Below are 288,358 nucleotides of genomic sequence, written 5' to 3'. Positions count from 1 at the left end.
AAGATGCTACCTCACAGAAAAAGCTTTTACAACTAGCCTGTGGATCCTAAAACATGTCCAGCCTTATCAATGATGGGCATGCATTGTGAGGGAGAGAGGCCATTTTTGCCCATTGTAGGGAGTTGTTTTTCTTAGGAACAGTAAAGGAAGTAGCAGCAAGCCTTTCCGAGTGATTTCTCTTCCAGTATCACACAGGCGTGTGGCCTTCACGAGATCCATTGAGTACTGGCCACACTCGGAATTTGGGCCAGCAAGCAGAGGATGTTTGCTGCATATTTTTTTTAACAGGATAATAAAAAGATGAAGGAAGGAAGGAAACTGGAGCTCTGTGTAGTCTTCGCCTAACACACATCCTGTTGCAGAGCAGAGGAAATGCTCCACATGGTGTCTACTTGGACCCTCAGAATTATTTTCTTTTCCATAAATTCAAGCGAACAATTTTTATCATCTAAAAGGCCAAATCCCCTGTGATTTCAGAGTCATTCAAATCGGTTTGAATTTCAAAGACAACTCTTCAAATTTATGTTTAATAAATTTAAGGCTTTTAGGAAATAGCAAATCTGGGGCTGGAGAGATGGCTCAGTGTTTGGGTGACTCACCTCTTCCAGAGGACCTGGGTTCAATTCTCAGAACCCACATGGCAGCCCACAACTGTCTAAAACTCCAGCTCCAGGGGATCTGGCACCTTCATACAGACATACACGCAGATAAAACACCAATGCACATAAAATAAAATAAATAAACTATTTAAAAATATCTTATTCTCAGAGCCTATAGTCACACAGTAAGACATTAAAATTCTGAGATTTGGAGTCTAATAATTGACTTAAAAATAGCTTTAAAATGTGACCTGATCAGGGCTTGGGGTATACACCTATAAATCTCAAGTACTCCAGAGGCGAAGACAGCAGAATCTCAAGTTTGTAGCAAACCTGGGCCACACAGTGAGACCCCATCTAAAAGAGAAACTCTTGAGGGTCACCTCAGGTTGCTATTGCTCTCAACCCCAGTCATCTCACTAAAACAGGGACAACAGCAAAGTACTGACAGCACATTCAAATTAATGTTAAAAGTTCTAGACTGTCTGCTTATCTCATGGCTTCATTGGATGCTACCAGCCAGCCCTGAGCTGCTGGTCTTGGGCTCAGAGCTTGGTGTCTGCTCCAAGTGTGGATTGTCAGAAAGCAAGGGGTAAGTACAGGGACTATGGCTGTCGTCCACAGACAGGCGTTTTAGGAGAGAGACTGAGGTAGAAGAGTGTTACCTGTGTTCAGAAGTCTTTTATGGACCATTCAGTTAAGAGTAAGGGGTGTCTGTCTAGAACCTCATATAAACCCTGGCCAACGGAGCATGTCCCTCTAGGAGGGGAGGGGCCAGAGAGACTGTCAGCATGGGGAAGCATCCTTGGACTCAGTTTCACAAGGGTAGAGAGGGCCAAGGTGGCCATCTGTAGCCTTCATAAGCATATCAGGCAAAGAGAACGCCCTAGCACAGTAATGTGATCTATCAGGCTTAGGGTATGGGTCTTCCATCCAGGAAGGAGAGAGCTCTGAGCCACATTTCTCAGCTTTCAGTTTCTGTCACACTCCATGTTGGAGGCCCAGGATCAGTAATGGAGAACCTAGCGCTGTCAGCTTCCTCCTGCTCTGTCCCCCAGGAGAGGCTCCTGAATGGCTTAGGGTGCCCTGGCATGGGGACTTGTTCATTCCATTCCAAACACATTTACTGATCACCCACTGTGTGCCAGGCCTGATGCTAGATTTGGGGGATACCATAAGCAGCAGAGAACCCCAGTCATCTACTTGGTCAGCAAATTGATTGGCTGGTCAAGCCCAGTTTATGGACACTAACCATTGATGTCATTGGATACTTGGGACTAAGAAAAATCTGAGCTGTGCCCTAGTCCCAGGAAGCTCTTAGTCCCATTCCAGAGGTTCTCTTTGGGAACTCTGAGATGCTCCCCACACAGGGAGCATCCAAGACAGAATTGGTGGCCCATGGTCACCAGAGTAAGGCCCGGAATGCTGTAGAAATTGTGTGGACGAGGCAGCATGAACATCCTGAGGAAACAGGGATGGGAGAAGACACTATGGAGATGCTTTGGTTCCTGATGACAGGGCTGTTGCTAGGGTATCTGAAGCTGGTCTTCAGCCAAGTGAGAACTGTTGGATGATTTTAACCCAGAAAGCATCATGCTTAGGCAAGTTGAGGTTTTCGGATCCTCCTGACTGTTGGGTAGCTTGTGGACTTTAAAGGATGAAGCAGGGAGGCAGGGATGACTGGGGATACAGTGACTGTCCTGGTAATAGAAGGCTAGTACTTGCGGGGAGCTGAAGAAGTCCCGAGTCCGTGAAGTTCTGAGTGACTGTGTACTGTTTGACTTGGGTGTAGTCAAGGACTCCAAAGTTTCTTCCCTATCACACACACAGTGGGAGTTGAGGCGTGGAGAGATGACAAAGCCTTCCTTGGCCCGTGTGAGGATGTTGACAGTGTGGGTCGAAAATGTCTACCAGAGCTTTCTCTCCCACTGATGAGATGGCTGGACAGATATTAGCTAACCTGCCTCCTTGTTCATCTGTATGTAATAACCCCACTTCTGTGTTCAGCTGTGAGCAATGACCCTACCTACCCATTCAGCTGTATATGATAGACACACCAGGTTTCAGGGTGCTGTGGTTTCTCCATCAGTGAGCTCAGTCCATTTTTGGAGCCTTCACTGGGCAAGGCATGTACTGGAGCGATTTAGTTCATCACAGGACCTGAACTCTCCATCCCCTAACACCTTGAAGGGTGTCTGGTACCCAGAGGAGCTCCACAGCCATGTCCCAAGTTCCATCCACAGGGTCACTGTAAGAGTGGGGAGAGACAGAGGGGGGGATGGGCATCCCGAGGTTGTCTCTGCTTCCCTCTTGCTCAGGGTCACTGTAAGAGTGAGGAGAGATGGGGGAATGCCCCCCCCCATGAGTCTCTGCTTCCCTCCTGCTCAGGGTCACTGTAAGAGTGGGGAGGGATGGGGGAATGAGCCTCCTGATGTGTCTCTGCTTCCCTCCTGCTGCTTCTTTCCTCTCTTGCGATGTTTCTGTAGCTCCATTGCCTCTGTACACGCCACCATTATCCCAGAATTCTCTCCTCCCTTTCCTGACCTGACAACTTCTACTCTGGCTTTGGATGTCACCTCAAACACTGCATCTTTAAAGAGGATCTGTCATCTCCCTGTCCATCACATCACCTATCTCTACACCCATCATCTATCGTAGATCAGCTACTGTGTTTGCCAGGGTATAAGTGTTTGCTGTATAAGTGCCCATGGAGGGGCACTGCTTTGCTGGCTTACTCCCCATGGCTTGCTCAGCCTGCTTTCTCACAGAACTCAGGACCACCAGCCCAGGGATGGCAGCATCCACCATGGTCTGAGCCCTCCCCATTGATCTCTAACTGAGAAAATGCCCTACAGCCTGATCTTATGGAGACATTTCCTCAATTGAGGTTCCCTCCTCTCAGATGACTCTAGCTCGGGTCAAGTTGTCATAAAACTGGCCATGTACCATTTACATACCTTCATCATACACACGTCTGTGTACTTCACCACATTGTAAGTTCACTGAAGACAGGAATCTGAAGTCTGCTGTGAATAGACAGCTCTGGGCCCAGAGCCTGGCACAGAGTAGCAGCCACTCTATCAAAATTTTGTTAGACACATGAATGATTCAAGATGTGTTTCTAGATGCTCCCATTCATTTATATACTTACAGAAGTTTGTTGTTGTTGTTTGGTTGGTTTTTCAGTATCTGCTGGAGGCCGGATCCCAGGATAGCTTCTAACAATACAGAAAGAGGGAAGCAACTTCCCACCCAGTCGTCTCCATTCCCAGTGTATAAGAGCATGCAGATAGATGTGTAGAAGTTCCGTGTGAACCCAGTCTAAAGGCCGGCAAAGCCAGTGCAGAGGAGCCTGGAAAGCAGAGGAGGGAAGCAGAACTGAGGGGTGGAGCTGAAGACCATTTAAGGGTATGAATTTGGGGGTGGTGGGATTGAGAAGATAGGGTTGGCATCAGCTGGAGACACATTCAAAGGGTCAAGGAGGGATGGAGGAGATGTTGTGGACCTTCTAGATGGATGCTGGAGGTGGGGGTGGGGCAGCAGGAAAGATGGAGAGGTGGGGATAGCGATGAGAAGGGGAGACAATGATGAAGAGAAAAGAATCTTTCTGCAAACCCACACATAATCATTAATACCACTATGCACGCGTGGACACACACATACACGCACACACACACATACACACATGCATGCTCGTGCACGCACACACTCACAGCCTCTACTCATCTTACTTGGTGCAGATGGAGGGGGACCTTATCTAGGTTAGAGTTCTTCCCTGGACTGGGCCCCTTCCTTTATTAACCACTCAGTCCTTCACTAAGGGAGAAACAATGGGGCTGCCTGCTAATAAAGAAGCAATGAACATTCTGGTAAGGGCCTGACTAAACACGGCAAAAGCGTCCCCTGGGCCGTCTAGTTCAGTCTTTGTCATCCTCACTGGACAGGAGCCTGAACTTCCAGACTGTCTGGGTCAATACCGTTCGGCCTCTCTGGCTTCCTTCCTTCCGCAGGAACCGCAAACCGCTGCTCACAGCTCACACTCCCACACCTTTACCCTCCTCAACCCAAAGAACTTTGAAGCATCGTGCTCCCTCCCCCTCTCCGCCACACAACCCGACCCTCCGACCCTCCACCCTCCGTCACTCTCTCAGACTTCAGGCTGTTCCCTGGCAGTGACTTCAAGAGTCCTCCCTTGTGCCTCCTCACCCTTGGGTGTCACCAGCCTTCTCTCACTTCTCATTCTTGGCTTGATGTGTCCATCACGCCACCATTTTATTTTGTCCTGGATGGAACCCAAGGTTTCTCTTGACAGACTCCCCAGGCTGCTTACATGGGAAGGGAGTGAGAAAGAATCCTCAAGAGCTGCAGGCTCCAGGAAGAGGGACAGCGAGCCCCCACTGCCCGGCCTGGCTCTGTCCCCTTCTCCTCTCATCCTCCTCGTCTCTGACCTCCCAGGGGTAGCAGTAGTTGGGAGATGTTTGGTCTCAGGAGCTGAACAGAGATGAAGACTTAGCCAGTAGGAAGTTTCTTGTAGTGAGTTCCACTTCAAAGCCAACAAGCAGTTACCTAGACAGAGCTACCTCCTCATTCCCAAGGACATTTCCTAGCTGGTTGCTTCCATGGTTAGTGTGCCATGCACGGTACTGTGGGACAGGTCTGTGTGTGCAGGCACTGAGATGACCAGGCAGGGGTGAGGTCAGGTTCAATGGAGAAACATTTACATTTGTAGACATGTACCTAGTTAGGTCTCTACTGTGGGAGTGCCCAGACCCTGGCACCCAGTGGCAGACAGGTGGGTACCCTGTCCCTTCTCTATACCAGAAGGTGAGGGAATCCTGGCTTATCCAGGGTGCAATCCCCAGGTACAGGCCAAGGGAGCAATCCTGTGAATGAGTGTGTTTTCTGCCTTTCTCTCAGGCAGTCCCAGCAAGAATGAGCCCTTTCTCAGTTCAAGTTGGATTCTCTGGGATTTCCCCCCAGGTCACAGGTAAGTGCTATCTGTGACATTGCCTAAGGGAGAAACCTGTCCCAGCTCAAGTGGGCTGACTCCTCACCCAGGAACCTTTCCAAGTCACACTCCGATGTCCCTTAGGGCACTGTGACCAGAGGATTCCTTCACAGGCCACAGTCACTTAGTGAAACTATACCTGGGCTCCAGTCCTGCTCAAGCGCTGACCCGAGTTCAATAAATAAAGCCCCATGGCCAAAACCAGAAGCAAGGAAATGATCACTACATGATGCTGGTGAGTGTGTGTGTGTGTGTGGGGGGGTTTTAGCTCAAGTCTGCCCACCCCCAGCATTTACAGTTAGCTCATACAGCCCCCCCCCCCCCCCGTGTACAGAGCTTGTTTTGCTGTTAGCTTTGGGGGTGTTCCCCCTAGACTTTTCCTTCAAGGTCCTGCTCTCAGAAGAATGAAAACAGCCATTCAGTCAGCCCTCCCAGGCCTCCGTCTACCTGGCCTTCCCTGCTCCTCTCTCTTCTCACTCACCTTCCACCCAATAGCAGGAATCCAAGTCAGACCACAGGCTAGCAGAGGAGCTTCGCAGGCTTCAGGAAGGCCCACTCGGTGGTTGATAGGTGACGGAAGGGTCTTGAGATGGCCCTGAGTAGAAGCCACAGGTAAGAGAGTGGCACTGTTCTTGAAAGTTTGGGCGAAGGCTTGTCTTTAAGTAACTGCCTCTTCCTGACAGCTTCTGCTCTGTGAACCACTTTCTCTGGGACCTCCTTCTCACTATAAGGGTAACTACCTAAGGCCCAGAAGACTTTGGTGACCACTGATGACACGTGATTCAGTCAGGACAATTTTGAAAGCCTGTGATAGCCTCAGAGGCCTGACTGACTTACCTGTCCACTTCTGCAAGCTCCCCTTGCTCTGCTTCCTCTGTCCGACACCTGGAACTTTCTTTGGCTTCTCATAGTCACTCTCAGCCTCCCTCATGTTGCTGGGGTCTTTGTCCACAGGAATCACTCAGCGTAGAAGGCTCATCCCTGTGCCACTCAGCCATGCTCCTTATTTCACTTTCCCTTGTCAGAGCAGTGTACCTGCCCCAGGCTTCGTAGCTTCATGTCTCATGCTCCTTTGTATAGTGTGGCTATTTGGTCATTGTCCCGTTTCTCCAACTGGGTTATACAGTTTGTGTGAGCAGGTCTAGTGTTACTTGTCATTGTGTCTGGCACCTGTTATTACAATGTCACATGGTGGAGTACGAATTAAAGTCAACGATACACCCCCGGCAGCGTCACCCACTGAGCAAAGGGAATGGACGGGTTTCACTAGGCCTCGAGATAAACATGTTGGAACATGAACTCCATTCACTTAGGGTCTTTAAAGCTTGCTAAGGGCCCTGGCCTGGCTGTTAGAATAAAGTTTTATGGTCTGCTTGCTCTGTATGACTTTGTCACCACCAAATGACATGGATTCTGATTACAAATTGCAATTATGTGCACGAACACATTTATTTATTTATCCGTTTGCTTAGCAACCTATGATTTTCCCAGCTCACTTTGCAGAGTATTGTGGTTCCCTAGCATTTGCCTTATGATGCATAAAAACCATGTGGCTGGGGTGAAAAGCTGAATATGGTTCTGGGTTTCCTTGAGCCAAGTGCTTAGGCAGTGTCGTGCAGTGGTTAGACACAGATGGATGTGAATTCTGTCCCCGTTGCCGACTACCTAGAAATGCTGGAGACCTGACTTCACTGACTCCTGTTTCTTGTCTGTGCAATGGCTGTGTAACCCCGTCTGCCTTACACCGCATGCTGTTTTCCTTTTTACACACTTCCCAGAATACCAAGTATTAAGAGAGGATCTCTAAGAACCAGTCCATCCTTACAGAAGACCTGGAAAGAGATGGGTCAAGAGACAGGGCAGTCATCAGGTCACCTGGACTCCAGTACAGGTGGTTGTGAGGCTGAACTAAACTCAAGTCCTCTGGAAATGCAGCAAGTGCTCTAAACTGCTGAGCCATCTCTCTAGTCCCCCAAAGACACCTTTTACGGTCGGGCCAAAAATATGTCATAGGACTGTGAACCTACAGTCAGGGATGTGTGGTGACATGGGCGGTTTCTTAATAGTTTGTGCCATTGTTTCTTTTCTATATAGCCCTGGCTGTCCTAGAACTCACTCTGTAGACTAGGGTGGCCTTGAACTCAGAGATCTGCTTGCCTTTGCCTCCCAAGTGCTGGGGTTAAAGGAATACATCACCACTGCCTAGCTTATAGTTTCTTAATTTAAAAAAAAATGAGAATGTTAGCAATTGTTAGTAAAAGTTTCCAGTGGTATTTCATAAAGTATACAAGGTAGCAAAATGAGTGTGCTTTCTCAGTGTGAGATATCACACACACACACACACGGGGATGTGGCAAGATGTTACCTTATGTCTTAACTATAGCTATTTTTTATTCATAGAAATTCAAGCAATTTTACATTTCTCTAGGGTTTAAAGTTTCCAATAAATATGCATTTCTCTAAAAAAAATATGAAACTGTAAATTTGGGGGAATCGATGTCTTCAATTCCTCTTCTTTCTTTCTGAACAGGGTCTCATTATAAACCCAGAATGGCTTTGGACTCATGGTCCTCCTGTTTCTGCCTCTGGAATTACTAATGTGTACCATCACACGAGGTCCTGGAGTCCCTTTGTTAAAATCCGTATTTTAACAGGAAGAGTTGTCTATGGCAAGTCTAATTATACTTCGCTTTCAAATGGCTCCAGTGACTAGTTCTGTCAATTAGGGTGAAAATCTTCACCGCAGGAAAAGTGTGTGACTTTGCATTTTCACAGCTGAATTGTCCAAAGGAAACAAGGGTCTCTTTGTCAGAATCAAGCGTCACCTCCACAGTGGACAGTTGGCATTCTGAAATGACAGGCTTGATTTTCTCCTTTCCAGCTCTCACATGAAATAGTTGAGGAATTCGAAGACAAAACACAAGCAAGCATGCTCAGGGGACAGGGAGACCAGGAGACCGGGAGATCGGGAGACTGGGAGTGTCGCCATGACAGGAAAAGTACCTTTGTATGCCTGATTTTGGACACCTCATTCAGCACAATCTCCATTACTTAACACAATGCCTGGCACATAGGAGGCACTGCTTGTGTGTATGTGTGTGTGTGTGTGTGTGTGTGTGTGTGTGTGTGTGTGTGAGTGTACATGTTTATTGATGTATGTGTATGTGTTTGACGGTGTGGAGGCCGGAAGTGATGTTGGGTATCTATCTTCCTCAATCACTCTTCACCTTTGAGGTGGCATCTCTAACTTAGTTGGAGTTTCTGATTCAGTTAGACTGCCTGACAGAAAGCCTTTGGGACTTTTCTGTCTTCCGTCCCTCTGTGCTGGGATTCCAGGCATGACCTGCTACCCCTCATTCTTTACATGTATGCCAGGGGTGTGCACTTGGGTCTTGATAATCGGTGTGGAAAGGACGTTATGGACTGAGCCATCTAGATCTCTAGGCCCCATGCCTACACTCTTTATATGAATGAATGCATGAATGAATGAATGCCAATCTAAGGCCTGAATTTCTGTCACAGGAAGAAGGAGGTCACACCCCAGTACATAGTAATTGAGGGCCTGCATTAGTTGTGAAGCTTAATTACAGTGGGGTATGCAGACTTTGATCAAGTCTTGACCTGTGAGAAGTGAATTCCAGCAAGGCAAGAACTGGTTGTTCTCCGAGCATAGAAGGGAGAGCCCCAACCTAGAAGTGGTGGAGACGGAGGGAAAGAACTCAGTCAGCTGGGAAAGGCCTTTGTAAGAAACACGCGTTTGAGATGCTGGTTGAGGAGGAACAATACAGTTCTCTAGTACTAGGCATAGCATTCCAGAAGATTCCAAGGTGGAGAGGCGGGGGACCACATACACAAAGCCTCTGATTTGCATATGAGCTTGTGACCCCACTGGAGGACGTAAGAAATGGTGGGATGGCCCTTCTGGGTGGGCTGTGGGAAGGCAGTGAGAGGGCCTTGAAGGGCTTTCATTTGAGGGTGACATCATATTTAAATTTTCAACACTGGACTCAGCAGAATGTCCAGGAGGTACAGGATAGTGACCTGGGCTTGGTTCCAGTGGTGATTGTCCATGACAACAGACACGGAGACGTGTGGATGGATCTGAGATCATTTCTGAGTAGGACAGATAAGTCTTGAGGCTGCATTGAGAGCAGTGGAAAGCCCTCTGGAATCATGCAGACTTCAGCCACACAGCAGCCTCGGGGGGCTCTGCATCCCAGCACTTTCCCAGCTTCCCTCAGGGGCTCTGCTTTCCCACCAGGTCCATATGACCTTGTTGCATGTTAACAGTTACCTGCTTCCCTATTTAAAAATAAATAAAGTGACCCTCAGAGATGGCTTAATGGTTGAGTGCTTCCTGCTCTTCCAGAGGACCTGAGTTCAGTCCCCAGTACCCACGCTGCGCAGCTCATAGTCCCTGTAACTCCAGCTCCAGGAGAGTCAGATGCATCTGCCCACCTTGGGCAACTATACTTAGTGTGTACAAATTCTCATACCTCACACAGTTTTAAAAAACAATATTACATCTTTAAAAATGATCTATTTGCATAACAATTTAGATATTTATCTGTTTTATCTAATTTCTCATCCCTGATGCCTAAAGCATGCTTGATACCTGAGAGGTGTTTAATAAATGTTTACCATCCTGTTGAATTTAGGAATAAATAAATAAATAAATAAATAAATAAAAAGGCAAAAGCTAGGAGTAAGTACAGAGTGTTTTGGTTGACTGTCACCACAGGGCAAACCCCAATGTTGTGGAATATTATTTTCAGATGTGTTACGTTCATTTATGCTGTGGAATTTATGCAGTTGTTTAATGATGCAAAGACGTGTTGTATTCTTTTATGTTGCATTTGTTTAACTCTGTGAGGCTGTGTTACTCTGCCTGCCTAAAACACCCGATTGATCTAATAAAGAGCCGAACAGCCAATAGTCAGGAGGAAAGGGATAGGCAGGGCTGACAGGAAGAGAGAATAAATAGAAGGAGAAAAAGAGATCAAGGAGCAGGAGAACAAAGAGAGGAGGACTAGGGGCCAGCTACCCAGCCAGCTTCGGAGGAGGAGTGAAAGTAAGATATACAGAAGTAAGAAAAGGAAAAAGCCCAGAGGCAAAAGGTAGACGGGTTAATTTAAGTTAAGAAAAACTGGCTAGAAATAAGCCAAGCTAAGACCAGGCATTTATAATTAACAATAAGCCTCCATGTATGATTTATTTGGAAGCTGGGTGGTAGCCCTCCCCCCACAAAGCCAAAAGAGTGAAAAAAAAAAAAAAAACAACCAAGAGCATCCCAGTCTCTGTGTCAAGGAACAAGACATTGTGTTTTCTCACACATGGGTCAGAATCTGCTTGAACAGCTATGGAGCTGCTGGTATCGGTTCCACTCTGTTTTGTTTGAAGACGGGCCTCACTCTGGGGCCCAGGCCGGCCTCAAACTTAAGACATACCTGCTTTTGCCTCCTGAGTTTTGGAATTCCAAGTGAGTGTCATGATGCCTGGCTCTGGGACTGATCTAAAGATGGGTAGCAAATGACCACTTGGAAGCATCAAACACATTGACCAACTGTATTATATCACGTTCCCTGCCAAAAGTCATCCTGGCAAATTTGACTCCAAAGAGGCCAGGAAACAAATCCCATTATCACTAATGAAAGATGCCACAGGTATCCACAGCACACACAGAGAGAAGACATGTATGTCAGTCATGTAGATATCACTTGAGTGATTGATTGTCTGATGTAACTGCCATCTCCTGAGAGAGGGAAGACTGGAGTGGGACCAGGCAGTGGGGGGAGGTAGGATGTCAAATATTAGGAGGTCAAATCTGCACCTAACAGGTTCAGTGCGATTGCCATGGTAACTAACTGAAGTGTAACTTAACTGAAACAAAAGCCAACTGCAGGGGACTGGGGAGAAGGCTCTGGAGGTCAAAGGACGTGCTGCCCAAAGCTGATGACCTGAACTCAGACACTCAGACTACACAGAGCAGGACATCAACAACAAACCAGAGACCCTGCCTCAAATCAAGGGTGGAAGGCAAGAACTAACTTCCCAGAATGGTCCTCATGCACATGTATGTGTGTATATGTGCGTGCGTGTGCACACACACAGGAGCAGACTGGAGTGGCTGAAGTAGCTGGAGAGTCTAAGGAGGATCTTGAGATACCTCAAGTGAAGCTGGATCCAGAAACTCAGAAGAATCTGGCGGGGAGTTGCTCCAGCGTTTTGTTCTCAGCTCTGAGTCTCTCTGTTGGCTTTGTTTCCAAACAGACGTCCTCCAGATGGTGTCAAGGAGGTCCCTGCTAGTCCCAGAACTAGCATTCACAGTCAGAGGGGGGACTCTTCTATCAATATCCAGACATCTCTCATGGACCTAAGTGATGGTATGTGTCCCTTAGTTTACTGTCCATTGGTGAGCAGTGACCTAGATTGCTAGGGTACTAAGAGGTCAGGTACCCCACCTCTCAGATAGGCAATGCCCACTGTGGTCAAAGTAGGAAGGAAATATGTCATGAAGGAGGAAGGAGAAAGAGCACCCGGAGGAAGGAAAGTGGAAAAAAACCCTGCAGCTACTACCCTGCGGTAGGGAAGCTGGGAGGAGAAGGTGGTTTACGGATCTGGAGTCCATCAGTCAAAATGGACACATCAGTTTAGGAGTTGTATAACTTACTGCTAGAACACTTGCCTAGCTTGTATATAATACACACTTTCCTTGTGTGTGTGTGTGTGTGTGTGTGTGTGTGTGTGTGTGTGTGCGCGTGGGTGTGTGCATTCTTTGTAACAGATGGTATCAGAGACCCTCAAATGAACAAAATTACCTACTACAGTACAGGGAAAAGACAATTTATTAATCTATAGGGTGAATACATTTCTTGTAACTAATGCATTTGCTAAGAATATTTTGGAATTATCTGGCACGTCAGCAGGAAATGGGTGTTTTCAAAACAAACACTGCTTAGCACTTGCTGTGTGTCAGGCATTGTGGGTGCCTTGAAGGCGCCGTGAGTTTAATCTTCGGGATGATTCTATTACTTCACTACTCCTGTTATCTCTGTTTTGTAGGTGAAGAGACAGAACTGGCTAAGAAATCTTGTCAAGGTCACCCAGGTAAAAGTTAGATGGCCATTTTTCAAATCAAGAATTCCGACTTCAGGGCTCTTGTGGTTAACATTCCACACTGTCAAAGGCCGTCCTGGAGACATGAGTCTTTTATCTTCTTTCTCCCTCTCTTCAGTTCCATCCCACTCCCCGATTTTCACCTGCTGTTCTGGGTTTGAAGTGAGGTACACATGCGGTTTGACTCCTGAGAGATGGGGTCTCTGAGGATGTAAGCCGAGAAAGAAGAACCATGGGAGTTAGCAGAGTTAACTGAGAAGTGTTCGCCAGCAGGAGACAGCAGATGCTGCTCCAGGCAGGAAGAGGCAGCCTTCTCTCCAAGCCCCAAAAGCCTCTTTGTTTTACGACTCTGGGTGCAAGCAACCCTTTTAATTTTGTGTTTTGGATTCTTGCCATGGAGAGTCTTCTTTAATGTAGCAGATGGCTGGAGACAGGCAGGCCAGGTTCTTACATTCTACATGAAGCCGCCTTCCCCAGAGAGGAGTCTCCTAACTATGCTAAGTGAAAAAGGAGAGAAGCTGTAACTTAACATAGACACACTGGCTGTTTACCATGTGTAAAGCAGCCGCTGTCTTGAGTGTCTGCAAGAATGTGGAAGTCAGGAAGTCGTTCGGGAGTCTAGCGAAAGCTATGGACTTTTTCTTCAGAAGATTTGTACACAGGTATACACAAAAAATGTTCTCAATAATCACAGGGGCCCAGGGATTCTCTGCTGTCATTGCTGGAGCTTCAAAGAGTCTGCGGTTGATAGTTTCCTGGGCTTTGAGTGGACACAGCTGTTATCCTCTCTTTTCTTCCTCCTCCTCTTACTGTGTGTTATGGCTTCAGCTTCCAAGTTATTAAAATAGATTTGTCTATGGGTTCTTTTTGATTTTTGAAACAGGGGCACACGATGCAGTTCATGCTGGCCTTGAACTCACAATCCTCCCATCTCAACTTGTACAGTGCTAGGAGTCCAGGTGTATGCTGCCATGTCTGGCTTACTGATGAGTGTAGAAGTCTTCTACACAAGAACACTAGAATTTTACTGGAAAATACTTTCAATTTTTCTATAAAAATTATTTCAGTGTGATCTCCTGTTGGTGTGGCCCTTTGGTTTATTCTGTACTTCTTTAAGGTTTATTTTTATATTTAATTATGTGTATATTTGCACATCTATCATGGGTTTGTGCATGTAAGTGCAATTGCTCACGGAGGCCATAAGAGGTCATTGGCTCCTCTAGAGTGGCAGTTACAGGTGGCTGTGAACCATCCCACTGGGTTCTGGCATCTCACTCAGGCCCTCTGGAAGAGCAGTTTGTGCTCTTGTCAGCTGGACCACCTCTCCAGCCTGGTTTCTCTTAAAAGAGAAACATAAAGTTTCTTTTGACCGTCTATGTTATGTATTGCTGTTTGCTTCCCCACCTCTGGCCTGTGGGGTATCTTCAGGTGCCATTTCTTTGGAGCCTCGTTGGTTTGGGAACTCTGTTTGGTTTAGCTGTGCTTCCTACACTTTTTCTAGTACTAGGGACAGAGCCTGGGGGTAGTTGGCCAGTGGAAGAACATGCAGAGAATGAACTCTCAGAGTTTGAAATGGAGGTTTTATTCTATTTAAGGATGCTGTCTGGAGAATGCATGTAAGTTTGGACATTTCTTCTCCGGTGCCTACTTTCCATAACTGTCTGAGGAAGGGAGACATTTCTGGAGGCTATGAAGATACAGATACCTCTGATGATGTCTTCTCTGAGGGCTATGGAGATACGGATACATCTGATGATGTCAATTCTGGGGGATATGACAATATGGATACATTTGATGGTGTCATCTCTGGGGGATATGATGATATGAATACATCTGATGATGTCGTCTCTGGGGGCTATGGAGATACGGATACATTTGATGGTGTCGTCTCTGGGGGCTATGAAGATACAGATACATTTGATGGTGTCGTCTCTGGGGGCTATGAAGATACAGATACATTTGATGGTGTCGTCTCTGGGGGCTATTGATGCCTCTGATGGTGTCACTCAGGGATGTTTCTGTTGGGTGACACCTCCAAACACTTAGTTCTTCTACTTACACTTGTGTATAGGTAGGTGTTTTTAGTGACACACTTCTAAGTTACAGAAGAATTGTGGACTTCAAGTATTTATTAATAATTTTCAACTAAAACCATTTTGCCTTAATTATTTTATATTTTAAAATAAAACTTAAGAAAATATGATCCACGTGTTTCCCCAATTTTCCTGAAAATTGTTTACTTCTTGGGTCTGGAAAAATTGAAGATGGGTTGGGACATTAATAAGCCCTTGAGGCTAATTCCATTTACCAAATGACTGACATCTTTGGTTATTGAGAAGAACTGGAAAGAACAGGCCCAGTTGTTTTCCTAAAATGAACTTAATCAAATACAAACCATTTGGGGGTAAGGTTTCTTGCCTTTGCACCTTAACATCCAGGCTGGGTAGTTCTCAGTGGAAGAAGGGCCTTCTAGACATTTAGGGTGCTTATATCATCTCTGGCTTCTACCTGCTGGGTTCCCATGGCCTCCCTGCCTGGGACAATGGAGAAAGTCTTCAAACTGCCAGGTATTTCCTAGGGAACAGCCATTCCTGGTTGGCAACTGCAGGCCTTAGTGATTCAGAAATAGATGCCTCTCCCAGTAAAGAAAAATCAAACACTGAGGCGAGTGTCAGGGGATCTCCATCAGGTGAACATCTGATCTCAAAAACCATTTTTTTTTTATTACAAATCCAGATGTCCCACAGCACATATCTATCTGTTCAGATCACCCTGTCCTCCTTTTGTGCTTAGAGTTAGCTGATTACCCAAAGCTCCAGTTCCTTATGACTTGGATAGCTAGTAGGCCCTCTGATTTCTACACCCTGTGAAGTTTAGGTCATGTCTCTGTTTACTGGGAGAGTTCTTTTGGCTGCTGATCTCTCCATTCCTCTGTTCTGTGTTATTATCTCTCGCAACTGAAGGCCTAACCTGAGTGCCCCAAACCACCTGGGAACCTAGAGTCTGGTTGATTGGATCACTGTGCAGATACACAGTTGAGGAAGTAAAACGTTTGGTTTTAGGGTTATTCGTGTGACTCTGGAAAGGACTCCAAGCCTCACCAATTGTCCTTACAAATATGCACACGTTTGTTTGTGGAAGGATTTTTACTAGTGGTTTGAAGGGAGGAGTGTCACTGGCACACACACAGTATTCAACAAGATCCTCTGCAAACATCAATTCTGAATAAAGGGCATTTCTCTTGCTACGGTTATAGGTACTTCTGAGAGTTGTAAATCCATGCCAGGCTCCAGAATACATGCCTTCCAAGGGCTGGAAACATTGTATTTAACAACAAAGAACCAGTAAGCACTACAAAGAGTCAAGGCACATGGAGTCCTCGTTCACAGTTTATGATGCAGTAAAGAACTTTAAGATGGAGACCTGAGATTGCAAACTGAGGGCCAGCAGGCTAAATCCGGACCATGGGTGTGTTTTTTTTTGGCTTGTGCTGGTGTGAGTCTTCTCAATGTCAAAGAGAAGGGGAGGGGGTGGAAAGGGACAAAGAGGCTGATCGGATAAATGTGAGAATTTCCTTTCGTGTAAAAAGATAAATTCCCAATCTTCTTTGTGAAGCCAGAAGATCTGCCAATACTGGGTCCTTATTCCCACACCTCTCCCTGCTGATGGCTGGCTACAGCCAATAACAGCCACTCTCCTTAGTACGGGAGTGGATAGATGCTCTCTGGTTACCCAGCTCCCACCCAGTTCGCTTCTCTAACCATTTGAGATGGCTGCTTCGATCAAGCATCATCAACAGCGTTGGAAACAAGCCACGGAAACTTGGAACAACACGGAAACTGGCCCATTTGTGTATCAAGTGAGGTGACTCCGGTTTAGGCCGCAGAGGTGGCATTAAGGCGACAAGAAGTTGTCAGATTTAGGGTCTACAGAATTTTGAACCCAATGGTATTGGAGAATGGGATTAACTGGAGATTTAAAAATAGTTACAACTTATTTAGCAAGAAAACGACACAATCAGTTTTGAACACTTAAACAAGTGTTGAAAAATAAACAAATTATTTAAAAGCTTTCCCTTGCTGGGCAAATCGGGTGCCCTAATACAGATATCATATTTCTGGGAATGCTGACCCTTTGGGGAATTAGGAGGGAAAGAGGAGCCAGACGGCCCGATTATTACGGCGTTAGCCTGTGGACAGGCTGTGCACCTCCACGCCTCCACTTGCGCCCAAGACACTCCCTGCTTCCAGAAGTGGGGCGGTGTCCCTTAGACAGCTGGGATTGTGTCCTGAGAAATGGACGATCTCCCCTGAGCTCCGGATTGGCACGGTCTCCATCTGCAGAGCATTTTTCCTTCGGGCGCCACGGTCTGGCTGTATCTAGCAAGCTGTATAATAGTTAGGATTTATATCACACGTCAACGTAAGAGGCGAAGTTGTAGCTGAAGACACCTTTCAACGCTTTCTATAGGCGAGAGCGGTCCCCCGTTGTCCACGGCGAGGACAACTGTTTGGTTAGAAGGCGGGTCAGTTCCGTGGGTGCAGAGCCTGGAGCCCAGTGCCACGCTCAGGCCGGCCGTGCACCGACCGGGTAAGACAGGCCTTGGCCACTCCCGACGCGCATGCGCTGGTCTGCCGCCTTGGACCTCCGTCTCCCCCCCCCCCCCCCCCCCCGTCATCCGGGTCCCGGGCGGGCGGGCGAGCGGGCGCCGTGCGCTTGTCCCGCGGCCGAGCTGCTAATAAAGTTACGGCGCGTGCACGGCGCAGCGACGGCGTGAGGAGAGCGCGCCCGGACGGCGGGGAGGTGAGTGAGGGGCCCCGGGGCGGAGGGGCACGCGCGGCGGAAGCCGGGGTCGGGCGGAGGCCTAGCGGGTCCCCGCGCGAGACCGGACTGGACGGGGCGCCGAGCTGCGCGGCGCGGCGGGGGAGGCCTGGCTGCTGCGGAGGCCACGGCTCCCTCCACGGTCCCGACGAGGCCCCCCGCCACCTCGCCGCGCCACCGAGCGGTGCAGACGGCCTAGGCCGAGCCCGCGCCCCGCCGCTTGGTGTGCTCGAGATAAGGATCCGCGCTTATCGGTGGGAATTACACTCCGGCCCGCGGCGACCCGCCCCTGCACCCGGCTGTCGCCCGTCCGCCCGGGCCGCCCTCCGCTCGCTCGCCCGGCGCTCTGGGGACGTCGCCGAGATCCTCGCGCCTCGCCAAACTTTATGTGAGGAACTGAAGCAGCTTTTGTCTTTCTGCCGGTCCCGGTGGTTCCCTCGGGCGTGCGTGCCCCAGTGCCTTCTCCACCCCCCACCCCCTGGCCCTGTTCCTTTTCGCTTTTCCGAGGCTGGTGCGGCGCCGAGGTGCGAGCCGAGCTTTGAAAACTCCCCCGTGGCGCCCGTCTGAGGTCGGAGCATGCTCAGTAGCCTGGACATTTTGGTTGCAGAAAGAGCTGGCGAGGATAGTCGAGGTATTTGGAGGTGTGCCAGCTATCCGAAGCGCCTGTCCCGACTCCGGTTTTTGGATGGCACCGGCGAATGGAGCCCAGGCCAACCTGGGAGCCAGGACTGGCCGAACACTCTAGGCCCGATCTTTATCTTGATTGTAAAGACAATGTTTCCTGGGCAGCTGGAGGTGGGGGGCGTACTCCTGGCCGCGTTTGCGTCTAAATGGGTGTGGTGCTAAGTATATCTTGTTTATCTTTCTTTGGAAAAAGTTTTGAAGTCTAGTGGCGTTTGTCACATCATCCCTGTTGCCTAGCGCTATCAAGTGTGTTCCTACCTAGCAACAGAGAAGGGGATCAGTGGACTTTGTTGGTTGGCTTTACAGCAGCTAAGAGAAAAGGGTACACGTGATGTTCTTTTCTCTCTGACAGGGTCTTTCAGTGCAGACCTTGAACTCCAGCCAGTCCTCCTGCCTCAGCCTTCCAAGTGCTGGGATTGCAGTGGTGAGCCATCACCGGTCTGGTCTGGCAGTCTTTCTTTTTTTAAACAAAGAGTACTTGGATGTCCTTAGTGTATGGGAGTTACCACTAGCGAGGTAGCTTTTCATTTTAACTTGAAGCTGAAAACCCAGTAGGCGTAGTTGAATGTTTCTGCCAAATGCCAGCCCATAGTGCCTGTTGTATGCAAACAGTGCCCACATGCCGCAAGACAGGACAGTTTCACACTCAACGGCTCTGTCCTGAGATTGTTTCAGATTTTGTAGAGAAAGTCAGTGGGTCAGTAGTAACAAATTCTATTCTTCCTTTTACCCATTTGGTAACATTTTTCCCCCTCTAAAAAGAAACCCTGGAGTTATAAAAATATCCAACACAACTGAGAAGAAACAGTTCATCAAAATATAACCTTTATAACGTTTATATATTATGCTCAGAATTTTTTTTTTTTTTTTAGCCAGGCATGCTGGCTCAAACCTTAAATTTATTCCAATACTTGGGAGGCAGAGGCTGGTAGATCTGCCCGAGTTCCAGGCCAGCCAGCGCTACCTAGTGAGGCCTTGTGTGAAAAACCTTTCATTTTGTTTGATTGCTTACACAATGATCTCTGGGGCACCTCTCCTTCCTCTGCTGCTCCCCCTCTCAGTCTTTTCAGATCATGATTGTTACCACGGAAGCCTTTACTGTGTCTTTGTTGCAAATGCCATCCATCGTTTGGTCACTTTAGGTCATAGACGAATCTTCTCAATTGACTTCCCTCCTCCATTCTGCAGACAGCTAGCCCAGGTTGGCCTCAAACTTGCTGTGTAGTCCAGGATGACCCTAAACTCTTTTCCTCTACCTCCCAAAGGCTAGGATCACAAGCCCGCACCCTCACACTTGGTTGTTTGTTTGGATTGGTTGGCTTGTTCTTTTAGCTGGCTGGAGCCTGCAGACTGCACTGCACAGACCTCACAGATAAAGTTTTCCATGCATCCATGGGATATGGGATAGATAGTTGAAGGAAGAAGTCAGTGAACTGGGGGAGGGAGTAAAATGTGTCTGTGGTTTGTGCAGTGCTGTGCTTACCTGCTTCACTCTGGTGGGATGTGTTGTCTTTCTTTTCCCTCTGGCAGAGTCAGCCATTAATTGCAGTGTGAGACAGTGGCAGAATGTTGCTAATGAGGTTTGAATCAGATTGTTGTGTGCTGGTTATGTAACATGTTGTGAGAGTGTTATTAAAAGTTGCCTTCTGTAGCAAGGAGAGAGGCAAGTCAATTCTGCTTACTCTCGTGGGCTTTCATTCCTGGCTGAACCTGAAGGCACATTAGACTACAGCTGTAATTATACCTGGGCTGCCTGTTTCCTGTTTTCATGGTGGACCCAAACAGCATGGTTTGCAGTGATGAGCTCTTGTCCTTCGTGTTAAACAGAGGCACCGTGTTCTCTTTGCTGAAAACAGATTGGCGGCTTGATTGAACAATTCCATTTTAGTGTTTTGAAGATAAGGCAGTAAAATGATAGTGTTTTACTTCTTAGTAGCTTGTATCAAAATTTAATATAAAATCACTTTCATATGCATATTCTTTGTTGTGTAAGTTTTAATTCACCAATACTTGTGTAGTGTGAATCGAGAAAGCTCTTTTTTTGTTGTTTATAACTTACCAATGTTTTTTATTGCCAGGCGTTTGTATTGCTTTGGGCAGGGAGACCCACATCAGAGCTAATTTCAGGGCCTTCATTCCCCTGGTTTATCCATCTCCACATTATATTTATTCCTATTGTATGTTCCTACCTGTAAGTGCTCTGTATTAAGAACATGGTTTAGGCACCTTGGGTTCTATGATTTGCCAGCATACCTTGAAGAGGTCGGATATTGGAGAAGATTCCCATCTTGTAATGGACAGTAGTAGCCTGAGGAATGATTCTTATCTTCACTAGGTGTCAGTCTGGAAGAGAACTGAGAAAGTGGGATGTGGAAAGCCTGTTACAGACTCAAGGTCCTCTCTGGCCAGAAATGTTGGTGTAGCGCTCCTCCTCTCCTTGCCCTGGGGGGGTTGACCTGTGCCTTCTTACACCTTGTTTTTCTACTTCTGAACTTAGTGGACTATTAGCAGTTGGAATTTTCAGGGCAAGGTCATCTAGCTAATTGCTATTACTATACGTCCTTTACCTCAAACCAAAACTTGAATGTAGTGTGTATGTTTACTAAATGGAACCATCAGCATTTAGAAGTCTTTCAGAAGAATTGTTTAAAACTAGATTATTAGAATTTTTCGATCTTTTATTTTATTTATTTATTTTTTTGAGGCAAGGTCTCATGTGGCTCTGGCTGGGTCTCACTATGTAGTTCTGTCCAGGAACTCACTATGTAGGCCAGACGGGGCTTGAACTCACATAGATCCATCTGCCTTTGCCTCCTGGGTGCTGGGATTAAAGGCATGCACTACAGACTAATTTCCAAATCTCATAGGTCACATATTTTAAATCTTTATTGTTTCATAACTTGGGATGATGTAATTATAGAACATTAAGGCTTTTCATAATTAATCACTAGTTCTGGGCGCTGTGTAGCTTTGATAGATGTGTGAATATCCACACATGTACACAGGCACACACTTTTTTCCCCCAGCCAGGTTAGAGGTTGTGGTTTAGTTTTACCAGAAGTATTTTCAGTAGCTTTTCTCTTTGCCCTTATTTACTGTGTCTTAATTTTGATGAGATTTTTTTTTTTGGAAGAAAGAGTTATTAGGACAGTTCTCTTACATGAGCCTATAATTTTACTTCACTAGTTATTATTGTTAATGTGTGTTTTGTAAATAGGTTTTGTGCTGAATCCTTTGTGAACACAGTCTTTACCTGTAGTGTATCTGTATTTTCTAGTTTGGCATTCCATGGGTATTTGGAAATATCTTGATCTTTTTTGAGGTTTCTAACTGGAGCATTTCCTTCTGATTTCCTGCATGTTACTTTGTTACGCTGGATGGAATGGAAAAGGTAGCAGCCACAAATGTCAAGTGTCCTTTCTGCCTTCTCAGAATATGCTTCAGGAAGAGGCTGGCACTGTGCAAATTTAACTTTGCTCTCTGAGTATGTGTGTGATCACAGGGGTTCTGTTCTCCCTGAAGTACTAGGTCTTGCCTTTTTCCCTCGGTGGTGGACTGCCTCACTGGAGGTCTGGTTATCCTGGTGTGTGTTCCTGGGAAGAAGGGATAGTGCAGAAATACTTCTGAGCTGTCTGTAGTCTTGCCGTATTTGCATTTTCCTGTTCTCTTAGGTGAGAGTCTAGTTAACTCACTGACTGTTTGCACTTTTCCGCTTGAGTGCAGATTAAATGACAGAACAGAAGGGCTAGCCAGCACTGGTTTTTGTTTGTTTTCTTCTCTTCTATTAAGGGGGGTACTTGTACTCTCAGGTACACATGTGGTGCTGGAGTACAGCACAGTGGCATTGGAGTGGATGCTGTAGACTTCGGCTTTCTGTGCTTCAGAGGCTCATGAAGAGCAGCAGTGATTTTGTTGTAATTGAAAGGAGAACACTGTGAAAGAGACTGGCCAGCTCTGTTTCTGGCCTTGTGCCTGCAAGCCTGTACAAGCACGGTCTACTTCTGGTGGCAAGGCAAGGAGTCTTGCAGGCTCTGTGAGGGTGAGCGATACATCTAGATCAGGCTCTGCTTAATTAGAGGACTCAGAGAAGCAGCTGCAGCCTAAAGAGTGGTTAAAAGCTGGGAAACAGAAGTCTGGATGTGGGCGATTCAAAGGAGGGACATCTGGGGGCACAAAAGAATGAGCAGGACTGTGCTTTGAGAAGTGTTGGGACCCATGTTCATCATCCAGAGGGCTATGAGAGCTGTTTAGAGCTTTGGATGTCTTTTTTAACATGTAATCTTTATGTGTTCTACCTGCGTGTATGTGCCTGGTGTCCAAGGAGTCCAGAGGATGCTGAAACTGGAGTTGCATTTGGTTGTGAGCTGCTGTGTGGGTTCTGGGGATTGAACCTGGGTCCTCTGCATGAGCAGCAGCAGCTGAGCTGTCTCTCCAATGCTTTTGAAATTGGGAGTCAGAGCTGGTTCTCTAGGAAAGCAGTTTGAGTGCTCGTGTAACCTTCCTTCCTTTAGATCTTCCTGTAGAGCTGGTGAGTTTCTGAGTCTGGAGGAGCTGTGCGTCCTCGCGTTCTCTTTCAGCTCTTCTGCAGTAGCTGCAGCCTACAAGTTCTAAAGCATTAGAACTAAAGCCTAGGCAGTGGTGCTGGGGTCTGTCCCTGTGATCCTTGGTGGCTGCTGTTTATTTTAGAACCAGAGGGAAAGAGATTTTCTAAAGCTTCATCCTGGTTAACCTGGAAAGTTAACTCGGTGTATGTTTGCAGATGGTTTGCTTCTACTTGTTTGTTTCTCAACTTCTTGGTTCTCAAACTCACCTGGGATTCCTATTAGAAATGTGGGAAGGTTTTGTTTTGTTTTTGAGACAGGGTGTCACTGTTTGGCCCTGGCTGGCATGGAAGTCACTGTGTAGACCATGTTGGCTCAAGCTCATAGAGACCATTCTGCTTTCTGAGTGTGGACTACCACACCTGGCTATTTTTTTTAAGATTTATTTTTAACTCTCTCCCTCTTTGTTTCCCTCCCTCCCTCTCTATCTCTACTCTCTGTGTGTCTCTTGTGTATGTGTGTGTCTGAGTGCATAACTATAGGTGTCTGTGGAGGAGACAGCTGTCATCTTCTGGAGCTGGAGTAGTTAACAGGTGTTTGTGAGCCACCTGACGTGGGGGTTAGGATCTTCGGCAAGAACAATATGCTTCTCTAACCTCTGAGACATCTCTCCTGCCTTAAGATGCCTATGAAGAATTTTGGGGAAAAATTCTCTCCTAAGAGAATTCATACATGTGGAAAATGCCTGTGTATTTAAGGAATGTAGGGAAACTTTGCTAAGTCTTATTTCTGAATATCCATGTAGGTGACTCACTCTCAGTGTAAAGAATGCAGGAAAGTTTTGTCATAATGAACCATCAGTTCACATCCGTAAGCCACAACTTAAAGGAGTCTGTGAAAGAGTTGTGCAGAAGACCTTGAAATAGAAGTCAGGCCTTCCTCTGCATTGGAAGCATATAGGACATGTGAGACCGTGTACAGCTAATGTGTTAGCTAGGTAGAGTAACACATGCTTTCATTCCCAACCCATTCCCAGCCCTTGGTAATACGAGTTCTCTGAGATGGGTTGAAGGCTAGCTTGGCAGCATAGTTGCCTGTCAAGAAACCCAGATACCCTGGAAATGCATGGATTATGGAGAGGGCATTCAGCCACACTCCCACTTGCAGACATGAAATCACTATGGAAGTGAGAACCCAGCTGTTAAGAGTTGGTCTTGGGATGTGGTTCACTGGCTTTGTGCTTGTGAGACTTGTCTGATATGTATGCGTTTGTGATGGGGAATTGTGGGTCATTATGGAACGTTGGTTTGCATGGGATGGTGTTGTCAAGAGTTTGCTTTGCATTTTAATTTGAGTTGAAGCAGTAAGGGATGTTGGAGCAGAGAGTGAAGGAGCTGCTCTTTCCAGGAATTGAGAAGTCTGAGCATGAACTCTGTGTCTGGGGGAGGGTGATGGAGAGTGGGTTCTGCATTGGTCAAGATGAGTGAAGACCTGAACCCTTGAGTTACTAATCAGTGTTACTATGACTTATATGATACTGAAATCTTGAAGCTTAGTAACATTTTATTCCTACATTTAATATGTATACTATTAAAGTCCTGATCTTTGTTTAGACTGCTTATCAGCCTTTTCCAAGTCAGTTGATGACAAACCCTATTCTTCCAGCTGCTCAGACTGACACCTTGGAATCTTTATTAACTTCTGTTCTCACACAACTCATATCTCTCCATCAGGGATCCTGCTGTCTCTGTCTGCTTCTCACCACACCAGTGCTATCACCCTGGTGGTAGTTGCCAGTTCCTCTTACTTAGATTACTTCAACTCTCAGCACACTAGCCACAGTCTGTTGTTTTGTTTTTAAGACAGTGTCTGTTTATCTCTAGCTGGTCTGGAACATGAAGAGATCCACCTGCCTCTTGTCTCCCAAGTGCTGGGATCATAGGTGTGGGCCAACGTGCCTGGTCTCAGGATAATTCTCAACAATATAAATCAGCTCTTGTGCCTCCTCAGCTCTCTGAGTCCAGTCCATATTTGACCCACAGTAGAGACTGACTCTCTTCCTGCCACTGTGGCTGGTCTGCCTTGCTTCTCTCTTTGGTCCCAATCCTTACCTTCTTGCCTTATTTTATTATCTCACTTTATTCCCAGGAATCACTGTGTTCCTTGAGTGCACCGGGTCCTTTAGGGTCTTTGTATTGCCTTTTAATGGTTTGCCCCTGTTTCCTTATAATTTTGGTTCATTTGGTACCTTTTCAGCGAGGCCCATCCCCATCATCTTATTGGAAACTGCCTCTCTTCACACTCCCTGTTAACCCATCTCTGTCTCTCCTCCCCCACCATCTGATTTTTCCCCCCCTTCTTAACAGTTTTGGATTTTTGATATAGGGTCTTGTTATGCAGCCCTGGTTAGCCTGGAACTCACTATGTAGATCTAACCAACTTTGAATTTGTGGGCAGTCCTGCTAGGAATATAAGCATCCCACCATATTCTGCCAGCTGTTCCCTAACAAAAATGTTACTAACTACATTGTGTGCTTCCCACCACTGAAATATAAGTTACTAGAAGACAGGGGTTTTGATTCCTCCCTGCCCCGAGGTTTCTCCCTGTATTCCTGACTGTACTGGAACTCACTCTGTAGATCAAACTGGCCACAAACTAAGAAATTCATGTGCCTCTACCTCCTGAGTGCTGGAATTAAAAGTTGTGCCTCCATACCTCTTTCCTTGTTATATTCCCAGCTCATAATAATGCCTTAATAAGTAGTGAGTTAATTAATGTTTTATTCTTAGTTTGAATAAACAGTATCTAGTAAATAGTAACTGTGACATGAGTGAGTTAAAGAATTTATTTTTAAACATTAATTTCATTTTTAATTATCTTCCTTGGGATGACAGCCAAAGCTGAAATCTGAGATAGGAGATGGAATTTAGTGGTTGGTACTTGAGCAAAGTATTACAGGGAAAAAAAAAAAGGTGCATTTGAAAATCAGATAACAAAAGATAGTCTGGGAAGAAAGAGGCTTTTCAGGAATGGGGAATCAGGAACATTGCTTCTGGAGTTGTGCTGTCTTAAGATGTAGCCCCGCCTTTGTAGTAAGGGCACGCTGGTGTGCGTAGACTGGATGCTCTTTCTTGGTCCCTCTTTGTTTCTTGATCTCTCACATATATCTCATAATCACAGAAGAAAAAATTATATAGTTTACGTATAAACTGGTGTCTGTTTTTAGCTACACAGGCAATCCCAAATCCTCTTTTTAAAGTCCTTGGAGAACACCGGTCTCAGAAGCAATGCTTGCTGTTAGCTGCTGAGCACAAGAGGTCCAAAGAGTTTTCCAGTGAGAGGAAGATTTTAGTCTACCTGTCTTGGATGATTCCCTGGGTGAAGAAGCATCCAGGAAGCAGAGGCAAGACCTGGAGGTGGAAGGTCTTCTATCTTCTTGGAGGAGCTAAAGGATTCTGCAGAAGCTGCATGTCTGTGCTAGAAGCTCTTGTTAAAATGCCATGCCCTTGGATCTGTAAAGGCACTGAGAACTAGGTACCATTACCTGTTATTTAAACTGGGCATATAAGCTAAATTTAGGTGTGTATTTTATCCAATTAGTTACAGTTTATCAATGCTAGTAAAAAGATTAAAAGGAATATTTTAATAAGTCAAAGAACCTTAAAACGAGCACACAGGCACACAGAAACATTTATAAAGTTACACAGACATACTGTGGCCACATCATTTTGACAGACAACCAAAACATTTTTAGAAACCTGTTTTAGGTGACCAACTTAAAATTTTGGCGTAGTTAGGTGGCAGAAGCCAGGAGGGTGGAAGGACAGAGGAAACAGATTTATTTTTAAAAAATTTTAGAGTGAGACAAACAACAAACAGCTTGGAGAAGCAGGGAAGGGGGGTAGCAGGGCAGGAGTGTGTGGCAGAAACTGCGGGCTTTTGGAGCCTTGTTTAAGTTAGGTGTTAGTCCCAATTTAAAAGGATTTTTTTTTTTTTTTGTAAGAGGCTGCCCAAGTGGCAAACAGTAGGGAGGGGCTAGAGTGATCCCAGCATGGAAGGCAAAGGCCAGGGAAACAGCTGATGGACGAGTGCCTGTTCCAGAGAGATCGGCAATGGCCTCTGCTGTCCTCAGCAATAGAAAGGGAGTTGGGTTTAGATCCCCGAACCGGAACAGGGGTCCTCACTGCCTGATGGAAGTGGGGGCAGGACAAACCGCTGGCTGTGAATGGGGGGGGGGAGGCGAGAGCACTGGCTGCGAATAGAGAGAAAGACACACACACACACACACACACACACACGGAAGTGGGGGTGGGACGAGAGTGCATTTAGAAACCATGGGCTTTTGGTGCATTGTTAATTTACGTTAGATAGCCCCCCTTTTTAAAAAAAGATTTATTTATTTATTAAACATACAATGTACTGCTGGCAAGAAAGGCACCAGGTCTCATTACAGATGGTTGTGAGCCACCATGTGGTTGCTGGGAATTGAACTTGGGACCTCTGGAAGATCAGCGAGTGCTCTTACCCTCTGAGCCATCTCTCCAGCCCTAGATAGCCCCAATTTAAAAGGATTTTTTTTTTTTTGTAAAAGGCCATCTAAGGGCATTTGAATAATTGGCTTGGAATCACAAGAAACCCATTAGAAGTGCATGCCTCTGTGACTCAAGCCTGTTGTGATGTGTTCACTGAACAGAGCCCTTGAGTGAAAATGGGGGTACATGAGAAATGAGTGTGGGGGGTAGTTTCTCCACACCCAAGTCCCATCTCAGCAAAAGTTCCTGGCTTTTGCCAAGTGGATCAGAATTCCAGCATGGGCCTGTGACTTCAGTGGAAAACCCAAAAAGCAAATGGGTCACCCCAAGACCATACCTGCAATGCAGTTTAAAAGGGGGACTCACTGAGTGAAGCTGATCTTGCTTGGCGGAGGGCACACAGGAAGGGCATTTTCCAGCAGGTAGCCCTGGACCTTAGGCCCTGGGCATGTGGGAAAAAATAGACTCTTTTTGGTGGGACCTCCATTTGTTTAATATTAATCTTAAGAAAAGCCACTCTGCCAGTGCAAAGAACACCAATCAGACCAGATTAGACCGAATTAAAATACCTGCGTTTAATAAATGCGGCACTCTCGGGTGGACCGAGACAGCATGGTGAGGAGAGGAGCCCATGAAAACCCCGAGACCATGTGTTCCTTTTTCCAGTGGAGCCTAAATACCCCGTGGGAGTGGTCCTGATCCTCCCTGGGAAGGGGTCAGTGCTTGACAGGCTGGGACTTGAGTCTAAGCACTTGGCAGGCTGGGAATTAGAGTCCAACACAATATTACATTCCAGACTCTTTGGATATAGGGTGTTAGAGGGAGTCTCAGTTTTGACCAAACAAACACATTTTAATTTAATTATATGCTTACATTTTATGTTGCTTAGGATTGATCCCAGTGCCTTGTACAAATGTTCCGCTATTTCTCTAGCCCAGAAATGTTTCTTTCTTCTTTTTTGAAAAAAATGTGCATGTGTGCACATGCACACTTGTATTGCAATGTGTATGTATGTACAGGTGCTTGCAGGTATGTGTGTGTACATGTGTGTGCAAGTGCACATTTATTATTGGCTGTGTAGTCCTGAGTGAAGACATGCTATTTTTCCTCTGGAATGTTCATTCTCTTGGGGCAGATTGGGTTGATAGATGTAAAGGCAGGAATGGAAGCACTGTAAGTGAGACGTGGGATACCTTAAGTCCATTAGGGGATTCCTTAGGCTGGGTGGCTTGGAGACTTCCTGGAGAAGAGGTGTTTTATTTTATTTTTTATTTTTAAAGATGGCTGACTTTATTATTTTATTTATTTGTTATGTATACAATATTCTATCTGTGTGTATGCCTGCAGGCCAGAAGATGGCACCAGACCTTATTACGGATGGTTGTGAGCCACCATGTGGTTGCTGGGAATTGAACTCAGGACCTTTGGAAGAACAGGCAATGCTCTTAACTGCCGAGCCATCTCTCTAGCCCCAGAAGAGGTGTTTTAATTCAGAGAGATATCTGTGGGAACTTTTGTAATGTGTATGTAATATAGTGATTTTTTTTTTGTAATGCACAGATACATGTTTTCTCTCTGCTCCCATTTTTTTCTTGTGCTAGAGATCAAACCCAGGGCTTCATGTTTACCACTATCCTAGACCCTATCCCTGTGGTAGCTCTTAGTTTTAGAAGGCTTTCACTTTTGGTTAAGGGTCCAGTGTGCTTCTCTGGATTTCTCAGTGATGTTCTGAATTTTATTCAGTGAGTAGTAGGAGCAATCCAGAGAAATTTCAAGGAATTTAACACACCCAGACGTTTCTGTAGCTTACCATCTAGTTTTGTGCTCCGTTTTCTAAGAATGACAGAAAAGTCATGCCTTTATTTTAATCCCAGCACTTGGGAGGCAGATGGATCTTTGAGTTCAAGGTCAGCCTTATCTATGGAGTGAGTTCCAGAACAGCCAGGGACTTTCTGAGAAACCCTATCCTGAAAAACGAAAAAAAAAAAAAAGAAAGAAAGAAAGGAAGGACAGAAGACATAAGCTGTATTAATATATGTGTGGTGTGTATTTTTATAAGTCAGAGATAAAGTACACAATGCCCATAGCAGGTCATGGGATTATAATTGGAGCAACACATGTTTCTGTGTGTCCAAGTCACCGGTTGTCTGTTTGCTGGGATTATGCTGAAATACTCCCAAGACCTCTTGTGGTGTTCGAATAAGAGTGGTCCATATAAGATCCCATATTCGAATGCTTAGTCACAGGGGTTAGGATTAAAAATGTGGTTTTGGAGAAAGTGTGTCACTGAGGGTAGGCTTTGAGGTTTCAAAAGCCCATGCCAAGCCCAGAGACTTCCTCGGTTTCTCTGGATCAGGAGGATCTAACTCTCAGCTCTTGCTCCAGCACCATATCTGCTTGTAGGCTGCCGCACTGCCCACCATGATGGTAATGAACTAAATCTCTGAAACTGTAAGCAAGCCCCAATTAAATGCTTTCTCTTACAGTAGTTGCCGTGGTCATAGTATGTCTTCACAACAGTAGAACAGGCACTAAGACACCCCTGGTTGGACCAGGGTGGGCTATTGCTGTGATAGGCCTGACCATGCTGCTTGTTGGCAGGATGTGGACTTTGGGATTTTGGATTAGGAAAGCAATTGAACACTTTAATTGGGGCTTAATGGGCCATGCTAGTGGGAACATAGAAGACAGTGGTGCTGAGAGCAATGTAGATCATTAATTAATTACAGCCAGGCTCGAGGGGTTTCAAAGAGGAAGAATATTAGTAAATTTGACTAGAGACCATTCTTGTGGTATTTGACAAAGGATGTTGCTGCTTTTTGCCTCTGTCCTAATAAAATGTCTGAGGCTAAATTGAGTTTTAGATTAATGGCTTTGGCAGAAGAGAGTTCAAGATAACCTAGCATTGGCGCTGTCCTTTGGTTATTAGTAATTCCCTTATGGAGATCTGTAATGAAAAGGTGAAGCTCGACAAAAAGAAGTACAAAACGTACAGTTTGATGAGAAAAGGAGCACCAGAAAGTATAATGGAGCTGCGTCCAGTGCTCATAGAGATCAAAAGTTTATAGAAAATCCTGATGCTAAATGAATAAAGGGAGTGATGCCCTCAGGGCAAGACCCCACTCAGCTGAGTTCCAGCCTGTGAAAAGGAGTTAAAGAAAAGCTTTATCGGTGAAGGAAACCTCTGAAAACAGAAAGCTGACAAAAATGTGCTTAAACTAGGGGCCATGTTCCATTCCTAGTAAGCAGCAGAACTTGGCAGCTTCAGCCACATGTCTTCTGGCTTTAGAGTCAAGGTTACAAAAAAGAGGTTATGGAGTCTCCCTTCACTGCTAAGGAAGACTGCTGAGGCCAGGTGTGTATTAAGCGTGTCCCTGCCTGAAAGCCTAGAGAGGCCATTGTGTGAAGCTGTGAAGGTGAAACCTGAGTTGTATTGGAGACCCAAGATGTTGGAGATTCCAGAGTTGTGGGATACCTGCGGAGGAGAGCTGCTGACAGGGAGTGGAACCAACCCAAGAGAAAGAAGTGTGTTGCAGTCAACAAAGCTGAAAGGAGTTGGAGTTGTAGGAGCGCTTTGACATCAGACATGGAGATGCAGTTTGGAGTGTCCCTAGCTGGTTTTGGTCTTGCTTTGGTCCAGTGTTTCCTCACTACATCCTCTTTCCTTCCTTTTGGAATGGGAATGTGTGTTTTGTGCTGTTGTATGTTAGAAGTATATGATCTGTTTTTGATTTTGATTTTACAAGGGTTTGCAGTAGAGAGATTGCCATGAGTCTCAGAAGAGACTTTGAAGTTTTAAACAATGTTGAGACTGATAGACTGGAGATTTCTGAAGTTGGCCAGAATGCAGTTTTGCATTATGAAACAGCTATAAGCCTATGGGGGCCAGGGAGTAGATTGTGGTGGTCTAAATAACAGTGGCCCCATATTTTCATATATTTGAATGCTTAGTCATCAGGGAGTGTCACTTTTTAAAAGAATTAAAAGGATTAGGAGGTGTGGTCTTATTGGAAAAAGTATGTTACAGTGGGTGGACTTTGAAGTTTCAACAGCCCATGCAAGACTAGAAACTCTCTCTCTCTGCCAATCTATAGATTGGGAGGATCTAACTCTCAGCTGCTGCTCTAGCACCCAGTGCCTGCACACTGCCATGCTCCCCACCTTGATGATAATCGACTAAACTATAAGCAAGCACCAGTTAAATGAGTCTCTTAAAATAGTTGCCTTGGTCATGACATCTTTTAACAATATAACCGTGGCTAAGGCATCTATATAGTCTTGATGGAAGAACATACTGCTAACAAATTTCTTAAGTATGAAAAAACATTATGTAGTAATTGATGAAACAATCTCAGATACAGATGAAAGACTGCCTTTATGACTTATAGCAACCCTCTCCAGATATACCTGAGGCTAAATAGCTCACTGCATGTTTAGTCACATGGTCTTGGGAATAGGACTTTCAACCCCACTTCCCAGATTGCTGGCAGGGAGAAGAGGCTGATGGCCAGCAATGTAATTGTGGTTGCAGATGTAATTGTTGTCTAAGCTTTTAGATAGACAAACACACAATGTTTCAGGAAGATAGAAGGAGCACATCTGCCTTGGGGAAGCATCCCAGAGAATTCAGAAATTTCTGTCCTTTCCTTTTTAGGCCTGTCCTATGTGTGTCCAGTTATATGTAATAAATTTGCATATGTGTTTTGAGTTTCATGAGTCTCAAAATTAGTCACATGTCAGCAACATGATGGAAGTTAATCCTTCTAAGATTCTAGTTATCGGGCTGGAGAGATGGCTCAGAGGTTAAGAGCATTGTCTGCTCTTCCAAAGTCCTGAGTTCAATTCCCAGCAACCACATGGTGGCTCACAACCATCTGTAATGAGGTCTAGTGCCCTCTTCTGGTCTGCAGGCACACACACAGACAGAATGTTGTATATATAATGTGTGTGTGTGTGTGTGTGTGTGTGTGTATTTTTTTTTTTTAAGATTCTAGTTATCCTCAGAGGAGAGACAGGGAAATCTCGTGGTTCTGATCCCTCAGCCTGTGCCATCTTACAGGATACAGTCACTGTTGTGACTTCTGCAGCATTGCCTGTTTGGATTGTGAGAACCCTGTCCCATGCTTGGTGACCCCAGTGTTCTGGGTTGTAGGATGTACAGAGGAACTTGATGACTTTTCCCTGCATACAGGGAGAGCCTTCATTTCCTGCAGACTGAGCTCAGATGAGGGAAGACTGGGCTGAAGTGATAAGAGAACGAGATATAGTGTGCTAAGTGTTGTCACACACAGTTTAAAAGGAAACGTATTGAACTATAAGTCTTAGTCTCTCAAACTATTTAGTCTTACTTTAAAGTAATAAAAAATGTTTTGGAGAAGTCAAAGGAATAGAAAAAGTAATAGAGTTCTATTTTTAACATAAAACATTACTTAAAGAAAATCCACTGAAGTAGAAGAACCTGGCATTTGAGTGTGCCATGACACGAACAATTTTAAAGATCTAAACAATTTATTAGAGTATAATTTATATGCCATACATTTTACTCACTTATAAAGTACAGTTAATGAAAAATGTTAATTAGTAATTATTAAAAGGAATTTTAGAATATTCAGTAATAATTTTAGGACATTTTAATCTCTTGCAAAGACACTGTACATTCGCAGTCAATCAATCTTAGCTGCCGCTTTTTCCAGGCTCTGGTGACTCCTGATCTATGTGGTTTCTCGGAATTTACCCATTTGTTTCATAGAAGTAGCCTTTTATGACTAGCTTCTTTCATTTAGCATTATGTTTCAAAGTTACTCCTGGCATAGAACTTTTTAAAATGATTCATTTAACTTTTTTCATACGTATATTCCACTCAAAAGATAAACCTAAATTCCACCCTGTAGGAGGAGGGCCCGCTTGTTTGTCCTGGCCACCTAGCTTGCTTAGCCCTGAAATAATCACACAGAAACTGTATTAATTAAATCACTGCTTGGCTCTAGCTTCTTATTGGCTAACGCTTACATATTTAACCCATCTCCATTAATCTGTATATTGCCATGTGGCAGTGGCTTAGCGGCAATGTTTCAGCGGGTCTGACTCTGGTGGCGGCTCTCTAACTCCTCCTTCTTCCTCCCATGCTATAGGCCAAGCCAGTTCTTTATTCATTAACCAATAAAAGCAACATGTAGATAGAAGAACCTCCCATACCATTTCCCCTTTTCTGTTTAAACAAAAAGGAAGGCTTTAACTTTATCTTAGTAAAGTTACATAAAACAGGTATCAATTATGAATTACAGTTATAATATTTATATCTCTTTTATCATAACTAAAAATAACTATAACTATCTATTCTTCAACTCTATCAAAGACTCCAGAAGTATATAATATTACCTAAAATCAGCAGGAAGTACATTATAAGCAACTTCCAAAACTCTAGAATTGACAGAGGCATCTTGCTGCTGGCAGTCACCCAAAGTTTTTCTGTACTGTTGGGGCATCCATCTTCAGCCTACAGGCCCATAGTATCCAGCAGACTTTTCCATGAAGCAGGAAATTTCAATGACAGGTCTGTCTATATTGACAGTTTGCCAGTCACTTTCTTTTGTGTCCTGCATAATGTCTTGCAGACTCTTTCATGTATCACGAACCCCAAAGGACCATTTCACCTTTAGGGAAGTTCAGTAGTCATTTCTCTGAGTATTCTGTGTGTCCAGTTCTTCTAAAAAACTCCATAAGAAGCCTCCTCGATACCCATCTTCCTCTTGAAGTAGATTGGTGCTTCCAGGAGCAGATGTATCTCACTGTCATGAAAAGTCCTAAGTTCTGAAAATACTTAAATGCCATGTTCTGAAGGTCTCTGAAAGATTTGAAGAATACCTAACTGAAATATATCTCTGTATATCTAGAAAACTGAACACGACTACAAGCTTGAATATTATAGATGATTAACTATTAACCTATATTTCTTAATTATACATTACATTTTAAAATGAGCTATACAAATACAATACCTTAATCAAGATCAGAAATACATGTAACAAAATTGACCTTAAATTTGTATCAATAAATCAAGATCTACACTAATGCATGTTATTCCTATCTATATTATATCCCCCTTTAAAGAAACATTTGTAAACAATATTTGGGAATATGGGCATAGTTTTGTCCATACATCTTCCTGCTGATTGGAGGTGCTGTTAATCAGATCTTTTATGGTGTATTCTGTGTGCTAGGTTCATCTCAGTCAGCAGTTGGGCGAGGTAATTTTTGAGGGGTATTCAAGGCGACCTTTCAGGGATTCTTATTCCATCAAACCACACCAGTCTGAAAGCAATCCACAGGTTCTCATCCTCTGTGGAAACAAGAGAAGAACCTCTTTTTCAAAGCAACATATCCTTAGACCCAAATTTGGAAGTCATGATACCTTTATAATATACATTCTGTTTTAGCTTAGCAGCCCATACAATGAAATGTCTCTCTGTACTTAGCTCATTCACAGTCAAAAAATTTAAAGAAAACACAATAATATACATAATCCAGACTCTCTCTGAATTATCCATTTTTGTGTGGCTTATTTTTCTTTACTCCTTTTAATAATGACTATCTGTACTCTGTCTCTTTAAAGACTTTACCCCCCCTTTCTTAAAGCATTAACTTTATTTTATGACTCTCCATACTCTGTTTCTTTTCTCTTCCAAGCCTATGTACATTTATCTAACACTGTGACTCATCTGGATTTGTCTTTATTGCACATCTGTAATTCTTTACTGTCCAGGAGCGCTTTTTAAAAATGGTAAGTGCTTCTTAAAACTTAAGATGCGCCATTATTATGGTATATATGGTACTCTCTGCTTGCCTGCCAAGTCTGAAACTTAACTGCACCATTACTATGATACATACGGTACTCCCTGCTTACACCCCCCCCCCCAGTCCAGCATAGTGAAGGCACTTGCACCTCTGAGAACCATGCATACAGCCCCATTCTGAGGCACACAGCCAGTCCTTGTGGCAATTAAGCAAGCTACAGCGGTCTGCTCACAAACCATATCCCCATCCAATGCTCTATAGCTGGACCTCCTGCCTGGCAGGAGGCTCAGAAAGCCGGCATTTTTAAACGGTCACAGCTGAATCAGGGAAACCTCTCTTAAGGGAGCTTCAGCATGCTGCCAATAAATGGCAAGAAGCTGTGTTAAACGCTGTATTTTTGTGTCTAGAATTAAGCTCTCTCAGGTTTTTAAGTGGATTTTAGTTGGCCACATGGGTGCCAATTTATAGGAAGAAGGCCCGCTTGTTTGTCCCAGCCACCCGGCTAGCTTAGACCTGAAATAATCACATAGAAACTGTATTAAGTAAATCACTGCTTGGCCCATTAGCTCTAGCTTCCTATTGGCTAACTCTTACATATTAATTTAACTCATCTCCATAAATCTATATTGCCATGTGTTAGTGGCTTACTGGCAAAATTTTGGCATGTCTGACTCTGGCAGCGGCCTCATAGTGTCTCTCTAACGTCTTCCTCCTCCCATGCTATAGGCCAAGCCAGTTCTTTATTCATTAACCAATAAAAACAACACATAGAAGGACCTCCTACACCACCCTGTTAGACTGATGTGTATAACTAAGTACGAATGCAGTCAGTGGTGTCCTCATTAGCATGCTCAGTGAATGTTGGTAAAGCAAGCTGTCTCCTATCCAGCCCTGCCCCTGGCAAGGGTAGAGAAATGGGTGTGCACTGGTGCCTCGTGCGCTGTGGTGACCCTGTTAGGTGAGAACTTTGTTGCCACAGAAATTCCCACTCAAAATTCACAGCTCCAAGTTCACTGCAGTGGTGGCTCTGTCCGCTTTGCTCCTTCCACAGCGGTGATGATTATGGTCAGGCTTGACCAAGCCTGAGTCATTGTGCCCATCAGGTTATAGACAGTTGTGAATCTCTAGATGTGCTGGGAACCAAATTGGGGTCCTCTGCAGGAGCAGCGAGGGCTTTTCACTGAGCCATCTATCTCGCCAGCCCCAGCAATTACATTTTTAGAAAAGAAGATACTGAGATTCTTGAAATAGCTGTGTTCTTTTTGAAAGTGCAAAAACTTAACCCTTATGAGTAACCAAGATCCCATTGGTTGCCAGCAGTGCCATGCTCCATGCCTCTCACAGATTGTAACAGTGACAATCACAAAGAGAGGCTCTGCCCTGTGTTTTGACTGCTCTGTGACAGAGATAGCTGGTCAGGAAAGTGCTTATATTAAGCTCTTCTTGGATATTTTATTTTTTTAAGAATCAGGGAATATTCCTTCAGTAGAGCATTTGTAAATTTTATTATTTTTTTATTTTATGTGTACTGGTGTTTTGCCTGCATGTGTCTGTGTGAGGGTGTTGGGTCCCATGGAACTGGAATTACAGACAGCTGTGAGCTGCCTTGTGGGTGCTAGGAATTGAACCCAGCTCCTCTGAAAGAGTAGTTAGTGCTCTTAACCACTGAACTGTTTTTTCAGTCCCCTACTTCTTGGATATTTTTTTTCTTCTGATTATTTTGAGACAGGGTTTCTCTGTAACAGAGCCCTGGCTATCTTGGAACTCTCTTTGTAGACCAGGCTGGCCTAGAACTCACAGAGATCGCCTGCCTCTGTCTCCTGAATGCTGGGATTAAAGGGGTTTGCCACCATGCCTGACCACTTCTTGGATTTTATTGTGAAAAGAAAATTCTCAATTAGAAGGAAACATTACATTATAAATATGAATTATTATGATAAGCAGTAAACAAATAGGTTGAATTTTCCACAGAATAGTTAGCAAATCATCCTTCAGTATGGCATTTACAACATCAGCATTAAGTTTTTATCTTTCAAAAATATGTGTAAAGAGTCATGTGCTGGCTTATGCCTGTAATCCTAGTGCTCAGGGAAGAAGCAGAAGAATCAAGACTTCCAGGGTGGCTGTTTTTTTGCTTAGGGGTTATTTGGAATCTTTGGACTTCAGTGTGAATTTTAGGATAATTTTTTTTCTATTTCTGTGAAGTGTTTCATTAGATTTTTATGGCGATTGTGTTGTATCTGTAGATCTCTTTGAACAATGGGGCCATTTTTGCAGTATCCTGAGAATATACCTATGTATTCAATTTCTTCAGTGTCTTTAGAGTTGTATTTTTAGAGATCACTCACCTCTTTAGTAGATTTATTCGTCATTTTTTTTAAAGCTATTGTGAATGATTTCTTTCTCAGCAAGTTTGCCGTTGATACAAAGATTAGCTACTGTTTGCGTGTTGACTTTGGGTCCTGCCTCTTTACTGAGCACCATGACACGGAACTTCTCTTGCTATTTCCAAGGGCTTCTTGATAAAGCATTTTCCTTAACTAATGTTCTTAAATATAGAAGCCAATAATCATTGTAAAGTACAAACTGACATTTTGAGGAGTTGAATAACATTTATTTTCTAAATCTCTTTAGCGTTCTTCATTCTAAAAATAGATAGTTGACACTTTCCTGGTAGTGTTTGACATTTTGGTGAATCCACGATTTTTTTGGAGGGGTGGGGGCCTGGCTGTACTGAAACTTACCCTTACTATGTAGCTCAGACTGGCCTCGAACTCAAGAGATGCACCTGTCTCTGTCTGCCATGGCTTCTTTGACCTTTTCTTTGCAGCTGAACTGCTTGTGTTCTGGAGACAGGAGCGAATGGCTACAGAAATTTACAGACATTTTTGTTTTCTGGCTTTGGATGCTTTTCTGTTTTTATTTATGACAGCAAATGTGCTTTTCAATTAGGCCAATTAGTGTTCTTAGATTTAATTAGTCTCCTTTTCCCCTCTCTTTCAGGACTTGAAGAAGCATATGGCACCTGTAAAGTTAAATGTCACTCCTTGTCGCCACTTGGACCTTCTGCTTGAGACCTGCATGTGACTTTCCATCTGTGATCTTGGCTTCTCATATCTACTGACTTTGATTACAGAAAAGTCTCTGAAGATTCATATCAAATGACGTCAATGGCCAGCTTGTTTTCTTTCACTAGTCCAGCCGTGAAGCGATTGTTGGGCTGGAAACAAGGTGATGAGGAAGAAAAATGGGCAGAAAAGGCAGTCGATGCTTTAGTGAAAAAGCTGAAGAAGAAGAAGGGCGCCATGGAGGAGTTGGAGAAAGCCTTGAGTAGCCCAGGACAGCCAAGCAAATGTGTCACTATCCCCAGGTCCTTGGATGGACGCCTGCAAGTTTCTCACAGAAAAGGCTTACCCCATGTCATATATTGCCGTGTTTGGCGCTGGCCAGATTTGCAGAGTCATCATGAGCTAAAACCATTGGATATTTGTGAATTTCCTTTTGGATCTAAGCAAAAGGAAGTCTGTATCAATCCATACCACTATAAGAGAGTGGAAAGTCCAGGTAAGTTTCACTTCGCTGAGAGAATTAAGAATAAACCACCAAAAACCCAACATGGCTCTTACCGATTTGCATATAACTAGGCTTATTACATTAGCCTTCGTTAAAGATTTCATCTTAGGAGGAATACTAGGTTTTAAATTTAGCTTTTTTGAACATTAAGCTCTTGATTGGCTGCTAGAACTCACTATCTCTAACACCCACTTCTTTTCTGTGGCTGACATCTCTGAATGCTAAACCCATGTCCCATGTTCACACTAGATCCTGCTCCTTGTTTGTTTGGGAACTGGGCTGTCGTGCAGCAACTGTTTTTCTGGCTTTACATCTTACAAGAGTCTTTATTGTTACATTTACTGTGTGCTTGCGTATGAGATGACACATGTGGAGATCAGCGGACTATTTCCAGGAGTCAGGAGGTCTTCCTGGGTCTTGTTACTCAGTTTTCATTGCCTAGGACAGTCCCCTTCACTAATTGTTAGTAGGTACTGGCCAGTATTTTTTTGTTTTTTGTTTTTTTTTGTAATCAGTGAATTATATATTAGTCCTTTTATTGATGCTATAGCAGAATACCACAGACTGGAAAAGTTCACTCTGCTGAGAAGACTCCAAAACACAGCCAACATGTCTCTCTGATTTGCACATACCTAGGTTTATTAGCTAAAAGTTTACATGAGCCTTTGTTAAAGATTAACAATAGAAATACTGGGGGTAGAAAGTCCAGGATTAGGAGACTGTCTGGTGTGTTCCTCATAATCAACTGTGCTACTAGCAGCACTCAAGTGTGAGTGAGACGGAGAAGACAGTGAAGCTAGAGCATCCGTAAGGAAACCTGTGGTGCTGGGGATCCAGACCAGTCTCGTGCATGTTAGGCGCGTGCCCTGTCATGGGCTACCCCTCAACCCAAGTCACCTGTTGCTGTACCAAGGAGTCCACCTCCACAGGTACTACCTCATCGCTTCCTGTTAGGCCCCACCTCCCAGCATTGTCATGTTGTGAATTTTCTGGTGCATGAACTTCTCAAGATTTTCTATAGCAGCTGAGATACTAGTTGGGATCTTTATCTGTTGATAAACAATAAATAACATACCTGTGGTAGTTTAAGCACAACACACATTTATTATCTTACAGTTTCTGGGGTTCAGGCATCTGAACTACCCTTAACAGGTGACTACCCTTAACAGCATCTTTTTTGAGTTTCTAATCAAGGTGTCTTTCAGGGCTTGGTTTTTTTTGGAAGTTCAGACAGGGAAGGGGCTCCTGTGCTACTGACAAGATTTAGTTCCTGCGGAGGCCCCTGGACTCTGGCTGCCTGTTGGCTGGAGACTGTGTCAGGAGTTCACCTTTCTGTGTGTTCTACACTGTCGTTCCCTCTCAGTGTCACAGTTGCTCTCTACAGAGGGTTTCTCAGAGCATGCATGCATGTTATTTTGTTTTCTTCAGAGCCAGGCAGAGCATTTTCCTACAAGAGGGCATTGAGTTCTTAGCAGTGTGACCTTGTACCCCCATTACTTTGCCATAATTCCGTTGGCTGGAAGCAAGTCCTTGGTCGCATGCTGGAGAGAGAGGACTGTCCAAGCTCATGAATACCCAGAGCCTGTCTTCCGTACTAGAGGAACTGCAAGCCTATGTGGTTGGATGCAGAGACTTGTGTTACAGCTCAACCGTGAGTTGCGGTTCATATTTGAGAAGGGTCTCAGTTTCTTATGGAGCCCAAGAAGAGCCTTGGTGTGAGGGAACTGAGGAAGAAAGAATAAGGCAGATTTAAAGGAAGAATATTGTCTGAAAATTGAAAAATTCTCAAACTAGGTATTTACTAGCAATCCATGTAAGGATTTTGTCTGTTCCTTCTCATAGTCAAAGTGTAACCGACAGTGGCCAGTAGAATTGTCTTTCTTTTAATCCACTTTATTGTTCCGTGGAAAGGATGGGAGCAATTATGATACTTTACAATAACTTCAGAAATAGCTCGCTAGTTGAGTTGCTAGAAAAAGACTATAGAAACCTCATATTGGTCCCCCGCCCACACATCTTGGGAGGGTGTAGCCTTATTCAGGAGTGATTGGTGTTCCTCCTTGAGCAAGCAGGAAGGACAATAGATGCCTCATCTCCTGGTACGTGCTAGTAAAAAGGGTGTTGCTGATTATGGTGACAGTGAGCAGTTTTGAGCACTCATGAACAGAAGTGCTCTCCTAATTCTGGGCTTCTTTTGTTGTAGAGGTAGACAGAAAGCCATGACTTTTCATGGCATTGAAGTCTATTAACTATAAGTCTTAACTTACACAGAGCACACAGTGAATGCGTGAGAAAAAGATGGGAGGTATAATGAGCCTAGAAGAGTAAGGCCAACCTAAATGGTCCAGTATTTTTTTGACTAGAAAGTATTATCTGGTGGCTGAGAGGTTAGTTTCTAGAGTTACGGTTTTACTATATAGTTATTACCTGTCCTCAGGCAGGATACAAAATCTTTTTTTTTTTTTTTTTTTTTGATTTTTCGAGACAGGGTTTCTCCGTAGCTTTTGGTTCCTGTCCTGGAACTAGCTCTTGTAGACCAGGCTGGCCTCGAACTCACAGAGATCCGCCTGCCTCTGCCTCCCAAGTGCTGGGATTAAAGGCGTGCACCACCACCGCCCGGCTGGAGACAGTACTAATACTAACAACCTAACAGTGTTTTGGGGGAGATTGTTTGAGTTAGTGTGGATCTAAGTGCTTAAACAGTATGTAGCCCCAGTCAGTTTCAAATCAAGATCATTTCTTCAGAGGGATCCATTCTGGAAACAGAGCATATGGGGAGTGGGAGAAGAAAATTTTCAGTAAACACTGTTGCAGCTACTTCGAACTGAAAATGCAAGAGCCAAGTAATTAGCAAAAGGACTGAAAAAGACCTACTGATAGAGTTCTAGTTAATCATGTATATGGATATTCTGAAAGCTTCCAGAAAGAAAATATAGGGCACATAAAAACAAGAACAAACAAAAGCTAGAAATCTAAATTATTGCATTTCTTAGTCCAATTCTGGATCCTAGAAGAAAATGAATCATTTATCTTCAAAATCCAGAAGGAAACTATGGCCTGGATTTCTGTATGTAGAGACATGAAAGGGAGAATAATTTCATACATGTTTCCCATTCCGTTCTTAGGAAGCAAGTAGAGGGCAAAGTCAGGAAAGGGGACCCAGCCAGAGAAACAGTCCTAAGCAGCAACTAGGACAGATAGAGCAAAGGACTGAACACTCCAGAGGAATACAACACAGCAAGTCCATAATTGTTTGATTTATAGCATCTGAAAAAGGTGCTATTGACGGGCTCTGACAAGTGGGTTAGGATACTGGAAATGTGAGTGGTGTGTACTTAAAATTAAGGAAATCATTAACTTTAACAAAAAACACTGCTCAGGAGGAAAATGCACAGTATACTTGATTCCTCAATTGATTTTGTGTGTGTGTGTGTGTGTGTGTATACTATGTATGAGAGTGTATAGGACGTGCATATGTAGTAACACTACATACCAACTGAGCCCAAATTTTAAAAAATAGGTTTTATGTGTATGGGTATTTTGCCTGCATCTTGTGTGCCTGAAGAAGCCAGAAGACAGCATCAGATCTTGTAAAAGTGGAGTTAGAGACTGTTATGATCTGCCATGTGGGTGATGGGAATCAAACCTAGGTGTTCTCTCTCTCTCTCTCTCTCTCTCTCTTTTCTTTTTTTTTGAGACAGGGTTTCTCTGTAGCTTTTGAGCCTGTCCTGGAACTAGCTCTGTAGACCAGGCTGGTCTCGAACTCACAGAGATCCGCCTGCCTCTGCCTCCCGAGTGCTGGGATTAAAGGATTAAACTACTGAGCCATCTCTCCAGCCTCTTAACCCAATTTTTAATAGATTAGGGAAATAGAAAGGGCTAGACTACTATAAGAAAGATGCCTCAGCTAGTAGTCATAGTTCTTGGGAGGCCAAGGCAGTAGGATTGCTGTGTTTGAGGCTAGTCTGTGCAGCAAGACTGTTTGAGTTTCTCTCCCCCACCAACACAAACAGTTGCTTCATTTACCATAAGAGAAGTTTATAAGTAATGTCATAGAATCAATAATAACAGTTTATCATAGTGTGCATATAGGATGCATCGCAGTGCCCCGCCTAAACAAGGTCTGTGGAGGAGTTACAACAGAAAGCGCTCAAAATCCCTTGCAGGCTGTTGTCTCTTACTAAATATGTTAGACTTGTCTCTTACTCTCCACATATTATTTTATGTGAAAATAAAAAAAATAAAATCTTTTGCATAGATAGTATACAAATGAGAGGGAAAACGGGGATTTTAACTATGCCTACAAAAATATCTTGACTGAATTGAATTCTTTAGTTATTTTACTGTTATTCAGATTGTGGGATAGCTAAGTATAAATCCTTCCTAATTTCTGCTCTACTCTGCAGACAGCTGTCTCGCCTTTCTCTAGTGATAGCTGTTGTTACTACATAAGAGAGCAGAGCACTGGCTGCAGGATCCTTATGTGTGTTTTTACTTCTGAGAGGTGAAGGATGACCTGGTTAGCATATATATTTGATTTTGTTGCTGCTGCATAGTCCAGAGTCAAATTAAATTCTTTTTCTTCCCCCTGAAATGGAGTTAACATTGACAACTAAAAGAACATTGTGAAAGAGATAATCGGTACGTTTACTTTCCTGCAGAAGATAATCAGCTGCTCGTCATTATAGTTGGGGTCTTTAGAGATGGACACTCGGATAAGGGAAACTACTCGATTACATTCTGAGAGGTTGTTACGTGTGTCCTCATGATTGCATTTAGAGGGCTGACTGTGAGCAGGCTCTCACTCTGGAGGGTTGTTGGATGGACGAGGAGAGCCTTACCAGTTCGCTGAATGCTGAACGTGAGCTCTCTGACCTACTGGAAAGGCTCAGGGCACCGCACGCTGACCTCCACTTCCTTCCCTAGTCTTAACCTCTGCCTAGATCAGTGCTAGACCAACTCGCTGTTTCCTCCCTTCTCACCGCCTCTCTTCTCTCCTAGCTTTCTCATGGGAAATCCTCTTGTCCTGTCAGGTGTTACCCTTTCCATGTATTTGGTTTCCTGCTGGCTAGATTGCTCACTTCTTGAGTTCTTACTAATTGCATTAAATGTTTCTTATTCTAACTGCTTTTGAAATGGCTTACATGGAGAATGGCATCCTTTCTGAATTTCTGCTTCCGGAGTCCCTCATACAGGCTAAATGCCAGAGGGCTTTTGGTTTGGTTCTGATGTAAACACAGATTCAGATTCTACAGAACACTGCCCCCCATCAGTTAACTTTAATCACAGCTTGCTTCTCTTTTCTCCTCCAGCCCCTTATGTGTTCCTGACTGACTGTTGTTTTTCTTTCAGTCTTACCTCCAGTGTTAGTGCCTCGCCACAACGAATTCAATCCGCAGCATAGCCTTCTGGTTCAGTTTAGGAACCTGAGCCACAATGAACCGCACATGCCACACAACGCCACGTTTCCGGATTCCTTCCAGCAGCCCAACAGCACCCCTTTCCCCTTGTCTCCTAACAGCCCCTACCCCCCTTCCCCCGCCAGCAGCACATACCCCAGCTCCCCAGCAAGCTCTGCACCAGGAAGCCCGTTTCAGCTCCCAGGTAAGACTGAGAGTGGGATTGTTTGAAGTGCTGCTCTTCTGAGTGAGATTGCTGTGGGGGACATTTTCTTTAGGAATTTATTTCCATAAGAAGTAGAGTTTATTTTTCAAGTTCCATTATGTTCAAAAATTTGGAAATAAGGGTATTAAGTATAAATGTTTAATTTGCTGTTAGGCGTTGTCTCATATGAATACTTTCATCTTAGATTCAGTGCTATATATGTAGTTCTGTCTTATTATATCCTGTATAAACCTTGAGGCAAAAGACAACTTCTATTTAGTTTTATATTTATCAAAACAAAAAGATCTAGCTGTAGCTTTCGCAAAAATTCACAACTTTGAGTGTTGGAAGGCCAAAGTTTCGTTAACGTTTCCGAAGCTAATTGCTCTGTCATTTAATGGGGCGTGTTAGTTATTTGGGGGCATTACAAAAGAATGAGATAACTTCAAAAAGTGCATTTTGAAGGGACACAGTTTTAGAGGACACTGCAGTATGTGATGATAATGATGGCAACTAAAAATGTGCCTGTAGTATGTGCCCAAGGTGGTCTGTGGCCGCACATTGCTGTGTTAGCTGCAGTTTCTTTGAACATAGATAGCTTTAAAAGAAAGAGAAAATTTTTGACCTTGGGTTCCACTTTAGTGTTGTTCCTGGTATCCTGGATTACCGAGGGTCCAAGTTAATGTAGGCTTGTAGTAGGTGTGCTGGAGAGGTTGTGTGTGCTCTTTCCTGCTCTTGTACAGTATCCTACATCTGTGTGTGCATTGTTCTGTAGTGAATCCTGCTGATAACCTTGTCAATTTAAAAATGCTTTTAGAGTAATAGCTTTAAGCAGAATGAAGACTATCTTCTTTGAGGAATGGATGTGTCTCATTTTCTTGCTCTTAGCTGATACACCTCCTCCTGCCTATATGCCCCCCGAGGATCAGATGGGACAAGATAACTCCCAGCCCATGGACACAAGCAGTGCCGTCATTCCTCAGATCATGCCCAGCATATCCAGCAGAGGTGAGAAGAGCGCTTGCTGCTTCCTTTTGTTGGTGCTATTCCTGCTTCCTTTAACTGCTTGACCACTTTTCTTTTCAGTGCTAGGAATCCAATCCAGGGCCCTCCTACTCTAGGTAAATAATCTCCCACTGAGTTAATTTCCCAATCTTAGTCACTTGTGCAAACAGTGTGAATGGAGTATGGCTGTAAAATCAACTGAGTGTGCAGGTCAGTGGTTTGGGCAAGTATATGAAATTTTGGTTCAAAATGTAGTTTACAAACATTGCCATAACCTTTCCAAAGAGATTTCCACCTCACCCTGGGCTCAACAAACCTCTGTTCTCTATACAGATATTTTTCTGAATATTTCATAAAATAGAGTCATGGGGAAAAAAAAGGCCAGGCGGTGGTATTGTACACCTTTAATTCCAACACTTGGGAGGCAGAGGCAGGTGGACCTCTGTGAGTTCGAGGCCAGCCTGGTCTACAGAGGAAGTTTCAGGACAGGCCCCAAAGCTACAGAGAAACCCTGTCTCAAAAAACCAAATATATACATATATAGCGTCATAGGGACAGTGAAATGGATTAGTGGGTAAGTGCATGTACTGCTAACCCTGATGATCATGCCAGGGACCTGAGTTTGTTTACCAAGAGGCACATGGTAGGAGAGGAATCCCCTCCTAGATAGTGTAATAAAAGTGCACTGGTAGATAATATATTTAAAGATTTATTTATTTTTGTTCTCTGTATGTGCTTTGCCTGTATGTGTGTATGGGTGTTGTGAACTGAATCTGGGTCCTCCTCAAACAGTAAGTGGTCTAAACCACTGAGCCATCCCTACAGCTTCCAAATATAATCCTTTAGATTGTATTTCATTCACTGAGCACAGTGTGTCAAGGTCGCCTATGGTGTAGCGGTGTTCAGCAGACCTTTGAGTGGTTTGCAGTTGGATTAGTGTTCTGAGTAGCTGCACCCTTAGAGCACTGTGTACAGTGCTTTGTGTAGGTACTGGGTTTTGTTTTGTTTTTTTAATCTTGGGTAGATGCCTATGAGCAGAATTTCTGATCAGAAGGTAAGCTTAACTATTTGAGAAGAATAGCCAGACTTTTCCAGTGTGGCTGCCAATATCTGTCTACTTTCTATCTAAAGTCTAGCTTCTCCGTACCGTCCCAGTACTGTTACCGCCTAGCTTTTGAAGGGTTATTGTACCCAATGGATGTGAAGCACTCACTGGATTTCATTTGTACGCCCTATAGAGTACTGACGTTGAACACTAAAGTGCTTTTTCTGTAGTCTTTATTGAGCTGTAGCGTTCTTTGTAGATTCTGGAAGTTGACCACCCCACTCTTTTTGGTGAAATCTAACTCAGGTCACAGTGAGTGGCAGTAGATTGTTTACATGAAGAAATACTGTTCTAGATCAGTTTTTTTCTACTTAATTAACATTAAATAAAGCCGTACAATACTTGTTTATTATGACTAGCTTATTTCTCTTAGCACAACACCCTTTTGAGGCCCACATACATTGTTGTATTTGTCAGAATTTCATTCCTTAGGTGAACAGTCCTCCCTTGTGTGTGCCCTGTGTGTTCACCTGCTCTCACAGAGGAGCTGCTGTGCTGTTCCCACTTTTGCTCTGCTCTGTCATCTGCAGAAGCACCACCTGGAGGCTGCTGCAGTGTTGCCGTGGTGTAGATGCGCTCTTGTTATGGTAGGCTGGTTGATTACAGCGCTCAAATGTTCTATTTCCTTTCTAATTGTTCTTTCTAAAATTGAGAGTGAAAGATTGAAGTCTCGACCAATTAGGATAGACTTACCTATTTCTATTTTCAATTCTTTTGATGATTACTTCATGTATTTGGGGACTCCTGTCAAAATGTACAATTCAGGAATATTAAATACATTCAGCACTGTGCAGCTGTCCTCACTGTCTGTTTCCAGAGCTTGTTTTCCTCCGAAATAAACCCTGTGCCCATTATAAATACCCCCATTTTTCTTCCTCTAACCCCTGGTCAGTAGCAGTCTACTTTCTATCTGAGTTTTCCTGTTCTGAGTGTCTGCTCTAGGTGGACTCATCTACTGCTTGCATGTCCTTTTGTGTTCTGCATGGCATGTCCAAGAATTAGCCATGTCATAGTGTATGTTTAAATCTCATTCCTTATTAGGGATGAATGACATCTGTATAGTTGTTCACCATTTATCTATTTATGAACACTTGGCTTTATTCTACTTTTGTGGCCATTGCACAGCAGGCTGTTGCTTGGGTCTGTCTGAGTATTACATACATTTTGGAGTAGAATTGCTGTGTTCTGTGCTAATGATGTTTAACCTTTGGAATCCCCAAACTACACAGCATCTGCATCACTGCGTTCCCAGTGGCACTGCATAAGCTTTTGAGTTTTCCACATTCTCGCCAGCTTGCTTTTCTGTTGTTTGTGATATTGTCCTTGCTCTCCTCATCATTACAATGGTTGTCCTAATGTCTGTGAAGTGGTGCTATATATAGGGTGTTTTACTTGACAAGTAAGGAATAGTGTGGTTGTTGTTTGTTTTTCCCGTGATGTTAGCATTGTGCTTGTGCCTTATGTTGTTACAAGTGTTTTACAGATGATTTACTGACATTTTGGGTGCTACAGAGGTATCTCTGAGTAAAGTCTTGCTGTGCAAGTATAAGGACCTGAGTTCCCATCCTTAGCATTCACATAAAATCCAGGCACACAGCACACCTTGAATCCTGGTGCTCCTACAGGGCAAGGGAAGTGGAAACAGAAGAATCCCAGTAAGTTTGAGAGCCAGGTAGTTTTCCAAACCAAGTAGCAAATAGTCAAGAACCCCTGGCCCCCAAAGAAGGTGGTGGAAGGCAAGGATTAATCCTTCAGTTGTCATTCACACTTGCACTACAGCATGCAACGAGATAAAGTAAAAAGATACCATTTACACTTTTAAAAGATCAGTGTGTGTGTGTGTGTGTTTTATCTGTGATATTCACCCACAGCTAACTCTGTACCTAATGGTGAAAGATGGGTTTTCCACTAAACTCAGCAACGGCAGGGTAGCACCTCTGCAAGTGCTCCTGGTCTGTTTAGACCTCACGTCGTCTTCAGTGCATCTGTTTGTTTAGGATAATGTCACAGATACTAATGTACTTTTGTATTTTCATAAAGTTACTGGAAAAGAGTTTGACTTGACTAATTTAAACCCGTATTGGTTTACTGTAGACCTGTTTCAGAGGTGCTGTTGCTGCTGCCTTTGGGATTGTGTTTTTCCCAAATTAAGTAGAGAACTTTAAGCCCCAGTCTGGTTGTATTTGGAAATGTGGGCTTTCGGGAGGTCTGAATGAGATCATAAGGATGGAGTCATCCTAGTGAGGCTAGTGCCCCTATGAGAAGAGGAGTTCCCTTGTTCTCTCTCTCTGCCCTTGAGCACAAGCCAAGGAAAGGCTGTGCTAACAAAAAGCAGGAGGGTAGTGGTCTACAAACCAGGAAGTAGCCCCTCATTAAACATGGAAGTTGCCTGGATTCCTTGCCGCCAGGACTGTGAGAAATAGAATTCTGTTGCTCACCTCAGCCATCGTGGGTTTCCTGGAGCATCTGAAGCCACTGATACAGAAGTTGATACCTAGAATGTGGTGCTGTTGTACAGATACCTAAGAATATGGCTTTGGTTTTGGAACCAGTAGAGGCTGGAGAAAGGGCTTGTGAAGTGACTGATAAAAAGGAGTAAAGAATCTTTGCATTTTTTTAAGGAACATATTAATTTTGTGTTTAGAATGTGGTGGGAATATAGTGCTGAGCCTGATGCTTCTGCACTCAGGCCTAATTGAAAACACTGGAAGATGGAGAAAAGGCCTTCATTGTAACAAATTTGCAGCTTGGTTGGATTATGTTGATGTTCAAGTGTTTTGGGGAGGGAAGAACTATATAGATGCAAAATCAGTTACTTAACTGAAGATATTCTTAAACCAGTCAAAATATGACTGGTTTCTCCTGATTGCTAATAATAAAATATGAAAAGATTAAAAAGGAAACGCTTACTTAAAAAATAACTTAAGATTTAAGAGATTTTTCATGCTTGTACACATTGTAAATAAGAATGTGTGTTTGGAGAAGAACTAAGGATTTTGTTTACATTTAAGAGTGGCCTGATCAGGCCCCTCTGATTAATAAAAGCTCAATTAATAAAAACTCAGGATCAGAAGAAATTGGGTTTCAACCTGAAGATCTGAAAAGCAAAACAGCCACTCACTGATTCTTACCCCAACCTCAGTCTAAGATGGCGATCCTACCTCCTGGAATCTCAGAAGGAGACTGTGTTTCTGAGAGCTGTTTCCTCCCATTTTTAATTCTCTCTAGGGCTGGGATTAAAGGTGTGTGCCATTATGGCTACTGAGATTAAAGGTGTGTGTTACCATTATCTGGTCTGTAGGGCTAACCAGTGGGACTGTTCTACTCTCAGATCTTCAGGCAGTCTTTGCCTTTAATCCCAGCACTTGGGAGACAGAGACAGGCAGATCTCTATGAGTTTGAGACCAGCCTGGTCTACAAGAGCTAGTTCTAGGACAGGCTCCAAAGCTACACAAAGAAGCCCTGTCTTGAAAAACCAAAAAAAAAAAGAGTAAAAAAAGAAAAAAATGCTGCTATACTCCTCCTCCATCAGGAACAGAGTTAATTTGAGTTGAAGGTAGGTGGATTAGGGGTAAGGAAGACTGTTAGACTTTTACAAGGCAGGACATTTAAGCTCTTTGGTTGTGAGCTCAAAAGAGCTGGCCTGGAGGGTGATTGTTTCATCGGGTTGCATGGACCAAGGGCTGAAGATGCTTTGCTTAGAGCACAGCTCTCTGCAATGCACGGTTGAGCTCTATCACAGCTGAAGATGCTTAACTACAGACCTTACAGTTTTTACTGGTGTGAATTAAGTCTCTGGGAACTTGGGAGATAAGATTCGTATATGTTTTGCATGTGAGACAGAGGTAAAATAGTAATAGACCTAATTTTAAGTCCTTCCGATTGTGTTGAAACCCTAACCCTCAGTAAATGCTGTTTAGAGATAGGGCCTTTTAAGAGGCAGTTAGGTTTAAATAAATTCCTGAGATTAGGGCCTTCAAAATAGTTACTTTTCCTTACATATTAGACATGGAGGCCAATGGGTAAACGTGCTTGCCTGGGCAAGCCTAGTGACTAGACTTCAGATCCCTGAAACACTGTACAAAGAGTGATAGCATGTCTCTGTGATCTCAGCCCTTCTGCAGTGAGATAGGAAGTGGATGCAGCCTGGAGTATGTAAATAAAGCAGAGACAAGGAGATCCTGACACACACACACACACACACACACACACACACACACACACACACACACAGAGTATGCTCTGAAGACCTTATAAACACACAGCAAGAGGACAGGCAGCTCTCTGTTTATGTAACAGGAAGTGAGTCTCTACTAGACAGCACATCTGTTGACACCTTGGCCCCTGGAACAAACTGTGAGAAATAATTGTGGTTTTGTTATTGTTGTTTTGCTTTGAATTTAAGCTGTTCAATCTGTGGTATTTTGTTAGAGCTGTCTGGGCAGACCAAGATAAGTTGTCTTGAACTCTCAGATAGAAATCTCAGTGAAAGCCGGGCGGTGGTGGCGCACGCCTTTAATCCCAGCACTTGGGAGGCAGAGGCGGGCAGATCTCTGTGAGTTCGAGGCCAGCCTGGTCTACAAGAGCTAGTTCCAGGACAGGCTCAAAAACCACAGTGAAACCCTGTCTCGAAAAACTAAAAAAAAAAAAAAAGAAATCTCAGTGAAATTTAAATGAGGTATCTATTTTCTTTGTTATATAATGCTTGGTTAGGCCTAAGGGTAAATAAATATTCACAGAACCTGGTGGTTTAGCTAATCAGTTATTAAACTTCTTTTCTGTTTTCAGATGTTCAGCCTGTTGCCTATGAAGAGCCCAAACACTGGTGTTCAATTGTCTACTATGAACTGAACAACCGTGTAGGGGAAGCTTTCCATGCATCTTCTACTAGTGTGTTAGTAGATGGATTCACAGACCCTTCGAATAACAAAAGTCGATTCTGCTTGGGATTGCTGTCAAATGTGAACCGTAATTCAACCATTGAAAACACTAGGCGGCATATTGGAAAAGGTAATCTTGAATTTCTTTCCATGCCGTTGAAGGAAGTCCTTTTTTTATATTTTTGTATTATCTGGGTACAGTTCATTGCAGAAGGTACTGGAAACATCCAAAAAATCTTAAGGCATGGCTTTTGCCTCAAGTTTCAGGTTTAAAGAATGTTATCAAATAAAATGACGGTAAGTGTGGTCCTGCTCAGTTTCTGTTTCTAGTACTAGAGACCTGAAGTTCTGTTGTTTGCTTTGTCAAGTTTCCCTAACAGTCAATTAAGTCAATTAAGTCAGGGCCTAAATGAAAAGTAAGAAACATATATAGAGAGAGACTAACCAGAGTCAAGGAGATACCGTGTAGCTGCTGAAGAAGGAGGAGAAGGACCTATCAGAATCTTTCCGGTAAGCCACAGCGTTGTGGCGATACACAGATTAATAGAAATGAGTTAGATTAAGATGTAAGAGCTAGCTAGAAATATGCACAAACCATTGGCCAGTTTTGTAATTACAGTTTCTGTGTGATTATTTGGGTCTGAGTGGCTGGGAAACAAACGTGCGGTCTCCGCCTACAAGCCTCCACAGAAGCACACAGACTGCACAGGAACATATGTGTAACTTAATCTGATGCATGAGATAAGGTTTAAAAGGATATACACCAAAGTCAGAGCAGTGTCTACTTATGGCTAAGAAAAACTTGAGCTAATTCCTAGATATATTGGAGAAGTATTTGGTAAATTTTACTATTAGAACTATTAGTTAAATTTTACTATTAGAACTGCTTTCTCATAGTGTTTTTAAGTATATTTGTAGAAAACTTTAATAAATTATATTTTATTATTTTGTGTGTATGTATTTTACTATAGGTATATCTGTGCACCATATGCATACAGTGCCCTCAGAGGCCAGAAGAAGAGGGTCTCCTGGGACTGGAATTAAAGATGGTTTTGAGCCTCTTTGTAGGTGCTGGGAATCCAACGTGGGTCCTCTGCAAGAGCAGCCAGTACTCTGAACTGCTGAGTCATTGCTCCAGTTTCATGAAGGGTGAGGGGGGAGAGACGGCTTTTTAAAAGAAAGGAAAATGAGTCTGCCATTTCAAAGCTTTCTTATAATCCGAAGTCACATCGTATGTTTGGATTTCTGTGGGTGATGGTTGAAATGCTGTGGTCCTGTTTGTCAGCAAATGGTGGAAAACTTCACTAACTTTTATGATGATTGACGTACCAGGCGTTTCTTTGAAAGTACTCATAGAATGAAGTTTTAAAGAGCATCTTTTCTTTGGTAGAGAAACAAATGATGGTTGGAAGAGCAAACGTGGCGCAGTCCCAGGATCTTTTAGTTAGGCTGATTATTTTTGGCTACTGAAGGCCATCTAGTGGTGGTTGTTGGCATTTGTTGTGCCTTTCTAGATGCTGTGGTTCCTCCACACTTGTCTGGCTCTCTGCAGTGCTTTGCTCAGCCTCTTTCTGGTCACTTCTCTTTCAGGTGTTCATCTGTACTATGTTGGTGGGGAGGTGTATGCTGAGTGTCTTAGTGACAGCAGCATCTTTGTTCAGAGTAGAAATTGCAACTTCCACCATGGCTTCCACCCCACCACTGTCTGTAAGATTCCCAGCAGCTGCAGCCTCAAGATTTTTAACAATCAGGAATTTGCCCAGCTTCTGGCTCAGTCTGTCAACCATGGGTTTGAGGCTGTGTATGAGCTCACCAAGATGTGCACCATTCGAATGAGTTTTGTCAAGGTGAGTGGTTTGATCTCTACTATGACTTTAGTCATTGTAAATATGTACACATTATTAAAAATTACTAGATGAAGCTATCACTACTTTTGACTCAGTTTGATACATTGCAAGTGAAGTCTCAAATTTAACATTTTAACCATCTGACAGGTTATTTCATTTTATAATATACATAAAATCCTTGATAATTTTGATATTGGGTAAGGATTAAGTTTATAAAATATTTCAGTTAGCAGACTAAATTTTCAGAAAGCATTTAATATTATAATTGCATTTTGAGTGCCTCAGATTCCATGGCAGTGACCGTGAGATTGAATTATAGTGCTAACTTACTTTACTGTGGCTCAGTCCTCTTACAAAGGATTTCTAAAACCTATCATTTACCTTTTTGTTGTTGTTTGTTTTGTTTTTAGTCATTTTCAAGACAGGGTTTTTCTGTGTAGCTGTTATAGAACTCACTCTTAGACCAGACTGGCCTTGAACTCAGAGATCTGCCTGTCTGTGCCTCCCAAGTGCTGGGATTAAAGGTGTGTGCCACGCTCACCTGGCCAGAATGACACTGTCATTTACTCTTGTGGCCTGCTGTTACTGAACATTCCAAAGATTGTGTCTCATTAGGAAAATGTTGAGGAAGTTCCGCAGTTGGCTCTGCTCCACCCTGGTGCTGGAGGGTTAGCACAGGAGAGCAGCAGCACTGTGTGTGCAGTCTGTGTGCTTGCTTGTGTTATGTTGTTGTTGTTGTTGTTGTTGTGTTGTTGTGTGTTTCAGTTTTTGGCATTTAATCCCAGTCTACTGTTTCCTTGCTGCTTGTCAGTCATATGAATTTACTTTCTCTTCCCTTTTTGAAATACAGCTTTGTCTTTTATTCTCCTGTCTCTCTTCATTTCCTCTACTTCCCTGGGGCAAGGAGCACTATAAACAGAAAGACAGAATTTGATAAATCAAGAAAATAAAAAGTAAAAATTATATATATGTATTTCTGTTTTTATCTGAAAGTTACTTTATCTTATTAATTTCTCACCTTTAAGAACAATGGCTTAATGTAATTACTAGAGGAAATAAAAAACAGACAACAGAAAAAGCCCCAAACCCTGAAGACCTTTTTCTGTGAGAGATCATAGTCTATGGCCTTTGTAAAATTAAAAACATAACAAAATATATTTGTCCCCATGGGTCCATATCAGAATTTCTGTTATTTATTAAAAGTTTATAGCTTTGAATAATGCAACTATTTTCTTTTAATAGCATGTCACATGAATGCTGATTGGTTTTCTGTAGGTGTTCAGTTTAAGTATACTTTTTGTGTTTTTACAGTTAAACTTTTATTGTTAAAGTTAGTATAGACTGTTGACTGTTCAAGAGGGATTTGCTTTGCTGTCTGTTCCTTTTCAGGGCTGGGGAGCAGAGTACCATCGACAGGATGTTACTAGCACTCCATGCTGGATTGAGATTCACCTCCATGGGCCTCTTCAGTGGCTGGATAAAGTCCTTACTCAGATGGGCTCTCCTCTGAACCCCATTTCTTCTGTTTCATAGTGCGGAAGTATTGTTTTCAACTATATTTTTACTGGACTTGTTTTAATTTTAGAAGAATTTCCAGTACAGATGCTGTGAGCTGACATGGAAAAACAGATATTATTGCTTATTTTTTCTACATAATTGTGACCAACACATTTGTATTTTGTGATGAATTTACATTTGTTTGTATTCATGTTCATTGTAACTTTCAAAAGTATTGTAAACAATGTAGAGCATTTTGCCCCCATTGAGAAGTTTGGCATTGATGTTAAACTGGAACATACTTTTGTTTATTGTCCCAACTGTTTTTTACAAGGCAGTGCACCACATAATGAAGATTTTCCTGGAAGAGGGCATGGGATGTGGAAAGTCCTAGGCAATGAGTTTCTAGTCAGGTCTTTGTCCTGCCACCTTTGAAAAAGCATAGTACATTGTTTTGCAAAGACATGGTAGGAGCTTAAAGGAAACTATTGAATCTCTATTTGAAGGATACTGTGCACTCCTGATGTGTTTGGTGAAAGCAAGGTGGGGATCTCTAGATGTCATAATTGACATTTAGTGGAGCTGGTGTTTGTCAGTGTAATGTGACTCTGTGCTATATATCGTTTGTAAAACATTTCCTTTAAAATGCCTAGTATCTGTCATTTACTCAAGTTTGTCATAAGTTTTATTGAACAGTTCAGTGTGTACATGGCCTTGTTCAGCTGTGTTTGCTGCTTTGGGCCAGTGTTTCAAGAACTTTAATTTTAATGTGCATTAACCTTTTCATTTTGCACTTTTATGGGTGACAGTTTTAGTGTGACCTGCGCTAGAACAGTCAGGTGACCTGATCTTAGCTCTTCCCTTTACTTCCTTGGCACTCCTTTGTATCAGCACTGCCATTTAGAGATTCCAGTTGTGCGACATGATGCTTTCCCTAGCTTTTATCTTTTAATCTAATGTATGAAGTTGTTATTCTATAGCTCCAACTAAGGTGCCTGTTAATTCCCTACAATTTTATGGGTGTTATTAATGTTGAAAGATCATATACTTAATACTATTGCTCTTACACCAGACTTTCCATACAAGGACCTATGCAGTGTGGCCATCAGGCTCTTTGGGTGGGTCCTGAGGGATGAGACTCCTGGTGTGCTGGTGACCGAGTCATCAGTGTGGGTTGGGATAGTGCATTTGTAACGTCATGTAACAAAGCATGTAGACTTGTCTCTCTCAGCATCAGTGCTTTGCCTTTTTCTTTTATTCTTTTAGAGCCTACCTTGATGCTAGTCTCCAGAACACCATCTTGGATGTCATTGCTCTAAGACACCCATTTAGTTCACTGTGCCTTTGGCCTTAGGGAACAGTCAGACGGACAGTTTTGGCCTGAGAATGAAGACACTACTTTGATAAAGAAAAAAAAAAATGACCTAATTTCCCTATCAGAACGAGAAGCTTGATTTCCTGGTGCCACTTTATTCTGCTGCTGAAAATGTTATTTTGGTTTGACTTTTTATAATGCCCTTCCTGCCGTTGTCGGGAAAACAGCTTTTTGGGGGGTGGGGGAGGCATGAGTCCCCTTGTTTTCTGTGTCATTATTTATTGCCTTTCAGAGTGTAGCCATTGGGTGGCTTCATTCCTTCCAAGAAGTGCTTTGCTGGGCCTTCAGTAGCTTGAGCCTTCATGGCGCAGTCTTTAGAGTAAGTTTGCAGGTCTCAAGTTGAGTGACAGGTACCCGTCAGTGAGCTCTGCTGAAGTCTGGAAACAAGTGCCTTGCTAGTTCCGTTGTTGGACAGTGCGTGGTTATGTTGTTTGTCCACAGTCCTGTCCCGGCCCTCCGGGTTGCAGGGTCTGTGTGAATGGCAGGACTGAAGCTCTTAGCTGTCCAGAGTTTCATGGAGAAGTCCAAACCTATTTCCTAAAAGTTGTCAACATCACATCTGTGTCTGTAAATGAGAAGTGCAGTCTGTCTGCCTGCTCCTGTAATGTCTAAGGACATACTTAACGTCTGTGGGTAGGAAAAAAAGTGTGCAAAGCAAGTGCAGAACTCTGGCCTGCAAGAAGCAGTTCTTGTAAAGAAGCCCTTCAGAAGGGTGTGGCTGCTTGGCATTTGTGAGGAATGCTTGTCCTCAGACAGAGCAGCAGCCGTACACCTCTCTGTGATGAGTCTCCTGCAGCCCCAGACTGGCATTGACCCTGCTAACTTGCTGAGGGTGGCCTTGAGCTTCTGATCCTTCTGTGTCTACCTCCCAAATGCTGGGGTGACAGATGGCCACTTTTGTACCCATCTTTGTGGTGTTGAGGATCAGACTCAGGACTTTATGCATGCTAGGCGAGTGCTCTACCAACTGAGTGACATCTCAAGTTCAGTGACCACATTTTTAGTGTGCAAAATATATTAATATATGCCAGATAAAATGACAGATTTGCAAATAATGAAAATTGCCTTCAGTTTGGTGAATTCTACAAATGGTAGAATCAAATCTCAGTCATGGAATACAGCAACAAGATGCATCTAGGAAAAAGCATGGCCTGAGGAGGCCGTTTGACTGGTCTGTCTGCAGGGTAGCATGACGGCCTGGCTGTTGTTACCAGACTAAACTGAGGAGGCTGTTTGACTGGTCCGTCTGCAGGGTAGCATCTGGATTGCCAGCGTGAGACCACTATTAAGATTGCTAGATACACACTTCAGCCAGCTACACTAATAATGCAGGTAGGGAATGTGCCGGTGTTAACGTGTGGACACCCTTGGGGGTGTAAGTGGCAGTGACATTGCCATACGAGATGTACTGTCGAAGTGAACACTGGGACTGCCTGCGAGGACCTGTGGAATATTTCCGTCCCTGGCCAGTAGTGCCCTCGTGAGGAGAGACACCTCATGAAACCGAGTCGGGGGTGTGGTGTGCCCATGTTGCTGAGAGCACCGCGGTGGCACAGGCCCTGTCCTCATGCCTTTCCTAGCCATTTCCCTGGAGCACTTGGATCGTCTTCCTCTTCTCACTTCAAGTTTTGTCTCCTTTTGATTCCTGAAAATGAAATATTCTTAAAAATTACTGGTTTTTAAAAATTTATTTCCTTGGGTTTTTGTTGTTTTGAGACATAGTTTCTCTATATAGCCCTGGCTAACATGGAAATTACTGTGTAGGCTAACCTCAAACTTGAAGTAATTCTCTTGCCTCTGCAGTCTGGGGTTACAGGCACATGGCTCAGTACAGTGACCTCTGATGGTTTTTAGAGTTCAGCCTCAGGTGATGGTGTGCATTTAGACCTATTATCTTTAAAGTGCTCTGAACCCCTTCTTTGTCTACCAGGTAAATCTTTTGCTGTCTGGGGTCTCGGTAAAAATGTATGTTCTCAGTATACACACAGCTAAATAACAAGGCAGCTTTTAATGCAGGTGACTTGTGGTTTTAGAAGCGTTTCTTGATATAGGGGAGGGGATTTTCCTAAGCGGTGGTTTGTAGGGACCCCGATACTAAGGAGAATAACCTCTTGAAGGTAATCTCCGGTGCGTGGCTGTTTCCTCACAGTGGTAGGGGTTTCTCCTTTGGAATGTGCCAGTTCTTAGAAGTTTTGTTTAATAAGATGCATGTATAGGAAGTGAGCATTGAAGGCATTTGTTCTACACTAACAGTTTTCTGTCTGCTGGACGGACACTTAAACAGTTCTGTAGACTGTTGGGCTGCAGTGGAGTGTGTGCTGATAATGGCCAGCAGTGGTTAGCAGTGGCCTCAGTGATGGAGCACTTCTCTGGCAGGCTAAAGCCCTGTGTTTAGTCCCCAGCACTGCATAAACCAAACCAAACAGCTCTCAGATGCACCAGTACTGTAACTGAAGTGACCACTCACAACTGGATGGTGTCAGAACCAAGGACAACAGAGTCTTAGCGACATCCTAAAAAGTGAGACTGTTGCTGCTCAGTGATGACCTCGTCCCCTGCCAGGATCCAGTGCTGGAGCATTGGACCTCAGAAGAGGAGTTTGTGTCCTTGTCCAAGTGAAAATCAGCGTAAACAGTTACCATTTAAGGATTTGTTTGAAGTGCTCTTCTTAAAAATCCCCGAATTTTGCGTGCAGATGGGACACCTGCTGGCTCCCGCCCCGCTGTGGCTGTGGGTCCTGTTTGTTACTGTGAACTGGTGTTAGCCATAACTGCGCTCCAGTTAGGCCAAAGAGTCAGTCCTAAGTTCTTTTGAAAGAAGGTTTATTAGAGTCGGCTGTCGTCTTCTGATGCCATTGGCGATGCTGCTGCTTTGGCATTCTATGGAGCTAAATATGGGGATCGTAAGTAATGATTGTTGGGCCGCGGCACTTTAGCATGCCTGGTTAAAGTTGCAATCTGAGTTTACTTACTTAAATTTGGGTAGGAATATAGTCATGGAGAACGAATAGCTGGTGTGTCCCTGCCTTTTCCAAGGAAGACCTCTCCCGTGTGGATGGTGGAGAGCAAGAGCCGATGGCTGCACTGTGGTCTGCTTGCCTGCATTGGGCCTGCTTCCCTTCATGTCGTAGGAGATGAAACTAGCAGCATGCTTCAATTCTGCTCCTTTTTGATACTTACAAAAATGTATTAGGTTTTACTATATTGTGCTTCTCAAAGCCATAACTATTAAGCAATTTGTTTTGCATATTGTTTGCTAATACTTTATTTTAATAAACCTCAAAATGTGCTTGTGGTGTCTGTTTTTGTTTATTTTCTTTTTCTCTGTCCTAATTCATGATTCACATAGTAGTGATCTAAAGAGGGCGAGGTTTTCGTTGATGCAGAATTCTCAGTGCTGTGGACAGGAGGTGCATAGACCACATGCGCCCTCTAACCACACACGTGAACTTGACTTGGAAAGTTTTGTCCATTTTGTTTGAATGGGAGTTGCTGTCTTGTTCCTTTTTGTGCCTTGTTTTGAAGAACAATTGAGGCCTATTCTGGGGTGTTTTAGTTTAGTCAGTGTGTTCTAGATCTGTCCTCTAAGTGACGGGCTTGCCTAGCAGAGTTGGCTATGTAGTGTGTGCCTGGCTGTATTTTAGTCCTGGGCCTATGGCTCTGCACTCCTCAGCAGGATGCTTAGTTACTCTGTGCCTCAGATTCTGCAGCTATAAAATAGAGTTCTGCTTCATAGAAAAATTAAGTGAAGCAATACAAATCAAAGTATTTAGGCTACTGCTTGGGATAAAATAATTCATTAAAATTACCTGTTAAGTCTTGTTACTTTGACTTCAAGCAACTATTTCTAATACTATTGAACCTTGACCCTGGTTGATAAACTTGGTCAGTGGTCTTCATAATGACCTAACTAAGCTAAAAAAAAAAAAACCTTTTAAAAGTTTATTGTGTGCATATACATGTATGAGCACTCATGTCATAGTGTACTAATTGAAGTCAGAGAAGAACCAGGATTCTCTCCCACAATGTAGATCCTAGGGGTCACACTTAAGTCCTCAGGCTTGGCAGCCTGTGCCTTAGCCCTTTGGCCCAGCTTAGATCTTTTTTTAAAATTTTTCTCCTTTTCTTTTCTTTGGTAACTGAAGGCATACTAGCTTCTATGATCCTCCCTCTGGTGTGTGCTCCCGTGACATGAAAACCATGGCCAGAAGGAGAAAACATTAGATTCTTTACCCCAATAGAATAAACTTAAAAGGACACAACATTCTTCCAGCCTAAGTCTTTCCTTTTCCATTTTGCTGCCTTAAAGATTAAGGGAGTGGGATAGTAGGAAACTTTGAAGACAAACTGTAGGCGTCTTGATCTCCCCTGGACTTAAAGGTATTTAGATGGGAAAGGGTGAGAGGATTTTGGCCGGTGTTTAGACCTCTCCGTGTTGTATTGAGAGGGAAGTGATGTGTGGCTCCTGGGGAGAGGAATGTCCGGGAGCAGTTAGTGGGTTCTTGTGTAGAGATGGGTTTTGTTTGTTTGTTTTTGTTTGAACCAAAGTCTCCTATAGTCGTGTAGCCAAGGGTGACCCTGAGTCCTGTATCTCTTGCCTCTAGTTCCTGAGTGCTGGGCATACAGGCTTGGCCCACCAGGCAATGCCTGTCAAACCCAGGACATTGTGCGTGTTAGGCAGATGCTGCCTCTGCTGGGCTATGACTCCCCCAGATTGATTTTACAGAGTTCCTTTTACTTTGCCTTAATCTCTCACCCCTTCTTCATTCCATAAACTTTACTCACCTCATTTTAAGGATTTTATTTATATTTTGGATTTTCGAGACAGAGTTTCTCTGAAGTTTTTGGTGCCTGTCCTGGAACTAGCTCTTGTAGACCAGGCTGGCCTTGAACTCACAGAGATCCGCCTACCTCTGCCTCCCAAGTGCTGGGATTAAAGGCGTGCACCACCACAGCCCGACAAGGATTTTATTTTTTATTTACCCAAGGTGAATTCAGAATTTTAACAGCCCAGAAAAGCACATGGTAAAACTCTAGTAGCTAACCACCGCACACTTAGGCACACGCCCTTCTTATCTGTTCAGGTAGTCACTCACATTGGTTCTCTGCTTCCTTCGCCAGAGTCCTAGCTAATCATGGGTGAGACTGTGCGTGTGGCGGGGCTATGTTCATGGGTATGCAGATGTACACTCACCACACAGGTCTAAGTATAAATGTATAACTGAAATGAAAATTTCTCATGTGAGCTGAAGGTCATCTGTCAAACCCCCCAACACCAGGCACGAAAAGGCTCTTTTTGAGTTGTAGTCAGGATTGTCCAGGAGACTCCCAAAACATTACAGGCTATTGCTGTGACCACTTAGCTGTGTCAGCGCTTGTGGAGGCAGACCTGCATCCTCTGCTGGAGCAGTTCCCGAATGTGGAGTCTGCTGTGGGACATGTTGACAATACTGAAGCTAGCTGTGATTTAATGCTAGAGGTAACCTTTTGTGTAACGTAGTAAGACAGTTTTGAGTTAAATTGATTCTAACCAGCATCATTAGAGCTCTTCACCATATCTCAGAGGGAAATTCAGCTAAGAAAGCATAGCTCTTAATCTGTTCCTCTTCTTTGAACCCTTGGGCCTTTGCCCTGATATAATCAGGTACCTGGAACTGTTGCTTAGCTGACCTTAAAAATATATATATATCGGTTGAGCTGGTATTTTCACCTTTTGGCATTTGGTGTTCTCTCTGAGAAAGTAAAAAGGACAAGAGACCAGAAGAGACACGTATGCTCCTGTTTTAGAGCCTGGAGGTGAATGCACGCTGATCTATTGTATTCTGGCTCTGGCCAGGAAGGTTCTCCCCAACCCAACCATTGCATGGAGGGAAGGCCTCTGAGAGCTGGATTAGGTTTAGTTGGTAGAGGTTATGTGAGTGACGGAGGCCCTGGACTTGGGCAGCTGTTGAGTACCATACAGGTATGTCAGCGTTAGTTCAGAAGTGTAACAGCAGTCCACAATTAATCTCACACTTCTGCAAAATGTGCCTTTCATTAGCTTAGAATGGGTTAGGCCAGCTGAGGGATGCCAGCAAATGTGGAGAAAATGCAAACACCGATGTGAACTCGGCTGCAGAGAGGCTTCAGAGACATGGTCCCGCGTGGTCTGCCTAACACGCTGCAAGCTGTCACCTCCCTCCTTCATACACCTGTGTTTCCTTTGCACAACCTGCCTATTTTCTGACCTAGATCAACATAATTCACCTAATATTTAAGAACTGTTATGTGGGTATACAGAGAAAAACCTTCCTTGCACATTCTCGTTGATGGAGACACCAGACAAGGTAAACAAAATGTATGTTTACTGGCAAGTTCTAAGGAGACATGCTGGGAAGGGAGGGTGGGGAGGAAGGAATTACAGCTGTGGGTATGGCAGCCTGGAAAGAGCTCACTGAAAAGCTCATTTTGGGTTAAAGTTCAGGAAGGAGTGAGGAAGTCAGTGTGTGACAGAGATTGAACATTTTTGTTTCAGGCAGTTGAGAAAGCATGGGAACGACGTTGCTAAGATCTGTCCTTTCCTGCAGGAAGTGGAGCGTTGTAAGCAAAAATAGGACATGTACTAACATGTAAGTTCTGTACTCCATCTCCACAGACAATAATAATAACTCAAGTGTTACGTACACAGGAGATAATAATATAATAACTCAAGTGTTACACAGGAGATAATAACTCAAGGGTTACGCACAAGAAGACAGGAAATGCTAGTTGCTAACACCAGATTGCCACCCTGGGAAACGGGCTGCTTGGAAGATGAGTCGGCAAGGGAGAGTTTTGTCAGATACAGGTTTTGTTTCAAGTGAAGAATCAAAGATAAATGCACCAGTAAAACTCGCCTTCTGTTTCACGGTGTAATTAACCAATGCCCACCAAGTGCCTGTTCTGTGCCTTGAATGCTAGGCATCTAGAAGAAGCGGTGAGCAAGACAGATGTCTTGATCTCAGATGACTGCATGCAATTGTGGGGAAGAAACAGGCTAATTATAGTCATGTCGTAACTCGTTAGGGACTTGAGAGGAGGAAACATTTGAGTCTGGAGTCAAGGTCAGAATACACTGAGTTTGAAATGACCACTTCCAGAGTGTAGAATGAGGTAAGAAGGCCAAAGGGAGATGGACGGTGGAGAAATGGGCAGTGATGGGCTTTCATGAGTGACTGTTGGGTTCAGCTGCGTTAATATCCTTGTAAGTCATCTTCCCGATGACTGGGCTCGCCGAGAATAGAACCGATCCATTTGGGGAGCTCAGGCATGTCCTTTTTGTCAAAGATTAGAAACAGGACAAGAAGACATTGGCCAGAGGGAAGAGAAAGCAGCGTAATGCAGACGGCTCCTAGGGATTAATGGGTTTCAGATTCAAGAAGAGTATGGGGAAGTGAGGCCAGTTGTGGGTCAGAAGGGTGCAGGCCAAGTCTTTCAAGAGAAGGAGAGGCCATTAGAGTACAAGCAGGGCCTAGAAGCAGATGCTGCAATCAGGTACGCGTGATTGGAGGTAGATGAAAGGGCTGTAGGGCTTTGAGTTTGAGGGGCAAGAGTGGAGGTGAAAGATCTGATGGGGTAGAAGAGCGTTTAGCAGATAGTAGGAGCATGCTAGCAAGTGAAATGACTACCCTGCTTTTTTATATTAACCTTGGGTAGATAATACGGAGATTGAGACTCCTGAACAACCCTTACCCTGAGATAGAACGGTGATGGGTCTTATGCTGGGTTTTTCTGTAAGATGCCCAGCTGGGGTGCAGAGCAGCCCAGCTGTGGAGGGGAGGGTCCTCTGAGGAGCACAGAAACCCCCGAGAGTAAATGAGGCTCAGCCAACTCTGACTTTGGCAGACCTGCTGGAAGTGTAGACCCTCTATCTACCTGTGTCCCACGTGGGTGAGAAGACAGCAAGTCTCGTGGAAAGCAGTCCGTCTGTCCTGTAAGTACTTCTGGAGTCAGCATCCCGACTAACCACAACAATAGCCCACATTCAAGCACTTCCGACATCTCCAGCATGAGCTGATCACTTGACCTGAAATGTCTGTGTTGAAAATCCCACTAGGTAGGTGCACAGATGTGATCCGGGTATAGAGTATGTGATCACACTTAGATCGCCAACTGACTCCAGAACTTGGTCCCATGGTCCCTATTATCGTCTCTCCCTGGTTCCCATTATCTACAACCCCATACCCTCACCCCTTCTTACCCTGTCAGAATATCTTCTTGATAATGCTTTTGCTTCCAGTGGCTCTTTGAGCAGGGGAGCACAAACACTCATGACATGGTGTTTCCATTACAACTTGGGATTAGGATAGCAGCAAGGTCTAGCTTCTAGATAGCCACATGTCTTAAGCATGGGCTGCCCAAACAAAACACCATATTCGATAGATTAAACAATAGGAATTTATTTTCTTATAATCAGGAAGTTAGAAGTCCGGTTTGAAGATTCTGGTTAAGTCAGTTTGGGAAGAGGGTTCAAAGATGGCCAGCATCTCTGTATGTGCACACATAGCCTTCTCAGCTACGGGGAGTGAGGGGTACGTGAGGGCTTCACCCCTGTCTTCAGGAAGCTCCAGTTCCCTGAAAATGCAGCCGTTCTGGGAATCAGGACCTTGACATCAGATTGGGGAGAGCATACCTATCACTCTGCCCACAATACTAAATTGTAATCCCATTGTAGTCCACTGGCTTACATATCGGCAGAGGAGATGGGAATTCGGCCACATCCTGCTGTCCCTGGGGAACCCCAGTCCCACGTAAAGAAGAACCATTGCTGCTCAGCCAGCCCAGGAAATAGGTAGAGTCATTCAGAAAGTGCTGGCACAAGGGGCTCCCTCTCACTCGGCCTGCTTTCTAGATTCCAGCTCCATGTAGGCCCAGTTATCTGAGACTGTATTCCAGAAGCATCTACTGAAAGTAGCCACAGCCATGTTCTAGAGACATGTGTTCCAGCTTGTGTCTATCTTAGCACCTTTGGCCACCTTGGTGCTATGAGGGGGTCCCAATGGCTATGCATCATTGTGGCTATTGCTGATAGTGGTTTAGGAACCCACAGGTGACTAACTTCGTAACCTATTACTCAGTCATGTTCTTCTCTGAGGGGACCAGCCGTTGTTTTTCCTTGTGGCCACAGAAGTCAGGTGAGCACATCCTGTCTGGGAGTCAGCTTCTCTCCTCAGCAGTGCTGCCTCACGTCTGTATCTCAATTTAACCATCTTTAGCATTTGATAATTCTTCAGTGGGAGCGTTGTTCAGGCCTTTACACTGGTTTAGTATGCTGCCTGACAGAGCTTGGTGATACCATACCCATTTCACAGAAGAGGCCACAGGATATAGGTTAAATAGTTCACACAAGATCATATGGCTTTTGAGAGACAAGTTGGCATGTAAAGCCAGAGGGTCAGGACAGAGTTGGGACTGGCTCAGCACATCACCTTCAAAGCTGGCCGCTGGGGTGTAGTAGAATGCCCTTCTACACAATATTCCCATCCTTCCCAGTCCCCAGTCTTGAGCATGTGATTTTGGTATGCCAGCTAGGGGCTCGTGGTTTGCTCGTCTATGCTCATGAAGTCTCTGCAGCCACATTGCCTGTGGATTAGCTGGCTTATCCTTACCAAAGGCTTGAAGATGTTTGGCTCCGTTTCCTATAATCTACAATGCTCTGGGGAGCTTGTGGAGTGGGTTGTGCTAGCTAGAGCCTGCCGGCTTTGTGAGCAACCCCACACCTGGAAACTTTCCTGCCACCGCCTGCCTCCTCCCTGGCTTCCTAGGATAGGGGTAGGAGGCATGGTGGAGAACCCTGCCTAGGCTGCCCGAGCCTCCTGTCCGGCCATCCGAACATGTCTAAAAGCCCTTATGAATGTTGCCGACTTCCTGTGTGTATGCATTCAGGCAGGGGCTAATGTGCTTTTCCTGCTTCAGGTTCCCATGACTCCAGCATGGCTGAGAATTAACTGGATTAATATGTCAGATTCTTCTTCAGTAAAAATGTCTCCTAAGCTCAAGTGAAGTGAACTTTAAGCCAAGTAGCTCCTGGGAGTATTTTACACGACCATGAAAAGAACTTCCTGGCCTAGCACGGTAGCACATGCCCTTAATCCCAGCCCTCGAGGGGCAGGGGCAGGGGCAGGGGCAGGGGCAGAGGCAGGGGCAGGGGCAGGGGCAGAGGCAGAGGCAGGGGCAGGGGCAGGGGCAGAGGCAGAGGCAGGCAGACCTCCATGAGTTCCAAGCCAGTGCTGTGAGACCCTGTGTCAAAAACCAACCATCCACCTGGAATTAGGCTGACTTTGAAAATAGCCAAGGCTGTCCCCAGACCTATCTCCTTGTCCTCCGTTCCTGTGGAGTTCTCGGGACTGACTTCTCTCTGCTTGGGAGGAAGTGCCCTCTCCCCCTTTTAGGACCTACCTTCACCAAGCCCTGTCTCTGGTTCAGAAGCTTCAGGCCCAAGAAGGTTCTGAGAGCAAAGGTGCGAGGGAAGGACCTGCCTCGCAGAGAGGGTCTCCATGGGGTCCTGTTAGAAGGAACTGATTCAGCAGGTCAGATGGCAGTTATCCCTGGAGTCTGCCACAAAACAAAACAAAACAAAACAAACCCCTCTTTCCATAGCAGGTGAAATGCTGGGGAAAACCAGGGAGGAGGTGGTATGCTCAGACCGGCCCTGGCAGTAGAAGATACCTCCGGTCTAGGCCCTCTAGATAGACCCGCTCATACTCCCTTTCCAAAATGGTGCAACTAATGATCAGTGTTCTCAGTGCTGGGTTTAATTTGGTGAGATTTTATTGTAGAAACATGATCCGTGGAGGCCTGAGGTGCAGACTCTCCCGTGCAGGACCCTGCAGCTGTGACCCTTTGCGCCTCCACTAGCTCCCTGGGCCCCTGCTCTTAAAGGAAACTAGGTAGTTGAACCCGAGCTGGACACAATGAACCCTTGCATTATTTCCCTATCGGATCCCCAGGGTCAAAGAGCAAGAGGGGTGGTAGCCACTGCAGGGAGACAGCCATAGGGCTGGGGAGCCCAGTCCGGAGAGGCAGCTCTTGGTTAGTCCCTTGCCGTGCCTGCTGCCCCTCTGTGAGCAAAGCCAGGAACTCACCAGGCAAGCCAGGCTCCTGTCTGGCTGGGTACTCCTCTTTCTGGATGGTTTCCTGGCAGGACCCGATGTAGAGGGTAGAAGGGGGCACTCGACTGGGGAGTACTTTCAGGCACCCCACACAAACCTCAACGGCTCTCCCGCCATCACTTATTCTCCAGGTCCGAAAGGGTCTTTTAGTTCTAGACGAAGTGTCCCAGGGGCCAGCGACTCTGGAGCCCACCCTGCCCTGCTCCTGCTGGAGGCTCTTCGAGACTAAGACCAAGCGCCCCAGGGCCTGATTCAGTCTGCTCTAAACCGGCCGCGTCTTCCAGGGCGCACGGGCATCGCGCAGCGAGCGGTCGTGGGGCAGCGCAGCAAAGGCCGAGTGGCGCAGCTGGCAGCCGATGAAGAGGACGACGAGAGCCACAGATAGCAGCAGGAGGAAGAAGAGCAGCAGGTAGGTGGACAGGTCAGGCTTGGTGGCCGAGCCGTCCCGAACTCCACGCGCGGTAGCCAGTTCCAAAGGCAGAGCACCCTCTGCCTTAACTGTGGCTCCGGGGGCCAGCGCGCCGCTTCCCGCTACCTCCGGGCCGCTGGTGGCGTTGAACACGTCTCCGTACATGATCCGCGGGTCCCGCCGATCCTGGCGGGACCACCTCACTTCTGCTGCAGACCTGCGCTGCTCAGCGCCTCCATGGCGTTCCCCTCCTGCGCACCTGAGGAGGAATTGATGCCCCGCGGGCGGGAGGTCACCGAGACAACTGGAGGGTGGGGAGGGGCATTCAGATGTGTAGTCCAGGCGACCCAGGCACCTCAGGTGTTCCCTCTTCCCATTGTTGCTACCAGGACAGAGTCCTGAGCCCTTGGCCCATCTCGTGATTTTTTTCTGTCGCTCTTCAGCTTGGATGAGCTCCGGAGCAGTCCTGGGCTGCAGCAGCTACTAAGGGTGCAGGTGAATGCAGCAGCAACTCTGTTGGGCTCTGCGCTGGGCTCGGGGTGCTCTGGGATCCTCCGCTTCCCCAGTCCTGCAGCCTCGGATCCTTGTCCAGACGCCCGGTGTGTAGGAGCCTGTCCTAACGCGCTCCCACCGCTGCTGCTGCTGCTGCGCTGCTGCTGCTGCGCTCCTGTCTGAGCTGGAGACTGAGCTCCTAGCGCCTTCTGTCCTGGGCGGGAGGCAGGGAGGTGACAGGATTTGCAGCACTGCCTTGAGAGAGGCTGCAAGCCAATGGATGTCCTAGGATCAGAAAGGAGGCAGCACTGTGCCTGCCTCTCATCACTCCGAAGAGGACACTGGGGGGGGGGGGGGTGGAGGGAGAGAGAGGAGCCGGAACAAGAAAGGCTGGGAGGGGAGTGGGGTTTTAATTCCTCTTCCCAGTTGCTTCTCCAAGCCTCACACCTGAGATTGAACGAGCTGGGATTTGAACCCGAGCCATTGCACAGTGGTTCTGGCAGCTGATGTTCATGGCTAACCACAGGTTGGATACAGGGCATAGGCTTCAGGGTTTAGGTCTAACACTGCGACCTGTCACAGCGGTGTGGCACCGCTGCCTGGAAAGATGTCACTTGCCAAGCTTGCACACCAGGGTTGTGGTGCAAGGGAGCCTGGGCTCAGTCCCTAGCTACCTTTCGAGGTGTGGGGCACAACTGATTTCTGACCAGCCACAGGCCATCAGGCAGAGCACTAAATTAAGGGGTGAGCTGATTACTTTCTGTCAATTTGACACAAGCTAGAGTTATCTGGGAACCCCAAGAAGGAAACTGACTGAGGGCATGTCTGGGGGAGAAGGCGTTTTCTTGAATAAAGACAATGTGGGAGGTGTGCTGTGCCATCCCTGGGCAGGTGGTCCAGGTCCATGAGAAAGCCGGCTGAGCAAGCTATGGGAAGCAAGCTAGTAAGCAGTATTCCTCCATGGCTTCTGCTTCCGTTCTGCCCTGGCCTCCCTCAGTGATAAACTGTGACCAGGAAGTAAGCCAAAAGAGACCCTTTCCTTCTCTGGGCAGGTCTTTCTTGGTCAGAGAAGCAAACCAGAATGGGGGCAGCCTGAGTCAGAGACCAAGTGCCACCAAGTGTCACCAAATGCCCCCTGTTCCCTTAACCTTGCCTCTTTAATTACCCCCCCCCCCCCCCCCCGCCGGTATAGCCAGTTTGCATAGAGCCCCAGTGACTGGCTGCCCGTTGCTTAGTCTGGGCACACCTGAGCAAAATGGGACTGAGGAGAGGTGATTCACACGGGACCTGTGGGTGCTCAGGGTTCCATGTGAGTCGGTCCCTTGCTCAACAACCCTTGTCTGCTCTGCTGTTCCATAAAGAGGCAAAAAGAGAGCATGAGCTGACCACTGTCTACTCAGATCGATAGCCCTGGAAAAGGCTTGGTGGCCACACTATAAGTGGGAAATCAGTGGGACTGGGGGTGGGGGCAGCAAGTCTTGCCTTCAAGCGTGAGGCGAACACCCAGTTGCCACGCTCAGCAGGCGTGGGCTGCAAGGCCGGAGCCAGGCGCTGCAGGTGAGAGACACAGGACCAGAGTAGACAGTGGCCTCAGATGTGCAGGGGCAGATGCTTCTTCTGGTTTCACATTCTAGACGTCTCTCTCACTCCTCACCCTACTGTCGGCTCTGCTACCTCCCCCACTGTGGGAGAGCATTACCCAAGCAGCCATGTTCACGTCTGTGTCCCTCTGTGCCTTTCTCCTCCCCACATGGAGAAGTAAGAGCCTCAGGAAAGCCTGGGCTGGCAGCTGAATGAGCTGATGGAAAGAGGAGCTAGTTTCTCTCCTACCGCACACTGGGTGCGGCCACAGCACAGCAGGTCAGAGGTCATCCCCACAAGCCCAACTCTCCATGTCACGGAGACACCTCTTCACCCTGTCTCACTTGACATGGTGGCCCTGAGTGTTGAAGTGAACAACACATAGGGTATTCTGGGGAGACTCCCCGGGCCAGGAGGGGCCATGTAGAAGTTAGGGAACAGCAGGACTCAGCACTGCCCACACCTGCTGGGTTGCCACCCTTGGCAGCCTCCGTCCTGGCAAGCAGCCTATGTGCTTAAAGGACACCAGTCCCTGGGCCTCCACGTTTGGCAACTGTTTAGACCAACAACTCACTTTTCAGATGGGAAAGCTGGCTCGGAGAGGTGCCAGAATTTATCTTCGTTAGCCCCGGATACTGTAACTGGCCCAGGGCTGCAGTAGCAGGGGCAAGTGTTGCTTGCTCTGTAGGTCTGGTCTAATTTGTACTGCACTTGCATGGGAGGTGAAGTCCTACAGACAGGCCAAGCCAGAACAGGCCTCCCTGGCACCTTACCCACGCAGTAATCAGCCGCGGGGCTGGATGGAGGTTTGCTTCTGGGATCTTGTGTGGCTTGAATGAAAGGCCCAGGTGGTTAGGTTTGGGGCTTGGTCTGGAACTCTCTCCCGAGCACTGGGTGGGAAGTGGTGAGGCTGACTTTGCCCATTTCTACTAAGTACCAGCCTGGCTAGATAAGTGCCCAGGCAGTGGGCTTCCTACAGCTGTGTGGGCAGCTCAGTTGGGAGGTCCTAAGTGGCATCCTGGGCAGGACAATGCCTTTGGGCTGTAAAGGGAGGCTGGGTAGCAGACAGATGGCTGCTCTGTCTCCGGTTGTGTCTCTAGGATGTGGCTGTGGAACGTGGGTATATAAAGAAGGCTTGGTATCAAGAGAGGGTCCCTTCCTTGCAACATCGTAGGCTCATGGTGGGGGCAAAGCATCTCTGATGCTGGCCCAGGCCCCTGACACCACTTGCTCCTCCTGTCTGTGCTGCGCAAGTCCTCCCACCTGGCACTGAAGGAGCTGGACCACCAAGGCCGTGCAGATGACAGATGACGGCACTGAGCTGTTCTCATGGCAGAGCGGTTCTGGTAGCTGCTGTTCGTGCCTCTATCCACAAACTGAGCACAAATGGCCTTCAGGGTTCATCTCGCACACTGCAGCCTGTGATGGCACACTGCTGTACCTCTGTGCCTCCCAGGCAAGAGGGCGGGGCCTAGGTAAGGGGTCACTTCCAAGGTCACACAGCTGGGTTGCAGGGTGAGGGAGCCTTGACTGCCACAGCCTGGGAGTGTTCACCCAGTCTATCAAGCCGCGTGTTATCAAGCTGCGTTTTCTCTTGACAAAGTTGGAGGGGTACCCTGCCTCTTTGGGGGAGTCCTCTGGTATCGATGAGGAAGCCACCGTTTATTTTCTGAAAGACAGAGCCCTGAGAGGGTTGATCATGTTCCTTGCACATCCCCGGGCAGGCAATTGAACAAGCCTGTCACTGAGTGAATGCACAGATAGAGTTTGCGCAGTTTTTTATGCAAGCTGGAGTGACCTTCCATTAAGGGTGCTTTGTGGATGCACACATTTAAGTCTTTGAAAGATTATAAAAGGGGGCTCTGAGGCCGCCTTTGACTGGCAGAGGTCACAGGGCTGTGCGCTCACAAGGACCTCTCTCCCATTCCGTGCTTATTGAGTGGTATGTGTGCCCCTCCTGATGCCTGTCTGCAGAGCCCCAAGGGAGGCGAGGTAAGGACACCCTCCTGCCTTGACGACCATTTGGCAGTTGTTGAGTGGAAACTAGGGGAGCATTGATGTAGCACACCTGCGCTACGGGATGGTTCACGAGCCAGGAAAGGGGCTGGAGGTTTAAATACACACATACACACACACACACACACACACACACACACACACACAGAGAGAGAGAGAGAGAGAGAGAGAGAGAGAGAGAGAGAGAGGCACGGGTCATCCTTGAAACAAGAATGCCAACTTTATTATGTGCCAGGGAAGCTTATATAGGTAGGGATCCTTAACTGATAGCCACGCCCCAGCTCTTGGGATTTCCAGCTGTAACACCCACCAGGAACCACTTCTCTGCCATCAGGAACTCATGAGGGTCTTGTGCTCAGAGCAGCTGCAGGCACAGGAAAACAACTTGTTTACTCTGCTCACTCCAGCAGGCAAAGGGTCTGAGCCAGACAAAGAAAATCAAGGGACCGGAGGTCTGCAGCCCCCAACACACTGAGCCCCAGGATTTTGTAAACTTTGCTGAAACTGGTACGGTTCGTGGTGAAGCCATTTCTGTTTCTTCTAAATGTTTGGGGAATCACTATGAAACCACTAATGTCAAACAGACTGGGGGTGAAGAGACTTCCTGTGTATGTGGGGGTGGTGGTGGTGGGTGGGCTCATAGTTCCCCTCTGACTGATGAAGATACATACCCTGCTTGCAGAACTTATTTTTGGTTTGAGGATTGTTTTATTTATTTATTTATTTTGGAGACAGGTTCTCTATGAGTAGCCTTGGCTGTCTGGAACTCGCTCTGTAGACTAGGCTGGCCTTACACTCAGATCCGCCTGCCTCTGCCTCCTGAGTGCTGGGATTAAAGGCATGCACCACCACCACCGCCGGGCTATTTTTATTTTTATTTTTTTCTAACTGCCTTTGCTCCAGCATCTGAGTCAACCTGAGGACAAAGAGGAGGTGCCATGTTTCCGGCATAGTAAACCCCCCTTCTGTGGGACCCCTCTCACATCCGGCATGCCCGTTCTCCCAGCCTGTTGCTTAGCCTCATTAGGAAAACTGCTTCATTTTGGAGTCTTGGGAGCAATTTGTTGTTTATTTCCTAAAATGACCATTCTAAGCGGCAGCTAGGTCATCAGCCAGTACAGTTGTCGAGATTGTAAAACAACAGCTAACTATTGGCAGCATGATGATTTGGTTCCTCTGGGGGCAGCTTCAACAAGGTCGAAGTAACTGCAGAATGACGTTTCTTTTTCCACCTCTTGATTTCTCTTGATTATGAAGAGAAGAAACTCCGATGTGATGCTGTTCGTGGGGGCCCCATGATGAATGGGCTGTGTAGGTCCAAGAAGCCACCAGACTCTAAAAAGGAGGGCCTGAGAGGAACCGTTTACGACTAAAATGCCATCAGACAGGCCTGTGAGGAGTTCCCAAGCAAACATGGCCCCCTGGAGTCTCTTGTGGGGCAGTGGGGCAGGATGTAGGACATGGTGGCAGTTTTGAGCTTGTTGATTCATTCATCGGAAGGCTATCGCTCAGGCTTGGAGCTGGTGACCCTCTGTGGCCTGTTGAGTTCTGGGAGAAGAAACAGTTGGCAGGGGCTCACTTTTCCTCAGAGATCTCCTCTCTCAACCCTGGCCCCAGCCGCGGCCTTCCTGTCTGCCCTTCTGCCCTTGCTGGTGTCAGAACCACGGTGAGCGCCCCCTTGTGGCCAATGCTTCACCTTTTTTTTTTCTTTATGTTTTGTGTTTTATTTTTGCTCAAGTTATGGTCTCACACGGCAGCCAAGCTGTCACTGAACTTGTGACCGTCCTCGTGCCTCAGCCTCCCGAGTGCTGTGAGGTTGCAGAGGCGAGCGCCTCACCTGGCTCGGTGTCACTTCTGTGGTCAGCAGTGGCAGGCCCTCGTGAACCCCAGGCTTTGGGTCCTTGATGGGCTGACCTCCCTTTCCTATCTTTACTGAGGTAGCTTCCACCCGGGCCCAGCCTGTGTTGCCAGGCACGGAGGCCACAGCAGCTTTCTGTCTTTGCTCTTCTGAGATCCATTCTCAAGGCCGAGGGAAGCCTGGAGTTTTACATTTTACAGTGACGTAACTATACAAGGATTTATTCTCTTCTGTTTCATAAGTTCCTCTGCTCCAAACTGTCCCTGTCACTGTAGTCTGAGAGGGATAGCTCTCACCTCTTTCCTTCCCCTCCACCAAGGCGACGGTACTGTCCTTTCCCAAGGAGAAATTGCAGGTTATGGTGAGCTCTGTGGGGACTGTGGCTATGGGTAGGGGCAGAAAATGGCCCCTGACCAAGGCAACCCTGCTGGGCTCATCAAGACCTGAGGAAGGATGCTTTTCCTGTCAGCCTCTGCAGGGAGGGGGGGGGGGACACACAGGCTCATGGCCTGGCTCGTGATGAAATGTGGAATTGCGCGGGTGAGAAGCTGTCCTTTGAGTGGCATTTCCAAATCTAAATCGGAAATTCCATCAGCACTGCCATTTTGTGATGAGGGGACCTTTTCCTTCTTTTGGCTCCCTGCAAGGACACCCAGGCCCCATCCTGGGAGCTCTTCTCTGGGGGTAATTTGTGAATCCCTGTATCCCAGCTCTGCAAGTGGAAGGGCTTCTCCCAGCCCTGGCCAGAGGGTGGCCTTGTCTGGGGCATAACGATGTGGCCTGCATCACCCAGTCAGAGTTCTGTTTTGTGGGAAAGACTTTCAGATCACACTCCCTCGTAGATGGCGCTGGTCTTGACAGGGAGCTCTGGAAATCAAGTAGATACTCAGGGGGAGTGAAGAGTGTTGAAGATATGCCAAGCCAGCACCCAGCCTTGGTCTTCCGTTCCTAATCACCCACTAAGGTGATGGGCTAAGGCAGCCTTCACCAGCTATGGTCACAGTGTCTCCTTCTGGCGCCTCTTCATTATCATCAGAATGGCTTGTGCTTTTAAAAGTTAATGGTCTCTGCCTTGGTTTGCTTTCTGTTGCTGTGATAACAGCTGATTGAAACCAGGAAAGAGTTTATTCGGCTTATGGATTACAATTCACAGAGGGAAGCTAAAGCAGAAACTGAGGCAGAGGGCATGGAGGAGTGCTGCTGACTGGCTGTCTCCCTGTGGCTTGCTCCGCCTGCTTTCTTAGACCACATAGGCCCACCTGCTGAAGTGAGACACTGCCGAGAGTGGGCTGAGCCTGCCCACATCAATCATTGATGAAGAAGACGCCCACAGGCCAGTCTCGTGGAGGCAGTACCTTAACTGGGGTTCCTCTTTTCCAAGTAACTAATTAATTTGTGTCACACGGACAAAAGTTCTTCTGTTCTGTCCTAGTCAAGATTCAAACCTAGTATTTGGAGCTATGCATGGATTGTGTAGGCATGCGTGTGTGCTGTGTGTGTGTGTTGCAGGGGGAGGGGAGGGCAGGGCATGTGCTTGCATGGTACTGGTTAAGTATGAACCAAGGCATCTCGGCATTTGCTGACACTCAAGTTCCTTCCTGGTATCCAGAAAGCCATTAGACTGTTAAACACAAATCTCCGAGGGGAGGGACAACATTGTAACACTCAGTTGACAGAGAAGGTGAAATGTTGGCTAAAATGTTTCAGCTGTCACAGCATGGTGAGCAAGGACAAGCAGGGCTGTGGCCCGCAGCCCTTCTCTCCTGCATACTGCCTAGACCCCATCTTTTTGCAGGTCACTTTGTATGTCCACATTGCCTCCCCCTACTGACAGCCTTGAGTGATGGCAAAATTTTCCATCCCTGAAGTTGGGAACTATTCCCCAGATCTTGGGGAGAGTACATAGAAAAGACAGTTGATTGGGAGATACAGGGCCCTTTTATGTTGGTTGGTCTGTGAGAGGAGACTAAGAGGTTTGCTGCCTTAGGATAGCGAACAGAAACCTAGATAGAATGGGGATTCTGGATGCACAGGGAGGCAGTGCTTTTCCTACGCAGATCTCTAAGACCACACAAGTCCTCAGGGACATGGCTGGCTCGCCCCGAACCCCACCAGGGGTGAGGGGTTGGAATAAGTCCATAGATGTACCTGAGCATTCAGGGACTTTAGCTGCGGCCTCTAGCTAGAAAGTGGTTTGGAGGCTCCCTGGTCAGTGCCCGGAGAAGAATGGGAAAGAGGTCAATCATGTTTTGAGGTATGCTTCCCATGGGACTGGGGGTCCATATAGCAGTGGCCTGCAGAAGGGACTTCAAGGAAGCAACTGGACCTTTAGCAGCATGGTGGACGCAGGTCCAGACAGAGGGGTTCATGCATGGGAGGTCCTCTGCCTTGTGCATCAGACCCTGCCTAGTGCAGGACCGAGGTAGTGGGTGTGGCCACTCTGAGCGGGACTGAGATGTCTGTTCCTCAGAAATGGAATAGAGATGCTCCAGCCAGAACAGAAAGGAAAAACAAAACCAAACAAAAACCCCTTATATCTTGTAGCCAATTATTTCCTGTATTAAGATTTATATAAATATGCAAAGACAACTGTAAGCGAATGCCTCCTAGAAACCACCCCGGACTGGATGGATTCAGAGAGATTTTCTTTTTCTTTGAGTGCTAAGGATTTTGGAAATTTCTCCAGCTGCTGTGGTTTGCTTTTTGATGAAAATAGTATTTTAAGGAAACAGCACACACCGGAGCAGCTAAAGCAATTTGCTTTGCCACTTCCCACCCATCTCTGGGGTGCCCATTCCTTAAGTGCTCCATCTGTGCCTCTTCCTCTGGCCCCTGCCAACCTGCAGAAGGCAAAGGCTGGCACGGGCTGGCGCTGTAGGGAGAGTCTCATTGGTGATGCCAGAGACAGTTCATCATGAAGAACAATCTTTACCCCCTGCCCCTGCTGGAGAGGACAGAGGGATGGATGGAGCTTTGTCTTTTAGGTTTGGGGGAGAAGTTCTTTCTCATCTGGCCATTAAGAAGGTTGGGCCAGAGGGTGACTGGGCAGGGTCTTTTTCACACCTATCCACACCACCAAATAGTCTCTCTCTCTCTGGCACTGTGGAACCTTTGCTCAGAGAGATCCTTTCTAACAGCAAAGCTAGCAGAGAAGCCCACTGTCAGCCCCAGGCCTATTTGGAAAGAGAAAAACAGTGAAGACAAAAGCTGGCAGAGCTGCTTTAAGGAATTCCTGCCAGGGAGGGGTGGGGTGAAAATAGAAGTGGGCACAGGAGGGGGAGGTTTAGTGGGCTGGAGGGAGAAACGGGCTGATTATTAAAGACCGAATTATCTGGTTTAATTATGAACGCTCTTTAACAACACAGCTCTTGACGCAGATCGGAAGTGACTATATTCAGTCCCCAAGAGAAGGAGAGAGCAGGTAAGGAACCAGCCATGCTCCCGTGTGCATTGTGGTGGGGAGAGGTGTAGACCCCACCCCTGCCCAGCCTGTTAGAGTCTTTCATCCAGCTACCTCGGAGCAGTATGTTAGGGATGAAGACCTCCCCAGCCCCCCACCCCTGTCCCTCAGCCGGAGGTGCCAGAAACTTATAAGTTTGTTTTGCAACCCTGGCAGGTTGTATGTCTTGGTTCTGCAGCCCTGATACCCTGGCCTGAAGGTCACGTGGACCCTCCCCGTGTCCTAGGGGATAAATGCCATCTCTTTAACCCTAAGGAAAGGAGAGAAAGTCCACACACAGCTACTCCAGCCATAGCTAGTGTCCACGGTCCCTTTCTCATGGCTCTAGCAATGCCCTGGGTGTGGGGTGAAGGGTGGTACGCTGAGCTACCTGGCCCTGGCTCTTCTTTCTTTGCTGTTTCTGGTGCTTCATCCCTTGCCTTTCCTGCTCGCACACATCCTAAACCTCTTTCAGAAACTAGAGCAGCCCCACACTGGTCTGCCTAGGGACTGAGCCAGGACTGGGCCCAGCCATTTCATCACCACCACCCCCTCGGTCAGCCTGACAACCATGCCGTCCCACGAACTGTCGTTTTATCAGTGGTCCACTCAAGGGGACACTTGCCCTACTTAAGCTCTGTTTATGAAACAGGGACAGCAAATCCCAACCTGCCCACTCCGTTGGGTTGTTGTTAGGACTGAATGAGATAAATGATAAGAAAGTTCTCAGATGCTGTATGGAAAACTAAGAAGGCATCATTTTCATCTCTTGGACAACACGTTGGCCGGCTCTCAAGTGAATGCTTGAGATGATTCTCTTATTTTAAAAAGGTTTATTTTGGCTCACAGTTTGGAAAGTTCCAGGGCATGAATGGATGATTGATTGCGCTTTAGGAAGTGTGTCAAGTGCTCATCATGAGGGGAGCATGTGGCAGGGAAAGCCACTTACAGCGTGAGCTAGGAGGCAGAAGGGAAAGAGGCAGCAGCCAGGGTTCCACAAGGCCCTACAAGGACACACCCAGCCACCTCAGAACTCTAACCAGGCCCTAGGTTCTACCACCCCCAATAGTACCACTCTGGGGACCATGGTTTTAAAACACAGGCCTTTGGAGGATGTTCAGTGAACTGCAGCCAACAGACATTCTTGTTTCCTTTTGCTCTGCTCTCTGTGGTGGCCACAGCTCTCGTTAGCATTCCAGGGCTCTTCTTACCTATCCCCAGGCTCGTTCTTCTCTCTCTAGTGAATCAGCAGGCGTCCATGCAGTCTTGCTAGTCTCTCACACTGCATGGGAGCTGAGCTGGAGACAGAGTGAACTGCCAGTATCAGCCTGCTCAACGACGTATGCATCCTCCTGTCTGATGGCCAAAGCTTCATGGTGTGCATGTGTGTGAGTGTGGGATTGTGTGTGAGTGTGGGATCGTGTGTGAGTATGTGCATATGAGCGTGTGTGTGTGTAAGCATATGTGTGAGTGTGACTGTGTGTGAACATGTGTGAGCATGTGCGTGTATTGTGTGAATGTGTGTATGAGTGTGTGTGTGTGTTGGTTTTACTGGTGTCTAGAAACAGGCTTCTAACTGAGGTATGGCTGGGTTTGGTGGGCTGGAAACCCCTAACTACAGTTTCAGTAGCGCCTGCCCATGTGGGTTTTTTGGATAATGTTAGTGGAGGCAACAGTGGACTGCATCATTATTTGCGGATTTAGTAATGAGATTGCTTTTCCAGAGACAAGTAGCCAAAAAGAGCATGGAGACAGGATACAGCTCCGTGGTAGAGTATTTGCCTCATGTACAGGAGACCCTGGGTTCGTTTTGCAGCGCGGAGGAAAGGTTCCCGGACCATCTTCAGCCTCTTTGTTTAAATTGTCTGTCACTGGGTACCATCTACCTTAAACACAAGTTCTTTTTTTTTTTTTAAAGATTTATTTATTTCTTATGTATACAACATTCTGCCTCCATGTATGCCCACACGCCAGAAGAGGGCACCAGATCTCATTACAGATGGTTGTGAGCCACCATGTGGTTGCTGGGAATTGAACTCAGAACCTCTGGAAGAGCAGCCAGTGCTCTTAACCACTGAGCCATCTCTCCAGCCCTAAACACAAGTTCTTACATCAACAAACTCTACAAATGTATATATTATATGTATGTGTGTGAGCCTGCATGAGTTTATGTGTACCACGTGTGTACAGGTGCCCTTGGAGATCAGAGAACACTGAGTTCCTTGGAAGTGGAGGTGTATGAGGTCGTGAGTCACCTGATGTGACAGTTGAACTCAGGTCCTCTGTAAGACAGTGTGCACTCTTAATCACTGAGCCATCTCCAGCCCCCATGCAACAGAGTGTTTCTTCTCAGGGCTCAGCTGGGTGGTTCTTCTGCTCTCTGGGGCTGAATTGCCTGTGGGCTGCTTTCTGCTGGAGCTCAGCCAAACTGGAAGAGCCCCTCTCCTCCCCCGTGTTCTGAAGTTTCTCTCTGTGGTCATACTCCAATGAGGTGTGCCAACTTATTTACAACATGGGACTTGTCTTGCTGTAAGGCAAGCCCCAGTGACCACGTACTCATCAAACTATTGCTTGTGCTCTATTTGCTAATGTCTTATTGGCTAATGCAAGTCACATGGTGGGCCAGTCAGGCATGTGCAAAGGGATTCATGGGGTTTGAGACATGGAAGGCTTGTATCGTTGGGGCCATTGATGCCACAGCTCAGCACAGCCATTTTCCCCTTTTCTTCTTGAGAAGTCACCCAAACACTCCATAGAATAGATAGCACAGCAACCACGGGAGACAGCTGAGCTTGTGGCAGTGGGACTTCTGCCTCAGAATGGTGTGTATCCTTCAACTGGGACTTGGTGCTGATGTCCCCCTCATGTCCTGTGTAGGACTTGCCAGAGGTCACACAAACCCAGGCTCCTCTGCCACTAGTCCTTGTGCTCCTGGCTGTGTGATACTGCCTCTTGCTCATTGACTTTGGGTGTGACCTCCACTGAGGCCCATCTTGAAGAAGCCTCCAAATGTCCTCAGGTCACCCGTCTCTGCCACGAGGTGGACCTGGATACAATCACTTGTCTGTCCCCCACCCCACCTCTACTCTTCCCTTCGGGTTCTATGTTGTTCCCTGCAGTCCCAGTCTCACTTTCAGATACCCCTCCTTGTCTCCTCTTTAGTGGGGCAGCATGGTGTCAGTGACAAGCGGAGGGCTTGTGTCCACATCTTGTCTCTCTGGACAGTTTACCTGCGGCTACCAGTGCACACAGCTGAGTGCAGATGGACATTTAGTGTTGAGCTGGAATGAGAAATGCTTCTGCTAGGCTCATCTGTTAGAACACTCCATCCCCGGGTGGAGCTCCAGGGAGCTGATGGAAACTTTAGGGGGTGCAGCCTTGCAGGGGAGGAACTAAGTCCCTGGAGGCGGGCATTGAGGGTTCATAGCCAGCCCCACTTCCTATTCAGGGCACAGCCAGCTTTCTGATCCTGCCACAAGGCCATGTCTTCCCTTCTGTTAGGAACTCTAGCCTCTGGAGCCAGAAGCCAAAATAAACTCTCTCTTCCTTAAGTTGCTCTGGTCACGGTGTTTCACAGCGATAATCTGATGCACACGCTATCCTTGCATGTTTTATAACTGATGCACACGCTATCCTCACATGTGTTTTATATCAGATGCATGTGCTATCCTCACGTGTGTTTTATGTCTGATGCACACGCTATCCTCACACGGTGTTTTATGTTTGATGCACATGCTATCCTCACATGTGTTTTATATCAGATGCATGTGCTATCCTCACGTGTGTTTTATGTCTGATGCACACGCTATCCTCACACAGTGTTTTATATCTGATGCACACGCTATCCTCACATGTTTTATATCTGATGCACATGCTATCCTCACACGGTGTTTTATATCTGATGCACACGCTATCCTTGCATGTTTTATGTCTGATGCACACGCTATCCTCACACGGTGTTTTATATCTGATGCACATGCTATCCTCACATTTGTTTTATGTCTGATGCACACGCTATCTTCACACGGTGTTTTATATCTGATGCACATGCTATCCTCGCATGTTTTATATCTGATGCACATGCTATCCTCACAAGTGTTTTATATCTGATGCACACACTATCCTCACATGGTGTTTTATGTCTGATGCACACGCTATCCTCACATGTGTTTTATATCTGATGCACACGCTATCCTCACATATATTTTATATCTGATGCACACTCTATCCTCACACAGTGTTTTATATCTGATGCACACGCTATCCTCACACGGTATTTTGTATCTGATGCACATGCTATCCTCCTATGTCTGTGCTTTTCTGTTTTCCAGGAACCGTCCTTGTGTTTCACCCCGGTGCAAGTCCTCTCCATCCTATGTTTGGACAGGAGCCAAAATGCAAGGTCAGCATTTGTGAGATGCGCTGAGAATCTGCCTGGAGTGGCTGGAAGCCCCATCCTTTCTTCCCTCTCCCAGCAACCTCAGCGCAAGTTAGATCACACCCCCTTATACTGCGCTCAGAGACAGACAACAGACAGGCTCAGGAATACCAGGACACCAAACTCATCTTCCTCTCTGGAGGAGAACTGCTATGGAACACAGGGCTTTTCCAAAGCACAGAGTACTCATTGTATTCACGCTGCTGGTGACATACGGTGAAGATAATTCTGAGTGTCTGCATGTGGAGCGGAGGAGCCAGTGAGGCTCGGTGGAATGCTCACCTTCAGCAGGGCTCTGCTGGCTTGGGGACTGCTGATTTCCTTCTGCAGATAGGGAAGGCACTGGGGGATCTATTTTGCTGCTGCCTTTCTGGGATTAAGCAGTGCAGAGCTGGAACCCTGGGGCCCATTCTCTGCTGTCATTGAAGTGATCCGAAGAGTCACTTCCTCTGTTCTCTCAGGTCTGGGCATCTGCAAGATGGTGAGTCAGAGGTATGGTGGCTGTAACTCTGCTCCTGAAGTCTGCACACACGGGGAGCTACAGATGTCCCCAGAATCAGCACTCAGTTGTTTTTATGTAACTCCAATAGTCGACTCCACCAGCCTGTACTTACAAAACGAGGCTGCATAGGTCCTATTTATAGCAACAGCATTACCAGCCAGAAATTGATCATCCACAGAGTGACTACTGGTTATTTCTGTAGTGTCTGAGGTTGGACCTCGCAAACAAGGGTGAGAATGTGGTCACCGTGCCTGCATCCTTTCTGACCTCTTTGCTTCACCCCCTGTGCAGTATCTCCATTTCCAGCTCCTCCACAGGGGCCAGACAGCTCTTTTAATCCCGAGGGGCCCAAATCCCCGGGCCACTGAGCAGCACTGCCAAGCCCCACACCTCACACATTCTCCTTGAGCTTTTGACTTGATCCCCCTTGTCTGCTCACAGTTGGTGCGCCCTCGGGAGAAACAGTGCTTGTGGACAGCCTTGACATCTTGAACGGTGGAAGCTTGAAACCTAACACAGGGAAGGGCAGGAAGGAGTTAGGGGGACATCCAGCCAGGCTCAGGAGATCACAGGGGGGCACCTACTGCAAACCAACTTGAGCAAATGTGGCGTTTGTTTGGGACCGTCCCATGTAGCAAGTCACCAGGACAGAAGAGCTGTAGGAAGCAGGGCCGCAGGGGCGGGCTTCACCCAGGGACCCACTGCCTTGTGCCCACTCCTGCCTTCCTTGCCTCCTTCCTTTCGCCCTTCTACTCCTCTTCTCCCTCTGCAGTTCCTGTCTCTACAGACTGCCCCTCTCCATACGCACAGGGATTGATGCATGTTCTTTTGCTCAGCGCCCCTGTGGTCACATATATATGTGAAACTCAAGGCAAAACTACAAGCTGCCTTGCTTTGGGCAGCTGTTGACCGCGTGGGAGGACTGTGCCTTTGGTTGGCTCCACTGGCATCAGGTGCTGGCTTCTGCTGGCTGGAGTGAGACCAGTGCAGTCAGTATCCCACGACCAATGTCTGTTTTCTTGGTTTCTGCACTTGCCACATCTTACCTGATTCCTGCATGGAAACGACATGGCTATGTTTCCCCCATTTCCTGGTTGTCAGGAGAAAGTGGGAGCCATTGACATAAGCTGGTGGCCCTGCAGGTAGCTTCTGCATGTCAATTGCTTGAAGCACACATGGGCCTTTTGCCTGTCAATGTGGCTGACACTACGTCAGTGGGCCAGGTTTGCCCCACCTCTTTCTGATTCAGATGCACCAAGGTTCTGAGATGAACACCTTTAAATTTACCTTTTGTAAGAGCACACCAAGGGCTGGAAGGGGCCCCTCCCCTTCCTCTTCCTCCTCAGTCCTCCCAGGTGCAGGGCAAAGGCTAGGTGCCCACAGGAAAGGCTGCGCTGTTTCTGGCTACTTCCAGTGGGCAGAGCTGCTCCAGCCAAGGCCCTGATCTCTAGGGTACCAGGACACCCCTCTTCCAGCTGGGCCTCCTGCCTGCTACCTTGGCCTCTCTGTGGCTTCCATGTCTCTCCCAGGCTGGTGGAAAGCACTTTGGGGTGTGGGAGAGCCCAGAGACAGTCCATCGCCATCTCCCTCAAAGGTTTGCCCTTGTCTGAAGCTCTTTTTCTCTAGACTCAAGCCTTTGGAATCACCAGCCCTGTTCCTTCAGTTCCTCCACATTTTGGGGCCATTCCTTTTCTGAAACAAAGCAAAAGCTGCTTGCTGGGGGAACCAGAGGAGACTAGTGAGTGGGTGGGTCATGTTCCCATGGTGTCATCACACCTCTGTGACTCTTTCGCCGGGTCAGTGAGGGTGGGTTAGCCTCAGGATCTTGCTGAGCCCAGGAGCCAGCTGGAAGCGGTTTCATTGAGAGTCAGGACAGAGAAAGTTGGCTTACCTCTTTCCCTTTCCTGTGCCTCCTTCTCTCTAGAACTTTCTCCCTGTGAGAGGTGAAGGGAAGAGACAGACAAGAAAGGAAGGTGCGCCTGGCCACACAGGTAGGTCAGAACCCCTTGGCGTGGCTTCCGCGTGCCATCCCTGTTTCCCTGCAGTGACAGTCCATGAAGCTCCTTGTTTTCAGGATGTCACAGCCTTCCCAGGCCTGCCACCTCCGTGTGAGGAACTTCCCTGGAGTCAGACCTATCAGGCCCTCACTTGGAGGGGAGGAGTGCTGCCTCCTCAAGCGTGTGAGAGCATGCTTGTCAGCGGCAGCAGCCCCACAGCTAATTGGGGGTTTGTCTGGGAAATGTCAGCAGGACCTGTTGAGTCCTATTAGAAGTCATTGAGAGTGACAAATGACAGACGATCTCCATGCTTAATCTCTGCTTACCCAGAGGCCTGATCAGGAGCCTCCCCCGGGCAGGGAGTGGGCTCTGCCAGGGAAGGCAATGGCCATCCTCCAGGCTAGCGGGAGTGGGGCCACATAGCGCAGTCACAGCTGGACAAAAATGCAGCTTTGGAGGGCTTGCATTTTCTGCAAATGCATGCAGCTTTTCAGAGTCTGAGGGTGCTGTCTGCAGGAGCCTGGGAAATCTGGAACCTGGGAGGTCCCTGGCAGGGCTTCCCTAGGTGCCACTCTTTGGTTCCAGTCCATTATGTACTGGAGACTAGTCCTGGGTCCCTCCCGGATCTTCCTTTTGGGCATAAGCGACAGATACCGAATGTACACATTAAAGTTATGTGAGACAGCATGATATCAGGTGGGCAGAGCTGCAGGAGATGGGATGGGCAGCTCCCGTCCCTCTGCCCTTGTGCTAGGTTTCCTTCTCTTTCTTCACTGCCCTGCTTTGCCCGAGCTGCATTCCCCACTGGCCCTAGCTGATTTAGTGAGGGTCACAGGCATGGGGGGCACAAACTCGGGGCAGATGTGGAGTTTCCCACTAAGCTCCAGGCTGGTGAGCTCTGCTAGGCCTCATTCAGTCCCAGGCTCTCCACTTGAAGCCAAGCCCCTCCTCCTTTCTTGCCCATCTGGCAGCCCTGAAAGCTCAATGAATGGGACAGTCTCAGTTCCACTGCTAATTCTATGGCGGGGCCTGCTTTCCTTTATCTCTCTGAGGAGCAGATCTGAAGCTTAGGTTTTTTAGGAACAGGGTGTCACACAGTTTGGCAATGCCTGCCAAGCGTCTCTGTCTGAAGGCAGACAAGGAAATGGGCCCTGCTGTGGCTTAGAAGTGTTTATCAGCATTCTGAGGAAGATAAGCGGGAGATCTGAAGGGAAATCTTCTGGAAACATTGGTAATTTGTCTTCTCTGGTTAAATTATTTGTTCTTCCTACCAAGCGTGTATGCCTCTATCCAGAGGCCAGGCTGCAATGGGACTCCTGGGTCCTAGTCAGAGGCCAAGTAAAGGCTTGCTGCATGCATGCATTCATCCTGTGCAGGCTTGGGAGCCAGAAGGGTGACAAAGGGAAAGGCATTCTCTCTCTGGAGACCAGCACACAGCCTAAAAGGCACCCATAGACTTGATCATTTTATTTTTTTTAATTTATTTTTATGTGTATGGGTATTTTGCCTGCATGTATGTATGTTAGTATACAATGTGCCTGCAGCACCCACAGAAGTTCTTTGAAATACACCTACAATCCCCCTACTGATACCAGGTTAAGGACAGGGATTTATATTTGCAAAATGCCCATGGGTTTGCATCTTGCTCAAGCCCTGGGTAGAGGTATGGGTGGGGCTGGGAAGACCCAGATATGGAATATTGATTGCACCATCTTCTCTAGCTGCCTACCTCAGCATCCAGGGCCCAACAGATGTTGACTCCCCCGCCCTTCCAAAAGGGGCAGAGTTGGCAAAATGGCCTGAATTAGCAACGAGTGGGGATGTACCATCCTTGTTTCCCTAGGTGCTGGAACCAACTTCTCTTCTGTCCGTCACTGCACCCTGCCTGCTGCTTCCTCACCTCAGAGTGAAGCTAACAGATTCTGCAACTGGGTACCTGAAACTCAAGTCTGATCTTTCTGCATATATCGAGGCACGCTTACCCCTGGACTTAAGGAGAGTATATACAAATTCATCATGCCTCCTCTACCAGACAGCAGTATAAACTTGTGCTCAGTTGGCCAAAGGCACCTACAGGAGTATCTCACAGGGTACCTATATCCAAAAATACTAGGTCCCCTGTAGAGGGTTGCCTGTCAGTGCATATGGTCACATATGCCCAGGAACAGCTGCCACCTAGCATCTAGAGATGTTACCCTACCTTGTATCAATACCCTAGCAAAACCCAAATGGAGAGTGTGGTTCCTACTGAATGCAGAGTTTTGACAAGACAGCAAAGTTGAAAAGTCATCCATCACACAGGTTCCCATCTCTACATACGTGCATACCCACAAATGTGTGCGGACGCATGTGTGTGCATGTATAACCATCCTTTCTCTCCTTTCCTTCCAGAGTATCTTCTAGGCATCTAAAGTTGGAATCCTGACCTTCCTTCTAGGGTTGCTGTGAAGATTTAGGAAACTGGTATATGGAGCTACTGATGCTTGGTACACAGTAGTTCTGATGCGTGGTACACAGTAGTACCGATGCGTGGTACATAGCAGTACACTTGGGTACACTGAAGCAATTCTGAAGTCTGTGTTTCTTTGGAACCAGTGGAGTCTCCTTCAATCCCAGGGCATTGGCACATTGTTTGGGGCTGGGCGCCACCTGGTGGCTGCTCTCTACTCTCACTTAGGACCCTTGGATGTGAGGCCCCTTTCCTTGGCCCCCTCCTTCTACACCCAACAGGGCAAGAATGCTCTAGGTGAGGGCTGGGAACACACTTGCCACTTCCCTCACCACTTCCTTCCTGACCTTGGAGAGGCTGGAGTCAGATCTGGAAATGGGAGGTGGGGCTTGGCCGTGAGAATAGAAGTGAGTCACTTCTTGCGGGGGCGTTGGCCTCTCCTTTAAGACGCCCTGACCCCGAGGGTCCCTAAAGCCAGGTCCACCTGTCACAGATGGCCCAGCAGACATCCACAGAGATCTCCAGGCTCTTATGAGGTAATTTTATTTCTTCTCATTTTAGGTAAAAATAGTAAATACAAGATAATCTTAATAAAGGTAAAAATACATTATTTGGATTTTGTCGTTTCTAAACAATGACAACTTTTCTCTACAGTACAATTTTTGATTTAGTGTTTTTAAACTTTTTTTTTTAAATAAACAAATAGAACTATTTAGCTATTAGGCTATCTGGGTTCTCATCTGGCACTTAAGAGTAGGTCAGAGGCCGCCTCCCGGTTCTGGTTGTGTGTATATGTGGCGAGGAGGAATGAGAAGGGACTCACAGGATGGGGAGGGTTGACTTCCCAGGACACAGCTGGAGTCCTGAGTGGGGTGGGAGGGCACATATATGCATCCAAGATGGCCTTTCCCTGCCTTGACCACCGAGGCTGGGTGGGAGGTCTCCTGTCTGTCTGATGGCACTTCCTTCCTCCCGGGGGAAGCTCTTCTCTCCCAACAGCCTAGTTTCACAAGCCTGGGTCCAGGCAGGTCCTGGGCTAAGATGTCAGCCACGTACCCAGGACAGAGCCAGTGGATCCCTTGTATCCCAGGGGAGTGGAGTGGAACTCCTCCCCAACAGGGCTGTGACTGGGAGGTCAGCCCGGCTTTGGAATGCTGGTAGAAGTCACAGGTGCCCAGCAGGCACTAAATGTCCTTGCCCTTGTTCACTCGCAGGTGGTCTTTGTTTAAGTTCTTCCCAAATTTCTCACTGAGCTGTTGGATCAGGTCCGCTAGCTCGCCCGTAGCTTGTGACTTCTCTTCGAGAAGCTCATAGCGAAGGCTGGAGATGTCTTGCTTGATTTCCTTGAGTTCACCTGCAAGGACAGAAGAGGGTTCCTGGGATGAGCATGCAGAGGGAAGGCAGTACTGTGCTCTGGGTGCAGGTCCAGCCCCCTGGGGTTGTGGGGGGAGGGTGTTGGGATCCTAAAGGTCCTTGTGCCCACAGATCTCGGAGAACAAAAGTGCCACCCAGCTGACTTTCCTCTATGCACTTACAGCCCCCCCCCCCCATTCCTGGAAAGCCTCCTCCTTCACAGCTTGGAGAGGTGGAGTTTAGGGCTGCAAGATTTCTGGCAACTGTTTCACACACTGCTGGCTCCAGTGTTGGTCTCAGAGCCGTTACAGGTAGATGTCAAGAGTGAGCAAGATGCTCGTTAGCTGGAACATTCACCTTTGGGACGCTCTGCTTGACTCTGTGGACATGGGCACCTGAGAGCTGGGCTCTACACAGCACAGCCCGGGGCTGGCCAGCTGCAGGGAGAGCTTCAGCTTGTTCTTAGAAGCAGCCTGATCTCGCCAGTTCGAGCCTCCCTGATGCCTGCAGCTGCCTCCCCCAATAGGGGACCACCAAGCAGTCACTTTCATTTTCTGTTTCCATAGTAACCCACATGGTTAGAAGCCCATGGGGTCTGGCCTGTGGGAATCTCTTTATTAAGCACAAAGGGGAGTAGAAGGCTCTTTCCTCATATTCTAGACACCAGACTTAATTCTGCAGGAGTCCACTGCTTGTGGGAATATTGTTCCTATTGCTTACATGGTGTGCTTAAATGTATAAAATGCAGAGATCTTATACACACTATTCTTATTAGGGGGCTTCGTGAAACCCCAGGCTCATGGTATCATTTAAGTTACAATGGCACCCACCTACAAATTGTGTATCAGTTACCTTCATGTCTGTTACAGTCACACATCCATAAGGCTAGGAGACATGGCACCTGGTTGATCTCATAATTGGGGCCCACAAGGAGAGGGAAGTAAGTGTGCTGCCGCCCAGCCTCAGGTCTGTTTGCTTAGCAGCTAGATCGGGCATTGTTGCTTTTCAGACTGCATGCTGGGTACCCCCAAGATGAGGCAAAGTGTCACTCAGTAGCTGGGTTCTTTTGGTAGCACTTGTGGTCCCAGGGAGGGGAGGCCAAGTATCTCCAGTCATGGACAAGGGTTTTTCTGGGTAGCAAGTATTTATCCTGGGTGTTGCAGGAGTAATGACCCGGTGCAAGGCACCCGCCTCTCACTTAGAATCCTCGCTGAAAGCAGACTGAATAATGACTGAGACGGGGAGGTGAGAGCGACCTAGATGGGAGCTCCGGTGTGCACGGGAGCCACCTGACATTGTTATCTAACATGGAGACCGCGGGCTCTGCCACAGATGCAGGGATGCATCCGGCTGTGATCTGTGCACCTTAATCAGCGGGTACTGAAGAGGGATGTCCTCAGAGAAACACAGCTCTTGTTAGAGTCAGAGGCAGGATGGGCACTTGGGGCTGAGCTAGTGGCAGATTCTGGAAATGGGGTTTTGTATACATGCCCGCATAGGAGGACATGAATGGTGGGCTCCTAGGCTCTCCTGAATTCAAGGTGCTGGATGCCAACTGAGGAAGCCATCACTGTGAGTGGCAGACTAACGTCCCACACCTCCATGATGTCTACATTGTCACCACTGGTGGTTGGACTGAGGGTGAGTCATGTCACACAGTGAACAGGAACTAAGGTGACATGTGGAATCATGTGCTAACCAGCTGGCTTTAGGAGAGTCCCCTGGATGGTGCAGGAACCAATCTAATCACGGCATTCTTAGAAGAGGAGGAGGTAAGATGGAGGCGGGTCAGGGCGGAGGTGGCAGTTGGTGGTGAGACAGGGTGGAGACTCTGAGAGGTGGGTCAAGTGTAGAGACCCCAGGGTGGAGCAGCTGCTGGGAAGGGAAATGAAGACCTTGGTCTCCCCGCCTCATGGTGAGCATCTGCTCATACTGGAGAGCAAAGAGTCCCCCAGAAATGACACAGAACCCCAACACCACCACAGTTTCAGCCCTGAGCGAACCATGCTTGACCCTTGACATTCGGAATCTGAATGAAATTGCCTCGGGGGCCCCCACGTACCTTCATTGACCTCATCGTTTTCTCTGTCCACCTGGGCCTTCAGCACATATCTCTTTATGAGCCGTTTCATGATTTTCTGAAATGAGAAGCACAGGCGGGCTCAGGGGCGGGGCAGCCAGCAAGGGCTCCTCTCTCGCACCCCAGGAGGCAGCACAGAGCACTAGCAGGCTGGTGCCTCTCTCCCAGGGTGCTCTGCCCAGTCAGGGGGCCTGGCAAAGCTCTGCTTAGCTTCCATACTCCCCAGGAGGTGAGAACAGGAGAAGCCAAGCCAAGGAAAGAGGGAACCTTGAATACATGGCTCTGTGTGAGGCCTAAGCCCACTTTAGGCCTGGCCAGACAGGGAATGCTGGGAAATCTTAGCAGGTCAGCTCAGGTAATTGCAGCCCTTAAGAGGTGGCAGTGTGCGGATCACAGCAGTGGCCAGGACCAAGCAGAGGAAGTCGATGGCGTCTTGAAGAGTTGCTGCCAGCATCCGTCAACCTCACTGTCAGCTGGGCCTCTGGGCCGTGATGGAGAGACCACTTCCCCAGACATCCCCAGGTCTGACCCTGTACCCCCAGGAACGGTGCAGCAGGGACTTTGGCCCCAGCTTCCCGACAGCAGGTAAGTATTCCTTACTGAACAAAGCTAAGGGACTAAGGGACACCAAGAATAGTGCCAAGTGTCAGGAAGCCCCGAGGAGCTGAACTTTGGGTTTTGCCAGCTAGCTGTTCCAGGGTTCCTGTGAAATCAGAGTTTAAAAATATTCGGAGAGCTGAGATTTCTGACTCTTGCGAGACGAGCAGCATGGAAGAGGGGCCAGGGTTCCCTGCTGCCGCTGCTGCCCTGGCCAGTGGCCCATTTACGGAGCCACACCCAGAACCATGCTGCCCTGGCCAGTGGCCCATTTACCGAGCCACACCCAGAACCATGCTGCCCTGGCCAGTGGCCCATTTACCGAGCCACACCCAGAACCATGCTGCCCTGGCCAGTGGCCCATTCACCTGCTCATACCCAGAATCAGGAGGACGCGGCAGCATCTTTGAGAGTTCAGACACCTGCAGCGGACCTGGGTTCAGTCCTAAATTCTCCCTCACCACAGAGAAATGGGATTGAATGGCATGCGCAGTGCTAGAGGCTTCAACAAATTTCCTGTCACCTGATGGTTCTCCTCATGCCCTCAGCTGGGACTGCCTAGCCAAGGAGATGTCTCCAGACTGTAGTCCAAAGATTTTATATGTCCTGAGCTAAGTTTCTTTCACCCATGGCCCGGGTGAGCTTAGGCCAGTGAGTCCTCCTTTGCTGGAGCCTGTGGGCCCCCCTTCCTATGGCTCCATGGTTTGGGTGCCGGGAACAGCTCATTAGCTGCCCTGTTTGTCCTAAGATAGTGGTATTAACACAGCAGTGTCTGAAGTGAGGCCCAGCCTTTTCTCTGGGCCATTCTTCTAGTCCAGGAAGCAGGTTATCTACATCACAGGAGTGTGTACCCACTCCTTGGTACCTTCAGAGGAAAACCAAACCAAACAAACACAAAAATAAAAGCTGCCCTTCACTGGTTCTCCCAGAAGAGAATGGCAGTTAATCTCTGCACCTTTTATTTTAAGGAATTAAGAACATTCATCTGCTGCACATTTTTAGGCCTATCTGAGAGAAAGGATGAGCAAGTTAAAGTTAGTTGCCAGCTCCAGGCCTGGACAGTGAGAGCCTGTCTCGGCGAAGCAAGCCAATGGTTTCTCCACTGCCGGTCTCCTGAGTGAAGGAGTCTAGCTGTTCTTGATGCAAGAGGACAAGGCAGAGCCTGAAAGAAATGGGTGAGTGTGAATGACACCTCTTTGTGGGTGCAGCAGTCACCACAGTCCTGCCTAGTTAGTAGTTAATATCCACTGAGCTCTGGATTAGGCCACACGATTAAATTGAGTCCTCTAAAATTATCCCAAGGGCTATGCTTATGACACTCTAGCACATGCCTGCCAAGCTATGTTTTGAATTGGTAAGATACAGTTCACATGCATCTTCTTGGAGGAGGAAGAGGAAGAGGAAGCAGAAGCAACTCAGACATGTGCGCGACACCTTACAGACCATAGTGTGTCAGTCTTATTCACAAAAAGTGAGCTCACTCAATCTCTCCAGAAACTCAGCTCTCAGAGGGGTGCACTTAGGCCCTCTCATCCATGTCCTGATTCTAGTCCATTGGGCTCTTGGTCATGGGAGCCAGGCTGGAAAAGACCTAACTAACCAAGCAGCCCGTGCTGAGGGAGCTAGTAAGCCAGACTCCAGGTATCTGCTCCAGTCTGCAGGAACCGCCTTTCCCCACCTCACAAAGCAAAAGGGCTAAGAAGATTAAAGAGAATTCTGCCCACCAGGGGACTCCTGAGGAAGAGACAGAGGGAGCCAGGCCCAGGGACCCTGTGACAGAGGAAAGTGTGCCCTGTCTGTGATTTCACAGGATTTCTGCAGATGACTACAGTTTACAAGGCCGACAGAACACGCTTGCAGTGAGCTGGTTGCTCTGGGGAAGAGAAGGGAGGGACGATGGACTGAAGGCTGCAGGTTCTATGCCCATCAAACGGTTGTGCATCAGAAGTACGTAGCCTGGAAGGTCCCCAGTGGGCCCCAAAGCAGGAAAATAGCCTCAGGTCACCCTCAAATCCACCTTTGCTTTGTGCGTTGCAGCTGGCAAAAAGACACTGATCCAGGCCCCTCCCGGTCCACATCCTCACCTTGGGCTTGGGAGTTTTGACAGATACCATACTAGAAACCACCAAGCCCCCCTCCCCCCCCCCACAAGGCAGGGACTGAGGGGACTCTAGGGAAGCACCAGAATGACAGGCCAGAGTCTGGGGGATGTGTTGTGCTGAGAGAAAAGGGCCCAGAGAATCAGCTGGGTCACCACCAGTTGTGAGGCCTCAGCCAAGAAGAATTAGTTCTGTAATCTGTAAAATTTGCTGGCATCTGGGGGGAAAGGACACCACTAGTGTCCAGACTGCTTCCCTATGACCTCTGGGGTCATTTCAAGACTAATTTAGATGACTAGCTCAGAAAGATACCTAGACACAGAGCCCAGCTGGTCCAGAGTGACCAGGTACAAAAAGCAGGGTGTTCTAAGTCCCTCAGCCCCAAACCCAGTGCCTTCCCACAAAGCTTCCGAAGGTCATCCCTAGCCTGAGGCTGCAAACATTACAGCAGGGGTTTCTGGGAGATCTAAGGCGGGAGGACTGAGGTTGTGGTGTGGGTAGGCAGACAGGGACAGCTGTGAGGTTGATTGCCATTCATCTGGGTGCAGGACGGTCGGTTGCAGGCAATCATTCTTCCTTTATCTCAGTAGCCGGTTCTGTCCAAGATCAGGGATTTCTATTAGGAGTTGCTATCTGTTCTGTGACACACAAAATCTGTGCTCTCCTCCGAGAAGCTGAGAAATGGGAGCCCTCCCCTGGCAGAGGATTTAGCCTGTGAAACAGCTCAAAGCCGACCAAACGGGGCAGTCTCGATTCTGTGCACGATTAATTTCAAGATTTGCCCATTGCCAATTTTGAGCTCATGTCATCTGTTAAGACTTAAGTGTTTTCAAGGATGAGCTATTTCTTAATTGAACAATTAAATCCTCTCCAGTGTGTAGCTGGCTGCTGAAACCTGGGCGAGGAGATTCAACCAGAGACCTGTGTCCGGAAGACGCCAGGTCTGTAGCCATGCCCCGTGGGAAGGTGGCACCAGGGACATGTCCCCTTCTCACCTCAGCCCAAAGTGATACCCAGGAAAACATCATATTACAGCCAGAAGAAATTATGGACAAGGGTGAACCTGTTCATTGCGAGGAGTGGGAGGCAGGGAGAGAATGCCCCACGTGTTCCAACAGCTAAGTGGTAGTCGCCATTCATCATTGGAGCAGAGGCAGTCCTGGTTTCCAGAAGGCATATGGGGACTGCACGCATTAGAGGGCTCCTCCAAAGTTCTGTAGCAAGCATCTCTGCAGGCTGACAGGTTCAGTGGTGATTCTGAGATCTACCTGGCCACTGAGGGCACACTGGGAGTCATGGAGGTGCTACTCCTCCCCTTGTCCCCACCCTGCATCAGGTCCAGTGCTGTGCACTGTATTAGCTCTGCCCCACTGCCCACTCACACAGCCCAACAGAAATAGCCATCCCTTAGATCCGAATGACAGGCACCGTGCCTCCTCCTGCTGGTGTCTGCCTGGTCACTGGTGCTGAGTACAGTGTAAACATGTCTGTCCCCTGCCAAGTTACCCTCCCCTCCTGGACCTTAGAGAACACCGGATACTACTGCCATCCTGAGAGAAAGGTAGGGCTCTGCCTTCCTTCTGTTCTCCCCGGCAGCTTGAGACCTTTGTGATTCTCCACCTTTACCAGGAAGGCCCCATGGCTGTCTCCTTTACCTGGCTGAGGTCTTGGCCAACTCTTCTCTCCATGAAGATGCCTCACCCCCACACTCCCACCCAGCCAGACCTTCCTGGTTTTCTCTAGTTTTAACCTTATTGTTTATTTCTTGGGATTTCTATCAGTTTGATGCAGTATGCTACCTATGTGTTTATTATTGTGTCTCCCCCTAAGCCTGCAGGTGCCACCGGGGTAGGAGCCCTGTCGGCATCCCCAGCAGATGGCACAGTACTGGCACACAGCAGGCACTCTGAAGGAAGCTGTGATCTGTGTTCCCACAGCCACGTGACTGAATCCACCTAAGCGGATTCGGTCTACTTCTGCCCACACGTAGGTAAGGAGGGGTAGTTACCTGGTATCTGGTGGGTTTGCTGAAAGTGTTGTTTGATGTCAGGTTTTCAGAATTCCTCATGCCAGCCTGGTAGCGGGCCTTCTAAATCAAAGAAAGAAAGATGCATACATACACGGCAGGGCTTGGAGTAATATCTGGACACAGAGGTGGTCTGTAGGGAACCTTCTGGGAAAGGATTGGATATGGTTTGACTTCCTAGACTGTCGCTCCTGGGAACTGAGTTTCTGTAGGGTTGTCAGAGTCAATGACTGTTGCTGGCCCATTTGGTCTAGGAAGCCCTGGGCTTTGTGTCTTTCTTCTAGACCTCCTCAGAGGTTTTGCTCCAATAAATACTGAGAGCACAGAGATGGGAAGAGCGCAGGGAACTCTGTCCTCAGATCAGCTTCTGGCTGCTTTCTGTAGAAAGCCATATGCTTCCAATGCTCTGGAGCAGTGGTTCTCAACCTGTGGGTCAGGACCCCAGGGGTGGGGTCAAATAATCCTTTCACAGGGGCCACCTAAGAACGTCTGCATATCAGGCATTTACATTACACTTTACAACAGTAGGAAAATTACAGTTATGAAGTAGCAATGAAATGATTTATGGCTGGGGGTCACCACAGCATGAGGACCTGTGTTAAAGGGTCGCAGTGTTAGGAGGGCTGGGGACCACTGCTGCAGGGGTTCCCTTCTGCTGGGGTCCTGTCTCTCCAGGCAGCAGGCAGCTTGCTAAACTGAAAGCATCTCTAAGAGACTTGGGGACTTTACCCTGGGTGGTGCTTTGCTGAGGTGCCTGGTAGATTCAGCAAGGTGGTGGCTCCTTGTAGCACCTACGCTGGCTGGCTGGCTTTGTGCCAGGGGTGGCTGTTGGAAGGAAGGAGTCAAACACACGGCCCCACCCACACTCCCCCCTCCCCATGACCAGATGCTACCTACCCTGAATTTGGAGTTCAGCATGCCCATTTCCAGGTCGTTTTCACAGCTTTTGGCCTTAGATTTGCAGAGCTTTATGAGGCACATCTTGATTCTTATTATGAGATAATAGAAGGATTTAGGGCTCGGCACTAGGTTAAAGGGAGCGGGTAGAGTCCTTCCTTCATCGAAGTAAGAAAGCCAGAGCTTCGCTCGAGCGAATTTCCACTCCACGTCTGCATCTTCCTGTGGAACAAGGGAATCAGTCACACACTAGGGGCCACAGCTTAACGTCTGAGCGGGGTGTGAACAGGGTCAAGTCTACAGCATGTGAGCGGCTTGCTGGACAGCACTGGTGTGCTGTGGGTGTGTACCCCCATCTGTGATGGTGCTGGATAGGAGCATCTCTAAGACCATGTGCCCCCATCTGTGATGGTGCAGGCCAGGTGTGCTGTGGGTGTGTACCCCCATCTGTGATGGTGCAGGCCAGGTGTGCTGTGGGTGTGTACCCCCATCTGTGATGGCACAGGCCAGGAGCATCTCCAAGGCCATGTGCAGGCAGCACTTTTAACATTGTCTACCTGACTCAGTGTTCATGGTGGAAAAGCCCCTCCTCCACTCCATCAGTGCCTTCACCAGTGTCTCCACACCCCAGCCATGATACGCCCCTCCCCCCAACCAGCGCCTTCACCAGTGTCCCCCCTGGCAGCTCCTAAGAACTAACTGTCTTCACTGCAGTTTCAGCCTTCGGCCCGCTGACTTCACAGTTCTGGCCACTACAGCATCGAGTTAGTCATCTCCTAAAGGAGAGTCCTCCAGAAATGTACTATGAGCCTGAGGCAATGGGATGTAGAATCATTTGTATCTGGTTTCAAAGTCTCTCACTAACAATGTGGCTTGAGCTTGTGACTCCATAGAGTGTGGTAGCGCTTGTCTCCTCCATGTTGTCCGGAAGCAGGCATCAAGTAACACTTGTTTGCACAGGCAGTGGCTACACCCCAAGGCACTGTGAACCCGGCAAGGATGCACCTATAGTCGGCTGGGATGGACCACCAGGCTCTAAGTCCATGAACCGCAGGCGCCCTTTGCTTTCTACCGCTAAGGCCCCGCATGTGACCTGTGTACGCTGGGACACAATGGATGGAGCTTGTAGACTACGAGTTTGGTGAGGAGGGCTCACCCTGGTGTAACAGGGAGACTGGAAATGAGAAGAAGGCTGGCATACCGGTAAGAACCCTGGTCATGGTCTTTAGCAGCTGTGAGACTATGGCACCCGGCTTAGCCATTCTGGCCCTCAGTTGCCTCATTTACAAATGGAGACAGCGTAATAGTTACCCACCTCACGGGTGGCTGGAAGAGCTAAAGAAGCCATGAGGAAACATGGCTGATACTAGCACTGGATGGTTCTCGACCAGTTTGAGGGGGTAAAGTAGAGAAGAATAGGTCCGAGTCACAGTGGGAGAGGAGCTGAGAAGTGTGGATCCCTGGTGGTGAAAGTTCAATGGAGAGGGGATTTTCTCAGTTTTAGAAGAAGACAAGTTTTTGACCAAGTGACTCATTTAAATGCTGACACAAAAGGCCACGTGGTGAGCAGGAGGGTGAGGAGACAGTCAGGAAGGCAGTGGACAACAGCTCCTGTGGGCCAGGACTTCCCCAGCGGGAGGAAGTGAAGAGGATGGCAGTGGCAGGGGCAGCAGAGCCCGTGGATTCCTACACGAGGTGCTAAGATCTAGTGAACGAGTCCATAAGTGTCCTTATAGAAGGCGTATAAAGATTCACTTGCCACCACCGAATGTGGTCATGAGCACCCCGCATTATCCAATAGTTCACGGCTCACTGAGAGGGGCAGGCATAGCAGCTCTGACCTGACCAGGAAGTTGTTCCTGGCCCAGGAGAAGGGGCTGGGCCACCTCAGTGTTCTGCTCACCTCAGAGATCATCCTGGTGACACCATGAGCTATGAGCTTGCCTAGTTCTGCACCAAGTCAGTGGGCATCGCTCAGCTCAGCCAACCTTCTTATGCCATAGCTATGAGGACCAACGCTTGTTAGGACGTGGCAGACATCTCTGGGCGAGAAATAAAAAGACCCATGGATTTTCTTCCAACACCACTTGCCTCTTCTTACACTCAGGGAAACTGAGGCCCATAACGATGGAAGGACTAGAGGGCAATAGCTCACTTACATGGGTAACCAAACATGTAAAAATGCTCCTTGAAAAGATGCCACCGGTCCATCTCTAAGGTGAGTGCCGCATCTCTCAGGGAGTGGGGGGGGGGTGCAGCTGATGCTTTAGGACCAGCCCCTGCTTCCTCCAGCCCCCTGCCTCTTTCCCTGGCCCAGTTTGTGCTCCTGTCGTGAGGAACAAACTGCTCTGTTTGGTCCTCTCTGATCCGATAGTCTGGAACAATCTTTCTGGGAGAGCAGGTTATGGACTGAACAGTGTCTTCTCAAAACCAACCCATTGCAGCCCTAACTCCACCACTGTGGGATGGGACCGTATTTGCAGACAGAACTGTTTTAAAAGGTGCTTGAGGTTAAATGAAGATCCAAGGGCAGGTTCCCCAATCAAGCAGGATCAGTAGAAAAGTCACGTAAGGACACAGCTGGAAGGTTGCTGTGTGTATGCCAAGAAGGGCAGCCTCACAGGGAACCATCTGCCCAGACTTTTAGATCTTTTAGCCTCTAGGAAATATGAGGCAATAAATGCCTGATGCTTAAGCCACACAGTCTTGATTTTACTTTTTTTTTAAATTTAAATGAAAACCATATTAAATAACTTCTTTGTTTTTCTATATGAGAACCATGGAAATAATCATTTCTTATCATTTAAGCACAGGGTTAACCAGCAAATGAGAAAGGCCCTGCTTGAGCCTCCTTCCAAATCCTTGCCACACAGGAAGACTGTGGCCCCATCCCTGGCAATCCTTTTCTACTATTTCCCCTGGATGTATGCATTTGTATCATTGTATAAATAAGAGATTTGCCTGTTTATATCAGGAGAAATTTAACTTGCATTTTTTCATTTACTAATATCTGAGTGATTTTCTTCTAACTTAGAAAGCATAAAAAGGTATAAATTGAAAGAGACCCTGTCCATCACCTCTCCCCCAATTTTACCTGGTAATAGTCAGGTATCCCAGAGGAGCTTACCTTTCCCCCCCTCTTAAAAAACATGCGTGCGCACACGTGTGTGTGTGTGTGTGCGTGCGTGCGTATGTGTGCATGCGTGCGTGTGTAGGGTGGGACTATGTGCACAGGTAAGTGCAAGTACCAACAGATGCTGGAAGATGGCATAAGATCCCTGGGTGCTGGGAACTGAATTCCGGGACCCTGCAGGAGCGGTACCCGCTCTTAATCACTGAGCCGTCTCTCCAGCCCCACATATCTTTCCTATGGCTTCCTTGAGAAGTTTTTTCTTTCCCAAACACACATGCAGTGACAAAGGGGGTGAACTCACACTCCCCTGTGTCCCCTCTTCCACAGGAGAAGAATGCACTATTTATATCATTCTGCAAGTTGCCTCTGCATTCCTCTTAACAGCAAGGCTTGGGGGCTTCACTGCCTTAGTTTAGCTAAAACCGCCCATCTTTTTTGTTTGTCTGCTTCTAAGACTTAGTCTTGCCATGTTTCTGTTTGGCTGCTGTGTGCTGGGATGACATGCAGGAGCACTGATCTTTAAGAAATGTGCTGCACGTATCTATTATTTTGTGTGCATAGGTGTTTGGTGCGCACATGCCATGCGCATATGTGGAGTCAGAGAACAACACGCGAAGTCAGTTCTCCCTTTCTGCCATGCAATGCTGGGATTGAACTCAGGTCGTCAGGCTTGGCAACAGCTCCTTTACCTGCTGAGCCGCCTTGCTGCCCATCCCCACCATGCTTTCCTTTCTTTTCCACTAAGTTAAACGATATCCCTGTGTTCAGATTCGTCACAATCAATTTAACTTGATTCCTATTATTGCTCATTTGTGTTGCTTTTACTTTTCTGATGTTCTAAATAAGACTAAACCACGGCTTATGTATGTTAGATCCTAATAAAGGATCTGTTCGTACCTTTTGTTTCTTTGCAGAGCTGGGGACTGGACTATGACTTTGCCAGGCACATGCTACCATCGAGCTGTATCCCAACTTCATTATTTAAAATGATCTCCTTTCTGCTTCCTCTGTACCTCACTGGGGATCACATCCAAGGCCTTGCATGTGCCGGGTGAATGCTCTACCACAGCCTTTATCTTTCTGGCAAAGTAAAGTTCATCTTTAAAGTCCCCAAGCTTCCCATCAGTTTCTCCCCCTTTGTTGTGCATCTTCTGTGCCCGGCTGTGTTGACCCCAGAGCATGGTGATTTGATGATTGCCTTACCTGTCCTTTTAAGACTAAAGAATTATTTATTACTCTGTGTGTGTGTGTGTGTGTGTGTGTGGAGGTCAAGAGACTAAAGAATTATTTATCACTGTGTGTATGTGGTGTGTGTGTGTATGTGGTGTGTGTGTGTTTATGTGGTGTGTGTATGTGGTGTGTGTGTGTATGTGGTGTGTGTGTGTGTGGTGTGTGTGTGTATGTGGTGTGTGTGTGTGGTGTGTGTGTGTGTATGTGGTGTGTGTGTGTTTATGTGGTGTGTGTATGTGGTGTGTGTGTGTATGTGGTGTGTGTGTGTGGTGTGTGTGTGTGTATGTGGTGTGTGTGTGTATGTGGTGTGTGTGTATGTGGTGTGTGTGTGTATGTGGTGTGTGTGTGTATGTGGTGTGTGTGTATGTGGTGTGTGTGTATGTGGTGTGTGTGTGTATGTGGTGTGTGTGTATGTGGTGTGTGTGTATGTGGTGTGTGTGTGTATGTGGTGTGTGTGTATGTGGTGTGTGTGTGTATGTGGTGTGTGTGTGTGTGGTGTGGGAATGCATGTGCTGCAGTGCACACGTGGAGGTCAAGACGGCGTTGTGCAGTTGGTTTTTCTTCCCGCTTTTATGTTGGTTCTGGGGGTTGAACTCAGGTCGTCAGGACTCTATAGCGAGTACCTTTACCTGTTGAGCCGTCTCACCAGCTTTTACCTGTTTTGTTTGCTTTTGCGTGTGTATGTGTGTAGGGGATGTGCATGCATGGATATATGAGTGTGCACACTTATGTGTTTGCATCTAGAGGCCATAATTTATGTTGGGGATCCATCTCCACCACTCTCCACCATACTTGGGTGATAAGGTCTCTCACTGAGGCTGGAGTTCACTGACTGGCTAGGCTGGCTGGCCTGAGAGCTCCCAAGATTCTGTTGTTTCTGCTTCCCAGAGCTTGGATTACCTGCATACGCCACCGTGCCTAGCTTTTTACACAGGTTCTGGGGATCCAGACTCAGGGCCTCAGACTTGCTAAGCAAGCACTTTACCCACAGAGCCATCTCCCCAGCCTCCATTCTGTTTTTCCTTATTGGCCCATGTGCTCCTTGGTGGCGGGGACTTAACAGTAACATCACTGTCTTACCAGTGCTCAACACAGACTCGGCACACAGTAGGCTCTTCATAAGATGCACAGTCAGGGAGAAGGGAAACAGGCGCACAGCCACTCTTATGTGCCGTGGGCATCCTCTCTGAGTGGTGCATACTCCTGGCTCCTTCTGCTCTCACTGGGCCCTCCCACGTGGTGGTGGCAGCAGGGCCACCAGGCCATACAGGGAACTTCCAGCATGGTCCAGAAAGAAGGCCTGTTACTGTCTTAGCTGCACATGTGAGACAACAGGCATGTCTGCTGTCTTTGCCCAAGTGCTGCGATTGGCTGAGGGAGGGAGAGCGCTGAGCTGGCTTACCTCGATTTCCTGATAGGAGTTATTGATCATGGCTATCAGCATATTGAGTAGCACGACTACCATGGTGACATTATAAACGCCGTAGAGCACGTAGCCAATGTTCTCAATGAATTTGTGGTCGTATTTCAGCACCACCGAGATCACCTCAGACAAGCCAAATATGGACCAAAACAAGGTCTTAAAGCTTTCTTCCACTCTACGAGGAAACAGACAGTTCTTTCATGAGTCCTAGACTGGTTTACAGTTTTAAAATAAAAGCTGCCCTTCCAATATCCTGGCTTTAATGGTCCCCTGGAGTTGCACTGTGGTGGGCTGCTGATGCCCACATTCTGAAATACTGAAATACTCAGGTTTCTAAGAAGACACAGAAAGACTCTTACACTGCAATTTCTTCCTTCTAAAATTCAGTTCCGCTGGGGCTCCTGGCTGAGACACAGTTTTTATCTGGCTGTAATTAATCAGACATCTAAAATTAAACATGGGGCAAACGTTTGCCCTTGCGCCTCAAGAAAGCTCACTGTTCCTTCAGTGGACAGCTCTTCTCCAGCTACACAGCCTGGCCATGAACATGTCCAATAGGCTGAGCTGGCATTGCTGCACCACGCTTTGGGCCTCATGATACTTGGTGGCAGGCTCATGTTTATCTCCATTTATTACCTGAGGCCAGTCAATAAAGACCTATAAACCAGGGTGGGCTGGTATGGTAGTCTGAACAGAGCTGACTCCCTTTCATAGGGAGTGCACTCTTAGGTGTGGCTTTGTTGGAGTATGGCGTGTGCCACTGTGGGGTGGGCTTTGAGGTTTCCTGTGCTCAGGATACCACCCAGTGTTTCAGCTGACTTCCTGTTGCCTGTAAGATGTAGGACTCAGCTACCTCTCCAGCACCATGTCTGCCTACCTGTCGCCATGCTCCCCACCATGATGATAATGGACTGACCCCTGAAACTGTAAGCAACTCATCCCAGTTAAATGTTTTCAGTGTAAGGGTTGTCATGGTCCTGGTGTTTCTTCACTGCAATAAAATCCCTAACTGAGACGGTTAGAAGAGAGGCTGAGGGCAATGTCCACATTGTTCTGATTCTGCAGGTGTCACAGCTGCTGAGAGCCACGCATGCTCCGAGGGACCAGGGAAGACCTGGCCTTCAGTAGACTATGCTTTGATCCTTTGACGTTTTAAATACAGTGGTTTCAATCCCTAAGCACATTCCACAGTCCTAGCCTTCTGGCTATGACTCCACATATTATTACATAGACTTCAAAAAAAAAAAAAAGCTAGATTGTGGTTGGATGGTTTAGAATATACTTGTATATTAGGGACATAAAGTTCAACTCTTCAGTTTGCATCTGGTTTCACTGCCTTTATAAGATAGGACTCTTCTTTTTTTCCTCTTTTAACATTTTAGATTTTCAACACTCACCCACAAATGACCAGGATTAACTCAGCTCACCCCACCCTCCACCAGTGTTTCTCAGGCATTGAAATTTATTTGAGAAAATGTACAAAAATGCTAGTTTCCCAAATTAGGCTAAAAAAATCCACTCTTGCCTTGCATGAATTTACAGCTCCCTTGTATGTGAGACTATGGGGGTGTCTATGTGTGTGGGGTGGGGTTTAGGGTGCACAGCCAGCAGTGTGGCTAATTCCCTTTGCATCCCAGAGCCGGAGAAGCTGGTATCCGATGTGAGTTTGTCTTGCTGTTGCTTGTCTTTGATTCCCTCCCAAGCTGTGAGTTCGCAATGTTTAATCAGGAACTCAGTAGCAGTTTCTTGTTTCGTTTGGAGACAGGGTCTCACTATGTAGTCCTGGCAGGCCTGGAACTCACTGGCCTTGAACTGAACCAGATCTGCTTGCCTGTGCTTCTGCCTCCAGAGGGCTGGGGTTAAAGGCTTGCAGCACGATGACTGGCTCAGCAGCAGGCTCTGAAGTGAAGACTGGATACAGAGCCATCTCTGAGAGCTCTGGGTCCCAACGCTCCTGTCATCGGGGAACATGGTTTCCTTACACAAGATGTCAAGTCCATTCTGTGTGAAGACATGGCGTCACTGTGTGTGAGGATTCACTGAGTACCATTATGAAGGAATTACTCCCTTCTCTCTCTATGGAAAGGAACAAGGGCCTAGAGAGTCCCACACAATGGATGAGACCCAGATCCTAAGCTGGAAGGCACCAGCAATGCTCCATCCCTTGCACAGCTGATCCCTCTCACGGGGCCCGATGGAGAGTGCCAACACACTGGGCAATCGGTTCTGACTCAGGACTGTGCACTCGTCCTGAACAACAGAAACCGTGGTAACGCTTGTGACAGTGAGAGGTTTCACCCAGCCTCACTTTCTGTTCTTTACCCTGGATTGGCCAACAGGTCCCCGGCTGACACCAGTGAGCCACATGGAACACACGCAGGACAAGCCATCTACATTCCAGTTAGGGAAGACAGCTCAGATCCAGCATGTACGGTTTATCACTATGAAGTTCACCTCTGAGCCCTCATCTAGTCCCAGTTCCTTCATCTGGGCGTTCTGTCTGTAACCAGAGGAAGCAGAGTGGCCCATCTAGAAGACTATGTTCTGGTGAGTGTGTTCATTGTGTGGTTTGTTGGTGAGTGTGTTCACAGTGAGGTCTGTTGGTGAGTGTGTTCACCGAGTGGTCTGTTGGGGAGCGTGTTCACAGTGTGATCTGTTGGTGAGCGTGTTCACATTGAGGTCTGTTGGTGAGCATGTTCACAGTGTGGTCTGTTGGTGAGCATGTTCACAGTGTGGTCTGTTGGTGAGCATGTTCACAGTGTGGTCTGTTGGTGAGCATGTTCACAGTGTGGTCTGTTGGTGAGCGTGTGCACAGTGTGGTCTGTTGGTGAGTGTGTTCACAGTGGTCTGTTGATGAGTGTGTTCACAGTGAGGTCTCTAAAGTGACAGCTCAGTGCTCACCCTGACTCCAACCCAGTGTGTTTGACATACATCCTCTCTACAGTATGTGTTTGACATCCCCTCTACAGTGAGAAGGTTGACCTCTGAACTTCCACTTAGCTTCATCTCTAGAGGGTAATTACAAGAGGCCCAGACCGCAGGGAGTCCAGAATGAAAGTCTCCTCTCCAGAGGAGTAGTCCTTACTCCTTACTGGCTGAGAAGAGTCTTAGTCTAACAGAAAAAAGTCTGTGGTTCCATCTTCTCTTTGTGTGAGGCAGGATGAGCTGAAGCAACAGAAAAGGTGGGCACTGACCATCTGGGACGTTAGAGCCCCGGTCAGCTCCTGGGCTTTGTATCTGGACCTAGTCTGCTCCATAGGGGCATTCAGTGTTCTCACTGTGAACAGACCAGTGTTTGCCATTATTACTGAAGGGGCAGGCCTCACTGGCTGATTTATTGCGGATTGTCTAGACTAAGCTGTGAGAGGCATCATATTTTACCTAGACTCACACAGTCTGAATAGACAAGTTCTGAGTGGAATGGAAAAGTTAAAATTTGAAAAAATTCCTATGACTGAAACTAGCACATGATGTTGTTGAGAATTTACTAGATGATTTTTGCTTGGGGTGAGTTTCAGAAACTATGAATACAAACATCGAGAGATCCAATTACAAAGACATTAGCTCCCGAATGTCAAAACACCCAGTGAGTCAGAGATGAGTGGGAGAAGGGCTTGAGTCTGCAATGTCAGTAGATGCAACCAGAACTTTCCCTGCTGGTCTGACCAAAGGCCTGAAGAGAAGCCCCTTAAGGTAGGACTCATGGTTTGAGATGATATCATCGAGGAACACTGGGTGGCAGGAGAATGAGGTGGTTTGTTCCAGTCTCAGTGGTCAGGAAGCAGGTAGGGGCTCAGATAAAGCCTGGGCCAGACTATAACAGATAAAGCCTGCCTCTAGCAACCCAGCTCCTCCAACCAGTCTCCATCTCCTAAAGGTCCCATAACACATGGGCCTGTGGGTGGGGGTATCTAAATTCAAACCATACAGCCAACAATAAATGATGTCCTGGGGACAGTCTCTTAGAGCCTAGGCTGGCTTTGAACCCAGTGTGTTGCGGAAGCTGGCAGCCTTGAACCTGATCCTACTGGCCCCACCTCCCAGCTCTGCACACACATAAGCACTTCTAGGAATCAGTATGGAAACAACAGACATGCTAAGAAAGAAAGGGATGTGTGTGCTGGGGAGATGTACATTCAGTGCGAGATGCCAGGTTAGTATCTTCTAGTCCAGGGTGTGGCAGGAATAAAATAATTGAAAGAAACTCAGTCTCACTGCCCTCCACAGGGAAAGTTTTTTGTTACCCTGACACCTTGGAAGCCTACATAATATGTTCTTAGAAAGAAAGTGTCTTAGAACCAAACCAGTAAAACAGCACTGATCCCAGGGGCGTGGCCCTTGGGCCCTTGAGCTAGCCCTAAGGTCCTGTGGAAGGACAGCACCTAAATCACCACCCACCATTTGTCTGCTTATCTGATTAATAGAGGTAAGGTCTCCTAGCCTGGCCTTGAACTCGCGGCTATCCTTTTTCCTCAGCCCCCTGAGCACTGGCATTGAAGGTTTGGGCCCTTGTGCTTGGATCATTGCCTAGAGTTTGCAGGGCCCACAAGACCCAGGAGAGGAGGCCAAAAGTCTATTCTCATCACCATCAACATCCGGAGCTGCCTTTCAGAAAGAAACCCTTGGGACTGACTTAATTGATCTTTACCGCAAAGCCTCGTACAAAAGCCCCCATTGGCCACATCTGGGGTTCCTTGTTGTCAAGGATGGCAGCTGCTGGCTCCCCAGCCTCCTCTCCCCCAGTGGTTGTGAAGTTTGCCAGAGTTCCTCAACCGTGTCACAGAAATCTTCACAGCGATAGGTGGGGGTGGGGGGTGGGGGGTGCATGTCTGGGTCCGAACCTCCCCAATACTCATTCTCGATGTGTGCATGTTTAAATATGTTACAAAGCCTGTTAGGGGCTCAGTTTACTCAACTATGAAATGGACAGAACGGCACTGTATTGCTGCTCAGTTGCTAGGAAGATTAAAAGAACAACTCCCATAACATGCATAGTAAGAGCACCCGAATGGCTGCTATTCTTTTGATTCATTTTCTGGTTTGTTGAACTCTGAAAGAAATCTAGACGGTGCTAGCGAGAACGCCGTCAAGCTGTAAGCCAAATGCTGCTGCATGCTTCTATGAGGGCTGGCAGCACACACAGCCCCATCAGCTCAGAAGCCTCTGCCCACTGAATGACGCAACTGGTTGAGGGATTACTGATTTTCCTGAACAGGCCCTGTTTCCCTTCCGATGGGCCAGGTCACTACAGAAGCTTGACTTCACGCAAATTATCCCTCTGGCTCCTCCAGCCCAAGCTGCCTTGGCTGGCAGTGGAAGGGACGGAATTTCGTCAATAGGCCACCATAGCATGAGAAGCACTCTTAGCAAGTGGAAGCAGCAAGAGCCTGTGAGAGGCACTGAATAGACCATGATTCACCCTTGTCTCCCTGGGCGGGAGTGTGCGTGGGAAGGTTGGGGCTGATCTGTCACACAGAAAGCGGGGACAAGGTAATCAGTTCTCCACCAGGTCTGTCTCGCCTGGATAATGAGGCTTTAATAACAGGCTTCCTGAAGAGGCAGCGTGCACGCGCCTCAGAGAACAAACTGATCAACAAGGCGACAGTTTAGGGCGATTGTTATGAAAATTGCTGCTGCTTCAGAATGCCACAGACCCTCCCCACAACAGCTCAGTTCTGTTCAGTTACCTACCCAAATGTGCAGCTCGCAGGCTAACATTAAGCAAGAGGATCAGATCAGAGGGCTGTTCTTCACATAAAGACAATAGCTGTGCCCTATTAAGTTCTGCCAGGGAGTAACACCCACTTGCCATCCCCGCAGGTGATGGAGGAAGACGCCTGGCGTGGAGAAAACGCTTGTAGGGGGCCGTTCCCCTAACACCCGGATCTCAGGGACCCGAAAAGATCCCAAGGCTTGAGGAGGGTGAGGGTGATAGTCAAATGTCCAAGGAAAAGTGTTCCTGCTGAGCGCTCTGCCCCAGAGTTCCCGCCTCTGCCTCTGAATCACCTCGTGGTTCTATCTTGGGCCTTAATAAGGAGTTGGGATTAGAAAACCCAGAAGAAAGCAGTCTATCTTGGGGTGGGTGACATCTATCTGGCTGAGCAGGAACTGAAGGTGTGTTTACGAGAGAACGGAGGAATCTGTGCTATGTGTTTTGACTTCCTGTTCACTGGCCTTGCTGTTGCCGTCAGAGGAGGGAAGGTTCTGAGCCCAGGTGAGCCTAGTAATGCAGGCTCTCTGGATCTCTTTCTTCCTAGCCATAAGATGGGGAAATAAGTCTATAGTTCATAAAGTTGCTGTGAATCAACACAATGTTTGTGAGGTACACAAAACAGTTCAGTGTGCATCAGTTGATCACGAGCATTTTAGTCTTCACTTTGGCCTTGGGGAGTCCAGCGCCATCTCTTATTTAAATTGGCGTCGGTCTTTCAACCATGCAGTTAAATGAAAGGCTGTGATGAACTACTTGAGGCAGTGCTCATTCCTGTCCACGAGCCTCAGGCTCAGGCCGAGTGGGCCGTGGTCTCCAGGTGTGGTGGACACATGTGGTAGCCTGCAGGGTCCCCGTCATCTGCCCAGTGCCCCCTGGGATTGCAGGATGCACCCACTGGGAGGCAGTGTGTCTGTACCTCCTGCTCCTGGGCCAAGGTGGGACACAGGAATTTTCCCATTAAGGAGTGTGGAAATTTCTCAAGCTATCGTGGAAAACAAGAGCTTCTAATTTTGTCCAGTGCTTCTAAAGTTATTCCATTAAAAGTAATTCCTGGGGAGATAGAGCAATGTTAGCAAAGGACCTGTTTTTGATTAGATGAGTATGCTGTGATGGTCTTTCCACAGAGCCTATAGAAAAGGTTGGCTACGGTCATTTTATTTTTTTAATTAATTAATTAATTTTTTTTTTTGTGGACAGGGCCCACCCTTCATCTCTGATCAGGGTTAAGTGGAGGGAGCCAAGCTACCTACTGGGGAGACAGGGAGCCATTATGTATTGTGTGAGAGAGCCCTTTGCGTCTGTCCTGAGTCACTCATGGTTCTAGCCCCTCCTATCTGAGCGTTTGTCTGGTCATACGCTGCATAATGACGAATCTGTTGGTGGTGACATACAGCCTAGGCAAGTAGGAGGCTCTGCTATCTGTTTGTGTCAGTACATTCTGTGATGTTCCTACAATGACTAAATAGTCCAGTGTCCCGGATGCATTTTCATTAATCCATGTGTCATCCTATAAGAAGGACACATTATCTCCTCTGCAGTCTCTTCCAGTAGAATTTCATGTGTGAGCAGAGCCCTTTAGTCTCCGTTTTCCTAACTCTGTTTGTTATCTCTGAGTGCCAGGATGTCAACATTCCCATTTACTCTTCAAGAAGAACATCTTTGCTTTATGGAATTCATGAATTTCAGCAAAGTTGACTATAAAACAAATTGGCAAAAAGCAGGCCTAAGTTTGTTGACTTCCATGATGTAACCAACTATCCAACCCCAAGGACAGCAAACTCCTATGATTCCAGCCTGAGTTTTGTGAAGGAGGTGTGCTCTCAGGCCGATTCCTCCCCCTTCCACATCCACGGTTTGGCTACTCTGAGACTCAAGGAGCACACGACTGGTCTCAAATTCCCTGTCCTCCCTTCTGGACACCCCCAGTTTTTAACAGGGGTCGTTTACAGATTACCAGTTGCCTGCAGGCACGCTGTCTGTCCAACAGGCCCCAGCTGTGCGCACACATGCTTGTTCCTCCCTCTTAGGAGGCCCTGCCACAGAAGTGCTTCTGTAAAGCCCCCGAGACCTAGAGAACCCTTGGTTCTGGAGTGGAAGGCAGAGAGCTTGGGAATGCTCCTGGGATCTGACTCCTGCCTCGCTCCTGCTGGATCTGGACCGTCTGCTCCCTGTGCTGAGGAGACCTGCCTGCGTGGTCTGAGCTACCAGGCAGATGCGCAGTCGAGCGACGCTCCACTTAGAAAGGAAGAGCACAGATGGTACCTGCTGTGTTGGTGTGCTGATAATGCTGGATGAGATCCACCTGTGAGTGGCTGTGTGTGCGCATGTCTGTGCAGACACAGGTGTGTGCATGGGCACGGGTGTGGAGGCCAGAGGATACCCTGGGTGCTATTTCTCAGGAGCTGCTGACCTTGGTTTTGGAAGCAGGGTCTCTCACCAACCTGGGCTCATAGATTTGGCTAGCATGGCTGTCGGGGAGCCGCAGGGATCCTCCTGTCTGTGCTTCCCTACCTCTGGGTTTGTAAGTTCATCATCTCACTCAGCTCTTTTATGCAGGTTCTGGGCATGGAACACAGGTCCTCTTTTTTTGTTTGTTTTTTTTGTTTTTGTTTTTTGTTTTTTGTTTTTTTTTTGGTTTTTTGAGACAGGGTTTCTCTGTGGCTTTGGAGCCTGTCCTGGCACTAGCTCTTGTAGATCAGGCTGGTCTCGAACTCACAGAGATCCGCCTGCCTCTGCATCCCGAGTGCTGGGATTAAAGGCGTGCGCCACCACCGCCCGGCTGAACGCAGGTCCTCTTAAGCCACCCCCAGCTTAGATTCTCACTAAAAACAAAAACAAAAACCCTGTGACCTAATCATGTATGAAAATCCCAGTGGCTCTTTAAAAAAATTATTGATACTTTATACGTGTGTGATCTCATTCAGATCCCAGCTCCCCCTTATCTCCCTCCCCTCAGTCAATTTCTCTTCCAGCAAGGGGAACTTTCACAGGTTTTCATTTGTTTTGTCCTGTGGCCCGCCGAGCCGCACAGGGCCGGCCACACAGGCAGAGGTGCAGAGCCTTCCCCTGCAGCAGTGAGACTCACCACTGACCACCCCTGAAGATCATGACTGCCCCCATCCCTGTGTCCATGAACAGTCTGTTCTCCAGGAAGGGGCAGACTTAGTTCATACAGTGTTCCGGGCCTGCTCTGCCCGGATTAGATACCAAGAGGCAGGCTCCTGGAAACCTGAAATTTAGCCACTGCCCCTGGGTGATCCTGATGTCATCTGAGGACTGCTGGTCTCAGCTAAGATGCTGGGTCCTTGTTCATACCTGAAGATGGACCCATTCAACCCTCCCACATTCTTCCAGTCCCTCACCTGACGTCTGCTGGGTGGAGGTTATGGGAACCAGGGGGAAGGGTGAGTGGTCCTTGATTCAGAACTGGAGTACCCTGGGAATCTGAACAGGGTTTGGTTGAGGGCTGGGGGCTGCAGTCCACAGGAAACCCTACTTTACCTTTTCTTCCCAGTACTCTCAGAATATACGTCATACCCTCGCCTTAGGACAGCACAGGGCTTAGTGAGATTCCATTCTCACTGGCTCTGTGAGCTGCCTTGACCCTTACCCCAGGGTGAGCTCCCATGAGAAGGCTCTGGGCAGGATCTTAACAGCTGCCTTCTGAAGCGACCCCCTGAGCAGCTGTTGGGAGCCCAGCCTCCCCTGAACACAGAGGGCATGGAATTGGGGGCCAGTTCCAAAAGCAAGGGTGAGATGACTCTTGCAGTGTATTCGAACCCAAATGCCCTTCCACAGGACTGTGGCTTTTGGAAGACCATGAGCACAGAGGAGAGGAGCCCTGTCTTAGCAGAAAGAACTTCCTGTGGGGGGTGTGTGTGTGTGTGCTGGGGGCGGGGCAGAGGGAAGATCCAGCTTTGCACTCCAGTGGTGTCTAATTCAGCACCAGCACACCAACACTAAGGCAAACTTGAGTCCCCAAACACAGCCTCCTTTATTCCCTCCTGACATTTTTAATGCCAGCACTGATCTCTTGGGGGCGACGTGCTTCAGCAGGCAGTCAAAAGGTAAGCGGTGACATTTACAAAAATCCATTCTTTCCTCGTTTTGCTTCATCACTCTATCGACTTTCCCATTCAATCAAACCCACTCGCAGCTACACATGCCCTTCCAGGAACTGCTGAGGAGAAGGCGTTCCTGTCCTGTCCTCATTGTGTCTGCTGTGCTGTTCGCTCCTCTTCCCCACCCTGAGAGGTCTGGGGTCATTGTTGGTTTGGTCTCCAGTATCTCTGGTGCCTGGCACATGGAGTGTATTTATTATCTCCCCACCCCGTCCTACCTTTCATCCTGATTCCATGACCCATGGACACGAGCTCAGGCAACCTGCCCTAATGCCCTGTATTGATTAGCTTCGCTGCACTTAGCTGAGAACTGTGGTTGGACTCGCCCACTCTGAGTCCGGCCTCTCTCATGTTCCTGTGGACGTGGTCAGGGAGGGGAGAGGGGCCGCCAGAACAGCCAAACAGACAAAGTCAACACAGATACCCAAACTGTGGATGGCCTGGCCAGTGGCCTACTAGGTGGTCTTCAATCTGGCTTTATTTCTCCCGTTCATTCCCCATTCTTGTTTGCAAGACATTTGATGGGTAAATACTCTGAGCATGGCCCTGAGCTAGGCTGACATCTTCCCACATCTGTCGACAAAGTGGCACCTGCTGGTTAGATGCCTTTACGTCCTGTCCTGCCATCCTCCAGTCCAGCCAATCCTCTGTACTCCCTCCCAGCGCTTTCAGAGCAAATTTGTTTTTGGGTGGTTCAGGCTTATTCCATTTCTTCAGTGGGTGTTGGAGAAATATAAACCAGTCTGACTGACTACATCCTGTGCTGGAGGCCAGTCTGCCAGCTAGACCACTGCCCAGAGAGGGCCCTATAGTGCTGGCTCAGTCCCCACATCCGTCTCTGTCACTGCCAGTCACTGCAGGCTCTATGCACTGGATTTCCTGATTCTATCTGGACCCTAACAACAGTTCGGTGAGGCTGACCTTCTTCATGCCTCTTCTGTCAGAGCTGCAGCAATCCAGGGCCCAGGAATGTAGGAGCCTGCCTAAGGCTACAGTGAGTCCCAGCTAAGAGCAGATGGAAATCTAGTCTTTCTGACCGTTGGGTGCTGCATGCATGCAGGCCTCTGTTGATCCTCAGCACTGGGCCTGGCAGGGACTTCTCTGTGGACACTTCACCCCCGGGACTCAGCAGCATGCAGGGTTACCCAGCTGAGCAGGCAGTGCCACCCACAGTCCTGAGGTAAGCAGCATGGAGCTCAAACCACTTTTTCTAAGATACAGGTATCTCTCCTTGACGTGTGATTTCTCCAGGAGCAGGGCTAGCAGAGCCTTGTTACAAGGTGGGGATTGCTCAGAGGACAGTCATTTCCAGAGGCTGGAGAACTGAAATGTCAGGCTACCCAGGCCTTCCTGGGGACATGGATCAGGAGGTTCTTAGCCCTCTTGGAACCAGCTGCAACAAGATTCTGGCCAGAGCTTGACGATGGCAAGTTCTAGAAGTTATGGGTCTGGAGAAAGACTGATTGGAGGCAGTGCGCCCAGACACCCTGCGTGAAACACCTCAGCTGTCTGAGGAGGGCTAAGGCACTTCTGAGTAAGGTGGGCAAGTCTCGTTCCCTTTTTACAGATGTGGACGAGAACTCCTGGAAAGAAGCTGTGTCTGCAAAGACTTCTCAGATGAATAGAATTTGAGTTCTGTGGCAAGACTGGGATGCTGCAGGTCCAAAAGCTGGTTACCTTATCTTGGGCTAGTTCTAGCCCCACCTAGAACAGCCACTCTTTGTCCACACAAGGTGTCAGGACAAACATCTTGTGACAATAGAGAAAAACCCTCTTAATATTGATTACCTTAGCAGTCCACCAGCCTCTGCCAAGCCAGAAGCTTAGCATCCTGAGCCTGTAGGAAACCTTGCCCATCTCACTGTACCTGCCTCTCTGATGTACCCAATTGTTATGTAAACTATACAACTTCATGAAACTGCTTCCATGTAGAAACATGGACTTTGTGGTAACCTAAATCTGTGTTCCTGGGCCATGCTTACTCAAAATGGTTCTGGAATAAACCATCTCTTGTTTCCTTTACAATGAGAGCTGTGGTTTTTGTATCAACACAGATGTGGACACAGAAGCTCAGATACATCCGATGACTTTACATTACATTAGCCAGTAATGTCGGTCACAGTATGAGTTTGGCTCAGGGCTACTGAGTGCTATTGGTGGCCTCCAGGAGATCCCACTGTTCCTCACGGAGGGGAAGAGTTTTGGATCTTTTACACACAGGCTGCATGAGCTCTGTTTCTTATCTTCTTGGGCGTGCAGTTGGGTGTGGAGTCTTTGTGCTGTCCTGCATCTGGCTAGCTGAAGCAGCCATTTCCCCTGCCTCTCATCTTCCCTGCCTGGGCCTCCCCAATGACTGTAGAAAAGCATGGAGCTGCAGAGCTTGCCCTGTACTCAGCCAGGTGTGGACAGCTGTGGACTGGGGCCTCAGCAAGTCCCTGGAAGTGTAGGAGTCAGTGAATCTGACTCCTGAGGGACAGCAGGCAGGAGAGCTCCAATGGATAAGTTCCCTTTGTCTCTCCAGTAGGCTATTCAGAGACGCGTGCTTCCATCTTGTCTCCCCGGAGAATTCTGCTATGCTCAGGGTGCATGCAAGGTAGCAGCCTGTGCTCACCTTGCCCAGCTCTCATTTCTCTCTCACCCTCCTCACCCTCTTCCTCGTCTCACTTCCCCTGGATTATAAGTCTCTGGGTCTAATAGCATGAGGTGTGAGGGTTTTGTCCGGGTGCTGTTCCTAAGTAATACAGGTTAAGTATATTGCTGTAATAATCACACATGATAAATACATGGCTCTCCAGCCATGTAGTGCATGTTTTCCAGGTTACCCCATCCTGCTGAAGCCTCACACTGTTGTCACGAAGCAGGAACTGTTATTATCACCTCCTGTGGTGCTCTGGCAGAGAAATGCCCCTCGGAGACTCATCCCCAGTTGGTGGCATGGTGTGGGGAGGTGGTGTAGCCTTGCTGAAGAGGTACACCCTTGGGGACAGGCTTTGAGAGTTCACAGTCCACTCTTTTCCTGCACCTCATGTGTGTGGCTGAACACATGATCCATCTGCCTGCCGCGTGCCTCTCCTGCCACTGTGGAACCTGCACTTGAAATGGTAAACCTCAGTCATCCCTGTTTCTTCCTTAAGTCGCTTTGGTCGTGGTGTTCATCATAGCAACAAAAAAGCAACTGATACATTCCCATTTTAAAAATGAAGAAATGGCTGGGGATGATGCATGTCTTTAATACCAGCAGTAGGAGGCAGAGACAGGCAGAGCTCTGTGAGTTCAAGGCCAGCCTCATCTACATCAGGAGTTCCAGGCCCCAGAGCTACATAGTGGCAAAGTCAGGACCTAAAACCTAAACCATTTAGAATGAAACTCACATCATCTTCAAGGAAACCTGGATTCTTCAAGAAGCTGCTAGCAAGAACTTCCCAAGGATCCCCAGGAAACCTGGCGGGGGGGGGGGGGGGGCTCAGGGATGGAGAGTGCTGGGTACTCACGTTGTAAACGCTGGGTTGTACTTGGCACCTCGGTAGTAGGAGTACAGGTTGAACATTCCGATCATGAAGGCCACAAATACCATGATAAAAATGACCATGAACTTGAAGATATCTTTCACAGTTCTTCCCAGGGAGATCTGCAAGGGCCCGAAGCTCTCATTGGCTGGCAGGATGTAGGCGATCCTAGAGAAGCTGAGAACGACGGCTATGGCATACAGCCCTTCGGAAATGATCTGGGGGTCTGAAGGCCACCACTTGTCCCTGGCTGGAAGAAAACAATCCGTATTACTCACGGGGGCATGGGGTCAGCTCCAGAAGAGCACCCAGTTAGGTAGCTCTAAAAATTTGTTTTTATTGTCTTATGTCTCTGTGTGCAGGTACCCGAGAAGACTCGAGAGCTTCAGGACCCTCCCGCTGGGGGTACATGTGGTCGTGAACAACCTGATTTTGGTGCTGGAAGCCGAACTCAGGTCTTTCTGAAGCAAGTGCTCTTAACTGCTGAGTCATCATCTCTCCAGACCCATTAGGCTCCACGCGGAAGCATGCGCCATTCTCTGGTAATCTCTGCTCTGAGGTAGTGCAGTACACAGAAGATGCTCACATGCCTGGAACATGTGTCCTTTACTTCAGGTCTGATTCATTCCCAACCATCCTTCAAGATTCTGTTAGAATCATCTCTTTCCAGGTGCTGTGAGTCCTGCAGGCTGGGTGGGATTCCTCTGCCCCTGTAGGTTGCCATGGAGTCTGTCCTGTGTGTATCCATAAAACAGCTGCCACAGTGTTCACCAGTAAGTCCCCTCCTCCACACACAGGAGTTGAGCTGCTCACTGGGGAAGCCTGACAAAGCAGTGGGGACAAGCACTGGGCCTAGAATCAGTCCAACTGACTCTTTTGAGCCGCGCTGTCCCCATGTGGCCATGACAGACAATCTCATGAGCCTTCATGGACTGTGGCCTTTAAGTCACGCATGCTCAGAACAATCTGGTACAGAGCAGGCACTGAGAAATGCCTGTGAGGTGACTGAAGAAACTTCTAACCGTGAGTCAAAGCAAACAAGCTCCTCTGGGGACCAGGAATCTGAAGGGTTTTCCTGAGATCATAATCTTGTTCTCCTCCCCCTCCCTGAGGAGGTGGGTGCTGGCAGGTTTTTTTTTCCTAACTCAGCTAGGGTCTTAGAGGTGGTGACCATCCACATGGATTTGCCACAACTGTGCTGGAGAGTCCTGGGGCCCGAGCTGCCTTACAGGCATCCTCTAGCAGAGTGAACCTGCATTGGGCCCCTATTGTGCTACTGCTGACCTAAGTCTAAGGACCAGCATCCCTTGCAGACCTGCTACCTACGAGGAGTCAGGATCAGGATGGACAGTGAGTCTCAGGTGAGGGCAGCACCGACCCCTGGGAAGGTGCCTGCTTGTCACAGTGACTGGGTAGGAGTACCCCTTAGATGCCGAACATCTCAGAACATTCTAGACTGCATCACACGGTGAAAACTGCCCCGCTGACAAAGCCAACAGCATCCCTGTTGAGAATTGCTGAATGAAGCTTAAATGAGAAACATTGAGAAACTTAAATTAGCCCTCACACTAAATTAGCTGTGATTTTCACAACAGCCCTGTAGCGCAGATATTACTATTGCCATTTTTAAGATTGGATTTGGGGGTATGGGGTCCTCCTCAGAGCCAGTAAGTGCAAATAGAAAGCATATTACACGGCAATTTTTGGCACCCCAAGGGAGCTGGAGGGGGAAGAATTTTATTCTTTATTTTCAGAGCTAGACTGCTAAATAATTAGACTAGAAACCTTCAGTAAGCGAAGCTGTGCCACCGAGTTTCATGTAGCACTTTCAAAATTACTCTTGGAATACATTAACACAGACTACATGCACACCAAGGTCAGAACTCAGAAGCCCACGAAAGCCAGATCAAGAGAACCAAGTATGTGTTTTCTAAAACAGTTGCTGCCCTCTATGGATAAATAACACATTTGAGTGTTATGAAATAGGAAGTGGATTCTTCAGTCAAACGGACACCGAAATGAATTCTTTTTTTTTTCTTTAAAAAAAAATGTCAACTACAATGCATCATCTTCAACCTCAGCTACAGCATCTCCTCTTAGCTAGATTCTGTCTGTTCCGGGCGGCTGGGGCGGGACTTCCGGTGTGGACCATTCGGCCTGGATGGGTTTGTCGGCTACAGGGATGCGTGGGCATAAAACAAGCTGCAGTGTGTGATTCAAACAAAGAGACTTTCATCTCGGAGCTGCTTCCACCAGAAAAGAAGTCTGTTCAAAACCTAAAAAATCCCCGGGGTCTACGTTTTTGCTGCTGAACGTTTTTGCTCGACTGCTAGTCTCTCCACAAGAGGGAGCTCGGCGCCCGCAGCTGGGGCACAGGCGCGTATTTCCAAGGGCCCAAGGTGAACGGGAAAAGGCAAGGACAATAATGTGCTGCTAGCTGACCTGACACAATTCACAAAGGAACAGAAGTCACACAGGGACAATACTGCAGCCTGTACCGTTACATTAAGAAGAGTATGTCCATCGTTCCCTGAGCAGCATAGAGCAGGAATCATAAGCCATTCAAGAAAAAAATCTGGATTTGTTACATTAACAAATGCCAGAGGCAGGGGCCAGGAAGCAATGGCTGCAAGACAAGCCACATTCACATCATGTGGTCAGTTCAAAGCAGCAGACTACAGAATGGAAAAAGATTTTTGCCAGTTATGCATCTGATAGAGGGTTAATTGTTGTGGAATATTCCTTTACACTGTGAAGCTATGTCACTGTGATTAGTTTAATAAAAAGCTGAATAGGCAATAGCTAGGCAGAATTTCCAGGTACACTGGATGCTGGGAAGAAGAAGGGCAGAGTCACGAGGAGATATGGAGGAAGCAGGGAAAAAGGATGGACAATCTGTATATGAGGTTAACAAGCCTCAGGGCAGCACACAGATAAATAAAAATGGGATAACTTAAGTTATAAGAGCTAGTTAGAAACAAGCCCAAGCTATTGGCCAAGCTATCATAATTAATAAATCTCCATGTGGTTATTTAGGAGGTGGCTGATGAGGCAGAAAAGTCCACCTACAGTAAATATCTAAAATGTTTAAAGAATTAAAAACAATTGGGCATTAAGAAAACAAATGATCCAATTAAAATGGGGTACATAGCCTGTTGGTGGTGGTGGCACACACCTTTAATCTCAGCACTCGGGAGGCAGAGGCAAGCGGATCACTATGAGCTTGAGGCCAGCCTGATCTACAGAGTGAGTTCCAAGATATCCAGGACCATAGACAGAGAAACCTTATCTCAAAAAAAAGGGGTATCCAACCATGCAAGGAGTTCTCAAAAGATGAAACATAAATGACTGAGAAACACTTAAAGAAATGATCAACAAGCCGGGCGGTGGTGGCGCACGCCTTTAATCCCAGCACTCGGGAGGCAGAGGCAGGTAGATCTCTGGGAGTTCGAGGCCAGCCTGGTCTACAAGAGCTAGTTCCGGGACAGGCACCAAAGCTACAGAGAAACCCTGTCTCGAAAAACCAAAAAAAAAAAAAAAAAAAAAAAAAAAGAAAAAGAAATGATCAACATCCTTAGTCATTAGGGAAATGCAAATCAAAGCGACCTTGAGATTTCATCTCATACTTGTCAGAATAGCCAAGATCAATAAAATGAATGATAGCTCAATGCTGACAAGGATGTGGGGCAAGAGGAACACTCCTCCATTGCTGGAGGGAGTGCCAACTTGTACAGCCACTATGGAAATCAATGTGGTGGTTCCTCAGAAAACTGAGGATTGATCTCCCTCAAGATCCAGCTATACCACTCTTGGGCATATACCCAAAGGACGCTCCATCCAGTCACAGAGACACTTGCTCAACCATAATCATTGCTGCTCTATTTATAGTAGCCAGAAATTGGAAACAGCCTAGCTGTCCCTCAACAGATGAACAGATAATGAAAACGTGATAGATTTACACAGGGGAGTATTATTCAGCTGTTAAAAGAACATAAATAATGAAATTTGCAAATAAATGGGAGGGGCTAGAAAAAAATTATCCTGAGTGGGGTAACCTAGGTTCAAAAAGAAACATATAGTGTGCATTCTCTTATATGGAGATGTTAGTTGTTAAGCCTTTGATGGAGACTGTGGCAGCATGCACAGGGCCTGTGTAGGGCCAAGGCAGATGGAGTCCCAGTGCTGAGAGGGGAACTAGATCGGAGCCACCCCCCATGCAACACAGACGTTATCTCCTACTGACAAAGGAAAGATCAGGTTTTATTTTTCCCCCAGTGGAATCTCACTGGCTATACAAACTACATTTAAGGGCAGGCGCCATGCCCAGCAATAAATGATCAACACAAAACAAACTCAATACTCAGTGATATTTTTGAAGATGTTTTGTCTCATAACACTTCGGTCTCTTTTTTAATCATATGGGTCTTTTGTTTATAGTTTCTGATATGTTTTTATGAATTTGTGTGTGTGTATGTGTGTGCGTCTGTCTGTCTGCATGGCTATGTGTTTTTTCTGCTTTTTCTTTTTTCCTGTTTGTTTTATTCTAGTTTGATTGTTTATTTTTTATTTGGCTGTTTTCTAAAGTGAGTGAGAGAGAGAGAGAGAGAGAGAGAGAGAGAGAGAGGACATGGAGATGAACCACTGGGGTGGTGGGGAGAATCTGGGAGGAGATGAGAGAGGGGAAGAGAAGCAGGATTAGAATATACTGTATGAAAAAACTATTTTCAATGAAACAAAACAAAAAAGTCATTAAGTATGTCTACAGCTGCCTATATAAGATTAGCACAAGTGCAAGCCAGTCAGCATTCTAGCATGTGAGGGAGTGCCCGTCTTCTTTACAGATGTGGCTCCCAGTAGATTGACCATGCTCCTCCTGTGGATGCCCACCCACACAGGAGTATATAGGCTGCACAAACTGGAGCTGATTTTTTTTTTAAAGCAAAGGACACAGACTTGGTGGGAGGTAGAGATAAGTCAGGGATGAGTTAGGGGACAGGCTTAGGGGGAGGTAGAGGTAAATCAGGGATGAGTTGGGAGACAGGCTTAGGGGGAGGTAGAGGTAAATCAGGGATGAGTTAGGGGACAGGCTTAGGGGGAGGTAGAGGTAAGTCAGGAAGAGTTGAGGCACAGGCTTAGGGGGAGGTAGAGGTAAGTCAGGAAGAGTTGGGGGACAGGCTTGGGGAGAAGTAGAGGTAAGTCAGGGAGAGTTGAGGCACAGGCTTGGGGGGAGGTAGGGGTAAGTCAGGAAGAGTTAAGGCACAGGCTTGGGGGGAGGTAGGGGTAAGTCAGGAAGAGTTAGAGGATAGGCGTGGGGTGACTATGACCAAAATGTATTGTGAAAATTCTCAAAGAATTAACAAAATATTTTAAAAATTGACTGTGGAGGTTGCCTATATTCTTTCTAAAGAAATACATTTCTAAAGAATAATACGAAAATAGCAATAATGTACAGGACCTTTGAGTACCACCTTGCTCCTTTCCAAGGTATAAACCTGCAAATTTCTGGGTACCTCACAAGTGAGGCTCTACAGTTATAGTAAAAAACATTTTAGTTCCATTATGCAACTTTGTGACCTACAGTTTTACCTTAGCAGCTATAATGCCATCCCACACATCGCAGGGGCCAACCTGTGGCCTTGTTGGTGATCATTAGCAACCCTTCCGAATGCACCTTCAGAAGCTGCCAAAATTGTGTGTGCATACCACATGTGCGCGTGTGTGCACGTACGAGGAGCTATTGTAAAGAAAAGCAACTCTTGAAAATCTTACACCACACGTGGATGCCTGCTATTTTGTCTCTTCATTCTCTCTTAAAGCCCAAACTCAAAAATTATGTCACAATCTCTTTTTTAAAAAGTAATTATTAGTATACAAATTATACACAACAATATTGTGCTGATATTTTATACATCTATGATATGCACTTTGATCATGTTTATCTGTCACCCTCTTTTGTTCTCCTGCCACTACTGCTGATCCCCCTCTTCCAAACTAGTCCCTCTTCTACTTTTATGCTTTTTGCGGGGTGGGTGATCCAACGAGCTTAGTTAGGGTTACTTACAAAAATCTCTTCTAAATAAACTCCAACTCTCATTCACACTGGCTCCTTCTGAAATTATTTTCTGCAGGGCCCTCAAGAATCCTGGTTTCACCAGAGGGGAGCTCTCTGTAGCCCTCCTCAGGCTTCTTGGAGACAGCATCCTTAGCTGTGCCACCAACTCACATGAAACCCGTTTCAAACCCGTATGATCAATGTATTAATGTCTCTTTTAAGAGCCTATCTCACCATGAGAAAGAATACCGAACTAAAACAGGGCATACTTTTGTGCAGAATACAGGATCCAGGATGGACAGAAAAATTTCAGTATATATATATTCCCCATGTCAGGGGGAGAAAAAAAGGATTCTTCGAAAACAAAACCCTACAGAAATGCTCCCAGAACCTCTCCCAAACAAACCCCATCCTTCCAAAGGCAGAAGCCCATTTCTAAGTCACAAATACGTCCACATTCTGTAAGCGCTGTAGACATAGAGAGTTTGGGGCACCCGTGGGCTACAAATCCCAGGTCCTGGAACTACCCAAACCGACTGGCATGCTCCCATCTCAGACCCAACACGAGGCCCCTGGAACTCACCATAGGTGAAGTAGGCCACTTCCGGCGGAAGTGAGACGTTGTGCAGCGTCACATCTTGCACGTACTGGTCCACGTACAGCTGGGCCTCGCTGGCCTTGAGGAAGGCCATGAACCTGGCGGTGAAGGAAGCCACAAAGATGGACAGCATGCCGAAATCCAGAAGGTTCCACAGGTGCAGCACGTACTCCCGCGGCCCCTCCTCCCAGATTTCCTTGCATTCCGACCAGATCATTCCTGTGGAAGAAAGTCAGGCCCGTCTTCAGTTTCCCTGGCAGGCGCCCAGGGAACTAGGTAGTAACGCACATGTCAGCTGTGTAGGGGGAGCTAGAGACAGACAGATGGAAACCTCCTTCAAAGACAGAGAAGACAAGCTCCTGTCCCTGACCTTCATGGATAAACCGCCTCTGAAAGTGAGGAGAGGGTCCCCATCCACGGTCAGACTTTGTAGGCGGTGTATGAGAGGGAAGGCTGCCGGAAGCCACACTTTAATATGGAGTCGTTATAGATTAGGTCCCCAGTGGTTCTGCCCTGGACACTTGCGTGTGCTCCTCCCTTGCTTCTCCCCAGACGGCAGGACAAGCCCACTGACAGCTGCTCATATTACAAAACAGGCCTGAGGATTCAGCTGCAGAAACCTCTTGGAGTCAGAGATGATGCTGGCAGTGGACGATGGTGGTGGCTCTGTCCTCCAGAGTGTGGCCACTTTGGTTCCAGTCCTACTTCAAAACACATGAGAACCAGGAGCTGACTGCCCTCAGTCCTCGGCGACTCTGCCCAGGGACTGTTTGGATCAGCATCCGGCGGTGAAAAAGGCCCATCAAATAAAAGGAACTGAAATATTTTTCCAAGGTAAAAAGCAGTCTAGAGCAGCTGTCTACAGAAGAATCCTGCCTTGTTTGTTGAAGACTGCACTGGAGCCCCCACCGTGAGAAATGGCCCCACCCCTGCAGGTCTGTTTACAAGGCTTCTCACAGCCCCTGATTGTGTTTCTCTTAACAAAGCCACGTCTCACCTCACCCTATGAAACCGTGGGCAGCAATTCAGTGTGTCCTAAGTTTCTTAGCACAGAAACATACGTTTATCTGCTTATTTAAAAGTGTTACTAGAAAACCCATTCAGGCTGGGGAAGATGTGGATTTGATTGTTTTTTATTTTCTCTTCCCCAAGATTAAAATTAAATGTCATAGTGGAATATGACATTGTCCTCTATGGCATGGCAGGTTACTGCTTGGGAGTCAGCAAACGCTGGGCTCAAGTTTTCGCCTGGCAGTGGGACATTGGATAAGTCCCTTGATTTTGAGTGTGTTTTGGAGGAACTTCAAACACTAAAAGCTCTATGAATCCGAAATGCAAATTATTTTCATCAGGCCCTGAAAATTACTCCAGGGTCAGCTGTCCTTGTCAGCCTTCCTAGATTTAAATATTAATTGCCTAGGTTAATTTAAGTCATTCCAGAGCCATAAGTAAAAGTAGCATGGGGTGAGGGTTTGAGCAGCAGGAATTACCTAATGCAAACAGAAGTGTGTGAAATTAAGTACTTCAGTGAGGGAAATTGGGCCTCCTGCTTCCAAGATGCTGGGGTAGTGTATGGTGTTGTGTAGTAGCTGATCCCAGGTCTTTTGCCCCAGCGTGTCAATCAGAGAAATGTTTGGAGCTCAGGGGCCCAAGGAGTAAAGGATGCTCAGTACTTGAGACCCCTCCAGGCCAAGTTCCCATTACTCAGGAATGCCTGGAACTCAGAGAACAAGGTCACCAATAATTAAGAAAGGTGCCTGGCAGAGAAGGAAGCTGGAGCTCACCAGGACGCTTCCAGGGAATCTGCACTACAGCTTCAGGGTAATGCCTGCAGTCTATGGAGAGGGGCTCGGTGGAGGGAGGAAAGACACTCACTCCCAGTCTTTCCTCCATGGCACTCAGCAGGGCTTCCCTTTCAGAGTCCTGAGATAGAAACAGGTGCATCTCTTAAATAGTCAGAGGTCCGCTTCTGCTGCTGTGTGCCAGGGTTTCACATTTACCCTTTTCCTGAAGTCGGTTTCTGACCACTGGGCCAGGACGGGTGCTCCAAGAACTGGTATTTCCAGTGAGGAAGGAAATACACCCAGAAGCTCTCTACCCGCCCCTACTAGCCAATGCTGTCTCCATGATAGGGGTTCATTTGCTTGGCAGGCAGAAAGATGATACTAATAATTTCCTAAGAATTTATCTGTGTCTCTTTATCCCCCTTTATTCTGGTTACAGCAGCCAGCAGTTGTTGAGCTCCTTCTAGTTGCCCAGCCCTGGGCTAAGCATTTTACAGATACCAATTGACTTTTCAAAATACGCTGATTGACAGCAACTGTAATTATCCCTACTTTCAAGATGAAACTCATGTACAAAGTTGGCACGTCAGTTGTCCAAAGGCAATCAAGCAGTCCAGACTCCTTGCTGTCTGCTCTGCCACCTCTGCCATGCCCTGCACTAGGCACAAGGTTAGGCTGTGTAGTCAGAAGCCATCCATTGACCAGATGTGCAGGTTCAGGCACCAATCTAAGGCTAAAACCGTCGAGATGATGATAGCTTTGCTATAGATAGCCATCTGCCATGGCAGTATAGCTGCTGTCCTAAAAATTATACAGGGGCCAACTTCCGGAGGCACAGGGCTAAGAGTAGGACCAAGTAGGGTGCCCGTGTGCTGTGTCTTTGTAGACGCCGTGGAAGGGTGGATCCGTGGAAGGGTGGATCCGTGGAAGGGTAGATCCGTGGAAGGGTGGATCCGTGGAAGGGTGGATCCGTGGAAGGGTGGATCCGTGGAAGGGTGGATCCGTGGAAGGGTGGATCCGTGGAAGGGTGGATCCGTGGAAGGGTGGATCTGTGGAAGGGTGGATCCGTGGAAGGGTGGATCTGTGGAAGGGTGGATCCATGGAAGAGAGGCTCCTGGGCTAAGGAAAAAGAAATTAGCTAGGTAAGGGGAGGGACTGCAGTGGCCTTGAGATGTGGGAGAACAGGTCACTCTAAGAACTTAGGTTCAAGGGTGAGGGGAGTTTTTTGTAACCTAATAGACTCTCCCCAGGCTGTGCTGAGAACCGGGGTTTACCCCAAGCCCGTGGGCAGTCTCTAAACACCATGAACAGGGTAGTAATGTGCTTTGACTTGCTAGAAGAAACTTCAGTCATCTGGGGTATCATGTTCGGACTTCCTGGCTAAATACCCAAAGGCTCCATTGAAAGAGTGAATTCATATATAAGAACCAGGATGGAATTATGGAAACAGGATTGTGTGCTTGCCCTCTTGACTAAACATGGAGGTATGATTAGGAGCTCAGGCTCAGATGTGCCCTCAGAGTTTAGAACCCTGGTGGGCGAAGGTGAGGGAGCAGGTGTGAGAACCTAACGCCAATGAGGGGAGAGCAAAGAGGGGAGAGGCTGGTCGGCCAGGGCCGTTACCTGACTGCAGTCCCAATCCCACTCCTCTTTGCTGCATTTGCATGTATTTTGCAGCTATCTTGACATTTGTATCTCATCCATCAATGGAGTTTTCGGCACTGCTCACAAGTGTGGAAGAAAATGGTACCAGAGCTGAGAGGTGGCTCAGCAGATAGGAGCAGTTGGTGCCATCCAACAGCCGCAGTTCCATCTCCAGAACCCACAGGGTGGAAGGAGAGAAATGACTCTTACAAGCTGCCTCTGACCTTCACACGTGTGCATGCCTGTCAGCCTTCACACGTGTGCATGCCTGTCTTGCCAGTAAAGAGTGGATTAATAACTCATGAAAAAAAGACAACTAATGGCGGGCTTTTCAGAGACTAGGGAGAGAAAGTCTTCCACAGAAAGATTCCTAGATGGGGAACCCGGATTCGGAGAGTCTTTCTGGTCTTTGTGGCTCTCTAGGACTTCATAGTTCTCTGAGGGCATCTTTAGAGACATGTTCTTTAATTGACTCTCCTCCAAGCTCTCCAGAACCCCAGAGCCGCTGCTTTGATGTGAAGCCAGGCAGCTGTTGGGTGTCCTCCAGGCTGCTCCATGGTCTGCTCCCTGAAGGCAGTCATCCAGCAGAGCTGGAGATGGCAGGGCTGTGCCATGTGACCATTGAAGGAAATCACTGAGGAAGCCAGATCCCTGCCCCCTCATGGAGAGGATGAGTCAGCTGTATGTGGGGTGGCTTCAGGAACGCTGAGTCAGGCAGGAGAGGACAGAGACCACATGGTCTGGTCAGTCTTGGTGCTAGGGAGAAGAAGGGACTGGGGGACGAAGAGGACTCAGATTTCTGAGCAGGTTGATTATAAAGGCCTTATTTGAAGAAGACCTTTGGGAGTCTGGGGGCCTGAGTCGGTGGCAGACTGCTTGCCTAGCATATGTGAGACTCTGTCATCCATCCCCGGATCCATCTCACAGAAAGACCTGGACAGAGCTAGAACAGCGCAGATCCCCGCAGAAAGAAGAGCTGGGGAAAGGGCTCAGAGGCAGAAACAGACAAGAACAGAGGGACTGACGTAGTGAGTGGGAGGAAGATGGATTGGAGGCCATTGAAGGCTGTTGTAACTGCACTAGCTGCCACTGTGAAGGAGATGGAAAGCCATGAGAAGTTCTGAGGCAGAGTGACGAGACATGATTAGGGTTAAATAGGTCACTATCACTTCTGTGTTGAGGCACGGAAAGGGAAGGGCAGAAGCAGGGGGCCTGGACAAGACCTTTCACTTCTCAGTGGCTAAGACCTCCATATCTGAAGGGAACAGGCTGGGCTTGTTTAAGACCCTAGGTTCCTGTCACTGTTTGAGCTGTGTCTGGTGAGGAGGGAGCGATGGCTTGTGTCTTTGTGTAGCCGGCATGCCCAGCCTTCTACACATCTGGAGTGCAACAGACCAGAGATTTGGGCATCTCTGTTGGCAGTCAGTAAAAGGCGTTCTTAGCCATGTGGGAGCAGAAGTCCAAGGCCCTCAGCAGGGATAATGCTACTTCTTACTCTCCTGTATTTGAGCAGAGACAGGCTTGGATGCTGAATCTCAAGGCATGTCAGCGCAAAGAACCTTCTGTAGATGATGGTCAGATCTTTCAAAGTCATTACTTTTGCAACAATTAAAGAGCTCCAGAAGGTATTTAGGGCAAGATCACACTAGTAATACTCATTGTTGTTTCCCTGATATCTGGCTGCCTAATGCATGAGAAAACACCTAACATTTAATGGACCTGCTGAGAAAAAGTGGTGGCTAGAAAATGCCAGGCAAGGCCATCAGCGCCTCCAGCACCGTATCAGCCACACTGTGTGCTCAGCCAAGACCACCAGCACCTCCACCACTGTATCAGCCACACCGTGTACTCTGCCCAGTCAACACCACCAGCACTTCCAGCACCGTATCAGCCACACCGTGTGCTCTGTGCCCAGTCAACACCACCAGCACCTCCAGCACCATATCAGCCACACCGTGTGCTCTGCCCAGACAACACCATCAGCACCTTTAATACCGTATCAGCCACACCGTGTATTCTGCCCAGTCAACACCACCAGCACCTCCAGCACCGTATCAGCCACACCATGTACTCCGTGCCCTCAGCTGGACCTGGGCTCCTGGACATGGACACTAGGTCATACTTCCTGTCACCTCCTCAGGAGCTTTGCTTCCAGATGCCCCAACCTCAGGATACAGCATCCCGCGATCTGTCAGCAACACTTCCTGGCTCACTACTCTCTGCATTTCCTTTTCTTCCCAGTGTTGACACTGCTGTGGCCTCTGGCTTGATCTTTAGTTTATCTGTCCACTTTCACAATCAGAGTGATACCATAATTTGCTTAAATATACTGCCATGCTCAATTTGTTTCCAGCCCCCAGCTTCTCCAGAGTTCAGACGGACATACCCGTTTAGTACTTAACATCTTCTCTTCAGTCTGATATACTCTAGTTTCTCTCCAGATGGTGTAAGTCTTTGCCCTTTGAAGAAAATCTGTAGTGTGTATCTCAAAGTGGAGTCTGCATCCCCTCCGCCCCACCATGCTCCACCCTGGTCTTTCCCATCCTACTGAATGACTTTCTTTGATACCATTTTGCAAGCTATAACAGTAGAAATTGTTCCCGATGGTTCTCCTTTTCTCACTTCTCACAGGTAATTCAGCAGTAAATATTGATTTTACCCTCAAAGCGTGACCTGTTCTCACTAACCATCTGATGTCCAACTCCTATAGGGGCTTTGTAACTGGACCCTGTTCTGCTGTTGTCCCACAACCACCCATTCTTAACACAGCACTCTTGGGAGAACTGAAGCTTTAGAATGTCACCTCTGTTAAAAGCTGCACAGGCTCCACCCCCATTGCCATCCCCTCTCTTCTCCCTGAAATCCTTGTTTGGAACTTAGCCAGTTTGCTGATTCTTGGCTTTAGGCCACTCCACCCCTTCTGTCCCAGATGCTTTCAGCCTCCCACAGCGAGAGCAGGGAGCTCTCAGGCTGCTCAGCTCTTCCGTGGAATCTGAAGACCTGAAGGGAGAGAAGAGTCCACTTGCCTCCCTCTTAAAGAACACTGATTGCGGATTAGATGTAGGGAGATATAAAGGAATTATTTCCTTTTGATCTCGCATCCTGAGTCTCTCTCTGTCTCTCCCCAACTGTCTCCCTACTCCCCTTTCTCCCTCTCCCCCTTTCTCCCTCTGTAGCTCATGATGGCTTCAGATTGGTGAGTCTCCTGCCTCAGCCTCCAGAGATACAAAGATTACAAGTATGCACTCCCATGCCTGGCCTCTTTAGCTTTGACCAAGGTTTCTGGTTCTCTTTTAGAAGATGTGTCTTGGTTTTTTCTGTTCCCAGAAGTTGAGTAAAATGAAGAATCGTTTGCAGAAATCAGAAAGAGGCAGCACAGGCATGTGGACCCTGGGGAAAGGGAAGCCACTGGGAAGGCCTGCTTTCTTTCTGGGAGCCCATCCCCCCTCTGCAGTGGAGGGAATTGAGAGTATAGGCACAGGAACAGGGAGGGGCTGAAGAGGCAGAGGCAATCAGATGTCACCTGGCAGAGCTCCAGAGGAAAGGGTACTCTGCAAGCCCCAAAGCAAACCTGACTCTGGCTGTTTAAGTAGAGTCCACGGCTGAGTTCCAAGCCATGAACAAATGGGCTGGAATTCCACACCCAATAGCCAGAGAGCTGACATGGGTGGGGAGAATGAGCTGTAACCACCAAGAACTGAAAGGCCTTGCTGGCACTTGAAGCCTCCAGTAAGGACCACAGAAGTGAGTCTCTTCAGCCATAAATAAATAGTCTTATGGTAAAGTTCCTGTGCTACACTCCTAGGACACCTGAAGAATGACCCAAGCTGATAGGCAATAGCTTAAGCCCCATCTGCATAAAAGCTCTCTAGAAGGAAGACCATGTGGTTGACGATGGCTTGTCTCTGCCAAAGCTCAGGTTGAGGCTTGGTGCCCAGTGGGCCAGAGTTGGGAGGTTAGGCACAGCAGGGGGTGTTGGGCACCGGCGTGAGTTAATGTCTTCCTCCTGTTAGTGACTTATTGCTCCTGTGGATGAATGAGGAAGGTTCTTGTCAAGGGGATCTCAGGAAGGGGTTCTCATGGGGTGATTTGCCTCTAGTATCTTCTTTCCCACATTAGGGTTCATGGTCAGTCTTACTTGCACCCCCTTTTGTTGCACCCTGTGTTGTGTTGAAGCAAGGTCAGGGAGCATCTCACGCACTTGGCTTCCTCCCACATTCCACGCTGAGGTCCTGTCCAATGCAGCTGCCCTGTGTTAGGTACTCCCTCCACAACAAGAGCCAAAGGAACCCTCTTTGCTTTATGGATTACCCAGCCTTAGTTTTTCTATTATAGCAACAGAAACGGACTCAGGCAATAAAACTCAGCTGTTCAACACAATATGTGAAGTACTACGGATCAACCTTGATAAATGCCAGTTTCTAAGAGAAAGAGCAGTCTGTGGAAATTACACGGAAATGACAGTCAAGACTTAAAAGGTATCATAAATATATACAATATATTCAAAAAATATAAACACATTGGGGAAGGAAATAGACAATATAATGATATAAAAAGAATTGAGAGTTATAAAAATATGAATTTCACAAATTGAAGTCTACCTGAAATGAAAACAGTTCATTTGGATTAAAATTCACAGGCATGGTAAACAAATCAGCAATATGAAGCAGAGAAGGCATGGGATCAAAGAAAAGAAGCAAGACTTCACTGTTCTGCCATAGTCTACACAGCCCTGGCTAGTATGCAACTCACTCTGTAGACTAGGCTGGCCCTGAGCTCAGAGATCCGCCTGCCTCTGCCCAAGTCCTGGGATTAAGGCATGCACCACGATATCTGGCAACAACACGATTCTTTCTTTCTTCCTTTCTTTCCTTTTTTTAACAGTTGAAATATTTATGCTCCCTGATCTTGCTTCAAAATAACAGAGGTGAAGGAAAAGGGGAAGCGAGCAAGGTTGGCCATGAACCCTAATGATGGGAGGCTCATCTGGTTCATCTTTGGAGTTTCATATTTTTTTTGAATTAACTGTAATAAACATTTTGCAATTTTCCCCTTTAGTAAGAAAGTGAAGTCTTTATTATGCATTAAACTTGGCAAGGAAGAGGTCACTGTGAGTGGGCTTTTATCTTCTCCAACACGTCTGAGGTGTGCAAGTCCTTAAACTCAGCTCTGCTTTGATGACCGAGAGGGGAATCAGGCTGTGTAAGTCAGAGGCCTGCTGACTGGAGCTGCGTCTCTCCCTGGCTGTGTAAGTCAGAGAAGAGGCCTGCTGGGTGGAGATGCAGCTCTCCTGCTTCTCTAATGCTCTGACTTCTAGGATGAGCCATAGGAGGCCTCAGGAGGAAGTCATGGCTCAGGAGGCTAAGCATTAACTGTATTTGTTTAAAGGAAGAGATCTTGTACTCACTGCAGTCTGGGGTACAGGTAGGAAAATGGGGTGAGTACAGAACTTGCACTGTAAACACATTTTTACTCAAACTGTAGAATGTTCCTTTACATTTTGTGAATTTATGTCTCTGTGATTGGTTTAATGAAGCCGACTGGCCAATAGCTGGACAGGATAAGGTTTGAAGGAGAGACAAACAGAATGCTGGGAAGAAGGGCAGAGTCAGAAGGGGTAGTGAGCAGACACGGAGAAGCATGCTGTACTGAGAAAAGTTACCAAATCACATGACAAGTTGTAGATAAAATTATGGACTAATTGAAAATGTAAGAGTTAGCTAGTAATAAGCCTGAGCTACTGGCCGAGCATTTATAATTAATATTAATCCTCTGTGGTTACTTGGGAGAGACTTATGGGACAGAAACTTGTGCCTACAATAAACTCAGTGTGTGAATATCTGAAAGTACCTACTGTTAAAATGTTTGACTTTTTTTAAACCCAGGATGTCCAGTGGAGACCTGGACTAGATTCTGAACCGTAAAAGGCCATAACCTAACCCATACCAGGCTTCAGTGTCTCTTTTCAGAGTTAGGGTCAATGACTCCACGATGAAGCCACAGGCTTGTCAGGTGGTCACATGACCCTGAGAAGCATGGCATGCTGTTCTGACTGCCTTAAGTCAAAACATCCTCCTCTGTGGTTCATGTAGGGTCCATGTTTCCAGTTGATCTCAGCTTGGGCACCCATTATGCTCTCTGGAAATTCAACTCTTGTGACCTTTTTGGGCTACATGTTAGTACAGGCCATGTGTTGCAGAACTTTTACATATCTGTTCATGATTTTGCTGTTTGATGGCATAAACACTTTGATCCTGAATATTTTTTTAAAAAGGTTTAATTATTTTATTATATATAGTGTTCTGCCTGCATGTATGCCTGCAGGCCACAAGAGGGCACCAGATCTTATTATAGATTGTTGTGAGCCATCACGTGGTTGCTGGGAATTGAACCCAGGTCCTCTGGAAGAGCAGCCAGTGCTCTTAACCGCTGAGCCATCTCTCCAGCCCTGAATACTTTTTTGACTTAATACTTACAAACATGGTGACAATTATACAAATATTAAACTTTGCCACCAAAGCAAAATCTGGGTGAATGCTGTTGAACCAATTTAATTAATGGATCAACTCTTGCTACGACATAAATTTATTTCAGTTATCTTTAAACTTTCACTTTACTAAAAATAGCCCCATTAAATTTGAATCTTTGCAATATGAAGCTTTCCATTTATTAAAGTTTTGCTTATTATATTATTGATAATAGCTTCCGCACATTTTCAATATTTTCCTTGAGACATTTCCCCTCCTATTATCTATCTGCAGGTTTTAGTGTTAGAAATTAAATTAACAGCAATTTTCTACATTCAAATTAGCCATTTATTGTCCAGACAAACCTTGACAGCATAAAATATCACCACAGATAGGAATCTTACAACCTTTTTAGCGCACTAATTTAAACAAATAATGTGTGTTACTCTCTGTATTGATTAGGCTATTTTTTTTCATAATGGCATAAGCTAGTGTCTTCTGGGAAGAGGGAACCTTCATTTCCCAGGCAAAGCCACCTTATAATCACAATCAGTACACTGTATGGAAGAGTACCTAGTGGGTACCCCCCAAACATTTCCTTTCAAAATTGGGGTTTCTGTGCCACTTGTACACCTCTTGACTTTTGCGTTGGCTGGTGCATCAGCCCAGAGTGTGCACAGCAGAAGGGGAGTCTAGAAGGCGTTGTCAGTCAGGAGCGAAAGAGGTGGCTTACCTAAGACCCACTTCATGATGAGCATCTCCGTCCAGGAGAACTGCGTGGTTTTCACTCTGAAGATCTGTTTGGGGTAGTCTGTGAAGGTCTCATTGGGCAGGGTCTTAACCCCCTCAAAGCGGTCAGATGCGTTCACGACCAACAGTCCCAGGAAGATGGTAAACGACACGGCATGGGCTACAAACTTCATGAAGGGGCTCCTCAGGGTTCGTCCTAGCTGGAGACAGAGTGTGCACAGGACAGGTCAGGAGGGCACGGTTCTCTGTGACACATCACTTTACTGCACAAAACCACACATTAACCAGAGAATCTCCCATCTTGGGCAGAAGCCAGAAGGGACACAGGCATTGTCTCTTGTACTTACACATGAGTGGCTGTTTAACTAGATCTAAGTTCTACTGACTTCCAAGGTTTTTTTTCTTCCTGTTTATAGGTCTTGGGGAGGGTTCAAGGGAGTAGAGCACACAGACACATAATCAAGTTACGTCTGTTGGCCTAGGTCCCCTCAGCCTCATGGGTGTGATTTTACACCCTTCAAACCTGAGAAAACAGTGCTAAACAGAACTACAACTTGAAAGTGCATGTTGTTTTGTACACTTGCCTGGGCTGCAGGCTCAGATAGTTCACTTTCCATCTTTCTTGTATGTTGATAAATTTACTTAGAACCACATGGATCCTGCTGAGGCTTTAGCTACACTTCCAAGAAATTTGATGCACCTTGATATGTGGATTTTTGTTGTAGTTTTTCTTACTTTTGATTCATTTTCTACTCAGGGATTATTTGCTTTGCAATCACATGGGACTCTTTTTTTTTTCTTGCTTGCTTGAAAAACATTCTAGGGCAGAGAAGTAGAGTCAGCGTTTTAAGGCTAGCTGATGCTCCGCAGGGAGAGCCTGTCTCAGCAGACATCTGTAATTTTACAGCAGCATTTACAGAATGCAGGCTTTATGCCACCTCTCAAACCTCACTGGTTTCTCCTTGGGGCCCAATAATTGGTGTGATTATTTCCAGTGCATCTGGAATGAGCCGGAATTCACCTTCCTGGGGAGCAAGCATTGGGAGCACCTTCTCTGTCTAATGACCTCCAGCTAAAGTTCTTTGTCCTGATGAGATCACACACATCCCCACCAGGCCACCTTCATCTCTCTCACCAAGTCTGACCCTTCCCCCAGGCATTGGCTGCCCAGCTTCTCCAGTGTGGATTCAGTTGTGACACTCTGTTATGAGGATTCAGTGACTGACGCTCTGACTTTCACACGTCCCCTCACTTAGGAGTCCTGGAGCAGATGTCACCTGGGGGACTGAGTACTGGCCTGACCAACGGTGGACATTCGTCTACTGCAGGGTCTCTATGGTAAGATCCCCAATGACTGCTGTGGTCAGCATACTGTTTGTGTGTTAGCTGGCTTGATGATGTTCTTCTAAGTATGTGCTGCCTAGTAACTACCCCTAGTCATCAGTGTAACATGAGTTATAATTATTCTGATGTCATAGAGAACACTGATAGGAATTTTATACAAGGCTGAGTTTTATCTTTCTAAAATAGTCATGACTGAGGTTCAGACGTTAGGAGTCCCTGACCATGGAGAAAGTCACTGGTGCCCACATGTTTATTTCCTGAAGACACGCAGGGAACAACTTCATAAACCTTCATAAAGAGAGTTCATCTGACAATCATAGGTTCCCACACTCCTTACACATAGCATTTCTATACTTTAAGCTCATATATGTATGTATGTGTGTATGTATGAATGTATCTATATAATATCTATGCTTATTGTCTGGTATTTTTGACAAGAGGCAAATATACTAATTTGATACTGCAGATTAGAAGGATAAACAGTATCTCACATGACTCCAAAAGAATCAAGACATATCTGAATTAAATACTGGGATCGAATTTGAATTTTTCAACATTTAGAATACTGCCATCTTGGAGCCTCATTTTGCAACCTTTTGACCTTGGGCTTTTTCTGTGCCCACGGGCCACCCTCCAGTGGCCATCACACTGTGTCTTGTCACTGAGTTTTCATAACAGCAAGGGAAGCTGGAGACTCTGGCAGAGGAGCAGACATGGGCTACCAGATCTGTGTCTCCCAGAAAGCCCATCAAAGAAAGATGGAGACACTTTGAGAAGGACACAGCTCTTAAAAGATGGCTGGCAACTTTCCCTGTGGGCTCTCTCTGGGGTCTCCCACTGATGGGCCCTGTGAGAATATGGTGGGGCAGACCGTTTCCATCTCCCTGACTCTCACTATGTGTGTGACTAGACCCTGAGCATCCCTGCAGTCCCTGCTGTAGGAGATTTATCTTCTTTTTGTTATCTTTTCAGGGCATTATTATCTGCTAGCCCAAGATGAGCCTGTAAAAACGACTATGCTTCCTGCAAAATGCAACAAAAACCTCTGACAGTGCCTCCCACTGATTTGGAAGGCTACCCTGGTCTCAGTTTTCACTTGTGGTCGATAGGGAGGGAGTGCGAGGTTAGGAATTGATAGTTCTTCTGCACTTGAAAGCATTCTGTGGGTAAACCGGAGGCAGATGAGACCAAGTCATTTCAGTGGCTCTTTTTCCTTCTTTCCTCCCTTCTTCCTCCTCCTACTCCATCCTCTCTCTCCTCCTCCCACCTCTTTTTCCTTTCCCTGCTTCTTCCTCTCCCTCAACTCTCTCTTTTGAGACAGGTTGGCCTCAACCTCATGGCAGTCTCCTGCCTCAGGAACTGCAAATAGAAGGTTATCCCACTGCACTCAGTATTTGTGTGTGTGTGTTTGTGTGCATGTGTGTTTGAGTGTTTGTGTGTGTATGTGTCTGAGTGTATTTGTGTGTTTAAGTGTGTGTGTGTGCATGTTATGTTTGAGTGTTTGTGTGTGTGTTTGTGGCTGTGTGTGTGACTGAAATTTCCTGTTTTACCTACAACAATAATTTCTGAAACAGATTACCCAGGGGAAGAACTGCTTCCCACAAGTCTACTTGATGAGCCGAGAAAAGGCAAAAGCCCACTTAGTAAGATTTCCCAGCTCTGTAATTGTCAGAGCCGAGTCAAGGTACAGCTGCTGCTGGGGCTTTGGAAGGTGTGGTCACAGCCTACCCTACCTGCAGTCTGAAAATGTGTTGAAGCAGCTCAGTCACTGCTTCGGCCCTGTGAGCGGAGAGCACAGCCATCACTGTGAGCCTCTGCTGGGATTTGGGAGGTCGAGGCAGGATGATCATGAATTTGAGAGCAGTTTCAGGTTAGCCCTGGGAGGAGATACTCTCTTAAAGAAAAGAATCTGGGCAACTTACAAACAACCTGCAACCCCATCTCCTGGGGAAACAGCATCTTCTTCTGCCTTCTATGGGGACCTGTACCCACATGGTGTCATTCTCATGGACAGACACATCAACAAATGTGAAAGCAATTTAAAAGCAACAAAATCTAAAAACAAAAAGCCTAATCCAGGCCTCAGGTATCTTCCTTTTATGGCAGTAGACTTATTTTAGAGTGTGAAATTGGGGTGTTTTCATATTACAGTGGGAGACCACACCTGGTTTAGGGGCAGACGAAACACTCGGTGACGGGGGCTTTTACGGTAGGGTTTCTAATGAGGGGAAAGGGAACAGCTGGTGTTTGGCCTGTGGTAGTTGATTTCTTTTTTCTAGAAAATTCTAGTCAGCTATAAATATCTGAGTCAAGTCTATTTCAAGTTTAGCCAGCAACTAAGATGTGTACAGTAGGCACCATTGTCGGCACACGGCTGTCCCTGGAGCTGTGTGTACATGTGGCATCGCAGTGACTATGGGCAAATCTCTTGACCTGTATACGCTCAGTTTCAATCACAATGCCATGCATTTGTGGCAATTAAGTTGATTAGTGTCTCAGTTTCTTCTATAAAATGGGATTGAAAAGATAAAATCTTCCTGTGGTTAGTTAGGGTAAGCAATGACTGATGTAACAGACACGAAATAGCACCTCCTCAGTAGAGAGTTCTTGACCGAGGGCACTGAGGGCGAGGGAACCCTCCCTCCCAGTGCGGAGCCTAAGAAACTTGACTGACTCTTTTAGAAAAATATCTTTAGATTTATTTATTCTATACAGATGACCTTTTTCCTATGTGTATGTCTGTGCATCAAGGGAGCCCGGTGCTCTCAGAGGTCAGAAGACTGTGTTGACTCCCCTGGGACCTGAGCTGCCATGCGGATGCTGGGAACTGAACCCCGGTCCTCTCCATAGCAACAAGTGCTTGCCCCACTGCACCATCGCTCCTGCTTCGGCTGAGCCTTGACGAGCTTGTCTGCAATGGCTCACGGAGGACCCATGCAGGGTCTTCGTGTGTGCTGTGAACCTGTTTGGAGTGGACACTAGAGGGGATAAAGACAAAACAGCCCCCAAGAGTTGGCCCTTCCCTTCAGGGCTACTGATTTCCTAGTGGGGAGGCATGGGTTAAAATGATGGTAAAAGCTAAATAAGAAGGGACAGTGTGGGGGTCAGAATGTGTCTGCAGTGGGGTGACTTGCCTCTGACACATCCTAGTCCTATCCCAGCAGGGTGCCTGCTGCTGGCCTACCTCTTTTTTTTTAAAAAAAATATTTATTTATTTATTATGTATACAATATTCTGTCTGTGTGTATGCCTGCAGGCCAGAAGTGGGCACCAGACTCCATTACAGATGGTTGTGAGCCACCATGTGGTTGCTGGGAGTTGAACTCAGGACCTTTGGAAGAGCAGGCAATGCTCTTAACCTCTAAGCCATCTCTCCAACCTCTGGCCTAGCTCTTGGGACTCGGTGGCAGAAGTATTGGCAGTGGAAGAGGAACACTGGTCAGCTGACACAAATGTTCCTTCCATTGCTGTGACAGAAAACTGCTGTGTGATTTTCTGTAGTGGAGGGAGGCTTGCTTTCTAGTAGAGATGAATGTGGGGGAGTCTGTTCTCTTGTGGTTGGCGCCTGGGCAGTGTGGAGTGGGGACTCCTGCTTCTAACCACAAACTTGGTCCAGCAAAGCCGAGATCCTTCAGATCTGCTGACTCACCCACCCTGTCCTCCCTAGATATCTGTTTGGGGCGGGGGAGGGGAGTGCCTACAAGCACTTTTGTATTCTGAACAGGAGCTGTGCAGCAGGCTTTAGACTGCACACTGCAAGGGCATCCCGGTGGGTCTGGGAAATGTTTATAGTTTTCCCCATCCGATTGCTGGGACTACTTTTGTCAATAACTGAGCAGTGATGGTAACAGAGGAAGTAGCTCCTCCCGGCTCTCCTTCACCTGGACTTGTGCCTCCCCGCACACTGCCCTGGTGCTGACTCTGATCCTTCCTGCTGATGAGACGCTGCCTGAGGTCTCAACAGGTATTCAGCCTAGCTTAGGATTCGAAGAGGACCGGAAACTGGTTAATCAGCAGTGAAGGCCCTTTGCACAGGAGCCCTAGGAATGACTGAACTCAAGCTGACATTTTCAGGAACTCACTGGCCTTCCTGGCCATACCCGTGTTGGTGACGACAGTGAGGAACGATGAACAAAGTCTCTATTAATTTTTTCTCGATCCTGGAAAGCCTGCCCCTTACCCATGTCTGCACTCACCTTCGCCTGCACATGCCTGTCACTTGCTCATGCTCGTCAGGTGACAAATTAGCAAGCTGAACTGCTATTGATACACCTGGCTGCATCATCTCTTTTCTGAACTGCTATTGATACACCTGGCTGCATCATCTCTTTTCTGAACTGATATTGATACACCTGGCTGCGTCATCTCTTTACTGAACTGATATTGTATTGATACACCTGGCTGCGTCATCTCTTTACTGAACTGATATTGTATTGATACACCTGACTGCGTCATCTCTTTACTGAACTGATATTGTATTGATACACCTGGCTGCGTCATCTCTTTACTGAACTGATATTGTATTGATACACCTGGCTGCGTCATCTCTTTACTGAACTGATATTGATACACCTGGCTGTGTCGATCTCTTTATTTAACTCTGTTTCTTAGGGACCCCAAAACTTAAAATGTAATAGTAGAAAAGACAGGTTTAGGAGTTCAATAGGAAATTAATGAGTTCGTCTCAGAAGGCTAATCTGATAACTTGAGTGTTGGTAGTTGTCTAGGAAGAGAATGCACCATTCGGTTGGGAACAGAGCCTCTTAGCAGTCACTACATGCTGATGGACATGATCCAGTTAGTGAAGTTTGGCAGTGACATTTTACAAGTCCATCTATAAATGGATATGGCAGTCTATTATCTAGGCACGTGATAATGTCATTGGAACATGGAATCCCTGGAACGACATTGTGTTTTCATGAGACTACAGAAATAGCTGTGAAGGCGGTGACCTCACTGGAAGATCAGCCTATGAGACTCCTCCCAGTGCCTCCTCCTGAGAGGACATGGTTCTCTGTGCATCAGGAGCCCTTAGAACTGGCTGGCTTTGTCACAAGCAAGATCTGACCTCTCTGAAATTCCCAGCAACATCTCTGCCAAACTTGAAAAGATTTTTTTTAAGTGGTAGAAGGAAAGACTAAAAATATCTTGACTCTTTTATCTGTCCCTTAGCTGCCTCAAAGCAAGCTTGACAAACACTTTAATGAGGGACTCTTGCCTTGTAATGAGTGATGCCACTGAGAGTCACCCTGTGTGACAGACTCAGGCCTGTGGGTCACGTGTCCACTGTACCCCCGCCCAGTGGTACTTAGACGTGGAGTCTCGTAAATGTGCTGAAAGGACAAGTGGCTTCATGATCAGCTTATATTTGTCACTAGTGTTTTATTTCTTTGGTCTTAGTGAAAGATTTTGGAGCACTAACTGTCAATCAAGTTTCTGAAGAGAAAAGGAAGCCCCAGTCAAACGCTCGATCTTGCGGCAGTAATTTCTCCGTGCTGTTTCGGAAGATGACTGTGGCTCTACCTTCCATGGCCATGCTGTGCTAGCTTTCCGGGTTTCCTGGGCCTGGGATGCCCAGAATGCTCTCCCCACAAATAGACCTTTTCAGGGGTGGGCTTGGACATGTGTATGTTATTTGTGAGTCTTCTCAGATCTACCACAAGTTTACGAAGAATTAGATCTTTCACAAGGCACCTGGCAGAGAGAGGTGCAGATGTTTGCTGGTGTTCGCTAGCCCTGGGCTCCTGGAAGCTGTCCCAGTCAGTTTTGTTAGGGTGGGGGAACTGGTAGCAGTTCCTCAGTCATGTTATTTTAATGACTGAACTCTCAGGAGTGTGCTTGAAGACCCAAGAGAGTAAATGCAGATGTTCCTGGCCACACAGGTTCTATGCGTGTGTGTGTGTGTGTGTGTGTGTGTGTGTGTGTGTGTGTGCGTGTGCGTGTGTGTGTGTGTGTGCATGCATGTAGTTTGGGCAGGGGTGTTTCAATCCATTACAGACTACTTGGTTGCAGCTTCAAGACACAGCATGAAGACATGTGCCTGAAGCCTGTGGCCCACGACACTCCAGTTCAGGTCTAGCCACTCTCTGACATTTTAAAAAAGGACAGAAAATAAAACCAAATAAAATCCTGACCATGCCTACATATATATTGTTTGGAGAATTTTGACTTAGAAGTCAATGACATGAGGCTGCCATAGAAACAGGACTCTCAGTGTTGAGGACACACAGTTCAGTCTTGGAGTTTTCTGTCTGTGGGAGAAGCTTGCTCCGCCTCGAGGACTGCTTACCTACACCGAGGCACTGAGTTCCCTTCCTGGCTGCTTTGGTCGCGGGGGAGGGAGCAGCAGTCTGAATTCCTGGCCTCACCATTCTGACCCGAGTGTCCCACTAGTGGACTTGACAGGAGAGTCAGCTCAGTGGCTACACGGTGCTAACTGCATTAGCTGCTCAAGGTGTCTGTGGAGCAGTCTCCCTGTAGACTCCTGTGTTCTTCTCTGCTGAGCGCTGGTCACCTGAGCTCAATGCCTTTCAAAATGCGTCCCTAGATAAATGTAGTTTGAGAGCCTTGAAGATAATCTTAACCCCATGGGGCATGTTTCAAGGCTTCTTAATGATTTGGTGTTTGGGGCACAAACTCTTCCTGGAGCTGGAGTGTGGGTGCTTTCCGGTCCTAATGCCTGGGCCATGAGGAAGGTGGAGCCCACAGCGGCACAGGCGTCAGAGAACCTATAGGGCCATTCCTCTTCTCACCTCTGCCTTTCTGATATTCCTCCCTAGGCACAAATTCAGTCCCATACTTTCTAGATGCTCCTCCCATTTCTTCTTGCAGTCTATTTCATTGGCCATGTGGACCAGAACCTCCTGATGGAGGCTGACGGACGTTGCAGCGAGTCTGCATGGCCTGGCATGAGCTGTGCTCAGCCCTCAGCCCTCTGGGTCGCTCTCATTTCTGAAGTGGTTCCTGAAGCTCACGTGTTCTAATGCAATCAGGGAGTGAAAAGGACTATCCCAAGAAGAACATATAGCAGAGGAAGTCCTCAGGGAGCAATGGCTGTTCCTACACCGTGATGACGGTGTGCTGTGAGCTGGAGCACACATTCAACACGCTGTAGGTGTAGAGGGAAGGGACTTTGGCTCTGTCCTGCTGCTTATCCATTCAGTGATGCCCTGCAGGTCATAACAGCCCATCTCTCACCTGTCTTTCCCTCTAAAAACTGATAATTAAAGACAGATTTTGAGATCTTTTTTCTCTTTTTGTGGATTTTCTACTTTTCCTTGGTCTATCAGGGCTTCTCTTCCTCTTCCTCCTCCCTCCTGCCCCCTCTTCCTTCTTTCCTTTTCATCTTCCTTTGTGGTACTGGGGCTCAAACCCCGAGTCTATGTGCTCTAGGCAAGTGCTTCCCCCAGCTCCAGCTCCAACTTAATACTTGAACAACACAGGAAGAATTCTGCCGCTGACTTAAAGGAAGCGCTAAGAAAAGAGAAGAAATAACTGCAAACGACATGCACACCTTAAGCAGTTTGTACCTTGCTGCACGGAGCAATCCAATAGGCTATGGCGAGAAAAGGGAGGCCTATGGAGACTCCAAAGACAGCCAGGAATTTCACAGCGATAGACTGTTGACGTAAGCCTGAGAGATTTTCATACCACATGGTAAGCAATTGCTGCTGACAGTTAGGGTGAGCAACGAACTGTAAAAACAAAACAAAAACAAAAACAAAATGCAAACAGGAAAATGGCGTCATAGCACTTGAACAGTACACAACCCAGGAGGAACATTGGAGCCGGGGAAGCCATGGCAAGCACCGGAGGGAGGGCATGGGCTTGGGTGGGGCTTCTGACCTGGGGATGCTGAGGCCAAGGCCAGAGCCTCCTCAGAACGACTGATCAACCAGGGCCTGAAGAAGTCTCAGATTTAGGAAAGGGCAGCTTTGAGGTGAATGTTTGTCGCTCGTCCAAGCTGGTCGTCTGATCAGAGAGACTATCTTGGCACAGAGCTCAGGACCAAGCTACACAGTGTAAATCACTAATAGCTTTGGGAGTAAGGATTTTCGCTTTGAATTGTACTTTACCATTGGTTAGCCCCTGGACAAGCTACTTAACCTCAATATTCTCACAGGCAAAGCAGGGTTTATCACACTGTCTTGGGGATTAAGTGAGGGATTATGTTTCCTGTGCAGCCGAGGAAAATGTTCACAGCATCTCCAGAAACCTTGGGAGAACTCTACAGAGCTTCCCCACTGATCCGGTGCTGGGCGTGGCCTGTGGTGTGCTTCTGTGCTGGGATACTGACACAGTGCGCCTCCATGTAGGGGCTTCCTTTGGGGTCGTCACTCACCTCCTTCTGGAACTGTTGGTTCCAATGGTTAAGTTATAAATGAACCTCTAGTGGCCATTTTATCCCCAGTTTGGTACTACTATTGGACTGTGGTCCCTAAAGTTTTGTCCCTTGGGTATTTGGGGCTCTGCTGACAGGCAAGGATGCACTTAGTGGGTGGTTCCTTTTAACTGGGGTCACATGGACACCTAGCAGGCACTTCCTTATAACTGGGGTCACATGGACATTGCTCTTACTGTGTAAACTTATTCTCCAAACAAGCCAGTTAAAGGAGAAAGACCGGAAGAGTGAAGATATGCCAATAGGGCCATGGTGGTGTTTATCCCTGTCTGGGGCTCTCCTGAGCTATGCTTAGATGTGCAAAGATGTGTCTTTGTAGACAGTCTTCCTTATTCTGCTCCATCTAGCACATTGACTGAGTTGCTGTCACTAAAACCGTCTTTTCCTGTGGATAGTTGTTGCTTCCTGGCCATCTGTTGAGCTGACCCTGGGTCCTGGCAGAGAAAACTGATAGTAAGCAGTATTTAAGCTAAAAACTTTGAGAAAATTTGGTGTACTTGTTTTTGTCCATGGCAGACAGAAGGCATTGTTCGCTGTTGGCAGGCCCATCTGGTGGCCCCGCTGAGTAGTCCCATGAGAGAGAAGACAGACTGGGCATCCCTTACAAGCTTCCCCACTGCTTAGCCCAAGCGTGATGGACTCCATTCCCTCCCATTGGCTTCACTGGGTGTTGAGGAACGAGCATGCACAATGACTGAGAAATGCATGGCATTCCCTCTTCATTCTCAGAACAACGTAAATGGAGTTATTGGAAATTCTCAGTGCAGATGGCGGTGTGCATATATCTCCATCTTTGGGAATTTACAGCCTCAAAAGACCATCTGTAAGGATGCTGGCTATGGCTGTTTGACCCCCATGATACTGCTACCCGAGTATTAAATGCAGCGAGGCTTCTTGTTGCATTATCAGATTCACAGTGGCCATTGTGGTCTCCCCTTCAAGGTTCTCCGAGACTGAGGGAGATACCACTGCTCTGATACCCTGGCCCCTTGCCTCCCAGAGAAGTGGATCAAGTAACAGGAAATCATGTAGATGCTACTGGAATTCTCTGGGTCTAGTTCTAACATGGATCGAGAGCAGAATGCTGGGTAAACACAGGGGCAGTCATTTCCAGGACTCTGCCTTTGCTGGGCGCTGAAATGGTCCTGTTCTGGAGACGTAGTCCTAACAGAGTGTGGGGCTTATGCCCACGAGAGAGTAGAGGAGGGTCACATGACTCCCCTGTGGCGCTCTCTACACTGTCGCTGCCTTGGAAGGCTCTCACCATGCTTACATTAGCCTCTGTTGGGAGATCCTACTCCATGACTTCTGTGACTGAGCAGCAGGGTTCTGAGAGAATAAGTGTGAGCCATCTACCCCCATGTTCTCCTGCTCACCTGACAGCAAGACAGTGGCCTCAACTAAGAGAAGGTGGCTCTTGGGAGCCTGTCTGCCCTTGACCGGAGCCTGTCTGCCCTTGACCAAACCTTGGCTGATTCTCATAAGGCACATTCATTTCCCCGCAATAAAGCAACCTAGCTTCCAGTTTGCTATTTATTTCTAGATAGACTTTATAATCCGCTCCTGGGAAGTTGACAGCAGCTAATAGCTGAAGCCAAATTGATGCTCGCCTGTCTGTGGGCACTTTTCTATATTCATGGCAGGCCTCAGAAGATAACTTGGTGACAGATAATTCAGTGTGTATCACAGAATTTTCCTTCTGTTATTCTACAGCACAGGAAAATATCACCCCTGTTCCAAGGAGGTTAAGAGTAAGAAAAGAAGTTGACCATCGGAACACAAAGGAACTCTGTGCAAGGGTACAAAAACACAAAACAAAAGCAGGAAGAAGAGCTTCAGAAGCAAGGTCAGAGGAGGCTCAGTGGAAAAGCCCACAACTAGAATAGGATGGAACTCAGGAGATGGGTGTAGGTTTGGGCTTGCTTCCTTTGTTATCTAACTCACAGAGGACGGCATGAGCAAAAGGCACACTGTGCTTAGAGCGTTGCCTGAGCCATTCCTGCCCCCATCACTCTGGCCTGGAGCATGGGGAAGAACTGATATGATTGCCTTGACTTTTCTGGTGAATGCCAAGTCTGTCATGAGCTGGAGTTGAGTGTTTAAGGTGGGTTTACGTGAGGCCAAGCGGCTTTGTGGGAGAAGCGAGGCCCAGCCAGATCTGTAATTGGATGAAACTCTGCAGAGAGTGGGTGCTGCAGCGGAGAGAAGGCAGACCACCAGGAGAGCAGCCTGTGACACTGAGACCAAATTCTCCCGACAAGGGACCGGGATTCACCTGCCTGAGAATAGGACCCCAAGGGCATGAAAGACCAAATGTGCTTGATTCTAGTTCTCAGATCTATCCCAAGCCTATTATCCTGGCCGCCCACTGGCACCACAGTTATTGTTAATGGAATGTTTGCATTCAAAACTACTTTCTGCTAAAGCCTCATTCAAACGCGCTCCCCTCAGGTATGGCTGGCCTGCTGAGGCTGTGAGGCTCCTTTGTGTTTGCAGGGACTCCTGGCATGTCTGCTAAACCTTGGCCTGCCCTTTGCTTCTAATTAGTCTGTGGCTTCTTTTCTTTCACACCTCAAAGGAAAATCCTTCCCGTCACTCTTTCTCCTGCTTTCAATTCACCTTTAAGGAAATGGCCAATGTTTAACAATAATAGTTGAAGAGGATCTGCAAGAATCCCTCAACTACCTATTAAATACTCAGGGAACTATATTCCAAGCTATTGACTTCCACAGCCCAGATAAAAGGCCCAGACAAGTCCCGAGGTTTTCCTGGTGGTGGGTGGGAAATGGAGGGCTTGTGGCTGGGCTACCTGGGCTCCGAGTCTGGCCAGATATTTGCCAGCGGGTTGGTCTCTGCTCTTTCCATCTTCGCTGTGTTCTCTCACATGGGGCTAGTCATGGGATGAGTGCTGGAAACACTCTGTAAAGGAGTGTTGCTTTACAATGCAGTAAATCAAGACAAGCCAGTAGTGATGTGGAATATTAGTTTAAGATGTGTTACATTTGTTTATGCTGTAGAACATTTGTTTACTGGTGCAAAGATGTGTTACCTTCTTGTATGTTGCATTTGTGTAACTCTGTAAAGCTGTGTTGCTTTGTCTGCCTAAAACATCTGACTGGTCTAATTAAGAGCTGATAGCCCATGGCTAGGAGAAGAGAGGCACCTGATTGGTCCAATAAGGAGCTGAATGACTAATAGCTAAGCAGTAAAGGATAGGTGGGGCTGGCAGGCAGAGAGAATAAGTAGGAGAGGAAATCTAGGAAGAAGGGAGAAAAAGACAAGAGAATGAGGGAGAAGGAGAGATACATTCTTGGGGCCAGAAGCCAGGCAGCTGCAGGTCAGCCAGACATGAGAATTAGTGAAAGTAAGATATACAGAAGGAAAGAAAAGTAAAAATCCTCAAGGCAAAATGTAGATAAAGAGAAACAGGTTAAGTTATAAGAGCTAGCTCTATCCTTATTTTCCAGCTATAGCAGGGCATAAAGACTGTCTCCTACTTCTCAACTCCCAGTTTTTTTTTTTTAAAGTCAACTAGAATTATTTACACAATGTCACAGATTGGCAGGTTTCTGTAAAGACTGTACTTATGGCTCATTATCATCTCTCACCAAGAAATGCTTTTCTGATGAAGACTGTCATTCATGAACCAACTTATGTCTTAGTGGTGGAGGTTCAGGGAACAAAACTAACGGCATTTCACTTGTTCCAGAGCAGGGAGTGGACTGTTAAGTGATGTAGGTGGCAAGAAACTTTGGCTGGCCTTTGGAGGTGAATAGAGCACTGGGATTTAGTGATTTATAAGACATGATCTTCAATCAGGGTAAACTGTCAAGCCATGGTCCTCCCGAAGGTTTAGATGACCATGTCTGTGTTTTCAGTGTCACAAGGAGGACTTTCTGCACAGCTAAGCAGTTCTTTCCACCTCACTTGGAGCTATTTTCTTAACTGACATAAAGGAGAAGTGGACCTGCCTCTAGAAAACTCTCTGGGGTTGTCTGTGGTACTTACCTTCCTGAACCCTTATCTCTAGGCAAGCTCTGCACCTACATTTTCAAGCATGGCCTAAGTAACCACCTCCTGTCTGTTGTCAAATTCCATCCTGCTCCTCCAGATTTTCAGGTCCTAATCAGCCTTCAAGATCTACTTCCCTGCTCACCTTCAAGTCCTTCCAAGTTCCTCAGTCCCAGAGATGTCTTGACTCCTGTGGGTCTCCACTCACTTGCCAATGGTGGTGGCTTGAATGAGGATGGCCTCCCACAGACTTATGTTTGAATACTTGATCCCCAGTTGGCAGAACTTTTGAGGAAGGATTAGGAGGTATGGCCTTGGAGGAGGTATGTTACTAGCTTAGGCCATTGCAGCTAGCTTCCCCTGCTTCAGGATTGTGGATGAGATGTGATTTCAGTCACTGCTCCTGCATCATGCCTGCCCACCCGCCCCACTCCCTGCCAAGATGGCCATGAATTCTTACCCTTTAAAATTGTAAGCCTCAATAAACCCTTTTATAAGTTGCCTCTTTGCAGCAATAGAAAAATAACTAAAAGACAGCACCATAGTTCATGACTATCAGTGTGGATAGCTACTCTTGTGTTTGCATGTGATTTGTCCTTTGTAATCTTGAAAGACCTACTCCCCTGTGAGTATGTCACTTTAGTGATGGGCAAGCTTCTCTTGGCTGATCAATGATTGCAATGCTCTCCTGTGTCCCCCTAGGATCTGCTCCATGATTTTATTGGTGACTCATCATCCCAGAACATTTTCTAAATATAACAGTCCTTTGTTACTCAGGGTTTGGTGAACACTTACTTGCCTTCACATCTTTACTAAAAGGCAGATATGGAGAAGTGTCAGGAACTAAGGCAGGCTTTTATCTGGTTGTACAAGGGAAAATTGAAATGTCAGTCTAATATAGGGCTTGATTATTAATACTTAGATTGGATGAGAACTGCTTAATTTCTCTGTGTAGTAGTATGCTACAATCAATTCAATATTTTAACATAAATCACATATTTTTATAATCATAACTACAATGATGAGATGAATAGTATTCGTTGAATATATTCCATGTAAGGCCTTATGCTTACTAATCATTATGTTGTCTAATGCTGTGTCAATTTATTTTTGGTTACTATAGCCAAATACTTTAAGCTGGAATCTTAGAAAGATATGGAGTTTAGCTTACAGATTAGTGGTTGTCAGTCTAAGATTGGATGGCCCTATCATCTGTTCTGGCTCTTGTAAGGAATTTCTGGCTAAATCACAACATGGAGGATGGTATCAGTTGAGAGATGGAGCTGGAGAGACCTTACAGTATGACAGAAAGCCAGAGGGCAGAGGGGAGCAGCCTTTCTTTAGTCCTGATTCACTCTTGCTAGATCTTCCTGATTGCAACCAACCTGATCCATTCAGAGGGTGATGCTTCTATGACCTAATTCAGTTGAACTAGGCTATCTCCTCTCAACACTGTCACACTGAGGACCAGACTTCCCTCTAAGAAACCTAAAGGGAACTCTCAAACACTTTGAAGCCATAGAAAACTCTCATATCAGTTCCTTGAAGTGTGAATTTTATACCCTTGTTTTAAGTAGAGGGGCCTGATACACAGAAGTCACTAGCTTGTAGCCAGCTACACAAGTGATTGTTTATAACAAGATCTGGTTTTCAACCCAGGCTGATGTGACTTCAAATGTAACATTTTGAACTGTTTTCCTGTATTTTTAAAAGGTATATTTAAAATCAGACAAGTCAAGGCAGAGGGGTGGTGATTTCTCCAGGTTTGCATGCCACTGAGGATGATGTAGAACTCTTGTCTCTCAGCACCTACTCATTGGTCAGCCAACTTCCAGTTCAGACAGATACCGGGAATATGCAAGGGGATGGCTCAAAACCAGCTTATTCCTATTCTGTCCTCTTAGAAGGAGCAAGTTATCATGCTAAAGACAAAACCCTGGTCTCTCCCCTCCACTTTTGGACAAGACTATCAGGAACTGATTTCATGATGGCCCCAGTGTCTGATCTGTCTTCTGCCTGTAGTCTCATGAAAGGTCATGGAGATTTACAGCTTAAAATAACTCATACTCAGTCCTAAAAACTGCCTTGGTGAGGGACCTCGTTTGAATCTCAGACCCCTGGCCAAACTCCACCTGCTACATCCTACTTGGCAGAGCTGTGGTTCCAGTTCCCTGAGTCTTAGCTGAGACTGGATAATTGGTTAGGTTGTTGGGTACCCCTGTGGAACTCTTGTGGCTGTTCTGCCCTGTAGGTTCTAGGATCCATGGATAGAGACATGTGGGGCCTGCCAGGTGCCAGTCTTGGTCCCAGGGATTGTGGGCAAGCCAGACACCTCTTTGGTCTTTAATCGGTCACAACCAGGGACCATGGGAACTCTCACTGGCTTAGAAACATGGATCTAGATTGTGATTTATGGGCAAGTCTTAGTATTTGCTGACATATTTTATTTCATAATTATAAAACACTTCTGCCATGCACTGCAATTTTAATTAGCCAGAGCTGTCTTTTCTTAACAGAGAACTTTTGTTTGGTAGTTCGTAAATAGAGAAAGAAATTTGATCATCACTAAAAGCAACATTTTATTTCTTACAAGAGTAATCTTTGACTCTTAATTCAAACTCTTTATCAACAAGAGCACAGGCTCACAGTTATTGATGGCGGGCAATACAAGAAATCTGCATGGAATTTGTACCTGTGTTTAGGGAAATGAAAGAAGACAAAGACAGACTGAAAATGCTTTCATCAAATACAAACCCTAAGTGCGACCAGCATAGAAATTCCAGCCGAGGCAGATGGGGCTCAGGTGGGGTGGGTGGGTACACTGTTTTCACAAGACTCCCTTGTATTAGCAGATAAAATGTTAGATCATTGCACTGGATGCAAGAGTCTATGAGAAATCATTTAGGGTTATATCTTAATATTTCTAGGTTTTTTTCAGATTTCTTTTTTCTGATCACTGTGTGCATGACTTGGGAATGATACATTTGATCTGCTTTGAATGTAAAAAGGAAAAAATTGTATTTCATTTTATGTAATTATTTTAAAATTATACTTTAAAATTAACTTCATCTCTTATGAATTTATACAACAATGCTGACTTTTGCATATCATATTTGCCCATATTTAGTTTTCCTGACACTTATTTTTATATAGATTTGGCATATACTTGGGATGTGGTGCCATCATTTTTTAAATTTAAATTTTGGGTTTCTCAAACTTACAAAATGTGACGGTTGCCAATGTTGTTATATTTTGAGATGTAAATGTTGAAAAATTGAATAGACATTGGTTAAGAATTAGAAATGATATGGGTGTGACCCTGATGCTCTAGGTCTTGGCTGTGCCGAATATAAACCGGGTTGTGTTGGTAGGGAATTGTCCATGCGCACACCAGATGTGTGGTAAACGTCTCTGTTGGTAGGGAGTTGTCCATGCGCACACCAGATGTGTGGTAAACGTCTCTGTTGGTAGGGAGTTGTCCATGCACACACCAGATGTGTGGTAAATGCCTTTTGGTACTTGGTACACACCTCTAAGCACAGAATACAGAGTCTGTCTTCTAAGATGCTTAAGGCCCTACCTTTTGGGTGTCCATTAACTTCTCAGTCCTTATGGTACTAAGTCCCTTCAGATTGGATGGCAGTCTTACAGACTCCTCTGTATGTACACACCACACACACACACACACACACACACACACACACACACACACACATTGTGTGCTAGGGGTCAAACTCAGGCCTTCACACATTACTAAGCTCTCCACCACTGAGCTACATTTCCAACTTCTCATCTCCAGATTACTCCACCTGCTCTTAAATGCCCTGGGTGCAGGCCATCAACTCTGCTTTGTTTACAAAGAGCCCCAGGTAGGCTGCTGCACACCCTGGGCAAGCCTCTGCGAATCCGAGCAGCTCTGCACTCAAGCTCTGCCTGCTCTCCCGTTAGTACTTGGTGCTGAAGCCAGGTGCGGCCAGCCCTCTGCCCACCACTGTTCAGGAGCTGATTTTCTGTGGTTCTGGGTGTGGAGGTTGCATTCTTCTGACCAATCTGCTCCTCGTCATGTGGACTTTTCTGTAGGGCAAAGACAGCCAACCCCTCTCCTTTGTTCTTGCCTCTAGATCACTACTATCAATCAGAAATGTCTGTCTTTCCTTATGTTTGTTTTTCCTACAGGGCAGTCTGTTGCCACAGCTGCTGAGGACTGTGTCCCAGGCACACTGACAGTGTCCACTACTTCACAACTGAGAATGGTGCCCCAGGCACACTGATAGTGTTCACCATTTCACAGCTGAGCATTGTGCCCCAGGTACACTGACAGAGTCCACTACTTCACTGCTGCTCTTTCCCAGGCTTGGGCCCCATGGCTCTGCTTCTGATCACCCAAGGCAAGGATTGCCGACTTCTCTCCCCCTTGTCAGACTGTGAATTGGCCATCCCTTCTCTCCCCCAAACCTCTTTCCACACGAGGCTCATGTTTTAAGGCATTTTAGAGGCGTGTCTAATAGCTCTGTATGCTATGCTTTCAGTTCACACTTGAGTGTCTAAAGAACATTACTGCTCACCATTTGTTCTCGACCTTCCTATCGCTGCAACCCTTTAATACAGTTCCTCATGTCATGGTGACCCCCAACCAGAAAATTATTTCTGTTGCTACCTGATAACTGTAATTCTGCTACTGTTATGAATTGTAATGTAAATATCTGATATGCAGGATTTCTGATATGTGACCCCTTCGCCCCATGAAAGGGTTGTTCAAAGGGCCACAACCCACAGGTTGAGAAACACTGGCTTTAACCAAAAACCTGGCAGAAATCCCTGATTGACACTCGGTAGATGTTGGTTTAGTTTGCCTTGTTCATACACACCATGGTCACCCTATTCCCCAAGTCTTCCATTTTGGATAATTTTAATGTTCTCTCCTCTTCTCTGAGAAATGCCACGATAAGATGGAGGCTGAACACGAGTCAGAGCGTCAGTGCCTTGGGTGCTAGAAGAAGCTGCAGCAGCCTTGTTTTTTACAGGGGTAGACCAGATATCCAGAAAGGAAGTTTTTATGTGTATAGCCTTGCCCCCACTGCCACCCCTGCTGTACCCCATGCACTGAAGAATAGAGCAACATCCTCTAAATGACAGCACCAGACAGTCTCAGAAGGCTCCAGGAGCAGCTGATTCATTGAGCTTGCCCCGTGGACAATGATAATTTATTGCAGTGTCCAGTATTCTGTTTGCAGCCTCTTTAAATGTTAATGATCAATAATATAATTATGATGGGGAAGGTTCCTGGGCTAGTTGTGGGTTTAATTGAATTTTCAGAGCCATCTGGAGCTATGCAGAATTGTTTTTATGTTTCTTTCCAGACGTGCCTTGGGTGGCCTTTAGTCACACGATATCAAGCCTACAGCAAACACTGCCCCTAGGCTCTAAGATCCAAGAGGGAAGATCAGAGTCTTGGAGGTGCATTGGCTGATGGGAAATTTGGTCATCTCCAGCCTTTCCACCACTCCAAGACAGGGAAGGAGGAATATTTGGCTGGCAAGGATGCAGCTCTCTTAAGAATGGGGCCTTATGCAGCTGGACAAGGGGCCAGACCAGCGGCCACTTTCCATGATGAGAAACAACTTTCTGTCTGTTCCCATATCTGTGAGACTGTTGGTAATCTGGTACTTACCGACATTGCACCCTGTCACTTTCTCCTTAAATGCCTCTCCATCCCTGCTGACCTCCTCCTAAAGCTGTCCTGTACACAATCTTCCTCAACACTGTCTAAGTGGAACCTTACTCCTCCTCTACCTGTCCCTTCCCATTGTAGCTCCCTGCTTTATCGCCTTCCTTCCTTCCTTCCTTCCTTCCTTCCTTCCTTCCTTCCTTCCTTCCTGTGTGTGGTATGAGTTTGTGTATATCACATTTGGGCCTGACGCTCACGGAGGCTGAACATGCTGAGCCCTGCTAGATTTACTGAGCCGTGTAACTGTGAGCGATGCTGTCACCTGTTTTCCTAAGCCTTTAGATTGTATATACTCACAGATAACTAGAGCACTTTTGTTATGCCCAACATTCCACATAATCTCCTCTAGGAGACTTGGGCCAGAGATCCTTCCCTGCTCCTCACTCACACCCTCTCTGCCTTCAGACTCATCCTGTGTCCTGTCTGTTCCCCATGCCCTCCACATCCCAGCCCCTCTCACCCATATTCTTCCCCTTCTCCACCCTCTGTATAAAGTGAGGCTCCCATAACTATTCCCTTATGCTTTTGCTCCTTCCTTCCTAGTCTTCCTTCCATGGACAGCAATGTGAGCCAGCGCTGCTGGCCCTGCCCTGAGCCACAAAGACATTCCTCCTTTGGCCCTGTGCGTGTGGTTGGCGTCTGAAAAGGCCTGCTTGGGAGATGAGCTTGCTTTGTTTTGTCAGCTGAAGACACATCCTGAAAGATGAGGTGACTGCTTTTGCTTTTGGTTTCCTGAGGCATGTCCAGGAGGGCCCTGTGTCTGTAGAACAGAAAGTGGCTCCCAGATCGCAGGGCATTTGGGGTGATGCAGGCCCACCGAAGCGGGGTGAGAGAGTCCCAGAGAGGAGGGAAGGGCTTGGGAGTCTCCCGTGGATGGTGTACACAGGTGTCATTAAGTGTTGCTCTGGAGAGTGGGGCCAAGGATGCTCTCTGTGGACATTCAGGGCCATAGCACCATCGCTCTGGGAGGGTTTTTCCGTGGGGATATATTGGAGACTTGGGATTTCTGTCTGCTTTGTACCCATCCCTGGTACCTGCTCTCCCAACATACCATGGATGCTCTAAAAAGACGTTGGATAGACAACAGGGAGCCACAGCTAGGCCAGATGGTGAGGATCAGCATTTGGAGTGGCTAAGGTTTCCACGGGGGGCACAAGTCAGAGTCCTCTTAGGGTTGTACAGGTGGATCCTCAGGCCCAAGTAGAGAATGCCCAGCCCAGATTGAGATGGGATTTCTTGGCAAGCCAGGTGGGCACACTGAGTCAGATTCACATCCGCAACGGAAGGCAGAAAGTGGACACGACTCAGCGTTGATTGCATATTTAAGAGGCTCTGAATGACATGGATGTATTGATTACTTCCTTACGAGAGCCTATGGCATAGATCTAATTTTAGCTCTTGGTTTACAAATGAAGAAACCGAGGCTCAGAAACTGAGGCCATACAGCCAGGATGTGAGGCCAGACGTGTCTGCCACTGCGAGATCTGTATTCTTACTAGTTATGCCTGCATCTCCAGCCATCATGTATTTAACCTTATCTATAAGCATATCCAGATAACGTATCAAACTGCATGAATGATACAGTAATTCTGACAACAGGTCTAGGTTAGGATAAACCTCCTTTCCTATTAGTAGCCTACAGCACCACAGTGGCCTGTGTGTCACCTGCAACTCAGAGACCTACAGCTGGCCCCTGATGAGCACTGACTGTGGGTCTGGTCAGTTCATTAAAGAGAACATTTGCAAGGTGCCATAAGCCACTTTAGTCTGGAACTTACTACAAACTAGAAGTCCACGAGCAAAGTAAAACAGCTTTATTCATCAACCAATAAAGCAAGGCATAGACAGAAGGACATGCCACGTCAGTCCCTGCGCTGGGTGAGGTGACCAAAGCCGCACTGAAAGGCTCACTCGGGGTGGCTCCGAGCCATCACACGGGGTTATGGGTTATGGTTTCGGTGGTTGCTTCATAGGAGGTTTTCTCCACATCACAGTAAAAGGGCTTTTTTTTTTTTTGGTCAGAAACATGCATTTCTTAGGGGAAGCATTCATCAATTATTTTGGGAAGACATCTCTTAACAGCTATGTAAGGAGGTTTGAGGATAACTGCCCTGTCTGCAAATGCAATAGATTACAACTATGAGGGCCATTGCGAGCCTGTGGGTGTCCCCTGTCCCTGCAGAGAGCCATCAGCTCCCTCAGGGCAGTGGTTTGATAACAGCTTAGGAGCCATAATGGATGCTAATGGATTTGGTGGCTGAAATCTGTCTTTGTAAACCCTCTCTAAAGGATCTTAATTTCACTAAATTTCATCTCGGTGGTCACCAAAAGCAGCTTCCAAGTCAGTCAGCGCTTCCCTTTGCCCACAGAACGAAGGTCCTTATTAGCCATATGTGGCTCAGCGGTTAAGAGCTCTTATTGCTCTCGCAGAGAAACCAGGTTCGGGTTCAATTCCCAGCACCACGCGGCAGCTCACTGGTGTCTGTAACTCTAGTCCCATGGGATCTGATACCCCGCTCTGGCTGCTGAAGGCACCAGGCACACATGTGGCATGCAGACACACATGGGGGACAAAACACAATACACATAAACAATTAACAACTGATAAACACTAACCATGTACGATGATGCTGCTCTAATTGAAAGTGACCCAGGTGAGCTGGATGAGGATGGTAAGGGGAGGAGCTAGTGAGAGGTGAGGTACCTCTGTAGACCTCTGGGAAGCAGAGCAAGGGTTCCCAGTAAATTCCCGCAGGGACTCCTCTGCCAGCCTCCTGAGCAGGAAGGCTTTCCCAACACCTGGGGCCAGCACAGTGTGGCAGTGCATGTGGTGGCTAAGGGTTCAGAGGAGAGGCCTTTTCTGTATGTGTGTGAGTCTGGGTCTCTGCATGGCGTTTTCCCAGCTGTATGGCATGAGGTGACGGGCTCCCTTCTCTGTTAGAAAGCCGAGTGGCTGCAGCTGGCACAAGAGTGCAGCCTGTGTGTGAAGAGGAGGGTGGCCTCTGCTGGCACCTGCCAGGGGACTCCTCCACTCCCTTCTTCCCGAGTGCCTCTCTCTGTCCGCCCCGATGGTGAGGGGCCCTAAGGCCTCCTTCAGTGCTGCCCAGTTTTACCAGCAAGTCCTCTGTGCTTATAAAACGGCTTCCACTTCTTCCCTTATTGGAATTATACTTCTGCTGGGATGAGTTAGGGATCTGAGCAATTCATCCTATGATTGGTGGACCAGACTCTCACAGACATTTCTGGACTGACTTGGTGCTTGACTTAGAAGCTGGTATTTTCTACATCTGAAATTACAGCGCCACACATTCATTCCCTGGACACAGCGCTGTCCACAGACTCCCACACCCCCTCTTTTGTCTCCCAGCACTGATTCTAGTTCGTTTTCTGTCGCTGGGACTAACACCATGGTCAAGAGCAAACCAGTGAGGAAAGGGCTTATTTCATCTTATGCCCATAGCCTATCTTGGAGGGAAATCGGGAAGGGTCTTGAGCAGGAACTTGAAGCTGAAACCACAGAGGAATGCTGCTTGCTGGCTCTCCCTCCTGGACTAAGAACAACTCTCTTATATAGTCCAGGACCATCTGCTTAGGGAAAGGCACCTCCTACAGCGAGCTCGGCCCTCCTGTGCCTATAAGCTATCAAGATGTAGGAAGACCTTCACCTGAGACTACCTTTAGGTGACTCTGGGCTGTGTCAAGTTCACAGTTAAAGCTGGAGCTACAGAGCCATCCAGCATGGCTGCTGGAAGCAGAACTTGGGTCCTCTGCAAGAACAACAAGTGCCCTTAACTGCTGAGCCACCTCTCCAGCCCCATGGTGGGTATTTGTCACAGTAATGGCAAATGTAGCTGAGACTATAGGGAAATGTAAGTATATTTCAAGTGTGAACAATAAGGAAAACATATACAACAGCACATTGGTTGTCTGCTAGCATAGAAAAGAGCACCTATGAAAAATACAGAAAAATAGTTCCATTCTAATAACGAATCGAATTACAAAATCATTTACTCTAAAGCTAGAAGTCTGCAAATCTATGTGCACAGGAAAGAATTAGACGACTGAAAACACATTAAAGCAGCTGCTGTCTGAGGTACAGGAGTGCATGTTATTGCCTTACTTTTAATTATCTTCCTTATTTTTACCATGTCATATAAGAAACAAGATAAGCGATATGAGAACTCTTGTCTGCAGAGGTCACCCGAACAGCCCTGCCCCGTTCTATAGGAGACTTTGTCCTTCAGCCCCTCCCAGACAGCCAGGCTTTTTCTTACTCCAGGCTTCCTTCCCCCCTCTTTCATGTTGCCTCCTGCTCCCCAGCGCACCCCCCCCCCCCGGCCATCTGCAAGCCCATGTTCCCTGTGTTGGGGACAGCTTTATTTTTCCTTACGTTTCTGACTCCCTCTTTCAAAGCCACCTCTTTCTCCATGACTCTTTCCCCAGCATTTTTGTCTTAGTCTCTTTTACCGGCTGGCTGGTCTCAAGTCCCCGTGTGTAGCCCTTTAGCGGATACAGGCTGGATCCTATTGATTGGCACATGGCTCACAGTCAGCTGAGCAGACCTCTGCTCCCATCATGCTCTACCTGCTGACATCCATCAAAACGGGAGTGGCTAGAGCAGTCAGCAGGGTGCACCCAGTTAGGTCCCATAGTAAGTGGAATAAGAAGTAGAAGAGGGTGGTTCATAAGACTCTTCTATAATTAGCATACTTATTACATCAGTTATTAAGTATACTAACAAGTATATAATAACTAGAGATTAATTTTTTATTTCTCCAGTTGCAATGTGGAGATCAAATCACTAATATTTTTTTATTAAATGGAATTTTATGTTCAAATTATTTTTTAAAAGTACGCTAAGGCCATCAGACGTGACCTGGTTTCCAGGGACTGGGAGTTTGAGGGTGAGGTGCTTGGTGGTTAATGTAGACCCTGGGGCTCCAGTTCTGCGCCTCCCCTTTAGAGCCTCAGAGCCCACGAACCCCTCCCACAGCTCTTAGGACTGCCCTTCGCCTGGAGCCTGGGGTTCTGTTGTCTTCACTGAAAAGACTAGATAAAAGCTCAGATGTGATTCATTCATTTCTTCAGTAATTATCTCAGTAGTTTTGAGACTACTTGCCTGGGTCTGCCCTAAGTTAAGGACACAGTGTAGACTCTAACTGGAGGGTTTGAGTGAAAAAATTAAATAACTAAATAAACATATCACATTCTCCACAAATGACGGCATTGGGATGGAGGAGCGGCTGTGTGGGAGGGATAGACAGTGACGTCATGCTGAGATGGGGTGATCAGGACGCCCCCTGAGAGACAGTTCTGAATCAGGACAGCTGAAGGGATGGGGTTGTGGAGTGTGGAGTGTTTAAAGAGGAGGGCTAGACCATGGGGGAGGTCAGAAGGGAGCTCAGTGTGACATGAGAGTGAGGGAGGCAGGAACCAAGCCACGGAGCAGCCCGTGGGCCCTGGGGGTGGCGGGTGGGCCCTAGGGGGTGGTGGGGTGGGCCCTAGGGGGTGGCAGGGTGGGCCCTGGGGGTGGCGGGTGGGCCCTGGGGGTTGTGGGGGTGGCAGGGTAGGCCCTGGGAGTGGCGGGGTAGCAGGGTGGCGGGGTGGGTCCTGGGAGTGATGGGGTGGCAGGGTGGTGGGGTGGGCCCTGGGCGTGGTGGGGTTGACAGTGCTGAAGGGAAAGGAGCTGCCAGCCTGCCAGGGTCCCCCGACCAGGAAAGGGCACCCACCCTTGGCTTCTGGAGTCTAGGTTGCTGAAGGCTCACTCAAAGAGAAAGACAGCAGAATCCCCATCATGGGAGCCCCTCTGCCCAGACATGCCTGGGAGGTAGTGGCCTCTCCTTGCAGGTAGTTTGCATTTAACATGGACCCAGCCTTACTGCTGGGCTCCTCCAGTGCTAGGCACTCTCCATAGACTTCTGGGGAGCCACCACTGGCTTCTCTACTCCATCCTACTTCTGTAGTTTGTCCTGACATCACCCTCATGACCAATTGTGAGCCATGAGCCCAGCCTCAGTGATGATCACAGACTGAGCTCCTCATTTATACGGAGATAGCAGATTTAAGCTTGGACATGACCTGATATGATTACTGTGTGGTGCGAGTGTGCATGCGTGCATGCCTGTGTGTGTGTGTGTACGAGGGAGAGAGAAGATGCAGGAAGATCACTTAGAGGCTAATACCATTCAGGCATGATGTCAACTGTGGCTCAGATTGCATTAACTAACACATCCATATTAAGCAAAGTTTTCCATCTGCAATTATACTTACAAAACTCGCCTTCCATGAAAAGGATTTGCAAGTGTCTTTAGACAGATGAGTGCTAAAAAGGAACGGGGCATTATGGGACACAATGGAAGGAATTTGTGAAAGATCAATTCCTCATTTAAAGTCTAAATCTATGGAAATTTAGAACCAAAAAATATGATCCAAATGTACACTTTTCTTTAGCATTAAGTCTATTTAGAGTTAGCCAGAAGTCAAGATCTTTTTGATTTATGGGGTAAAAATGATAATCTGAAGATAGTTCTTATTTTTTTGCATGTTGTGATAGTCAATGGTTTGCATCTGTTCTTGGGGATGAAGAGGAGTTTCTGTTCCTGTGGTAAAAGCCCGTCAGACTCCTTCTTGCTTACTGACCCTCAATTCCGAATGCAGTCGTGATCTAGCTCAGTCTGCTGCAACAAGCCCAGGGCCCAATGGATACAGTTGAGCCCATTAAAATTGTGAGCCACAGGAAACGTGGTAAACAAAGAGAAAAGTGCTCCAAAATATTCTTCTTTTACACAATGGTTCATGTGCAGCAAACAGCTGAAAAAGGCAGACATGCTCTGAACTGTGATGACAGTGGCAGCTCTCACCTCCAAGACCAGGGGTCCCTTCTGCGAGTTAACAGTAGTGTCCTGTCATTAGAGAAAATTGTGTCAGGCATTTTACAAGCTGCCTGTAGGAGGGCAGAGGGGTCTACAGGCATTTCCACATACTGTGTCCCTCTATCCAGGGTGGAATGTGGGGATGTAGTAGTAAGTCAGTCTAATGAGAGAGCGTGCCTGAGACCAGTTGTGAGTATCCAGTGCTTCCTGATCTGAGACCCGAAGGCAGAGTCCCCATTGCTTCCCTCTGACTGCAGGACCCACTGGGACTCACCTGAGATTGCCAGGGTTTCCCTGAATAGCAAGATGCTTCCTGAGGTTCCCAAGCCCAAAGGGACAGAGTTTATAGCAGAGGCATTGGAAATGTTGAGTCTATATTCTAGGGACAGCCTTGAGCGTCATCTAGGTTCTGCTAGATGTGTTTTTAATCACGAGTCCTAATTACAGAATTGGAGGAGCAGCAAGGCCTCTGGTTTCCCACCGAACACAGCACATGACAGACAGGATGTGCACTGTTTCCAGAGAGACTCCCACCTTCGGTGAGTTCATGCTCCAAAGCTGAGAACCTCTTGAGAGCTTTAAAAGCACTAACTGATGCGCTTCCCTCAAGGCTTACTTTTCAGGACTGGTTAGGGACAGGCCTCCGTCACAGAGCTCCCAGGTGGCTCTGTTAGGGAAGAGAGGTACAAAGTCCTTGGATAGCGATGGTTCCTATCCTGGAGACTTAGAACTAAGGGGTTGTGTAGCCCAGAGTCTGGAAATGAGTCCAGAATTTCCCACAGAGGGTGTTTCTGTCCGCCTTGTTCTCAGAAGGAGATTGCAGCCAGATGCATTTTGGTTGGTACAGTTGAAGGGGGGTGATGCCCTGGGCATTCCTCACAGAAAAAAAAATAATGACCTGGCCCAAAATATTGTAAATAGTGGTACTGAACTCATTTAGTTCATTTAGTTGGAGGGGTAGTTCTGCATACAAAGCCAACATGATAAATATCGTCAATTGGATAATCTATTGTGTTCATACAATTTTCTTAGATTATGTGTGCTAATAAGGATTGAAGATTGTTTCTTAGGTTAAACGTTCTTATATATAGATGCGAAAACTGAGGTCCTAAGATGGAATTACACACATAAAGGGCATTGAGACTTTGACACAGGGAAGTAGGCATCTGCCAGGTACTTCCCTAGCGCTTTTCTTAGGAGGTGTTTCAGGCAGAAAAGGGATCATGAGTCATACATATTCATTCTGATTATTCGTTCTTTCATTAACATTTCCTGCTGGGGAAAACCACACTTCCTGGAGTAAAAGACAGCCCTTCTAAGCCAGGTGATTAATGGACACTGGGCAATTTTGTGCCACGTGGCCAGGCTGGAGCCACGGAAGTGAGGAAAGGAATCCCTGAAGAGGTGGATGATTGACGCGTTGGTACCAACATGGTTTGGCAGTGGGCAGCCTCACGTAGCGCAGCTTGGGGTAGCGCCTGACCAGCCAGGCTGCTTGCTCTCATCTCGATGCTGAGCATCTGCTGGAACAATGTGCCGCAGGGAAGCACAGTGGGGGAATGTCTGCCTGGGCATGTGCCTGTCTGCCTGGCCCCTCCAGTGTCCTCTGGAACGGCCTCCTGTCCCCAGGTCCCCTTTGTTCACTGGCCTTGCCTGTGCTTTGTGCAGACAGAGGAAATGAAATGGGACTCAACAGAGGTCATTTGCCCTCTCTCCAGTGTCCTGTCCATGGAGGATGCACACGGGGGGCAATGCCAGCTGCTTGTGGCTGCTGCTGGACCTCACTTTCTCTTTTTCCTGCGAGGCTCTGGAAGGTTAGAACAGCATGTGATTTTCCGGAGAAGCCCCTGGCTAGCGTCTATATCCATATACCTGGTAAGCGAGAACCGTGCCACCACGCTCCTAGCTACCCTGCAGTGCTGCTGTCCAGCAGGCTCTGTTTCCTTCTAGCAGCTTTTCCAGTAGAAAAATGGATCCATTTATGACAAGTCTATAAAATGAGTGCAAGGTGTTCATCTGGCCCAAGTCTCCGTCTTCCCGGCAGCCAGACACTCTCCCACTGAGCTGTTTCCCCCTCAGTGTTGCCCTCTGAGGAAAGACTAACATGGTGTTGAGTCGTGGAAACATTTTTATGAGTTTCTGTCCCTGTGCTTATAGAAGAATCTCAAAATGAGGGGCAGCATCAGGGAAAGAGCTGTAGAGGTTGCTGGCTTGGTATGTGTGATGGTTAGTATGATTATCAAACTGACAGAGTATAAAATCAGCTAGAAAACAAGCCTCTGGGGATATCTGCCCAGGAGTTCCTAGGCTGGGTTAATTGAGGTGGGAGCTCCCCCAAATGTGCACTGTAACCATTCCACTTGGCGGGGTGGACTGAATAAACACAAGAAAACAAGCTGAGCACCAGCTTCTCCTGCTTCCTGACTACGGATGCAGAGTGACTCCCCTGCTTCTTTGCCTTGTCATGATCTGAACAGTCAAACTGTGAGAAAAACCCTTTCTTCTTTAAGTTTTGTTTTTGCTTTTTGAGACAGAGTTTCTCTGGCTGTCCTGGAACTCCCTCTGTAGACCAGGTTGGCCTCGAACTCACAGAGATACACCTGCCTCTGCCTTCTGGTACTGGGGTTAAAAGCGTGTGCCACCACCGCCCAACTTAAACTGCTTTTGTTAGGTATCTTTGTCTCAAGATGAGAAAGTAACTAACATACGAAATTGGTATGGAGTGGGGTTGCTGTTGTATTAAAGATGATCGTGTGCTCTGTAGACCTTTGAGCTGTTTTTCAAGATTAATGTGTGTGTGTGTGTGTGTGTGTGTGTGTGTGTGTGTGTGTAACTTAGAGTTAGAAAAGCCCTAAAACGCTATATGCAGAGCTTAATGGACCATCCTCATGGGAGTTTAGGACAGAATAAGCCCAGCTCTTGAGTCTTCGTAGGGTCATAAGCACACTGTCCGTGCTTCTCTTCTTTTTTTCTTTTTCTGGTAAAGAACTTAGCTATATTCTGCCTGTGATCTGATAGCTCAGAATTATTGGCGACATTGCTAGAAGAAATCTCAAGACATGAGCTTGTAGGCTAGGCAAGGGCTACTTCTCACGGCTTTTATTTGAATCTGTGGGTGAGAGACAGTGCAGTAAAGGGAGCAAAACTATTTGACGAATGTGGGAACTGGAAGGGAAAGGAGAGAGTTACAGACAAGATGGGTGGCTGTAATTACTGAAGATAGCATCTTTAAGAGAAACCTCCTGCTGTGCACTGGGACAATAGGAAAGGTGCCCTGAGGGTAAGACTGAAGTCTTCATCTTGGGAAAAATCCAAGTTCATCTGAGAGGAGAAAAGCCTAAACTGAAAACATCACGGACCCTGCCGGAAAAACAGCTGCCTAGGGCGATGTCCCAAGATCCTGGCATCTCCAGCATCCCAGGGTCTCTATTACAAATGGGGCTTCCTTTTCACAGCTGCATGCAAATACCTGGCCCAGCAACCACTGCACAAGCCTCCACGACCCTCTGTTCTTGCATCTTTTACACTTGTAAAGCCATATACCACATTCATGATGTTACCAAATTCTGCTGTCCGGTTAGGAAGCTACCTGGTTCCCTCAGTTGAATCAGCCTTTGCATGGCGACCCTGGATAAACAGCTCCCCAGGGAAGGCAGACATCACCCCTTTAAGTCCACAGGCCATGAAGCAATAAAGAGGAGGAAGAGGAGTGAGACTGTATTCTCCATTAGACAAGTTGTATACTTCACTAAAGACAGGTTCTGGGTCTCTGTGACAGTCACCGAGCGTCACCACATACTGTCTACTGGATTTGCTTTATGGATCAAGGTTGAGCTGGAATTGAGATCTAGGGTCCTTGGACCTTTCCAGAGGGTGTGCCTGGAAATGCCCTAAGCTTATTTAGAGTCAGTAGATTGTGGAAGAGGAAGGCCTTTGAGAAGGGTATTTGAGACTGAGATAGGCAGCAAGCAGGCCTACTCAGCTGGCTATGGCCCAAGGAGATGATGAAGCATTTTGAGCAGCTACAAGCCAGAGTTAAGGGGTGGTTTTAAGTAGCTGAAGGGCACAGCCTCATCACTGTAGAGCTTTGGTGCAAGGCGACATGAGGGATAGAGGCTCTTATCTCTGATTTCTCATAAGGTAAAATTGCTCTCAGAGGTGGGTGGCAGATACATCCTCAAGTGAGCCCTTGATATGCCCCCTTGGCTGTGAGCCCTTCAATGAGCAGACTAACACTGCCTTCTTCAGAACCACAGGGGCTGAGGTCTGGCCATATTTAAGATACACATATTTTATTCCACTTGAGTCTCATCAGAGCCTGTGAAGTTGGCCTTATTACCCTAGCTTTAGTGATGCGAGCAGTAGGCACACAGAGTCTAAGTGTCTGCTCAAGTGACTCCATCAGTAAATGGTTAGACCCAAACTGACCTCACTGGGCTTACCTTCAGCCACATCTCGAACACTGTCTTTAAGTGCTGCAATACCGAGGTTGAGTTACCCTCTTTTGTTTTTGAGACAGGGTCTTGTTATGTAGCCCTGACAGTCCTGGAGCTCACTCTGTAGACCAGGCTGGCTTCAAACTCACAGAGACTCTGCCTCTTGAGTTCTAGGATTAAAGGTGTGCACCATGATGCCAGACTAAAGCAGAAGTCATGGAGGATAGTCACAGCCTCGCAAGACATTTGGCCACTCCAAGGGGAATTTTATACTAGATGATGTCCTTACCATGGGACCATTTTTTAGCATTCTTGGGGGGAGATAACAGGACTAGTTAGAGAATGTCTCAGGTCAGTAGGACATCTTAGAGTCTCCAAAGGTAGTCATCGCCGAATAGCAATAGTGGTGCTTCCCTTTTGAAGTATAGGGGATTGCATCATTTCCAGAATAAATTTATAAAAACTCTATGAAGAAAAAGTGCATTCATCTGCTTTTGCAGCTAGAACATGAAATTGCTTCAATGACTCAACCAAGACCATAATGCTATAGAGTATGAGTCAGGCTCGAAATCTGTCTCCTACACCAGTTCAGAATTGTCCTCTTTACTAGGTGCTCCCCGTCTTCATCTAATGGCCACAGACACTGGGCTAGATGCTAGGGTTAAGTCCTGCCAAGAGGCACTATCTCATGCACGGTCAGGCACAGTGTCCCCAGCCTCTATCTATCTATCTATCTATCTATCTATCTATCTATCTATCTATCTATCTATCTATCTATCTAATCTATCATCTACCTACCTGTCTGTCCGTCTACCTATCTATCTATCTATCTATCTATCTATCTATCTATCTATCTATCTAATCTATCATCTACCTACCTGTCTGTCCGTCTACCTGTCTATCATGTCTATCTGTCTGTCTGTCTATCATCTATCCATCCATTCGTCAGATACAAAAGGCCATCAATGGACTTGTCCACTGGCCTTGACATTTGTCACTTGGAATCCGAATGTCCAGGGTAGGACTGTATTTATGAAAGTATGCTCAATTTCCTAAGTTAAAACTGAAAGTCCATTGTATGATTCATAAGCCCTTCTAATACTAGGCATTTTCATTAGTGATTCACAATAGAACAAATGTCAAGAAAAGCTACAGGGCTGTCTGCCTTTGCATGATGGCATGCATGGTCTGAGGGAATTTGCCCAGCGGAGGTCTCTGAAATCAGCAAGGTTAGCATTCCACAGAGGTCCTTTATCATCTTCCCACCTACGGAGGCAGCAGACACTTGACATTCGTGACAGATATTTCTAGAGACCTTTATGATTCCCTTAATTGGAAAATTCCATTAGGGCAAATAATTTCCCTCCTGAATCCTTTTTATCCTGACCCCAACGACCATGACCATGGAGAGCTTGGGTTTTCTATCTCATTCATTATCACGTCATTTGCACCTTCAGCTGGCAGTAAGAGGGACATGACTGTGAGGAAGTGGCCAGATATCTGGGTTTATTGGGTAATTCTACCTTCAAGGACTGTTTTGCTAGAGGATCTGAATTTATGTTTTAGGGAAAAAGGGTACTGTCTGTCTGTCTACAAGGTAGGCAAGGTTGTGATTGCTTAGTCAAATCCTGTGACTATAAACTGCAGACCCCCAGTATTTCCTGTTTCCTGGCTGTTTCAAACCCAATCATCTTGCCCTTCATAGGGCAGGAAGCTACTCGCTGGCAAAGAGAGGAGTATTTGGAGATTTGGAGGACCCCAAGCTCATCTTCACCAATGTCACACAGCCCCCACAGCAGGCTTGTTTGAACCCAAGGGTGTGGGAAGTCTCAGAGTTCCAGAATGAGACTTCTGTGCTTTGGTTAAAAACAAAGCAAAAGGAAAACCTGGTAAGTTCCAGGGTTAGGTTAAAAATGCATCCCATAAACTGAGAATATAGATTTGAACTTGAAGCTTGACTTCCCCCAGCACTTGGCAAAACTTTGCTTTGCTTTTGGGCTCAGAGCCTTGGGGAAATAACATTTTCTTCAGGACTTATGATCATTATTAAAGTAAAAGAGCAGAAAATCTTATGAATCGTGAAAACCTCCTAGGTCCCTTGTTGATGGCTGGTTTATGCCCCCTGTCTGCTCCCACTTGGATAATCAAGGAAGAGGAGAAATATCCAGGACCCAAATTGGGCCATTTAAATATCATTTAGTTACTTCTTCTTCTTTTTTTTTCTTTAAAGAAGTTTTATTTTGTGAGACAGGGTCTTTCAGTGTAACTCTGGCTGGGGATATAAGGGGTACTGAGACGCTTTGATGAACTTTCCTTTGGGCATCTACTTGAGCTATTAAGAACATTTATGAGACTCTGGGGTCCATGGTTCTCACTGCCCTCTTCTCCAAGCTCTCTACGTGACTTTCCTAGGGGCAGAAACCCAGCTCAGTGCTGTGCTTCTCAGCAAGGCCTGGGGTTTGCTTGCTGGCCCGTGGGAGCTCTCCTGGGAGTGCTCCTACAGCAGTTTGGAGACTGATTTTTGTTCTTCAGGCATAAGGTCTGCCCTGGACTGATTGGGAGTCCTCTCTGTTGGGGGATGGGAGCCCGGGTAGGAAGGGGTGGTGAGATCTGAGCAGCTCTGCGGAACTGGCAGTTCCCTTCCAGGCAGAATGGGGTGTCATCACAGTCACATTGTGGGGACACGGATATGCATGAGCACGAAGCTAGGCCAGCGGCCCTGCAAAGCCAGGCAGGAAGACCAGGAAGGGTGAGGAAGCTTACCTTTTTGACTTCATATTTAATGGCGAGTTTGATCCGGCTCAGACTTGGACGGTGGTGGTCGGACCAGACTTGCAAGTTCACATCCCCATTTAAAATCGCTTCCACCTCTTCTGTGTCTCGGCACAGGTCCAGCACGCCCACCACAAAATCCTTGCATTGCATAGATAACTTCCTGTAATCGTTCTAACAGAATAAAGAGAAATCAGGGTGTGTCACACTGAACCGCACAGGGTGACTGGCGCAGCATAGCACTGAGGCCCAGCATTGGTGGCCAACAGTGAACCTGTGAAGGGCCTTGGAGCCAGAGGTCTGCACTAGACTGGGCCTGACTTCTCTAAGTTAGCATTTGCTGAGTTTGTGATCCACAAGCCACTTGAGTCAGTCACCTTGGGTACACGCTGAAGTCACAGATTCCCAGACTCCACCCTACTCCCTGAGCCAGAATTCCTAGTGATTGGGCCCAGGAATCTGTCTTGTCTGTGCATCTGCCCCCCCCCCCCCACCTGCTAGGTTCTTTCAAAGCAGCAGGTCCTTGTGCCTAAAGCTGAGTCAATTCTGAGACTGTAGGGAAATGTCACTTCTGTCTGTGCTGGTGACTGCCTCACAAGGCTTTACTGGAAAGCTATGGCTGGGAGGCTGAACTGGAAAACAATATACACAGGTGTGCTTTTTCTTTTCTTTTCTTTTCTTTTCTTTTCTTTTCTTTTCTTTTCTTTTCTTTCCTCCTCTCCTCTCCTCTCCTCTCCTCTTCTCTTCCTCTCTCTCTCTGTGTCTCTGTCTCTGTCTCTGTCTCTCTCTCTCTCTCTCTCTCTCTCTCTCCCTCTCTCTCCCTCTCTCTCTCTCTTTCTGAGACAGGGTTTATTTGTAGCTTTGGAGCCTATCCTGGAGCTAGCTCTTGTAGACCAGGCCGGTCTCAAACTCACAGAGATCCACCTGCCTCTGCCTCCTAAGTGCTGGGATTAAAGGCATGTGCTACCACCACCTGTCTTCTTTTTTTAAAAAAAATTATTTATATATTTCATGTCTATGGATGCTTTGTCTGTACGTACATATGCACACCAAAAGAGGGTACCAGACAGTTGTGAGCTGCCATGTGGGTTCTGGAAATTGAACTCAGGACCTTTGGAAGAGTAGTGAGTGCTCTTAACCACCAAGCCATTTCTCCAGCCCCACGGTGTGTTTTTTTCATGTTCTGGAAAACTGGCTTATACATTAAAATATGAACTATAATTCACATCTAACATGATGCTCCCCTGCCGCATATACATACTTATCTAGCAAATTGGGCTCCTATGCTCCCTGCCTACTGAATAAACACTCATAGGTCTTGACCCCTTCACCAGCATCTCCCCTTCCTTAATGAATTGCTCCTGAGTCTCTCCTTCCCCAGGCCAGTCTTTCTGAATACCTTTGGGAGGTTTACTTAGTGACATTCCAACTTGTCTCTCTTCCTAAGAGATAGTTCGGAGTCCAGACAGTGCTCCAAAATGCTGGGAGAAAAGAATGTTCCATGCCACCTCCACACCACCTTCCCCCTAGACATTTTCTCCCTGAGGCTTCCTTTTTGATTTCTTAGTTGAAATCACACACATGTCAAATGTCACTATGCTAATCACTGTCAACAACCCAGGGACTCACAGCCCGCAGCTGGCAGATAGGACAGCTTTGCCCTCCCGAAGCCTGGATTCCTCAGCAAACAGGCAGTTGCTGGCAGAGGAGCAGTGCGGGCGTTTGCCGGAGTTAATTTCAGCTCCTCCTGGATGTCACATAGAATGTCACTTTGCATTAGACTATGAGGTCAGCAGTGCTTGTTTGCTAGGGGAAGGCGAAGGATCAAGAAAATACTCTCAGACAAGAGTGGCCATGCTCCATTTTTATTCATAATTTTGGTAGAAAAAAAAAGAGTTTCAGAAACTCAGTGGAGTCATGGCTGCTGCCGAGCTTGGGCAGATTGGCATGCAGGGTCCGTGGAGAGTGTTGGGCATCTAAGACTGGGCGGTGTTGTGACAATTAAAGCTGCATTCTGTCTTCCTTTATCCCTAAATTCACCCGCTCACTGATCATTCATTCATTCATTTATTCATTATCAAGAATCTGCAGCATACCAGGTAGTGGAGTTACCAGTGAGAGGTGCAACTCTTGATTCTGCGTACTCTGGGGTAAAGGAAGCTGGGCCTCTACCCTCAGTTCCATAGGAGAGGAGCGAATGCCCAGTGAAACCTGCACAGAGCCTACCCTGGCCCACATCACTCAGAGGTCATGTTTGGGGATGCAGAGGTTCCCCAGTGCCAACAGGCAGCCCAGAGGAACCATCTCAGTCCTCACAGAAACCTGTGATGGAGGGACTGTCATCAGTTCCAGCTGAAAGGCGAAGAAACCGAGACCCTGAGAGCTCAGAGAGCTGCATGTGTCTGCTCTGCACAGTCATGCCTTCTCTCTCGCGGGTCACAGAGGACCTTGTTTGCTGTCAGAAGAGAAGCCCTCCGTGCTCACCGCCACACAGACTGCCCCAAGTGCCTTCGTGCTCACGAAGTCTGTTCCTCTCTTTCCTTGAACCAGTCACCTCTGCTCCTTCCTAAACCGGCTCCTCCACTCAGGCTGGGTAGCTGCTCAGGGACCAGCTCCTCCACTCAGGCTGGATAGCTGCTCAGGGACCAGCTCCTCCACTCAGGCTGGATAGCTGCTCAGGGACCAGCTCCTCCACTCAGGCTGGATAGCTGCTCCAGGACATTCTCCACAGTCTTCCTTCCTCCCTAGTGCTGCCAGCTTTCCCGCCTCCTACTGGCTCAGCATACACACACACGCTGTTATTTCTTTGTCTTAAAAATAAATCTCTCCTGACTCCCATTACTGCTCCAATTTCCTGCATTATTTGACAGCAAAACTCTGAACGGAGTTGTCTAAGTCACTGTCTCTAGTTGTCCTTTGGAATGTCTTATTGTCCCAGTGAATAATGAGTTCACGGCCTGAACACCACTGGGACTGTTCTGGTCAGTAGCTGGCTCCCAGTCTTCCCCTCTCTGACTGGGTGACGGCTTTGACACAGTGGCTGCCCCCACCTCCTCCATGCGTGTATTCACCTGGTTTCTAGCCCGCTTTCCCACCCTGTGTTGTTTATTCCCCATATAACTATTATTTTTGCATTCTGTGTTGATTTATTTTCATCATATCTTAATTTAGAATGTCCCAAAGAAGTGTCCAGTCCTAGACCATCTCCTTTATCTCGCGTCGTGGCTCTCAGTGCTCTGACCTCTCCACTGTGATGACCTGTGAGCCATAACAAACCATTTCTCCATTCTCCTTTGTTGTATTTTATCACTATACTAGTTAAGAAAAGAAGACAGTGTTCCTTGGTGCCTCATAGCAGATGAAGTTCTTTTCAGCTTGTCAAAGCCTTTGGCTTCCATAAAACCAGAAGGTGGGTTATCCAAATGTGGACCTTGCCATACTCTTTGTGAGCTGCTGTGTAGGCCTAGGCCTGTTTTGCTTCATCTCCTGTTAGGAAATGCTTGAGTCTGCTCTTTAGAAGGGTGATGTGGAAGGTGTTTGTACCTTGTGGGAACTGGCGGATGCTGGCGAGCCACCTCACTGGTGGAGGCCCCACTGGCGGAGGCCAGCAAGCGGCACCACTGGTGGAGGCCCCACTGGCGGATGCTGCTGAACCTCCCCACTGGTGGAGGCTGGTGAGCCTCCCCATCACTCACGCTTTGGACCGCTGCACACAGCTGTGCTTCTTTGGACCATGAGCTGTGTCTGTGCCAGACAAGGAGGCCCTAGCATTTTGCCTTTTGTAGAACGGCAGATACATGGGAACTGTATAGTGTGTGTAACCCTTCGAGGTCAGACTCTTTCCCTCCGCACCATCTCTCTTCAGTTCATCCGTGTAGTCATGTGCATGAAAAGCTCATTTCTTTCTGTGTGGTGGGGCCACGCTTTGTCTACCCACTCCCTTGCTGAAGCCATTGGTTGTTCCTAGCCTTTGGCAAAGAAGAGCAGAGCTGCTATAAATGTCAGTGTACACGTTTCTGTTCGAGCTCAAGTTTTTACTCACTAGCGTAAATACTAGGGACTGGGTGGCTGAGCATATGGTAAATGCAAGTTGGATTTAGTAACTTACTTCTGGAATAAGCATACCATTTCATATGGCCTGTCCTTTCCTGGATCCTCTGTCTTTATTTATGTAGCTTTACATTACATGCCAAGGTTTGGCTCTCTGAATCCCTCAGCTTTGTCATGCATTTAAATATTGCTTTGGCTTTTAAAAAATTCTTTCATTTTTTACATAAACTTAATAGCAAACTTATTCATATATTTAGGGAAACTGTGTTGGGATTTTGTAATGATGTTGGGTTAAATCTGTAGATGAATTTCTGATCCCAACACAGATAGCAAATGGAAATCGCGAAGCAAAGCAGTTGCTATGGTAAACCTTGGTGCTGAGATTGCTGTTTTAACAGCATCACTTTTAACAAGTTCTTAGTTTTCTTGATTTCGTTGAAGAACTCCAACTTGTCAGTTTTGTCAAAGTGATTGACAGATAAAAATCAGGAGGAAGAGCAGGAGAGGCTCATTACCAGTGGGGCAGAGAGAAGTGACTTTCTCAGGTTGATGCTGTGGAGACGCCCACACATTTCAGGATGATTAACACTCAGTCTTCAATGGAAATCTGAGAAATCAAATTTCAAAAGACTGTGGACTTCAAATCGACTCCAGCATTCTTCCCTTTGGGGACCTAGTTATGTGGAGGGAATATTTACTGAAAGCCTCTACTGGATCAGAAAAGGGAGGCTGTTAGCAGAGATGTGTACTCTGTATGTCTGGAAGGAGCTTTGGTTTCTGACATGCAGCTGGGTCCAGAGATGGCCGCAGCAACAGTTACAACACAAGTGCTCTAAGCACGGTCGTCTGCCATCACTCACTCACGGCTCTCCCTAAGTAAGAGCATTGTGGTTTCCTTACTGAAGATAGTGATTTGGGGGTCATGAGTCACCTGATGAAACGGTTCTGGGGGACCGTGAGGGGTATGGGCACAGAGCACTGAGGAGAAAGAAAGGCCCTGTAGCCAGTGGGACAGATGGAGCTCTAGAGTTGTGTTGTGAAGGAGACAAGAAAAACGGATAAATAGTTGCTGGGAGAAGCAGTCTCAAGAGTCTTTTCTTTTTCCTCACTTTCTCCATCTCTGCCTTCATCCCTTTGGTTGTGGTTTGATGTGAAGTGGCCCCCAGAGGCTTGTTTGTTTGGAGACTTGGTCTCCAGCTGGTAGTGCCATCTGGGGGTGGGTGGGGGTGTGGCACCTTTAGGAGGCAGAGCTCATGGGAGGGTCAGTAGGGTTGAGGCCTTGAGGCACTGCAGCCCAGGTCCTGTTCATAGTTCTCTTCCTGAGTATGAACTCAGTATGCACAACAGACTCCTGCTCATGCCAGCGGATCCTCCCTGCCCCTGCTGCATCCTCCCCCCACCACTTAGGCTGTCCCTCTGGAACTATGCCCCAGTGAACCCTTTCCCTTAAGAAATTTTGTCAGGGCAACAGTAAAGTAACTTCCTCCCCCCCCTCCCTCTCTCTCTCTTCTTCCTTCCCTTTTTTCCTTTTTTTGAGTTAAATATACACAAAATCGACTAACCAAGAGCTAATAAGGGAGGTGGTAGATTTGACGAGAACTCAGATACAGTTTCGGGTAGACTACAGGAATGAATGGATCAGGAGCACTGGGGGTGCAGGTAGGAGGTAGCAGACTTTACACTAGCCTAGGGTTGAATAGGGAGTTGGAGAAGAGCTAAAAACAAGGCTCTATCAAATCTATCAAAACAAACAACTAAACAAAACAAACACCATGAAAGAGCCCATTTGCCCATTTGAGGTTTATGGTGATCAATTTAAGATGAGATCATTTTTTCCATAGATGCATTGTGCTTCTTGGGTGCTCACACTGAAATGAGGCAGAGACTTGGGTTTTTCCGAACAGAAAACCCAGAGGAGTTGAGGGCTGTACAGGGTGGTTTTGAGGACAATGTGTGGAACTGAAGCTGGCATATGTGACAAGGAGACCCTAGAGGGGAGGAAAGTGGGACGAGGAGTGTATCAGTGACTCCTGGGCTCTGGAGGAAGCCAGTATTGCTGGAGTTGGGGATTTAAGGGCGGTTGCAAAGTATGGTGTGTGAAGGGTTTACATCTATGATTGTGACAGATGAGTAGCACAGGTCACTCATGGTGACCAGGAGAGGTGGGGTTAAGACCACTGGAGGAAGAGAGTCCTGGAACCCAGTCAGAGAGCTGCAAGGGTGCAGTGTGTTCACACGGAAACACTGAGACTGTAAACAGCTGCAACTGAGCCACGGGGAAGCGACTGTGGGCAACCCCTACCATGCATCACTGTCACATTGGCAGCAGTGGCGATGATGAGTAACGGGTGAGAGGGCATGATGAAGAATCATTCAAAAATGGAGGCTCTTGGGATGAGAAGCAGAGTAAGGATGAGGTGTGGCAAGGAGCAGCTTCAGCCCCAGGCCCAGCGCTGTGAACACTATCAGGGGCAAAAGCTGTCCTAGGTGAGGGCTGCCAGCAGCTGTGTCCTTGGGGGCTTCTCTTCAGAGAGAGGATGGAGGCATCGCTTCTCTCAGGGACAGAGTGAGCGATGCGGGCTGTACTGAAGGGTGTGACCCAGGGAATGGAGTGGAGAGTGTTGTAGATGAAGACAAGGGGTATGAGAATTAATCGCAGTGTTGGTAGGGTTCTGATGCTTCAGATGCATTTTCTTTTTTTTTTTAAATTTATTTATTTATTTATTATGTATACAATATTCTGTCTGTATGCCTGAAGGCCAGATGAGGGCGCCAGACGTCTTTACAGATGGTTGTGAGCCACCATGTGGTTGCTGGGAATTGAACTCAGGACCTTTGGAAGAGCAGGCAATGCTCTTAACCACTGAGCCATCTCTCCAGCCCTTCAGATGCATTTTCTATGAAGTTCTGGAGATGCCATTTCCCATGGTGCTGATGGAGAAGCCCTATTACACGACAGTGTGAGGATTCTGTTGTCTGAGGTCAGAGAAACAGGCAGCATGATACTGGGCATGCCAGATACACGTGGGGCTCTACAGCTGACACAAGACTTCGTGCTGCACCTGCCCTAGCCTGTTTCCTTCTGCATGCTTCTCGTTTGCTAGAGGATGGCTATGCTGAGATTTAACACGTGTGACTGAGTTCTGAAATCAGCTGATGGGTGTGAGACACTAGGTGAGCCCCTGAGTCTGGTGCTCATTATTACAATGAAAATTACAATTAATTGTTTCATTTACTTTTGCCACATCAGTAAGCCCAATGTTGCTACAAAAGCTCATCAAGGTAGGGCTTCCTCAATACTTTATCGGGTATTTTTGTTTTTCAGTCAGGCTGACTTTTTTTTTTTTTGCAAAGAACAAGGGATTCTGGGTAAATCAATACAGCAAATGACAAGAATTGGCCAACACTGTACTGATCTGGAACCTACAGGGAACCTTGGCGTGGATACTTATCTGTCTCAGGGTAGCTCTTCCAGTGCCTCCTTGAATGAGGCTGACAATAGCCTGTATTGGATTCACTCCTGTAACTTCACTCTGCAAAGTCCTTGGGTGCATAGTGTAAGCAGAGGGCAGAAGCTCGGAGCCTGGGGATGGGACAGAGTTCTGATGACTCACAGTCTGGACCAGGACCCTGGACATGGGGTGCTATGTCGGTGCAAGGACGCTGGGCATGGGGCACTGTGTCTGTGCAAGGGCCCTGGGCATGGGGCACTGTGTCTGTGCAAGGGCCCTGGGCATGGGGCACTGTGTCTGTGCAAGGGCCCTGGGCATGGGGTGCTGTGTCTGTGCAAGGACCTTGGGCATGGGGCGCTGCGTCTGTACCAGGACCCTGGGCATGAGGTGATGTATCTGTACCAGGACCCTGGGCATGGGATTCTACACCTGTACCAGGACCCTGGGCTTGGAATGCTGTGTCTGTGCCAGGACCCTGGGCATGGGGCACTATGCGTGTACCAGGCAGTGCTGACTGGGCCTCTGTGGACACTTTAATAACCCACCTGGACTTTAGTTTACTTGGTTTGGAGCCACTGACATTGTGAGGGATCAGCACAGTGATGTATCTGTGAGATTCCAGAAGTAACAGATCGGTGTGCATGTTGCTCTTTTTAACAGGTCCTTTGTTGGATTCAGAGGCTTGCCTAGGGACAGAGCTGCATTTTAAGAAAACAATTCCAGTTCTGTTTGGGAAACTCAGGTGTCACACCCACTAATTCTACAAGTGTATTTAAGTAGCCACAGTATGCCAGGCTCTGGGAATACAGATCTAAGTAAAACATAGCCCTTGCATGCAAGTTATGAGCAACCAAATGGAAACCACAAGGTGCTGGAAGTGCCCTGGGACAGAGCTGGGCCACTGACCTAGAGACAGCAGGGCTTTCCAAGGGGGATGCAGTATGACCTGAGACCTGCAGGTGAGCAGAAGCTAGCTGGGCTGAGGCAGATGCAAGATGTAGCAAGGGTGAACATTCTGGAGAGGAAGGCTTACAAATGCTCCTTTGGGAGAGGGCATCCATCCCTGTGCAGGCCGTGCTAGATGTCGGTGACTCTGACCTGGGCTTGGCCCTGTGTCTGGACTGTATGTTTCTCAGCATATCAGGTTTGCTCCCGTTTCTATAGAGGAGACCACATGCTTTGCAAATCTACCCAGAGCAAGGGCATTGCTGGGTTATCTGTTGCCCCAAACCCTGCATACTGCCCTGAAAGCAGGGGAACGGTAGAGTGTGGCAATTCTCTGCCCACTGTATTCACTCCCAATACTGTCTTCGGTCTCACTACTCACTTTACTCAGTTACGAGTCCCCTGCCCACCCATATCCCTGTCTGCAGAGTGAATGCTACAGGACCGGGGTGAATGAAAACTTGCAGCATCCTCTGATAGTGTCTTACAGGATTTCATAGCTCGTTCTTCAGGGACACAGAGAAACAGCCTGGCAGGATGTGGCATTCCTGCCCATGCCAGCTCAGTCCCTGAGGGGTTGCACAGTCGCAGCGGGTAGCTTTCAGAAAGCACATTTTTGGGGTCTCTTTGTTCCGTTGTAGCTGAAGCTGATGATATAGTTGCAGATGCTGCCAAACCAGAAGTGCCCCCTCCTTGGTTCCCTCCAAAGCTTCCGTCCATTGACCACTCTCAAGCCATATGCACCCAGGCTTTGTCACAGGAGAATATGGGGTTTCTCATTCATTCATTTACTCATCAGAGTTAAACCACGCATCTGGGGTGCAGGCACTAGCTGGGACCCCAATACATCATGGAGAGTTGGGCAGTCATGTCTTGCCCCTGTGAGGCTGCTGGTCCAAAGTGAACGATGCCAATGGAACCCTGTGCAGAGTTAGATGGTGGGCTGTCTTGCTTGTGAAATTGGAGCTTGTGTCTACACTCAGACTGTGGTAGTCCCTGGGAGACATTTCCTTTCCAAAACTATTAGTAAGATGCAGAAACTGGCTAAGAATGTGTTAACCCAAAGGCCAAGTGACTTCTAGGAACATCGCCTTGGAAAGTGTGTTCTCCCTGAGCTGCCTTGCACCGGAGCTACAAGGAGGAGTGACATGGGCTCTTCTTGCCCGTGGGGACATTGTTACATGGTAAGATCATGGTAGATGATCTTAAGATATGTGGTCAGTGTTAACTAGCCACTGAACAAAGAGCCACTACGTACTCATGCAATGCCAGGGACTGCGCGAAGCCTTTGAGATGCAACCGTAAGCGAAGCAAGAGCCGCACTCCTGCGGGCCTTGCCTTTTCCCCGGGAAGGAAGGCTGCCTAGGGAGGTCACCTTTTTATCCAGATGGTGAGGCAGGAGCTCCAGAGGAGGTAATTTTGAATGAAGAGTGGAGGAAGGTGAGGGAGACAGCTATGCAAATTTGTGATGTGTTCCAGACGGTCTTCAGAGGAAGGAGAGTGCAGAGCGAAAGGGAGAGGGTCAGGGGTTAGCGAGGAAGAGCTGCAGGGGCAGTGGCTGGGGCAAAGTGAACAAAGGAGGAGAGAAGAGTTGAGGCCAGGGCAGCAGCAGTGAGCAGATGGCGGATGTCTGTCCCGCACTGCTGAGGGCTGCTCTCCTCTTCCTCTGGGGAGATGGAAGTCATTGGAAAACCTCGGACACCATCTGATTCATGCACTCAACAGATCAGTCTAGATGCCAGGATAGAGTGAATTGCAAGGAGCAGAAGTGGAAGCAGAAGCAGAGAGCCAATTAGGGAGCTGTTCCATCACCTAGAGGAGGGATGAAGGTGGCCAGGGCCGGGAAAAGTAGTTGAGGGGTTGAGGCATATGAAGCTCTGGAAGTGTGTGCAAGATGGGCTGAGGACTTGCTGATGGGGTGGAGCTTAGGAAAGGAAAAGGGGGGCAGGGGAATCTGAGGTTTGGGGCTTCAGTACTAGGCTGGGCTAGATGACCGCTTAGCAACCCACCTTCCTTCGAGTCCTGGGAGAAGCTCCCCTCCTTTCCCACTGACACCAGCTGTGGTCAGTGGAGACAGCATGACAGTGGAATAACAGTCTGCGAGTTCTAACCCAGGCCTGGGGACACCAGGCATCTCTGTTGTCTCCCTGAGTGTCTGATTGCTCCCAAGAGAAGAATGTGCTCAGGACAGGCATTTCTGAAGTCACCTCACCCATTTCTCCTGTCAAAAGGTGGGTGGGTGGGGTTTCTTAGCAAGCTTTCGAGATGTCAAGAGTCCCTAAGGTGTGTCCATGGCTAACGCTAGGACAAATGATTGCTTTGCCTTTCCACGGCAGCCTGGACCCACATGAGGGTAATCTTGCTTTTTTTGCACTCTCTCAGAAAGCTGACGCCTCTGCTTAGGGGTGTCTTCCTTTCTGAGGGTCTTTCCTTCCCTTAACACCCATGCATCAGCCTGTATTAAGCTGTCTTTAATAAAACTGCTTTGCTGAACAGGCTAGTCCTGAAATCCTATAGAGTGTTGAAGCAACAAACCCCAGTTTAGGCTGAGTCAAGGGCCCCCCAAATCTAAGCAAACTTTTCACGCTGTTGAGGGTGGCAGTGTGAGGCTGTGTCTTGGGCTCTCAACACTTTCACCCACAGGCCCAGAAGACCCTCCCCTTCTGACTCGTAAACATGGACAAATGTTCGTTTACAGAGAACTGAGTTTGGAGGTGGCTGTCATGTCATCTTATGTGGCGATAGGTGGCAGATAAAGATAGGCTGGGTGATTTGGCATATCATCACCAAAGATGGGTTCTGCCCATGTGTGGGTGGTCAAGGAAGTCACCCTGAATGAAGTAAGTGTAGAAGGCAGAGCCTAGAAGGAGAAACTAGTCACCCAGTTTTAGAGGTGGAGGAATTGGACCACGGAGAAGTCTTATTCCCTGGTTAGGCTGAGTGTTTCTCTACAGGCAGGGTGGCCACCAAAGCCTTAGGTGGGGACGTGTCTTGTCGCTGACTCAGTGATGTGTCATAGAAGCAGGATCGACAGCTCGCAGTGGCGGGAAGGGTGCAGGACATGACTGGGGGAGCGTTTATGTTCTAAGATTTAGGGTGCAGAGGATGAGAGCTCAGAGCGTGACAGTGCCTGAGGCAGACTGGGGAGGGGAAAGACTTTCCTGGCCGTGCTGACACCTGATAGGATTATAAATGAGTTTTTTCTTCCATACAAATACATTTTTATATTAATAATACATCACCAGTGTAACCAGAAAAGAAGACTTTGGATGTGTTATGGTTTTTAAACCCTTTCTGTTTGGCTTTGGAATACATGTGCCAAACACAAAAGTCCCCGGGGAGATGGGAACCACGTATGTACCGTATATTAACTGTATCTTTTGAAAACAGTTCACAGAGGCACTAATTTGAAATTGGCATGGCCAGGTGACACCCTGAGAGAGCATTATGTCTTGACCCAGGTGACATCTGAGAGAGCATTATGTCATGACCAACGTGACATCTGAGAGAGCATTATGTCATGACCCAGGTGACATCTGAGAGAGCATTATGTCATGACCCACGTGACATCTGAGAGAGCATTATGTCATGACCCACGTGACACCCTGAGAGAGAATTATGTTACGACTCATCTGATTATAGATTCAGAATAAGAAATGTATGTGAGATTCCTTGGGAGAATCATTACGGTGTGGTATATGTATAGAAGCACATTTGAAAATTGCTTGTGATTGCTGAAAATGCTATTGATTAAGAAGGACTAATAGCTAGATGGCAGAGTAGCAATTAAAAATGTGGAGCCTTCTGATGATAAAACAAAGAGCAAAAATCAAGTTAGGCAAATCAGGGCTTGTGATTCCCGGGTTTAGGGCCTCACTGTGCCTCTCACTGCAGGCTGCTCGCTCCCTGGGTCCTGCCCCCCGCCTTGCCACTGCTAAGACCCTTTTCACAGCTGCCCAAAGGATAACTCCAGGGTAGTCTGCCCTACATCCCTGGAGAAACCTGCTGTTTCAGGCCCTGGGCTCCTACAGTGTTGCCTTTTTTGCATTTAAATAACTGTCCCAGAGCTTTGTATTTTGACAGGATTTAGCTTAGTGGTAGAGCAAAGGAGCAAGGCCCTGGGTTTGGTCCTCAGCTCAGAAAAAAAAAAAACAAGACAAAATAGCAAATCAAACTTACTACTCATTTGTATTTTCCAGCTCAGGAATGACATACTATAGGACTTGTAAAATAATGAATTGATTTAACATATGCAGTCTGGCTTAAGAACCTTGTTTTGAGGGGTTGGAGGAATTGCTCAAAGGTCAAGAGAACTGACTGCTCTTGTAGAAAACCTGGGTTCGATTTCCAACACTGATCACAGTTGTCTGTAACTCCAGTTCATGGTGTGAGGCTTGCTGCCCAGAAGTCATGCAGGCAAAACATTCATGCACATGAGAAAGACTGAGAGAGGGATGTGAGAGAGGGATGGTGGGATGTGGGAGGAGAGAGAGAGAGAGAGAGAGAGAGAGAGAGAGAGGAGAGGGCAAGGAGGAGAAAAGACAGAATCTTGTTTGTGAGATGCTGGGGGTAGTGTTTAGTGTGTGGAACCCTGACTGCTTGACCTGAGAACATTCAGGGAACATTTAGTTTAAGCCTTGAAACAGCTGTTTGTTACACAGCACAGTTATCCTGGGCACAGATGGATGGAGTGACTTTCTAAAAGTTCTGGGATACATAGGGTGTGTGGTGTGTGTATGTGTGTGTATGGTATGTGATGTGTGTCTGTATGTGAGATGTGCGTATGGTATGTGTATGTGGGGTTTGTGTCCATGGTATGTGGTGTGCGTGGCATGTGGTATGTGTATGTATGTAGGATGTATGTGTGTGTGGTGTGCTTATAAGTGATCAGAAAAGTCAGATTCTAGTTTTTGTTTGAAAGTGACTTGATGTAATTCATGACTGGATGTCACAGAAATAGATGTTAGACCTGTTCTGTGAACTAGGAGGACGAGCCTGTGGCACAATCTCCTGTATGATTTCCTGCAAGCACACAGCCACTGTTCTCTCCTGTGAGCTTTTATTCTGGGACTTCCCCTCCAGCCCCAGCCTGCAGTGTAAGGAGCTGACTGGACCATCACTTCAACCAACCAAGCAGGTACCTCAAAGTCCGCACACCCTACACTGAACACGCAGTCTGTGGACTCCTCTGACCCGATTTGCCTTCTGTTCTCACTTGCTTGGCATCCGGAGTGGGTGTTCTAGGCTCATCCTTATCTCTGCCAGTTTGTTAGCATGACCTATAGAGTGTTGACTTATGCATTAGCTTGCTGATTGGCCAGTTTATCAACCACAGTCTCCTCTACACAAGCACCAGAATCTGTAAGGGAAAACTCGGGGTCCTAGTATGCCTTGACATACCTTACTAACTCCAGTCCCCTTCTCAGAAACAAAACTTTCCTCCAGACACACCTGTTTCCCAACTCTTCTGAGCCCACTCTGCCTCTGTGCACACTCACTTGCACACTCGCTCTTCATGCTTTCTGTTCTGTTGCCCATTTGTGAAACTCCTTCCGAGGCACTGAAGCCTCTGCTCGCTTGGCCCGTTCACGGCTTGGTCGTGTGTTTTCTTGGTTGTGTTTCCTTACCATGAATCATCTGTGATGACCTTACTCTTTCGCTTCTTCCCCTGTTTTGAGGAGAGAGCCCAGTTCTCATTCCCTCTGCATCTTTAGTCCTTGTACGGGACTTGGTAGCTAGAGGGAAGCTACCCTTTGCGGATGGATGTTTTAACTACTTAGACCATTTGCTTATCCGTAAAATGGGAACAATAATTCCTTCTTACATTTTAGTTAGGAGATTGTCTATAGTGGCCTAGTATTCTGGGCTTAATCCTCTATAGTTTACAAAGTTGTGTGTGTGTGTGGGGGTGTGTGGTAATGTTCTGCACAAAAGGCTTGAAGCATTGGGGGTTATTAAGGGATTGTGTAGCCCAGGAACACGGGCCTTCAGAACATGTCAAAGTCACGTGACAGAACCCGGGTCTTTTCTACTGTTCTCTTGAAGTTATCTCCCTGTCCACGCCCCACCCTGCTCTTTTATGAATGTAGCATCACTCGTCACATGTGGCATGGCCTGGGAGAGTTTGACCACGAGATCCCAAGCTGTTTAGCTCCCTGCAGTAATGTTTAAAGCGCAGCTACCCCGTGAGCACTCGACAAAACTTGTGTGGCATATGCGTGCTAAGAGCAGACCCAACACTGCTTCAAGTGTGGTTTCCAAATTTGTCTGTATAGAGGAGATACTATTTAAAGGCATCGGTTCTGGCTCCTGATGTTTTCAGCTAATTTGAATTTTTTTCTATTCTTGCACATTTTCTGGAGCTCATTTCCATGTTTATGTTAAAATATCTGTTTTAGGTCCATAAAACATCAAGTTTCTAATGTGCGGTGCCAAAGTGTTGAGTGGACTCTTTGGAGAATGAACTTCAAACCCAATAATTGCCTGAGAAGAGACATTGTTCCCAGACAGACTTAGTCCACAGTCCCAGGCTTGACAGAAAAAGGCCCAAACTAGAGTTGTCAGGTACCATGCAGGAGGAGCCAGACGCTCTCTACAGACAAAGCACTGAACCTATCCAGTACCCAACGGGAGAAAGAGGACAGGAAGGAGGCAGAGGATGGGGAAGAGGGTGCATAGCAAAATTGACAGAGAGGGTGGAGGAAAGGGAAAAGGAGAGGAAGAGAGAGTGGGAAGGTGGGAAACCCTTTGCCATCAGTGATGGGCCATCTTTCCTAGGAGCCTGGGAAGCCAGTTGTTAATTTCACACTGTGTAGCTGAGGGTACTGGAAAGATCAGAGTGCTGTGGTAAATGAAGACACCACACAGTGTTTGGGCTCCATTTTGATTTGAACCTCCGGCTTCCTTCAAGCACTATAACTTTGGGAGACCATAAATGCTGTTAGTTTTAATCAGTTTTCTGTATCTTCTATCACTGCCTCTACTGATACCTGAGCTTGTGGCCTCAAACTTCTGACGGCTTGGTCAGCAACAGTGGAGGTGAGTGCAGCTGGAGCTGTCACTGCAGTGGGGGAGAGTGCAGCTGGAGCTGTCACTGCAGTGGGGGAGAGTACAGCTGGAGGCACTGCATTGCAGTGGAGGTGAGTGCAGCTGGAGCTGTCACTGCAGTGGGGGAGAGTGCAGCTGGAGCTGTCACTGCAGTGGGGGAGAGTGCAGCTGGAGCTGTCACTGCAGTGGGGGAGAGTGCAGCTGGAGCTGTCACTGCAGTGGGGGAGAGTGCAGCTGGAGCTGCCACTGCAGTGGAGGAATGAGCAGATGGAGGCACTGCATTGCAGTGGAGGTGAGTGCAGCTGGAGCTGTCACTGCAGTGGGGGAGAGTGCAGCTGGAGCTGTCACTGCAGTGGGGGAGAGTGCAGCTGGAGCTGTCACTGCAGTGGGGGAGAGTACAGCTGGAGGCACTGCATTGCAGTGGAGGTGAGTGCAGCTGGAGCTGTCACTGCAGTGGGGGAGAGTGCAGCTGGAGCTGTCACTGCAGTGGAGGAATGAGCAGATGGAGGCACTGCATTGCAGTGGAGGTGAGTGCAGCTGGAGCTGTCACTGCAGTGGGGGAGAGTGCAGCTGGAGCTGTCACTGCAGTGGGGGAGAGTGCAGCTGGAGCTGTCACTGCAGTGGGGGAGAGTGCAGCTGGAGGCACTGCATTGCAGTGGAGGTGAGTGCAGCTGGAGCTGTCACTGCAGTGGGGGAGAGTGCAGCTGGAGCTGTCACTGCAGTGGGGGAGAGTGCAGCTGGAGCTGTCACTGCAGTGGAGGAATGAGCAGATGGAGGCACTGCATTGCAGTGGAGGTGAGTGCAGCTGGAGCTGTCACTGTGGTGGGGGAGAGTGCAGCTGGAGCTGTCACTGCGGTGGGGGAGAATACAGCTGGAGCTGTCACTGCCACTGTGGTGGGGAAGAATACAGCTGGAGCTGTCACTGCAGTGGAGGAGAGTGCAGCTGGAGCTGTCACTGCAGTGGAGGAGAGTGCAGCTGGAGCTGTCACTGCAGTGGAGGTGAGTGCAGCTGGAGCTGTCACTGCAGTGGGGGAGAGTGCAGCTGGAGCTGTCACTGTGGTGGGGGAGAGTGCAGCTGGAGGCACTGCATTGCAGTGGAGGTGAGTGCAGCTGGGGCTGTCACTGCAGTGGAGGAATGAGCAGATGGAGGCCACTATTCCTATTAACTAAGTAGAGGGGAAAGTGCGCCCCTTCCCTCTCTGGGTTTGACAGTTGGCTGTGCTAGGATCTTCAGGAGCACTTATTTCGGGGTACCTTGTCGCTATGCTGTGTTTGAGTGTGAAATGTATTCTTGGTTCCAATCACATGGCTTACAAATGGGAAAAAAAGAAAAGACATTCATTTAATCAATGTCAAAAGATATTTCTGGATTGTTACCTTTAGTGACAGAGAGTTTTCACTTTTCTGTCAACTACAGTTCTCTGATTTCTTGATTGGCATTAAATGGACTCTTTGGTACCCAGGAGCTGAAGTGGCATTTACCAGCTTATCATGACACATGGGTTACATAAAAACATGACTTCTTATCTGTATGTAGTTCAAAATCCAATCACTACAGCAACACTGAACACAAACCTAAGAAAAAATGAAGTGATTCATTTCAAATCAAGAAAAATGACTTGATTTGAAATGGAATGTCTTCATTGTCTGTTTAAAATGTGTCTGAGAATTCCCTTCCTGGAGTGAGATGGATAGATGAGTAACCATTTCCCCCATGGCCTTCCTGGATTGGTGTTTTCTCAGGTGACCTCTCTCACAGACTTGGCCCTGCTTCTGTCTTTGAACTCCCACAGACATGCTTCAGGTTGGGAAGCTATTGGACTAACATGGATTTGGTTTTGTTGATGGCGATGGCAGAGTTTTCTAGGTATCAGTGTTTATTGAGTGATATTCTAACTTGAGGAGTGTGTATGCCAAACCTATAGTACTCAGAGAAAAAAGACAGGAGCACAGATTGGTTATATATTCCTGACACAACTGTACAAGACAAATCCATGCATATAAAACTAGCACCATCACACAGCACACAATCACCTCTACCCCGTTACCCCTCACTACACATCTCTACCACCACGGTCACCTCCACTACCACCATTGCACTGCCACGGTCACCTCCACCACCACCATTGCACTGCCACGGTAACCTCAACCACCACAACTGCCATCACTACCATCACTGTTAATACTCACCAACATCACCATCCTCCAACTTGGTAATCATTAAAAAAAAACCAAATTTCTAGGAGTGAAACTTGAGGAATGTGGGCTAACAGCTAGAAGGAACACTGGAACGTACTAGAAAGCGCAGAAGCAAAAGCACATGCAGTAGGGAACTGGTAGATGATAGCATAGACAAGAAAGCTGGGAAGCAGATTATTTAATGGATGATGGTGGGACACCATTTGTTTAGAAAAAAAGCAAATCTGTTAGAAACTCAGTCTACATCTACAAGGAAGCTGCACTTGGACTGAAGACGAACATGACCACCAAGTCTACGAAGGAACAGGGTAAGAGAGAATATTTAGGACTTTGGGAGACAAGGGCAAATGTCTTTTTGAGCAAGACTACACCTTCAAACTATTTCAAACTATTCACAGAAGCGCTGCAGACACAGGTGACAGATTTTAGATCTCAGGAGGTTTCCTCCAAAGTATTCACAACCAGGAAGGTTCCCCTCACCTTTTCCTTGCTGGCCTATGTTGAGAGTTGTTATAAAGAAAATTTACTACTGGCCTCCCCTGCCTCAGATCCAGGAGAAGAATGGTGGTGTACACAGAAGTCACAAGGAGTCTAGCGAGCCTTGCTGTGTTGCCTCGTCAGCCTGTTGCTATAGGTCATGGCCACATGTCTCCACATGCCACAAAACATGCCTGAAAACAGATGGTATTCCTGTTCCCATGGTAGGTCATCACTCAATGAGTGTCAGTCCCTAGAAAACTTAAACATCACCATCACCAAAACCAAATCTGGATAATCCAATGGCTTCCCAGTGTAAGCTGTGGGGTCCAGAGACCGAGGCAGGGTCCAGTAGAAAACAGGATGGGAGGAGGTGGGGAAATGATTGCTCATCTGCCCATTAAACTCCATGTAGGGAGTTCTCAGACACAGACTTTAAACGGCAGATCAAAACCATGCTCTCTCCAGCTTTTCTGGTTTGTTTCAGGTAGCTACAAAGAACACAGTTCTTAACTGAATAGCTCATGTCCACGTCCAGACGTTGGAATGCTCTGATGTGACTGCCCTTTGGGAGGGAGGAAAGATAGGGTCTTATTTCTGAAGGCTCCTGTGTCTGAGAAAATTTAAAAACTGAATTCACTATACGTCTGTTAATCTGACTTTTAGTGTAAGAATATCATCCACACTACTTGTGATAGACAAAAATGGCATGCATCATTTAATCTTGGCAGAGACACGATGGCATATCCAGATCATATCAGCAGAGACACAATGGCATGTCCAGTTCATATCAGCAGAGACACAATGGCATGACCAGTTCATATCAGCAGAGACACGATGGCATGCACTGTTCCTCTTGGCAAAGACACAATTGGTGCAGGACAATTGTCTATATTCTGTTAATTATGTTTTAAATAAATGCTGATTGGCCAGTAGCCAGACAGGAAGTATAGGCAGGACAACCAGACAGGAAGTAGAGGCAGGTCAAGGAGAACAGGTGAATTCTGGGAAGGAGAAAGCCCACTCCTCCCCAGTCCTGCCCAGACACGGAAGAAGAAAGATGTGACTTGCCTCGCTGAAAAAGGTACCGAGCCATGTGGCTAACATATACTAGAATAATGGACTAATATAAGTTATAAGAGTTAATAAGAGGCCTGAGCTAATGGGCCAATAAATTTATAACTAATGCAGACCTCTGTGTGATTTCTTTGGGGCTAAACAGCTGTGGGACCTGGTGGGAGGAAAGAAACCAGGCAGGACAGAAAATCTCAGACAACACACAATGGCATGTGTGTGCATCTCAGAAAATACACAATGGTGTGTACCGTTCATCTCTGCAGACACATGATGACATGCACTGTTCATCTTAGCAGAGACAGATGTCAGCCAGGGAGAAAGTCTTCTCGGGGTGAAACAGGCAAGGATTGCTTATTGAGCACGGGAACGGACAAAGGACAGACTGCAGATACGGAGACTGTTATGCTGACAGTGGACAGACATGACAAATGAAGAACTTGGGAACAAAGTAGATACAAGGATACAGACAAATGAGAGCTGTAGATGCCCTGTTCACATGTTTACATGCCCTGTGCATGTAAACCAGAAATGGATATCCTTGGGAACACAAGAATAAGGAAGGAGGAGCGACAAGTGCATTAGCGGTGTTCTGTTAGCAGGGCTCAGCATGTCTGTTTAGATTTTTGCACTTGGGCTGAGGAGGAAGTCTAGAAAGAAAAATATCAAAATATATATTTTTATGTGGTAGGATTACTTTTGATTCTTTGGTCCAGCCACTTTCTATATTTTTAAAAATTTCTATAATGAATAGTCTTTTTTTATTATCTCCAAGTTCAAACTTGAAAATGACTGCCTCATTCTTGGGAGGGTTAGTGCCTTGGAACCAACTTTTTCCCCTTCTTCTGCCAGCTTCCTTTTCACCTTTACCATCTTCTTCCCTAAATACCACACACACAAGTGCACACACACAATCACACATGTATGCACACACATACATATATACATACACACAAACACATGCATACACACGCAGATGCTTTTATGGAATTATCAGGATTTGGCCTTGGTAGACAGAGAGCATCAGAAAGCAGCCTTCTGTTTTCTTTGTACTGACATCCTAATTTGGAACTGCTGATACCTGCCTCTGTTTGCCCTCCTGAAGTTCAGCCTGGATTCCAGGTCTTGGCCTCCTCTAGTTCATCTCAGCCTGGTCTTTCCCCTTGTGTGTAAAGTTGAATTTTGCACTCCCTCAATTCATATTCTTCTTGGACCACGAGCACGTGACCTTGTTTCATAAGAAGGCAGCTGCAAATAGAACTAATTATAATGAAGCCCTACTGCAGAAGGGGAAGCCCTCAATCCAACAGTATTGGTATACTTCTAAGAAGAAGAGAAACACAGAACCACACAGGGAGCTTTCCCCATGACAATAGTGGCAGGGACCGGAGCAATGCACTGGCAAACTAAGAACTGGTAGCAGCCACCAGAAACAAGTGACAAGAAGGATGCCCCTTGGTCCTTCAGAGAGAGAAAGCCTCTACCTACACCGTGATTTTGGATGACTAGCAGCAGTAGTAGGGTGTCATAAACTTCTCTCATAAACCAAAGTGTTTTGGGGAGTAGACTAGAGCAGCAGTGGAAGACTGAGGTTCAACTGAGTGTCCAAGGAGGGTACTGGATGCCTTGAAAAGTCTCCTGTTGGCTTGCAATTCTCATCTTCATACCCCCAAGGCAAGGAAGGAAAAGCTGTCCACTGCCAGTGGCCGTGTCAGAGGAGCAGCAGATGGCCACCGACTCAGGGGAGCAGTTCACCAGGAAACCAAACCCCGATGGGTGAATCTCGGTTAGGTCAGGCACTGAGAACCTACACCCCAGAATGTTTGATACGGCTGTGTCTTTGTGTATTTGCTGCTGCTGTTTTTCTCTGTTGTCTGGCATGGTGTGAGCAGGCATGGGGAGATCCCCACTACCCTCAATGCAGTATGATCATCTCTTGGAAATTTCCTTCCAAGCTGTGCTGTTTAACTGAAGCAATAAATTTATGTAATAAGAGCGTTAGTTTAAGTAGAATTTTGGTGATTGACAGTATTGAATAAATATAGTAAGGAATTATGATAAAGGTTAGTTTAGTGGAAAAATTAACATAGGTAATGGTAGGATAAAATGTTGCACCTGCCTCTGATAAAGCAGAGGATAAAAACATAAAACAAGAAAGTGTCACACAGCCAGAACACAGGAGTTTCTGTGGATGAGCCATACAGACTGTGACTTATGCTAATGATTAAGAAAAACAATTGAGTCCCAGTAGCCCAGCTGGCTTAAAATCTTTTCATCTTAATGTTGGGAGTTGTGTTCACAGGTTTCAGGTCCATCATAGATGAAACGAAGCTTTGAAAATAAGGTTAGACTAAGATGTTTTTGTCAAATGGCTTTGAGGTGAAAAACCCAAGAAGACAATCTAAAGTTTTCGAAAGGCACAGAGCTGAGTGAGGGACTCGTTAAGGTCAGAGAAGAAAAACAAAGCAGCCCAGTTATTATCAGCTGACATGCCTTTCCTTCTCGCTAAGATGCGAGGGCGATTAATCCCTTGTGTCCATTTCTGCCCTCAGCTTCCTGATGTAAAACTGCTGATGAGCGGGTGTGCACCCCGAGGATTTAAAATAGAGCTGGTTGATTCTTTTCATATGTAGACGTTAGATTTGTGGTTCTTCTAATATTTCTTATAAAATTACCTTTTGAGATAAATAGTAAAATGATTGATCCTTTTTTTGTAACCACAAACTGCAGCCTGCCAGCAAAAGAACTGGCTGAGAAAAACACCTTGCTTGCTCACACTCTGTTCATCTATAACAAGTTGCTTGGACATGAATGTATGTGGGTTCTTGGGATAACTTGTTTTTTGCCTGTAATACATGAAATGTTTAATTATGTGAGGGATACAGAAAATGTGCTTTTTATTTTATTTATTTATTTATTTATTTATTTATATTTTTTTTGGTTTTTTGAGACAGGGTTTCTCTGTGGCTTTGGAGCCTGTCCTGGAACTAGCTCTGTAGACCAGGCTGGTCTCGAACTCACAGAGATCCGCCTGCCTCTGCCTCCCGAGTGCTGGGATTAAAGGCGTGTGCCACCACCGCCTGGCGAAAATGTGCTTTTTAAAAAACTTGTATTCATTGTAATAATTCACTTGAAAAAATAAAATGAAACAACATTGTAATTTTTATATGTCTTGAAAGATTTTGCTGGGGTAAATAAGCTATAAGGACAAAAAAATAAAGTGAGTTAGAAGGAAGACAAGAATGAGAGAAAGAAATCACCAAGAAAGATGCAGAGGAAAACAGAATAATAAAAAGAAGTCAGAAGGAGGCAAGGAAGGCCCGCCTGTCTGCCAACCCAACCTCTGCTAGAGCCAGCAGGGCAAGGAACGCCCACCCTCCCACCTGCTCACCTGCCCAACCTCCACCAGAGCCAGCACAGGCAGGCCCGACCTCTGGAAGCACCAAGCTACCTTTAGTGTGACCGGAACCATGGTCCTGACTCCACCACCAGGAACGACTATCTAAGCCTTGGATCCACTGGCACCTGGAGGAGTCATCACCAGAGACACAGCCCCAGCTGTACCAATTGGAGGAAAAGATGGGTAGACAACAAGGTAAGAACACACTCAACAACACAAAGAGCAACACAGCACCGCTGAAAACTTCTTACTCTGCAATAGTAAGACGTGAACACTTCAACACAGATGAAGCAGAAGAAAATGACTAAAAAAATAACTTTAGGAAAATGTTTGGGGCCCTTAAAGAGGAAATGAAAAATTCCCTCAAAGAAGTGGAGGAAAAGACAAGCGAAATATTGGAAGAAATCAACAAATCCATTAAAGAAAACCAAGCAAAAATAATCAAACAGATGAAAGAAACAATTCAAGACTTGAAATCTGAAATAGAGACAACAAAGAAAACACAAACAGAGGAAATTCCAGAAATGGAAAATATGGATAAACAATCAGGAACCACAAATGCAAGCATAAACAACAGAATACAAGATATGGAAGAGAGAATCTCAGACTTTGAAGAAACGATAGGGGAAATAGATTCATCGGACAAAGAAAAGGTTAAATTTAACAAAAGCTTAACACAAAATATCCAGTAAATATGAAACATCATGAAAAGAGCAAACCTAAGAATAATAGGAGTAGAAGAAATCTAACTCAAAAGCACAGAAAATATATTCAACAAAATCATAGAAGTAAACTTTCCTAATCTAAAGAAGGATATGCCTATGAAGGTCCAAGAAGCTTACAGAACACAAAATAGACTGGCCTACAAAAATTCCCTGTGCCACACAATAATCAAAACACTAAACATACAGAATAAAGAAATAATATTAAGGGCTGCAAAGAAAAAAGGCCAAGTAACATATAAAGGCAGACCTATCAGAATTTCATCTGACTTCTCAATGGAAACAATGAAAGCCAGAAGGTCCTGGTCAAGTGTTATACAGACATTAAGAGACCATGGATGCCATCCCAGACTACTATACCCAGCAAAACTTTCAATTATCGTAGATGGAGAAAACAAGATATTCCATGACAGAACCAGATTGAAACAATACCTATCCACAAATCCAGCCCTATACAAAGCACTAGAAAGAAAATTCCAACCCAAGGAAGTCAGCTACACCCACAAAGACACAAAAATAGATGATTTCACAGCAGCAAATCCCAAAGAAGGTAAAAGCACACACAATAGCATCACCGCCAACAAAAACTAAAATAACAGGAACTATCCATCACTGATCATTAATATCCCTTAATGTAAATGGACTCAACTCACCTATAAAAAGACACAGGCTAACAGATTGGATATGAAAACAGAATCCATCCTTCTGCTGCATACAAGAAACACACCTCAACCTTGATGACAGACATTGTCTCAGAGTAAAGAGTTGGGAAAAATTTTCCAATCAAATGGACCTAAGAAACAAGCGGGGTTAGGTATCCTAGTATCTAACAAAATAAACTTCACACTAAAATCCATCAAAAGAGACAAAGAAGGATATTTATATTTGTCTCAGGAAAAATCCACAAAGAGGAAATCTCAATTCTGAATATGCCCCAAATATAGCACACACTCAAATGTAAAAGAAACATTACTAAAGCTTAAATCACACATTAAACCCCACACATTGATAGTGGGAGACTTCAACACCCCATTCTTGCCACCAGACAGGTCTACCGGACAGAAACTTAACAGAGAAATAAGGGAACTAACAGATGTTATGACTCAAATGGGCATAACAAACATCTATAGAACATTCCATTCAAACATAAAAGAATATACATTCTCAGTACCCCATGGAATCTTCTCAAAAATTGTCCACATCCTCGGTAACAAAGCAAACCTAAACAGATACAAAAAAATTGGAATAGCACCATGTATCTTATTGGATCACTATGGCTTAAAGTTAGTTAGACTTCAACAACAACACTAATTTCAGAAAGACCACAAACACATGGAAATTGACAAATGCTCACCCAAATCACCAATGGGCCAAGGAAGAAATAAAGAAAAAGTAAAGACTTCCTAAATTCAATGAAAATGACCACACAACATACCCAAACTTACGGGAACAATGAAAGCAGTGTTAAGAGGAAAGTTCATAGCACTAAATGCCTACAAAAAGAAGTTGGAAAAATCCCACACTGGTGATTTAACTGAATACCTGAAAGCTCTAGAACAAAAAGAAGCAAACACACCGAGGAGGACTAGACGATAGGAAATAATCAAATTGAGAGCTAAAATTAACAAAATAGAAACAAAAAAAAAAAGCAATACAAAAAAAAATGTGTGCTTACAACCACGCTACCCCCCAAAAACCGACAAACTCATGGAAACTGAACAGTCAACTACTGAACCACACCTGGGTCAAGGAAGAAATCAAGAAAGAAATTAAAGTCTTCCTTGAATTTAATGAAAATAAAGGGACAACATACTCAAACCTATGGGACACAATGAAAGCAGTGCTAAGAGGAAAGTTCATAGCACTAAGTGCCCACTTAAAGAAAACGGAGAATGCATACATTGGGGACTTAACAACACACCTGAAAGCTCTAGAAAAAAAAGAAGCAGACGTGCCCAGGAGAAGTAGAAGACTGGAAATAATAAAACTGAGGGCTGAAATCAACAAAATAGAAACACAGAAAACAGTCCAAAGAATCAATGAAGCAAAAAGCTGGTTCTTGGAGAAAATCAACAAGATCGACAAACCCCTATCCCAACTAATTAAACGACAGAGAGAGAACACGCAAATAAATAAGATCAGAAATGAAAAGGGGGGCCTAACCACAGACACAGAGGAAATTCAGAGACTCATTAGATCTTACTACAAAAGCCTGTATGCCACAAAACTAGAAAATGCAAAAGAAATGGACATTTTTTAGATAAGTGCCACATACCAAAGCTAAACCAAGACCAGGTGAATGATCTAAATAGACCGGTTACTTGCGAAGAATTAGAAACGGTTATCAAAAATCTCCCTTCGAAAAAAAGCCCAGGACCAGATGGTTTCAATGCAGAATTCTACCAGAACTTCCAAGAAGAGCTAATACCTATACTCCTTAATGTATTTCACAATATAGAAACAGAAGAGTCATTGCCAAATTCCTTTTATGAAGCTACAGTTACCCTGATACCAAAACCACACAAAGACCCAACCAAGAAAGAGAATTACAGACCTATCTCACTCATGAACATCGACGCAAAAATTCTCAATAAAATACTGGCAAACCGAATCCAAGAACACATAAGAAAAATTATCCATTATGATCACGTAGGCTTCATCCCAGAGATGCAGGGCTGGTTCAACATTCGCAAATCTATCAATGTAATCCACCATATAAATAAACTGAAAGAAAAAAACCATATGATCATTTCATTAGATGCTGAAAAAGCATTCGACAAAATTCAACACCCCGTTATGATAAAGGTCTTGGAGAAAATAGGGATACAAGGGTCCTACCTAAATATAATAAAAGCTATTTACAGCAAGCCAACAGCTAACATTAAATTAAACAGAGAAAAACTCAAAGCCATCCCACTAAAATCAGGAACACGACAAGGATGTCCACTCTCTCCATACCTCTTCAATATAGTGCTTGAAGTTCTAGCAATAGCAATAAGACAACATAAGGAGATCAAGGAGATTCGTATTGGAAAGGAAGAAGTTAAGCTTTCGTTATTTGCAGATGATATGATAGTATACATAAGCGACCCCAAAAATTCTACCAAAGAACTCCTACAGCTGATAAACACCTTTAGTAATGTGGCAGGATACAAGATCAACTCCAAAAAATCAGTTGCCTTCCTATACACTAAGGATAAGGAAGCAGAGAGGGAAATCAGAGAAGCATCACCTTTCACGATAGCCACAAATAGCATAAAATATCTTGGGGTAACTCTGACCAAGGAAGTGAAAGATCTATTTGACAAGAACTATAAGTCTTTGAAGAAAGAAATTGAAGAAGACACCAGAAAATGGAAGGACCTCCCTTGCTCTTGGATTGGGAGGATCAACATAGTAAAAATGGCAATTCTACCAAAAGCAATCTATAGATTCAATGCAATCCCCATCAAAATCCCATCAAAATTCTTCACAGATCTGGAGAAGACAATAATCAACTTTATATGGAAAAACAAAAAACCCAGGATAGCCAAAACAATCTTATACAATAAAGGATTGTCTGGAGGCATTACCATCCCTGACTTCAAACTCTATTACAGAGCTACAGTATTGAAAACAGCTTGGTATTGGCATAAAAACAGAGAAGTCGACCAATGGAATCGAATAGAAGACCCTGACTTTAACCCACAAACCTATGAACACCTAATTTTCGATAAAGGAGCTAAAAGTATACAATGGAAAAAAAGAGAGCATCTTCAACAAATTGTGCTGGCAAAACTGGATGTCAATCTGTAGAAGAATGAAAATAGATCCATATCTATCACCATGCACAAAACTCAAGTCCAAATGGATTAAAGACCTCAATATCAGTCCAAACACACTGAACCTGATAGAAGAGAAAGTGGGAAGTACTCTACAGCACATGGGCACAGGAGACCACTTCCTACGTATAACCCCAGCAGCACAGACACTAAGGTCATCATTGAATAAATGGGACCTCCTGAGGCTGAGAAGTTTCTGTAAAGCAAAGGACACTGTTACTAAGACAAAAAGGCAACCCACTTACTGGGAGAAGATTTTCACCAACCCCGCAACTGACAAAGGTCTGATCTCCAAAATATATAAAGAAATCAAGAAACTAGACCGTAAAAGGCTAATCAACCCAATTATACAATGGGGCACTGAGCTAAACAGAGAATTCTCAACAGAAGAACTTCAAATGGCCAAAAGACACTTAAGGTCATGCTCAACTTCCTTAGCGATCAGGGAAATGCAAATCAAGACAACTTTAAGATACCATCTTACACCTGTCAGAATGGCTAAAATAAAAAACACCAATGATAGCCTTTGCTGGAGAGGTTGTGGAGAAAGGGGTACACTCACCCATTGCTGGTGGGAATGCAAACTTGTGCAACCACTCTGGAAAGCAGTGTTTCGGTTTCTCAGGAAATTCGGGATCAACCTACCCTTGGATCCAGCAATACCACTCTTGGGAATATACCCAAGAGAGGCCCTATCATACAATAAAAGTATATGCTCAACTGTGTTCATGGCAGCATTGTTTGTAATAGCCAGAACCTGGAAACAACCTAGATGCCCTTCAACGGAAGAATGGATGAAGAACATATGGAATATATACATATTAGAGTATTACTCAGCAGTAAAAAACAAGGACTTCTTGAATTTTGCATACAAATGGATGGAAATAGAAAACACTATCCTGAGTGAGGTAAGCCAGACCCAAAAAGAGGAACATGGGATGTACTCACTCATATTTGGTTTCTAGCCATAAATAAAGGACATTGAGCTTATAATTCATGTTCCTAGAGAAGCTAAATAGGAAGGTGAATCCAAAAGCAAAACACATAGGCATCCTCATGAATATTAACCTTCATCAGGCGATGAAAGGAGACAGAGACAGAGACCCACATGGGAGCACCGGACAGAAATCTCAAGGTCCAAATCAGGAGCAGAAGGAGATGGAGCTTGAGCAAGGAACTCAGGACCACGAGGGGTGCACCCACACACTGAGACAATGGGGATGTTCTATTGGGAACTCACCAAGGCCAGCTGGCCTAGGTCTGAAAAAGCATGGGATAAATTCGGACTAGCTGAACATAGCGGACAATGAGGAATACTGAGAACTCAAGAACAATTGCAGTGGGTTTTTGATCCTACTGCACGTACTGGCTTTGGGGGAGCCTAGGCAGTTTGGATGCTCACCTTAGGAGACCTGGGTGGAGGTGGGCAGTCCTTGGACTTCCCATAGGTCAGGTAACCCTGATTGCTCTTTGAGCAGATGAGGGAGGGGGACTTGATCGGGGGAGGGGGAGGGAAATGGGAAGCGGTTGCGGGGAGGAGGCAGAAATCCTTAATAAATAAATAAATTTAAAAAAAAATGTGTGCTTCTTTCTGCAACTCTTAGAAGAATACCCATCTTTCCAGACAACACCATCACTTCATCTCTGCCCCAGCCTACAGCCTTTGCATCAGACTCAGGGTTTTCAAAGAATAGCTACAGGTCATCTGTGAGTCTCTAGAGCCGGTCGACTGCTAACAAAACACTAATAATCAGCAAATCATAAAACCCGTGTCTCCATCCCGACAGTCTGTGTAGATAAGACAACCAGTTTGCACGGCGCTGTGACCTTTACTTCTCAGAGAAAAATCCTTGTGTATCAATTTGATTTAATTTGTGCTGCTTCTCACTGGCTAATTTCCTTGAAGAACCATCACCATTTTCTTTAGATCTCTAATATTTTAGACTGACAGTTGCACTTCTGAGGAAAATGATTTGTGTGTGTGTGTGAGGGGGTGGGGTGGAGAGGTAGACAGACACACAGACACACAGAGAGATGATAAATATTTTCCATGGAGATATTTTTAAAAAAATAATCTGTGTGTTTGGTGTGCCTGCCCACTTCAGCCTCCCTCCTCTTCGCTGTCTTTTTCCAGCCCACGTAATTTCTTTCCACAGTAATATTTTAGCAGCTCTCTTATCCAGTTTCCGCGCTCTGAACTTTTCCAATTGAAAGTACTCCCCTGGCTCATTTCCAATCACGACACTCACGTGTGTAGCCTAGGTTTTTTTCTCGTTCTGCAAAGATCTGCTAAGGGGGTGGGAAGCTTAGCTAAAATTGAGGAGACCCTGTAAGAAGAGGAGGTGCTGAGACGTGAGCTGTGTTCACTGGAAGGGAATCTGTGGTGTCGAGGCAGTAGGAAACCAGAGGGAACTTGGGTCAGCAGACGCGCAGTGCCAGGCTCTCTCAGGACGGCCTTCTCTTCGTACAGTACTGACCTCATTGAACCCTCGTCCACACTGAGAGCTCACTAGGGGTAAACATCCCCAACTTCTTCACTTGTTCTTGAGCAAAGCATGGGTGTGAGGATTCGCTGGGCAGTAAGTGGGATGAGGTGCCTGAGGTTCTTGCAGACTGGTGATCATGAGGTGGACATCCCAAGAGTAAAAGGAACAGCTTAGGAAGGGAAGTCAGCATCCACCAGACCAGTTACAAGAGTCCAGTCCTTCCCACCCTCCATTTTCAGACAAGAAAATGAACTTTCAGATGGTGCTGGAAATCCCGTGGTTAATGGGAGATAGAACATGGGTCAGTCTGACCTCAGGACCCAGTTCTTGGCTCTTACTCTGCACTGAAAAAATAAAGCTTGGTTATCTGAGTGCTTGCGGGAGCCTGCACCCTTCCCACGCTTTCCTGAGTGTAGTGGCCTCCTTTGTCCTGCTCAGATACCTGCCACCCAACCTACACATTCTACCCTGATGCTCCCGACAGCACAAACCCACAAGAGCAGGACCTTCTAACTTTATGTACTGTCTGTGACCCAGTGAGTGAACGGGCATACTGAGCAGCCAATTTCCTGTGACGTCAATCATTAGCCCACACTCTGGGGCACTGCTCCTCCAGACACTCAGATGGTAAATTGGACGGAGCCTGGTCAAAGGCAGTCAGTCATCTTTTTCCTATTTCCCACACGAAGCCACTCCCCAGATCTTGCTCTCAAATCCAGGGGCCTATGAGTACTGCCCCGGAGAAGACTAAGCGCATTCAGACAGCACCTTCCCCTTAAGTGCTGGGACCACACTTGCACCATGTGGGTCCACATCTGCCTGCCATCAGTGAGGGCAGGCTCAGCGCACAGATGGACAGGCGCCTGAGAGCTCTCTTTCCTTCGCTCAGCTTGTGTGTCCTTAAATGTTCTCACACAGAGCTGGTGTGGCACCTCTATCCCCAGGGGTCCCAGGGATGACAGTAAAGAGACTTCTTTGAGGACTTTGCTGCCAGAATCTCCTCCACACTTACCCCACCCACAAAAAAAAAACCCTTCCTTTTAACACCTGCAGCCTTCACAGCTTAAAAAAAAATATTTTCCCAGTGGCAAACGAAACCATTTTCAAGCTGTTCCCTGCATATTAAGCAGACATCTGTTTATACTACCAGCCAGCTTCAAGGAACTGTGTTTTCCTAGGGAGTTGGTTTATACAATTTAAAAACCCAAAGCATGTGAGAGGTCGATTCCAACTCTGGAGGCTTGCTCAGCTTCTTTCACTGCTTGCCTCTGGCCCAGGCTGGCCCTTTACTCTGCTTCCTGGCTCCTAGGCTCTAGTTGGCCACGGTTCAAATGTCCTCTGAGCTCTCAGCATCAGGAGACAGAACTGTGCTCCCTCCTCTTCCTTATCCCTCTGAGATGCTCTCCAGCAGATTGCAGACTATCATCTTTACCTTGTATGGGGGCTTGCCTGACTCCCAGCAGGTGGTAAATCGGTCTGATTTATCATTATTTGCATATTTAGTTTGCGGTATTTTAGGCCCAGAGGTTTTTTAAAATGGATCTTTAAATGACAGCACCAACATTGATACATAATTCATCGTCTGTTTTTCATAATATGTGTGGTTAAGAATCCATTGATACACAGAAAGGTCATTAGCACTCTCTCAAAACTGGCTACAGTTTGATCTTCCTGCCCTCTCTACTCTTCCCCCGCTGAGCTCTAGGCAGAAGCACAGGGTGCCTCCGAGCTGGCACTGTACCAACAGGAAAGCCTCCTCGGTGGCACCTTCAACCATCTTCAGGACCGCCAATCACTAATGACAAACACCTTGACAGGCTTCTTCCTTCCCTGACTTAGGAACACAGACGCTCCTGCTCCTAAATGGTAGCAGAATGTGCAGGAGCAAGAGGGTCCTGGCATCACACATGGCCTCCTCTCTTTCTGAAGCTCTGACATCACTTGGTAGTAGTCCTTCCTCACTGCTCTCACTCAATCAGGCAACACCACCTCCAAGAGCCACTTTAAGGAGAGCCTGGAACACACCACACACACACACACACACACACACACACACACACACACACACTCCCACACACACGCGCGCCCCTTTGCCTTCCACCCCCCCCCCCCCACACACACACAGTATAGCATAGAGTCAGTCCCTGGTTATTTAGTGTATGGGCTTCGTTCCTCCACTGTGTTAGCTGGTTAGTTTTTATCAACTGCACACTTGATTAATGATAGATGTGGGAGGGTCCAGCCCACTGTGCTGGCATCATTCATCCTGGACTGTATCAGAAAGGTAGCTGAGAGAGCCAGGGAGAGTAAACCAGAAGCCAGACTCTCCTATGGTCTTTGCTTTGTGACTGACCTGGCTCCTGCCTGCATTTCCCGCCCTGGCTTTCCCTGGTGATGGACTGTGACCAGTGAGCTGACACAGCTCTGTTCTCCCCAAGTGACTTTTTGTCATAGTATTTATTACAGCAACAGAGAGTAAACTAGAACCCCCACCAAGCTGGGAGCCTTGTTAGAACGATCCAGATTTACAATGCATATCAAGTGCTTCCATTAAATAGACGCCCGTGTCAGAGAAGGCTAAAGCACATCCCAAGTAATCTCACATCTCAGTAGCCAGAATGATGCCCCTTTGGGGAGTTTTCCTTCTCTTCATCAAGAATTTCCAGAAGGCCTAGTAATTCACTAGGTCCCATTCAAGGCACTAGGAAGGCTCTAGTGACACCTTCCTAGAGCCAAGACAATTAGACTGAAGACAGTCCTCGAGTGGCTGTATAGTCTCCTCGCCAAAATAACAGCTTGCTGCATCTCACTTCAACTACATTTGCCCAAGACCCTGGTATAGGTTACACTTCTTATTAATGACTTTGCTTGATTCTGTTAATAAATCATGACGACTCCAGAAACAACAGCCAAGGCGACTGAATTCAGGCTTATTGTGTATAATGTTTCCTACCCAGGGGAGGCCACTCTAGACTGTTTTAAAGGACATGAAAGGTGACATATGACACATTTCCAGTGATCCTGATGGCTCTATGTAATTGATGCTATCTGGTCGTATTCATGATGTGGCTACCTGAACAACAACAAGTAGTCCCTTGAGAACAGAACAGACTCGTGAGTGCTTGACAGAATGCACCCACGGGTTCTTTTTCCTCTCGCTGCAATCTGACTTCCTGCGAAGCTGCTCTCTGAGATTTATAGTCCTAGGAATGGACATGCAGAGACGGGTGAATGAGCATAAGTTCTAAACATCAGTCAGGTTAATTTATAATGGGCCATTTATCCACAGTCTGAAATAAGTTACTTCACGTGCGCTAACTAGCAAGGCATTAATAGCCAGTGAGTGTCCTTCAGCTACCTCTTTACTCAGGGTGAACCACTGCATTCTAGAAAATGCTTCTCACCGTGTTCATAGCCTGCTTAATGGGCCACAATTTTCATTATTTACTTTTGAAATCAAATGTCATATTTGCTTTCAAAAGATGCATTCACAGACCTTCCTGATTTAGACATTATGTATATTGGAGTATGTCAGACTTCTGATTTCACTAATAGAAACAAATGCCTCAGCTGTGTTTCCAAATGTTAGTCTAGCGATGCGCACTCTCAGGTGTGAGGTAAGTAGAGAGACACGCGATTACCCAGATAATCTGATCCAATAACGTTCTTTGCCTGCTCTCCCACCTTTGGCCAGGATTAATAGCTGGGTTAATTGGCTTAGGCATTCCTTCTACACAGTGCGTGCAGGGTCCACTTGAGCACTGGGCAGCAAGCAAAGCCCATTTGCTGGGCTGTCCTTGGCCTCAGGAGACCGAGGTTACTGGACAGACAAGGAAAGAGGCAACAGCTGTTTCTTGGGAGCTTCTCTGGGTTGCCATGCACTCTGTCCAAATGAGGCCAAGAGCAGTACAGGGATCTTGGGAGGAGCTCCGGTTCAGTGCACAGGGCCGAGCAGATGGAATAAAGTAGGCACAATCACCCATCTAGGGAGCTGTGCTGTAGTCACAGGGAACTTCTTCTCTGTCCCTTCCCTTCTTTGGGCTGTTGTGACTCTCACCTCCACCTGTCTCATCTGGGCCCAATTCTCCTGTCAGTCTTCCCCTGAGTCCTGCCTGAGCGGCTTGGCAAAGGCTCCCTCGCCAGAGGCAGGACTAAGCATTGACTACTTAGTTGTGCCCCACACAGGGACACCTCTTATGTTGACATCTGGTTTGGACAATGAATTTTATTCACTTGATGGTGACATCTTTTCCCGGCTGGATTGCCAACTCTGTGCGTGGTGCCTCCTTGTATGTCCACGGCACACAGCACCCAGAACAGCCTTCTCTTAGCAGGCGACAGGGCGAGATAGACTGAGTCTAGCTGTGGCTGCTGCTCTCCTACTCACACCCCGCCATCATGCCCACAAAGCAGATGAAACCATGGAGCTGAGAACGTGAATGAGGCTCAGGTACTTGTCAGCTGCAGGCTTGAGTCGGCTTCGGGGTCTGGCTGCTTCCTAAACTGTGTGTTTTCAGTCCTGTGCTCGTATGCAAATAGGGGCGTTGTACCCTTGACACATGGCGGTTGAGCTCAAATAAGATGTCACAGGTAAGCCAGGTAATTGCCATGTAGCAGCAAGTGCCTAATAAGTGTCTGCTCTTCTTAGTAAGCATTCTGTCAAAAGGGACTCTTAAGCCTGGGTAGGACCTTCTCTTTTAGAGACAGCAAAACTGAAACTTCAGTCATAGCCTTTGGGGCAGATCTTCAACTTTGGAGCTGACCTAGTGGGCAGAGATATTGGCCAGGTGGCTGAATTCTGGGACAATCCTGGACCTTATTCACTGGAATGACAAATTCAACCCTTCTTTAAGAAGAGTTTGATCTCATGCCTCTGCTGCAGCCAGTTGAGAGAAGGGCACCCCATATTTGTAAACACAGGCCTGTGGAGGCTGAGGCAGTAGAACTAGGAGGCTAGTTTGGTATATGTAGCAAGATTCTATCTCAAAATTCTTTGAAAAGCTGATGTTCTTTTCCTGGTCATTCTGAAGTCAACTGTATAACTCATAGTCCAGGACAATTCCAGAAATGTGCGTGTGAGGGTTGTACTACCCAGTGACACAGGAGTGCTAAATCTCAGTCCCAGCCCCGTTAATAACTCCAGATCCTCGTGTGTTTGGACCTTCTGGGCTTCTGTGGCCAAAGCTGCCTCATTGGTATTCTCTCTCTCTCTCTCTTCTCTCTCTCCCTTCCTCACTCTGTCTCTTTCCCTCTCCCTCTCCCTCCATCACCACCCCCTGCCTCTCTACTAGCCTTATGTAGTTGAAAACATCTCAGGCTGAGCTGCTTTTCCTTAGGCCTACACCCGCCACAGACGACTAGATCCACCTACCCCTATTGTGAACCCCAAAGACAAGAACCCAAGATCTTTAACCCTGTTTTAGATAGATGCACAACCCATTTTGTTTTGGGGTACACGTGACTCTGGGCCACCTGCCTGCAGGATGGCCAGTGAGTGGAGGGTTACCTTGAATTCAGTTTCAATGTTGGCAAGTCTGGCTAACTCGTTGCTCAGCTCCAGTGCAGTGAGGACAGGGTCTTCACTAGACAGGGACAGGTAGGCGGCGCTGGCCAGTCCTTTGTAGGCATTCATGCGCGAGCGGGAGTGGCTGAAGGAGTCCTTGCGCTGCTTCTCCATACACTCATTGCATTTGCAGAAGTAGTCGTGGGGCCGCTCAATGCGCGCCCCCTTGAGCAGCAGGATGTGCACAATCTCATACTCCTGGCAGTGCGCCGCCAGGATGATGGGCGTGATATCGTGGGAAAAGCGCGTGCCATCCTCGTCATAGGCGTAGAAGTCATCGTCCCGCAGCTCCTGCTCCAGTGGGCTGAGTGTCAGGCGCTGACCCTGCGCGAAGGCTGGATGGTTGAGGATGGCTTCCACAATGCGCACGTAGCCCTTGCTGATGGCCAGCAGCAGCGCATCGCCCACACGTGCCAAGTTCTCCTTCTTCAGCAGCAGTTCCGTGACCTCCAGGTGCTCGTTACCCACAGCTAGCTGCAGTGCGTTCTGCCCCATATAGTCTACACAGTTAAAATTGAGGGTCTTGGACTCCTCCAGCATTTTCCTGACCACTGGTATGTTGCCATATTCTGCCGAGTCCAGGAAGCGCTCCTCCTCGGGCGTCAAGCTGGTGCCCTTCTCGTTGAACATGTAGGCGGGACCCCGGATGGCCTGGCGGCGCCCCTTCTCCCTCAAGGTGGTGTGCCTGCGCTGCATGTTTTTGAAGGTGCTGCTCCCCAACCTGAAGGACAAGGGCAAAGAGGCTTGGTTACTTTTCTTGGGGGCTGGGGACTATCCAGAAGGATAAACAAAAACTGAGTTAAGAGTATTGCATTGTAATTCTGCTAGACACTGTCTTTACCGCTGACATCAAGACTAGCTGAACCACCTGAAGTACTGCTCTTGTTTTGTTGTTGTTGTTGTTTTCAACTGGAGGATTACTGACTGTTCCTTCCTGACATTAGAGGGGTGGAGCGAGGTAGAAAAGCAAACTGAGAAGCCCTGTGACAGGAAGTGCACTGTGTGTGTGGGGAATTGGGCAAGGAAAATTTTATTTCCGTCTGTGTAAAGCAGAGCCGGTGCATTCTTGTTTTCTTACCTGTACAATGTGGACAGTGTTTTGTGTGCCGCGATGTGGGTGCAATCTGGACACAGAGCCTAGAGAATTCTCCCTCTTAATTTCGTCTGCCTCTTCCTGTCTCTTGTTATGCCCGGGTTCAATGGGTGGGACATGGACCTGGCCTCATGGCTAACTCTGCCTTTAGTTCCCATGTCTCAGCCTCTGCTGAGTTCTGACACTAACCTGCAGCTGCACTAGGCTGCAAGCCTGGCCACACAGGACTGTCCCTACGTTTGGTTCCATTCTCTATGTGGGCCATGTCTCTCTGTGGTTCCACCTCTATGTGGGCCATGTCCACTGATCCTCAGGTAAACCAGCTATCTACTCAAGGGAAAGGTGTGTCCGGGAACAGGACTGGGGATCTTGCCTCTTCTGAAGGCCAGGGATCAGCCTCTTTGGGAAGTCGCCACATCTCCTTCAGACTAGATTCAGTTCAAGCTGCCTTCACTCTTCTCAGCAGAAGAAGCGGCTCAGCTTCCATATTGTGCTGGCTTCCAGGCTTGTTGCCCTTCCCTTGTGGCACAGAGTAACAGCTCATGCTGATCTGTGAATAGCAGCAGTTAGCATGTACTGAGAAGCTTTCATGTCGTAGGTGTGGTGCTAAGAGCTTTACGTAGTCAGGTTGTGGAGTTCCTCCATCAAACCAGCAGAAAAGGGGTTTTTATCCTCAGCTGTGCTGATGGAAGAGGACTTGGAATCCACACAGTGCTGGCAGTCTGGAGGCTTCTTGGCTTTGCCAAATCACCTAAGAGTTTGCCAAGGGTTTTTGATTTTTCTTTACTTTTATCAATTTGTTTCTCTCTCTCTCTCTCTCTCTCTCTCTCTCTCTCTCTCTCTGTGTGTGTGTGTGTGTGTGTGTGTGTGTGAGAGAGAGAGAGAGAGAGAGAGAGAGAGAGAGAGAGAGAGAGAGAAACTGAGCGAGCACTTTGGAGGTCAGAGGGGACTTGCAAGAGTTGGCTTTTCTCCTCCTACCATGGGAGTCCCAGGCATCAAACTCTCAAGTTGTGAGGCTTGATGATAAAGGCTGAGCCACCTCACTGAGCCATGACAAAAATTTAAGATGACAAACTAGAAAGATGCAGCCACAATGTAACCTGAGTTCACACCAGGCCTTTCTAGCCAGCCTCAGGACCTTGAACGGGTACCCAGTTTCGAGGCTCCAGATTATGTAAAATAGAGGTGGTAGAGCACATACACCCCCAGGCCAGCACTGACCCCCAGTTATTCCTGCCTGAGTTCCCCTTTTCCTGTCTGTTCTCACTCGTTGCTATCTAGATGATCCAGGATGGCATAGCTTTAACCTGGAGAGTGTCTGTTTCAGAGCGAGGACCCCAGCGTTCGCCATGGTCCCGAGAACCATTTCTCTGTTCCCGACTGTGTCTGCAGCATGCAGAATGCTTGGTTCTTCACTCAAACCGTAGGAAGAAATAAGCTTTTAAATCAAACTTGGTGTTTTATGACTGTGCAGACTTTGGAATTTTGAGTTCTGTTATTTTCCTACTCATTTAACCTGTGACTTGCTCCAGGTCCTTGGGGGGCGACCTCTGCTGTAGAGCACTGGAGGGTCAGAGCTTGGTAATCTAAATCCTGTGTGGAGCTTGGTCACACTCCCCTTGGGAAAGTCATCGCATGGCCAGGTGGGGCAGCTCCTTCATCTGCAAAAACTGAAGGAGGCAGTCATGGGAAACCCCTCCAAGACAGCTTCAGGCAACAAACCCTGATGGTGAGCTCTGCTGAGTCAGGAAGGGAATCCAAACTGCCCTGTTCTAGGGTGTACTTTGGTAAAAGACTGCAGGGAGAAGAGTGTTAGGGTTCCAATTTACACGTTCCTTCTGAGCCCTGTCCTCCCAAAGTGCCACCATTTCACAGGGGCAGCTGCTTCCTCATGCAACAGCAGATCCCAGGTGGGGATCCCCATCAATCATTCCACAAGAGAGGGAGGCAGATCCCAGGAGGGGATCCCTAGCAATTGTTTTACAAGAGAGGGAGGCAGATCCCAGGAGGGGATCCCTAGCAATTGTTCTACAAGAGAGGGAGGCAGATCCCAGGAGGGGATCCCCAGCAGTCATTCTACAGGAGAGGGAGGCAGATCCCAGGTTCCACAAGAGAGGGAGGCTCAGATAGTGGGCAGGTTTACTATTATAGGCACTTGAGGAGGGGAGAAATGTCACCTTGTTTGTCTTCCAGACCCTCACCCAGGGTTTGGATGAGCTAATTTTCAAAGCCTGTCGTCTGGGCACAGAAACACCCAGAAACTGTGGAAGCTGAAACCCCAGAAGAGTAATCTTCCTCATAGAATTACTCAGCCTGTTCTAAGATGCATTTCTGTCCTGCTTGGGAGCATCTGTCTGGACTTAGTCATCACAGCTTCACCCTGGGAAGAGCATGTGAGCTGTGTGTTAGGGATGGAGTAGCCCCTGTCTTCAAGGGAGAAAGCAGGGCAGCTTGATTCGCTCTCCCCGTCCCATCAGAGGTATGTCCAAAAGGGATAGGAGTCCAGACTACAAGGTCAAGGGTACCAAGCTATTACATAGCAAGAAGCCTTGGGGAGCAAATTCAAAGGAAATAGAATAACCACTGAACCAAGTTAGAGCAGAGAGCACTTTGCAGGAACACAGAAATACCCAATCTAAATTCAAACTCTATGAATGTTGTAGACATCGAAGCCTACAAACTTAAAGAAAACTCACCTATTGTTTATTAATTTTTCTCATTACTAAAGCAAAACAAAAGAAAATATCAGAATATTAATGTGCTCATCTCTTAAGTGAACAAACTGTAATAGGTGAAATGAAAGGTTTCCATCTTAGGGAATGAGGATTGGTGTCCTATGGTGTGCCTGTAATGATTACACTGTGTGTGTGGGGGGGGGGGGGCATGCACAAGTGCACATGTGTGTGAATGTATGGCTGGGATTTGTCAGAGGGAGACTGTCCTTGGTAGCCTTGCATTTTCCTGAATGACCTTGAAAGCTGATTTAAGGTGATAAACAACTCTGTCTTTCACAGCCTTTGAAGTCTCAGCTTTGAGATGCATTTGGATGTTCAAATAATGATCAGTTCTCCTCGTTTTCTAGTTGAATTTGGGATTTAAAAATGAGATCTTATAAGGCTTCTGATCATGCATGGCTAATAGCATGTAACATGGGATATGCCACTCAGTTTGATAGATTCTGACAGGAGGGCCTCACAGCAGACCTGGAAAGACTAAATACTGGTGAGCCCCTACACCTCACTGTGGTATTCTGAGCTCCCCCAGTCCTAGCATCCTGTTAATGATGGCTTTTTTAGACGCTTGTACACTTATGGATATATTTAACTACCGTTTCTTTGCCATTTACTCTTGATATGACAGCATTCATACTTTGGGACATGTTTATCCCACGGGTCGGGGGCAGAATCCACAAAAGACATCCTATTACAGACTCACTCAGCCCACCACAGCCGGCGCTCAGGGTCAAGCTTGAGAACTCATGTGTCATCCTCCTGGACCCCCATCCCAGTTGCAGGGCCAATGAGGGAGGGATTGTCTCTTGGTGCAAATGGCATTTGGTTGTCCTTAATACTCTCCTTAAAAACAAACTTTAAACCCAGATGCCTTTTATCCACACTCAATGCTGTTGAGATGAGTGATCAAACTCACTGAGCATCTCTGTTAAGATGCTGTGGCTTTAATTTTCCAGAGTGCGCACACTGACACTGGTGTCATCAAGAAGAACTCCAGTGGAGACAAACCATCTGGGGGGTGCTCAGTAAACTCCCTTGAATGCTATTTTTATCGAGCTGCTCTCACCAACACATCAGTCAGTCTGAAGGAAGCCAGATGTGAGTAAGCCATGAAGGTAGCAATCTTGCCCCAAGTCCAGCTGCACACGTGTATAGATTTGGAGTTAAGGTTGAGCTTGATTACTAATGAGGAAATGGCCACTTAAGAAGGCCTTTTGAGAGATGTGTTGTCTTTTTTCTCTCTTTCTAACATTGCTACATGCATCAAAGGCCTCTGTGCCGATCATCCAAGCCTGAAATCAATTCAGTCAGTAACATTCTCCAGCTGGATGCAAAACCAAACAAAAGCCAGAACTGAGATCAGGTGCCGTGGAAACCCAGCCTGGTTCTGCGCTTCCTCTTCTAATGAATAAGTCTGAGTTCTCGTCCACAGTGAGGAGAGAGTCAATACTCTGGAGTCTTCTCCGAAACCTTAGTGCTGTTTTTCAGTATTCACTGAAGATTAAGTGACATTTGTACCAAGTGTCCTAGACAGTTTAGAGACAGTGATGATCAAAACCTTACATGCAGGCACACTCAGTTTCTTTTGGCTCAGATTGTATTCTATGCTGATACAATCAGCTATTGTTTCAAATGACTGTGAACGATCCAGTTGGTAAACACACATACATTTACCATGTGCCAACCACCATATTGAGTGCTTTATATAAATTACTAATGTAAATTATCATATGATAAGCTTAGCTATCTTCCTAAATGACTATTCAATCCTTACAATTAATATATATACTTACCAACATTAACCACGGTAGCCTTCAGGCCGAGCACTTCACAAGCATCAACAATTTAACTGTTAAGACAGTATGGCATTATGTAGGTGCTATTCCATCCACTCTGAGCAGACAAGGAAGTGAAGCTTCAGTACATTAGCCGTGTTTCCCCAGATACCCCAAGTGTGGACGGGGCACCCTCTGTCGGGTGTGTGCTCGGTTGGCCTCTTAGCTCCTGCATTCGTCTGGGATGCTGTGGTCACACATCTGCCTCATGTGTTTTCTATGTTTATTTAGCCTGAAAACATTCCTGTCAAGGCACAGGAACCTGGTTAGCAAGGGGATTGCTTGCTTATAGTGCATATGGACCTGGCATCCAGTGTCCCTGAGTTTAAGACATGATACATGGTCAAATAGGTCAGTTCTCAAATGCTTGATGCGGATTGGTCTTTAATTTGATTTTTAATGATAAAGTTCCGGTATTGACCAGTGTTGACTTTCTTGAATACAGGAACCAGATAGTCTTAGAGGTATTATTTCTTGTTTCTCATTGAGAATTCCAAACATAAGGTACCAGCTCCGAGGGACCAGCTCTGCCATGAGTGAGTGACGCTAATGTTAGGCAGAGGAAGCAGCTAGCATCAGAGGGTCTGTCTGTCAAGTTCTGAATGTCTAGAGCAGAAAACCAAAACATTTCCATTTTGTCATCACACTCCTGAATTTTTTGTGGATTTCCAATGATTTCTGAGTTGTACCTTCCCCATATGTTGAAGCCGGGGTGAAAAACTGCATATAAATTCCTTTGTTCAGTACGTGCTCGTGTGTCCCTGAGTATCATTACATTTATTGCATTAGTTGTGGAGCTAAGGCATTTGGGTTTGGGCCCAAGTTGGTGGGAGTAAAGTTTGCATCCCCAGTAGAAGAAAGCAGATACCTGGTTAGTTACTTCACTGTGTATGTGAGTTCATCTACTTCGCAGCCAGGCCCTGCAAGGGACCAGCAGACCACCCTTGCTATCCATGCTGTTTATAGCAAGGGCTGCCCTCCAGCAGTTCTGCGAAGATGGGTGGGTTTCCATTTGATCTTGGGTTGGAAAATATCATCTAGTATTCCTAAATGTCAAATGCTTCTACTAGTAATTCATTTTCTCAAAAATAGCATCATTTAGGAAAAAGTTATTCCTAGTGTCTACAAACTGTGCTATGGATTACCAGCCAGTTAACTAGTACTTTGACTTTTGTCTTTGTTTTTTTTTTAAATCCTCATTTGCCTATTTATACTGCAGAGGACACGAAACTAGGTGTCTATCTCTCATATTTTACACAGTTCCAGATAGAGATGAAATAACCAGCTCAAATAATGATGTTAAAACTAGTCTTGGAATAAAATAAATGTGCACAGTGCTATGAAGTTCCTCTACCTCTGTGACAAGAGTCTGGAATGAACTAGAAGAGAAACCCATGGCTTGCTGAGTGTTTGCTGGAGGAGGGGGGGATAATTGCTTGTCAGAAGCAACAGTTCCTGGTAGTTCTCGTTGAAGATACCACATGCATGCCACAATTAGCCACAGGGAGGCACCACATAGTTCTGATTTTTTTCTGGGTTAATTACTGCCTAAAGGATTTGGCTAGTCTACATACCTTTAAGCTAAAGAACAAATGTTTGAGGAAATCAATATGAAATTTCACTGTGATTTAGAAGCTTGGGAAGTTACTGTATAGTTGATTTTAGGGAATGGATTTGTATGATATCCATAATGGAAATTCTGGATTTTATGTGAATTCATTCATAAATTTGATGTGTGCCCAATGCTTTAGAAAAAGGACCCACCAGCAGGTGGCATTCCGAGGCAAAAATTTACTGACTGCTACCAGACAGGGTCAGTCATTATTGCCTTTTTCAGATCTACCCTGAATCCATTAAATGACAATTAATGGCACAGTGTCTTGGTTATAACTACTCAGCCTTACATAAGTGAATTTACAGCTTATACTCCAATGAGGGACTCTGTGATCTCTGGTGTTAAAGCTTATGCCCAAAGTCCTGCCCAGATTTACATCTCTTTTTATTAAAAGCATATTTGTTATCTTGAAATGAATGCCTAAAGGAAATATATCTCCAGGACCTTATTTGTAACAAGAAAAAAGATTAAAAAAAGAAGGAAAACAGAAAAAATAACCTTTTAATCATCACCTGTAGTTCTTTAATGATAATAATCTCTTATAATGTAGCTACGGTTCTCCTCCCAACTCCATATTTATATTAAATCAAACCAGAGACCCTCTCAGTAGTGCAGAAGCCCAGACAACACACACGCTCTCTTCTAGGAAGAAAACGGTACTATCCCAGCATGAAAGGGCCAGGATACCAGGCTGGGTTCCCTATTTCTAAATAGCTTGTAAACTTAGACCTCTGATAAAGGGGAGAAATATTCTACCAACTCAGTAGCTAAGATTTCAGCTCCAGACTTAGATCCCCAAATCTAAACAATGCCTGCGAAAGGGCTAATAAACAAAGTTCAATTCCATATTTCAGGGAGAAAGCAGTCTCTACTGAGAAAATCAGTATAAACCAACCACCATAGCCACTTACATTGAGAGTAGAACACGCAGGTTTGTCCCTGCTCTAGATGACCCGAATCCTGCGCTGAGTCCCGGGGATCTGGCTCCCCATGGGTGGCCGAGGTGCCGCTCTCCGTGGTGCTGAAGTCGAGAGCTGCTCCAGAGAGCGGAGTTGCGATGGTGTGGAAGTGCACTCTGCCTTCCTTTGTGCGGTAATGGTGAAAACTCGCCGTTTGTGGCCGGTTTGCCTTCCTGTCCTTTTCCTAGTCTGGGGGAAATTTCCCGGAGAATGTGAAGGAGAAGCATCCGTGTGTGAGACTGGCATACAGCGTGATGATGGGCTGGTATAGTCCCCACCCTCTTCCAGACGTAGCTTTGAAAGGGAGAGAGTAACTGTTTCTGCCAGGGCCCTCAGGATTCCTTCTGCCCCTCCTCCTAGAGCAGTGCGTAACACACCACACACACACACACACACACACACACACAAACACACACACACACACACTCACATACAGAGCCTTCAGTTATGCAAAGCAAAATGAAGAGTCTTCATGAACTTAAACAAGTGAAAAATGGAGAAGGGGCTAATTTCCTACCTGTTGGTTTGTAGGTGTTTACACCAGTGGGGTGGGGATTAAGAAAAAACTAAAACCTTTTGTAACACTCCAAACCACACCTACTTTCTCTTTTGAGAGTGGTGCATTCTCTAACTTGACCCTTGTTATTTGATCTTTTAGTATTTCCTAGGACAATCTGACACTGGTAAAAAAGACACTTAATAATGATTAACTTTATATGTAACTTTCCATATTTTGAAAGAAAATTCCCGGTGTACAAATCCATTTCACTGATAGATCCCATTCTTTCCAACTGATATGTTATTAAATGGTCTGAGTCTTAAACACCAAGGTATCTTGATGACATCATGGGAAAGAAATATCCTTACCTGCGATGCCATGGCAGTTTCCAGGGTCGATTTTGGCTGTTGACTCAGAGTGCTTATTCTCTGAAACCAACTCAAAGATCAGTAGTAACTGTCACCTATAAAAATTGCCGGTATATGCAAATGCAGCACATTAAAACATTGGCTTCTAGTGGGTTTTGCACACTTCCATTCTAGTTTTATATGCAAATCAGATTGCACTGACTCATCGAAATGCTTCTAGAATTTTCTTTGGAGATGTGTGGAGAAAGACTCTAGGATGTTAATTTTCTTATTAACTGTGTGACCTTGACAATAATAAATAGTTAACTTCCCTGAATCTCAGCTCCTCCATATGCAAATTGTGGGTGATAGTGGGGTTAATGGTGCCCTTTATCAGTTGTTATGGTGATAATTAACTGAAACAACTTATGCAAAGCACCCAAGAGAGTTGGCATTTCCTTCAGTAGTAGATACATTTCAATATTTTCTTTCCCTTCTTTGTTCAAAAGAAGCTAGGGAATTCCTCTAGTTAAAACTTTCTTTCTTTTCTTTTTTTTTTTTTTTGCTGGTCTCGAACTCACAAAGATCCACCTGCCTCTGCCTCCCGAGTGCTGGGATTAAAGGCGTGCGCCACCACCGCCCGGCTAGTTAAAACTTTCTATGATTGGAGACAAATTCTATTCCATAAGCCTCCACACAAACCTTCCAATATTAATGATTGTGTTTTCTTAAATAATGTACTTTCTAAAAGAATTTTTTAAAAGTAAAATATCTTTCTTTAAAATATTTATGGCCCTAAAGAATATAGGATTTTAATTTTTCATTACACTCAAACAAGTAGGCTTAATCATTTGAATAAAATGATAATTTTATGAACTCTTTAATATTACTGCAGAAATATTTTGCACAGCCATAAAGTGAGGTGCTTCGGTGGGCTACATCCTCATCATCATGACTAGTGATCAATCAAAATAGAACAAAATTTTCTTAATTATAAAACACTTTCTCATGAATATTGAGTTAGGACTTTAATTGCTAGTGATAGAGATGCTCGTCTTTTAATAAATAGGCAATAGTATATTTTTATGAAATAGTATAGTTTTATGAGATAAACTTCCTTTTTTTCTATCCATAATAATTTAATTGAAAAATATATTAATATATACCAATGATGAATAAAGTTTATATATATATATATATATATTTGCACATATATCCATCTATGAAGGGAAACAGAGGAGGGGGAAGAGAGAAGAAAGGGGAGTGAATTAATTATTTTATAGAAATAATAGAAATCTTAATTAGCTGAAGAAAGATCAGCATCAGTTCAGATGAGAGTTAACATATTATGAAGGATGTGGTCTTCAGAGGCCTCGTTATCAGAGCTCCTTACTTACACTTAGAGAGGTATTTGCTCAATGGGCAGCTACTTACCGTCTGGAAAATGTCACACCCATATGAAAGTGCCATTTTTAATAAGCAGAACACTGGCATAATCAGGTATTTGCTATCCACATTTAAGATTGAGAATGCTCTCAGCTCTTGGACTGGAGGGTGTCTAAGGTTCCTCCGTAAAGGATCTTGACTTTGGCTTTCTGTCACGGTAGAGTGTAGAATACATGACTTCTCATCAACATATTGTGTTTGCATCATCCATTCCGAGTGCACGTTTCAGTCCTGTTACCTAGAAAATGAAAATGGCAGCAGTTGCTTGCTTATAGCTGCAGTGAGGGCACTCAGAGCTTAGAGCAGTGCCTGGCACAGACTTCAGCCTTTGCTATTACTCAGCATTGTTGAATAGCGATAATACTCAGCTGTTTGTGGTCCAAACAGCCCAATCAGCTTGTTAAAAGTAGAAAAAAAATACTGATTCCTGGTTCAGTAAATTGTGCTATTGCACCCAAGAACTTCACAGGTAGCTCACCAAAAACCTCCCTTGGAGGAAACACTTCCCTGTTCTCTTCTAGAAATTGAAGCCACAAGCATGAAAGTCTTCTAATAAGTAAGTTCTTTGAGATGTTCTTGTCTTACCTCTCAGAATATTTTCAAATAGCCTGTGCTGTTTGGTTGGGTCCTGGACTGATGTGTTCCTTCTGTATAGCAATACACAGAGCAAAAATGTGACAAAAATTTCATGTTCTAGACTGTTTGTTCTCAAGTCATGAAATATGTGTCTTTATTCACAAACAATTAGAAGGTAACTGGAAACAGTGTCTTCATAATAGGATGGTGTGTGTAACATTTTTTTTTGAACCTCCAACTCCAAAATTGTGACACAGAGACTTACTAATAACTGTGAAATCTCAGCCTTAGCTTAGGCTTGTTTCTATGCTCTTAGAATGTCAATGAACTTCTTCCTATTACTCTGTGTGCTGTCACATGGTTTGTGGCTTTTCTCCTCCTGCATGTCCTACTTCCTCTGTGTCTGGCTGGCAACTCTTCTTTATTTTTCCCCCAGAGCTCTCTTTGTCCGGAAGTTCTGCCTTAACTTTTGCCTAGCTATTGGCCATTTAGTTTTTTATTAAACCAATCACAGTGACATGCCTTTACACAGCATAATCAAATATCTTACGACAGGTGCTAAATTAGTTGTATGTATACTTATGGTTTATTAAAAATTGTGGCTTATCCAATTTGGTATGTGCATTGAAATTTCAAAGGTTGTACTAGAATTGTATAAGCTATATAATCAGCCCATAAATTGTTGAAGGTTTTTTATAAAAGAAAGTGAAACTAATATGAAATACTTTTAAAAAAATCAGTATATAAAACCATTGATTTTTACTGTGAAAATTTTATAAATAAATATAATGTGCTGACTGGTCTTATGTCATCTTGACATACAAACTAGAGTTGTCTGGAAAGAGGGAACCTCAAATGAAAAAAATACCCCATAAGATCTGGCTATAAGGCATTTTCTTAATGAAAATGATTGATAGAAGAAGACCCAGCCCATTCTGGTTGTTCCTGTTCCTGGGCTAGTGGTTCTGGGTTCTATAAGAAAGCCGGCTAAGCAAGTCATGGAGAACAAGCCAGTAAGCAGCACCCTTCCATGGCCCCTGCATATGTTCCTGCCTCCAGGTTCTTCCTCTCTTTTAGTTCCTGTTCTGACTTCCTTAAGTGATAAACAGTGATCTGTACTGTGTACACCAAATAAACCCTTTCCTCCCCAGCTTGCTTTTGACAGTGGACAATGTCATGCGCCATTGGGCAAACTATCACAGTTGGATTTCTCCTTCTGCCTATCCCCCTTTCCTCTCCCCTCTCTTTATAGACATTGATCTCTAAGGCATATTTCCACTGAAAAGTCTGACTCCTGGAGAATGTATTCTGCTTGAACTGCTACCAGGAATAAATTAAGAAACTAGACAGTGGGGTTTCAGACTGGTTCACTACCATCCAGTTGGTGATATGGATTCCACCACAAGTCCTAAATGAAACGTAGATGTCTCATGGAACAAGGCAATGGTCCAGTGCTTACATTTTCTCTTGTAGTGAATTAGGAGGTAGAAGAATATACAGTAGTGAGCTGTATCATGGGTCGAAATGTAGGAGAAATAATTGCTGACTGAATAGTACTAGATAGCTTTTGTTAAATACTACTGATATTTGATGGAAAGATAATGCTGAGGGTATATAACAGAATACTGATATCTGGGTATAAAAGGCAAAGGACCCTTGTAACATGTAAAGAAGTGTGTTTTCAGTCTGAGGAAAGTTAGTGTCTGAGTCACAAAATCTGTATTCAGAGCAATGGAATTTCACAGATGACTAGCTCAGCCAAGTCAGACTTGCCAAGGTGAGTATCCGGGACTGGTGGGATGAGGGTATGCGGATCATTGAATGACTCAAGCTTCACAGCCACCTCTGAACACTCTAAGACCTGAGGACATGACCTACCCTCTTTACTAAGTGGTCTCAGCAGACTGGGGATGTAGCTCAGTGGCATAGCACTTGTCTGACATCCTGAACGCATAGGTTTTGACCATTAGAATGGAAAGGAAAATGAGCTGGAACCCAGTGTCTATTGCACACTGGCAGATTTGGATGATATATAGGCCTCATTCATATGAAATAGCTTGTGCCCGATGGTCCCACACCACCATCCTTCTTCCCACCATGCCTGTATTTAAGGTTAAGTTGTACACAGTGTCCAAGTTGATATTAATATCCATAGATTCATAATGCAGTAGAGGAGGCTCTGAGTCAAAGACTGGAAAAATTAATTCCCCTAAGGAGCCACAAGAACTAGCTAGCATGTACCAGCAAGAACAAAGGAAACATGAAGAAGTGAAGTCTCGAGATGCTAAAGGAAAGATTGGCTATGTAAGAGTTGATTAACTTCAAATTTTTATCTTGAATCATAGTATTTAACTGTTTGGCAATGATATTAGGGGGTCCTGTGAATTGGCTATTAGAATGGCCCTGGAAACATGGAAAGCAGTGCTGCGATTGTACAAGGTTGTGATGGGAGAATTTCCACTGTAGAAGGTGGAGACTGAGAATACAAGTCTCTCAAGCATGGAGACCTGGAGTCTGCTGGTGTTGTGCATTCATGATGTAGAATTGTGACTTTCTAGTTTCAGTAAATATTCTCAGTATGTCACTCATCCAGTAAAAACGTTTATGCTTCATTTTATATTTACTTATTTACTCCGTTTGTGTGTGTGTCTGTGTGTCTGTGTGTGTGTGGGGGGGGAGTCTGTACATGTGAGTGCAGGTGCCTGTGAAGGCCAGAAGAAGGAGGTGGATCCCTAGACCTGGAGTTAGAGGCAGTTGTGAGCCACCTTCCTTGAGTGTTGGAAACCAAACTTGAATCTTCTGGAAAAATAGTACATTCTTTTAACTACTGAGCCATTTCTCTAGGCTCTCATTAACTTTCCTTTTAATAAATGAGGGCCCTTGAAGGCATAAGAATGTGGCTCTGGCTCGGAGCTGCACCAGGGTCACAGAGCCTTTCAGCAGTGGGGCTTCTCTCAGAGCAGCACCAACAGGAAGATAGTCTGTTACAGGCTCACTGATGGCAGTATGTGGGATGGAACCATGAAGCAAAAGAGGCCATATGGCTATGCTTCAACATCCTGAACAAGACTATGACAATGACTGCCATGACCAGCAAAATTGGAGAGGCAGCCAAAGGGTCATAACCCACAGAAATATGGAAACAGTTACCAGAACATAGCCGTCCTATAGACAAAATGGAAAGAGCTTCCTAGGATATATATTAGGAATAATTTTTCAAAGGCTGTTTATTATACTAAAAAGCTATTATTCTAGGTCACAAATGTGTATTATGAAGTAAAAGAAGTCTCAGTGGCAAAGTAACATATTGTGTAATTCCAGCTATATGGCATTCTGAAAAAGGCAAAACCATGAATATGGTAAAAAAAAGACCAGTGTTTGCCAGAGCTTAGGAGGAGGGAGAATTAATGAACATAACACAGAGGGTTGATAGGGCTCTGAAACAATTTCATATGTTCTGTAAAGGAAGATATTATACATATTTCAAGTGTTGGACCATCATAAATATCAAGAGTGAACTCTAATGTAAACTGTCTTTTTGTGGAAATGAAAATCTATATAGGGCCATTTGTTGTGACAGTTCTTATGCTGTTGATAATGGGGGAAGCTGTGTATGTATAGAGACAGGGAGTATGTGAAGACGGTTTCTACTTTCCACACCATTTTATTGTGAACCCAAAGTACTCTGAAACTTAGTTTTTATGTTTGTCTATAATTTCTTTTCCATTGTCTGGATCTGAGCCAGTGTATAGATCTGAACCTAAAGAGGTAAACCCAGCCTCGAGGGAAAGACCCCGGTTTTCTTCAGGGTAGTGCGTCCCTCATTTCTCCAGAGCTCTGGGTCCTCGTTCATCTGCCCATTTACTTGATTTATTTTGCCTCGAGGAAAAGAGTAAGGGAACAATTAGACATTGGGAATGCTTCTGAACACAAACTATGAGTTGGAATTAATACTCAGAGGCCCAAAGACTTGTCATGATCTGACAGAGAGAAGCTTGCATCAAGTCTACAGAGCCCAGGACCTCTCCTATGGGCCATTTTACTGGCCCCCAAATGAGTGGGTCTGAAGTTCTTAGCATTTGGGCCTCCAAATGGAGTCCTAGTCACGTGGGTAAAACCCTTCATGGCAAGGATGCCTGGATGGCTCTCTCATGCCCCAGACCATGATGGCAAAATTTAAAACTACATAGCATCCCAGAGAAAGGATGTGGTGGAGATCACCGAGCGACTGAATCCTTCATTCATCCAGCGTCTGTGGATTCCAAAGGAGTCAGTGAACAAATGAAGCACAGAGAGGTGATGCTTCCCAAGTTAGAGTCTTCATTTAACTGCCAGCCTGGCACCATTTGAGCCAGGGGTCCTAGGATGGTAGCAGCAGGTGGCTACAAGTTCAGTTCATTAGTTGGTCTGATCATTATTCTTATGCTTGGTGTGATATCTTTGTTTGGGTAGATTAAAAGGCCTGAAATATATTGTCATTGTTTTGAAAAGTGTTTCCATATCCTAAATTATAAAAGACTCTCAGATATAATTTACATTTAGATGGAATCAATAACATTATATGTGTATGATTTGGTAAAGGGTTTATGTTCACTGCCCCACCCTCTGTCATAAGAGAGTATACAGAGATGTAGGTTTTCTGAGCATACTGCAGCATGCTGTGGTGGTTTAGCACACTGATGATATTATAATACATTGATTGGCCAGAGGAGCAAGAGGTGGTTGGCATGTCAGAAGTCTCAGCGAGATGCTCATGTTCCAGAGGCCAGGACATAAAACCTCCCATGGGAGAAAGTGATGAATTTTCATCACTAACCCTCTTAGGAGTTCAGAAATGAAGACATGCCAGTAAATTTCCTCCAAAGCAAAAGACAAATTGCTGTGTCTTTCAGTCTCCCACCCTGAGAAAGAAACAAGGTTTGGTAATCGTCCATGGCTTCTGGAAGCAACACATCTACACCGGGAATTCTGCTCCAGCTCATATTCTGGGAAACATGAAAGGTTGACTGTAGCCCAGAGCAGGAAGAGACTCTACAGCAGGTCCAGCCTCTGCCATGTGAGTCATAGAACCTGATGAGCCCAAACCAGCTGGAGGTCATCAGTGGTAGGTACGGTTTCATACACAGTTTAGGTTATGTCTGTGAGGGAATCATAGCATGGACTTTATGATCTGGGCAGTTGGTTGTATGTCTATATCATTATATAACTTTTGAAAACTGGCTTCTGCCATGACACTGGTCCATCTGAATATGAGGAGCTGTGTGACCATGTATCTAGAACTGTGGGCTATGAGATTCACAGTCATTAAAGTCTAGAACAGTCATAATAAATCAAAGTAGTATGCTTGCGACAGGGCACTAGGAGGACAGAGAACAAGCAAACTGCTTCAGCCTGGGCAGTTGACCGAGCACCATGGTGCCTTCCACTATGGCACCAATGTCCCTTGCTCATCTCCCCAGGTGAGGAAGATGGGAAAAGCTGAATTTTGTTTATAGAGATGTTGGCTTTGTACTTGAGTATAAGTCAAAAGTATATGGTAAATAAACTTTATTTAGGGGGAGCCTTGAAAGATGATAGAAATCCTCCCAGCCTACAGACTTAGACCTGGTTGTTTCTTTTGCATATAAAAAAATCTGAGTTTCAGCATATACAGATTCATCAGTAGTAATGAAAAGCCTGACTAGTTGGCAAGAGACATGGCAGGAGAAAGGATGGGGGCCTGGTGATAGCAAGAGAGACCGACCTAGCTGACATGTGTTAGGCTGTGGTTACCAACTGTCTTGCTAATGGATAACGGCTATGTAACTATGGTAACAATGGTGATAAAGGGTCTGTGGGACCCCAACAGTCCACGTTTCCCCAGGGCAAGCATTTCTAGTTATGACCACTGCTGAACATATACAAGAGAGACTAATGTTAATATACCTTCGTGCAAGGAGGGCATGAAGACTGGTAGGTTGGCTACACTGGGTCCCTTTCATCCTAGTAAGGTTAATTGTTTATGTATCTCACAGCCAGGGACATACATCTGGGCTATGAATTTGCTTTTTCTCTCCACAGTGTTTTAGCCAGCACTACTATCTATAAACAAATATCTACCTCTTAATACATAAAGATTTGGCTCTTAGCATATTAATAAACTGCAGGCATGATATACCTTTTGGGGACTTGTCTTACTGGAGATACATTCTACACTTGTCAAGTAAGTGCTATACTGGTCTTTGGCCCACATCAACCCTCACTGCTTTCTCTAGTTCTGCTCTGTTTTGCCAAAGTGTTAACAACTGTAGGATCCATCTCCCAGGCTTCCCTAGAACTTGGTTTCTATCTGGGGTTGACCTATGGGAATCACTGATAGGAGATCACTAAATAGGAAGAAAAGAGGCATTTCCACTTTTCCACCACAGATACCATCTCTCCTTAGAATTTTAACATTTACCTGGAGACCTTATTAAACTCTTGGGGCCATTTTCTTCTGACTTTGACAGTTTAGCCTTGAGGTGATGGCTTCTTGCTAGTGACAATTTTTGAGTCATCTTGTTTGGTTTCTCAGCTCATCTGTCACTCATGTAACTAATTCCACATGTAAAATTTAAAATAATGCATACTTAAAAGTAAGTGTTCTTGATACAATAGACATTCATCTAAAACAAAATAGTTTGACATCTCACACAGCCAGCAGAGTCAATCCCACATTGACTGGAGACCTAACTGTAGAAAACATCCCATGTAAACATCCCACATAAACATCCCAGATAAACATCCCTTGTAAATGACAAAAGAAAACCTGGACCACTTCACTTCAACAGGAGAAAACTTCCAAATGGAACCACAAATCCAGAAATAACCAAAGAAGAGACTGGCAGTATCAGTTGCACCAAAAAATGAAAGGTGATTTTTACACTACAGAACAACCTGTGTTTTATCAAAGGACAAATGACAAAGCCGAAGACTCAGAGCAGAGGTAATTTCCCAAGATAGAACTAACCCCAGAAAATGGAAGAAAACTGTGGAATGCAAAACAAAATGGGCAAGACAACCATGGCAGCTCATGATTCTAAATACAGAAGGCAGTTAAACTTAGTTATAATAAGTGCAAATCAGAACATTGTGGAGAGACTCTGTCTCACCTCCTAGGCTGATCAGAAGCCCATAGTGTAGGTAACACACTTGATGAGGCTGTGAAAGTCAAATATTTTCATGTAATTCCAGTAGGAATGCAAAATGATGTTTTTCCTCTAGAGGGGAGCTTGGCAAGATGTAACGTTTATTTTTTTGACCCAGAAAAATTTACTTAAATTTTCCCCCTCCGCAGACATGCCTCCACAGATAGGAAGCAGCATATGTGCACAGTTGCTCATTAAGGAATAATTAGTGGCGTCTTGTACTATATCAAACACCGCACCAAAGTCCTTCTAAAGGACTGCTTAGCGCTGGTGTGATGGACACAGTATGACATTCGAGGGTTTGCAGCACAGCCAGAGAACAAGAATGGGAGGACACTGTGATTCCATAGTCTACCAGGGAAGTAAAAGTAATTTCAGTGGCGTTTTCACAGCAGGCTACTGTAGACAGACAAGAGAGATGCCCGTTCTTACAAAATGGAACGGGAAATAAAAAATCAGAAATTCATGAACCCGTTTACTTCTGAGGAAGGTGGAAGCATATGTAACAGATTTGTCTTAGTGAACCGTTTGCACACTTTCATCTTCCAATGAAGTGAACAATTTCTTTAATTTTTTAGTGTATTTGTAAATTTTATGTGTATGGGTGTTTTAGTTGCATGTATGCCTGTGTATCACCTATGTGCCTGATACCTGTGGAGGTCAGAAGAGGGCATCAGATCCTTTGGGACTGGAATTAAAGATGGATTTGAGCCATCATGTGGGTGCTGGAAATTGAATCTGGGTCCTCTAGAAGAGCAACCAGTGCTCTTAACAACTGATCCCTCTTCAGCCCCACTGTGGATGGTTTAAATGTTCAAAATTATAAAAAGATGAAAAGGCAGGTACTAAGTTTGAATTGCAATTCCAAAACACAAAACAAACCACCCCCCAAACAACAAAAACCATGCCACCACCACCAAATTAGCTGTATATCAAGCGCAAATTGTCATGCAGAGAAAAGCAACTTTGAACACAGTTTCGACTACACCATAAATAGAATACATTATAAAATGAGAAGGGATCTCAGGGATGGGAGCAGCTCATGGAAGAGAACTGGCCTGGTCTAGGCTTTCCAAGGCCATGGCTGTCTTTGGTGCCTACTGTTTACCTTGCAGATCTGTCCAGCTTGTTTTTTTTTTCTTCAGACAGTCTCCTGTAGCATAGGCCAGCCTGCCCTCTCTATGTAGCTGAGGATGGCTTTACCAACTGAACTGTATTTCTGATTCTAGGTTTGTCCTTGGTGGTGGTATTGTTTCTTAGTATAATTTAGGACCTATTTTGTGTGTTTAATAAGATAAAGTGAATGTGTAAATAAGTACACTGATACTTTAGAGAAGCAGATTTTTATGTTTTTAGGTGGACAAACTGCACAGAGTTGGGTTTTAACCAGAGTTGTCAGTGCAAACCATCATATATGAATAGACCCATGGACAGAAGACATTGTCTGATGCTGCCTGCTGGAAGGATTTAGCAGCAAGGAGTGCCCCAACGCTGGGTCCAATTCCACATTCCTGTCACCACTAAGCAGCTCCTTAGAAGAATGGCCATTGCCAGACGCAGAGCAGGGACTTAGAAGGTAAACCTGACAAACCTGATCTCCAAAGCCAAGCAAGTCCACAAAGACTAGTGTGTCCATTCAAAAGAAACACACAAAAGCTGGCTCACTTGGGACGAATTGCACACCAAGCAGGATGATTATAATTAGTCATAATGTGCACAATAAAAACTAAATTCATGAGTTCCTAATGAGAAGACGGTGAAGCCCTTTGTAATAAATGAGCCGAAATGATGCAACCAGACAATTAGCATTTTAATTCATTGTAATAGTTGATTTAAGCAAGGATGAACAAACAGTTCATGCTAGAACTGTTGGGTAGAAGGTGGCCAGGGAACAGGCTGCTCAGGTGGTCTCCAAGAATCTCCCCAGAGATATGGAGGATGAAGGAAATATTGTCCTTGTGTATCAGACAGCTTTGTGTGGATGGAATTTCTGTCCAGCCCAGTCCCTCCACCATTTAGTCCCAAAGAAACACATAGAAGATGATATTAATTATAAACTGGCATATTTGGAATATTGGCTCAGGCTTATTATTATTATTATTGTTGTTATTATTATTATTATCTCTTACAACTTAAGTTAACTCATAATTCTTATCTATGCTTAGCCATGTGACATGGCAACTTTTATTAGTGAGGCATTCTCATCTTGCTTCCTCTGCATCTGGCAGGTTACTGACATTCTGCCTTTTCTCTTCCCAGAATTCTCTTAGTCAGGTTGCCCTGCCTATACTTCCTGCCTGGCTACTGGTCAATCAGTGTTTTATTAAACCAATACAAGTGACAAATCTTTACATTGTACAAGAGCATTACCTACAGCAGCTCTGGTGCACCACCCCTTAGCCAAGAAATCAGCCCCAGGGTTGCTAGATTAGTGCTTCTCAACCTGTTGGTCCTGTGGATCCTGTGGGTCATGACCTTTTCTTAGGGTCACCTAAGACCATGGGAAAACACAGAGATTTACATTATAATTCATAACTAGCAAAATTGCCGTTATGAAGTAGCAGTGAAAATACTGTTACAGTTGGGGTCACTACAACATGCAGAACTGTATTTAAGGGTTGCAGCATTAGGAAGGTTGAGAACCACTGGCCTAGAGTGAAATAAATTGACTTGCACCTCCTGAAGGAACATAGTAAGTCAGATTCATCTATGCGTGTTTGCTAAAACCTCATCTCATCTCAGCCTTGAGTCAGTTTTTGTAATGGTGTTTTATGAAGAAAATTTCTATCTATGTGACCAAATTTATTAAGTATGTTCTATGATATTCTCTTATACTGCAACATAGGTGGTAAAGGCGAATTTATTTATACTATGACTAGTTGTGTCTTTATTCTCTTCCTTGACCAATTGCTGTGATTTCATTAATTGTTTTCAAGGAAATTTTTGATTTTTTTTTGTCTTGTTAGTTTGGGCCAAAGGAAAAAAAATATCATTTTCCAGTGGACAGCTCTCATGGTCTGCACCTTAGTCAATTATGCCCATTTCTATACATATTCGTATACATATACATATTCATCACATATATTCATATACACATATACATATTCATCTCTTGTTGCCATTTACTTTGGGTTTGTGTTGCAGTTTAAGACATTGATTTAGGACTTCTCTTATTTTTATTATGTAATTTTATGGAGTTATATATTTATCTGTCGGCAGTGCTTACACCCCTGCTATAGATTATGAAATTGCTGTGTTTTCTTTATCATTCAACAAATTCTTGTTTTTCTTATAATTGCTCTTTGACATGCAGATTAGTCAAATATAGTAGAGGATTTTCTAGGTACAATATTGCTGTTAATTTGCAATTAAATTCTGGTGTGGTAAGAGGACACATCTCTAACATTTCAATCCTTTATTTAAAAAATATTATTTTATATGTGTGAGAGAGCATGAGTGTTCACATGCCACAGGAATGTGGAGGTCAGAGGACAACATTTGGGAGTTGGTTGTCTCTTTGCACCATATGGATTGTGGGGATTCAACTCCAATCCTCAGGCAGTATGACAAACACTTTTATCTATCTAGCTATCTTTCCAGCGTCCTCTGTCACTGGGAACTTTGGCAAGCTCCATGTTGTGTGCCATATGTTATCAGGAAAATTGGGATTCTCTTTCTGGAGAATCTTGTTTTATTAACAAGAATCAAGCTTTTTAATAAAAGAATTTTAAAAATATATTGGGAAGGAAGTTCCAGGGTAATTTTATTAGAGTTTGAAAGAGATATAAAAGGACAGTCAAGCTATAAATGGGAAGATGAAGGTGAGGAGGAGAGGCAGCCATCCATGTGTGAGCAGCCAGAGGACAAGAGAGGAGGTGGTTTTAGAAGAAAGAATGAGAAATGCTGGAGTAGCATTGCAGGCCCAGTGAGAAAAACCCATTTCCTTCTAGTCCACAGAAAGAAAAATGCATGCTGTTGTCTCCTTCCTCCAGAATTAATCCGGATGGGCCTTCAATCACCTGGCTAAGGAACCACCCCTCAGGAAGGCAGATTCATAAGAGGAATTATTACCACTTTAATGAGATAATGTACTTCTCTTCCCAGAAAGCCCATTCCTGCTACAGGGATGTACAAGGGCTCTGTTATGTCTGCCTACCTTTCTCACCATTGTTTCAGTTTCTTTTTCTCTGTCTCTGTTCTGGAAGCTGACCAGAGCCAGAGAACACTCTCTTAGATACCATGGGCTTCTGCACACTCTCTCAAGTTCTCTCAGATGCATAGCTGCTTATAAATAGTGTGTGTTTTTTCTCTTCCTCTTCTTCATCTCTCTCCTCTGTGTAGCTGTTGAGATTTACAGTTGGACTACCCTGGGTTTTTCTTTTAAAATCTAATAAAATTGTCCTTAATTTTTCTTCTGAGTTCATTATTAAATTCTTTCATTAATGAGTTTGAGACTTCCTTGAAGAAACCCTTGTTTCCTGGGATTGTGGTACCCCGGGTTAGGTGCTACCAAATTTCTGGTAACACTGATTACATTATTCACCTAAGTCTCAGGCACCACTTAATTCTCGACATAATCGGCACTTTTATTACCCCCATTTAGGCACATCATAGAGAAAGATAGAGTTATATAATATTCCCCAGTCATGTAACTAGTAGCTGAGAGATTGGTCTTAAACTGGCGCCTGGTTAACCCCAAAGCCTGTGTCCACGTCTTTATGCTGTCTCTCTCTCTGTTTAACCCTCTAAGTGCTTTCTCTTCTAATTTTCTATTACTTGATGATAATATCTTTCTTTGCATAGTGAATGTTTTCTCCATTGGCATACCAGTTAAACACCTGCCCTTTCCATATGTGCTAATGACTGCCAAAGCTGCGCTGGGTAAAGTGTAGGTAAGAAAGACTATCCAAGATTGTCATAGTGAGGAAGGGAGGTTGGAACTCATCTGACTGACCCTCACTGTCAAGCACAGGACTGGAAAACTAAGACTGAACAGAGGTGCAGTCAGGCTGCTCATGTTTGCTTATTGCTTATTGGCTTATTGGCTTTCTGGTCCAACAGAAAAAGAAACTTTCTGAATTATTGAGCAAGGTACCCATGACATTTAAGCTCCTATACTTCCAGGGAAAAGCATAAATTGTGGACTCTTAATGACTTTCAAAGATTTCTAGGAGATTTTCCAACCTACAAAATGATGTGCCAATGTGGAACAACTACATCAACATAAAACCTGAAAGGGTTTGGGAAGGAATTCTCGACACAAAAGAGCAGAGTTGAGCACAGCACATTTTTTTGTATGTGCTCTGGCAGAGAGTAGGCAGAGTCAGGGAAAAACCATGTAGCTGCCAAAGGAAAAGGATCTGGAACCTTTCTGATAAGCCACAGCCTTTTGGCCATACACAGATTAATAAAAATGGGTTAATTTAAGATGTAAGAGTTAGTTAATAAAGCCTGAGCTAATAGGCCAAAAAGTGTTGTAATTAATATAGTTCCTGTGTGATTATTTCGGATCTGGGCAGCTGGGAAATGAATGAGCAGCCTCTGCCTATGGAAACTAGAAGGTAAGTCTTGTGTTTCTCAGTGTTTACATTTCAAAGTGGGTGACTTCCTGGGCCTGAAGCAATTGTAAAACTTGGAGTTTGTCCTGGTCAATTGCTTTTGTTTGTTTGATAAATTTGACACTTGCTAGAGTCATTTAAAAAGAGGTATCCTCAACTATAAAAATGCCCCCATCAGAATGGCCTGTAGGCAAGTCTGTGGAGTGTTTTCTTGATTAATTATTGATGTGAGAGGGCCCAGACCACTGTGGGCAGTGCCATCCCTGGGCCTCTATACTGAATGGAGGTTGATAGAAAGCAGGTTGATAGAATGGCTCTTAATGACATTCTGCTGGACTCATGAGGAGTGCCTAGATCAGCCATCATCAGAGAAGCTTCCTTCTGCAGCAGAAGTAATTAACTAGAGAGACCCACAGCTAGATACCATGCAAAGGGTGAGAGACCCTGGAATACTCAGCCCTAAATGCGATGTCTTCATCAAATCCCTCCCCTCAGAGCTTTGGGAACCCTGCAGATGGGGAGGCAGAAAAAGAAAAAGAACCAGAAGGGATGGACGACACCAATTAAACAAGGTCCTCTAAATCAGCATGATCTAAGCCCATATGAACTCACCTAGACAGAAGCAGCAAGCACAGGTCTGCACCAGGTCTTCTACTTACATATTATGGGTTTCGGTTTAGTGGTTTTTTTTTCGGGGGGGTGGGGAGGGGATCCTTGAGTGTGCGAACAAGGGAGACTGATTCTTGTGCCTTCTCTTGGGCTTTTTTCCTTCTGTTGGTGTGTCTTGTTCAACTTTGATATGATAGTTGTTATATTTTATTATCTCTTAGAAACCTATTCTTTTCTAATGAGAGACAGAAAGGGATTGATTCTGGATGAGAGAGGAGGTGGAAAGAACCTGGGAGGAGTAAAGAGAGGGGAAACCATACTCAGAATGTATTATGGGAGAAAAGAATGCATTTTCAATAAAAGTAAGAAAAGAAAGAAAGGAAGGAAGGAAGGAAGCAAGCAAGCAAGCCAGCAAGCAGACCGAACAAGCCATGGGGAACAGACCCATAAGCAGCACTCCTCCATGGCTGTTCCTTCAGTTCCTGCCTCCAGGTTCCTGCCCTCAGTTCCTGCACTGACTTCCTTTAATGATGGATGGTAATGTGAAACTATAAGTTGATGGAGATGCACACCTTTAATCCCAGCACTTGAGAGGGAGTGGCTTTGGATCTCGGTGAATCCCAGGACAGGTAGGGCTACACAGAGAAACCCTGTCTCTAAAAGCAAAAAATTAAAAATAAAACAAAAATGAGAGAGAAGAGAGAGAGAGAGAGAGAGAGAGAGAGAGAGAGAGAGAAATCCTAACTGTGGGAGGAGTATAAACCAATAAAGCCTTTAAAAAAAATGAAACAGAAAAGGATAAACAAGTACAAGCTTTCTAAAATTAGCATTGGAAGAGAAGGGATGGGGTTGGGATTGACCAGAGACAGCACAAGATTCTAGTTAAGTGGTGGATAGTGCTGGTTAAGGCCATCATGGTCATGACAGTTCAGGGACACAGAAGGCTCAATGATAGAAACTTGTGTCCTACCCCATCCTTGTAATTCTTCACAGGTCCTTGATCCTCTCATGACTCAAGACAGGTTTTGTTTTTATACAAAATTTCCTTCTGCTCACATACCTTTCTCCCCTCCATGAATTATCTTTTATTTTCATTAATTAAATAAATAATTTAGTATTTCAGGATAAACCCAAGAAGTTTGGTGACCTTATGCAAAGTTCCCCTGAGAGCCCCACAGCCTGGAGGCAGCATCATGACATACTGGCTTCACAGTGTACCTTGTGGCTTCTGTCCATCTTGCAGGTGACTTTTCCTTCACATCAGGAGGAGTCCTTAGAAATTGCTTCTCATCTGCCTTGATTCTGCTGAACATTGTCTTTCAAACCTCTGGTTGACTCCATTTAATCCTTGAGTTTTTTTCTTCTCTTCTCCCTTCCTCCCTTGTTTGAGGCACAGTGGCTCTTTATCCCTTCCAGACCTCACTCCCTGGGAATCTCTAACTCTCAGGGTTCTCCTTGGGGAGCACGGAGTTGCACCTCTGCAACACACAATTATACAAATCAGTGACTGAGATTTTCTATAGCCAGTTTTGCAAGAAGACTGGGCTTCATTGTCAAAATCGTGGCTATACCCAGAACACTCAATGATTTTCTTAATTTATTGTAGCAGATGAGGTATCAGGAGGAGTTACAGGGTCCGAGAAATATGGGTGCCGGGTGCACCCAGCCAGTTAGTTTATATCATAGCTGATAGGGTGCCAGGCAGGAGCTTGAAATCAGGAAGGCAGATATGTGATCCAGTTAACTTCTCTGAGCTGTACTGTGTTTGCCCCTTTTACTCACTAAGTAAGGGTCCCAATCATAGCACTAACCTTTGGTTAACTAGGGCAATGAAATTAATATATTATCAAATACTTAGTAACTAATCATTGTTTCTTTGCAAAAACCTAAGTCCCTTGTCTCTAGGATATCTTCACATATTTTGGGCAAATCAAAGGTCGAGTGTCTAATGGTTTTCCTTTTGTGTTAGACTTTGTGAAGAATGCATGTGGACGGCTAACACTGCCTCAGCTTAGCTGAAATCTCACTTCTCAGTACTCAGTTCTCTGCATGATGCCAAGCTGAGCCACAAGAGATATTTTCTAGGGATATCTGAATTTTACAAAAGAACTTTGGGTGACTGTCTAGGCAGCGAGGTGTCTCTGTCAATTCTGAAGTTTTGAAAGTTGCTTATAATGCACTTCTTGTTAACTTAGATATTATTATATTCTTCTGGGGTCTTTGATGGAGTTGAAGAATAGATAGTTATAATTGTAGTTTTCCTTAATTATAATAAACGATAAAGTAGATATAAATATTGTACCTGTAATTCTTGCTTGATACTTGTTTTGTTATATGCAATTTTACTCTGTTAAATTAAAAACCTTCCTTTTTCTTTGAACAGAAAAGAGGAAATGGTGTGGGAGGTCCTTCTGTATATGTGTTGCTTTTATTGGTTAATGAATAAAGAAGCTGCTTTTGCCTGTGATAGGGCAGAATAGAGCTAGGTGGGAAAACCAAACTGAATGCTGGGAGAAAGTAGGTGGAATCAGTGAGATGCCATGTAGCTGCCAGAAGAGAAAAACACAAGCTGCTAGCTGGAACATTGCAGGTAGGTCATAAGCCTCATGGTAAAATATAAAATAATAGAAATGGGTTATTTTAAGAAGAGCTAGCTAGAAATATGCATAAGGTAATAGACCAAACAATGATTTAATTAATACAGTTTCTGTGTGGTTATTTCGAGTCTGGGTGGCTGGAAAACAAATGAGCCCCCTCTGATAACAGTTATAAGCCTGAGCTATTAAGTTGAATAGTTTATGATTAATATAAGCCTCTCTCTGTTTATTTGGTACTGGATGGCTGCAGGACTGGGTAGACAGAAACTTCCATCTACACTGAGTCTTGTATTAGGTACATTAGCTCTGTGATGAGCGGTGCAGCTTCCCCTGAAGGGTGTCTGCATCACCCACGCAGGCTTAGCAGCACCAATTGGGTCTTCTTGGTGTGACCAGTTTTCTCTTGATTTTGTCATTCCACATCCAGGCCTCTTCCTCACCACCTTGTCTGAGGATATCAGGTTCCAGGACCAGACAGGCTGATGTTTCAAAGATGATTCAGTCGATTCTACTAACCACATACTGCTGGACTCCTATGTGAGTTTTAGTTTAGCCAATCTTCCTGGTTTCACTTTTCTGAGCCAGTCTTGTAGCATTTGTAGGAAATGAATTTGATCAGAATGTTGCTTCTAAGGTGCAGGCTTGCTATCTCTGATTGGGGTAACTCAATAAAAGACCATCTTCTACTGAAGAAGAAATGGGGCTGGGCCTGGGCCTTTGAGTTCCCCCTCTTTTGAAGTATATGAATATTTTCTTTTCCTTTTCTCTAACTTCTTTGAGCTAGACTAATTGATGGTATCTCCACTCTGTCGTGAATTATGAGCTATAATGATTGCCTTTGCTGGTGTAATGACAGGACACCATGAAACTGGTAATTTCTAATACAGGCATCGGGTGATTTACAGGATCAGCATCACCACACTGCCAATTTTTAGGTTTTTTTGAACATGACATACAAAAATAATACCTTTAAAAGGAAAATATCTTTGGTATTAAATATAATACAAAATATCAGTGGAAATACAAGCTACAAACACTGTACTATGGTAGTTGGCAATGCACAACAGGAAGACTGCCTGGAATATTGGGGACCAGCTCTGAGCTCAGGGATGATGTGACCAGGGTGGTCTCTTGATCTCTCTGGGCCTCAGTCACTTCTGCTGTGGTACTGGGGCATGGTTGGGTGTTTATATTAATGAGGCAGTAGACATACACTGTGTACATGGAACAAAGACAGAAATTTTTCTTTGGTCAAACTGGACTCTCCTTTAGCAAGAGAAACTATTTCTCTACTTTGTGAGTTCCGTGGCCTGGTCCATCTGCTACTGGGTGCCTGCTCTAACTTGTTTTCAGTTGCTCAGGTGAAACATTCTGACCAAACACAACATGGGAGGATAGGGTTTATTTGGTTTGCACTTCCAGGTCACAGCCCACAATTGAGAGGAGTCAGGGCAGGAACTGAAATAGAGACCTTGGATGCTGCTACTTCTTGACTTGCTCATTGCTAGCTCTCTGACTCACATTCAGCTTTCTTATATAGACCAGGCCCAACTCTATAGGGATGGTGCCACCTACAATGGCCTGGGCCCTTCTACAGTTATTATCAATTAAGACATGACCACAGGCCAATCTGATTGTGACAGTTCTTCAGCTGAAGTTTCCCCTTTGTGGGTATCTCTAGGTTTTGTCAACTGATGATAAATGTGACCAGTACTGTCCTTTGACCATTAGAGATGGATGCTGCAGTTTCCCTCCTAAGATAGAGGTGCTTATCCTAGAGACACTGGGGCTCACAGCTGAGTCCCTTCCTAGAAACTGCCTTGGGTAAAAGACTCTGCCAATGATAAAGTCCATTTGTGGTACACATTAATGTCCAAATGACTGATGGATATGGGTGGGAGTCCAAAGGCTGGGTTGAGAGAATATTTTTTTAATTTGTTAAATATAAGTGGACCAAATATTGTAACCATAATTCTTGCCGGAGAACTATTTTGTGTTAAAGTTAAAACCGTCCTTTTTAATTAGACAGAAAAGGGAAAAGATGTGGGATGTCCTTCTTCATATGTTTTACTTTTATTTGTCAATGAATAAAGTGGTTTTATCCAACAGCTTAGCAGAGTAAAGCCAAGTGGGAAACCCAAACAGAGATATATAGAGAGAATATGTAGAATCAAAGAGACATCATGTAGCTACTGAAGGAGAAAGATGCCAGAACCTTACTGGTAGGCCATAGCCTAGTGGCAATACATAGATTGATAGAAATGGGTTAATTTAATGTAAGAGCTAGCCAGGAATATGCCTGAGCCATTGGCCAAACAGTGTTGTAATTAATATAGTTTCTGTGTGATTATTTGGATCTGAGCAGCCAGGAAATGAAAGTGAAATCTCTGTCTACATGTGTGGCAGTGTATAAGGAGACCATTGCGGGTTATAGATATATTCCCATTGTTGGTGATGGCAAAGGGATGATACCATGTGTGGCCATGCATAAGGAGATCATTGCGGGTTACAGATATGTTCCCATTGCTGGTGATGGTAAAGGGATGATAGGCATCATCAAACTCATCCCGTGGCTTGTTTGAATAATTGTAGTTTATTCTGAATTAATTATACTTTAATAATGCTGTTAAACAAAAGGACAGAGGCAGCGGTCACATTCCACTATGAGTGTGCCTCCTCACAGTGTTCTCTTGCCCATGAATTCTACTCCCCACCAAAATAAAATTCTTCTTCACGTCTCCCTTTACTGGTCTTTCTATACCCTCATTTATTCCCTCACATGGGCATTCTTTGCATACCATTTAAGGCCAGATCCTATTCTAGGGTCTTGGAATGAAAAATTAGATATACTCCCCTCTTGCATGTGAGGTCATGGTCTTAGAGTCATGTCTGAACCATAAGCAATTTTGGTGTTGAGCCTCGACATTCTCAAGCCTGTGACACTATAAGTAGCACAAATGGGACATAAACAGAGCCAAATGAGTAGGAAAATTAGACATCAGTGTCTACTTCTGGAGTTTGACATTTATCACTCCGTCACAAGCTTTCTTCCAAATGAACAATCCTGATGACTTGACAAGATGCTATTATTAGCAGCTGCATTTTATCTCATGCATGCCATGCTCATTGCGTTTTAACACTTTTTCCATGTGGTGTCCCCTCTGGCCTTTTCTCTTGTCACTTTGGTGTTATTGGAGAGGTGCCTGAAGAATCCAGCTGGATATTTGGGGACCCAGTTGCCCAGACCTTCTCTGATCTCCACAGCTACGACTAGCAGGACTTGTATTTAATACCATGCACATCTTTTTGACCTTCGAGAAGATGCCCCGCGTTGTCCATTCCTTTCCATTTGTGTGACACAGTGTGAAAGGAGCATGGGTGGCTTCAGTGGCCCCACGAGAGACAGAACCAGCCACAGCCCTCAGCCAGGTCAGCGTTATCCTGCCCCAGGAGAGACAGGACCAGCTACAGCCCTCAGCCAGATCAGCGTTATCCTGGGAGAGATTTCCTCAGAGTCACCTTGTGACTAAGCTGCATTCTGCTGGATTTCTAACCCAAACCACTTTGTTCTAGACTGGTGGCTCTCAACCTTCCTAACGCTGAAACACTTTCTTACAGTTTCTCATGCTGTGGTGACCCCCCAACCATAAAATTATTTCATTGCTACCTTATAACTGTAATTTTGCTACTGTTATAAATTGTAATGTGAATAACCATTATGCCACCCAAGTGGGTCAGGTTGAGAGTCACTTTTCTAGATCATCACCATTGCCAGGTATCCACTGCTCCATATTTCAAAGGAAGATGCTAGTGGACAATAGAGAGGGAAAACAAAAACAAAAACAAAACAAACATTAGTCCATCTCTTTGGTAAGAATTGGTTAACTTTTAGCAATGCCTTTGGATATTTAAAATAGTGAAATTGGAAAACCCCCATCCGCCAGTACCCAAAGAACCAAGTGCCAGATTTCTAGGAGAATACTGTCTTTGAACTTAAGTTGGCAATTCAGATTTGGAAAAGATCTCTGTGCTGGGATAATATGCCAAAGAGAAATTTACATTGCAGTACTGTAAATCAGATGTTAGTATGATAAACAGCTAAAACAAATTAAAAAACCCAATCAAAACCCTAAACACAAACAATCAATGTATCCATAGAGCCTTTAACTTATATCAGTGTTGTGCGTTATCTCATCCAACATGTCCACAGCCGCTTCATTTTCTGGATGTCACAGAAGGCTGTGTCTGAGGTCACAGGGAATGAGCGCTGATGCTCGACTCCCTGGGGTCCTCTTCACTCAGTAGCCCTTTTCTTTACTCTTAGTGGAGGGGCGGTAGTCTGCTCGATCTCCCTTTATGACGCGAAGAGTCCTGCAAGTGCTGTTCCTATGGGCTTCTAAAAGCTGTCATTTTGCTGTTGATTTCTAACTTTATTGTCTTCTAGCTACAGAATTCAGTGTTTGGCATTGATTGCTTGGCGGGAGTTTCTTCTGTGGCCCAGAATGTTGTCGTCGGTTTTTGCAAATTAGCCATGTGTACTTGAGAAGAATGTGTTTGCTCTCTCTGAAGGATATGGCTGTCGGGTCAGTATTGCTTATTTTGTTGTTGAATTTTTTTGTTGACCATTCACTTGATCTATCAGTTCTGAGAGACGTGTGTTGAAATACCCATGGTGATTGCTTGATCAATTCCCTTCTCGCTTTTCCTCTCTTCATGTATTTGGAGGTGGCTGTGGCGGAGTTTGTCCTGAATTAGGATAGTTATGCTTTTCTTCTGGAATTTTCTTTCGTCGGGTCTTTATTTTATTCTTAAAGATGCAATTAGAATAGTTTATCAATACTGTCACACACTGGTTTTCCATTAGCATATACTTCCTGTATCTTTCTTTACTAAACTTTAAAAAAAAAAGGAAAATAAAACCAAGCCAAACTACTGTGCGTCTGGAGAGAAGCCCAGTGGTTAGGGCAGCAGGCTGTTTTTGCTGAGGACCAAGTTGGTTTCCCAGCATTTATACTAGGTTGTAAGACTAACTCCAGGGGATCCAACACCTTCTCTGGCCTCTGCAGGTACCTGCACTAATATGCATGTATGCACATGCACACATACAGACATAGTTAAAAGAAGATAAAAATGTTTTTAAAAACATACAATCCTCCCCATTTTTTTCATCTCTGTCAGTGGAGGAAAACGTTTCTTCTAGTTTTGGGAGAAATTAATTCTAAAATTTGTGAAGAACAGCAACACACTTGATAGCCAACATTCCCCAGGGGTATACAGTGCATGGGATTGGACTTGCAGACATCAGGATTTCCTTTTAAGTTATAAGATAAATGATGAGGCATTCAAATATGGATAGAAAATAAGTCATTAGATCTAAGTAGACATATATTTGGCATACATGAACAGCTCGATTTTACATGTAATTAGAATTTCACATCCGTGGGGAAAGGTGAACTTTCTGATCACCACTGCTGAGACCACATGAGAAACATTCACAGCTGACCCTGGTGACTGTGAAGGCCAGGTTCAAGGACATCTCTCTTCCAAATGTAACCAAGTGTGTTAACACTCAGCCTCTTATAAAATTCAGTATTTGCATATACCTCCATGTGCCCCCCCCCACTCCACATGCTTTAAATCAATTCTAGATTACATTCAACACCCAACAGAGTGCAGTCGCCATAGGAACTGCGGTGGACCACATAGTTTAGGAAACAGTTTGAACTATCTGTACATGGTCGGTATAGACACAACTTCCCCCCTTGAGTATTTTTGTCTGTAGCTGGTTGACTCTACAGACGCAGGACCTGTGGATACAGAGGACTGACTCTGCTTGGAGCCCTTATCAGCCCAGCCTGAAATCAGAGTGGATGCCCAGACGGAAACTTCAAGAGATACATAGGATCACAGTCTGACCTTGAGGCAGGAAGAGAGCTCTTAAAGAGCGTCAAAAGTCTTCTCCTACAAAGGAAAGGTTGTGATATTTGATGGCAGCACAAGGCAAACTGAACAGAGCCAGGAGCACAAAGAACACAAGGGGAGGCGCTTGTGGGGCACGTGTTTCTGAAGCGCTGATGTCTGGAGCGTATTAACACCTCCCCTCAAAGGCAATAGGAAAATGGACAAAAGCTAAGTTGGTTTATCAGTAAAGAGGGATCTCCAATGGCTAAACTCATGTGAAATGATTAGGCTCTTAGTTATTGTACAACTTCAAATTAAAGACACGTTATCCTCATCGGTTAGTATCAGGACATTTGAAAGAAAACTCACATTTTGTGAACAACTCATAGTATTTTATGGTCCAGTAATTCCCCTCCTAGATATTAACTTAATGAAAGCTTATTTTAGTGTACCAGGGGACAGTTTAAGATTCTTGTAGCGGCGATGTCTGTGTTGGTAGATGAGGAATAACCCAGACATCTTTACCTGGAGGACTGGCAGGCAAATGTTGGCATAGTCACACCTGCATGCAATGATGGCGGAGCCCTGAACCCTCTTGCGGCAGTGACTCCTCTAAGCCCATGTCCCTGTCAAGGCTGTTTCCCAGACAGCTTATTCCTCTGGGATTGCACTCTCTGTGACCCTGGATTTCTTTGTGGATTAAAAACCCCACTTCCCAGCTCCTAGGACCTCTGTCTGTTCCCACATTTTCTTGAACCCCCATAGTAGAAGCTCACACCGGCTCCTCTGTTAGTTTTGACAACTGGGACTGCCTTTTCTTCCTTTCACATTTTTCTCTGAATTTTCAGTTTTGGGACGATGTTTTTTCAAGCATTGCTCTGGGTGTGTAGCAGGAAGAGGCTTAGCTGCTTGGATAGAAGCAGGCACTGTGCAGCTTCTGCATCAAAGCCCCACAATTCAGGATTCAGTGAGATGTCCACGCCATATTGCTCTGCCCAGGTTCAGCTGTTGCCTCTTGCCAGCCAACAAAGCGGGTTTTTTGTTACCATTAAACTCTTTCAGGGTTTTTCTTCTGCTCTGTTTTTTTTCCTGTGTGTGTATATAACTTTTCTCTCTTTATTAGGAAACTGAAAGAAAATTCCATAATTTTAAACTCTTCTCTCTTTGAGATTTATCGGTCATGCACACTCCCTGTTACCATGATGAAGGTGTTCTGCAAATTTTCTCTCAGAGCAGCTCTCTTGACACAGCTGAGAGATATTTACAGCCATCTAAATGCTGAATGTAGGCTCGTAAGAGGAGACCAAAAGAGCACACACACGCTCTCAGAAGCCTCTGTGCAAAGGTGTGATGGGGATAGCAGTCGACCTGGAACACGTGACCTCCCCCTTACGCTGTATCCCCTCCTTTTCATCTTCTCTCCTTCTTCCTCCTCCCTTTTGATTTAAGGTTTTTTAAACACACTATACAATCCTTGAGTAAAGTTTTGCATGCAGTTTTGGGAGTCTGGGCGAGTCATTTTTATTTTATTTTTTTCCTGTTCTCCTTGTCAGGGCCTCCCCATTTCCCTTCGCCAATGTGTTTTTTCTAGTCCAATCTTTTCCTTTTCTATGGAGCATAAACTCTTTCCTGAAATGTCTCCTGTTAGTAGAAGCCTGTACTCTGACCCACAGCAAAGGCCTGACCCTCTGTCCACAAGGTCTGTTTGTCCACCTCTGCCACTGATTCAATCCGCTGCTCCAGGAGGCCAGCAGCAAACTTCTCCAGGTCGGCTGTCATAAGCTACAAGTTGCCTCATGACTGGCATTTTGGGCTTGTGCAGACTGTTCTTCCATGTGAAACTCCAGAGGAGGCATTCTTCTTGGGCCAGTCAGAAATCTAAGGAACTAGCTGCAGGCACAAGAAATAGAAATTCAGCACCAGCGGGAAACATGGTAATCAAGATTCTCAAAGCCGGTAACAAAAGGGAAGCCTTTAAATGGCTGAAGGAAAATCAGACTGGAATATAAGGAAACAAATGTGTTCTGCTGGCGTCTTTGGAGTTACAAAAGCAGAGAACCAGCCTGCTCTGCTGTGCCCGCCAAGAGTATTCTTTCAAAGTAAATGCATGCCAGGCATGTGGAAACTAAGACTTTCCCGCCAGCAGACCCGCACAGAAAACGCTCAGCTAGAAGGATAACAATGCTGCTGCAAGCTCTAGTCACACCCAGGAAGACAGAGTGTGACAAATTACCACAGACAGGTTGACACACCTTTTCAATGCAGTCCACCTTTTAAATAGGAAGAGAAACCCCCAATAATGCAGTTGAAAGTTGATCATATCTGGAGATTGTTATTGTTTCTATGCAAATGTGGACGCTATAAGTGAAAGGTGAGAAACAGGCCTGTGCCATTGTCACTGGGATCTGCAGGAAGTGGCACAATGGCAGTTGGAAGTCCAAGCTAGTGGTGCTGCAATCCTGAGCAACCGCTGGAGTTGCAGGAATGCAGCTAGTGGTGCTGCAAGCTTGAACAACTGTTGGGGCAATAGGAATGCAGCTAAGGATGCTGTAAGCTTAAGTAACTACTAGAGTTGCAGGATTACAACTAATAAGGCAACAGAGGAAACAGAACAAAAGCACAAAATGCAGGACAAGGCACACAGGGGAAAGAGAGGAAATGGGACAGCACAAAAATAACATTTACCAAGATAAACTAATCTGGGCCATACAGCAAGTCAATAAGCTATAAAATATTCCTGTAAGTCTTCTGATCACCACAGAATTAAGTTAGAAATGGATAGAAGAATGCTGTCTTGAGAATCCTTGAATGTTTAGAAATGAAATAAAATACTTCTGAGCAATGCCTAGATCAATGAAGAAATAAAAAAGAGAAATAAGTATTTTGAAAGGAATTATGATGAAAGCAGATTTAAATTTTTTTATTTTATATTTTTATTGTATTTTATTTTTATATAGAATTTGTAAGATGTTGCTAAGGAGTTTTGATTTAGTGCTATGTAAGCCGCCACCCTGGAAAACAGGAAAAGCAGAGCAAAACGTGGATACAAAATAAAGTTCAAACAGAAAACATTGACATCGAAAACAATGAGAAAATAAAAAAGAAAGATTATATTTTGAGAATATTTGTAAAATAAAATTTGCATCCAGACTTATTGAGAAGATAAAAAGGAAAAATTATCAAATATCAATCCATTGTGCCATCACAACAGGCTCCACAGCTGTCAAAAAGACAGCACCGGAGGGTTTTGTTTGTTTGTTTGTTTGTTTTTGATTTATTGAGACAGGGATTATGTAACCCTGCTCTCCTGGAACTCTGTAGATCAGGCTGGCCCAAACTCAAGATCCATTGAACTGCCTCAGTCTCCTGAGTGCCGGGACTATCATCTATAAATCTGAGAAATAAGGTGGAGTCGGCAGATGTAAAACACCATCATTCAAGGCACAGATGCTCCACTCTCCCAAAATACTTACTGAGCTGGTTTTTGTTATTGTTTGGTCATTTTCCTTTCCTTTTCTTCCTTTTCGTTTTTGGATCCGGGATTTCATGGTGTCACTCAGGTTGACATCAAACTCATGATCTTCCCACCTCAGCCTCGTGGACTGGTATTGCAGGTGTCCAGCCCTGCTCAACCCAACAGTGAGTTCTCAGTGAAGAGTTTTCCTATGTCGTCCATGCTCAGTGACTCTCTGGTGGAATCTAGCAAACATTTGAAGAGGGTTATACCAGTTTTACATAAATTAATTCCTGGAGCCGAGGAAGCAGCCACACTTTCTTATGAGCTGTGTGAGGCCAGTGTTAAGTCAAGAGCAAAACCAGAGGTTTTATGGCAGATTACAAGGTCATTATGGCAGAGAAAGATCCATGCTGACGTCCCTCGTGAAGATGTATGCAGTTGAAACAAAAATTAATCAGCTTATACTAACACTATATAGAGGGAAAGTGATAGGTTGTGGGCAAGGTCTTCATCCTAAAAAGTGAATTTAGTATCAAAAGTCCATGTGCAAACTGGTGGGATGCTCAGTGATTGACAGGCTTGCTGCCCTAGCCGAGGATCTGAGTTCAGTTTCTGTCACTCATGACAGGCTGCTCACAGCTGTCTGTGATGCCAGCTCCAGGAGATCCAGTCCCTTTTATGGCCTTCTCAGGTACTTCATGCCCTTACCCCATGCAGACAGACAAACACACATACGCACACAATTAAGAAATAAAATCTAAAAAAGTCAAACCAATGCCATAAATCATAACAAAGTAAACCTGAAAACTTAAAAAAAATCAACTCAATGTATAGGAAAAATATTTTAAATCAATTCAAAACATATTCCTGATTAAAAAATAAACTTTTTTTCAGGGTAGAAACAGGGCAGAGCTTCCTCACATAAAGAGGTGTCCACAAAAAGCTGACGCTCACACCAGAGGGCAAGAGAGTGAAAGGGTGCAGCCATGGTGTCTGTCACACCTTCCAACTATGCAAAATACACTTACCTTTTTTTTTTTTTTACAGAGAATATTATCGTTGCAGAAAATCCGATGGCATATTCCTTAGGACTTCAAGACTCTTACTAAATTTCTACAGTCAATATAATGTGAAATCACCATAGAAACATGCAGGAAGGAAACTAGAACAGAACAAGGAATTGACAGACGCCCGTGTGTGTGTGTGTGTGTGTGTGTGTGTGTGTGTATGTGTAGTGGTGAACTCTGACTCAAACGTCAAGGCAATACAGTGGAGACAAATCATCTTTTCAACAAATGGTACTAACTCCCAAAACTCAGATCGTCTGTCACACAGATGAGAAGTAAAGCAGACCACAGACTGTGAACCAGGTGATGGTTCACAGGGTGTCATCTTGTTTTGCATAAATTGCCATTTATGTCTTTAAATAAGTTTAAATGAAATTGCTAGAGTTTGAGGAATCTGCCCATGTTTTGCATAAATTGCCATTAAACTAAGCTCTGAACATATCTTTGATCCAAACATGTTTTCCCTATTACCTAATATTTTGATATCTTTAGACTCTAGCAAAGATCTCTTAGGAAAGAAGAAAGAAAAGGGAATTGAAAAAAAGTAGGAGAGAGAAGGTAGGGGAGAAGGATGCAGGATAGCCGCTTTAAATTTGGAGAATTTTCTCTGCAAGAAGGCCTGGGGAATTTCCCAGGGAACATCATGATTTCCCCACCAGTGCAGAGTGAACGGACACTCTGCTTGGCACCCCTGAGGCTGTGAGCATTTTCTCTCACCTAACTGTAGTATTCTAGAATGTGAGCAAGTGAATGGAAGCTTTAGCTTAAAACATGAAAGCAAACCATTAAACTTCACAAATTGAAATTAATAACTAACACTTATCTCAAATGCGGGTACTCTCTCAGTGCCTTCCACGGGCCGCTCCATTCATTCCGTGGGTTGCTAAGCACAGTTCCCGACACCATCACTGTTCTTAAAAAACATGAACAAAGTGAAGCTCCCGTCAAGTTACTGTCCCAAAGTCGTGTCACAAGCTGGTGGAGACACCAGGAATAAAACTTGGCCCAACCCCAGAACATGCTTCTGTTGTGAATGCCCTGCAGTGTGTCGAGTCTTGCGGGAACAGCGCCTGCTATGAAACTGTACTAGCCGACTCTGACTCTAGCTCCCGCCTCTGCCAGTCTGCTCATCCCAAACCCTAATAATCTTCAGAGGAATCTCCACAAACCTGAGAAGACACTACAGGCTCCCCAGGGGAGACCTGTGACAGAAGCTTCCTTACTCAGGGTCACTCCTCCTTACCAAGGTAACTCTTCTTCTTTTTAATTAATTACTTTATATTTTTTTAAAAAACAATCTTTTCTACCACTCCCTCCCCTCCTCCTGCTCCCTCCGTCTTCCCCCCACCCCACATTTCTTAATCAAGCTGGTGTCACAGGTCTCTAGAAGAGCCACCTGGGTGAGGAGAGGTGAGACTTCAGTGACCCCTGGGGGATACTAATTTTATCAGTGCCCCCGCGGATTAGGGAACAGACCTGATGGGCAGCAGGGTCTTTGCCAGTGGGCAGAAAACGGTGTCAGCCCTTCCCTGCCTCCGTCTCTCTACCCTGATCAGGTCCCATCTCTCAAATAGAGGAAGAGTGGGGGAACTTCTTCCCCACCTCTTCTCTCAAGAGCACAAATCCCACAGTTTCTGTCCCCTGCTGCTTCTGAAATTGAATCTCATTTTCCAAATATTAAGAAACAGTATCACCACAATTAATAATTGCTATCACTTCCTACAGCTTTGATATGAAGTGTCTCTCAAAGGACTCCCATATTCAAGATTTAGTCATGGGCCTATGGCTAAGTGGGAGGTGGGAAAACCTTCAGGGTGTGGGTGGGGTGCCACTGGGGACCTGCCTTTGACGTGGATACCCAAATTCGGGTCCCTTCTTGTCTATTTCCTCCTTGGGTAGATGGATCTTCTCCATTGCATCACCCTGCTGCAGTGTCCGGCCTCACCCACAGCCCCAAAGCAACAGAAAAAGGAAACACAAATCGTGAGCCCAAATAATTCTTTTCTCTTTTATTTGTTTGCAGTGTTCTTGGCAGTGGCGGAAAGCTGACTAAACACACTGAAGCCTAAGGTGGTAGTTTTGGAAGTGCTGCAGAGCATTATGGGTAAGTTACCTGACCTAGGATAGGAAATGCTCCTTTTCACGCTTGTGTTTTGCTTTGGGCTCATTAAAGATTTACTTTTATTATTTTGGTTTATGTGTATATATCTATACATCTGTTGAGTGCCAGCAGGGGCCAGAGAGGGTATGGGATCCCCTGGAGAGTCCACTGCGGTGGGTGCTGGGGTGTGAACTCCCATCCTCTGCAAGAACAGAGAGCACTTTTTTTTATTTTCTGCTCCTCCCAATTCCTCCCCACCTGTCTTCCCTGATGGATCCACTCTCTTTCTGTCTATCATTAGAAAAAGACATACTTCTAAGAGATAAAAACCAAAAATGATAAAATAAAATCTAAGATAAAACAAAAACACTGAGGCTGGGCAAGGCTCCCCAACAGAAGGAAAAGAGCCCCAAAGAGCAGGCACAGAATCAGAGATGCACTCATTCATGCCCCCAGGAGTCCCACAAGAAATACTAAGCTGAAAGCTTGTATATACACAAAGGATCTAGTGTAGACCTGCGCAGGCCTTTGCTTGCTGTTTCAGGCTCTCTGAGTTCAGAGGAACTTTGCTGGGTTGATTCAGAGGGCCTTGTCCCCTGGTCTCCTCCATCCCCTCTGACTCTTTTACTCAGCCTCATCTTCCCTGGGGTTTCCTGAGCTCTGAGAGGAGGGATTTGATGGAGACCTCCTATTTAGAGCCATGTATTCCAAGAACTCTGGGCATATTGTTTGGCTGTGGGTTCTGCATCTGTTCCCATCTTGTGCAGGAGGGAGCTTGTCTGTTCATGGTTGGATAAGACACTGATATGAGTATAGCAAAATATCATTAGGAGCCATTTCACTGATGCCTTTGAAAATGATCAGTAGTGTTTGTTTTTCCCCTAGGTCTCTGGGATAGAGAGTCAGTCTCTGGGTCTTAGCCACCCATGCAGTGTCAGGTATGGGTTCCATCTCACAGCCTTTAGTCAGATCAGACATTGGTTGGTGTTTATGATTTTTTTGGCAGCCTATAGAATACCTTTCCTCACCAAAGAGACTAGAACATAGAGGGGAAGGCCCCATGTGGGTTCCAGATCGACTTCTCCATGTTCAGTGAGCTCTGTGGGTGTTGTCCTCAGCAAAGGGACCCCCACTGTCAGTTTGTGGAGAGCCATTGTCTTAGTAACAACCTGGGTGGTTTAGGGATTTCCATGAACCCGTTGGCCAACAAGTCAACTGAATGGAACCCAGTCTCAGTTCTGGGGGCCTCATTTGGTGACAAGAGATGCCACCTGGGTTCCATATCCCCCATTATTAGGGGACAACATTAGGATTGCCTTCATTTATTTTAGTAAGTTCTCACCATACTAGGTTTTTAGATTATCCTTCAAATGCCCCTCGATTCCAGCCATCTTTCCCCAAATTCCTTTCCTCCCCTTATCTCCCCTCCTCCTCCCCACCTGATCATCCCATTCCTGTCCCCATCTGCCCCTAGTCCACCCATAAAATCTATTTTATTCCTTTCCATTCCAGGGGATCCATATGCATGCCCCCCTTGGCTTTTTCTGTAAACCTTAATCTCTCTGGGTTTATAGATTGTAGGTTGCCAATCGTTTGTTTAATGGCTAATATCCACATATAAGTGAATAATCCACATTTGTCTTTCTGCTTTTATGTTGAGGTCGTTGGTCCATTTGGACTTCAGTTCTGTGCAGGGTGGTAATTATGGATGCATTTGCATTCTTCTACACACAGACTTCCAGTCTGATCAACACCAGTTGTTGAAGATGCTGTCTTTTATCCAGTGTGTATTTCTGGATTCGTTACAGAAAACTGCTTGGTGTGTGGATTTATGTTTGTGTCTTCAGTTGGATTCTATTTACCAGTGTATCCGGTTTTATGCCAATACCATGTGTATATATTATTTCTAGTTCTGAGGTACCACTTGAAGTCAGGAATGGCAAGATCTCCAGAAGTTCTTTTATTGTTTAGGATTGTTTTAACTTTCCTGGGATTTTTGTTTTTCCATACAAAGTTGAGAATTGTCTTTTCAAGGCCTGTGGAGAATTGTGTTAGAATTTTGATGGCAATTGTATTGAATCTGTAGATTGCCTTTGGTAAGATGGTCATTTTTTTTTTGCCATGTTAATCCTACCAATCTGTGAGCATGAGAGAATTTCCCATCTTCTGATATCTTCCTCAATTTCTCTCTTCAAAGACATGAAGTTTTCTTTTTTATCATACAAGTCTTTCACGTGTTTGGTTAGTTAACCCAAGATATTTTTATATTATTTGAGTGTTTTCCTGATTTCTTTCTCAGTCCGTTTGTCATTTGTATGTAGGAATGTTACTGATTTTTGTGAGTTAATTTTATGAGCTATTTTGCTGGAAGTTTTATCAGTTGTAGGATTTTCCTGGTGGAATTTTTAGGGTCATGTATGCATACTATCACATGAGTTGCAAATAATAATACTTAGACTTTCTCCTTCCCAATTTTATTCCGCTGATCTTATTCAGTTGTCTTATTGCTCTAGAATAGAAATAGAGAGAGTGGAAATTTTGCTCCTGATTTTAGTGGAATTGCTTTGAATTTACCTTCATTTAATTTGATGTTGGCTAGAGGCCCGCTGTAAACTGCCTTTAGTGAGGTGTGTCCCTTGTATCCTCCATCTCTCCAGGACTTTTATCCTGAAGGTGTTGGATTTTGTCAAATGCTTTTCTGTATCTAATGAGATAATAATTTTTTTCTTTCAATTGTTTATATGGTAGATTATATTGATTGACTTTCACATTTTGAACCATCCCTGCATCTCTGGGATAAAACCTGCTTGATCATGGTGGACGATCTTTGTGAAGTGTTTTTGGATTGGATTCAGTTTTCAAGTGTTTTAGTGCAACTTTTTGCATCTATGTTTGTAAGATGTGGTGGTTTGAATAGGTATGGCTCCATAAACTCATGTGTTTGCATGCTTGGCCCATAATTGGTGACAGTATCAGAAGGTGTGACCTTGTTAAAGTAGGTGTGACCTTGCTGGAGGAAGTATGTCACTGTGGGGGCGGGCTTTGAGATCTCCTGTGCTCAGGCTGTGTTCAGTGTGGCACATAGTCTCCTTTTGCTGCCTACAGCTCAAGATGTAGAACTCTCATCTTCTCCAGCACCATGTCTGCCTGCATGGCATCATGTCCTGCCATTATGATAATGTCCTAAACCTCTGAACTGTAAGTGAACCCCAATTAAACATTTTCCTTTATAAGAGTTGCCATGGTCATGATGTCTCTTCACAGCAATAAAAATCCTAACTAAGACATAAGAGAAATTTGTCTGTAATTTTCTTTCTTTGCTGGGTCTTTATGTGGTTTGGGTATTAGGGTAACTGTAGCCTCATAAAATGAATTGGGCAATGCTCCTTCTGTTTCTATTTTATGTAATAATTTGAGGACTATTGGTCTTAACTCCTCTTTGAAAGTCTGGAAGAATTCTGTGTTAACGCCATCTGGCCTAGAGCTTCTCTTTGACCTTTGATGTCAGCTTCTATTTCACTAGGGACTATAGATATATTTAAATTGCTTATCTGATCTTGATTTAACTTTGGTAAATAGTACCTATAGAGAAAATGATCCATTTATTTTAGATTTTTCCAATTAGTTGGAATATAGGTTTATAAAAGTATGTTCTTATGATTCTCTGGGTTTTTGTGGTATCTGTTGTTAGGGTCCCCTTTTAGTTTCTGATTTTGTTAATTTGAACATTCTCTCTTTACCTTTTAGTTAATTTGCATAAAGGTTTTCTATCTTGTTGGTTTTCTCAAAGAACTAACTCTTTGTTTCATTGATTCTTTATATTGTTCTCTTTGTTTCTATTTTATTGATTTCATCCCTGAGTTGATTATTTCTTGCTGTCCACTCCTCTTGGGTGTGATTACTTCTTTTTGTTTTAGAGCACTTAGATATGTGTTAAGTGGCTAGTATGAGATCTCTCCAGGTTTTTTTATGTAGGCACATAGTTCCATGAACTTGCCTCTTAGAACTGCTTTTTTTGTGTCCCATAAGTTTGGGTATGCTGTATACTCATTTTCATTGAATTCTAGAAAGTCTTTAATTTCTTTATTTCTGTTTTGATCAATGTTTCATTCAGTAGAGAGCTGTTTAGTTTCCATGAGTTTTCAAGCTTCCTGTTGTTGAAATTCACCTTTGGTTTGTGGTGGTCTGATAGGATACATGGAGTTATTTCCATTTTATTGTGTCTGTTGAGACTTGTTTTGTGACTGAGTATGCGGTCAGTTTTGGAGAACATTCCATGAGGTGCAGAGAAGAAGGTATATTTTTCATGTGTTTGGGTGAAATGTTCTGTAAATATCTGTTAGGCCCATTTAATTTATACAGTCTGTTAGCTCCAGCATTTAGTTCCCTGTTTAGTTTTTTTCTGAATGACCTGTCTGTTGGTGAGACTGGGGTATTGACGTCTTCCACTATCAGTGTGTGAGTATCAATATGTAATTTAAGCTATAGTTGTGTTTCTTTAACAAATATGGGTGCCCTTATGTTTGGCACATAGATGTTAAGAACTGAAATGTCATCTTGGTAGATTTTTCCTTTGATAAGTATGTAGTATCCTCTTTTGATTAGTTTTGGCTTGAACTCTAGTTTTTAGCCATTAAAATGGCTACACCAGCTTATTTCTTAGAGCTGTTTGCTTGGAATATCCTTTTCCAGCCCTTTACCCGTCTATTCTTGATGTTGAGATGTGTCTCTTGGATGCAGCAGAAGGATGGATTCTGTTTTTGCACCCATTCTGTTAGTCTGTGTCTTTTTATTGGGGAATTGAGGCCATTGATACTGAGAGATATCAATGATCAATGATTGTTGATTCCTGTTTTTGTTGTTGTTGGTGGTGGGGGTGGTGTATGTGTTTCCCTTCATTTGATTTTTATTGGTCTAAGATTATCTCTTGTGTTTTCATGGGTGTAGTTAACCTCCATGAGTTGGAGTTTTCCTTCTAGCTCCTTTTATAAGACTGGATTTATAGATATATATTACTTAAGTTTGGCTTTTTAATGGAATATCTTATTTTTTAATCTATGATAATTGAGAATATTGCTGGATATAGTAGTCTGGGCTGACTTCTGTGGTCTTAGAGTCTACAGAACATCTCTCCAGACCCTTCTGACTTTTAGAGTCTTCATTGAGAAGTTAAGTGTAGTTTTAATAAATCTAACTTTATATGTTACTTGGCCTTTTTTTCCATGCAGCTCTTAATATTCTTTACTTGTGGTGTATGTTTAATGTTTTAATTATTATGTGGTGTGTGAACTTTCTTTTCTGGTCCAATCTGCTTGGTGTTCTGTATGTTTCTTGTTCATATATAGGCATCTTTTTCTTTAGGTTAAGAAACTTTTCTTCTATTCTTTTGTTAAAAATATTTCCTGGGTCTTTGATCTGGTATTCATCTCCTTCTTCTGTTTCTATTATTCTTAGGTTTGGTCTTTTCATAGTGTCCCAGATTCCCTAGATGTTTTGTGTCAGGAGTTTTTTAAATTTAACATTTTCTTTTACCAATGTATTCCTTTCTTTTCTGGTGTCTTCAGTGCCTGAGATTCTTCCTTCCATCTTTCGTATTCTGTTATTAAAGCTTGCCTGTGTAGTTCCTGTTTGAATTCCTAACTTTTTTATTTCCAAAAGTTCCTCATTTGGGGTTTTCTTTATTGATTCTATTTCTTTTTCCAAGTCTTGAATGGGTTTATTCATTTTCTTGTACTGATTGATTGAGTTTTCCTGGACTTCTTTAAGGGATTTGTTAACTTCCACTTTTGGGACCTCTATCATATACACACAGGTGGTTTAAGATCTTTTTCTTGTGCTTCAGCTATTTTGGAATATTTAGGGCTTGCTGGTAGGATAGATGGGCTCTTGGAGACACCCTGTTCTGACTGTTATTGTGTTTTTATGCTGGTGCCTAGGCGTCTGGGATTGGGAAGATTTTAGGTCTAGCTTCTGACTACTGGGTTTATCTTTGTTGGGCAGGTGTTTTGTTCCATGATTTCTGTTTCCTGTCTGGAGACTGTGGTGGCTGTGTGTTGCCTTGTTGGCTATTTATTTTGGACCTGATAGTTGTTGTCACTGGGGTTACAGGTATGATGTGTTTCTGGGTATTTGGAGTTGACTCTTAGGAATGGGGATAGGCTAGGTTCTGAAAGGTTTACAGGAAAGAGAAGAGCAAAACATTTAACCATGATCTGCTTATATCATCTCCTTTGAATTGGGGGAGATCATCAAGAGAGGTCACTGGAGAAAATCTGCTATAGCTGTGGGGATGAGCCTGGGGGATTGGATCCAGATGAACAGAAGGAGAGGGGGAGATCTACAGACAGCCTGCCTACTTCACTGGCAGGAGTGGTCTGTTGGTTAGCAGGGAGTGTGCCTGCTAGGGGTGCAGGCCTGGATAAAGCAACAGGTGGGAAAGGGAGGATAGGCAGGGAAGGTCTGTGGGATCCACAGGAGATGTGGGCAGAGGGTGAAGGAGGCTGAGGCATGTGTTCTGTTGCAGAGATACAAATGAGACTGCAGTACTGGGTCTAGGGGGACAGAGCAGCATAGACTTTTAACTGTTAGGCCATCTCTTTAGTCCCAAGGTCCACATATTTAAAAACAGACAGATTCAATATTCTTTGCATTAATTCAGATAGATTTTACGTTTTCATTTATAACATTTATTCATAATGATGTAAACTACATGGCTCATTTGTTGAACATAAGTATTTAAAATTGAACATTATGGTAACTCTTCCATATGCACAATCGCTTCAAGGTCCAATGAAATTGGAAGCAAAACTTGGTGATAATTGTGGCAGTGGCCTGTGGAATGCTTTGTGACATGATACGGAATGGATAGGAAGAGCTCACTGGCTGTAATGAGGGAGTGAGTCCTGTGACTATCAGAAGAGAATCCAGGGAGGTTTGGAACTAGGTTGGGTCTTAGAGGTGAGGAAGGATTTACTAGTGAGAGATGCAGGGGTCCTCCTGGACCAGCTGCTTCCTTTGTGCCCATGAATATGTTTAGTCCTGATGTCGGGGGGTCCTCCTGGACCAGCTGCTTTCTCTGTGCTCATGAGGACATTTGGGCCTGATGTGAGTAGGCTCCTGGCCTTTTGTATTCTTTTGAGGATGCCTTCCTTGAAGACTCTGAGCCTTTTCAGATCGTGATCTAGGACTTACTCATCTTGGTCCTCTGTCCTCTCTGTATTGTAGCAGGAGTCAGTAAATGTTTGTTTGATGCCTCATGCCCCAGATGAGGGAGAAGGCTTGAGAATGTGGGATAAGAGTTTATTTCTTTCAAAGTTCAAACAGATCTTGAAGTCAGACCCTGTCCTAGGTTCCCAAGACTGAGCATCCCTGGGGCTTCAGTGTCTTATCTCCAGGGCTCAGAAAGAGGCTTTGCTTTGTGCTGGAAGAACTAGGAGAAAGAGTGACCCAAGGGAAGGAGTCATTTGCTCAGACACCCCCCCCCCCCCACACACACACCTAGGCAAGGTGTTTTTATCAATGCCCTTTGTGGCGTGTTTCTTCATTATTCTCCCAGGACTATCCAAAGGTACCACATCCCTGGTCTCTATCACCTGGTGTGCATCTCCAGGTGAACAACCTGCAAACTAGGTGCAGACACTGGGCTGGTGCTGCAGTACCCAGCTCCCCCACCCCCACCAAGGCTGAGAGCTGAAAGCTCTCGAGCAGCAAGGAAGACGTTAGGATAATCTCACATAATTGGTTTCACTACAGTACGGGAGCTGTGGCACGGCACGGCTTGATGACTTGTCAACGAGTTATGCTGATTACTGGTGCTCTGGAGGTCCAAAAGAGGAAGGCAGACAGTGCTAGGGGAAGATCCGCAGAAGATGTGGGACCTGAAGAGGGGCTTGGAGCATGGGCCATGTTAAACCCCCTGAAAAGAGGCCAGAGGATGCACAGACAGATGGAGGAAGAGCACACTCCAGAGTTAGCAGCCCACAGGGAAAGTGTTGCGATGGGGAAGGGGATTTTCCTCGTGAAGGATTTGAAGTTCAGATGTCATTAACATCAGGGATAGCAGAGCAATGGCACCAAACATTTACTGAACACAGAATCCTAGTGAGCACCGAGCTAAGCACACGATGACCGTAACCTCAGTTAATCTTACAAAGTCCCGTGATGTGCTTAGAGCACTTGTGGCCTCTATGGTGCCTTCAGAGAATGAACAAATGGCACCCCAGAGAAAACATTACCTCATGGGAACACAACTTGGGGTGACTGAGAGCAGTGTCCAATGCCCAGCTGCACCTGGCAGTGAAAGTCATCATAACATTATCAGGCATAAGCTGTGGTGCAGGTCCTGCACTGGTGCTTCATGCATGCATTGGCTTTCTTCTTAGTTTTTCGTTTTGTGTGTATCAGTGTTATGCCTGCATGTATGTCTGTATATCATGTGTGTACAGTATCAATGAAGTCCAAAAGAGAACTGGAGCTAGGGAGGTTGTGAGCTGCTGTCTGGGGACTGGGAATCAGACCTAGGTCCCCTGGAGGAACATCCTGTGCTCTTACCCTCTGCGCTATCTCTCCAGCCCCTGCATCAGCTTTCACAATCCTCCTAGATGGAAAACCCTCTCTCCATTCCCCCGCTTCCTACATCTTCACCTTTCAGGGGATGATGGGAAAGCGAGTTAGAGATAAATCATGAAGGACTTTGAATGCCAGGTATGGGAAACACACTTTATTCTGTAGGTCTATGAGACTTCTACCCTGGTTACTCAATGAATTTCTAACAGAGCCCTAGAGTTACCCATGTCTCTCATAGACAGACCTTCCAAGCTCAGGCCAAAGCAAACACCCTTGCACACCTGTTCCAGCCCAGTACATGCTCACACCCTGCATGTTGCTCCTTCTGAGTGTCACCCCCACCCTGTTTCCTGCTTCCTCAGCAGTACCCATCACTATCTTCTCTGACCCCTGCCCCAAGCTTGGGGCAGCAGCCCTCTGGACTGGCCACACGAGTTCCCCATGACTAATGAAGTTTACTTGTTTGGTTCCCAGCACCTTTAAGCACACATCTTTGTACTCAGCACAGACGTGAACATTTCTCACTGAACCCTCCTCCTCCTCCCATTGATTCAGCCCAACATGCTTAACCTCCCTGGATTCTGGCATTTTTAAATCTCCACCTTATTGTATTTTCTCCTGGATAGAGCCTTCGACACTGGCCACCCTCACTGAGTCTCACATGATCCTGTGATGGCTGCTGTCACTGTCACCTGCCCCTGAGACAGCCAGTCCCCCTGGGTCTTACCTGCTACTTAGCTATCATTCTTGGCTTGCAGACTATCTGATGCCATGGAGCTCAATCCAATGGCAGGGTGATTCTTTTGTTCCCTTGCTTGAACCATTGTTGAGCATCAGTTGAATGCCACTGGTTCAGACATGTTAACTCAGCACATCTAAGCTGGCTGCACTAAGTCACCTGCCCAAGAAGGGCCTCCGCACTTCCTGCTTCTAGATGGCATATAGCTGTGGTCGGTCCATACCTGCATGCTTGGGATCGTAGTGCTGAAACACCTCGGCTTGATGGTCATAGCCCTGCCTGTGCCCTTCGGGTGCCCTTGCCATGTAGCCTGCCTTGCTTGTCCCTGTATCTGGCGACTTGAGAGTTAATGTTCAGCATGGCAGGAGGCTTCAGGTCCTGCTTCAGCTGTGCTGCAGGGATTCTACAGCTGTTTGTCTAGCCCAGGTCGACACAGGTTGTTCAGTGTTGTGAGTCATGCTGTTGCTTCTAGCCCAGGGAAAGCCCAGCCTCCCTTCTAATACCAGGCTCATTAATACAGTGGGAGTGTTTTCATCAGCAGGGAAAGCTCCAGCTCCGGGGAAATGAGGAGCCATCATTCATAGGTGCTCACTCTACCCAGTGCTCAGCCAAGCGCTTGCTCAGAAGCACTTTGTCTCACACAAAAGCCTTTGTCATGTCTCTAATGATATTCCACCCATTTTGTTCTTGAGAAAAGGAAGGTCTCTTTAGAGGCTGAGAACTTGTCAAGGGCTGACAGGTAGAAAAGCTGGAATTTAAGCCCAGGCTTTTCTGGCTACCCACATCTGCACTGGTCCCTTACAGCCATCCTCGCTTCAGCCAGCCCTGCATCTTCAAGCTCAGGAGTCCCTAGCCCTGCTCTCTGCTCAGCTGGTACCTTGAACACACTGCCTCCAGATTGCTTCTCAGGAGGGTCTTGAAGGACGAGTCTGTCTGCTCTTCTGTGGATGACAATTACATCCACTTGTAGCTAGCATTTGGGGAGCTCACCTAAAATAGTACCCCATGAATTACTCCTCCTGTTTACTGCCCCTCCATGCTTTGTAATGAGCCTTCCTGCTCCACCCATCCAGGGGTGAGTTTTACTTGCGCATGGACGGTCCAGTCCACCCCGTGGCTTGTGCTGTCCAGGAGGAAGCAGTTGAAGTATATTCTGAAACCTTCCAGCTTAGGCCATAGAGGGCTTCTGAGTTGGCTCTCAAAACTTAGTCACTATGTGAGGAAGTGTAGGCACTATACTCAAGGAGGCTGCCTGGAGAACAGGCACAAACTCAATGCTAGCATTAGCTCCAGACAGGTAATTAGGACCACTTGGGTCTTCCCTTGCTGGTTTAGTGAGCTCTGCCATCCACACTCAACCCTATTAGTCCCCAGAGTCAGGGACAAAGCCAGAGTTCTGGGGTGATAGACACTGCACTATATAAATTACCAAGAGTCAGCGCCCGGGATCAGAAGATGGGTCTGTGGGCAGAGTGTTTGCCACGGAGGCATGAAGACCGGAGTCCAGACCTCAGCATCTGTCAGTGATGGTCAGGTGTGGCAGTCTGCCTCTGCCCCTGCTTCCAGAACTCCCCCAGTGGCAAGCTGGCTAGCTAGGCTACCTGAGCAGTGGTTCAAGTGAGAGACCTTGCAGGCCTCAGTATGTAAAGAGTGACTGAGGGGACATCTGATATCACCCTGGCTTCCACACACATGTAAACTTTTATGCACACCCACTTCAACACATATACATATGCAAGCACACACACACATACACACAGAGAAGGGATAAAAGCTGAGGCCTGCAAAATCATTTATAATTGCTAATTGCTCTTCTCGATCATATATTAAGATCAACCCTGAGCCTGGCATGGTAGTGCACTTCTTTAGTCCCAGCTCTGGGAAGGCAGAGACTGGCAGATCTCTGTGAGTTTGAGGACAGCCTGGTCTACATAGAGAATTCCAAGCCAGACCCTGTCTCAAAATAAAAGAGAACAACCCTGCTTCTTGTCTTTCAGATTGAGGGTAAAACAATTTGTTAACGCAGGAAAACTTTAAAAGCTCAAAGGGAATAAAAAAAGCCTCAGCTGAGGACTTTATTTTCAGTACCAAATATCCCCAAAGTAAACAGCAAGGTCACAGGTCGCCTGCGAAAGAGCTCCGCAGACGATCTTCATCCAGATGCTTCTTTGAAAGCGCTATGATTTTCCACTCTCTTGATTTCGTCTGGGAACACATTTTCGGAGAAACACAGAGGTGTGCCCCGAGCAAATGCTGTAAGACTGGTGTGTGGACGCTAAGTGCTGCCTTATGCTTGCTCACACTCTCCTTGCTTCTGCAGGCTTCTGGAAGCCTCCTCCTGGGTTATGTGTCAGTGGATGGGCACAGTGCACACACCATAGACCTTTACTTCTTTCCTTAAATTCAGCAAACAAGTTTCTACTACAACATTCAGAGAGACAATCAATCAGGATAAATTAGATTTTCATAGTCTTTGACCATTACCAAATAGTGACTGTCTGCATTCTCAGAGCCGCTAAATAGTTCTACTTAGTTTCCTACCCAAGTCTCTAGAATATAGTTGCCCTAGTACACTCTGTTTGGGAGACTCTCTGTGTATTTGCTGAATGAAAGAAGGATGGATGGAAGGAAGGACGGATGGGAGGAAGGAAGGAAGGAATGAAGGAAGGAGATTTTTATCTTTAGCTTTGCAGCTAATCCCATGAGGTACTCAGTTGCCTTGCTGTTCATGACCTCAGGGGTGCAGGGAAAAGCAGCAAGCAGGAGTTATATGATCAGGGGAGAGAGAATTCTGAGTGCACTCGGAGTTCAGGATCCCAAAAGACTTTGTTTTGAATATCTTCCTCCATTTATCTTGGGGCTCAGAGAAGTACAGCCTGACAGTATAAAACTTGTGGGAGACCCACCAGGGAAGACTGCTCAGACGTGGGATTAAGCCAATAGAAAGTTGCCTGGTGACTACACTGGGTGTTCAGGATTCCAGCGTAGCCCCGAGCTTTTCTCAGGGTGAGCTTTTAAGCACAAAAACCGTGTCCTGGGTGTATCATAGTTGATAAAACCCAAAGACAGAAAAGCAAGACAGCCAGTCACTGGCTCTTCCCTCTACCTCAGCCCGAAAGGCTACTGGGGTTAGAGGTGTGCGCCACCACTGCCTGGTCTGTAAGGCTGATCAGTGTGGCTGTTTTACTCTCTGAACTTCAGGCAAACTTTATTTATTAAAATACAAGTGAAATATCACTATACTTGGGCTGTCATACTTCAGTTAACAAGAGCAGTTAACAGAAGTAGAACTAAAGAAGCCAAAAAGCAAGGTTAGTACGTTTAGAGACTTTCCCAGAACTATGGGCTTTGATGGATTAGGCCTTTGTTTTTGTTTTGGCAGGTGGTGCTGTCTACATGCTGAGTTTTATGGCCTGAATGGCACTTCCATCATGGAGTCAGTTGGTCTGGGGCCTGCTGCAGTGTGTGTGGGAGGAGGCCAGCAGGTGAGTGGAAGCTATCCTTACCAGGAGCTTTGTGATGACCTGGGTTAGACCCCAGCTTTATACCTTATTATTCTGGGGTTAGATAGCCTGGATTAGACCCCAACTTTACAGTTTATTATTCTGGAGTTAGGTAGTCTGGGTTAGACCCCCATCTTTACAGTTATTATCCTGGGTGAGTTGCTAAGCCTCTCACGGCCCGGTTTCCTTATGTGTAAGAGGTCAGGTAGTGAGGGATTAGGAATTAGCTTCCCTGTTGGGTGGACTAGATGATAAAGATGGAAAACTTCCAAGATGTCAGGGTTCTTCCTCACCCTGCTGACCTGAGAAGTCTGGCAGCTTCAAACAAAAGTCAGTCAGGGTTTTTCTCTCACAAATAGGACCTCTCCCTCACATGCAGCCCTGTGAGTTCACGGCTGGAGCAGGACATGATTACAGGACAGTTGTGGGTTCCTGTCCTTGTCAAAACAGAACAACTCTAGATTAGGGCAGAAGACACCCTCAGAGATCTTTAAAAGCCTCTTTCCACCTCCCAAAGATAAATAGGACTGAGCTTTGCAAGAGAGTGTGCTTACGAAAGTGTGTGTGTGTGTGATGTGTGCATGTGTGTGAATGTGTATGTGGTGTATGTGCACATGTGTATGTGTGTATCTATGTGTTGTGTGCATGTGTGTGAGTGTGTATGTATGTATCTATGTGTTGTGTGCATGTGTGTGAGTGTGTATGTATGTATCTATGTGTTGTGTGCATGTGTGTGAGTGTGTATGTATGTATCTATGTGTTGTGTGCATGTGTGTGAGTGTGTATGTATGTATCTATGTGTTGTGTGCATGTGTGTGAGTGTGTATGTATGTATCTATGTGTTGTGTGCATGTGTGTGAGTGTGTATGTATGTATCTATGTGTTGTGTGCATGTGTGTGAGTGTGTATGTATGTATCTATGTGTTGTGTGCATGTGTGTGAGTGTGTATGTATGTATCTATGTGTTGTGTGCATGTGTGTGAGTGTGTATGTATGTATCTATGTGTTGTGTGCATGTGTGTGAGTGTGTATGTATGTATCTATGTGTTGTGTGCATGTGTGTGAGTGTGTATGTGGTGTATGTGCACATGTGTATGTATGTATCTATGTGTTGTGTGCATGTGTGTGAGTGTGTATGTGGTGTATGTGCACATGTGTATGTATGTATCTATGTGATGTGTGCATGCGAGTGCATGTGTTTCTTTATCCTTAGTAAAGCCTTTCTTCACCACCTGATTCTGTCTGCTGTGTGAGAATTTCTCCACTGCTGCCTGTTACAGTCAAAATTTTTCTTTCCTGCCTTTTAATTCTTTAGCAGACAGAAAAGGAATTCATAAGGACTCTGATGATGACAGCAGTGCCTACCGCACTGGGGTTGACTGGGAACTAAAGGACCTGACTATCCAGGGCTGGGCTAGTTCATGGAGGACACATAGCTACATAGCTGTCAGTCTCATTGTTCCTACAAGAGCGACAGCCATCAGCCTGGCAGTCAGGTTGCCTTCTGTTCTTTCACAAGGACATGCTATTTCAGTGTGGAAAATTCTTTTACAGGTAACAACTGGCTTAGTCCTCATAGCAACCATGGGTTTGGTCAGTATAGGAAGATGGTTTCTGGTCACTCCATAACTTAGCAAGGGAGAAGAGAGTGACAGGCCCTGGGCTTGAAAAGTCCGGCAGACATTCCTAGCACCAAATTGCCTCTCCCCAGTGTTCATGTGTATAAGACCAGACAGCAGCAACTTTGGGAGGAGAGGGAGTAGTCACTACATGGGTTTTCACAAGCCTAGCAGTCTCCGAGCTACAGCACGCTCTAGGAACCAAGTGCCCGTGGTCCGCCCGTGGTCCGCCCGTGGTCTGCCCATGGTCCACATCGCTGTGGTTTCCCTTTCAAGTGCGTAGGTGGGACTGGGGGTGTGGCTTAGTGGAAAAGGAGAACCGAGCCTGTGGAACCCTGGCTAAAAAGGCCGTGTGGAAGCTAAATAGGGAGTCCTGTCAGTAAATACTGACAAAGCAGTCTACCTTCTGGCATACAGATTCCCTTTTGCTATAAACTTTCATACCTCGTTGTACTTCAGTTCCGTTGATTGAAAGCCGAATTATGGGCCTCGGGGAAACACGATATGAGGTTTCCGGGAGCATCCCTGAAATTATGAGCACCTCCTCTCCACATTAACCTCTAGGAACTTAGCTCAGTGTGGGCGCTGATCATACAGAAAATGAAATGAAACGATAAACATGTTCCCGGGTCCTCTGCTGGCAGATCTGACGAGGCCGTGTCTAAGACGTCAGGCGGGACACTTAGGTCCTGTAACTTCCGGTCCTGGCCCTAACTCCACCGGAACTGGTGAGAGTTTGTGCGGGGCCGTCGTGCTAGGGGGACTCTTCCCATCTCACTGTGGGAGAAGCGGCCCCAGAGGAGAGGAATCCTGGTCCCTGGAAGATCCCATTCTCTCTAAAGGTGGGAAGCGAGCAGACAGCACGTGCAAAGCAGCATTCTCGGCAGTGTCTGAGGTACGGGGACTTCTTCAGTGTCTTGACCGCCTTCGAAACTTCAGGGAGCTTGGTTCGTCTCGTTGCGCAATTCAGCTGTGTTCCCTTTACCATTCAGTTACATTGTTAATTCTTTAAAATTCCAAATGAGCAGAAATCAATCATGCTTCATATATTTATCTCACTAACCTCTGCTGAATACACAGGCAGCGTTAATGAAGTAAATGAGATAATTGGCTTCCGAGAATGCACACTGCCGAGAACCAGACAAGTTAGACAGAAGGATGCTCTTGCCATGCATTTAACTGCTCTGACTTCTTGCCTCCTTTTTCTTTAAAACACACACACACACACACACACACACACACACACACACACACGCATATTCCCTGTGTAAATTAGACCTGCAGGCATTCTCTGCCTCAGGGAAAGGTTGCTGCAGCCTGGCTCAGGATGGTGTGAGTCTTGACTTCTGAGTTTCAGAATAAGTTTGAAAACGCAAAACAAAAGTTTGGAAGTAAGATACTGGATTTTAAGAGCTTAGGACTTTGCATTCCAAAAGCCTTTGCTTTGCAAGACACAGAACCCAGAGAGTACAAAATCAATCCCCTCACCCCACTCCCTGCTCTATACATAAAAAGACAGTTCCTGGGCTAACAGGGAGGAGTTGGAAGGAATACAACAGAAGTAAGAAGGGTTGTCTTTCCCATGGAGAAGTTCCTGTGAGTCTAGGAGAATGCATTCCACAGAGGAGGATGTATCTGGTTATGTCTGGGACAGCCTGGAGTGGAGCATCCTTGCATGTCACTTCCTGAGATGTGTTTGTAGCAGCCTCTTGGTGCTCAGCATTGTATGGAGGACAGGGAGTTGTCCCCTATGCCGAAGGAGGAACAGAGGCAGTCACGGTGGTATTGGATTTGGAGAGTAGATTCTGGGACCGATGAAGCCTTCCAGAGATCACTAGCAGAGACCAGAGCAGGTGGGCCACAGCTTAGCATGCTGGCACAAATGTGTGGTAGCCCCTGAGCAATAATTGCCTGGCCCGTCTCTCTGCCTTCCCATTGATGGGACATTAAGTTCAGCTATTGAGTAACAAAGACAGTGTGTATGTGTGTGTGTGTAGTTTATATTGTACACAGAAATGCTTATCTTTCACACAGGCCATTCCAGTTCAGTGTGATGTGGGCTCTGACTGGAGAAGCTGGAAATGAAAGGCATTCTTGAAACTTATAAAAGGTCATCTGACCCTGGCCAGGGTAGAGGACATGTTCGGGAAGGCTTTTGGAGAAAGTGATGCTTGAACGTAGAAAGGAAAAGAAATGACTAAGTAAAACCAAGAACTAGGCGAGGGCCTTCAGCAGAAGCAATGCTGCTGCGTGACTCATCCCTCCAGGGGTGGAAAATGTTTAAGTTTGGAAGGGGGCAGGGTGAGAGCTACGTACATTAGGGATGAGAATGCACCCTAGAGGTTAGGGCTGGAAAATTGGTTTCGGGAAAGGAAATATCCACTGTGGAAGTTTTGAGATGGAGGAACCTGATTGTGGGCCAACAGGAACCAGCCCTTCTCCTTAGCCACACCCACTCAACCCCAGAGTACCTAGAGAATGGGAGCAAAGGGGGTCTGCCCCAGGAGGGAGGCAATGACTAGGCATGCTCCCCTGTTTTTGAACATATTTTCCCCTCAGGCTTCAGTGAATTCCTGTTTCCAAGGGACATATCTAAATGTCAGTCATTAGTGGAATGATCTAAAGGGCTGAGCTGGTCCATCCAACTCCAAACATGCCAGCTGTCACAGAGGCTTCTGATACTCCTTACCTCAGTTTCCCCAGGAAGGCCTTGAACCGGTTCTCAATGTAGAGCTGCTTCAAATGAGGAGGGATCCAGAACAGAAGCACAGACTCTGTGAGAGAGCAGAGGGTGGGAACAGACTGGTGAGACCTCTCTAGGCCCAGGGGTCCAGTACACATGGGCCACTGAGTATATTCGTGTCACAGTGAAAACCACTCGAGGAGAGACAGCAGGATTCCACCTGACTGCTGAGATGGCAAAGCAGATGAATGCTCCCACCAGGAGCTGTAATATAGGCTATGACCTCAGAGTATATGTAAATTACCTCTGAATGCTGTTTGCATCGGGCAGTCCATGCTTTGGTCAGTAGTTTGGAGATGGGGAAGACAAACAAAACAGGCTGGATCTGCAGCATCCAAGAAGACACCGATGCACTGCTGCTTCTCTTGGGTACCTTAAAGCCTTGGGATGGACTTATAGATTTACCTACCGTGTCGCTCACTAGCTGTGGGCGCTTTCACGAATGGAGAATATTTGAACTGGTGTGCACATCGCTCGGGGAACGTCCTATACTCTTCTGCCCCGTTCCACTCTTGCCTCCCACTTTAGGGTTGATCTTCACACACCGCTGCGGTTTTGGCTGGAGAGTCTTCTTGCTCAGCCCTTCACAGAGCTGTTCTCAGGGTCATTGTGGTGTCTTCTCCTGTGGAGGATGCTTGGCTGGGGAACAAGCTCTTGGGGTCCTGGGGTTTGAGGTTTTTTTTTCTGGTCACCTGCAGATGGGGATTATGGATACTTGACTAGGGAAGAATCATTGAGAGTAATTGGTGCAGTGGCTGGAAGGGGACCTTGTTTCAGAAGTGACATCACTGGACATTTCTAGGATTTCTGCTGTTCATTAGGTGACAGGGCACAGTCCAGGGTTATGATCCTTCCTGCAAAGAACCGGAAGAGGGTGGTCTGAATGAATCCCTTTCTCCAGGTCTGTTTTCTTGGTTGTAAACTGTAGGTATTCTCAACTCCGACTTTTGGGGACTTCTGTGAAAATAGTACTTAGCATTAGCTAAATGCAAATTAAACAGCCTTTAAAATGACAAGACTATTTAATAAACATGTCATACTTAACCGTGCGCCAGGCACCATTCTGAGCAGTTTGTGTGGGTTGCCTCATTCAGTCTTTCAGGGTTGGAAACTGAGGCACAGAGAGAGGAGACACACCTTGTTCAGTATCTCACAGCTAGCCAGTGTGGCAGAGTCAGGCTGTCTGAAGCCCTCTTATCCTTACTCAGAATGCTGTTCCACAAAGGACCCTACCAAAGGGCTGGAGATATAGATATGACTAGGGCAGAAGGAGACCCAGGCCTCAATCAGCATGTTATTAACATTTGCTTGGCAGGCACTTCAAGTCTTCTCGTGGTGTAATGAATCTCTATTTCTGGTAACCAAGTAGCTGACTCCACACAGATCTAGCTATCTCTTCTACCTCCAAGCTGTTTATCTCGAGTCATCTGGAAAATGAAACATGTGAGCTTGGCTTCTTTTTTTCCATTTTGTTTGGTTTTCAGAACCATTTGCTTGTGGTGGGATTGATGGAGCATGTCTTTAATCTCTCTTCCATAGCTAGAGCTCCTCTGGGTCTAGAACAGCCTAGAAACCTGAAATTCACAGGGTAGAGCCCATGTTGGTTCCAGCAACTGAATGTCTGCTTGGCTTTGAAGCAAAGCCCCTGTCTCTGCACACACGTACCTCCCTGGGCACACATTATCCTCTGCGGCAAAGTACTTGAAATGATACTCTTGTGCGAGTGGAGTGATGTGGAGAATTTCTTGCAAGCAAAGCCATCCCAGCAGGGAAGAAGCATACGCTCCCTGGGATTCCTCCAGGGTGGGGTGAGAGAATTAGGCTGTACAGTTGTTGGGTCTTCCAGCTTTCCTGGAAGGCCCAGGAGGAGGCTCAAGTGCAGAAGAGTTCCAGCAAAGGACCCAAGCTTGCAGGGTCAGGGTTCAGAGGAGGAAAGAAGGCCCTTGTGAGCATCTCCCTAGGGGAGAAGTCTGTTGCTACCTCGTAACTGTAATTTTGGTACTGCTATTAATCATAATATAAACATCTGTGTTTTTCAATGGTCTTAGGTGACCCTTGTGAAAGGGGTCATTCAATCTCCAAGGGGTTATGACCATCAGGTTTAGAGTCACTACTCTAGAATGACAGGAAGGTTCCAAGTTTATTTCTATGGGGTCCAGGACAGGGGTAATTAGCATTTCTGGGTTCAGGCCTTCCAGCATCCAACCTGGAGTATTTGTTGACGCCATACTTGTTCAGCTCACACTTTGGACAGTCATGTGGGTAGTCTTTATGGACATAGCTTCTGGTATTACTAGGAGACACAGTCTCACAGCAAACCCCTGATCCTATGACTGCATGCTTAAATCCATCAAGGTCTTAGTGAGAATGACAACATCACATTTTCTCGTCCATGTTGGTGGGTCCCTGAGTTCTGCCCCGGGCTCTGGGAAGTTGGTATCAGCTGGGTTCACCACAGGCTCTGATTCAGTTCTTCTAGTGGGAAAACACCAGGGCATTTGAGGTCAGGAAGAGAGAGATGAACTTCAGATGGCCTTGGTGGCAGTGGCCTCAGCAGATGGTGGCAGCCTTCCTAGCAGCATGCGCCAAGGGGCACAGCTGGGCAGGTGCAGGACCTGAATGGACAATGATGACCCATAGTTCCTTTACCTCCAGTCACACTGTGACTCGTGGTCTCCTGAGAGTTGTGTATTTCCAATCTGTTCACCAAATCTCCCTCTGCTCAGCACCAGGAGTGGCTTCTGCTCTTCAAGTTGAGTTGTGACTCATTTCCCATCCTGCCATTTGCTTTTAGTTCAGACACTGTGCTAATGAATGGAGCTGTTTTGTATGTGTAGCATACATTTCAATGCCATGGAACTTGAAGTGCATATCATAAGAAGTATTTGTCTTATAGAAAAATGTTCCTAGGATACATATTTATGATAGAATGACTTCCTCTCCCTTTCCTTCCTTTGTGGTGTCTGTGTGTATGTAGGTGTGTGTTCATGTGGAGACACATTTGCGTGTGGGTGTGTATACATATGTGTGTGCTCCTCCCTCTCTCCCTGCCTTCTTTCCTCCTTCCCTCCCTCCCTCCCTTCTTTCCTTCTTCCTTCTTTATTTTCAGGATACTCTTTTATGTGGTTCAGGCTGACCTTGACCTTGTAATCACATTGCCACATCCTCCTAAAGGCTGGGATTATAGGAATGTGCCACAGTGCCCGATTTAAGGTATCATTTCAAAGAAGGGGAACTTGCTACCTGCATTCCTATGGGAGTGTGATCTGGTTTGAAGCCATCCTTGGACACAACTAAGTGATATCTATCATTTATTGATGAGGACAGTTTAAATGTAACAATCAACACCATTGCAAGGAACAGTTAAAACTGCTGTTCCTGGTGCTGCTCAGTTGCTTCTGTTGATTTCCAATGTGGCTCCCCTGCAGTGACGACTCAAGTCTAGGCTGTAGGAATCCTCCTGTGATGAACTCTCTACCTTCACTCCTCTAGCAGGGTTAAACTGTACCCACAACTCTGCTTTGATTCATGGATTTTTTTGGTTTTTTTTTTTGTTTTGTTTTGTTTTTAGAGACAGGGTTTCTCTGTATAGCTTTGGAGCCTGTCCTGGCACTTGTTCTGTAGACCAGGTTGGCCTCAAACTCATAGAGATCCATTTGCCTCTGTTTCCCAAGTGCTGGAATTAAAGGTGTGCACCACCACTGCCTGGGCTATAAGGCTGACCTTGGTGGCTGTTTTACTCTCTGATCTTCAGGCAAGCTTTATATATTAAAATACAAATAAAATGTCACTGCATCTAGCAGGGCTATATGTGGTTATACATACATACATACATACATACATACATACACAAACACACACACATGTGTGTGTGACTCAATGTTCAAGTCTCCTTAGAAGTGTCCCTGTGGATGCTTTCCTTGTCCCAATCCAGTGTCAACCATCAACAAACAATTCTCAAGGGCAACAGCCCTCATCTTATACCGAGAAGAGACTAGTTTACCAACCTGAAGAAACCATAAAATGGCCAAAGCAAATTCTTTAGATAATCCTACAGACTTCCTAAGCTTTATGGGGGCAAAATACTTGCCATTAAGAAAGATAGTAAGTGTTAGAATCGTTACAAATTGGCCATAGCGAAGATTAATGGAGACAGAAAGCAGAAATGACTCTCTATTATGATGACTGATTGGAAAATTCTGCTTTATTAAAAGGGAAAGAAAGTCGGAGTGGGAAGGAAATGCAGATAGAAGCAGCTATTAGGAATGGACTCGCAGCTCCCAGCCTGGTTAACCCCACCGGTCTGACAGACAGGGCCCTAGGACTCTTGCGATGCTACTAACTCTCTACCCATCTTGATGTGTGACTGACACACCCATCCAGCACAACAGTGTTCTGAAGCTGTCTGCCATGTGGGCCGGAGACTCAGAATGGGACAGCAGGTAATATCAACAATACCTTAATTTCTTAGTGCTTTCATTGTGCCACACAGGCTTCCTCTGTGGGATCCATTTAGCCCCATGAGGAAGATCCTGGTTAGTATCTCCATTTTCCAGGGGTTGAGGCTGAGGCACTGGCTATATGGGTAACAAAACATGTCCTAGAGTTTGTGGACCTTCGAGACAATAGAGGGCGATCCTGCGGCCCCAGCTTATTTTCTCTCCTCTTCCTGTGTGTTCTTGGGGTTTGAAGTCAAATAGTTTCATCCGCTTTCCTACTTTGCTGGTGACAGATTTGAGCGCCTGCAGCTGATTTTTCTTTCTGAAATACAGACCATGTCTCCAGTCATCTGCTTCAGCAGTTCTTTTAGTGGGTGGGCTTGGTGGAAGGAGGAAGCCGAAGAGGCCGTCTTTTCAAATGGAATTCCTCTGTCAGGCATCTCAAGCAAACCCCACATCTTGGTTTGTTTGTTTCTAATTAAGATTTGTCTTTGTCCATTTGTGAGACATTCTCTGGTCATGGCTGACCTTGCGTGAGGTCACCTCTTTTTATAGGATGCATTTTATAGGATGTACTTCCATCCAGGTAGCAGTGGCCTTTACCTTGTAAATCTGAAGATGCTTCACTCTGGACCTGGCTAGTGCTGTCAGCATGCTCACTCATAAGCAGAGGCCCAGGCGTGGTGGTCCAAGGATGAGTGGGTCCATGGCATCAGCTCAGTCCCCTTGTCCTTGCCTCCTCAACGTGCACACAGCTTTTAGCTACCCACAGAGGGACAGGCAGTTCTAGGGAATGAAGCAGAACAAAAGTGAGCAACTCGCAACCTGAGCTATTTGCTATGAATTATTTGTGAAATAGCTGGACACATCAATTTAATTTTCTTGTCTGTTTCTCCAAGGTTAAAAGCGGTATTGTCCCAAGGCAATTTAAAGACCTTGTAAGCATGTCACAAACGAGGAGAGGATAGCACCTCGGGTTCCATGGTGATAGACCTGCCACAAGTAATAACACTTGTTCCTAACTTTTCTAAAGAGACCAGAGTGCTTTAACACCCAGATGCCAGAGTGTGAGCCAGAGATGGGACAAAGGAACAAAGGGAACAAGAAAGAAAACACAATGCCAATCTGCCTAAGTGACTTGATTCTGGAACAAGCTGACTTACTGCCACTGCATTTAAACCTCTGAACTCTCCACGGGGCTTCAAATCCACTTGATCAGTTCCATCCAGTAGAATTCCACAGCCAACAAGCAACACAGCGGGATCATCCACATTCACAGCAGTGTGACTCTATCCCCCTGACAACTGTTCTAGATAATTTGCCAAGGCAAAGCACATGTACAAGGTAAGAACTGTATTGGACTCACAGACATCTGTGTCTTTGTTCAAGCCTGACATGCTTTAACATCAACATGCATGTGTTTCAGTGGAGTGGAAAATTCTCACCTCTCAGCTCATACTCGGGTCAGGCACAATGCGGTGAGATGGTGGATCTGAGTGCTGCTGTGGCCCTTATGTGATTTAAAACCAGCCCTGCTCATATCAGACAGGAATATCATGTTTTCAGAGATTTGGCTGTTATAATTTGAGTTTTCCTTAGGGCTTGAATTTTAGCTAACCAAAAGTAAATCAATAAGTTAGCTTAAAAACCCAGTAGCTTAAGCCTTGGAAGTCAAGGGACCCTGGCAAAGGAGGTGCTTGGGAAGGAGCTTGATCCGCTAGTCTTCAGAAGAGGCGGTCTGGGGGTAATTAGTGAAACAAGTAAGGCATCCCACCCACATGTGTAAACATCCACATGGGTAGCCTCTTTCTGCCAAGTCAGGCCAGAGGTGATCATCACTCCAGACAGGCCCACTTGGTCCAGAAGATAGTTGTTAGAGTTTCTGTGGGTCAAGAATACTGCCACACTTGGTGGCCTCTGGTGATCTTGGGTGGCTTTGGCTTGGGATCTTTCCAGCCATACTGTTGGCCAGGGCTGCCATCTTTGAAGATTGATTAGTTCAAGGTTTTTCTTTTGAGCTCATTCATGCGGCCAATAAGAATTTCCCATGGTGACAAATGGCTGAGAAATCACCCGTAAAGGAACTTGGGGCCATTTATTTTGGACAACAAAGACCAGATTCAACCAATTGTAATTCACTGAAGCCCTTTACTCTTCCAACCCAGGCCTCTGCTTTCCCACATTTAAGATGATAACATTGACTTAGAAAAATATGGAGCCTCTTAAAGCATGCTGGGAAATTAACAGGCAACTTGGAACACACTAGGGGGTGAAGTGTCAAACCAGGGAAGAGTAATTCCAGCCCCAATGCTCACAGGCAGGAGAAGGACATCATGTACACATATGGGGTCTGTGTGTGTAGGTGTGTCTGGCTGAGCCTTGGGTGTATAGCCACTTCCCTGCAGGCATCTGTGGGTGTCGGTGTGGAATAGTGATGGTAATCAGAGAGGAGAGACCTTGAATATTTATTGTGCCTCTGCTTAGTGCCAGTCATTGCAGGGGACCTGAGAGTGACGGATGGATGGTTGAGGAACTGCTGGCTTGGTTGTCCAGCCATGCTCTGCAGTATTGGAAGGCCCTTTTATTCCAAGTTTAGGGAATGGAGTTTCCAGGACCTTAGAGATAGCTCAAGGCTCAGGCTGTAGATGTTAATATGAAGTCAGGAGCGGCAGGGACCAAAGGAAGTCAGTTTGCTATTCTTCCTTGGGGCTTCCTAGGGAAGCTTCTTAGCTTGGTAAGAAGAGAATTTGTAGCGCTGGATGTGGTGTTGAAGAACAGGGAAAGCAGCCTTGACTTTGTATGTGTGTCAATTAACATTTTACCATGAGTGTTCTTATCCCCCCTCTCAGAGGCAGTTTGTGGCTAAAAGCCAAACTTCCTAATTATCCCATCAATAAACTCAGTGACGCTGCAAAGAGAAGCAGAGGGAGGGATGTTTGCTTTGCCTCAGGTCTGATTTCACCCTCATATTGTTAGTCCTGCTGGTAGCTTCCCCACAGAGCACGTGAGGAAATAAGGGAAATAATAATTTAATGGTCACCATGGAGATTGCTGGTTTATAGAGCCGGCATATGTTCCTATATGTACTTTTGTTATTAGATGATAACTCCCTCCCGTTCATTTCCTTGTCAACCTGGGCAAGAACCAAAGAATGCTCAGACTCCACCATGAAAAGGGAAAGTCAAATTCACTGAAAGCTGAAGCCCCTTCCCGCAGTCTATGTGTTTTAATGATGAGACCGCAGGTGTGGTGCCCGTGGAGGTGGCCGACATTCGAAGACCTTGGAGGGATCAAGCCTGTTTGGAGGGGGACTTGGGGTTTGCTGGGCCCTGTTCTGAGCTCATCATGTAAGGGGTCTTATTTAGCTCTTCCTGAGGTGGTCTTCAGTTAAGTGTGGCCCACTGAGAATTAGCAGACAAGAGGAAGGGACAACAGATAGAAGATCTTAGTGACTAGTCACCCTGCTGACCTACTGTCCTGAATATCAGATTTTAAATTTTGCCCTTAAAGAGCAGTTCATTCAGTGAACAGATTGAAGCAGGATTAATAAAAACCCAGAGACAGGTATTGGGGTTCAACCTGAAGACCAGAAAAGCAAAGCAGTCAGTCACTGCCTCTTACCTCAACCTCAGTCTGAAAATGGTGATCCTGCCTCCAGGAATCTCAGAATGAGACTAAGCGCTGTCTCCTCCCATCTTATATTCCTCTCTAGTTCTTGTACTATAGGTGTGCACCACCACCATCCAGTTTCTATGGCAAACTAATGTGGCTACTCACATTAAAGGTGTGTGTCACCACTGCCTGGTCTGTAAGGCTGGCCAGTGTTACTGTTTTATTTTTCTGATGTTCAGGCAAGCTTTATTTATTAAAATACAAACGAAATGCCACTGCAACAGATGCGTCCCCGGAGAAGACGACCTGGGTACTAGAGAGGAGCACACACAAACAGCTCTCCCTTCGTGCCGGTGTCATGTGTTGGCAAGACCCAGCAGCTCAGTGCTTGCTGAGCTTCAGACTCCTGTCTGCATCTGTCATGTTGGTAGGTTTGCCAGTCATAAGTCTCCCTTCAAGAGAGCCAAGGGGCCTGCTCGACAGAGCTCATCCTGAAGATAGAACGACCTTGATGGGTAAATTTAAGAAACATACGTCTCCTCCTCTGCTTTCCTATTGCTTGAATCCTCTGACGTGTGGTCAGGTTTTGCTGTCTGACGTGTGGTCAGGTTTTGTGGTCTCTCTGATCCTGGAGGTGAGTCTAGAGAGTGATGTTTCTGCACCCCTCTTAGATTATGCAAAGTTCCCCCTCCCCACAGCGTCACTACCATTGTTCCATTTTGAGGTCTTGCAGGGCTGTTCACACTGGGTCAAAGCTTGAGTCCTTCAGAGTCTCTGGGTTTTCCAGCAACAACTGGGGAGGGGTGTAAATGTACACAGGGTAGTGGAATCTCACTGGGAGATTGCCCCACCTGTGAATTTAGATGGACAAGCCCCTTCCTGACCACAGTGTCACTCACTGACTTCTGGCTCTCCTGTCATCTCGAGGTCCATGTGAATGTGAAAATGATCTCCTGCTGATTTAGTTACAGTGCGTTTTTTTTTTAATTTGTTCAAAAAAAGTATTTTCAAGGAATAATTGGCTAAATTGGACTATCATGCTTATTACACCATTTTCCCTTAAATATTTTAAATAATTTTTTTCTTTGAAAACTTTAATTCGCCAAGTCTGCACTTTAGTTCTTGGTCATGCTATAACCCTGCCAACTTGGCCCTTTGAAAACCACCTGCACTTACAGCAAGCCCTTGTGGACTAATGAGCCCAGGCACATTCATGAGTGTCTCCATGAGACCAGCATGAGTGTCTCCAAGTGCAGCATATGTCTGGAGAAAGCTATAATTTTTTGAGGAGCTTGAGGCTCTTTGAGGGTTTTTGCAAGAAGCCTTTAATATATCTTCTAGGTAGAGCCTCCTCCATTTCTTCTTTAGCTCTTTGGTGCAAGCTGAGAATAGCAGACGAGAGATGGGAACAGATTAACAGCTCTCAGACCCTCTCCTAGGTCCTAAGGAAAATAAGCCCAGTATCAGGCTGAGAGGGCACTGTGTCTTTGGTAAAGGGGCTGTCAATCATGCAGCTGTAGCCAATGAGAAACTCCTACTTCTTTACCAAGGAAAAGTCCCACATAGATCCAAAGACAAACAGAAGTGTTTTAGACAGAGAAGTGTGCTCAGCTCTGAAAAGACAGTGGCCACAGTTGGAGGTGGCCCTGTCAAGTCAGCTCTGTTGCTCAGTGGTCTCTATACTGGGACCTGGCCTACCTAAACCAATGGAAAAGCAGTGTCTCATTTGCCTCTGGTGTCTCCTCAGAGAGGAAGGCTGGCAAGACACAAGAAGGGGAAGAGGGAAACTGGGCTCAGCTCCCCTCCTGGCGATGAAGAAAGGTGAAGCCCTGGCCAAGCTCATTCAGGGCAAAATGGATCCCATGTAGACCTCTTCCATAGTGGCCTGTCATCCCAAAGAGAAGTGACTATGTTTACTGTCGGTGGTGAGTATATTCTTGGAGTGTCTCGTGGAGTCTGCTAGCTGGGTATTGCCTCCTGGGGCAGGCTGGGAGAAGGGTAAGCAGAGGCTGCTCTGCCCAGGCGGAGGCTCTGGGCCTTGGCAGTAGAAGATGCAGAGAACTGCCATTGTCAGATACTCCAAACAGAGGCAAAACCTGTGCTGTTGGTTAACAGCTGAGCTCTTGCCCCAAGGTTGGAACAAGGTGACTCTTGCCAGTGGTGGCCAGGAAGGAGTTAGGCAGCCCTGTCTTGCCAGAAAGGCAGCTCCATGAGTAAAATGTTGGGACGTTGTTGGCAGTGTGGCTAGTGCTGATCATTTGGGTATTGAAAAAAAAAGAAGCAACCTTGCTTTGTAGTTCAAGAATGGGAAGTGGTTTCTTCAGGATCTTTACAATTCTCAGTGGAACATTCTTTACATTTTAATTCATTAAGTCAAACTTGGTTACTTGATCACTGTGTGGGATTGTGATATTCTAGTATGGAAAATGTCAGGGCTGCTGAAAACAAGCGTAGAGAGGAGTCCAGTCAAACTTGTGTAAGGGCAGAGGGAGTGAACCAGGCCCACTTCGCTTATACTTGCTGGAGGGGACGGGCTGGTTCCCGGCCACTCGGCTACATGCTAAGCCATCATTCATCAGAGAGCATCAGTGCAGGATGGACCACTGAGTCTTTACAGCAGGGAAGAGCCCATCTGAGGGCAAGTGTAAGGGTGTGACTGGAGGGGCAAGTTCAGACACATTTTGACTTTATTGAGTCTATGCTGTGCGAGGAGCCAAATGGGTCTGTAAAGTTGGTGCAGAAACGGAAGGGAGACTGAGTTCCCTGTGACTCTGAGGACCCTAGCCCACTCTGGATCCCAGCATTCCTCATGACAGAGTGAGGTCTGGCTAAACATCTACTGCCTTACGACGCTCTAGGCCTCCACAATGGCGAGACTATCATCTGTCTGTGTCCTGATGTAGGTCCAGAGCTCTGCACTGGGCCATGTGCCCATTGATGGCTGCATAAAGGAAGGCTGGTTTGCAGGAACCCCAATTGACTCCCTGCAGTGCCCCCTGGTGTTTCCAAACTCCACCTACAGGCATCCTTCAGGTCGATGGCAGGGGGGCAGGAACCTACCATATAACACAGGGATTTTCAAGAGTGGGTGTCAGGGTCAGATTGGCAGGTTATCTCTCTCTGCTCCCATTTGCATACCAGATAACAGTATCAAAACGCCATTTTTTCTCCTGGGAGAAAACAAAGATATGCACAGCAGCAAGGCTGTTCCATATTCCAGGTCCAGAGCAAGAGCCAGGCCGACAGGAGAGCATGCAGTGCAAGGACCGGAAGTCCTGTCTCTAGAAATAGAACGATTCTATCAGCTTTACATCAAAAGCGTGTTCTGTGCAGCCTCCTGTAGTGCGTGTGTGATCGGATGTAACAGCTCTCCGTTAGAGAGATTGCCCTTGAGCCCTTCCACACAGTCATAGACAGTGATCAATACCAGGACTGCTGTGTATCCAACATCCGAGTCTATAGTATGCCAGATTAGTTTGCTGAGTTTTCTTCAGTCTTCCAGCAACATTGTCACCCAGGGTAAAGTCCTTGTGTGCCACTAGCAGCTTCCAAACCTAAACCCTGCCTCCTGTGTCCATGGCCAGCTTGTCTGCTTGTGAGGATGCTTTCCGAGAAGCATCTCCTTCCAACGCTATTTGTAGGATGCCCAGTTCTCCTCCTCAGTTCTCCAAACCTCTACTTCCTTTCTGTCCCAGGAACTCATTTCCTCTTTCAGGTCCTTAGTGTCTTAGACTCAGCAAAACAAAATCCTGCTTTTGGCCAGTTCTCTGGAAACTCAGACCATCAAGGCAAGAAAGATGAGGTTTCAGTCAGGAGAGTTGCTACATGCATGTGCACAGTCCTGTCTTTGTCCCTTATCTTGTGCCCATGGACCAATTCTGGCCCTCCTTTGACCTCAGTTCCCCATTCAATAGGGAACCTCATGTATCAGCTGTTCTGTTCCTGTCATAAAACTTACGAAAGGGTACCTTCAGCTTCCGGTTCCAGAGGGATAGAGTCCAAAATGACGGGAAGGGATGGCATGCAGCAGGAGCCGGAAGCTGAGAGATTGCATCTCAAACACACATGGGAAACAGATTGAACAGGAAGTGGAGAGAGGTTGCAAACCCTCAAAGTTGGCACCCAGAGATGCACTTCCTCCAGGAAGGCTGTACCTCGTAAAGGTTCAAAACCTCCCCAAACAGCACCACTGTCTGGGGACCACTGTCTGTGTGTGTGACCCGTGGGGATCATGTTGTGTTTAAACCAGAGCACGCGAATTACTGCAGTTCCATCTTGTTCCTGTGTTCTTGAAGTTTACAAGGCTGTGCACGCTCTTTCCAGTCCCAGCTGCTTGTCTGTTACTTTCCTTTAACAGATTTTCTAGTCACAGAAACACTGATGCCTTCCTGGCCTTCATCTTTTCTCTGTTTGCTTTGTTCTCACACATCATACTTTTAAAAGTTCCACAGCTGTTATCTTAACAAGGTCTTTGCAAGACACAGGCAAGAATGTGCTTTAAAGACCCACTGCACTTATTCTGAAGTGTCCTGACGTTTCATCTGACAAAGAGGATTCTGGCGTTAAAGTTTTATAGATGGGGAGAGCAGCATTCCCCAAAGTCACACAGCTTTGAGGGACATGAATCGAAAGCTATCTTTTAAATAAAGCCTGTGCTTTCCTCATCAGCCTGTGCTGGCATCTGGGTCATCGCCTGTGTCTTGAGCTTGGTGCTGCATGGTTCCCACTGAGCCAGGTAAGTTCTTGGGACACTGACAAGACCTGGACACTGGTCTGTGAAACTGTGGTGGTACCACAGATGACAGCGCAGTTCTGAGTGGGTCTCTCCTTTGGGCACCAGAAAGCATGTGCCTCTGCCCTCTGGGCATCACCATGGGCACCTCGGGCCATGCGCTTTTGCCCTTATTTTAATTTCTATGTGTAAAACTGAGCTGATCTGTCTCTGCTGTGTGGCCAGCATCCCGGTAAGGAAGGCCAAATACGGGTTTTAAAATAATATTCTTCTTTATTGTCCTTTCTTAGATTTAAATTTCTTTAAAAAATTTTGTATGCTTGTGTGTATGTTTGTGGCACATTTGTGTGTGTGCATGTGCACGTGTGCTTGTGTATGAAGACAGCCCTGAGACGTGCTCTCATTGGCCTGCAGGCCATCACGTAGGCTGGGCTGGCTGCTCAGAGACCTACAGGGACCTGCCAGTCTCTGTCCCCCGGCACTGGAGTCACAACCATATTCTGCCATCTCTGGGATTTTTTTTAAAAAGGCAGGTTCTGGAAATCAAACTCAGGTACCCATTTCAAGGCAAGTACTTTACTAACTGCACTATCTCCCCAAACGCCCTTAAACTGAAATTTCCTTTGGGTGCTGTGGAATTGGAATTTGCAAGAACTTGTACTGGATCTCAAATACCATATCCTTACATCTAACAGTCTAATTTCTAAGCCACCAAAATATTGCAGTAACACATTTTCATAATAATACTGTCATACCACCCTGCACATAGAAGAAAACAACTCCATCTCTCTCCTCTTGACTCCCTCTGCATTCCTGGGTCACACTGAGGTCTGCTGTGCCTCCTCTCTCTGCAGCTCCCCATTCTGAGATGTCAGGATTCCAGGATTTCCTGACAGTCAGGGGAGCCTCTTTCTGGTGACTGGATGATTGGCATCTCTGGTGATTAGTCCCGCCTCTTCCTCTAGTTAGCTGTCCCTTCCACTTCTTTGTGTACATTTTCTTGGCACACCCGGTCAGAAGGAAGTTATGTGTGTGTGTGCTCATAGGCATGTGTGTATATGTAGTGTTCTCTATATTAATAGTATTAAAGGTTGGTGGTACCATTTTGTATTTTATTTAACACACACTGCCAGGCACTGTTCTAAACACTTTATAAATATTAATTAATTTAATGCATATAGTTACTCTGTGAAGATAGTTATTTTTATGTGTGTGTGTGTGTGTGTGTGCAGGTGTGCATGTGTATATGTGTACTTGTGTAAGTACATGTATATATAGGCCAGATGCTGATGCTGGGTGTCTTCTTCCCTTGCTGTCCACCTCATCTTTTGAGACAGTGCCTTCCACTGAACCCAGCCCTCACCAGTTGACTAACTGGGACCCACCTGACTCTGTGCCCTACACCAGGTTTGCAGATAGTATTTCCACACCTGGCTTTTTGATGTGAAATTTCCCCTCTGTATTCCATGAATATGTTTTATTACTATTGGTTAATAAAGAATCTGCTTTGGCCTATGACAGGGCAGAATAAAGCCAGGCAAGAAATATGAACAGAGATATATATAGAGAGAGTAGGCAGAGTCAGGGAAATGCCATGTAGCTGCCCAAGGAGACAGACACCAAACCCTTACCAGTAAGACATAGTCTAGTGCCGATACACAGATTAATAGAAATGCACTAATTTAAGATATAAGAGTTAGTTAATAAGAAGCCTGAACTAATAGGTCAAACAGTGTTATAATTAATATAGTTTCTATGTGATTATTTGGGTCTGAGTAGCTAGAAAACAAAAGAGCAGTCTCTACTTACAGCCTTTGCATGGGCTCTGGGGTGTGAACGTGGGTCTTCACATTTGCAATCGGGCCCTCATCAGCTGTGCCGTCTCCCATCCCACAGGAAAACACTATCCTGACTTTCATTTTATGGGTTATATGACTTCAGAAGGGTCTATCACCATGCCTGAAGCCATACAGTTAATGAACAACAGAGCCCAGGTGCAAAGCCATCGGTCTGGCTCATAGTCTGGGCTCCTGACCGTGTCTATGACTCACTGAGAGTCGGACAGCTCACCTACTTCCTTAATGCGCACACGGCTTTCCTTGCATTAGTCTTCACGATGCAGGCTATGAATGTGTCTGCTATTTGATGTTAACCTGTCTCCGTGGGCTTGCCTGGATTCTCTCCCAGCTGCCATCTTCATCTCCTCTACTAATTCTCTCAACCCTGCAGCAGTTGCCGATGGAATACTCTCCAACAATAGCAAGACAGCAATTGCCTTTATCTCTCCACATATTGATGTGATTAATTACATCGATACATTTCCCGATGGGAACTTCCTGATGCCAACACTGGTTCTCGTTCTTTAAAATCGGTGCTGGATTCCATTTGCTATTCTTTTATTTCTGTCTTTGGTTCCCACTGGGTGGATAGACTATTTCCTTAAAGCCTAGGAGAGTCTAGGAAGTTCTTTCTAGTCCATTTAATTTCCCTGTTAATTTATAGGGATCAATTTCCTTAAAGAAATAGCTTTAATTTCTCTGTGTTCATGTCTTTCCCCAGGGGATGTCTTTAATTTCCAATTAAAAGAGAAACAAATGTACTTTCTAATTATCTTCTAGTAGTTGTAGAAGGCAATACCTTTACACTGAGGAAAGCAAGAATAACGTCCTTGGCTTATACATGAGGTTAAGTTTGAATTTCTGGAAAATGCTGATGGTAATATCATGTGACTGGGGAGATATGAACAAGTACTTACTCCAGATAGGAACTAACTACAGACCAAAACAAGATCCTATCAAAGTCAAACTGGATGGACTAAAGAGTTTTATTGGGTGGCTTACAAGTTCATGGGTGGGGTCCTTACAGGAGCAGAAATGACTAAAGACAGCTGCACCATCAAAGCCCAGACCCTAGAGCTCACTGCATGACTCCTGCATAGGCTGCTCCACAGGTTGGAGAGTGTTCCTTTCAAGTTAGTTTGGTCTGAGAGTGGTCATTACTCTTCATATATGCTTGGAGAGGGAGTGGTCTAACTTTTTGTTCAGTTTAGGGACTTCTTGAAGCTTTTGAGTTGTTTACTTCCTGAGTTTAAGAAACTTCCCTTCAGGGTGGGAACATCCCATGTGCCTTAACAAGCTTTCTTCCAAGATGGAAGGTTTTTTCCTCAAAGGAAATTAGGTTGCAGGTAGGAAGAGCATTCTCTTTGGAGAGGAGCTAGAATGACCATCACAGTGATGGTGACACTAAAGAGAAAAGGAAGAAGAGCTGCAACATTTTCAGGGCCAACATGATTCCAGTCATTGACCTGAAATATATTACCTGTGCTATTTATGAGAGTGTAGTCTGTGAGGGCAAGACTTTGCACAAGGTACACATTATTATTCATCCATGAGTCTATGAGGTGGGCGCTGCTGTTGTCCAGAGTAGAGATGAGAGGTTCTGTGCTGTGGAATAATTCTTCTGTACACTGTGTAAATATGTCACTATGATTAGTTTAATAAACAAGCTGACTGGCCAGTAGCTGGATGGGACAAAGTTAGGCAGGAAAGTCAAACTGAGAATGATGGGTTGAGGAAGGGTGGAGCCAGAGGAGTCACCAGCCAGGTGGAGAAGAAGTCAAACACACAAAATGGGATAGAGCTAAAAGCCACAAGTGTAGCAGCAGCACATAAATTAATAGAAGTGGGATAAGTTTTAAGAGCTAGTTAGTAATAAGCATGTGCTATTGGCTGAGCATTTCTGATTAGCATGAGCCTCAGTATGTTTATTTGAGTGTGACCATGGGACAGAAAAACTCTACCTTTAGCTATAGGAAGTGAACTTACTTACTTAGGCTCATCCAGAGAGACACTAGGGTTGACTCTCTCTAGGTTCTGCTAAAAGCTGGGCATTGTTTCAAAACAGGTACCTGCCATGTGGTCAGGACCTTTTCCAGCTGGTATTCTTGATGTCCCGTCTCTCTGGTCACCTGCAGCTTACACTGTGGAATGTATGCAGGCTGCTTCCTCTGTCTGACATATTTAGAGAAGCACACCTGGCTCATATTCACTTTGCTAGAGCTTTGTTCAGGGATCCCTTATTTTTTTCACTGCCTTTTCTTTGCTCCTAGAGCTGTGAGGAGTGGTCTTCCACACACCACTCTGTGGTTTCTTTCTTGACTTTTAGCATCTTCAGGGTCCTCCAGATCCTTGTCTGTCTCCTGGGCCATGCAGGACACTAGCTGGTTCCTGTTAAATTCAGAGTTAGTTTTCTGAGTGAATAAGGGCTGAGAGCTTCTTGTTAGATTCTCAGTGAGGTGAACCTGGCCTGGTGGCTGGCAGTGGTTGCTAAGCATCACCTTCAACCCTGTTGACAGGGTAGGGTTTGGGACTTAGGTCCATGAGTCTCTAGGAACCCAGCCATGTTTCATAAGCATCGCATGTCTCAGTAGATCTAATAAAATACTGAGGCTGTGTACTTCATAATTAAAATATAGTTTGTAGCTCTCAGTTCCAGACATTTAAGGACACAGTTCTAGCTTAGCTTGTAAATTCATACCTCATGGTATATGACATCATACCTCATGGTATATGATCTCATAGCGATACAAGAACATGCAAAAGTGAGCAGTCACATGACCAGACAGAAGTCGGAGAGCAGGCAGAAGCCAGTCTTGAACCCAGCAAGATCTCGTGAAAACCTCCTGAATGCTGAACCTTCTGACCTGATTACTTTACCTTAGACCCTACCCTCTAAAACTACCATGCTGAGGTATAGGAGACTGAAAACAGCCATAGGAAAGCTGATAAAGGTTAAAATCACTCAAACGAGGGTACTCATGATCCTTGGTGTAGAAGGAGGCTGTTTGTTCATTTCCCAGCCTCCCAGATTCAAAATAATTATATTTTATTATTATCTCAGAATATATTATTTGGAATACTGTTTGGCCAATAGCTTACGTGTATTTCTGGCTTACTCTTATATCTTAAATTAACCCATTTCTATTAATCTGTGTATCGTCATGTTGCTGTGGCTTACCCAGTAAAGTTCCATCTGGCATCTGTCTCTGGTAGGGCTACATGGCTTCTCTTTGACTTCACCTTCTTTCTCCCAGCACTCAGTTTAATTTTCCCGCCTAGCTCTATTCTGCTAAGCTATTGGCCGAAAGCAGCTTTATTCATTAACCAATAAAAGCAACACAAAGACAGAAGGACATCCCACACCATCTCAGAAGTAGACAGAATAGTCCATACAATTTTCCCATGAATTGTCAAAAAGAACTGTGTTGAAACTGTCCGACACTTTCTCAATGTACACTCAGCTTGACCAGATCATCCCAGCCACATTGTTTCTAAAAATTAAATCTGCTAATAGAACACACAATTAGCAGATTTAATTTTTAGAAACAATGTTCTTTCTCTGTATAGACAAGTGGGAATTTTTTTCAGGGGAAAAAAGCCTCACTTTCTTTTGTTAACTGAAGAGGTACATATTTTTTAAGGTAATCCCTATCCAGACAAAAGCAAGGGAAAGAAAAAAGATACTCTTATTTATTTATAAAGTAGGTGAGAGACCTTGGTTCCCTCTTCTGTAGGAAATTTCTTAGAGAAATCTGCTATTAATCTGGGAAATCCCAAGCCCTTTTCTGAGGCCAAAGAGGCAGACAGGGGTAATGCAAACACAGTTTCCAACAAAGTGTGCCGCTGTTTTCTCAAAGCATGTTCAGGTGAGAGGCCTGTTCTCCCTTACCAGCACTGGCTGCCCACTCTCTGCATAGTGTCTCTGCTGAATTCTTACCACAAAGCAGCCAGAGACCAACTCAGCTCAATAGTGCATGCTGAATACACCGGTGAGCAAGCAAGCGGCTGCATTGATTTCTCTGCCTCATGGCCCCTATAGGGATTTGTGTGGGTGTGCCCGGAAGCCCATCCACACTTCAAGCTCAGTTACGGGGCCATTTCTGAAACATGCTGCAACAATGAGGATACCAAGGAGGGAGCAACTCTGCAGTGGGTGGTCAGAGAGTCTTCGCAGAAGAAATGCCATTTGAGGTGGAAGACAGAAGCTGGGAGTTGGGCAGGGAGGGATGAATCCGGAGTCAGTAAGCTTTCTGGAGATCTTGAGTGAGGGGCGAGGGGTACACATGCCTGTTAGTCTTCTCCTCGGATCCAGGAAGTCAGAACTCTTGGGTGTGATGACTGATTTCTCTTCAAACTGACAATGAAAATCTATTTTTGTTGCCATATGCCAACACACCAGGGCCTCAGAGTCTCTGAGCTGAAAATCCCTTCTTTGCTAGGTGTATCCATCTGACTCTGCCTGGTATATTCACAAGCCCCTGGCCAGACCACACTCCCCAAGAGCAGGGCAGCAGCGTGGATGTATTTAGGGCCTCTAATGGGAGTACATGAACTGTCCTCCACTGTGCCCTCACGACTGTCCAGGGTGCCTTCTCCTGTTGGTCCCCAGTGAAGAACAGAGGCCTATAACACGTCAGAGCTCGACAGTTATTTCTTGGGTGGATAACTGCATTTAAATTGAGGGGGGATAGCATCTCAGCCTCCATGAGGCATTTCCTTCCCATGACTCCCAGCAAATGGAGGATTCTCATCATTCTCATTCTCATTGTTCAAAAAGCGACCACTTTGCCTCTTCCTCTTTTTGTCTGAGTACTTAAACAGATAGTGACATAAAGGGGTGACCTCTACCCAAGCTGCCACCTGACACCAAACAGAGTGACATGCTCTTCAGTCTGGATCTCATTAGGTAAAGAAAATTAGCTCACTTTCCAGGATGTAGGAGAAAAAGGAGTAGCAAAGTCAGGTGTAAACCCCAGACTCATGGACAGCTATAAAGTGTCCAAAATTTCCAACAACTGTGAAGAAAGATTTGGGGCATGGCCAAAATCAGGAGCTTCATGCCCAGCATCAGAAGGCAGTTAGTGCCCAAGAATGTGACACTATTTTGAGTTTCCTTCTAGGGTTGATAGCTGTAAATGGGCGTTTGAACAAGCCAATCTTCTAGCCACAAAGGTTGTAGTTCTGGGAAGTGGCTCCACCACTAACATGAAATGATTTTTAATAGCTGCAGGAGGTTGGGCTGTTAGGTAACATATCAATTTTGAGGGAGCTAGTGGACTTGAACTTGTGCCCTGCTTCAGGGGGTTGGGCAGGTGCATTGCACACCCTTCACCGTGTTCTGCCCCTTTGCTGACCCACTGGTGCGGCTGTTTGCCATGGTTACTGTCTTAGTAGTCTCTACCTCCTCTTCATCCCCACAGTTCATTGACTTCACCTACTCTAGCAGCCCTGGCGCTTTCTGAGATGCAACTGCTGTTCTCCTCAGAGTGAGGCCTCCTACAGTCACCCTTGGGTGCGGGGGACCTGAATTTCCATGCTTGCGTCTTGGCCCGGCTTCTCTTTGTCCAATTCCACTTTCACTTCCTTGCCTTTATCCATTTAACTTCTTTCTATGCTTTTCTTTCTTAGCCACTTTTCCCTTTATACCGTGCTCATATTTTCCCTTCAGCAATGTATTTGCTTCCTTCCTTTGAGGCCCTCTGCTTGGCAGTTAGTCCCCTCCCCTGTGTTCCCATCATCTGGGTAAGTCCTATTGCTGCACATCCCCCTGAAGTTGACTTCACAGCCAGTGACATCAGTGAGAGTGGGGACTGCTCTTGATTTGCTGTCATAGGGGCCTTAGACATTAGCAGGGTCCTGGGACATAGGAGATAAAAGACTTCTGTCTCTCAATTGTAAACCACCATCCCCATAAGAGCACTGTGTGAACCTGACAGACATTTATTTATCACTGTTCAGTCATAATTTATGTACAGATATGTAAGTATATTTAAGTGTGTGAGTTTTGAGGAATTTATTCTCTTCTATAAATGCAACCTCAATCAAGACATGGGACATTTTAAACATTCCTGAATATTCTTAGGTACTTTCAAAAAGTTTTACATTTTATTTTATGTATGTGGATGTTTTTCTTGCATTTATATCTGTGTACCATATGCATGCAGTGCTCTTGGAAGTTAAAAGAGGGCATTGGATCCTCTGGAACTGGAGCTACAGATATCTGTGGACAACCTTGTCGGGTCTGGGAACTGAATCCCAGGCCTTCTACAAAAGCAGCCAGTGCTCTTAACTGCTGAGCCCTCTCTGCAACCCTAGCCCTCTGGCACACTTCTAGTCAACTTGCCATTCACTTCATTGAAAGAAATACTTGTGGTGATATTTTGTTCATGATCTAACAAATAAAGCTTGCCTGAAGATCAGAGTGCAGAGCTAAGCCTCTAGTTAGCCATAGAGGCCAGGCAGTGGTGGCACACACTTTTGATCCCAGCACTCGGGAGACAGAGGCAGATGAATCGCTGTTAGTTCAGGTCCACTCTGGGCTACATGAGAACAAATCTGTCTAAAAGAGAAACAGAGCTTATACAAAGGTGATCCCAGTACTTGGGATCACTAGGGAGGTGGAGACAGAGGTGATATGGCTGGTCAGAGAGAGGAATATAAGATGGGAGGAGACAGGAGCTCAGATGCAGTCTGAGGTTTCATAGAGAGTGCGTTCAGTCTGAGGATTCTTAGGGACAGGATCTCCCCTTTGGTCTGAGCATTGGTAGAAGTAAGAATTCTAATGGCTGGTCATATTCTGCTTCTCTGATCCTTCAACTTTCAGACCCTGACACCTGACTCCCAAGTTTTTATTATTAAGACCAATTAGAATTTGTGCTACAAATACTGATCTGTTACATAGATAAGGGTAGCTTTGCCAAATGTAGAACTACATACAAAGGAAGTCACAAGGTACATGTTCATTCTTGTCTGTCTCCTTATGTTTAGCTTGTTGAGACCATCTTTGATGTGTGTACAAATAACTTGCTCGTTCTCTTCTTTTGAGAAATAGCACTCTATTCCCTTGTGGGCGTCTGAGTTGTTCTGAGTTGGTGGCTATTCTGAATAAAGCAGGTACTAAGAAGTTGTTGCCCAAGTCTTTCTGTGAATGTGTCATTTTGTATTTCTCATGTGAAATGGCCAAAAGAAGGACTGCCAGGTCACAGGATGGGTGTGATTAACTTCCTAAAAAAAATCCAGGTTGTTCCAAAGTTATGTTTTTCTCTTTTCTTTTTCTTTATTTTCTTTTCCTTCACCCCCAATAACAATACTGAAACATTCCCGTTGCTCTCTAGCTCTGCCAACTCTTTATGTTGTCGGTCTTCTCAGCTGTAGCCATTTAAGTGATTTGTGTTCTCTTACCCTGGAAATCTTTTTGGGTATTTATTGTTTGTATGCCATCTTTTTGGTGACTCTTCCTCGAGTAATTCGTTTGCATTTTATTGCTTTGTATTTAATATTTTGTGTTACATGCTACATTTTTTTAAGAGCTGTCAAGGTCATGGATATTTTAAAAAGATGTCAAGGTCATGGATATTTTGTCCTTTGTCTGATTCTAGAAGCTTTGTAGGTTTAGCTTTTACATTTAGGTGTAGGGTTCATTTTGCACTCACTTTTGTGTTTGGTGAAGGAAAAGGTTAAAGCTCATTTTCTCCTGGGAGTTCTTCAGTACAGTTCCCCGCTGAATGCCTTGGCACTCGTGTAGAGCAATACAACTTCCATACACCATAGTTTCCGGCATGTCTACTCAGTGCTTCTGAGCCAAGTGTAGGTCAGTACTCTATTCTTGTGATTATTGAGACTTCATGATAATATGATTGCAAAGTCCTCTAATTTTGTTTTATTGTTTCGAAATAGTTTCAGAAGCCAATATTCTTTAAATCCACATATATATTTTAGATAATCCCACTAGAAAATGATTTGATTTTGCTATGATTTGAATTTGGATGATATTATCTCTGGTAAGTATTTCTATCAGAAATGAATTGATCTTTTGTGTTTGTGTGTGTATGTTCATATGTACATATGCATGAGAGTGGGGGTATGCTTCCTTGTGTATGTGTGTGAACACACATACACACGCATGTAGAGCTGGAGGTTGACATTAGGTGTCTCCCTCAGTCTCTCTCCACATTTGAGACAAGATCCCTTGCTGAACCCTGCTCTTACTGATTTGGCTTATCAGTCTGGCCAGAGAGACCCAGCATTTTCTTGCCTCTGCCTCCCTGTGCTGAGAATATAAGCATTGCTGCCATGCCCAGATTTTTACATGAGTGCTGTGACTTTAGGTCTCCATGCTCGTGAGGCAAGCTCTTGACTGACCGAGCCACTTTCCCAGCCCGGAAATGCACTCATTCTATAGAATGATCTTGCATGTCTTCATTGAATTGATCCCCATAATTTTGTGAGCTTAATGCAGCTGTGAGTTGTATTGCATTAAAGAATTTATCTCAGAATAGTTGTGGTCATCAGGACTATCACTGCGCGAAGCTCTCCTGAAGCTCACACCAATACATTGTTAGGACTCACAAAAACAACCCTGGCACATTACTGTTATAATGTCACCTTTGATAAAAAATGACAGGAACACAGATTTTATTTCTTTCTAAACTTTTATTATCTGTTGTAATCTTTTGTGAAGAAGGGCTATCCAAACCACTCATTACATACTACACTAATAATAATGGAAATGAAATACTGTAAAAATAAGGTATTTCAGAAACTGTCATTAGTAGATTGTGAAAGAACCACGCAATAGAGATGATTAGCAGTTTGTTATTAGGTTACATTAATGGGCACATTCACAGGACTAGTTTCTGTTCTGGATGAGAGCATGTACATATTGCATGCCACACGGTGGGAATCCATCCTTCAGAGAAGGCAAGGCAGCTGATGGTGCCTGATGTTTTCCTTCTTTCTTTCCTTCTACTTTCATTAATTGAAGTCCTTCTACTAAATCAGAACTGTTTCCCCCATTTGCTTATTTGATTATTTACCTGTTTATTAGATTTACTCAGCTGTCTCTTGCATTCTGTCCATCATTATTTATCTTATGGATCTAACTCCTCAAGCTTGACTATTAATCCAGATCAATAGTCTTCTGTGTTTAGTTGATTCATCTCATTCTTTTCAAAGCATTTTTCTCCTCTCCTCTCCTCTCCTCTCCTCTCCTCTCCTCTCCTCTCCTCTCCTCTCCTCTCCTCTCCTTTCCTCTCCTGTCTTCTCCTCTCCTTTTCCCTTTCTTTCTTTCTTCTCTTCCTTCTTTTTCTTTCCTCCCTTCCTCCCTCCCTCTCAATCTCTCTCTCTCTCTCTTTTCTTTCTTTTTTTTTATTGGTTTTTCAAGACAGGAAAGACAGGGTTTCTCTGTGTAGCCCCGGCTGACCTGGAACACACTTTGTAGACCAGGCTGACCTCGAGTTCAGAGATGTGCCTGCCTCTGCCTCCCAAGTGCTGGGATTAAAGGTGTGCACCTCCACCACCTGGCTTTCAAACCATATCTTTATTTTCTGGCATCCCAAGAAGTTTTAATTTCACCCCCTATCTTTCTTGTCCCAGAAGTAATCTCCTGGAAATCAGGACCCGGGGAAGTGTGTGTGTTTCTGGCTCTGTGGCATTATTGCTGCCAGGACCTCTCAGTACCTCTAAGAAGCACACATGTGCTTATTAAGTTATGTACAGACATATCTGGTTCTAACCCTGTGACCATATGTCTGTTTTTATGACTTTTGTGCTGTCGTTCGCTGCCCCATGTAAGGTCTCTGGTAACTTGTCTTCTAGTTTGACTTAAGGACTTGATCCTGGGGCAGCCCACTGTTACCTATATCCACTAAGCTTTCTTTAATAGTGCTTGTGAGACTGCCTTTACATCTACCTGCTGTGGGACAATGGTCTGTACCCTGTCACTTGTATTTTAAATAAATTCTGATCAGCCAGTAGTCAGGCAGGAAGTATAGACATTGCAACCAGGCAGGAAGTAGAGGCAGGGCAATGAGAACAGGAGAATTCTGGGAGAGGAAAGTTCAGTTTCCATTTGTAACCCAGCTTCAGAGGAAACAAGATGTGACTACCTCACCGAAAAAGGTACCAAGTCATGTGACTAACTCAGATAAGAATTATGGGCTAATGTAAGTTATAAGAGTTAATAAGAAGCTTGAGCTAATGGGCCAATCAGTTTGTAACTAATGTAGACCTCTGTGTGATTCTTTGGGACTTAATGGCTGCAGGACCCGATAGGACAGAAGCCTCAGTCAACATCTACTCATGAAGGGAGCCTTGATCCAAATTTGTTTTGAGTCTAACCTCTCTCCTAGCAAGATTATTGAAAATGATATGAGTATACTTTTGTAAATGTTCTCACATACATGTTTCAGTAGTGGCTATCCAAAAGGCTGGTGTTTTATCTTTGTTTAGTTTTTCATATTCTGCAGAGTGCTAGTCAATCACTTCAACAGAGAATTACAATCAGGTCTCCATCAACTTTGAAACCTTTCTCTTGACCTTGAGTTTCCATCTAGCACTGCCTCTGCTCACCTCTCCTTCGCAGACATGTCTCCCCAAAGAGCCACCAGCACTGATGCCCATGTGCCTGCCTCCTTCGTTCTCATCTTAACTCTGTGTCCAGGACTCATCTCTGTCACTCGCTAGAAGCCATCATCAGCCATTTCTCTCAGGTGACATGATCTCTTGGTGACATGTTAAATGTCTCTCAGACAATTAGAACAATCTATCACTGTTGGTTTCTCCTTTGAGCACCTGGCTGAGGTAGTTTGTGTCAAGTTTCTATGTCCTCTCAGCAAGCGTATAGGATAATGCATGTGTATATACCATCTCGACAGTACTTCTTTGTGTAGCCATCTTTAACCAGAGTGGGCTCAACATTGGTTCAAACTGATGTCCCCAAATCTAACCCGTCGCCACACACATCATTTTACCTTTTTTACTTTGCTTATCTGATGTGTCTAAGCAGACACCTCTACCCACCAATCATTTCATCAGTTATCCAGTCCCAGGGTACATATGTATCATACACTCATAAGCTCTGACCCACATACCCCCAAGAAGCAGCTCTATCAGCTAGTTCACTGTGCGTGTACAGTTGCTTTGGCTTTCTGTCTTCAGGGCCTTGTTGCTGAATCCAGTCATAGAGGTCAGTCCATTCCATGCACAATTCTTTTAATACACTTGCTTCATACATTTGCAGCATAGTTCATTGTTTCTTGTATTCTGCATTTCATCTCCGGAATCCCCCAGTTTGCTACATGCTCTTTCAAACTGGCAAGCATTAAGGTTCACTCTGAACTATCATAAGGGCTCCGACAGTAACAATATGTGCCTCCCACAGTAGTACCATAAGGAATAGTTTTCCTACCTAAGGCATCCTGCTTTTCACCTGTCCAAAGCTACCCCTTCTCTGAAGCCCCTCACCTGCTGGTCTGTGTCTACGCCCATGATTGCACACTGCTAGCCTGCCTCCCATCCCCATGGTTATACACTGCAGACCTGCCTCTGATCCCCATGGTTACCCACTGCAGTTTGAATCATTTAATGTGTGCCTTTTCTGCCTAGCTCCTTTTCTCTCAGCCGTATCTGTGTAAGCTACTCCCGTGACTTCCCATAGCTTGACGACACATTTCTTTGGTAACACGTTAGTTTGTTTCCTCGTGCTCCTGTCTGTAGACATTGTACTTATCTCCAGTTGTGAGTGACTGAGACTAGAACTATTCTGTTAGTTATGTTTGCATTTCTGAGACCAAATACCCGAAAGAAACAGCCCAAGGGCAGAGAGTAATTTTGGTTCATGATCTCCATCTGTGGGTTGCTTGGCTCTGTGTCTCTAGGCATGGAGAAAGACAGCATTTCTTGATGATGGGAGCCTGTGGCAGAGAGAGGTATTTTCTTCTGGAGTCTGTCTCCAGTGACCTATAGTTTCCATAACCTCTCCCAAGAGCACCACCCCCAGAACCGAGAATTCCAAACAGGAGCTCATAGGGGACACTTCATATTCAAACTGTAACCACTGCTGTAAAGACCCATGGATGTGTTTAATGACTATGACAGTTTACACATCACTTGGTAAGTTCTCTGAGGCATTACTGCTAAATCGTGTGGACAAGCTACCCTTCACTTTGTACGATACGCCAAATCATCTTTTAAAGTGTACAGTTTTGATTTCTCATTAGTAAGAAATGAGGGTTCCTTTTTGCTTTAATCTATAATTTTCAATTTAATTTAGTTAAAAATAAGACAGCTTTTGGAGCCACATTTTGTACTGTTCTCTACTCAGGTTTACATAGAAATAATTGCAAATAATATTGTTTGTACTTGCAGTATGTATGTAATGCTTTGGTATATATCCACATTAGGGAATTACAGTCATGCTAATTATCATGCCATTTAATTTAAAAAAAATACATTCACGGTCTGGAGAGAGGGCTCAGTGGTTAGAGCAGTTACTGTTCTCAGAGAGTACTGGGTTCAGTTTCCAGGACCCACATGTCAGACCAAGGAGATCTAATACCCTTCTCTGGACTCTGCAGGTACTGGACACAGTACTTAATGAACTTACATATTTGCGGTGGAACACTCACTCATGTGCTGGATACTATGTCAACTTGACACAAGCTAAAGTCATCTGAGAAGGCGGAACCTCAGTTGAGAAAATCCTTCCATAAGACTGAGCTATAGGAGTCCTATAGGGAATTTTCTTTTCTCCCCCTCCCTTTTTTGTTTTTTTGAGACAGGATTCTCTGTAGTTTTGGTGCCTATCCTGGAACTAGCTTTTGTAGACCAGACTGGCCTCAAACTCACAGAGATCTGCTTGTCTCTGCCTCCTGAGTGCTGGAATTAAAGGCATGTACCACCACTGCCTGGCTTGGGTGTTTTCTTCATCAGTGATTGATGGGGGAGGGCCCAGCTCATTGTGGGAGGTGCCATCCCTGGGCTGGTGGTTCTGGGTTCTATAAGAAATCAGGCTGAGCAAGCCACGTGAAGCAAGCCAGTAAGCAGCACCCCTCCATGGCTTCTGCATCAGCTCCTGCCTCCAGGTTCCTGCCCTGCTTGAGTTCCTGTCCTGACTTTCTTAGACGATGAACAGTGATATGGAAGTATAAGTCAAATAAACCCTTTCTTCCCCGAGTTGCTCTGGTCATGTGTTTCACCACAGCAATAGAAACCCTAAAGCACATGTAAAGTTTAAAAATGCATTTATGTGTGTGGCCATACGGGTGTGTGCCACAGCAAAGCCTGTGGGGTTTCTTATCCACTGAGCCACATTCCCATCTCACTCATTTACTGTTTGGCGATCACTTAAACTCTATCCTTTAACAGTTTCTTTCATAGAACACATTATGACTTTCCGTGGTAACTGTGTGACACAGTGGATAGGAGTGTGGTGTGGGAAGTCCTTCTGTATATCTGTTGCTTTTATTGGTTAATGAGTAAACCTGTTTCAGCCAGTGGCTTAGCAGAATAGAGCAAGGCAGGAATTCCAAGCAGATAGAGGAAGAAAGAAGGTGAAGTCAGAGAGATGGCACATAGCCACCGCAGGAGACAGACTCTGGATGCAAAACAGAACCTTACTGGTAAACCACAACCAACTTGGTGACACACAGATTAATAGAAATGGGTTAATTTAAGATGTAAGAGTTAGTTAATAAGAAGCCTGAGCTAATAGACCAAACAGTGTTGTGATTGATATACTTTCTGTGGGATTATTTGGGTCTGGGAGGCCGGGAAATGAAAGAACAGTCTCCTACTTCAAGGCAGGTTATCCCCAGCAGGTACAGCTGCCATAGAAGCTCAGAGTGGTCTCATGAACAGAAAAAAAAAAAAGACACCAACACTGAGTTCAGATGATGTCACTGAAAGAATGCCTGTGATTGGGGCTGCAGAGCTCAGATGACGTCACTGGGAGGACACCCGTGACTGGGGCTGCAGAGCTCAGATGACGTCACTGGGAGGACACCCGTGACTGGGGCTGCAGAGCTCAGATGACGTCACTGGGAGGACACCCGTGACTGGGGCTGCAGAGCTCAGATGACGTCACTGGGAGGACACCCGTGACTGGGGCTGCAGAGCTCAGATGACGTCACTGGGAGGACACCCGTGACTGGGGCTGCAGAGCTCAGATGATGTCACTAGGAGGACACCCGTGTCTGGGGCTGCAGAGCCTGGGTTTTGAGGACTGTGCAGGTGGGTTCTTTCCTGGTGTGTGTTCTGCTCCCAGGAATAAGGACCCAGTAAGAAGGATTAGGTTTCTAGCAAGTGCCATGGTCATGAGAACACCCGAGAGTCCTTTCATGTCCTCTTTAAACTTCCTTTAGACACCACTGTCCTCCAGTGCACCTGTCCTCTAAGCTCCTTTCTCCAATTCTCTCTTTGCTTTGATACTTAAGCTTTCTCTCTGGTGCTGACTGAGTAGTGTCTGTGAGGATACTGGTAGCCTTCTTGTTAGCTGCTGATGGCCCTCTTGTTAGCTGCTGGTGGCCCTCTTGTTAGCTGCTGATGGCCTTCTTGTTAGCTGCTGATGGCCCTCTTGGTGGCTGTTGGTGGTGCTTTTGGTGACGGTGTTTCTGGAGTCTGAATCCAGTGGCTTCAAGGGAATGGGTGTGGCAGACTGTTGGACTTGGGCAGTGGGGTATTAGCAACATTTGGACTTAGGCAGGTTGCACATAAATTGTGCAGGACAGGCCCTACTGATGACAATGGATTAGAGATTGGGAAACCACTTCCCAGGGGCCAGATGATGGGCAGTGCCATACCTCCAGCTCAGCATCCAGTGTGGTGACCAGAGGGACCCCTGCTCTGCTGTGTTCTCACCTGGGCAGCTTTATTTCTTCTTCCTCTCTTGACTCACTAAAGGGGGACTTGGAATGTGATGTGGTGAGGACACATTTGCTCAGAGTGTTCTGTACTCGAAGCCCCAGTCGGAAGCTGCACATTTAGGGAATGACGGTACTATCAGGTGTTTGGACAGGACTAACCCTGCCCTGACTTGTGAAAGATCGCCACAGCTGACCTGTTGATTCTTGGCTTTCCCTACAAGAGGAGAAGGCAAGGACAGTCAAGGGACCCTCACCTGAGTACCAAACCACTCCCCTCTCCCATTGTATGTAATTCTGTCCTAATTGTACGTGGTATCAGAGAACAGCTAGAGTATATGGGCTGAGAGGACAGAGGGAAGGAGGCTGCATCCATTCAGCTTGAGGTGGGGGGGCATCATCTGTCCTGGGTGAAACCCTCCAGTGTGGTTCAGGGCCACCCAGACTTCTAGGGGGCATCATCTGTCCTGGGTGAAACCCTCCAGTGTGGTTCAGGGCCACCCAGACTTCTAGGGGGCATCATCTGTCCTGGGTGAAACCCTCCAGTGTGGTTCAGGGCCACCCAGACTTCTAGGGGGCATCATCTGTCCTGGGTGAAACCCTCCAGTGTGGTTTAGGGCCACCCAGACTTCTCCTTGTGACCACTCACTCATGCTCTGTAAGTCACCCTAATAAATTCATTGCTTTCTCCCCGGTAAACTTTGGTGGAATAAAAATTTGGTTTGTCATTGGACTTTACAAAGAGGGTGGGTAGATATTGCACAGCTACCCCCATCCCAGGGTGAAATTCTCTCTACAAGGTGTGCTTGACTTGAGGTTGGAGTTTCTACTTTTTTTTTTTTTTGAAATTTATTGATACTTTCCTTTTGGCTCACTTTATGGTCTGTCTATATTAGTAAAACTTGGCTTATGCATCTGAAGAACTGGGGCTTTTCATGTGGTTGTGAGGTGTGTTAAGGGGTCACTTTGGGGATGTTTGAATAGAAAAGATTCTTCGTCTAGTTTCCACGGCTAGTGCTAATCCTCCCATGAGAGTAACAGCTCTGGTAACACAGCGAGAAAGTTACCCCAGTCACAGGAGGGCACAGCTAGTCCACGTGGCCTGAGTGCACTTCCAGCTGCTCATGTTGCTCAGAGCTAGTGAAGTTCAACACTGGTTTTAGGTACTGACCTCATATCCTGTTGTTTTGCTCTCTGTACATAATTAGATCTACGAGCATTTGTTTGTGGAGGCCTCAGGGTTTCCATCTGATGGAGATAACTAGCTGTTCACGCCCAGTCTGAGCGACTCTGGTTTCTCTTTCTTGCCTAATTGTCCTGCCCACAAATGGGTACCGGTGCTGTCTTCCCCCAGTTTATGGGGAACACTCAGTCATTCATCTCCAGACACCAGTCATTAGATGAAGGTGTTCCCAATTTAAGGATAGATGATATAGCATCTTCTGAAATTTATTGATACTTCTTTTTGGCTCAGATTATGTTCTGTTGCTACCTATGAACATTTAATGTGTGCGTTTGAAAAAAAAATGAATTTTTTTTCCTGTTGACACTGGTGTTCTGTAATAAGTTGGTTAGTAACGTTAAGAAT

At 45.8% G+C, this 288,358-nt stretch overlaps 3 protein-coding genes across 5 annotated transcripts; 1 reads left to right on the top strand and 2 right to left on the bottom strand.

Moving 5' to 3' along the window:
- Positions 1 to 17,395: 17,395 nt before the first annotated feature.
- Positions 17,396 to 59,270, top strand: LOC121453312 (mothers against decapentaplegic homolog 5). Of its 3 annotated transcripts, none has more exons than XM_041659980.1 (7): positions 17,396 to 17,526; positions 38,100 to 38,660; positions 44,022 to 44,273; positions 45,162 to 45,281; positions 51,172 to 51,393; positions 52,854 to 53,110; positions 54,500 to 59,270. In XM_041659980.1, the coding sequence occupies exons 2-7, from the start codon at positions 38,258 to 38,260 to the stop codon at positions 54,641 to 54,643; spliced, it is 1,398 nt and encodes a 465-aa protein (XP_041515914.1). In that variant the 5' UTR covers positions 17,396 to 17,526; positions 38,100 to 38,257; the 3' UTR covers positions 54,644 to 59,270. The 3 variants fall into 3 exon arrangements, with proteins under 3 accessions (XP_041515914.1, XP_041515915.1, XP_041515916.1); XM_041659981.1 differs by lacking the exon at positions 17,396 to 17,526 and adding an exon at positions 17,567 to 17,932; XM_041659982.1 differs by lacking the exon at positions 17,396 to 17,526 and adding an exon at positions 26,284 to 26,304.
- Positions 59,271 to 64,420: 5,150 nt separating this feature from the next.
- On the bottom strand, positions 64,421 to 67,999 carry LOC121453145 (small integral membrane protein 32). Its single transcript, XM_041659656.1, has one exon. The coding sequence runs from the start codon at positions 67,682 to 67,684 to the stop codon at positions 67,373 to 67,375; it is 312 nt and encodes a 103-aa protein (XP_041515590.1). The 5' UTR covers positions 67,685 to 67,999; the 3' UTR covers positions 64,421 to 67,372.
- Positions 68,000 to 87,105: 19,106 nt separating this feature from the next.
- LOC121453413 (short transient receptor potential channel 7-like) lies at positions 87,106 to 208,826 on the bottom strand. The gene is made up of 12 exons (XM_041660164.1): positions 208,751 to 208,826; positions 200,508 to 201,285; positions 165,320 to 165,502; positions 140,638 to 140,802; positions 131,748 to 131,964; positions 121,105 to 121,338; positions 114,455 to 114,719; positions 101,109 to 101,304; positions 95,344 to 95,565; positions 94,429 to 94,509; positions 89,707 to 89,782; positions 87,106 to 87,645 (listed from the first exon to the last, which is right to left on the bottom strand). Coding segments are annotated over exons 1-12 (2,589 nt in total). The 5' UTR covers positions 208,753 to 208,826; the 3' UTR covers positions 87,106 to 87,475.
- Positions 208,827 to 288,358: the final 79,532 nt, after the last annotated feature.

Source organism: Microtus oregoni, unplaced genomic scaffold, assembly GCF_018167655.1.
Source record: "Microtus oregoni isolate MIOR12 unplaced genomic scaffold, Mior012 000011F_ref0000422, whole genome shotgun sequence".
Classification (NCBI taxonomy): Eukaryota; Metazoa; Chordata; class Mammalia; order Rodentia; family Cricetidae; genus Microtus; species Microtus oregoni.
The sequence above is the reverse complement of the archived record's forward strand: the minus strand, read 5'-3'. Positions and strand labels throughout refer to the sequence as shown.

What these genes read in the sequence shown, in the direction of transcription:
- LOC121453413 (XM_041660164.1), bottom strand. An exon ending in ACATTGAAACTGAATTCAAG is followed by an intron (nt 165,503 to 200,507) that starts GTAACCCTCCAC and finishes TTATTCTGTTAG; the next exon opens with AACGATTACAGGAAGTTATC. An exon ending in ACTCCTATCAGGAAATCGAG is followed by an intron (nt 95,566 to 101,108) that starts GTAAGCCAGCTC and finishes CTTGTTCCACAG; the next exon opens with GAAGATGCAGACGTGGAGTG.
- LOC121453312 (XM_041659980.1), top strand. Translation starts at nt 38,258, where the DNA reads ATGACGTCAATGGCCAGCTTGTTTTCTTTCACTAGTCCAGCCGTGAAG. An exon ending in AAGCCCGTTTCAGCTCCCAG is followed by an intron (nt 44,274 to 45,161) that starts GTAAGACTGAGA and finishes TCTTGCTCTTAG; the next exon opens with CTGATACACCTCCTCCTGCC. An exon ending in TAGGCGGCATATTGGAAAAG is followed by an intron (nt 51,394 to 52,853) that starts GTAATCTTGAAT and finishes CTTCTCTTTCAG; the next exon opens with GTGTTCATCTGTACTATGTT.
- LOC121453145 (XM_041659656.1), bottom strand. Translation starts at nt 67,684, where the DNA reads ATGTACGGAGACGTGTTCAACGCCACCAGCGGCCCGGAGGTAGCGGGA.